This window comes from Pan troglodytes, chromosome 15 (genome assembly GCF_028858775.2).
Source record: "Pan troglodytes isolate AG18354 chromosome 15, NHGRI_mPanTro3-v2.0_pri, whole genome shotgun sequence".
Taxonomy (NCBI): Eukaryota; Metazoa; Chordata; class Mammalia; order Primates; family Hominidae; genus Pan; species Pan troglodytes.
The window spans coordinates 55,976,772-56,232,287 of record NC_072413.2 but is presented as its reverse complement, the minus strand read 5'-3'; the positions used below and the strand labels follow the sequence as shown (position 1 = coordinate 56,232,287).

Sequence of the window (255,516 nt, the reverse complement as noted above, 5' to 3'; positions counted from 1 at the left end):
TTTTGCTTTTTCCTGCTAATGAAGCATTACAATTGATGTTTTTATTCTTGAACAAACCGATAGATAAAAGGACTTGAATGACTTGGAAGACTAGCCACTTAATTTACCTAACTCTCGTTAAAACATTCTAGTTGTAAGTGGTTTTTGTTGTTGTTGTTGTTGTTGTTGTTGTTGTTGTTTTGAGACTGAATCTTGCTCTGTCACCCAGGCTGGAGTGCAGTGGCATGATCTCTGCTCACTGCAACCTCTGACCCCCGGGGTTCAAGCGATTCTTCTGCCTCAACTGCCCGCGTAGCTGGAATTACAGGTGTGCACCACCATGCCAGGCTAGTTTTTGTATTTTTAGTAGAGACCGAGTTTCACCATGTTGGCCAGGCTGATCTCACACTCCTGACCTCAGGTGATTCACCCTCCTTGGCCTTCCAAAGTGCTGGGATTACAGGCGTGAGCCACTGCACCTGGCCTCTAGTTGCAGTTCTTTCCTGGGGAGTTCGGATTTAGACCAAGATAGTCCAAGAAAGTGTTGAAGAAAGCTAAAGGTTAATAGTTGCAGAAGGGTTGGCCTTGGAGGTAAACCGTAAGTACTCAAAACTTGTTTAGGTATCAGTTAATCTTTTAATTAACATCATTACTTGTGTGTGATAAACACTATTTGAGTGCCTAGTGCACTCAATATTTATTAATAATTAAGAATTTGGGGGTTCTTTCGGCCGGGCGCGATGGCTCACGCCTATAATCCCAGCACTTTGGGAGGCCAAGGCAGGCCGATCACCTGATGTCAGGAGTTTGAGACCAGCCTGACCAACATGGTGAAACCCTGTCTCTACTAAAAATACAAAAATTAGCTGGGCGTGGTGTTGCATGCCTGTAGTCCCAGCTACTCCGGAGGCTGAGGCTGAGGCAGGAGAATTGCTTGAACCCGGGAGGCGGAGGTTGTAGTGAGCTGAGATCATGCCACTGCACTCCAGCCTGGGCGACAGAGCAAGACAACTCTAAATGTATACTATTTTATGACATATGTTATTATTTTTAAATTGAATACCTCAGGAAATGTGATGCCCAATGTTTCTAGCTTCCAAATACTGTGCTTTGGGGATACTATCCTAAGAATTCTTTGTTATTTTCAGGTTTACAAATTGGTCTTTAACTTGCACTGCTAAGTAGTAGTATAAACACCACACCCCTCTCCATTATCACAGAAATTAGAAGAATTTCTTTTTCTTTTTTTTTTTTTTTTGATATGGAGTCTTGCACTGTCGCCCAGGCTGTAGTACAATGGCGTGATATTGGCTCACTGCAACCTCCGCCTCCCGGGTTCAAGCGACTCTTCTGCTTCAGCCTCCCAAGTAGCTGGGATTACAGGTGCCGGCCACCAGGATCGGCTAAGTTTTTGTATTTTTAGTAGAGACGGGAGTTGGGGACGGGGGGGGTGGAGGGGTGGGGTGGGGGGGTTCACTATTTTGGCCAGGCTGGTCTCGAACTCCTGACCTCCTGATCCACCTGCCTTGGCCTCCCAAAGTGTTGGGATTACAGGCATCCCGCGCCCGGACAGAATTTCTTATCTAGAAAGGTTCACCATCATTTCAGAATATATGTATTTCCATATGACATTATTCCAGTATCTCCTATGGTAATTTGATTAAAATCGGGTTTCTGACCCTTTGCCTGTTAGAGTTCACATTCTTTACCATTAGATTCAGAGACTTTAATTCTTTCCTCCCAGCTTCTGTCACTTGAGGAGAATAATAGCACCCTCCAAACGTCCTATCTCTCATTGTCAGACAATTACTCTAAAGAGACCTTATATTAATTGACTCGAAGCCCCCCTTTTCTGAATTTAACTCTCCTTCATCAGACCATGCTAAAGAAAATAGCTAAGCCCCGCGGTTGTTCAGGGAAACTAACCCCTCAGAGATTGGACTTTGTTTCTAAATGCGGAGCCCAAACATGTAGGAATCCGGAATGCCATTTGATGGAAGTTGGATGGCCTTGATATGTGTTTATGTAAACAAAACATATTGGTTGGTAAATATTTTTAAACACTTTGTTAAAAAGATTCAGTGACTCTGTAATGATAAAGATTCGCATAAGTTTTCAATGATCTTTGGATACATATACAAACATTCTTAAATCTAAGTACAATTAAATATTTAGAACGCTCTGAAAAATAATTCTGAAGTGCCGATCTAATAGTACGTTATAAATTTTTTTAGAAAAGAAACTACGCGAAGAATAGAAAACCATGTAGTTAAACACTCCTCAAGAAGGAGAAAAGCAGACTAATGTAATAGGCGCCCGGCTAGCTCAGTCGGTAGAGCATGGGACTCTTAATCCCAGGGTCGTGGGTTCGAGCCCCACGTTGGGCGCAGGTTATATCTTTTTTCCTGAAACTTAAACGCTTTCACTAAAGCACTTAAACTACAGAGTTCTTAAGCAGAATTAATTTAAACACTTTCAATATTAACCAGATTCTCCAGTAAAAAGTTAACCTTTTGTAAACGAAACAGGTCACAAACTGTGTTTGCGCAATTGAAATCACACGTCCTCCCCGTATTCTCCTTAAAACACAGAGGAAACCAAATGCCCACTGTTAAAGACTAGTTTTTTGTGTTACTGTGCATACTTGGATAGTTAGTGGTAGAGGGCAGTTTTAATTGTTATCTTAACAAACCTATGAGCCCCACATTTTGGCTGCTCTTCTAAAATTTAAGAGACCGGATGTAAAAACATTCAGAGGCACCTGAGGACTCCGAAGAAAAAGAACCAATTTATCCTTCTCTGTTTCTCTTCCTCTCTCTCTCTCTCTCTGTCCTTTTTCCTATTCTCAATATGGAGTCTATCCCTGAAGAAATATATAGTGAAAAATAGTTCTTTTGGTAGTGAGATTTATACCACCAGTGCATACATCAAGTTTTCTTCCATTCTTCTTGGGGATGGATACTAGGAAATTAAGATTCTAGTAAAGGCTCTTTAAAGACGTACAAAACAACTGAGATATGAAAATTAGGATAGGCAATTGGATATGTGAGGGAGGAAAGGTTTCCGCCTTCTCCCCTTTGCACAGAGAACTGTGAAGTCAGCAGAATGTCCTCGCCCACTCGGACCACCACAGCCAGACACATTCCAGGATCTCACCCGCCAGACCACGTAGGCGAACGGTTTATGCTCCTTCCTACCTGAAGCCAACCCTGCCTAAAGCACTGGATCCTGTACCCTCCACGTGTCATCCCCCAGCTCTCTACTAAAGGATCAATTTTTCTCCCTTCTTGATTTTTCCGTTCAACACACAAACATGCTGTTATTTATCTTAAAAACTTCGACCTAGTTTCCTCACAGGCTGCCATTCTATTTCTCTGTTCCCCTGTGTAGCAAAAGCCCATCCCCTTTTGCCTAAGCTCAAGTTTCCCCTCCCTCCCATCTCTTAACCCTGACAATGCCCTTCAGCCATAGACCAAAACAAAACAAAACAAAACAACAAACAAAAAAACCCAGAAAACCCCCACACCTGTTGTCAAATACGTTTAGTTTATTACTCATGGCAACAAGGGAGAAGTGTGGGGTGATTCAGTAAGATGGTGATTATAGGATCTTGGCTTTTGTTGGGTAATTTGGGGGAGGGTCTAAGTAAGTAGGGGTTCTGAATTGGGTGCTCTCAGAAAACCAGGGCAATTCTAGGATCTGAAATCTTATCTATAAGGATGGCAGACTAAAGGAGGGATAAAGGTGAAACTGATAAAGTAAGTCACTCGTTTAGCAAGAGGGAGGTTTGGTGTTTTGAGTTGGACAGTAACCAACTTGTCTGAAGTGTATGTTATGTGAAAAATAGAAGAAAAGCATAGTTTGCCGAAAGCGTCATATCAATCTGTAATAGCATTGAGGCTTACCTGTGTTAGATTAGTTCCCAGATGTCAGGCACTTCTTGCTCTTCTCAACCCACCCTAGTCAGGACTTTCCGTCCCTCCCGGCACACCCCACTAGTCTACTAAACTGTACATGAAAAGGTCATCATTCATCTCCACAAAATCGAATTGTTAATTGCAAGTCCTAATTTACTTGGAGTATCAGAAATTTGTTACAAATTTTATCACTCCATGCTGGATCCACATCTCCCCCTTGGCTTCCAGCACACTAACGCTTTCTTGTTTTCTACCCTATCTCACCAGCTACACTTCCTTTCTCTCCTATCTCTTCACTTGGGAGTGCTCCATGGATGGGTGAGTCCTTGGTCCCCTTCTCTATCCACACTCATGCACTTGGTGATCTCACAGTTTTAATTGCGATACTTGCTGATGATTCACAACTTTTTTTTTTTTTTTTTTTTTTGAGACGGAGTCTCACTCTGTCGCCCAGGCTGGAGTGCAGTGGCATGATCTTGGCTCACTGCAACTGCCGCCTCCCGGGTTCAAGCAATTCTCCTGTCTCAACCTCCCGAATAGCTAGGACTACAGGCACCCGCCACCACACCCGGCTAATTTTTGTATTTTTAGTAGAGACAGGATTTCACCATATTGGTCAGGCTGGTCTCGAACTCCTGACCTCGAGTGATCCACCCGCCTCGGCCTCCCAAAGTGCTGGGATTACAGGCCTGAGCCACCGTGCCCGGCCGATTCAAAACTTCTAAGAGAGCCCAGATCTCTCTCTTAAATATCAAACATCTATATCCATTTGGATGTTTAGTAGATATCTCATACTTAACATGTACAAAAACTAATTCTTGATCTTTGCCCCAAAACTTGTTTCTCCTGTAGTTTTCCTTTTTTTCCCCATTAACGGTAACACCATCCTTCTAGTTGCATGGATGAAAAATATTGGAAACATTATTGATTCCTATCTCTCCAACCCCATTGTGAAAGTGTCTTTCAATATTCCCCTCCCATACTGACTGTGAGCTTGGCCATGTGACTAACTTTGGCTAATAGGACAACAGAAAGCATGATGCAAACAGTGTCTTGAGGAGAACTCACACAATGGAGTTTGGATCCAAGCTGCCAAGTAACAAATCAGTATTCTGAGACCACCATGCTGAGGGAGCCTAAGCCAGCCATGTGGAGAGAAGCATGTGGAAGACAGGGAAGGCATGTGGAGAGCACTGACACTGAGACTTGTAAACAAGGCTGTCCTAGACCTTCCATCCCAGCACACCAATTAAATACAGCCAGGTGGCTATCTCCAGCTCATACTACGTGGAACAGAACTGCTCACCTGAGTCTTGCCTGAATTCTGACCCACAAAACCATAAGCAAATACGATTCATATTGTTTTAAGCTACTAACTTTTAGAAGTTTGTTACATAGCAATAGGTAACTGAAACACCCACATAAGATCTATCAGGAAAGCCTGTTGGTCTACCTTCCATGTATCCAGAATCAGGCTTCTCATCTTTACTGCTAGCACCTTTGCTTAAAACATCATCTCACTGGGATTACTGCAATGGTTTCTTAACTGATTTTCCTGCTTCAGTTTGTCTCTCTAAACTCGATTCTTAACGCAACATCCAGAATAATCTGGTATAAACAAGCCAGATCTTGTCATTCCACTCAAAACCCTCCAAGGGCACCCTGTTTTACTCAGTAAGATGTATCCTTACAAGATATCCACCCACTCCCCCATCTACTATTGCTTTTCTTCTCCTTACTCACTCTACACAAGCCAAATTGGTCTCCTTGTCAATCCTGGAATATGTTAGGCATGGCTTTCCTTAGGGTTTTTTGTTTTTGTTTTTTTTTGAGACAGGGTCTCACTCTGTCACCCAGGCTGGAGTGCAGTAGCGTGATCTTGGATCACTGCAGCCTCCGCATCCCGGGTTCAAGCAATCCTCCTGCCTCAGCCTCTGGAGTAGCTGGGATTACAGGCATACAGGACCACACCTGGCTAATTTTTGTATTTTTGGTAAACATAGGGTTTCACCATGTTGGCCAGGCTGGTCTTGAACTCCTGACCTCAAGTGATCCACCCGCCTCAGCCTCCCAAATTGCTGGGATTACAGGGATGGGCCGCCACAACTGGCTTCCTCTTCTTATAAAGATGCCAGTCTTACTGGATCGGGGCGCCACCCTAATGATCGCATCTTAATTTGACTACATCTGCAACTCTATTTCCAAATAAGGTCACGTTCACAAGGTACATGGGTTGGGACTTCAACCTATCTTTTTGAGGGACATAATTCAACCTATAACAGAGGGCTACGTTCCTTAACTTCAGCCACTAGTTGTCTGCTACTTTATAGCTAGTTTTAAAGCTCTATTTCAGTCACAGATCCTGTTTTTGATATTATTCAATGATGAAAACTTCTCATAAATAATCTAAATTCACCAAAATATGAGGTCAATATAAATGTAAAGTTCATGTTTACTGAAAAAAGAGATAATGTTAATAAAATAGTAAATCCATCCAATTGGCAAATAATAGTATACCTATTCCTGGCAATCCTCCTGGGAGGTTTCAAAGTTAAGAAATAGACAAGCCTTGTTCTACGAGAGCTTATATTCCAGAAAAGAAGATAAAACCTCTGTTGAAACGATTACAAGGTAAAAGTTAGAAGTGCCCCAATTATGGATACTGTGCTTAAGGAAAGAGTGCTATGGAAGAGAGGTAGGACTAGAGGACACAGGTATCCCGAAAGAATGAAGCCAGCAAAATTTCAACAAGAGGTAGTTCATTAAAAACAAATGAAAAAATAAAATAAAAGTTAAATGATTGAGTACATATTTCAAGAACCTCTGCCCTGAGAAGATATAAAGCACAAACACAAAGATTAATGACATTGTGAATACATTTTTATAAAGCAGTGGTAACCTTATATAAAAATGAAGTATCTTTTTTCTTAGAAATGTAGAATTGCTCATTAAAAAAACTGTAAAGTTAAAAAGTGAACATTTCCACACTTGGCTTAACAAATGCTTGACTATGTTACCAAACATTCTCAGTCCAAAGATCAAATATATTTCTGGAAAAACAACATTATTATAATATGGACACCCAAGTACCAAAATAAATATTTTTTTTAAATGGACCCATGTTAGTATTTGAAATAACTGGTAATGGTTAACACTATTTATGCTTTAAATGGAGTAACTGCTGGAAACACAATTAATGAGCCCAGAACAGGTTATGTGAACTGTGGAGAAATACTATTCTTTTTGAAAAACAAGCAACATAGGCTGGTACGGTGGTTCACGCCTGTAATCCCAGCACTTTGGGAGGCCGAGGAGGGTGGATCACGAGGTCAGGAAATTGAGACCATCCTGGCTAACATGGTGAAACCCCATCTCTACTAAATATACAAAAAATTAGCCGGGCGGGGTGGCGTGTGCCTATAGTCCCAGCTACTCAGGAGGCTGAGACAGGAGAATGGCGTGAACCCGGGAGGCGGAGCTTGCAGTGAGTAGAGATTGTGCCACTGCACTCCAGCCTAAGTGACAGAGCGAGACTCCGTCTCAAAAAAAAAAAAAAAAAAGCCACATAACAAACTTCCAAAATCAAACTGCTTTACTATACTTTATTGATATAAATACAGCAAATCTCAATAAGCACCAGCTACCATTTTACCACTACACAAGAGAAACAAAGTCAAAAGAATTATATATTAATGCAAAGAGTAAACACAGAATGCTTTCACTTCCACTATAGTCCTCTATAACAAAACATCCTACATACTTTGTACAATTTGCTTATAATTGGTTAAATATTTGATATGAAGCAAGGTTGATTTTTAATCAAACTTCTATTTCTCAGTGGAAAATGCTCTCTTCATCAGAGGTGGCTGAGTTTTCCCGACATCAAACATCATTTCCAAAGGTGGGTTATTGAGAGAACACCAATCAGGTATACGGCCCGTCTGATTATAATATTCCTTTGAAACAGAACGGCTCCCAAGTATATCTTGTAATGCTCCAAAAATAGCCCCTGTGTGACAAAAATATTTTTTATAGCTAAGATGATAACTTTTACCAGAAAACTTTATGTACATATACATCTACTTCACTATATGACAAAAGTGGACTGGTAAAATTCAGCAATGCATAGCCACAATCTTCAAAGTAATTCCAGTTAAGCCATTCTTTATTTTACATTTTGAATAACAGGGTAAGCCATAACTCCATGTTAAAGTAATTGAAATGGCCTTTAGCAGATAATAGTGAATATGATAACAAGTATTATTGCATTTAAAAGCAAGTGAGATAGAGTGGAGTGAAAGTATTTTCAACTTTGTGTAAATACAATCAAGATTCTGAGTTTTCTCTCTCACAACTAAGGTTACATATCAATAAATAAAATGGTACTGCAAAACCCAATAAACATCATCATAATGTCCTAACATACTATACTGAAGACCTTATTAAGACCCACAAGGCAGTCTTTTAAAAACAATTCCATTACTAAATCAATTTGTCCTAGATCAAAACTACGTTTTGACCAAATTCTATTTTACAAGAAATAATGTAACATGCATTTTAAAATGTCATACTACTTTTTCTCTCTAAATGTACAATCCTGATACCTTCTAGCTCTAACTGCATCATAAAACACATATCAGAACCTGTATAAATGTACATATTCATGATTGTTTTTCCCTTCAAAGTAGTTACAGCTGACCCTTGAACAATGCAGGGATTAGGGGTGTGGACCCCCAAGCAGTTGAAAATCCATGTATAATTTTTGACTCCCCGAAAACTTAACTACCAATAGTCTACTGTTGACTGAGCAGTCTTACCAATAACATGAATAGTCGATTAACACATAAACAGACCAGTATCTATATATATATTTTTATACATTCATGATGTATCTTTTTCTTAATTTTTTTGATATTTCTAGGCTACATGGTTTGTCTATGTTTTTTCAAATTGTTGCAAATCTCCAAAATTTTTCTAGCATATTTCCTAAAAAACAGCATATGAGTGGACCCACATAATTTAAACCCATGTTGTTCAAGGGTCAACTGTACTTATTAGGTTAATTGCTTATTTCAGTGAAACCATCACTACTTAAAACATTCAATGAACTCAGTCACAAATATAGTCATAAATTAAAGAGGCCAATTTTCATATGTGGCTCACTAGCTTTGGAAGACATTAAAATGAACATTTTAAGAAATGGTAAGCCGGGGGTGGTGGCTCACACCTGTAATCCCAGCACTTTGGGAGGCAGAGGCGGGCCGATCACCTGAGGTCAGGAGTTTGAGACCAGCCTGACCAACATGGAGAAACCCTGTCTCTACTAAAGATACAAAAAACTTAGCCAGGCGTGGTGGCGGGCGCCTATAATCCCAGCTACTAGGGAGGCTGAGGCAGGAGGATTGCTTGAGCCTGGGAGGCAGAGGTTGCGGTGAGCTGGGATCACGCTATAGCACTCCAGCTGGATGGGCAACAAAGATGAAACGTCTCAAAAAAAAAAAAAAAAAAAAAAGAAAAGAAAGAAATGGTAGCATCACTGGAATAAATTCATAGCTTTCACTATTTTGAGGGATGACTTTAACTAAATGAGAACGTTTACTTAATATCACAGTGCAAATGCCAAGAGAAATAGGTATAAAATTCTGAAAATTAATACAATTTAAGAAAAAGTCAGCTGGGCATGGTGGTTCATGCCTGTAATCCCAGCACTTTGGGAGGCCAAGGTGGGTGGATCATGAGGTCAAGAGATCGAGACCATCCTGGCCAACATGGTGAAACCTCGTCTCTACTAAAAATACAAAAATTAGCTGGACGTGGTGGTGCACGCCTGCAGTCCCAGCTAGTCAGGAGGCTGAGGCAGCAGAATTGCTTGAACCCGGGAGGCGGAAGCTGCAGTGAGCCGAGATCACACCACCACTGCACTCCAGCCTGGCGACAGAGTGAGACTCCGTCTCAAAAAAAAAAAAAAAAAAGAAAAAAGAAAAAGTCAGTGTTAGTTCTATTTATAAAGTGGGCAATTCTGAACCCTGAATTATTTATTCTAATATATCCATTAATAGTGTCATTCAGAGACCAAATACTATATAATCATTATATTTTAAAAGTGAAATTCTTACCTCCCAACCAGGCCACACAATTAGCTTTTGCAGGTGGAGTATGAATTCGAAATGTCTTAGTGCCAAGTGCTTTTTTATATTTTGGTTTTTCTACCAAATACCTTATTTCTGCAAGCAATCTGTGGAGAAATCCTGGCAACATAGAAGTGCCACCTATGACTACCAAATTCTCTGCTAGTTGCTTCCTGGTGTCTATCGGACACTGTTATTAAAAAGAAAAAAAGAAGGATTTATTCTGAACTGTACAAATAATGCTTGATTGAACTTAAGAAAATATACATATATATACTATTATTATACATATTATTATTATACTACAGATTAAACAGGTGATCGTTTGTATCACAAAAAGGGCCACAGCAAGGTTTCTTTCATGTAGCAAATATAACCACCATAAACATACTGCCAAATATATACATAAACTTTAAAGATTTTAAAATAGTTTAAAGTCTAAAAGCATAGAATTTTACATTCCATAGGGCATATGTGAGTGTTCTCACTGTCAGGGTAGCAATGATTAAGTAGGGCAAAGAGCATGAGAAGAAATAACTTCTCTTTTTTGGGATAAGTGAAATATGTAGAAATTTAATTTTTCTAAGGTGTATTCACAGTGCCAGTTGTTAAGTGGGAAGATAACACTCCTAGAAAAATTATGGTTCTACATCAGTTCTCTTTAAGAGTTAGCGATGATAAGGTCCTTCAATGAATGGAGCCCTAGAGGTAAACATATCTTCCAAGGCAATGGTATTTCATGCGAAGTCCTATAATTACATAGTCATTAAACAAAAGAGACATATTATTACCATATGTCCTGTGGAATTTAAAATTGAATACTATACAACCCTGAACTGGAAGGAACCACAAGCCACACTAGGTACAAAACAAAAATCTGGTCCCTGGTCTTAAAAGAATGCACATGTCACTGGGTTTGGTGGCTCACGCCTGTACAGCCCTTTGGGAGGCCGAGACAGGTGGATTACCTGAGGTCGGGAGTTCAAGACCAGCCTGACCAACATGGAGAAACCCCATCTCTACCAAAAATACAAAATTAGCCAGGCATGGTGGCACATGCCTGTAATCCCAGCTACACGGGAAGCTGAGGCAGGATACTCACTTGAACCCAGGAGGCGGAGGTTGTGCTGAGCTGAGATCATGCCATTGCACTCCAGCCTGGGCAACAAGAGCAACACTCTGTCAAAAAAAGAGAAAAAAAAGGCCAGGTGCAGTGGCTTATGCTTGTAATCCCAGCACTTTGGGAGGCCGAGGCGGGCGGATCACAAGGTCAGGCAGGTCAAGACCAGCCTAGCCAACATGGCGAAACCCTGTCTCTAAATAATACAAAAATTAGCTGGATAAGGTGGTGGGTGCCTATAATCCCAGTTCCTCAGGAGGCTGAGGCAGGAGAATCGCTTGAACCCGGGAGGCAGAGGCTGCAGTGAGCTGAGATCCCGCCACTGCACTCCAGCCTGGGTGACAGAGCGAGACTTTGTCTCAAAAAAAAAAAAAAAGCACATGTCCATGGCACTCATTATCCTGGGGTTTGGAATGTTGTAGATGCCATTTCTCAGTGCCAGAGTAAAACTCATAAACTATAAAATTTTAAAATGAAAGTTTAAAAAGTTAAAAAAGGATCGTATTCTGTAAAAATTAATAAAATTTAATAAGCAGATTAGTTGTTGACACATATTAAAAATAATATGTGACAAGGATTGCTAGTTGCCTAAAATAACATTTAAAATTTATATTTAAAGGACTGTGGTAATAAAGGGAATTTTTTGACAAGATAAAATACCTGTATAAGGGAATCCAATATTAAAGTGGCAACTGATTGCTCTTCATTATCTTGTTCAAAAAGAATTTCCACAACTGAATCTCTAATGGGATTTGAAAGAGAGCTTTCTGTTGGTGTCACGTATTATAATATTACACAGAATACACCATTATTTCCATTTACATAGTATTTTTAAGTACCAATACTACATTAACAAAGAATAATTATTAAAATACAAGGTGTTCTCATTTGTAAATGGAGAGGATAACAATGCCTGCCTCACAGGGTTTGAGGTGAAGATGCAATGAGTTAATAGAACAGGGTCTGGCACATAGGAGGCATTCCCTAAATTATTAGCTGTTACTATTATTATGTATAGATTTACATGTATTTTGTGTCCAATTATAACTCCCCAAACCTAATAAGAGAAAAGAAATAGTATTCTATGAAAGTTAGTAAGATTCAATAAGCAGATTAGCTAGTGATACAAGAGATTTATAAGCAATCACCCCACATTTCTTTGTTTTTTAAAATAATACAAGGATCACTAGTTGCTTAATAAAATATCCATTTTCCAGTTTAATCTCAAATTAAAATTACTCTATTTCTTTTTGGTAGCATGAGGAAGATCTCTGTGGTGATGAAAGAGTTCCATATTTTTTTAAAAATTATATATATATTTAAGGTACACAACATATTTTGATATATACATATATATACACACATAATGAAGTAATTACTACATTCAAGCAAACTAACCTATCCATCACCTTCCATAAGTAGTAAGAGCACCCAAAATCTATTTTTTTTTTCTTTTTTTGATACAGAGTCTTGCTCTGTTGCCCCGGCTGGAGTGCAGTGGCGTGATCTCGGCTCACTGCAAGCTCCGCCTCCTGGATTCACGCCATTCTCCTGCCTCAGCCACCTGAATAGCTCGGACTACAGGTGCCCGCCACCGCGTCCGGCTAATTTTTTGTATTTTTAGTAGAGACGGGGTTTCACCGTGTTAGCCAGGATGGTCTCGATCTCCTGACCTCGTGATCCGCCCGCCTCGGCCTCCCAAAGTGCTAGGATTACAGGCGTGAGCCACTGCGCCCGGCCCCAAAATCTATTCTTAGCAAATTTTCAGTATAGAATACAGTGTTACTAACTAAAGTCCTCATGCTGTACATTAGATCTCTAGGTTTATTCATCACTCATAACTGCAAGTTTGTGTCCTTTGACCCTCTCCTCATTTCCTTCCCCTCCCAACTCCTAACAACCACTGTTTTACTCTGTTTCTAGATATTTGACTTTTTTTTTTGATTCCACATATAAAAGTGAGATCAAGCAGTATTTTTCTTTCTGTCTGGCAATAGTTCTATATCTCCATTGTTGTAGTGACTGTAGAACTCACACATGATAAAATAACACAGAACTGACATATATTTTATGCCAATGCCAATTTACTAGTTTTGATATCATATTATAGTTATATAAGATGTTTAACCATTGGGAGAAACCGAAAGGGTATATGGGACCTCTCTGTATTATCTTTTACAACTGCCTGTTTATCTGTAGGATTTGAAAATAAAAAAAGATAAAACTCCATTTTTAAGCTGGATATATTGTGCCTCCACCCCATCCCACTAGTTAAAACATTGTATTTACCAGCCTTTGGCCAGATGCAATGGCTCATGCCTATAATCCCAGCATTTCAGGAGGCTGAGGCAGTGCAGGGGAATGGCTTGAGGCCAGGAATTCGAGACCAGCCTGAGCAGCACAGTGAGACCTCATCTCTTTAAAAAAAAAAAAAAAAAAAAAAAAAAAAAAAAAAAGTCTGTCTTGCAACTAGATGTAGTTAAGTACCAGTCAATGAGATGTAGGCAAAAGTAATATGTCGGACATTTTTTTTTTCCCTTTTGAGACAGAGTCTCGCTCTGTGCAACGGTGTGATCCCGGATCAGCCTCCCAGGTTCAAGCAATTCTCATGTCTCAGCCTCCCAAGTAGCTGTGATTACAGGCCTGTGCCACCACGCCCAGCTAATTTTTTGTATATTTTCAGTAGAGACGGGGTTTTGCCATGTTAGCCAGGCTGGAACTCCTGGCCTCAAGCGATCTGCCCGCCTCAGCCTCCCCAAAGTGTTGGGATTATAGGCAAGAGCCACCACACCCGGCCTATGTTGGACTTTCAATTAAGAGTTAAGTACTTTCTTCTTTCCCTTCTTAGGACTACTTGCTTGAAACAAAAACATGGTAGCTACAACTCCAACAGCCATCCTGGACCTCAAGGATAAGGGCTACATCTCAGAGATGATAGATGGAAAGATGTTTGGGTCTCTAATATGAGATGATAATATCGTCCCTGGATGATCTACCTTTGAACTTCTTTTCTTTTAATTTCAAATTTTTTGAGATAGGGTCTTGCCCTGTTGCCCAAGCTGGAGTGCAATGGCACAATCTCAGCTCACCACAACCTCTACATCCCAGGCTCAAGCAATCCAACAGCACTGGCATCCCAAGGTGCTGGGATTACAGGTGTGAGCCACTGCGCCCAGCCTTGAACTTCTTTTAAATGAGATAAACTTCTAAGTTGTTGAAGCCACTATTTTCAGGTTTGTATAACTGTGGTCAAACCAATCCTAACCAATCCTAACCAATGCAATACAAAATTAACTATACATACATACAGGTATAAACTCTATTTTTTATAAAATTGGGATATTATGCATAACTATTTTAAAGTTTTAAAAATCCTTTTCAAAACATAAAATCCTCTTCATGAGACTCAATCTACTAGCTAATTTTTTCCACTTCACCACTAAAGTATACTAACTGAGGCCTGCAGTATGCTGAACGGGCATAGCTGGTCAGGCCCTTGCCACTATGCCTGCAGACTTCTTCCACCAGTTGAGCTGCATGCTTACAAAGAGTCACTCTTCTTTTTCCCAATCTTTTGTCAGCTGATTTGATATTAAAATTACATAACTTAACAATTATTACTTAACCAGTGAAATATTAAGGTAGAAAACAAGTTGTTCTTTCTATGAATGTTGAAAGCTTTGGAAAGACAAGTTCATTTTTAAAAATATTTGTAACAGGTGAGACAACTGTAAAAGTCTAGAAGAAAATAACTAGATGGATTCTGTTTATTTTTAGTGGAGATGGGGTTTCACCATGTTGGCCAGGCTGGTGTCAAACTCGTGACCTCAAGTGATCCGCCTGCCTTGGCCTACCAAAATGCTGGGATTACAGGCATGAGCCACCACGCCCAGCCAACTAGATGGATTCTGTACCAAGACTGATTCCTAGTAACTTTAAGCTCTTACTGTACTTATAAAAAGAAAAAAAAAAAAAGCTGGAAATCATAAATTATGAATTACTGGTTTATATAATTTTAAGTCAGCACTCTATAATCAGACTTAGCCTCAAATAAAAGGTCTTGGAAAAACATAAATACACACAAATTTTAAGTTAAAATAAAATGTTTAGTATACGATTTTTTATAACGGTCCTTTCCTTTAAATAACCCTTTTTTTGCTTCACCAACCAACTACTGGTCAGTATTGTGTCTAATTAGAAGGTTTCAATGGAACTATACCTTTTGGTAGAAACAACATGTTAGGCTGGGTGCGGTGGCTCACACCTGTAATCCCAGCACTTTGGGAGGCCAAGGCAGGCAGATCACCTGAGGTCGGGAGTTCGAGACCAGCTTGACTAACATGGAGAAACCTCGTCTCTACTAAAAATACAAAAATTAGCTGGGCATGGTGCGCATGCCTGTAATCCCAGCTACTTGGGAGGCTGAGGCAGGAGAATTGCTTGAACCCGGGAGGTGGAGGTTGTGGTGAGCCGAGACCACATCATTGCACTCCAGCCTGGGCAACAAGAGTGAAACTCCACCTCAAAAAAAAAAACAAAACAAAACAAAAAACACACAAAAAAACAAAACACAAAAAACATGTTAGTAAACGTAAATTAATTGGGTTTGGAAAGTAAGACATACTGGCTTCCTTTATTCACATTAGCATTTTCCTATTATTTTGGAACCAACAATTCCATGTTCATTGAATTTCCTTTTTTTTTTTTTTTTTTAAAGAAAATAGAGATGGGGAGCCCAGGGCGGTGGCTCATGCCTGTAATCCCAACACTCTGGGAGGGCAAGGTGGGAGGATTGCTTGAGTGGAGTTTGAGACCAACTGGGCAACACAGTGAGACTCTATCTCTACAAAAAAAATTTTTTAATAAGAGAAAAAAAGAGATGGGGTCTCACTCTGTTGCCCAGGCTGAAGTACAGTGGTACAATCATAGATCACTGTAACCTCAAACTCCTGGGCTCAAGTGATCCTCCCACCTCAGCTTCCTAAAGGCTAGGACTATAGATGTGTACCACTATGCCTGGCTAATTAAAAAAAAAATTTTTTTTTGTAGAGGCAGGGTCTCGAACTTTTGGGCTCAAGGTATCCTCCCACCTCCACCTCCCAAAGTGCTGGGGTTGCAAGTGTGAACTACCAGCCAGGCACGGTGGCTCACGCCTGTAATCCCAGCACTTTGGGAGGCCAAGGCGGGTGGATCACCTGAGGTCAGGAGTTCGAGACCAGCCTTGCCAACATGGTGAAACCCATCTCTACTAAAAATACAAAAATTAGCCAGTCATGGTGGTGGCTAATTCTTGTATTTATGAGAACTAATTCTCAATTACCTTGATAAATAGGAGATAATTTTTTTTTAATTTTTAAACATTTAAAAAGCTGAATAGGCCGGGCACAGTGGCTCATGCCTATAATCTCAGCACGGCTGGAGGCCAAGGTAGGCGGATCACCTGAGGTCAGGAGTTTGAGACCAACCTGGCTAACATGGCGGAACCCTGTCTCTACTAAAAAATACAAAAATTAGCCAGGCACGGTGGCAGGCACCTGTAATCCCAGCTACTTGGGAGGCTGAGGCAGGAGAATTGCTTGGACCTAGGAGATGAAGGTTACAGTGAGCCGAGATCGTGCCACTGCACTCCAGCCTGGGCAACACAGCAAGACCTTGTCTCAAAAAAAAAAAGCTGAATAAAATTAATCATGAATAATGAGGCTTAACAATAAACACTGAACTGTTAAAATGGCAATAGTGAAATAAAGGCTCATACAAATATTTTTAAAAGCCAAAAGTTTATTTTAGTTTACTACTTTGCCGTAAAAATTTAAGATCTAACCTGATTGATCCAAGGATATGTAAAATCTTCTCTCCATCTAATGGATAGTCAACATTTGGGGGTGGGGAGGGACGCTGAAATATAAATATCATAAACATAAGTCCACACATGTTGTAACCTTTGCAAAAAGATGCCTTTTTTTTTTTTTAAACTTACCTCATTATTCCCATCAATATTAAATTTTGCTGCTTGGATTTTTAGTCCTCGCTTCAGATCACTTACAAAGCAAGTACGCGCTTTAAGGAAGAAAAGGAGACCTTATTATGGCTAGTTATTATAATTGAACAGAGTGTACCTACACCCCAGTTAAAACAATTCTATTCAAGTGAACATGCTCATCATCTATTCCTTTGGATTTTATAAACTCTATTCCCATCTTTAGTTAGCTAACAATAATTTGTTCATTAAAAAACCTGTTTTGGCCAGGTGCAGTGGCTCACGCCTGTAATCCCAGCACTTTGGGAGGCCGAGGCAGGCGGATCACCTGAGGTCAGGAGTTCGAGACCAGCCTGCCCAACAGGGCGAAACCCCATCTCTACTAAAAATACAAAAAATTAGCCGGGCGTGGTGGTGGGTGCCTGTAATCCCAGCTGCTCCGGAGGAGGAGGCAGGAGAATTGCTTGAACCCGGGAGGTGGAGGTTGCAGTGAGCCGAGATCGCGCCACTGCACTCCAGCCTGGGCAACAAAAGTGAAACTCCATCTCAAAGAAAAAAACAAACCAGAACAAAACAAAACAAAAAAACAACCTTTTTCATTGACTAAGGTGTCATAAAACATGTTGTACATTCATCTTGTATAAAACCTCATTTAAAAAAAATCACCTTTGAGGAAACTGTTGTTTGATATCTCTTGTATAAGGAGGACCACAATAAAAATTAATTTTACCATCATAAAAATGTAGCTATTCTAACTGAATAGCATATTTCTTTAAACCAGATTTTCTTTCTCCCTCTCTCTGTCTGATTCTTTTTAAGGAATCTTGTTGTGAAAAGATGTTACCAAAAAGAAATTGGAAAAAAAAAGAAATAAAATTAATAAAAATGTTGGTTGGTCAGAACACAACGCCAATTTTTTTTTTTTTTTTTTTCTGACAGAGTCTCACTCTATTGCCCAGACTGGAGTGCAGTGGCGTGATCTCGGCACACTGCAACCTCCGCCTCCTGAGTTCATGCGATTCTCATACCTCAGCCACCCAAGTAGCTGGGATTACAGGCACACGCTACCATGCCCAGCTAATTTTTGTATTTTTAGTAGAGACAGGGTTTCGCCATATTGGTCAGGCTGGTCTCGAACTCCTGACCTCAAGTGATCCACCTGCCTTGGCCTCCCAAAGTGCTGGGATTACAGGCATGGGCCACTGCACCTGGCTGGTACAATGCCAAATTTTGCTCTTAGTTGCAATTTAACATTCCTTAGTTTTGGGCTTTTTGTAATGATTGTTCCTCATTAGCACACCCCAACACTACCACTTTCTTTCTACTATATCACTTTACTTTTTGCATTTTGAAAACTTTTTCTTTTAAAAATTCTATTGCAAAGTATTTTTTATAATAAGCTGCTTAAAATTATTTCAAGGTAGTTAAGGAATACCTTTTTTAAAGTAGAGACAAAATTGATGTTAAATGCAAGAAATCTGACAACTTGGTTGTATTACTTGTAAAGCATGTTAGCCATATATTATGAAAAGAATTATGTATAATATATATGATATAATACATATTGATATGATATATATTATACACAATTCTTTTCATAATACATTATGTAGTGAATTGCATTCACAAATTCAAAACACATGTGTTGAGAATCCACAATATGCTACTATGCTAGACAGTGAGCTAGGCGCTAAAGCTACTTATATGTTTTATATTTTATTCAAGTTCTCGTGACTATCTAAGCAAAGTAAATACCTAGCCTTGAGATCTTTTTTTTGTTTTTGAGATGGAGTCGAGACTGACTTGCCCAGGCTGGAGTGCAGTGGCGCAATCTTAGCTCACTGCAACCTCCGCCTCTGGGGTTCAAGTGATCCTCCTACCTCAGCCTCCCAAGTAGCTGGGACTACAGGTGTGCACCACCATGCCTGGCTAATTTTTTGTAGTTTTATTTTTATTTTTTTGAGACAGAGTTTCACTCTGTCATCCACGCTGGAGTCCAATGGCGTGATCTTGGCTCACTGCAACCTCTGCATCCCAGTTCAAGATCACACAATACAATGAATATGTGTATGCTGCATATTAGTTTTTGTTTTTGTTTTCTTTTGAGACAGTCTTGCTCTGTCACCCAAGCTAGAGTGCAGTGGTCTGAACTTGCCTCACTGCAGCCTCCACCAGGAGATCCCAGGCTCAAGTGATCCTCCCACCTCAGCCCCTCTAAATAGCTGGGACTATAGGTCTGTACCACCACACTTGGTTAATTTTTGTATTTTTTGTAGAGACAGGGTTCATCACGTTGTCCAGGCTGGTCTTGAACTCCTGGGCTCAAGTGATTCACCTGCCTTGGCCTCCCAAAGTGCTAGGATTACAGGGGCCAGCCACTACACCCAGCCTGCATTTTTTTTTTTTTTTTTTTTTAGAGTCTCGCTCTGCTGCCAGGCTGGAGTGCAGTGGCGCTATCTTGGCTCACTGCAACCTCCGCCTCCCAGGTTCAAGCAATTCTCCTGCCTCAGCCTCCTGAGTAGCTGGGACTACAGGCGAGTGCCACCACGCCCAGCTAATTTTTGTACTTTTTAGTAGAGACGGGGTTTCACCATGTTGGCCAGAATGGTCTCGATCTTTTGACCTCGTGATCCGCCCACCTCGGCCTCCCAAAGTGCTGGGATTACAGTCATGAGCCACCGCGCCCAGCCCCTGCATATTTGTTTTTAACAGAAAGGGTTTCTACTGAATATACCTTCAACAACATGCTTTCTTCCTTAACATTATGGACCTTCTTCCAAAACAATACTCTAGCTCTTAACAGCTACATAACATTCCTTATAATGAAGTTACCAAACTTCATGCAATAACACTTTTTAGATGGGATGCAACACTTTGAATTTTCATAAATATGCCAGACTGCTTTCCAAAAAGGTTAGTTTGCAATCCTTACTACTAATAATAAACATCCATTTTCCTACAATCTCACTAATACCAGATGTCTTTCAAATTTTTGCCAATCTGATGTCTCCCCGACTAATGGAAGAGTTACACATCTTTTCACAGGTTGGAGGTCATATGAAAAGAAAACACTCCACATGGTCAACAATTGTTATATCATGGAGGATAGAAATGGAAGAGAGGAAAGGAAACCATTTTACCTGAGATATTTCTGTATTATTTGAACTACTGTAATAAGCATTACAAATGATTGAAATTTTATAACAATTGAAAAGAATTTAGGTAATTAAAACACATAAAAGATAATAGGTAATATAATGGAAAGCAAGATCTATTTTGTAGCCTGAGCTCTAACCCTACCTACTTGTGTGACACTGAACAAATAACATTTCACAGCCCCAACTGTATTAGATTATCTCCAGCTCTCTTTTAACTCTAAAATCCATTACTGTCTATCTATTAAACATCCTAAATTATTAACATTAATGACATGCCAAGTATTGAAGATTATATTTTAAATGTATTTTATTTTAGTGAATAAAAATACCAGAAAACCCAATTTGAACATTATCATAGAAATTCACCCTAGCAAAGTAGAAGCAATAAATCTCACTTAGGTGAAAACAATGTACTGTGTAGTACTTTGGTCACAATTCCGGAAGTTCTTAGAAAAATGTATAAAGAAAACTAGAGTAAAAAACATTATACTACATCAAACCAGTAGCTTTCTTAAGCAATTTAACTGTTCTTTCACACTGCAAAATACTAGTTCCCTGGTAACCCTGTATACTCTGTATACAATTGAGAAGCTGCTTCAGGAACACATCATCCCTATGCCACAGCTTCCCTAAGTGTGAAAAAAAAGTGGAATTTGTACTTAGAGTATCCCATAACCTATATATTAAATACTTTTAGGATATTACATTATGAATATATTTTCTATCTGTGTAAATGTTTAGAAGCATATGCCCTCCAAAGTAACACTTAAGGATGAAAGGGACAAAAATGAGAACTTAGTTTACCTTTAATGTCCTCTAAGACACCTTCCGGAACTGAACCTAAAACAAATATTTCATTTAGAATTATAAAACTTTAATAATAATTAAAAACAGTCTATTAAATTGCCTTCACATTTCTATTTTTCAATTTAGAAAAAATTTTAAAAATACAACTACTATAATTTTCTCAAAAAGTCTAACAGAAAAATTTAATTTTGTTTTAGGGAAGAAATATCATCATTCAAAGCCAAGACAAACCATGGAAATTGAAGCAAAAAATTGAAGTTTCAAGTTTATCTTTCTGGTGATAATAAATAGTTGTCAGTAATGTGCTAACATATTTTTAAAAAGTACCACACACAATCTTTTAATCTTGTCCTTCAAGGTAAAGGTGACATTTAAAAAACAACTGAGAAAGTACTTATTCATTCTTTTTTGAATTAGGTTCTAAATACTAAATGAAAGAGGCTCATTCAAAGTTCAGCTAAAGATACCAAGTATATCTACCTTCATGCAATACAGGGAGCCTTTGGTTTGGATATATTACCATTGTTATAAAATTTTGTTGCCAAAAATCTGTCTCAGAAACAAAATTTTCTAACTTAAAGTCTTCGAAACTAAGAATTTTTAACTTTGGGGCCAGGCGCAGTGGCTCACGCCTGTAATCCCAGCGCTATGGAAGGCCAAGGTGGGCCGATCACCTGAGGTCGGGAGTTCAAGACCAGCCTGACCAACATGGAGAAACCTTGTCTCTACTAAAAATACAAAAAGCTGGGTGTGGTGGTGCATGCCTGTAATCCCAGCTACTCAGGAGAATGAGGCAGGAGAATCGCTTGAACTCGGGAGGAGTTTGGGGTAAGCCAAGATCATGCCATTGCACTCCAGCCTGGGCAAAAAGAGTGAAACTCCGTCTCAAAAAAATAAATAAATAAATAAATTTTAACCCATTGTAAAATATGCAAAAATATTTTCATTGATTTATAAGAATAAATTATTGATATCAGGGAAGATAGACATCTATAGCTGAAAAATAAATCATTATTTAATAAGCATAATTATGGCCTTCCTCCACCTGGATCTACATTTGTTGTCAACTATAACTTTCAGTTCTGAGAGCCATTAAAATTAGGTAAACTTAGAAACCACACCATTAAAATGTTAAGCCATAATTAAAAAAAAAAGCATATTTAATATTTAATTATATTGCAAAAGATTTTTATCTTTAGTAAGTATAAGTTTAGAATTATTTATTATTTTACCTTTATTATCTCATCCTTTCCAAAGGCTTACTTTTGTGTTTCATAATATAGTAACAATAGTACATATATGGTTTATAAATAAACAGACATACTAAAGATAACATGTTCGAAGTTTTATTTTACCTGTGGGGCCAGTACATGATAAAAAATTTTTGAAGATTTCCTATCTTTAAGTGTTAAAATTAATCAAGAGGATAAAGATATGCCAGAAGATTTAATCCTGATTATAAATAGATGAGAGAAATGTAACTTGACTGTAAGAACCTGCAATTTAAAAATAAGTGCTAAAACCTACAGCATTCCACAACTTCAATGCTCTCTCGGAACATTTATATAAATTTTAACGTGTCAAAGAACTTTGGTAATATGAGAAACTGTTTTCTTTAGGCAAATGTAAGGCAGGCCTGGAAATAGTTTAATTTAGCTAAGAGTAGATGCTGCTTTGGGAAGGAGCTCCTTAATCATAAGGGGCAAATAATTATAACTATTTAAATTTTGCAAGTAAAGACTAGAAACAAGAGGCATTCCCTGGCTCTGGCTCTAAAAAAAATGCTTACATTTCAGTTAGGAAAATAAGAAGCATAACATATTGGTATATAATTTAAACTGTACATTTTTCCAATCAGTGTACTTAGGTTAGCCTTTTTGAGTTACTATGATATATTCATTCTTTTTTAAACTAAGTTCTAAACACTAAATGAAAGAGGCTCATTCAAAATTCACTTAAGAATACTCAAGCATATCTCAGACTTGCATATAATCTTTGCTAAGAACCTGGAAAAGAGACATTTTAAATTTGTTTGCATTTCTTTTTCTTTTTTTTTTTTTTTTGAGACGGAGTCTCCCTCTGTCACCCAGGTTGGAGTGCAATGGCTCGATCTCGGCTCACTGCAATCTCCGCCTCCCGGGTTCAAGCGATTCTCCTGCCTCAGCCTCCCGAGTAGCTGGGATTACAGGATTAGCCACCATGCCCAGCTAATTTTTTTTTTTTTATGTAGAAACAGGGTTTCACCATACTGGTCAGGCTGGTCTCGAACTCTTGACCTCAAGTGACCCACTCACCTTGGCATCCCAAAGTGCCAGGATTACAGGCGTGAGCCACCGTGCCCAGCCGTATTTGCATTTCTGATCCTACTAAGTGGGTGCTTCAGCAAATATTTGTATGATTTGATTCCACAATTTTGTAGGACTGCATGGCTATCACAGACTCAGATTGTGAGTATTAAAAGGAAAGGTTAGAATCAGTACAAGGTTGACTAGAAAAAGAATATCCAAGAATGTATCATTTATAATTTTATGGAAATATTATTGGGTTTAAAGACCTTTACAAAGAACATCTTGGGATGCTACACTGAATTTATTATCTTTGAAGACCTTTTATAAATTACCTGTCACCAAAATATACTAAGACATCACAAAGTTATCTGGAATTTGAAAGCTATAATTGGATCTACAGAATGAAAAATGCTATTAACTTAACTATCAATAGGGAACAACAGGAAAACATAGGTATGCCTAAGTGTCGCAAAAATCTCGCTTTCCAACATATATTCAATGCCCTAGCACTATACTAGGTGCTGCAGATTGAAAAATAAATAAGACAGGGATCGTCAAAGTCTCCTGGGGGAAACAAGTGAGTTAAGAGGCAAATGAGAATGTGTCATATGTGCTATAATAAATTACTGCCAAGGGCTTAACAGAGAGGAGCAATTTATTCTGCTTAGGGAAGATGAGGAAGGCTTCACCATTAAGATGACATTCCAGCTGAGTCATGCAGAGGGATCAAAAACCAAACTAGGCAAAGAAAAACATCCCAGGGAAAGAAAAAGAATAAACGAAGGCACAGGGCTGTGCTAGGACTCACGGTGCCTCGACAACTGTAAGAAATTTACTGTAGCTTTAATAAGGAGCAAAGGATAAAGTTTAGTGATCTAAGGATAAGAGGTAGAACAAACTCAGATTTTGAAGAAACATTTATATCCAACAGATAATTTGGATTTTAACTTGTAGGAGCTTACAAAAATTCTCAAGCAAAAGAGCAATGTATTTATATTTATTTTGTGAAAAATTGGCTGGGCACAGTGGCTCAGGCTGTAATCCCAGCATTTTGGGAGGCGGGGGCTGGTGGATTGCTTGAGCTCAGGAGTTCGAGACCAGCCTAGGCGACATGGCAAAACCCCATCTCTACAAAATGTACCCCCCAAAAATTAGCTGGGTGTGGTGGCTTGCTCCTGTAGTCCCAGCTACTCAGGAGGCTGAGACTGGAGGATGGCTTGAGCCTAGGAGGTGGAGACTGCAGTGAGCCAAGATCGCGCCACTGCCCTCCAGTCTGGGCAACAGAGTGAGATCCTGTCTCAAAAACATAAAAATATTTGCGGAAAGTTATTCCTGGCAACAGTGTGAAACAGACCGAATCCATCCAGAGTAGACTTCTGTAATAATCTAAGAAATGAGGGCCTAGATTAAAACAATGTCTTTGCTCTCGGGTGTTCAATGGTGTGGAAGGTTAAAAAAAGAAAGAAAGAAAGAAAGAAAAATGAGATCTGAAAGAGATTTCTGAAGAATTGAAAGGCTAACTCCCAGTTTTGTAAAACGGGAGACAAGGAAAATATTACCTTTATCTAATAATTGAAATGAATTTGAGGAAAGACATAATGTATTCACTTTTGGAAATCTTAAGTTTGAGGTGCCTAGAGACGTGCACAGTCTCTAATAATCAGTTGGAAATATGAATATCAAGTTCAGAAGAAGGATCAGGCCCAGTGACACATTTCAGAATCAACAGCATGCAGATGTAGAAGTTGTGGGAGTAGATAAGATCACAGTTAAAAAGCCAGTAGAGAAAAAGAAGGAACAAACACTAGATCCCTAGTCGAATACAAGTAGAGAAAGCAAGAGCAGAGGAAGCCATAGGAATATTTGGGGAAATAATAGACAACCACTAAAAAAAAGAATCCTGAAAGCCAAGGAGAAGAAAGCATTCAAGAGTACATGATGATCCACAATGTCAAAAGTTCTGGAAAGGATGACTAAAATCAAACTATTGAATTTAGTGATTAAAAGTTCAATGGTGAGCTTATAGTTGAAGCAGTACGATCAGAGTGGCATGGGGAGAAAAGAGAATAATCATGCAATGGAGCAAAGACTAAAATACAAGTTGAAGAACAAAAAGAGAGTGTAAACCACTCCTAAACCACTTAAAATGAATTTACCCATCACTGAGGGAAGGCTCTCTTCTTTAGCAACACTTGTGTCAACAGTACATTGTTCCAATAGTTGAGTTTCCAACTCTCTGAAATTAAAAAAAAAAGTTACTGGAATGAAAATATTGAAACTGATATCCTTATTTGATACTTTCAACTACATAATAGATTATTATGATTTTTTTTTTGGAGACAGTCTTACTCTGTTGCCCAGGCTGGAGTGAAGTGGCGCAATCCCAGTTCACTGCAACATTCACCTCCTAGGTTCATGTGATTCTCCTGCCTCAGCCTCTCGAGTAGCTGGGATTACAGGTGCCCGCCACCATGCCCGGCTAAGTTTTGTATTTTTAGTAGAGATAGGGTTTTGCCATGTTGGCCAGGCTGGTCTTGAACTCCTGACCTCAGGTGATCCAGCTGCCTTGGCCTCCCAGAGTGCTGGGATTACAGGTGTGAGCCACCACACCCAGCCCGATTATTATGATTTAAATAAAAATGATCTTCCTGCCAGGCACGGTGGCTCACGCCTGTAATCCCAGCACTCTGGGAGGCTGAGGCGGGTGGATCACCTGAGGTCAGGAGTTTGAGAACAGCCTGGACAACATGGCAAAACTCTATCTCTACTAAAAATACCAAAATTAGCCAGGCGTGGCGGCGCACGCCTGTAGTCCCAGCTACTCGGGAGGCTGAGGCAGGAGAATCGCTTGAAACCAGGCGGCGGAGGTTGCGGTGAGCCGAGATCATGCCTCTGCACTCCAGCCTGGGTGACAGAGCGAGACTCCATTTCAATAATAATAATAATAAAGGTCTTCCCCATGACATAAGTTTACCTATGTAATAAACCTGCACTTGTATCTCTAAACTTAATAAAAGTTAAAAAAAAAAAAAGAAAAAAATGGGGTACATATACACAATGGAATACTATTCAGCTATAAAAAAGAATGAGATCCAGTCATTTGCAACAACATTGATGGAACTGGAGATCATTATGTTAAGTGAAATAAGCCATGCATAGAAAGACCAATATTATATGTGCTCAGTTATTTGTGGGATCTAAACAGCAAAACAATGTAACTCATGGACATAGAGAGTAGAAAGATGGCTACCAGAGGCCAGGGAGGATAGTGGAGGGATACAAGGGAGGTGAGGATAATTAATGGGTACAAAAAAATAGAAACAGTAAGACCTACTATTTAATAGCACCACAGGGTGACTATAGACAATAATAACTTAATTGTACATTTTAAAATCATGTAAAGAGTGTAACTGGATTGTTTGTAACTCAAAGGATAAATGCTTGACGAGATGGATACCCCATTCTCTATGATGTGCTTATTTCTCATTGCATGCCTGTATCAAAACATCCCAGGTACCTCATAAATATATACACCTACTATGTACCCACAAAAATTAAAAATTAAAAAAACTGGTTTATTCTTAAAAAATGAATATACTCGAAGCTAATAGAGGGTGGAATGAATAAAATTCACTGTCCGTATCACAAGCCCTCTATTGATCACTGATCAACAAACAGATTAGCAACTGTTTTTGTGGCACAGGTGAAATGAATGTGTTAAATTCCAAGAAACTTACTTGTGAAGAGCTTTTCCTCCTAGGGGTAGTGCTCCCCAACAATTTAGAACTGGGATTCCTTCACATATCTATAGAGCAGTCAAGGATACTACTATTTTAGGAGATAAAATGTGGTTTCCTTGATATTTTCCTCACCTTCTGCAGTAGTGTTCTAAATATGCTTTAGTGACAAATTTTTATTTCTTATTTTTAACACAGTTACAGAAAAATCAAAGAGTAAGTTTTTTTTTCATGTTCTTCATCAAAGAAAACAGAATAAAAATACACATAAGCTCATGACCACACACAATTCATTAGATACAGCTGGGGCATCTGACAAAGTAGCCACTAGGCCTGTGCAGCTACTTAATACATGAAATATGGCTAGTCTGAATTGAGATGTGCTCTAAGACTAAGCTACACACCAAATTTAGAAGGTTTTAATACCAAAAAACCTCACTAAAATACCTCATTATAATTTTTGTATTGATGGAATATTGGAATATTTTGAATACATTGGGTTAAATAAAATATACTATTAATTTCATCTTTTCTCATGCCTTTTAAAATGTGGCTCTTAGAAAACTCTATTAATAAACTTTTTTTTGAGACAGGGTCTCGCTCTGTAGCCCAGACTGGAGTGCAGTGGTGTGATCTCGGCTCAGTGCAACCTCCACCTCCCAGGTTCAAGTGATTCTTGTGCCTCAGCCTCCTAAGCAGCTGGGATTACAGGCATGTGCCACCACACCTGGCTAATTTTTGTATTTTTCGTAGAGATGGGGTTTTGACAAGTTGGCCAGGCTGGTCTCGAACTCTTGGCCTCAGGTGATCTGCCCACCTCAGCCTCCCAAGGTGCTAGGATTACATGTGTGAGCCACAGCACCCAGCCTAGAACACTCTAAATTGCATACATGGTCCACATTATATTTCTACAGGACAGAGCTGAGAGGGAAGTAAACAATATTTACTGTGGGTTTGCTAAGTATACTGGTAAGAGCATCAGCTTTGGAAACAAACATGGGTTTATATCCTGGCTACATGTTTATAAGAAGAGGAGTCAACTACCCATCCCAACTGTCAATATTCTCATTTATATAATGAGAATAATAATACTCATGTTGCATGGTTGTTTTAAGAATTAAACACAAAGTACTTTATACTAAAAAACACTACTGCTTGATTAAATTCCTTAGGAGTTAATGATGCTTAATTTCCTTCCATGAATATTTTTTCTAATAAATATACATGTAGATCTCAAAATTGCAAGAGTCTTACATTCATGCATGTCAACATCCTTTTCAATAAAGCAATGTCCACTAGGACAATTCTAAGAGATGCTCATCTATACTCTGCTTAAATATTTATAATGAAAAGAAATGTACTAGTTTATATGGTCAGTAATTCAATTTTGGGACAGCTTGAATTATTAGTAAGTTCTTGCCTATGGTCAACGATATAAAAACCACAGCACGTACTGAGAAAATTACTATGTGCCAAATCCTATGCTGAACACTTTATATATATTACCTCACTCAACTAACACAACTCTTCTATGAGATGGAAATATCATAATCCCCAATTTATAGATAAAGAAACTGAGGCCCGAAGAGATTAAGCTACCTGACCAAGTAGTAAAAAGCTTAGCTGAGATTTGCATTGCACTTATTGTGTATTTGATTCTAAAACCCAAGCTTGTAAACATTAAGGCATACTGCCTTCATGAAAGCCTCTGGAGATTTAAAAAAAAAAAAAAGAAAAGAAAAAAACGTATTCTTTTTTTTTTTTTTTTGGAGACAGAGTCTTGCTCTGTCGCCCAGGCTGGAGTGCAGTGGCACGATCTCGGCTCACTGCAAGCTCTGCCTCCCGGGTTCACGCCACTCTCCTGTCTCAGCCTCCTGAGTAGCTGCGACTACAGACGCCAGTGAGATCTTCAGCTGTTTGAAGGCTGATTTCATGTTGCCATTAAGTTTTGAAATCTTTCTGGATTGAACGTACTCATTTCAGTTTCTCCAATTACTCTTTGTATGATTTTTTTCTTAAAACTTGACTATTCTAGTCAACTTGACACATCCTGATTTTTCTTTTAAAAACTGAACATAATATTCACGAGGTATACTCCTGGAGTATATCCTGGGACCAAATGATAATAACTTCTACAAAAAGTAAACTTAAGTCTTACAATCCTGTGAACTTTTTCCACATTGTAATTCATATTTGTACATAGTAACCCAAAATAGTTCAGTACAATACAAATCATTTATAATTAGCCTAATTATTTTAGTTAAAGTAGAGTAAAAACTGCAAAGGTGGCTGGCTGACAAAAAAGATATGGGTAACACCAGGCTTTCCCTATATCCACAATCTAGGACCATGGCAGAATTAATTCCAAGCGTCAGAAGAGCCATTAGATGACTTGGAGCAAGCAAGACAGATGGAACCTAGAAAATAACAAAATCAATACAACAAAACCGGAATGAGTGTCATTATTTGAAGGTATTTGCCTTATATCCAAATATATTTGAAAAAATTCACAGGAACATTATATTAATTTATATGGTGATACCTACTCAACCATTTTATGAGAGTAATTAAGAACTAGTTTGTTGATTTATATAAATTCACTCAATAACCAAAATACACTGTAATAAAAATAGCTCAACTGTTTCATTCCAAAATGACAATTATGAAGCATTTTTCTTTATTCTTGTTCTCTTTTGGAAGGGAAAATTGAAAGGGATAAAAGAAGAGGTCTAGAGGCTGGGCACAGAGGCTCACGCCTGTAATCCCAGCACTTTGGGAGGCCGAGGCAGGCAGATCACCTGAGGTCAGGAGTTCGAAACCAGCCTGACCAACATGGTGAAACCTTGTCTCTACTAAAAATACAAAAATTAGCTGGGTGTTGTGGCATCTGCCTGTAATCTCAGCTACAAGGGAGACTGAGGCAGGAGAATTGCTTGAACCCAGGAGGCGGAGGTTGCAGTGAGCCGAGATCACGCCATTGCACTCCAGCCTGGGCAATAAAGCAAGACTCTGTCTCAAAAAAAAAAAAGAAAAAAAGAAGAGGTCAAGAAACATAAATTTAGAGGAAGATGTTAAATTTAAAAAAATAGAGAGATGCCTTTACCATTAAGATGAAAATAGGGAAAAAAATTCTTCATTGTCTTTATTTGCAAAGTTTGTAATATGAACTATATATTTTTACTTTTTCTTTTTATTTAAATTTTTATTTTTAACTTAGAGACAAAGTCTTGCTCCATTGCCCAGGCTGGATTGCAGTGGTGCAATCACAGCTCACTGCAGCCTCGACCTCCTGGACTCAAGCAATCCTCCCACCTTAGTCTCCTGAGTAGCTGGGACTACAGGTGCATGCCACCACGTCCGGCTAATTGAACTGTAATTGGCAGTTAAAATTAAACCAAAGAACAAAATATACAAATAGTTGGCTCTGTGCAACATTTTTTTCAGTAAGAATTTGCCAGACCTGGTGGCATCCCAAATACTAGGTATTCAATCAAAATATGAGAGTCCATCATAATCGAATGGCAGACAAAATAATGGCTGTATTCCCCTTATCTAAATAGATAAAGTAGGTATTCTAGTCATATAGAAGATAAAGATATTAACACAAACTCTAATTATAAATACAGAGAATATTCTACTTTATTCAGATAACAGCTGACACGACTTCTTGTTTTGCTTTATGTTCTCCTTACTACAAATGAAATTCCTGGACTCATGACATCAGTAAGTACTGGAGGCTATGCAACCTGATTCCCTGTACCTGCTTTACAAAAATATAACTTAGAAATATTAAGTGCCTTTACCTCATAAAGACATTGTGATTTTTGGTATTAGGTATGTTTTGAATTCAGTAAATGTATGAAAATACATTTGTATGTGCTTAATTTCTTATACACTTAACACATATAATCTTACATTTTCCCTTGCTGATAAAACCTAAATTTTAAGGCAAAGATTTTTAAAAATTTGAATAATTAAGATTCTGGTCTACTATGAAATATACTAATCTTAAAACATATTCTTGGTGATAAAATAATCCTGATTCCTACAAAATCAAAGCTACAGGTAATATTACCTATATCATGAGGTAAGTCTCATTCCTGGCATTACCAGCTTACTCTAAGGGAGGCACTGAATATTCCATTTTAAAGGAATTTGAAGCCTAAAATGACAAAATTCAGAACAGTACAACTAAACAATGGAAGCTAGAAAGATCTGGAAGAAATACATTGCAAAGTCCACAGCACAGAATATACCTTTTAATTCTGAATAAAAAAAAGTCCCCAAATAGAAAAACCTATATTCAAATAAATAAACAGTAATAAAAAGAAATATCCAATTATGTAAGTGTTGGATAAAATGCTAAAGCATGAAATAACCACACAAAGGAAGAAAATAAATGGCCAGTTTGAAGAATCTTCTGTCATCTGGTTCCCCAACTACACTGTGTGCCATATACAATATGAGACAAAATAAGGGCTTTTATTAGTTTAAGTTTTGACTACCTACCAACAAAAAAAAAGAGAAGAAAGATTCCCTAAAAATTGGTACGAATTTTATTGCTTCTCTTTTTATTTCAAAAGCAATTTACTTATTTGATATAAAGACAGGTACCTCAAAATATTTGAAGAGAACACGAGTGAGTGTCTCTCTGAAGTGAGAAGGACATAATACCGATTCGATAATCACAACTCGGCGGTCTCTGGGATTCACCAATAGATGCCTGAAAAGTGAAAGTTTTGGTTTTAAAAGTAAGTAAAAGTTTTTATTCATTTTGTTAAGTCATACAATTTAAGAACAGTGAAACTGTACTACCTTAGCTTAAGATATTTTATCACAAAAAGACATCTTCATTTTATTACCCCAGAAAGATAACATTTCTGACCTCTTACTATGTACCGTGCAGTGTGCTAGGAACTTCATTAACTTACTTATCTCAGAAACCTAAAATTATAGCCTACTATGATTACCAACTTGAGCCATTATATAGATTTTTTTTTTTTTTGAGACAGGATCTGGCTCTGTTGCCCAAGTTGGAGTGCAGAGGGGCAATCTCACCTCACTGCAACCTCGGCCTCCTGGGTTCAAGCCATCCCCTGATCTCAACCTCCCAAGTAGCTGGTACTATAGATGTGAGCCACAGCACCTGGCGATATTTTCTTTTTTTTTTAGGTTACAATAGTAATATATGCTCACAAAGCTCCAAATATTATGACACGTGAAACTTGCAAAGTACAAGAACCTTATATTTCTACTACCCAGAACTATCGCTGATAGAAGTTTGTATATTTTTTTCATTCTTATGGATGTATGGGGGTATGTTTTAACAGAAATATTCATTCCATAGATGTGGTTCTTTAACTTGCTTATTTCACTTATTGACATATCCCACACAGCTTCCTGTACTACTACATACAGATGCAGAACTCTTTTTAAAGAGCTGCATGGTATTTCACTGTATGAATGCAGAATAATTTAATTATCAGTTCACTTCATCAATGAATATTTCATTTTCAATATCTCTTTATGTCTGCCAGTTTTCTAGTCTTCAAATATATTTTTGAAAAGGTTGAAAATAAGCATGTAAAAATGGCAATAGAAGTCAATTTTTTTTTTTTTTTGGCCTCAGCTGTAACACAACCAATTATCACTACGGCATTAGGAAAATCTATGTAATCATAAAAGCTAGAAAACAAAATGTATCTTACCTGAAATATAGTATGTGGATGAATTCCTTTAGGTAGGAATATAATTCTTCTGTATTGATATTATACTGAACAACTCTGACAGGCTGTAAAAAATTAAAATGATTTATTAATTTATATTAATAAAATAACCTCAAATTAAGATTAAAATGTAATTATTTACTAATACATTTTCTGGGAATAAATTAAAAGCAATCTGTATTGAGAATATAAAAATTAAATACAGAGTAATCTCTTAAATAGGAATCCTTAAGAATTGGAATGTCTAAGATGGCAGAATGTTTTAGTCTGTGGTAATGGAAGTGTGTGTTCATAGAAAGTAAAGAGCATGGCTCACATGCATTCTTCCTCCATCTGACTTATCATTTTGGCTTGAATGATAAAAATCAGCTTTGAGGCCAGGTGTGGTGGCTCACGCCTGTAATCCCAGCACTTTGGGAGGCCGAGGTGGGTGGATCACTTGAGGTCAGGAGTTCGAGACCAGGCTGGCCAACATGGTGAAATGCTGTCTCTACTTAAAATACAAAAATTAGCCAGGCGTGGTGGTGCGTGCCTATAGTCCCAGCTACTCTGGAGACTGAGGCAGGAGAATCACTTGAAAACCCTGGAGGAGGCTGCAGTGAGCTGAGATGGCTCCACTGCTCTCTAGCCTGGGCAACAGAACCAGATTCCGTCTCAAAAAACAAACAAACAAACAAATTTCCAGCACTTTGGGAGGCCGAGGCAGGTGGATCACCTGAAGCTAGGAGTTCAAGACCAGCCTGGCCAACATGGTGAAACCCTGTCTCTACTAAAAATACAAAAATTAGCTGGGCATGGTGGCGTGCACCTGTAGTCCCAGCTACTCAGGAGGCTGAAGTGGGAGAATTGCTTGAACCCGGGAGGTGGAGGTTGCAGGGAGGCAGAGGTTGCAGTGAGCCAAGATCGTGCCACTGCACTCCAGCCTGGGTGACAGAGTGAGACCCTGTCTCAAAAAAAAAAAAGAAAAAGAAAAAAAAATTCAGCATTGAATAAAAAGCATCAAAGTCTTCCTCAAATACTCAACTTGGTTCAGTCCCTGTTAGTCCAAAAACACTGATATCTTCTCTTTTGCAACATCGCCACACTGAATTACTTGTAAAATGTCCCCCTTTCTGCTAGATTATAAGCTCCATGCACAAGAACTATTTCTGGCTTGCTTATGATATATCTTTCTTCAAATAATACAGTTTCAGGTACATAGTTGTGGTTGTTCATAAATATGTGGATAAAAATGACAACAAACACCATTAGCACAAAAGCAGCCTACACACATATTACCAAGCCATGAGTGCTAAGTCAATGCTAATATATAACAATGGCTTCACTTATGATCCTCAGAAAGCTCTCAGTACTCTGATGCATCATTGGCAGACCTCTCTTCATTTACTCTTTCAAAAGAAGTACCATCAGCCTAACTTCTTGATTTTATGTGGCTTAAAGAAGATTCCAAACCATATATAATCAAATATAAATAATTTTTTAGGTATCTGTCTTTTCAAATGAAGATAAAAACTCGTTCAGGCGCAGTGGCTCACGCCTGTAATCCCAACACTTTGGGAGGTCAAGGCGGGTGGATCACCTGAGGTCAGGAGTTCAAGACCAGGCTGGCCAACATGGCAAAACCCCATCTCTACTAAAAATACAAAAAAAAAAAAATTAGCTGGGTGTGGTGGAGGGCGCCTGTAATTCCAGCTACTTGGGAGGCTGAGAGAGGAGAATGGCTTGAACCCGAGAGGAGGAGGTTGCAGTGAGCAGAGATCATGACACTGCACTCCCGCCTGGGTGACGGAGTGAGACTCCATCTCAAAAAAAAAAAAAAAAAAAGATAAAAGCTCAAAGCACCAAGGAAAGTGGCAACAAAAACGTACAGGGTCTAATCCAGTAAGAAATCTATCTGGTAACACAGTAATGCCAATTGTTATAAAGCAAAATGACATGAAAAATTAGTAAACAGGAACTTCCATCCCCTGCCCCCGTTTTTTTTTGACATGGAGTCTCCCTCTGTTGCCCAGGCTGCAGCACAGTGGCATGATCTCAGCTCACTGCCACCTCCGCCTCCCAGATTCAAGCGATTCTCCTGCCTCAGCCTCCCGAGTAGCTGGGACCACAGGTGCCTGCCACTACACCTGGCTAATATTTGTATTTTTAGTAGAGATGGGGTTTCACCATGTTGGCCAGGCTAGTCTCAAACTCCTGGCCTCAAGTGATCTGGCCACCTCAGCCTCCCAAAGTGCTGGGATTACAGGCATGAGAGACCACACTCGGCTTCCATCACATTTTTGAACATCAAACCACCAATATCTACCATATTTCTGGCTTGTCCAAGGATTTGCAGAAAAATTTAAAATCAATGAAATGATTCCTTAATCAAGTGTGAGTAAAAAGATTTCTGGGCCGAGCGCAGTGGCTCACACCTGTAACCCCAGCACTTTGGGAAGCCAAGGTGGGCGGATCACGAGGTCAGGAGATACAGACCATTCTGGCTAACATGGTGAAACCCCGTCTCTACTAAAAAATACAAAAAATTAGCTGGGCGTGGCGGCGGGCAACTGTAGTCCCAGCTACTCGGGAGGCTGAGGCAGGAGAATGGTGTGAACCCGGGAGGTGGGGCTTGTAGTGAGCCCAGATCATGCTACTGCACTCCGGCCTGGGCGACAGAGCAAGACTCCGCCTCAAAAAAAAAAAAAAAAAAAAAAAGATTTCTGATGTATGTAAATGCCAAATATAAACTGCTGGTCTCATCTATTCTGCTATAACATGTTTTTTTTTGTTTTTGTTTTTGTTGAGATGGAGTTTCGCTCTTGTTGCCCAGACTGGAGTGCAATGGCACAATCTCAGCTCACCGCAACCTCCACCTCCTGGGTTCAAGTGATTCTCCTGCCTCAGCCTCCCGAGTAGCTGGGATTACAGGCATGTGCCACCATGCCCGGCTAATTTTGTATATTTAGTAGAGATAGGGTTTCTCCTTGTTGGTTAGGCTGGTCTGGAACTCCTGACCTCAGGTGATCCGCCTGCCTCAGCCTCCCAAAGTGCTGGGAGTGAGCCACCGCATCTGGCCAACATGTGTTTTTATAAAACCAAATATGCTTATATGCGATTGCTAAAAAAGGAAATAATGTCAGAAAAATGTCATAGTTGTATTAGTTAATATTAGGCAAGACAAGCTATAATTACAATGGAAGTATAACTTTCATCAAGAAAAAGAAAGTCATCAACTCAGTTATCACACAGGTAGATATGCTTTCAGATCTATTCATAAGAAAAGTTTAAATAACTCCCTACACCAGCAATTCGTGCCTCAGAGTGGATCCATGACTCTGTTGGGTTGCATTTCCTCCTAGTTGCTACTTAATAACAGTCCCACTGGCTCAGAGCTTGCTACCATCTGCACTGACTCAGAACCCACTGGCTAACATTTTCAATCCATGACTTTTATTTTTATTTGTTTATTTTTGAGACAGGGTCTCACTCTGTCGCCCATGGTGGAATGCAGTGGTGCAATCTTGGCTCACTGCAGCCTCAACCTCCTGGGCTCAAGTGATCCTCCCACTTCGGCCTCCCAAGTAGCTGGGGACTACACGTGCGCACCACCTCCACGATTTTCTTTTCTTTTCTTTTCTTTTTTTGAGATGGAGTCTCGCTGTGTCGCCCAGGCTGGAGTGCAGTGGCGCAATCTCGGCTCACTGCAAGCTTCGCCTCCCGAGTTCACGCCATTCTCCTGCCTCAGCCTCCCAAGTAGCTGGGAATACCAGCGCCTGCCACCATGCCTGGCTAATTTTTTTTTTTTTTTTAGTAGAGATGGGTTTTCACTGTGTTAGCCAGGATGGTCTCGATCTCCTGACCTCGTGATCTGCCCGCCTCGGCCTCCCAAAGTGCTGCGATTACAGGCGTGTAATCTGCCCAGCCCACAATTTTATTTTTAATATTCCCTAAGATAGCCTCCAGCCACACTCAGCTGCCTGCCAATCCTATTTAAATTTTGTGGAGGCATCAATTATTGTTTTTGCTAGTCCTCTGATTACAAAGTTACACAGGTTTTGTATGGACTACCTCAAGCTTATTTTTCCCATAAGCCTGTTTTGTTTTGTTTTTTAAAAATGTACCATTTTGCAGAACAAAGGTATTTTCTGGAATGCATATATAATGTTACTGTGGTAACAGCTACATCTCATTTTTTAACAAGTGAATTTTATAACATGCAAAATCATTCTTTCTACTGGTTGTAATTTCTAATCTGCCAAATTAGCTGTGGCAAGAAACTTTTTGAAAGTTTGTTTTCAAAATTCTCTGGGTTTTGAAACTGTAAATAAGGGAATAAATATCTGATATGTTATAAATAATAAAATAATTCAGTGGTTATAAGACTTATAAAAGTATTTTACTGAGGTTAAAATTTTTCTCTTGATATATGATTCCATTTACATAAAATGTACAGAAAACACAAATCTATAGAAACAGAAGGTACACCCTAATGGGCTGAGGATAGGAATGAGGATTAATTGTAAACGGGTATTAGGGATTTTACTGGGGTGATGAAAACATTCTAAAACTGGATTGTGGTGGTACTTGTACAACATGATATACTTATGGTGTGCAAAATTAGACCTTGATAAAGTTGATTTAAAAAGAAAAACTTTTCCTTGGAAATATAGCCACAAAGTATATATTTAGTACTGTCTCTTGTTTCTTTTCTTTTTTTTTTTTTTTGAGACGAAGTCTTGCTCCTGCCCCCAAGGCTGGAGTGCGATGGCTTGATTTTGGGTCACTGCAACCTCCGCCTCCCGGGTTCAAGCAATTCTCCTGCCTCGGCCCCCTGAGGAGCTAGGATTAGAGGTGCCTGCCACCACTCCCGGCTAATTTTTGTATTTTTAGTTGAGACGGGGTTTCACCATGTTGTCCAGGCTGGTCTCAAACTCATGATCTCAGGTGATCCACCCGCCTCAGCCACCCAAAGTGTTGGGATTACAGGCGTGAGCCACCACGGCTGGCCTTTAGTACTGTTTTAATCAATCTTACTTGAAGTCACATTTTAAAATATTTTATAGTATGGTATTTATTTTGCTAATTTTTTTTTTAAATACCTTAGGCATCCCAGCTCTTTTTATCACACTAGGAATTATACATCTTGGACCAGTTTCTCCAGCAAATCCACACCTGCAAATAAATGGAAAATTGAAACAACTTATAGTATTCTTTTAAATATTTGTCACAGAAACTAATTTTCTCTGTATTTGTTTCAAAACAATGGCCACAATAACATTTGAAAATACCTAATGTATTTAAAGGGATCAAAAAAAATCACTCCACGAAACTAATAAGTTAATACTATTTATTAATGCTTGTGTATTGACAGAAAAAAATTCTATCAAATTCGTGATACTGAAAAAAACAAATGTATCATTTTAGGGCAGCATTTACTTTTTTTTTTTGAGATGGAGTCTGGCTCTGTCACCCAGGCTGGAGTGCAGTGGCGCGATCTCAGCTCACTGCAAGCTCCGCCTCCCGGGTTCACGCCATTCTCCTGCCTCAGCCTCCTGAGTAGCTGGGACTACAGGCGCCGGCCACCACGCAGGGCTAATTTTTTTTTTTTTTTTTGTATTTTTAGTAGAGACGAGGTTTCACCGTGTTAGCCAGGATAGTCTCGATCTCCTGACCTCGTGACCCGCCCGCGTCGGCCTCCCAAAGTGCTGGTATTACAGGCGTGGGCCACCGCGCCTGGCCAACTTTTTTCCTAGTTATTAATTTTAGCAGAATTTAGGCAAGACATATCTACAACTCTGAATCTGTACTACATTATGTGACTTCATTCATATAATTCATCTGTATCACTCATAATTCCATCATTCTAATATTGTTAGCTTCCATATTGGTGTATTCACTTTCAGTCTACTTCTTATGATTATGCATATATATTTGACATAGTTTTAATCACACTTCATACATAATTAACTCATACAGTAAGCTTCTGCCCATATTAACATAATCTTCATTGCTATCACTTTTTTTTTTTTTTTGAGGCAGGGTCTCGCTCTGTCGCCCAGGCTGGAGTGCAGTGGCACAAACTCAGATCACTGCAGCCTCCGCTTCCCAGGCTCAAGCGATCCTCCCCCCTTGGCCTCCCAAAGTGCTAGGATTTCGGGCACGACACTACCGCCGGCTAAATTTTGTATTTTGTGTAGAGCTGGGTTTCCCCATGTTGCCCAGGCTGGTCTTGAACTACTGGGCTCAAGTGGTCAGCCCGCCTCAGCTTTCCGAACTGCTGGAATTACAGTATTATTTTTAAAACCACATATTTCATTATTTTAAAAACGATGCTCTTTTCTTATTTAGGTATTTCCATTTTTGTTTCATGTTAGTAAAACAAAAATTTGCTAAAAACGTTGCTAAAAATGATCATCATACTAGTTTAGTCTTAACATCCTGTCTTCTTGTCCTGTCTAGTTTTTGATACTGCTCTCCTCGTATTCCCAAATAATTCTCTCCATCTCCTCCTATTCCCGTCTCCATGTTTACTTGCATCAGTGCTCCTCAAACATCTCAGAATGCAAGCCATTAGACTTCAATTCCTTTTTTTACTTCATACATTTCTTATCATCTTCCTGCTGTCTTTTTCAAATATAGCTTTTTGCTTATTTCTTCCAAGTACAGCCAAAATAATTATCTTTGACTAGAAGCCTCGAACTGTTTATTACGCTTTCAAAATAATTTTAATAAGAAAATATAAATAAGGAAGGGCCTCGCATAGAACAATAAGAGAATGTCATTAACCAAGGACTATGTTTAATCCAATTCTGGAGTTCCTGGGGTCCAATTTTTAAATAGGCTCTTTTAACCACTTAGTCAATAAATAGTTATTAAATACCTACTATACGTCAGGAAGTGCCTAGAGATACAAAAAGATTTTTCAAATGTTTCATTTTCATAAATACATATATGATGTAATTGCCTGTTACTTCCCTCTCTGTTGAGCCCATCACAAGGACTCTTAATCTAGGGTCCCAGGACCACATTGATTGTCTGCCAATTCCCTGAAACTGTGTATAAGTATCTTAAGATTTGTGCATTTGTGGTTTTCATCCAGCCATTAAAGAGATCTATGCCATCCGAAAGGTTGAGAACTTCCTCTCTATTGTTTACAAGTTGGTTTGTTTAAAACATGTCAAATCTAACCTTCGAGTTTAGGGGAGCCAACAAAGGATTTCCAGAATCTTATCTATAGGGTTTCACCTCTTAATGTGCCCAGTCTCCCTAATTCTTGAGCAGCGATAGCCCTGTCTTAAACATCTTTGCATTTTCAGCACCAAAATAAGCTCCGTTCAATATTTTATGATGAAATTCATCATCGAGCATTTACATTCGGTTGGCTGCCTTCCTCAACTGAGGAGCCCAGGGTAAGCGGGGTCTAGGTCACGGTTGTCATCCCCTACACAGATGATCCCAAAGGGTTTGTTGGGTTTGGGGTGATGACAAGGGGCGGCGACGAGGGCAATTCAACCGAAGCTTTCTGGGCCTCTCTGGGAGTCAGACCCCGATCCTCGGATTCGCATCGCCCAGGGAGGAAATAATAAGAGCTGTTATTTGCAAGGGCGGTGGTTGAAGAAAAGGGGAGGCCCGGAGCTGCCCAGCGAGTCGGCGACGTGTGCCTGGGGCTCTGCCACCCACCCTCCCCTCGGGTCGAACACAGCTGGCGTCACGGCCACTCACTTGGTAAAGGCCTCTCCCAGGTCGATCACGACCGCCGTCTTCTCCCCGCCGCTCCCCAGGCCCTCGTAGAGCGGCATGGTAGTAAGGCAGACTGAGAGAAGAGGGTCGCAGTCTCCGCGGCCAACAAGTCTCGGCGCTCGGGGGGCGGGGCCGGGACTCCGGCGCTCGGGCGTCGGCGACGGCGGGGGCCTCGCGCGGCCGCGGCGCGCCGGGCCCGGGCTGTCCCAGGCTGTGCCTCATTCCGCGTTGGACCCAAACCCTTGCAGGTGCTGCCGTCGCCAGGACTAGGGGAAAAGAGGCGCTGGCCGGCGCGAATCCGAGTGCGGGGGCGCGGAGGCCGCGGCGATCAGGCGCGCCGGTCGCCCTGAGGGGGCGGAGCCGGCCTCCCTGTCCTTCCCTCCCACCACGCCCCAAAACCGCACCCACGCGCGGCTGTGAAGAGGTTCGGTCTCAGCTCACTGTGAAGAGGTCACTGAGGACCTGGCTGCCAAGGGGCAGCCGAGAGACGACGCAATTCCGAAGCTTTGATTCATGCTCTTGGGGGGCAAAAGATGCTGAGACCCTATTATGTGCTAGGCGTTTTGCCTAATATTTAATCTTCTCAAGAAATAACAAGAATATGTGTTTTCTTATCTGTGGGGACCGACGCTCAGAGAGATTAACTTTCCCAATGTCCCACGGCAGAGCCAGGAACAAACCCACAGACTTCCTAATTGCAAAGCCTATGCTAATGATGCTTTAGAGAATAATACGTACAGACAATACTTTAGTTAGTAGTCTTTCTGAAAGTTTTTATTTTACTCCAGAATTAAGCAGCTAAAGTAGCGTCTGTGAATCTTGAATCTGTCCATAGAGGAGCGGTCGGGATGGTTTAATAGAAGAAACATTGAAGCAAAGGCCCCTATTAGGTTGGTGCAAAAGTAATTGCTGTTTTTGCCACTACTTTTAACATTTACATTACTGTTTACATCTTTGTCACTTCACCGCTTTCTGTGAAAATATTTTTTTCCTGCAAATATTAGCTCTGACTGTATCTATGCATAGGAGTGGAAAAGACTGTCAAAGGAGAGGCTGTGCAATAAGAAAAGAGGTTCAAGGGTAAATCGGTGAGGACTAGCAACATTTAGCTGGTGTACTGGGTTGAATGATGCCCCCCCAAAATTCTTGTCCACTGGGAACCTCAGAATGTGACCCTATTTGGAAATAGAGTCTTGGCAGATGTAATCAAGTTAAGATGAGGTTATACTGTATTAAGATGTCCCAGCTGTCCGAGCGCAGGATCACACCTGTAATCCCAGCACTTTGGGAGGCCGAAGCGGGAGGATCCCTTGAGCCCAAGAAGTCTAAGGCTGCAGTGAGTCGGGATTGTGCCGCTGCACTCCAGCCTGGGCAACAACAGAGTGAGAGCCTGTCTCTCAAAAAAAAAAAAAAAAAAAAAGGCCCTACTCTAATGGTTGGTAACTAGAGTTAGCGGGGTAGTTGGGGATAAGCTATTTCCATAACAAAAACTAAGGCTGTAACAATGCAGAAATTTGGAATGTGATATTAGTAAAATTCATGTTTAAGTCCAAATTACTGATCATTGATCCTCCTTGAAAGCAAATTCCTGGAGATAGGAAAATGAAGTTGGAGTTGTGACGGGGAAGAAAACTTTAAGAAACGTGGGAAGAGATTAAATTTTTTGCTTAATAGAGTCAGATTATTTGAATAGGACCCCTTACTTGAGTTCAGATTCTGTTTCTGCCACTTTCTGTCAAGTCCCTAATACCTCTGATCATCCACTTCCTTATCTGTAAACTGTTCTGCTGCTTCACAAGGTATTTGTAAGGATCAATTTGAAATTATGTTTCTGAAACTAGTGAAATGATGAAGTTTGTTATTACCTATTCTATGTTTTCCATGACAGCTCACCAGCTGTATTTGTTAGCTAGGGACTGCTGTAACAAAGTACCACAAACGGTGGTTCAAGGAAACAAAAAATTTATTCTTTCACACTTCTGGAGGTGAGAAGTCAGAAATCAAGGTGTCAGCAAGAGCAAGGTCATGCCCTCTTTGAAGGCTCTTGAGGAGGATCCTTTCTTGTCTTTTTTTTTTTTTTTCTTTTTTTGAGATGGAGTCTCGCTCTGTCACCCAGGTTCGATCTCAGCTCACTGCAGCCTCCGCCCCACCAGGTTCAAGTGATTCTTCTGCCTCAGCCTCTGGAGCAGCCGGGATTACAGGCACCTGCCACCACGCCCAACTATTTTTTTTGTTTGTTTGTTTTGGATTTTTAGTAGAGATGGGGTTTCACCATGTTGGCCAGGCTGGTCTCAAACTCCTAACCTCAGGTGATCTGCCTGCCTTGGCCTCGCGAAGTGCTGGGATTACACCGCGCCCAGCTTTTTTTTTTTTTTTTTTTTTTTAACAGAGTCTCGTTCTGTCATCCAGGCTGGAGTGCAGTGGTGCAACCTTGGCTCACTGCACCCCAGACTGGGCTCAAGCAATTCTCCTGCCTCACCTTCCCAAGTAGCTGGGACTGCAGGCATGTGCCACCTTGCGTGGCTAATTTTAACATCTTTTGTAGAGATGGGTTTCACCGTGTTGCCCAGGCTGGTCTTAAACTACTGAGCTCCGGTGATCCGCCTTCCTCAGCCTCCCAAAGTGCTGAGATAACAGGCATGAGCCACCGTGCCTGGCCTTCTTTCTTGCCTTTTCCTAGCTTCTGGTGGTTGCTGGCAATCTTCAATGTGCCTTTGCTTGTAGATACATAACTCCAATCTCTGCCTCTGTCATCACTTGGCCTTCTTCGCTGTGTCTCTGCATTTTTCACATTATGTACTCCTCCCTGTGTCTTCACATCACTTTCCTTCTGTGTGTGTCTCTGTGTCCAGATTTCCCTCCTTTTTTCTTAATTGTTTTCTTTTTTATTTTTTCTGTATTCTGCTGAACAAATTTCCCTCTTCTTGTTTATTTTTATTTTTATTTTTTTTGAGACGGAGTTTCACTCTTGTCGCCCAGGCTGGAGTGCAGTGGCGCGATCTCAGCTCACTGCAACCTCTGCCACCTAGGTTCAAGCAATTCTCCTGCCTCAGCCTCCCAAGTAGCTGGGATTACAGGCACCTGCCACCATGCCTGGCTAATTTTTTGTATTTTTAGTAGAGATGGGATTTTGCCATGTTGGCCAGGCTGGTCTCGACTCCTGACTTCAAGTGACCCGCCCGCCTCGGCCTCCCAAAGTGCTGGGATTACAGGCATGAGCCTCTGTGCCCGGCCTCCCTCTTCTTCTGAGGATATCAGTTACTGGCTCAGGGTCCATCTTAACCCAGTATGACTTCATCTTAACTTGATTACATTTGCAAAGGATCTAATTCCAAATATAGTCACATTCTAAGATTCCTGTTCACACGAATTTTGGGGAGGACACTATTCAACCCAGTACACAACCTAAATGTTGTTGTTCTCCATGGTTCTGCTCTTGAACCTCTTTTCTTATTGCACACCCTCTCCTTTGCCAATCTCTTCCACTCCCATAGATACAGCTAGAGATAATATTTGTTGAGTTCTATTTGCTAGCTCTCCTTGCTATATATGATCCCATTTATTCCTCACAACAGCTTTATGAGTTAAGTGTTATTGTTACTAGAAAGGGGTCTCAATCCAGACCCCAAAAGTGTTCTTAGACCTCGCACAAGAAATAATTCGGGGCAAGTCCATAGAGTAAAATGAAAACAAGTTTATTAAGAAAGTAAAGGAATAAAAGAATGGCTACTCATAGGCAGAGCAGCAGCGTGAGCTGCTTAACTGCTTATACTTATCATTACTTCTTGATTATATGCTAAACAAGGGGTGGATTATTCATGGATTTTCTGGGAAAGGGTTGAGCAATTCCTGGAACTGAGGGTTTCTCCCCCTTTCAGACTATATAGGGTAACTTCCTGATGTTGCCATGGCATTTGTAACTGTTGTGGCAGTGGTGGGAATGTCTTTTCAGGTGCCTTGACATTATATTCTTCATGTTTCTTTTGTTTGGGATTAAGTGAACTTGGACCTGTGGTTTTATAGTTTTCATCAAATTTGGAATATTTTGACCTTTGTTTCTTCAAGTAATTTTTCTATACTGACTTTTCTCCTTTGGGTAGTCGAAGTACATATGTTATTAGGTGGTTTAAAGCTTTCTCGTAGCTCACTGATTCTTTGTTCTTTTTTCTTTTTCTCACTTATATTTTTTCTCTGTGTTTCTTTTTGTATAGTTTCTACTGTTTTGTCTTCATGTCTATTGATCTTCTCTTTTGCAGCATTTAATCTGCTATTAATCCCATCCAGTGTATTTTTCACCTCAAAATTGTATCTTTAACTTCTAGAAGTTCAATTTAGGTCTTTTTCTTTGTATCTTTTTTTTTTTCTAGACAGAGTTTTGCTCTGTCACCCAGGCTGGAGTGTAGTGGTGTGATCTCCCCATTGCAACTTCTGCCTCCTGAGCTCAAGTGATCTTTCCACCTCAGCCACCCAAATAGCTGGGACTACAGGCACATACCACCATGCCCAGCTCTTTTTTGTTTGTTTGTTTTGGAGAGACAGGATTTTGCCATGTTGCCTAGGCTGGTCTCGAGCTTCTGGGCTCAAGCAATCCACCCATCTCAGCCTCCCAAAGTGCCAGGGTTACAGGTGTAATCTGCGCCCAGACACTCTTTGTATCTTCTATGTCTTTCCTGAAACATGCTTGTGTTTTCCTCTACCTTCTTGAATGTATGACTATAAATATAATTATTTTAATGTTCTTGTCTACTAATTCTTTTTTTTTTTTTTTTGAGATGGAGTCTTCCTCTGTCTTCTAGGCTGGAGTGCAGTGGCACAATCTTGGCTTACTTCAACTTCCGCCTCCCTGGTTCAAGTGATTCTCCAGCCTCAGTCTCCTGAGTAGCTGGGATTACAGACATGAGCCACTATGGCTGGCTAATTTTTTGTATTTTTAGTGTAGACGGGGTTCACCATGTTAGCCAGGCTGGTCTCAAACTCCTGACCTCAGGTGATCCACTCGCCTCGGCCTCCCAAAGTGCTGGGATTACAGGTGTGAGCCACTGTACCGGGCTTGTCTGCTAATTCTATCACCCGTGCCCTTTCTGGTTCTATTTCTATGTTTTCCCCTTGCTATGAGACATATTTTCTTTCTTTTCTGCATGACTGTTAAGTTTTGATTAGATGCCAGACAGTGTCAATTTTGCATTGTCAAGATACTGATTTTTTTTTTTTTTATTTCTTAGAATATTCTCAAGCTTTGTTCTGGAATGCAATCAAGTTACTCAAAAATAGTTTTACCCTTTTGGGGCTTGCTTTGGTAGGTGGGACCAGAACAGCCTTTAGGCCAGAGCTAATTTTTCTCCACTAGTGAAGTAAGACCCCTCTTTTAGTATTCTACCTAATGCCCGAGGTATTACAGGGTTTTCAACTGCGGTTGGTGGGAGCACAAACACTTCCCAGCTGTATGTGAACTTCAGGGAATTAATCTGCCTTCGCTTTTCTGGTGGCTTTTTTCCCCCAGCCTTGAGTAGTTTCCTTATATGCATGTAGCTAAAAATTCAAGGAGAACCCTGTGCAGATTGCCAAAGCTTTCTCTCTTTTTGTGCAGCTCTTTCCTCCTTCTGCAGCTTTGTCCCTTTGGTACTGTCCTCTGCGAATCCTACTGCTTTAGCCTTCCTGAATTTATGACTTTGTCCCTAGTGGGAGCAGTGTGGGTTCCCTCTCCCTGTGTTGCATCCTGGAACCTCCAGACAACAGGCTGAAGCAATCACAGGGCTTACCTTACTTGCTTCCTTTCTGTCAGGGATCACTGTCTTGCACTGCCTATTGCTTCCTATCTGCAAAACTTTGTTTCGTATATATTATGTCCTGTTTTTTAGTTGTTTTAGGTAGGAGTCCCTGTTACTCTATCATGTCTTACAGGAGAAGTCCCTCCAGAAACTGATTTTAAAACCAACATTTTGTATAACTAGTTGTGTCAGTTATCTATTGCTGCCTAACAAATTTTCCCAAAATTTAGTGGCTTAAAGCAACCACCACTTATCTGCTCATGATTTTGATAATTTGGCTGGGCTAAAACAGGTAGTTCTTAGATTCCACATGGTGTCAGCTAGGCTCTCATGTGTTTGCAGTCAGTTAACAGGTCAGCTGGGGACTGGCTGGTCCAAGAAGGCCTCAGTCACATGTCTGGCAGATGGTGGTGGCTTTCAGTGAAGCCCCTCTCTCTTTGTGACCTCCTACCCTCTTGAACATGAAACCAGTTTTATTTAATTGATAATAGAAGCATACCAAAACCCTGAAAGCTGAAGTGGCAAGGTTGCTTAAGGCCTAGCCTTGGAAGTCACACAACATCACTTCTGTCTCAGGCTATTAGTTAAAGGAAGTCACAAGCCCAGCTTAGGTTCTAGGGTGGGGAAATAGACTCCATTTAATTGTTGGAAAGGGGAGTGAATTCACACAGTGAAGAAGCACAGACACGAAGAATTGCAATTCTTTGTAGTAGATTGTCATAGTAACTAGTCAACAAAACATGTATTTAATGGCATCGTTTGTTTTGAAACTATCTTCTGGGTTAGAGAACAGTCTATTATAAGGAAATAACTAGTTTATTTTGGCTCAAAAACCTTATTGTGGGAGGATAACCCATTAGACCTTTGCCCTATGAGGTGTCAGGATGTGGACTAGAGAAACTATTGGGCTGTAAGTGGCTAGGAGATCAATGTTAATACCCTCTCCTGCCCTTCGAAGAGTTCACATATTCTTGTGTAGAGAAAAGAAAGAGGAAAGGGAAGAGAAAAAAGGAGAAGGTAGAAAAAAATAGTACTAGTTCACAAAATATAGGAAAAAGAATTATCTTCTTGCCATCTGTGAGGCAAAAAAGGACTCCTTCCATTGCATGGAACAGAAACCTAACTCAAAACTGGCTTGCTTAACTGAAAATCCTGAAATAGAATGGGGCATCAGGCATGGCTGGATCCTGTGCTAACAGTGCGATCAGAATATTTCCATCTTTCTGTTTTCCTCTAGGTTGGCTTCATTCTCAGGCAGCCTTTCTCCTTGTGAGGGCAATGTCGCTCCCAGAAATTACAGATATATACCAACCATTATAGCCATACCCAAGAGAGAAATCTTCTCTTTTTAAAATTCCAGCACTTCTGGTGCTGACTGGCCCTGCCTCAGTCCATGTTCATACTTGAACCATGAGCAGGAAAATGAGATACTCTTATTAGCCAGGTCTTCTGCCCATTGCTGAGGTGGGCTCTGCCCTATGAGAACTAAAGGACAAAAAGTGGGGGAAATGTGGTTTCTCAGCAGAAAACCAGGGTATTTTTCTTAGAAGCAACGGGAATAGATGATGGACAGGCTGAAACAATGGAAGCCCTAAGCTGCCTCTGTCCTTTTCTCTCATACACAGCCTGTTTTACTCCATTCCTACTGTACTGCCTAACCTAAATGAAGATAATAATGAGTCCTGGGAGCCCATGTTGATAAACTGCTCGTTCTTAGTCACCAAAGCCCTCCTCAGAGCTAATGATCACTGCCTCCAAGAATACTCAGCTTCTTTAACTCAGAAACTGATGTTGGGTCCAGAGCGGCTGGGAAGGTGACCTAATCTTAGGTTTCTGAATGAGCTATAAAATCCCTCTAATGTTTGGTTGATGAAGAAGAATTTTCATCAGCATCAGTGACCCAAGTAGTTGCATTTATAGCTAGAAGTTTATTTTATAACCAGAGTCACCTAGATCCCTCTCCTTCCATCTTTTCCTGTCCTAATGAGTTGCAAAGTCCTGTAGATTCCAACTCTCTGCAATCAGAAATGTGTCACCAGCTGTTTAATTGGTCTCTGGCCTCTCTACAGTCCACTGTCTATACTGCAGGCAGAGTGAGCACTCTAAAATGCAAACATAATCATGACACTCTTCACTTAAAATATTTCAATGACACTCTGCAGTTCTCAGATAAAGCAGCTGCTGTATCAGCCAACCAGTAGTTTCCCAAATGTATCCTGCTACTTCACACTTCCTATATTGTGCCTAGAATGTCTTCTTTATCTAGCTGCTTTCCTTTTTGTCTTTCCAAATTCTGCGGAAGTATAACCTCCTTTGAAAAGCCTTCTCTGACCTCTGGCCTATGTTAATCTACTTTAGATCTTCATCTGGCCTTTCACAGCGCCCTGCGCATATTATAGCACATTAAAACACAAGATCCAGGAGGGCAGGGTTCTTTTTCTGCTTAGTTTGCTATTGTATCCCCAGTGCCCAACACAGCACCTGCACATAGTAGGTTCTGGATAAATATCTGATAAATGACTAGCACCTATTACTGTAAAGTAGTCCTTTATTTACTGTGTCTTCACTCTGAGATTAGGAACTTTACAGGCCAACACCTAGAGAGGACTGAGTATGGACTAGGCACTTAGTAGTTTTTTTGAATAGATAACAGTAGCATGAAAATGTGATCAGCTGAACGGTTCTCAGCTCACCTTGAAGCCAATTGGCAAGGGATAGTAGGAAATTTCTTTAGAGTCTGAGCATTTAGCTATCCATCTATGTGATTGACCACAATAGTGGTTTTGAAGCTAACCTTTTAAAAGAAAATTTCATGCCACATTTCATGAATGCTTATAGCACATTGTAATAAAACTCCAAATAATGAGCTAGAGCCCACAAGCAGCTGGAATTATGGTAGTGTGTCCTCTTCTAAGAAAGAGAAGTAATTCACCAGAGAAAAGTACCAGGAACTATGTTAAGGTCAGGACACATTCAGGCTGGTTTATTAGACTCTTCATTTCTGTAAAACCAGACAATGAAAATGTATTGCCAACTACAAGGTATGACAAAATCTTAAACCATCAATCACAGAATCAGTTACCCACACATATTTCTACTTGTAAAGGGAGAGAAAATTGGCTAAAATATTTAATAAAGCTTTTTATAAACCATTCATGAAGCATAAAGTATTCATTTGTTGACCTAGCATTCTATTTCACTAATATTCTACTATAAATGATTTTCATGCTGTGCCTGCCAATGGACGGACAAAAATGGAAGTTTTCTTGTTTCTCCACATTTGTACCTCAGGCCAGCATCAGATGTGGAATTGACCCTAACGATTTAATTTTTTTATATTGTTGCTAAGATGAGAGACTGAGGCTTTTTTGTTTTTTCTAGTCATTTTCTTCTGTTAGTCTCAACCAGATAAGTTTGATATTTTATTAAAAAAATGCTTAGGTTGATCTGATTTTTAAAAAATGTTTCGAAGTAGAATGATTTGAGAATGTCAATTATAGTTCTGTTACTCTAAGGTCTTGTTTACATTTAAGGCAATGATGGAAAGAACATTATTCCTTAGATATTTGACCCATGCATAGTAACATTATGGTCTTGTTGAGGCTCAGTAGGACATACTGTTAAAGAAAAATCTATTGATAGGGAACTTTTAATAAATTACACTTGTTTTGAGAGGGAGTCTGGCTTTGTTGCCCAGGTTGGAGTGCAGTGGCGCAATCTCAGCTCACTGCAACCTCTGCCTCCTGGGTTCAAGTGATTCTCCCGCCTCAGCCTCCTGAGTAGCTGGGATTACAAGCGTGGGCCACCACGCCCAGCTAATTTTTTTTTTTTTTTGAGACAGAGTCTCGCTCTGTTGCCCAGGCTGGAGTGCAGTAGCGCTATCTCTGCTCACTGCAAGCTCCGCCTCTTGGGTTCACGCCATTCTCCTGCCTCAGCCTCCCGAGTAGCTGGGACTACAGGCGCCCACCACTACGCCTGGCTAATTTTTTGTATTTTTAGTAGAGACGGGGTTTCACCATGTTAACCAGGATGGTCTCGATCTCCCAAAGTGCTGGGATAACAGGCGTGAGCCACCGTGCCCGGCCAATTTTTGTATTTTTAGTAGAGATGGGGTTTCACCATGTTGGACAGGCTGGTCTGTAACTCCTGACCTCAAGTGATCCACCCGCCTCGGCCTCCCAAAGTTCTGGGATTACAGGCATGAGCCACCGTGCTTGGCCAAATTGTACATATTTATTATAGAAAATTCCTATTTTGTTAACAAAAGCAATGATTTCTCTTTCTTTCTTTCTTTCTCTTTCTATCTTTCCTTTCTTTCCCTTCTTTCTTTCCTTTCTTTCTCTCTCCTTCCTTCCTTCCTTCCTTCCTTCCTTCCTTCCTTCCCTCCCTCCCTCCCTCCCTCCTTCCTTCCCTCCCTCCCTCCCCCTGTCCCTCTCTCCCCCTGTCCCTCTCTCCCTCTCTCTCTCTTTCTGTGACAGAGTCTCGCTCTGTTGCCCAGGGTGGAGTGCAGTCTCGGCTCACTGCAACCTCTGCGTCCCATGTTCAAGTGCTTCTCTTGCCTCAGCGACCCGAGTAGCTGGGATTACAGATGTGCGCCACCATTCCCAGCTAATTTTTGTATTTTTAGTAGAGACGCGGTTTCGTCATGTTGGCCAGGCTGGTCTCAAACTCCTGGCCTCCAGTGGTCCGCCCGCCTCAGACTCCCAAAGTGCTAGGATTACTGGCATGAGCCACCATGCCCATCCAGCAATGATTTCTTGTCTAGTATGTGCAGGCAGAGTGCTAAGTCTGGTATCTCAGTTAATCCTTGCAAATCTTTATTTATCAACATATGAAAAAAATCTCCTGCTCATAGAGGTTAAGTAACTTGTATGAGGTCATACTGCTAGTGTGTGACAAAATTTGGACTTGCTCTTCCTATTACCCCACATTGCCTTCTGAAAAAAAAAAAAAATGACAGCTAAATTATACATGTGTTCATCAGGCACTCCTAAAGGGAAAAAAAAATCTGGAGCCAAACCATTTAAATAAATGTGACAAGATATATCTAAAATTAAACAGTGCATTGAAGGGTGTGATTTGTTCTGCTACAGAAAAAGTATTCCCAGACAGTCTAGATTATGTCTCTGATCAATATGCTCAGTGAGAGAAGGATATTCCATTTTCTGAAAACGATCCCACACATTTCAGCTGCAAATAGTTAATTAGTCATTTCATAGCAGAAAGAAGGGAGTAATCCTTTAGTGTCCATATGGCATACGTTTTCCAAGCTTATTTTTACATTCCCTTCAGTCCTTTCAATCCCAGCCTGAAAAGATTACTTAGATGATTTAGATGTAAAGAAATGTTATCATGTACACTCTATCAGGACATGCATTGAGCCCTTCTTCTCAAAGGCCTTTATCAGACAGAGGTCATTTTACCAATGGGGTTTATTTCTCCAAGAAAGAAATTCAAGTAACAGAAACACTGATTGCAAATTTTGTACTAAGCAAATACAGTTAAAATATTTTAGATGTGATAATGGTATTATGGTTATATTATTAGGAAAGAACTCTCTTTTAGAATTGCATGATGAAATATTTATGGGAAAATGATATCATGCCTAAGATTTACTTCAAAATAATGTGGAGAGAGAGGTTAGTGAGTTTGCAGATGGGGCAGATGGGCCATAGGTTGATGGCTGTTGGCCTGGGTGATGGCTATTTGGGGGTTTATTACACTAGTATCTATATGTTTATGTATTTAAAAATAAGTTAAAAAATGCACTCACCTCTGGAAATATATAAACAAAAAAGAACACAACAAAAGAAAAAGTTAAAGCTTTTTTAAAAAAAGAAAGAAAAAATAATAAAAATAAAAAAATTAAAAGTTAAGGTTAAAAAACAAAGTATGTGACTAACAAGGCTGACTCACATGTTGGGATATATATTCACTTTATAATAATCCTTACCTTCAAGTACACTATGTAGGGTAGAACAGCAGTACTCAAAGTATGTTCTGAGACGATTGTTGGTTGTCCATAGGCATCAGTGTGTATCAGCCAATATTTATATCAGGATAGTATTTTCATTACTATTTTGGTATAAGAAATTTTGATGTGATTTTTCTCATTGGGGTTGTCCAAGAAGAGCATACCTAAAAGAACCCAATTTTCCCCATTATTTTGGAGGTTTTGTTGTGGTCATCATTGTCATTGCTGTTGTTCCTATTTTGTGGTACTGTTTTCCGTAGTGGCAACGACTGGGAGTGTGTGAGGTATATATCCCATGGCATGTAGGGTTCTGCCACAGTCGTCTGTCGTTTGGAAATATTTGAGAGGCACTGCTCTAATGATTGAGTCTTACCATGATGTCTATATTCTCACTTGTCATTAAAGATTGGTAAAGCCTAGTCACAACACACATCCTTATGGAAAATAATTTGCCGTATTGTCTAACGCTGTCAGCAGGCATCACAAGAGGGAAAGAGAAAACTGTCAGTCTATGCCCTGTAATTCAGGGACAAGGGTGGAGGCAAAAGCAGAGCAGCATATGTTCCTCAACTGAAAAGTGGATAAAGACAATGTGGTACAGCCATACAATGGAATATTATTCAGCAATTCAGCAACAAAAAGGAACAAACTGCTGAAATACCCTACGACATTGGATGAATGTCAAAATCATTATGTTGAATGAAAGACGCCAGATACAGAAGATAATATATGATTCAATTTATAGGAGCAGTCCACAAAAGGCAAATCTATACAGATAAAAAGTAGAGTTTCTTAGGGCCAGGAATGAGAATGGGCATTAATTCTAAGTGGACATTAGGGATCTTAGTGGGGTTATAGGCATGTTCTAAAACTGGATTATGGTGATGGTTGTATAACTCGGTAAATTTACTAAAAATCATTGAATTGTATGTTTAAAACCGGTGAATTTTATGATATTTAAAGTATATGTCAACAAAGTTGTTTTTTATAAAAATCAAATCAGCTCTAAAATCTTATTTTTCACTTTTGATATTTTTGAGTGTATGAGATGTGGCAGTGATCAAAGCTACTGGAGTGGTGTAGTCCAGAAAGAAGGTTTGCTTGTCACATCTTACAATGTTCCAAATGCCTGACTTGGAACTCCAGTACCAAGAAGCTTTGTATAAAAAATTGTTGGCATGGGCCGGGCGTGATGGCTCATGCCTGTAATCCCAGCACTTTGGGAGGCCGAGGTGGGCGGATGGCCTGAGGTCAGGAGTTAAAGACCAGCCTGGCCAACATGGTGAAAGCCCATCTCTACTAAAAATTCAAAAATTAGCCGGGCATGGTGGTAGGCGCCTGTAATCCCAGCTACTTGGGAGGCTGAGGCAGGAGAATCGCTTGAACCTGGAAGATGGAGGTTGCAGTGAGCCAAGATTGCGCCATTGCACTCCAGCCTAGGTGACAAGAGCGAGATTTCGTCTCAAAAAAAAAAAAAATTGTTGATGTGGGATGCATGTCTTTTAGAAATGTTTGAAAGTCCTTCTCATTATCCTAGGGGAAGAGGCTTCTCTTCTTCAATTCAGAGCCAATCCCTGCACTTGAGCTCTGGGCCTCATCCCTCACACCTTCTCAGTGGCCATGCTTCCTCAGTTATACCTGCCTCCTTCTGTTTCTCACCAGCATCTTTTATAAAAAGAAAATCCTCCCTTAGCCTTATCTTCCCCTCTAGATGCCACCCTATCTCTTTTCCATTTGATCTTTGTGAAAGAGTTGTCTACATTCATTGCCTCATCTTTCTTTCTTCCCATCATTCCTTAACCTATTGCAGTCTGGATTTTGCCACTTGACCAATATTGCTCTTGCCAACCACATCAGTTTCTTCTTTGTTTGCTAAATCCAATGGACATAGGTCAGTGTTTAGCCTATTTGAGTCTCTGTAAATTTTCAAACTGTTGACTGCTCTCTCCTTGAAACTTTCTCTTCCCTTAGCTTCTACAACGCTGCTCTTTTTTGGTTTATCACATATTTTATAGATATTTCTTTGGAGTTGTCTACTATTCTATCTCTTAATATGTTAATATACTGTTCTCTACCATTTTTTCTTGGGATCACTTCTTTTCTCATCTCCACACTTGCTTCCTCAGTTATCTTATTCTCTTTCATGGCTTCATTTACTATCATATACTCATGCCCAACCCCACTCTCACCCAGGCTGTAACTTCAGCTCAGATATGTTGCCTGAGCTTAAAACTTCATTATCCAACAAAACACAGACACATTCTTTGTGGACATCCCACAACCACCTTAAACTCAACATGTCCAAAACTTAACTATTCATAATCCTTTGAAAAGTGTCCCCATAGCCTACATTTTTTTTTCAATCACTATGAAAGATCTTTCAGGAGCCCAGGCTGGAAACCAGAAATAGTTATTCTCAACTCCTTCTTTCCTTTTACTTCCTATTTTCCATCAGTTACGAAGTCCTATGATTTTTCCTTCTCGTACATCTTGGGTCTATTATCATTTGTCTTAGTCTGTTTACACTGCTATAATAAAATACCATAAACTAGGTATCTTATGCAAAACAGAAACTTATTTCTCATAGTTCTGGAGGCTTGGAAGTCGAAGATCAAGGTGTCTAGTGAAGGCCCACTCCCTAGTTCACTGAATTGTGCCTTCTCACTGCAACCTCACATGGTGGAAGGGGCAAGGCAGCTCCCTGGGGCTTTTTTTTTTCTTTCTCAAAATTGGGGAACTAATCTTATTCATGAGAGCTCTGCCTTCATGACCTAATCACCTCCCAAAAGGTACCACCTTTTAATACCATCACCTTGGGGGTTTGGATTTCAATGCATGAATCTGAGGGGACATAAACCTTCAGATCATAGCCCCTTCTCTCCATCCTTACTACTACTACATTAGTTCAGGCCTTCATCATCTTTCTTTCCCACTCTCTCTTGAATTTTACTTGTATATGAACACAGCATGGTAGCCATACAAAGATTTTAGGTTCTTTGCACTGTCACTTGAGTCTTTATGATCAGTAAATCTGTGAGAGGGAGGTTTGGTGAATATTGTCTTTTTCCAGAGTTCAGGGGTCAGATAGCCTGTAGGATTTGGAGATGGCATCAAAGATGACTTTAGCCAAGCTGTCCAAGTAGGAGTGCAGTTCCTGGCAGAAGTATAGCAGTTATTGATGTCAGTAATCAGCAAAAGTCTCTTAGGCACAAGAACAGAGAGATAATGTCACTTCATTTAGGGGCAAGAGTAAGATGCATCCCTAATGAGACCCAGCACCCTGTCACCTTAAAAGAGAGTATCACCTGGCAAGCATGAAGTGCTTGTTAATCTTGTTCTCCTAGCACAATTCACAGGAATTAAGCTATCTTGGTCAAGATGATGGCACCATTGACTTCCATGAAGCAGCTAGACTGCCACATCTGGCCGGGCACGGTGGCTCACACCTGTAATCCCAGCACTTTGGGAGGCCGAGGTGGGCAGATCACGAGGTCAGGAGATTGAGACCATCCTGGCTAACACAGGGAAACCCCGTTTCTACTAAAAATACAAAAAATTAGCTGGGTGTGGTGGCGGGTGCCTATAGTCCCAGCTACTCGGGAGGCTGAGGCAGGTGAATGGCGTGAACCCGGGACGCGAAGCTTGCAGTGAGAGGAGATAGCGCCACTGCACTCCAGCCTGGGTGACGGAGCGAGACTCTGTCTCAAAAAAAAAAAAAAAAAAAAAAAATAGACTGCCACATCAACCCAATGGCCACAAATGCCTTCAGCCTGGGCCATGGACTGCCCCAGTCTGTTTAAGGATGAACAAGATCTTCAGGACCTTGAGTGATTGCCCTAGGAGAGGGGGGAAATAAACCCCTCAGACTCCTTGATAAGCAGAAAGAGATCCCCTCCAAGGAAGTAATTTCCATGGCCTTGGCCAGGTGGCCCAGCTTGTATACCAAGGACCACTCCTTGTCCTAGGCCTTGCTGCCAAGGCCCTAGCCATCGCTAAGAAAGGATTCTATAAACTGCCTCAGTCCCTGGCTTGATTGTCTTTCCCAGCGCATCAGAGTTTAGTCAAAGAACCAGCATCTTCATCTGCTATTTGGTATGTCCTCTACAAAGTAAAAGCCCTCAGCATCTCCTTCCTATGTTACTGCAACTGCTTCCTCACTAATTTTCCTGCCTTTAAGTATCATACTATCCCTTCATATTTCTCACCTAGTTTTATTTCTTCACACTGCTGCCCAAGACATCTTTCTAAAACCCAGCCCTCATCATGTCATCTTCCTGCTTAAAACCCATAATCATCAGGACAAATTCCAAATGAATTCCAGATCTCTCAGTATGACAAACAAAGTCCCTCATGACCTGACCCCTGCTCATCTCTCCCTGGCCTTACCATTCCCCTCTTAGAACTCTGCTAACATAGTAGTGAACTATGAGTATTTCCCAAAATGTGTGTGTTTTTTCAGTTCGCCCCTATGACTTAGCACACTGTTCCCTCTCCCTATCTGGAACACCTTCATCCTTCAGGACTCAGTTCAGACATTCCCTTTGTTAGGAAGTCTTCCCTGGCCCTCTAATTTTTACTAGTGCTTCTCCTTTGGGTTCCCTTCACTTTCTGTACAAACCTTTTATTACTTTGTTTTGTAATTTTCCTCTTTTCTTATCCACCCTTGGTCTTCCAAATATTTGAGTCCAAGGATGGTGTTTTAACTTCTTATTCTCAGAGCTGAACATACAAAGTATTCAATAAATTTTAAAAAAATCGATCAATGATGCATAGAACAATGAATGAATTAAGCATATAATGAATGAATAAAACAGAGTCTGTAATTTTCCCCCTTGTTTATAAAGAAGACCAGCCAACTAACCTTCAGAGGAGAGATCCAGACTTGTTGCCCTAAATTACCACTGCACAGTAAACTGCCTACAAAGCTCATTACATTGAGGTCTATCCTAGTGAACTATAAGAGAGTAATTCCCTTGATCCTATCTTTGTTCTGATTTTTAACATGACTTTTGTCAGCTGCCTTATAAAAAACAATTAGCATGGCCAGGCACATGCAGTGGCTCATGTCTGTAATCCCAGCCCCTTGGGAGGCTGAGACAGGAGGAGTGATTGAGGCCAAGAGTTCCAGACCAGTCTGGGCAACATAGTGAGACCCTGTCTCTACAAAAACAAAGTAATTAGCATCTAGTTTCAAACGGCCTGGAGAGAAATACTTTAATTTTTGGATGATACTCCCTTTTGCATGTGAGAGAAGGCAATCAGGAAGAAAACTGACAAGAAGTGAGTTATTTCAATGGGTCTCATGTTGATTAATGCCACACACTTCTTCTCAGTTGTAGTTTTCTTTTGCACTTACCCATCAACGTCTATCACTGTACAAATATATCACTAAACATATCATCCTAGGGTAGCATTTCTTTCTAATTTTATCACTTAATTATGATTCAGTGTTTATTTCTAGTTTGGCAAACAGGACATTAAAAAATGTCTAAATAAAGTTGGCAAATGTTTTGATTTTAAAGCATAAATAATTTTTTCCTCCAAAGTATAATTTAATTTTTCTAGAAAAGTTCAAACAGGCTTTGTAGTTTTTGACAATATTCAAGCATTTTTCATACATAGGATAAAAACACATCTTATTAACTTTTTTCTTTGGAAAAATATTCATATTGCACAGAAGTATATCAAGTAAAATGTATCCTTTCCCCAATACAGTCCTCTGCTCCTTCAATACGACTCCATATAGCTCACCACTCTCACATTTTGGATATTTTCTATGTGTACAAACTCACACATTATTTTACATGAATGTGATAATTGCTTCTAAAACTTATTTTTTTTCACTGAAGTTACCTTAAAAAATTAAATTAAGTCTATATATATTCTCTCACCTCTTCCTTTTTAATAGCCATAGTTTTCATGGATTCATGGATGTATTATTATTATTTTTTTAGCAGAGTCCTTTCAGTGACTTAGATTATTTTTAGTTTTTCTCTATTATCAAAAACCACAGTGAATTTTTTTTTTTTTTTTTTTGACAGAGATTAGCTCTGTCACTCAGGCTGGATCACTGCATCCTCAAACTCCTGGTCTCAAGTGATCCTCCCACCTCAGCCTCCCAAGTAGCTAGGCACATGCCACCACGCCAGGCTATATGTATTTTTTTTTTAAATGGAGTTTCGCTCTTGTTGCCCACGCTGGGGTGCAGTGGCACTATCTCGGCTCACTGCAACCTCCACCTCCCAGGTTCAAGAGATTCTCCTACCTTAGCCTCCTGAGTAGCTAGGATTTACAGGCATGCACCACTATGCCTGGCTAATTTTTTTTTTTTTTTTTTTTTGTATTTTTAGTAGAGACGGGGTTTCTCCATGTTGGTCAGGCTGGTCTCAAACTCCCGACATCAGGCGATCCGCCTGCCTCGGCCTCCCAAAGTGCTGGGATTACAGGTGTGAGCCACCGCGCCCAGCCACGCCAGGCTAATTTAAAACTTTTTTTGGGCCAGGTGCGGTGGCTCACGCCTATAATCCCAGCACTTTGGGAGGCTGAGGCGGGCGGATCACGAGGTCAGGAGTTCAAGACCAGCCTGGCCAACACAGTGAAAACCCGCCTCTACTAAAAATACAAAAAATTAGCTGGGCAAGGTGGGGGGCGCCTGTAATCCCAACTAGTTGGGAGGCTGAGGCAGGAGAATCACTTGAACCCAGGAGGTGGAGGTTGCAATGAGCTGAGATCGTGCCATTGCATTCCAGCCTGGGCGACAGTACAAGACTCCATCTCAAAAAACAAACAACAACAACAACAAAAATGGCTGGGCGTGGTGGCTCATGCCTCTAATCCCAGCACTTTGGGAGGCCGAGGTGGGTGGATCACCTGGGGTCAGGAGTTCGAGACCAGCCTGGCCAACAGGGTGAAACCCCGTCTCTACTAAAAATACAAAGATTAGCCAGGCGTGGTGCCTGTAATCCCAGCTACTTGGGAGGCTGAGGCAGGAGAATCGCTTGAACCTGGGAGGTGGAGGTTGCAGTGAGCTGAGATGGCGCCATTGCACTCCAGCCTGGGTGACAGAGCAAGACTCCATCTCAAAAAAAAAACAAAAACAAAAAAAAACTTTTTTTGCAGAGATGGAGTCCCACTATATTTTGCCCAGGCTGATCTTGGATGCCTCAAGTGATCCTCCTGGCTCAGCCACCCAAAGTGCTAGGATTACTGATGTGAGCCGCTGCATATGTCCTACAATGAACATTCTTAAAAAAAAAAAATATATATATATATACACACACACACACACACATATAATGTATACATACATATGTAGTCTTTGTGTACTTGTATATGCAAGTATATCTATAAGATACATTATAGTATGTATATATACTATAGTATGTATATACAAGTATATCTATAAGATAAATTTCTAAAAGTGGAATTGCTGGGTAAAGGAGACACACACACACACACACACACACCTATATATTTTTGTATATATATATTAAATGCAGCCCTAAAGTTGTACCAGTTTACACTCCCACCAATAATAAATAAGAATGCCCATTTGCCTAACTTTCTCTAACACAGGGTAACTTCAGTCTTAAATCTTTACTCATTTGATAGATGGGAAATGATATCACATTATTATCTTAATGTAACTTTCTGTAACGATGACTGGGGTTGAACATATTTTTATGTGATTGTTTTATATTGCCTACTTATGTTCTTTGCCCATTATTCTATTGAATTGAGTGTCTTCTTTTTAGTGGCAACATCGGAATTTCTATACAGAAAGAGTTTAAGATAAGCAACCTTGTTGGAAAGGGTAAAGCTAAGGACCGTGCCTTAAAATTGTGATTGTGCCATAGCTTACATAAGATTGAGAAAAGGTCTATTGTTCGTTGCTCTTATCAAAGAATGGATGACAGGTAATGGAAATGGCCTCCTCATCCCCTTGTCCCACTTTGATTTTTTGACTGCTTTTATTTGATTTATAAGAGCCCTTTATTTATGAAATAAATCACCTCTTTTGTGTCATGTTTGTTACAAATATTTTTCCTGCTTCTTCTTTCAACTCTATTTAAAGTAACTTTTACCCTTCAGAATCTTAATTTGTTTTTCTTAAATGAGATGGGGTCTGCTGTGTTGCCGCAGGCTGGAGTGTAGTGACTATTCACGGGTGCAATCCCACTACTGATCAGCATGGGCGTTTTGATCTCCTCTGTTTTCAACCTGTTTCACCCCTCCTTAGGCAACTTGGTGGGCCTCCACTCCTGGAGGTCGCCATAGTGATGCCACACTCAGTGTGGACACCCCAATGGCATAGCGCACTGCAGCCCAGAACTCCTGGTCTCAAGAGATCCTCCCACCTTAGCCTCCCGAGTAGCTGAGACTATAAGCTCATGCCACCATACCCAGCTAGAATTTCAATTCTGTATGAACTAATTGGTTATTCTTTGTATGGCTTCTGAAATAACTGTCATATTTAGAAAACACTTCTGTAATGCAAGGCTATAAAAATACTTATTCATTATTTCTGGTACATTCTTGGTGTCATATATTTATGTTTAAATTTCTGACTCACCTTGGTGATATTTTTAGCAAGAAAGAATACAGAAACCCAGCTTTAAAAAAATGGTAACTTAGTTGTGGGATGTAGTTACAATTTTAAAAAATGTTACTCTAAAATTCTGTCAAGATCTAATTATCGGCCGGGAGCCCTGGCTCACGTCTGTAATCCCAGCACTTTGGGAGGTGGAGGCGGGTAGATCATTTGAGGTCAGGAGTTCCAGACCAGCCTGGCCAACATGGTGAAACTCCTGTCTCTACTAAAAATACAAAAATTAGCCGGGTGGTAGTGGCACGTGCCTGTAATCCCAGCTACTTGGGAGGCTGAGGCAGGAGAATCGCTTGAGCCTGGGAGGCGGAGGTTGTGGTGAGCAGAGATTGCCCAACTGGATTCTAGCTCCCAGAGAGAGACCCTGTCTCAAAAAAAAAAAAAAAAAAGTAGAGAAAAATAAACAAATGAGCCTCTTTTTGTTGTCATTACTCAGAATTTGTTTCTGTTGCTTTGCAATATTTCAATGAAGATATTCTTTTTCAATATTTATTCTGGTTCACAAATTAAACGTTGCTAAAATAAAGTGACATCAGGGCAGAACAAAATACAAAATGGCTACATACATGCAGTGTAGTTCAATATGAATTTGAATGTATTCCACCAACACAAGACGATTTGAAAGCAAGTGCAATGGACCAAATGTTTATGTTCCCTCCAAAATTCATGTGTTGAAATCTCACCCCCAAGGTGATGGTATTAGGAAGTGGGGCCTTTGAGAGGCGATTGATATTACTGCCTGTATACAAGGGGCCCCAGAGACCTAGCTCACCCCTTCTGTCATGTGAGGACACAGTGAAAAGATGGCCATCTGTAAGGAGCACCCTCACCAGACAATGAATCTGTTGATGTCTTGATCTTGGATTTCTCAGCCTCCAGAACTGTGAGAAATACATTTCTCTCTTTTTTTTTTTGAAATTTCATAAGGGATTTAATTCAGAAAAGTGGTCACATGTTTCTTGGAAGTCTTTAAAAAGTCTTTAAATATATTTTTTATTTTTACAAATTTATGGAGTACGTGTGTAAGTTTGTTAATTGTATATAATCTCTTGTTTGTAAGTCAGTATGGTATTTTGTCATGGCAGACATAATGGACCAACATGATAAGTTTCTATTATTTTTTGGGTGTCATTCAGCAAACTTGCCCCAAAGAATCTATTATCTAACTGATAGAATGATATGGTATATTTAGGTGATTTCTTATTGCTCCCTTTTTTTTTTCTTTCTTTTCTTTTTTTTTTTTTTGAGATGGAGTCCTACCCTGTTGCCCAGACTGGGGTGCAATGGTACAGTCTTGGCTCACTGCAACCTCCGCCTCCTGGGTTCAAGTGATTCTCCTACCTCAGCCTCCCAAGTAGCTGGGACTACAGGCACGTGCCACCATACCCGGGTAATTTTTGTATTTTTAGTAGAGACAGGGTTTCACCATGTTGGCCAGGCTGGTCTTGAACTCCTGACCTGGTGATCAGCTGGCCTCTGCCTCCCAAAGTGCTGGGATTACAGGGGTGAGTCACCATGCCCAGCCTGTCCTCTTTTTAAAAGTCAAGAAAATAGTTAGAGTTGTTAGAGTATAAGGCTCTTAAAGGCAGGGTAATTTTTCTTTTAAATGATGGGGTCTTGCTATGTTGCCCAGGCTGGCCTTGAACTCTTGGGCTCAAGCAATCCTCCAGCTTCAGCCTCCTGAGTAGCTGCAACTACAGGTGTGCACCACTGCACCCGGCTTGCGGATAGGTTCTAGTCAACATAATAGTGGCACTAAATAATTTTTTAATAAATTTAAGCTGTAGAGTATATATCTTAAAAGATATATTTGTGATCATTAAAATTTGGAATTTGGAATTTTAAAAAATTGAAGTAATTTCAGTCTGTGATTGAAGATTTCTTCTATAGTTTTTTTCTCCTTTTATTAAAGAAAAAAACCCTAGGTCATATTTATGTTCAGAGTTTATATAAGCCTATTTTAGTTCAAAAATATATACAGTCAAAAGATAATATTATACTTAGATACAAAAGGACCCAGCCAGAATAATGTTTCTCATTTATTGAATGGATCACCAGTAAGATAGATTAGTCAAGCCAGGAACTAACAGACAAGGCTTTGCTTCTGCACCTACATCCTTGAGGCAGAGGGACAAGGACAGTGGTGTACAGAGGTGGTAGGAATGAGTTGGGAGACAACGGTATAAAACAGTATAAAAGGGATGAGCCCTGGCCACCTGAAGCTTCCGAGATTGGCATTAGATCTGTCTCATCGGTTAATGCCTAACTTTACCTGACTCTTCTGGCCCTCTCCCAAACTGGAAAGATGGCATGAATCCATGGCCTTTGTTTAGGATTCTTTATTAGCATCACTTCTGTTTTAAGTGAACCCTAGGGAAAGGGTTCATGTCAACTCTAGGGAAAGCGTGACTTGGTGGTCTTCTATTCTGGGGCCAGGGCCAGGAGATTGAGTACTGGTTGATTGGTGTCATTTTTATATTTCTCTTTTCATTCACATGCAGAATAAATGGTACTTTCTCTCTCTCTCTCTCTCTCTCTCTCTCCCCTCCCCCCCTCTCTCCCCACCCCTTTCTTTTAAGTGCATGATTTTAATGAAAGCTTAATTCAGTGTGATCATGGTAATGGTCTAGGGAAACTACAACAGGCTGTAATTTTTTTTTGTCAGCCCACAGAAGTCATTCTGAACAAAAACAACCTTAGCTTCAGCAAAATGTAGGCAGTAATTAAGATGAAGATGTGGGCTTTTTGCTCAAATTAAGAGAGTTTCTTTGATTTGCTTTACTAATGAAGCACTGTGTGGTAAGATTTTCAAGCTCTCAGTTTCTGAAAAAACCTTCTCAGGAACATAAAAAATCATTCTCAGTAAGTGGCAACCATTATTTCTATAATGGCATATATTTGTTGATCTTTGTGTATGTTTATAAAATACGTATTGTTTTTACTTTAAACATATCTTTTCTTACCACTCTATCCCTATTAAAACATAATAGAATGGAGTTTTTAAAATATCAATGATCACTTTCAGGTTTTTTCTTTTTAATGTCTTTTCTAGTTTTATTTTTAATTACAAAATTAATATATGCTCTAGATAAAATATTCAGACAATACAGAAACATATAAAGTAAAATTTTAAATCCTCTTATCTCTCCCAGTCCTACTCCTTAGAAGTAGTCATTGGGAAATAGTTTGTTGTGCTTTCAGACAGTTTTCTATTGGTATAAAAACATTTTAAATTAAAAACATTAACTCTTTTCCAGAACTTTATGTTGTAGAGAAGAGACAGTGCTACTTTTTTTTTTTTCTTTTTTGAGATGGAGTTTTGCTGTTGTTGCCCAGGCTGGAGTGCAATGGCACAATCTCAGCACACCACAACCTCCGTCTCCCAGGTTCAAGTGGTTCTCCTGCCTCAGCCTCCTGAGTACCTGGGATTACAGGCATGCGCCACCATGCCCGGCTAATTTTGTATTTTTAGTAGAGACGGAGTTTTTCCATGTTGGTCAGGCTGATCTTGAATCCCTGATCTCAGGTGATCCATCCGCCTTGGCCTCCCAAAGTGTACTTTTTATTTTTGGTAATTTTTATTTGGAATTAATTCCAGACTTATAAGAAAGTTGCAAGAATAGTACAAAAACTATACCCTTCACTCAGATTCTCCAATTGTTAACATTTTACCACATTTATTTTATAATTATCTCTGTTTTTATATATATGTATTATTTTTTCGGAACCATTAAAAAGTAAGTTGTATTTATGACATCCCTTTTCCCTAATTATTTCAGCTTGTATTTCCTAAGAAGAACATCCTCTGTCATAACCTTAGTATAAGTATCAAAATCAGGGAATTAATGTTGATACAGGGCCAGGTGCGGTGGCTCATGCCTGTAAATCCCAGCACTTTCGGTGGTCGAGGCGGGCAGATCACTTGAGGTCAGGAGTTCAAAACCAGCCTATCCAATATGGTGAAACCCCGCCTCTACTAAAAATACAGAAATTAGCCAGGCGTGGTGGCACATGCCTGTAATCCCAGCTACTTGGGAAGCTGAGACATGAGAATCGCTTGAACCTGGGGGGTGGAGGTTGCAGTGAGCTGAGATTGTGCCACTGCACTCCAGCATGGACAACAGAGGGAGACTCCGTCTCAAAACAAAACAAAACAAAGAAATACATCGATACAGTAATATTATCTGCTCCACAGATTTTATTCTATTTTTAAAACTGTCCCAACAGCATTACTTTTTAATTGTATCATCATTTATTGAAAAGAATGTGTTAATCGATATGTGCCCTAACTTTTTTTTTTTTTTTTTTTTTTAAACAAGTGTTCGAAGGAATGGGCTGGTTTACTAACCACAGACAATTTAGGCACTTCCACCTCCCTGTTATCTCCATGTTTCTCCCCACCTCCCATCCTCTATCTCACACACCGACATATACGGATACACACAGGCACAAAGATACACTGATACAGACAGACACACACCAGACAAACACACACCCCTCAGTAGCCCTCTTTAGCATTTCTTGAACATGCCTTTTCTCACCTTTTATTCACATCCTTTTCCCAAAATGCTGTTCCTCTTATTTTCCTTTTTTGACTGGCAAAATCTCACCCCGCTTTCAAAGCCTCCTATTTGACAGATCTTCTAACTCAGCCTCCCTCAAGGGCACTTAGTTGTGCTTCCTTTGTGTTTTCTCAGCTTTCTGTACAAGCTTTATAATATTTCTTATTTTACCATCACTAGTTAGATTTCTACCTGATAGTTATACTAGCTGCTTATGGAAAGCAGAGACTTTCCAGGATCTAGCCCAGGGCTCAGAATAGAAAGAATCATCAATCAATGCTGGTTTAATACTGAGTGGTCTATAAGTCTTATCTTCTCATGAGTAAATGTCAGCAAAATGAATAAAATACTGGTTGCCTTCTTGTAAGTCACATTTCTTTCTTTTTCTTTTTTAAATGTAAAATGTGTCATACTGAAGCAGTGGAAGAAAAACTCTATAGCTTAAGAATCTACCTGAACTGAACATGACCAACACTGATGAAAGAAACAAGACTTAAGTATGGACTGGAATGTTCATGGACTGGAAGACATAATATTGTTACAATGGCAATACTACCTAAAGCTATCTACAGATTCAGCACAATCCCTATCAAAATTCCAACATCTTTTTTTTCACATAAATGGAAAAGATGATCCTCAAATTCATATGGAATTGCAAGGGGCCCTGAATAGCCAAAACAATCCTGAACAAAAAGAATAAAGTTGGATTATTCATACTTCCTGATATCAAAAGTTACTACAAAGCTACAGAAATAAAACTACGGTGGTATTAGCATAAGGATAGACACACAGACCAATGGGATAGAATTGAGAGTCCATAAATAAACCCATACATCTATGGCCAATTGGGTTTTAAAAATTGTAATAACATGAACATAGATAGTGGAATAATAGACATTAGAGACTTGGAAAGGTGGGAGGGTTGGAGAGGGTGAGGGATGAGGATTATCTAGTGGTCCAGTGTACACTATTTTGGTAATGGTTATGCTAAAAGCCTAGACTTCACCACTGTGCACTATCTCCATGTAAAAAAAAAAAAAACCTGCACTTGTACCCACCCCCAAATGTATTTTTAAAAATTTTAAAAATAAAATTAAATTAGCAGAAACAATTGTGTTAAAATACACATAACATAAAATTTACCATCTTTTTTTGTGAGATGGAGTCTCACTCTGTCACCCAGGCTGGAATGCAGTGGCATGATCTCAGCTCACTGCAACCTCCACCTCCCAGGTTCAAGCGATTCTCCTGCCTCAGCCTCCTGAGTGGCTGGGGCTACAGGTGTGTGCCACCACGCCCGGCTAATTTTTTTTTTTTTGTATTCGGGGTTTCACCATATTGGTCAGGCTGGTCTCAAACTCCTGACCTCATGATCCGCCCGCCTTGGCCTCCCAAAGTGTTGGGATTACAGGCGTGAGCCACTGCACCCGGCCAAGATTTACCATCTTTTAAAGTGTACAGTACAGTGACATTATATACATTTGCATTCTTCACCATCCATCTCCAGAACTTTTTTCATCTTGCAAATCTGAAAATCTGTACCCATTAAATAGTAATATGGCCAATTGATTTTTGATAATGGCAACAAATCCATTCAATGGAAAAAGATAGCATCTTCAACAAATGGTTCTGAATTTCCATATGCAAAACAATGAGGTTGGACCTCTATCTCTCATACCATATACAAAATTAACTCCAAATCCATCAACAACTTAACCATAAGTGCTAAAACCATAAAACTCTTAGAAGAAAACATAGGGCTACAACTTTGTATTTGGCAATGAGTTCTTTTTTTTTTTTTTTTTTTTTTTTTTGGAGATGGAGTTTCACTCTTGTTGCCCAGGCTGGAGTGCAGTGGCACAACCTCAGCTCACTGCAACCTCCGCCTCTCAGGTTCAAGCAATTCTCCTACCTCAGCCTCCCGAGTAGCTGGGATTACAGGTGCCCACAACCATGCCTGGCTAATTTTGATATTTTTAGTAGGGACGGGGTTTCACCATGTTGGCCAGGCTGGTCTCGAACTCTTAACCTCAGGTGTTCCACCCACCTTGGCCTCCCAAAGCACTAGGATTATAGGCGTGAGCCACTGCATCTGGCCTGGATTCTTAATATGACTTTAAAAGCATAAGCAACAAAAGAATAAATATATAAATTGGACTTCATCAAAATTAAAAATTTTTGTGCATCAAAGAACACTGTCAAGAAAGTGAAAAGACAACCTATAGAATAGGAAAAATACTTGCGAATTGTATATATGTTAAGGTTTAATACCCAAAGTATATAAAAAACTTCTACAATTCAACAACAAAAAGACAAAACATTTTAAAACAAAATGGTTGTAAACAAACAACAAAAAGACAACCATTTTTGTCCATCTTACAATGGACAAAAGGCTTGAATAAACATTTCTCCAAAGAAGATAAACAAATGGCCAATAAGCACTTGAAAAGATGTCAACATCATTAGTCAATGGAGACATACAAATTAAAACTCCAAGCTATCACTTCACACTTACTATGATGACTATTATTAAAAAATGGAAAATAACAAGTGTTGTTGAGGATATGGGGAAATTGAAATCTTTATAAGTTAGCAATAGGAATGTGAAATGGTGCAGCTGATGTGGAAAACAGTTTGGCAGTTCCTCAACAAGTTAGACACAATTACCATATAAGCACACCTGGGTATATACTCAAAATAATGGAAAAGAGTTACTCAAAAAAATACTTGTACACCAATGTTCATAGCAGCATTATTCATAATAGCCAAAAGGTGGAAATAATCCAAGAGTCTATCAACAGAAGAATGGATAAACAAAATGTGGCGTATACATACAATGGAATACTATTCAGCCATAAAAAGGAATGAAGTTCTAATACATGCTACAACATGGATAAACCTTGAAAAATATGCTATGTGAAATAAGCTAGACACAAAAGGACAAATATTGTATGATTCCACTTATATGAAATATCAAGCATAGGCAAATTTATAGAGGCAGAAAGTAGATTAGAGGTTACCAGGGGCTGGAAGTACGGGAGAATGTGGTTATTGCTTAATGGACATAGACTTTCTGTTATGAGTGATGAAAAAGAAAATACATAGTGGTGATAATTGTATAACATAATTAATGCCTCTGAATTTTACACTTAAAACTGATGAAAGTGGCATATTTTATATTGTATATATTTTACCTCCCCACTTCTTCCTAAGAACCTCCCTGAGCCTACCTCAGAGTCTGAGACCCATATGGGTATTAGAGACTAGTTACTTTTCAGAGAGTGAAGGGAGAGACTGCCAACTAAGGCAGGTCCCAATACATAAAATCAGAGTCAAGGTGAGCAAGAGTGTCCTTTTAAAGTTTAGAATCTAATACTCTTGTCTTTCCAAATTTAGTTTATATCAAGACTCACCCAATCTAACTGCTTTGTCCTCATCCATAAAGACTCTGATTTGTTAAGTTTGAGGTGGGCTGGAACACTTATTTTTAACATGTTTCCCAGGTGAGTGTGAAGCCAAAGGACAGAAGTATTCTTAAAGATATTTGTTAATACACTCTGAAAACAGAGAAAAGAATGTCTTCTGGTGTCTGGAGGGCCCCTGACTGTAAGATTCTGTGGAATATTTGCTCTTTCAATGTCAAGCTTAGATTCCTGCTTCTGGCTCCCAGCTGAGGGCTCCGGACTTCCATCTGCATGCTTAGCCCTGCCCCAAGCTTGGGGACCAATCAGAAGGTCGGTCTTCTGCTGACTCAGCATCAGGTCGCAGTGACTCAGCACCGTGTGGCAGCCGTTCCTCCTGATCTGATCTTGTCACCGGCTCTGACCTTGCTCTCATTTTCTATCCCAGTTATGATAATTGGGTCTTTGTTTTGTCGCCAAACCCCTGTCCTTTTCTTGCCAGTTTTCTCAGGGGAGTCTGTCCCTGAATCTTGGTCTTGGGAGGAAGGTTTTCCTGCCTTGGCTCAGTATTTTTTATTGAAGGTACTCACCTTCAAGATTTTATAAGATCCACTCTATTCCTCAATTCCTTCCCATTCCCATACCCTTCCCCATTATACATAATTCCCGTTTAAATTCCCTTTCTTCTCTACTTAATCTCCAGGGGTTTGGTGCCTTCCCTGGGACTCCACTTCTGACTCCATTTACCTTCCCACTAACAATCCACCTTGCCGGTCTGTCTTAGTAAGCTGCAGGTTAGCTGTGGAGGCACCTGACCCCCTAATACTTCACAATCTGCTTTCTGTTGGATTCCCTGGTCCTGGGCTCTGCCTAGATGCCTATTGGAATATCCCATTATCTCCACTGCTTCCTGCTGCGCACTGCGGGGAAGGGACAAGGAATGAATAGTTATGGGTATCCTCGATGTTTTGGGTGCTATGGTAGGTGCTTTGCAAGTGTTGTTTAATGTAATAGATTATTTATTTATTTTGTTTTTGACAGAGGCTCTTGTTGCCCAGGCTGGAGTGCAATGGCACGATCTCGGCTCACTGCAACCTCTACCTCCCGGGTTCAAGTGATTCTCCTGCCTCAGCCTCCCGAGTAGCTGGGATTACAGGTGCCCACCACCATGCCCAGCTAATTTTTGTATTTTTAGTAGAGACAAGGTTTTCCATGTTGGCCAGGCCGGTCTCGAACTCCTGACCTTGTGATCTGCCCGCCTTGGTCTCCCAAAGTGCTGGGATTACAGGTGTGAGCCACTGCGCCCAGCATAGATTATTTTTAACCTTTTATTTTGGAATAATGATATGACACACAGAGGTAACTTGCCCAAGGTAAATGCAGCTGGTAAACTGCGAGACTAGAGTGTTTACTGAACTGGCTCTAAAGTTTCTATTTTTTGGCTTCATCAAGCAGGTGTGGACTATCCTGTGGTGGAGGTGGAGGTGGGGCTGGTGTGACAGGTTCCAGTCTCTACTGCTCCCTTCCTGCCCTGTCCTTCTTCCATTCACTCTCCCATGCCAGGCAGTGCTGAAGGACACCAGGCATTTCTCCTGCTTTGGGTTGAGTATTTGCAACGTGTACCAGGGCTGGTGTGAAGTATATTTTCCCACGCACTTTATGTTCTCATTTATTGTTAATTCCCTCTGTGGAGGAAAAGTTTAAAGTATGTCTTTTAGGTTGCATATTTACAGCAACTAACCCCCGAATAACACTTTAAAACAATGACGTATCTAAAAAGACTGGAGAGTATATAGTGATTAACTATGATATATAATGTTGAACCAATAATATTTTCTACACCATTAGCAAATCAGGCCTGCTTTGATCTGTCAACAGAAACCTACTTCTCACCCACTCGATATAAATATAGAGCAAGAAAGGAGCTCCTAGAGTTGAGTTCCTCAGCTGTTCTATGTTTTGTAGATTAAAATAGGGAGATGATCAAAGTATGATTTCATGAATCACATGATTTATTGCCATAGAAAGATATATTTTTCTTTTCCATAATGCTGAAAGAGAGGGAGAATAACAAGAACAAATCTCACAGGGAATATATTAATACTCAATAGACAGCGTGCATTAGCCACAGAATCAGTGAGTTCCAATTTCATTTAGAGTCCATTATTAAAGTCTAGTTACTCAGTTAGGATGGAAGCAGGCCTCTGCGGATGTAGAGTCCAATCAAAGTTTGAGGCATACAATGGAATACTATTCAGCCGTAAAAAGGAATGAAGTTCTAATACATGCTACAACATGGGTAAACTTTGAAAAACATTATGCTATGTGAAATAAGCTAGACACAAAAGGACAAAAGCTTTCTTGTAGAAAGCTACAAGAAGTTCTTGGCAAAGATGGTTTGACCAACACAGCAGAGATCCTCAAAGACATGCAATGATGGGCAAGTTCCCTCCAGGCTAGCACGTGGTGCTGGTGTTGGCTGGAGATGCTTTGGAGAATAGCTTGAAGGCTGACAGAGAGTAGCCCTGCCGCAGCCTAAGCTCTCAATCTGTCTATCAAAATCTTGGGTTTGTATATGTTTTGGAGTCCAGTAGTTGGAGGCCAATAACTCATTTATATGGTCTGATAAAATGTGACATAGCATTCTCACAGGGAGAAGGATTAGACTCCATGTTATTCCCACAGCAAAACATGTAACTCCTACAACAAACTATGTAAGTATTTGGAATCATTGCAAAGCGACATAACATCCTATTTAGTTGGGGTACTATCCCAGAGGGCAACTGGCTTGTGGCTAAAATGCCCATAGTATAGCTGAACTTTTTGAATTCTTCTCTAGGGTAGGAGAATCCATAGGATTCTAATGATACTGTTGACTCTTCATACTTGTCTAGCCCTATACACATTTTTCCTGGATTGCTCTATGGAGAAGGCAAAATGGGATTTCCATCCCAGCAGAGTTTAAAGAACAATCATACGCGTAACTATTGCAAGGAAGCAAATTTCAGCCCCACGTATAATTTAATCAATTTCTATTATTAAAACAAAAATTACCTGAATCACCCAAGCACTAAACTTTGGACTAATTTTTAAATTCTTTTTATCTCTCAGTCATTCACCATATTCAACTGTCCCTCTCCTCTCCCACTTGCTTGCTCAAAAATTTTCCTAGGTCTTCCTCTTCTTGCCTTATAATTAAGGCCAAATGCCTTGGCTTAACATTCAAGGCAGCCACAATCTGGTCTCCACGTAACCTCTCCTTCCTTATTTCCCATAGCTCCCTTATACAAATTATGCTACCATGACATGCATGCCCCTACTCCTGTGCCTAGTTCATTCCATTCCCCCAGCCTGAACACCCTACCCTTGTAAGTCTGAGTCCAACTTTTCCCTTCATGCTAGCTCAAGCCCCACTTTCTCTGTGAAAATTGTCCTGATTGCTTTAGCACACAGTTTTCTCGGCTTTCTCTCCTGCTCTTTTCTTGCCATAATTGATGCATGCGCCCTACTTAGCACAGTGATCCTGACACCTTGTAAGTGTTCAGCAGAGTGGGTAAGAAGATCAACTCTGGAGCCAGACTGCTCGAGTTGGTATTCCAGCTCTGTTGCTTGCTTGCTGTGTGCCATTAGACAACCTAGTTAACTTCTGTGAACCTCAATTTCCTCGTCTATGAAATAGGAATAGTAACTACACCTTGCAGGGTTGTTGTTTTATATATATATATACAATCTATAAATATATAAAAATGTAATATATATCATATATGTATATATACATATACACTGTATAGATGCATGTATTTTGTATGTGTATATGTTTGTACATATAGTTACTTATGCTTTTACACAGATGTTCTATGTTCTTCACCTAATGTTTGCTATTTGACAGTAGGTATTGGTTACTTATGCCAACCAACTCAGAAAAAGTTCAGGTTAACGTACAAGGATAATTATGGAGGAATACATCACTCACAAACACACCATCTTGCAAATTTAAGTTGTGGGATAGCACAGATGAAGAAAAGTCCAGAAGGACAGAAAAGTCCAGAAGGTCAGCTCTGGACTGCAGGTGGAGAATGGGTGGAGGGGTCAGCAATCCTCCTGGAGAAAAGGGATTTTCAAATCCTTTGAGAGGAGAGATGAAAGGATTTGGCCAACTGATTTGGGCCCCATTTCATTTCCCTTCGGAAAGGGAGTGCCTGCTGCTGGCTTGGTGGGGGTGGGGGGTGATTCTAGACTGCTGGGGAAACTAGTGCAGAGCTCAGTGCATAGGAAGCAGGGCTGACTGGCTGCTCATGATTGGCTTGAGGCTCAAAGAAGCAAAGAAGAGACTACATTTTTGCTGTGGGTTGCCCAGTCCTGCTCACCAGTCTTGGAAAGGAGACAAAATTTCCATCTGGTGCTGCAGACTGTGAACTTGAGTGGTGTACTCCTTGGGCAGAATCACTCAGGGTGCTGTGCGGTGCAGGTGGTGGGTGGTGGTGTTAGTGGTGCTAGTGGTGTGTGTGTGTGTGTAAGAGAGAGAGATAGATGGGATTGATGGGGGGACATTATACGACAAACTGTGAGTATGTAGGGGGCATTTAGGTGGGGGGATGGTACAAGCTGAGAGGAATGTAGGCCAGAGGCATCCATGCTGGAGTGGGTGATACAGGCTGGGAAATGATTCAAGCTGGGGAGATGTATCCTGGGGGAATTCAGGCTGGGGTGATACAGGTTGTGGGATATAGATTGCGGGGATACAGACTGGGGTGCACGGGCTGCAGAAGGTGTTGTATTAAGTTTCTATGTTATATAACAAATTTTTACACACTTAGTGTCTTAAAACACACCATTTATTAGTTCACAGTGCTGTAGGTCAGAAGTCCAGCACGGTGTGGCTGAGTTCTCCACTCAGTGTATCCCAAGGGGAGAATGAACGTGTCAGCTGGGCTGTGCTCCTTTCTAGGGCTCAGGAACCTCTGAAACTCACAGGATTGTTGGAAGAATTCAGTTCCTGTGGTTGTGGGAGTGAAGCATCATGCTGGCTTTTGGCCACGGCATTCCAAACCACTAGAGGGCGCCCGCAGTTCCTTGTGTGGTTCCCTTCCCAGGTCCTCTCATGCTTTGAGTCTCTGACTTCTCTGTTTATAACCTCTACATTCAGATTGAAAGGGTCCATTGATTATGTCATCCCTACTAGATAATCTCCCTATTTTTATTTTTGAGACAGGATTTTGCTCTGTAGCCCAGGCTGGAGTGCAATAGTGTGATTGGGGCTCACTGCATCCTGGAACTCCTGGGCTCAGGTGATCCTCCCACCTCTGCCTCCCTAGTAGCTGGGACTACAGGCACGTGCCACCAGGTCTAGCCCTCTCCATATCTTAAAATCAACTGATTTGGGACCTTAATTACATCTGCAACTTCACAGCTGCACTAGATTCATGTTTGACTAAATTACTGGGAAAGGAGTCATGTTTGACCGAATTACTGACTCATGTTTGACTGAATGACTGGGAAAAGAGTAATTACTGAATTACTCTGATGTGAATTATGCATACCAGAGGCTAGGAGTCTTTGAGACCATCTTAGAATCCTGCCTTTCAAGAGGAGATACAGGCTGGGGGATTGGGGAGTGATAAAGGATACAGTCTGGTGGGGCAATAGATTGGAGAGGATACAGGAAGGTGGATAATAAAAAGCCGAGATGGATACAGGTTAGGAAGTGGTACAAATTAAGAGAGGATACAGACTGGGGCGTGATGCAGGCTGAAGAGAGGATAAAAGTCAAGGGAGGATACAGGCCAGGGAGAATACAGATTGTGGGAAGGTCTGAGGGGCTGAGGAGTGATACACACTAAAAACAATACAGGCTGGAGTGGGATGCTGGAGGAGGCACTGTGGGCAGCTGGGTGACTGACACGTGGCTAGTTGAATCTGAGTGCTAAGACAGAACTGCGTGCCCAGGTGTGATGGCAGCATTCCACCCAGCCTCGGTAATCAGGGAGAGTTTCCTGAACAGGATGGCTAAGGTGAGTTTGGAACCATGTGTAAGTATCCTTAGCCAGACAAAGAAGACACAAATGTTCAATTCAGGTGAGAGAACATGAGCCCATCCCAGGCACAGAGGTGTCAATGTAGATTACGATGCTTAGTTGGGAAGCTAAATCTTTGTCACCAAGGCTGGAGTGCAGTGGCATGATCTCAGCTCACTACAACCTCTGCCTCCTGGGTTCAAGCGACTCTCCTGCCTCAGCCTCCTGAGTAGCTGGGATGACAGGCGTGCACCACCATGTCTGGCTAATTTTTGTAGTTTTTAGTAGAGACGGGGTTTCACCATGTTGGCCAGGCTGGTCTCCAACTCCTGACCTCAGGTAATCCACCTGCCTTGTTCTCCCAAAGCACTGGGATTACAGTGTGAGCCACCGTGCCTGGCCGGGAAGCTAAATCTTTGGTTAAACTCTTAAATGTGTTTCTTTACCCTTGAAACAGGAAAGTGCCACTGAATAGGAGAGGAAGAGTCCTGGATTATGCATCCAGAGATTTGGGTTCCTGTGTAGGCTTTGCCCTGACATTGGGCAATCTCTTGCAGGTTTAGTGTCTCATTTGATAAATAAGGAAATTGGAGCAGAAGAGAAGCACACCTCCATAATTATTATGTGTTTTGAGATCCTTAAATGAGATAAATCTATTAAATATCTGTAATAGGCCAGACATTATAATTCCAACTTATTTTCAGCTATGTAAGTCATGTAATTGGTTCTAGTTAAGTGCAGTTTCATAAAATGCTAGATCATTTAAATAATAGTATAATCTCAATAAATTTAAAAACATTTTCTGCCTATGTAAGAATGTTTCTGCTTGGGGAAAAATTTAGTGTTAATGGGAACCTGGTGGATGGACATAGTGCAAATTACTTAGTTAAATTTGACAGTTTCATTGGTGAAACTTGGTGAAATTCCAAGAAAACGCCACAGAATTATGCCAAAATTACCATTCTAAAATCTATTCCCAGAAAACTGTTCTTTCCACAATAACCTGAAGTTTAAATATAGGGATACTGATAGGTCCATTTTTATTCCCAGAAAGTTCCTCAAGAAATAAAAAAAATCCATTAGCCATCAGCTCAGGAAATACGTGCTTCTATAGCTGAAAATCAATACTTCATTACCTGGGTCTGCACTTGTTTCACATAATAGTATTCATTGAATATGTAATGGGTGTTAAAGACACTGTGTTTAGTACATTACACCTTATCTCGTTTAATTCTCCCAATAATCCTAGGATATCAAAACTATTATTATCCTATTTTGAAGCTAAATGCATGCTCCTGGTTCCTATGCAATACTTTTGCTTAGATTGTTTGAACACTTATTTGCTCTCTTATCTCAGGAAAGGCCAAGAACCTCCAGGTGACCTCTACAGCAGTTCAAGTCATGTTACTAAGAAATGGCTCAAAGGCATAGCCAGATTCTACTACTAAGGAGAGCTGCAATGTAAAAAAGGTGCCACTTGTGGATTTTCTGGTCTGAAAATATGCTCCTTTTGGGACAGTGATTTTCCTGTGCTCCCCCTCTAAATATATAACTGTTTTGCTTCAACCAGGGAAGCTATTAAAAATACTCAGCATGGCAAAAGCACTAGCCAATCAGAAGAGACCTTCAACTGTGCCAGGGTGTATTAGTCTGTTAGGGTTGCCTAACAAAGTACCATGAACCAAGTGCCTTAAACAACAGAAATTAATATTCTCATAGTTGTGGAGTCTAGAAGCCCAAGATCAAGGTGTCAACAGGGTTGGTTTCATCCGAGGCCTCTCTTTGTGGCTTGTAGATGGCCACTTTCTCTCTGTGACTTCACATGGTCTTCCATGTCTGTCTGTGTCCTTTTTATAAGGACACAAGGCATATGGGGTTGAATTTTTAATTAATTACCTCTTTAAAAACCCTCTTGGCTGGACTCGGTGGCTTACGCCTGTGATTCCAGCACTTTGGGAGGCCAAGGTGGGAGCATCACTTGAGCTCAGAAGTTCGAGACCAGCAGGCAACATAGCGAGACTTTGTCTCTACCACAAAAAAAAAAAAAAAAAAAAAAAAATTAGCCAGGCATGGTGGTCCATGCCCGTAGTCCCAGGTACTCAGGAGGCTAGGCAGGAGAATCCCTTGAGCCCAGGAATTTGAGGTTACAGTGAGCTATGATGGCACCACTGCACTCCAGTCTGGGCAACAGAGCAAGATCCTGTCTCTAAAAATAAAAATAAAAATCTAAAAAAGACTCTCTTTCCAAATACAGTCACATTCTCAGGTACTGGGAGTTAGGGCTTCAGCATGTGAATTTTGGGGGAATACAACTCAGTCCATAACACAGGCGTTACTCCCATTTACTTCAGGATGGTGGGGAAGAGGCGGAGGAGTTGAGGCTGGGAAAGGGATGACATTGGGCAGGCTTGGAGCAACAGCCTGGGATAATGGATAATTTCTTCCATATATTTATCATCTGCTTTAGATGTCCTTGATGTCTGCCACATTTCTTATACCCAGGTAGAAGGAGAGGGAGAGGAAGTAAGATCAATTGCTTATGTTTGTGCCTTGGGCAAAAGAATGGGCCTGTAAAACTGCTTATGAATGAATAATGCATTGCACCACGTGAAATTTTGTTATATTCCTCAAGGCTGCCTCAAACACAGCAGCATACTGGAATTAAAGACTCTGAAATTGAAAAGGATTGGGCCAAAGTACTCAGGCTCATGTCTTTGAAACAAGGAACAATGTATACACTGGAGAAGACATTAGATTTTAAAAGCAGCAGTATGAAATCTAGAAAGTAGAAGTATGAGAAGAGAAAATCAGAAGAATAGAATTTAAAAGAGAAATGTAGAGTAACAAGGAAAAAAATCTGTTTTTTTTTTTTTATGAACTGAGCAGAATATGATCTGACTGAGAAGTGCCCATCAATGTAAGACTGATTGCTAGGAACAATGTCATAAAATGAACATTAGCTGGCAATGGCAAGTGCCTTAAAACGCCTTTTGCAAAGAGAGAAACAGAAGGAAAACAAAACATGTCGCTATGCCTGAATACCACTTATAGAAGGCTCCTAAAAGCAAAAAGAGGAGAAAAGAAAGAACATCACATGACCCTCCATTTATCTTTACTGGGAATCTTTTGGAGAAAAGTTCATTTTGTCTTTTGTGGTGATGCCTCACACTTTAGACCAGTCCAGAAGTAAATAATTTTCTCTGTATGAGACATGCTTTCAATCACCCTGATTCTGAAGGAAGTCTTTCCACCCCTTTGGCTATTTTTGTAAACAAGTTATGGAGGAATTGCTTTGGACTGATTCTGCAAAGTGAATCTTTTATGCCTACTTTATATTGTAGGTCTTGAGGAAAAAAAAATAAAACAAAACATATTGCTGTGGCTACTTCAAAGGACTTAGGCCTGCATGAAATCTAGTTCTGGATTCATCTCGAAGCAGGTTTCTGTTTTTGTTTTCAATCTTACACTCAGGGTATTTCTTGTTCATGCACAACTCCTCTTTGTTTTTTGTTTTTTTGTTTTGTTTTTTTGAAACAAGGTCTCACTCTGTTGCCCAGGCTGGAGTGCAGTGGCATGATCACGACTGACTGAAGTCTCAATCTCCCAGGCTGTCTCTACAAAAAATCAAAGAATTAGCCAGGTGTGGTGGCTAGGTCATGTTGCTTAGGCTGAGCTCAAACTCCTGGGCTCAAGTGATCTGCCCATTTTGGCCTTTCAAAGTGCTGAGATTACAGGTGTGAGCCACCATGTCAGGCCTGCAACTCTTCTTTAAATTAATGTGAACTTCACCAATAAAAAGGATCACAGACTTGTGGTTAGAAAGGGACTTGAAACGTCAATTGGCTCAGTTCCCTGGTTTCATACAGGACACATGCACATATGGACTAACTCCTTCTCAAAGGATGTAAAAAATAATTAAATCTTAAGTCTCAGAGGCACTTACATTGGAATGTATCTTCCCAATTTGAATGAGATTGATGTATTTCATTCTGAAGCTAGCCAATTTCCTTTGCATGTGAGTAGTATTCAGTTTCATGCTTCATAATTATAAAATGTTGAGCACTGTAGTGTTACATATTTATTTAGGCATAAGCTATGGCCATGATTGGTCAACAAATACTTTTTGAGCAGCTGCTATGTCAAGGCACTTCTATAGGTGTTGTGGGAGATGTGAGATTATTTAAAACACACTGTCTTAATTCAAAGAGCTTATAGTTTTCTTGGGGGAAAGACAGTTACACACACATGCACTAACTATATTAAGAATTGGCTTTCCATGTAGACTTTATCAAATAGCTCTGCTTTGTGATAGTATCATGGAAAAAGATGATGAAAATCCATACTCCCTTTAGATCATGAAAGAAGCCTATAAATAAATTTTACATTGTGTGTTATTGGTAATGTTTTTAAGTATATACCTTTTCCTGTCAACTAAATTTAAGATTCCCAGGGAATGCTGAGTTCAATGATTGATCTTTGCATACTCCACATACCTCCCACAAAACAAAAACATTTGTTGGTGATTAACCATGGAGCTAAGCTCAATGCCAAAATACACACATAACCCACATTACATGATGCAGTGCCCATGGCTTAATGACTATGAAACACAAACTCATCTAGGGCTGTTTGGCCCCCAAAATTAACCAAAATTTATAGGAATAAAAAATTTAGCAGGAGGTTGAGTGTTACACTGAAGGAAAGTCTTTTTTTTTTTTTTCACTGACATCCATACCATATTTAAACCTTGGTCAACCAGTATTCAAATTGTTGGTATCATTCTGATTATGAGCTACATTGTAATGGAGAAAATCTCCATTGATAGTATCCTGTCCTTTGCTTTTGCTGTCAACGTGCTCTTTGAATGTACTCTTGTGTGTCCTGAACTTGATGTTAATAACTGAATCATATTCTTTAAAAGTGACATAAACAACGTTTGTTGGAAGGTGGATAATAAATAATAATACAGTTCTTCTCAGTAAATACACTTGGTAGCTTTTCCACATCTACAACTATCTCCATAATGTCCTTATTGAGTGAACTAATGGTGTTTCATCAGAAACCCACAACCCAGTCAGACTTAAATTCATCCTGGTTTTAGGAGCCTACACAAAAGAGAATATATAATCTCTCTTGCTAATCTACTCCAGCGTCTGAGAATTTTCTGTGACAAGAGTGCTTCCTTGAGCCTGAACTTTGCTTCTCCTGGTAAATCCATTTTCTTTAATTCTACCCTTAATAGAGACAGAGAAGAGTAAATAATCTTTCTTTGCAACATAGGCAGTGGTTATGTATACCATTATGTCAGGAATAAATATCTCAAACCCATTGTTTAAGATAAGGAGCCTATGAGAGTCATTGATTTATTTACCATTGAACATTAAAAAATACAAAGATGGAGATAAGACTCTTTTGTCTGACAAAGTAAAAGGCAATTCATATCTTTTTTAGAGTTATGGATGCCATTTTGAATACACAATAGTTACTCCTGATGGCCAATTCATTTAGAATAAAAGGATATATTCCACAGAAGACATTAGACCTTTGATGTTCGAATCTCTTGAAAGGGATTTTTATAGACTGTCTCACAAGGACATATTCATGGCAGTAAAGGAAAGGACAAGATTTATTTTTTGTAAATGTTTTCAGCCTCTTTATCTAAAAAAGCTTTTTAAAAATGGCTGGTATACTTTTTGTAATTTTGTTTCTTTCTGTACCTGCGTTAGTGGTCCGTTCCTCTCTTATCTTGCTTTTTCAAGGCAACAGACAAAATTCCATTTCTTAGAACTGAATAGAAAGTTCAGGGTCTAAATAAATCCAACACTTAATAAGAGACTATTGAAAAGAATAGATTTTTAAAGAAGCAAATGTAAGGCATACAATATTCTGCTTCTATAATTGTAATAACTTTCTTGGGGAGAGCAGAGAAGCAAGAGGATTCACCAGAGTGTTAGGTAATAAAGACAGGTAAATGTAGTGGACTTGTGTATTAGCAGTTAAAAGCAACTACAGGTCAAGCACAGTGGCTCACACCTGTAATCCCAGCACTTTGGGAGGCCAAGGTGCGTGGATCACTTGGGGTCAGGAGTTTGAGATGAGCCTGGCCAAACGAAACCCCGCCTCTACTGAAAATACAAAAAATTTGCTGGGCATGGTGGCGCGCACCTGTAATCCCAGCTACGTGGAGGCTGAGGCAGGAGAATGGCTTGAACCTGGGAGGCGGAGGTTGCAGTGAGCCGAGATTGTGCCACTGCACTCCAGCCTGGGCGACAGAGGGAGACTGTTTCAAAAAAAAGCAACTACAATGTATAAAAGTCTGTTCCAAAGCCTTGTTTAAGGAAAATAGTTTTATTATGGGATTTATTCTTCCTACTTGTCTTCACAAAAAACTGCATACCAATGACCTAATTTAGTAGGAGGTAAAAATCTAAGCCCACTGGCACTGCAGTAGTTCAAGATGGGTCATGCCAAGTGTTCAGAGGGTTTGGATGCAATGAAAACATCTATCAGAATTAATAAAGCTGATTCTGTCTAACATGATTACCATTATCTACATCATCATCACCACAAAAATAAAATATTTATTGAATACCAACAGTGAGTGCAGTATACTTAGCAATATTATTTTACACTAAAGTCCACTCCTGGGAATTAGAATTTCAACTTAAAAAATTAAAAGCAATCAGTCAGGCATGATAGTGCACATCTGTAGTCCCAGCTGCTCGGCAGGCTGAGGCACAAGAATCGCTTGCATCTGGGAGGTGGTTGCAGTGAGCTGAGATCGGGCCACTGCACCTCCAGCCTGGGCAACAGAGCGAGACTGTCTCAAAACTAAAAACAAACAGAAAAAATTAAAAGCCACAAGAAAGTCCCCAATGGAGAATTAGAGTCAGGGAGCAGTTGGGCAGAGAACAGTGGGAGATGCTGAAATGCTCATGTTCATAAACTTTTAGGAAGGCCAAAAGGAAAAGATCATTTATTGCAGGGAGGACTTCAATATCCAACTTACAAATGACTCCTGTTCTACATAGCAGCTCCAGTTCTTCATCTTCCATGGCAGGACCTCCTTGTTGTGTATTTGGGGAGCCAATAAGAACTATAAAATCCAAGGAAGGAATTTTATAAAAAGGGAGGAAAAAATCACTGAAAAACAGGAATGGTTTTGAGGAGATCTCAGGTAAACTCAACCTTCCAAGAAGAATTTTTTCTCATGTGGCTCTTCCATTTCATTTTATTCGATGGCCTCAAATCCTTGTGGCGGTACAATTTCAAATGAAAACAAGACAAAACAAACTGCAACAAAAAACGCCCTCGGCAAACGGTGATGCAGAGTCTGGGGAGGACCTGCCAGCTGGTCTGCAAGAGCCCTTATGAAGTGGCACTTACCTCGGTCAAGTCAGCTCTGCTCAAGGCCTTGTTCTTAACTTTGCAAGACCAGAAACCCAATTTTTATGGGCGTGAATAGATGTGTTAGGAACAGACTCAAACAATTCCCTCACATAATACAGAATAACAATTTTATAGAGGTCAAGCAGACAGAAATGTTCGTATCAGCAGAGACCCACGTGCCATATACATGGGACTTGGTACGTGGGAATCAAACTAATGACAATTAGTTACCATACTGAGAAGCATTTCTTCCCAACTGAGTGACAGACTCTCCAAGGACACCATAATGCTTACATCTGCATTGCCAAGGCTCTTCCCTCTGTGCGGTATTTGAATGGGTATTGTTCACTTCTGGCTCTTGGTGGTTGGTTATCCTGTTCTTTGCTAAACTTGACCAGTTCCTCTGTGACACAAAGACTTTCTACTAACCAGGACCAACTAATTGCCTAAAACTGAGAGGGCTACTAGATGAAATGCAGGATGCCCAGTTAAACTGGAATTTCAGATAAATCACAAATAATGTTTCAGTACTGTCTGTCCCATTCTTTTAATATTTGGGACACACTTTTGCTAAAAATTGTTTGTGGTTTATCTGAAATTCAAATTTAACTGGGAATCATCTATTTTTATTTGCTAAATCTGGCAACCTTAAAACTGCCTTCCTAAGTTTCCTTGCTTATTACCTTGATTGGAGTTTTTTTTGTTTTTGTTTTTGTTTTTTTTTTTGAGATGGAGTTTCGCTCTTGGCCCAGGCTGGAGTGCAATGGCACGATCTCAGCTCACCGTAAACTCTGCCTCCCAGGTTCAAGTGATTGTCCTGCTTCAGCCTCCCAAGTAGCTGGGATTACAGGCATGCGCCACCATACCCGGCTAATTTTGTATTTTTAGTAGAGACAGGGTTTCTCCATGTTGATCAGGCTGGTCTCGAACTCCAAACCTCAGGTGATCTGCCCACCTTGGCCTTCCAAAGTTCTGAGATTACAGGTGTGAGCCACTGCGCCTGGCCTGATTGGAGTTTTTATTATTCCCAAGCTCTAAACCTCCCCCTCACACCCCCCCGCTGCCACCGCCCCATAGTTTCTTGCTTTACCTGTAAAAGGTTAATAACATTCATTGTATGTGGATTTACTTATTTGGCTTGCACAGTACAACTTTCCTTAACCCACAATTTGTGTGTGTGTGTGTTGAGGGAAGAGAAGAGTAAATCTTATGACCACTGCCATGTATCAACAGCAGATGTTGAGATAAATTGTATAAACCAGAGTTGTTGAAAGCAGTACAAACCATTTTTGGAAGGATACAGGACTAGTATAAATGAGTTCCAATAAGATCACTTTACTTTTACTGCACACCTGAAATAATTTATATTGAGGAAATGGGAGACAGGAATTTTGCTATGAGAGAAGGGTAATTTTGAAGAATGGAAAATTTTGAGTCTAACTCAGGTCTGGAACTAGAATTCTGTACTTGGAACTTAGATTATCATGTGGCTACTGAGTCTCTAAGAAGAGTAGGATGTTAGAAAGGGATACTGAAAAGGAGGCAGGAAGATGTCAAAGAAACTTTGAATGTCTCGGCCGGGCGCGATGGCTCACGCCTGTAATCCCAGCACTTTGGGAGGCCGAGGTGGGTGGATCACGAGGTCAGGAGATCGAGACCATCCTGGCTAACATGGTGAAACCCCATCTCTACTAAAAATACAAAAAATTAGCCAGGAGTAGGTGGCAGGCGCCTGTGGTCCCAGCTACTTGGGAGGCTGAGGCAGGAGGATGGCGTGAACCCGGGAGGCGGAGCTTGCAGCGAGCCGAGATCGCGCCACTGCACTCCAGCCTGGGCGACACAGCAAGACTCTGTCTCAAAAAAAAAAAAAAAAAAAAAGAAGAAACTTTGAATGTCTCAGATTTGTGTGTAAATGTGAGGAGAACTGGAATTCCTTCCTCTTGCTGTCTCTCTTCTGCCTGGCCATCTGGTTAGAACACCCAGAATTCAGGTTAGTTTTTTTTTAGTACTATTATTTACCTGTATTTGGGTTGAGTAGACTTAATATTGTGGGCTAGCTAGTAGCCCCGCCATACTATATAACATTGTTTTTACAAGAAGATGTGGTCTGAGTTTCAAACAACTGACTTAAAAATAAAATGCTGAAATACAACGTGGTCAGGCTGGGTGTGGCTCATCCACTTGGTGGGTACTGAATCCAGGTAGAAGACCTGGCCACAGTGCAATGTATTGCACTGAATACATACAAAAAGCAGATCTCAGGCCAGGTGTGGTTGCTGACACCTATGATCCCAGCATTTTGGGAGGTCAAGGCAGGCAAATAACTTGAGTGCAGGAGTTCAATACCAGCCTGGACAACATGGCAAAACCTCGTCTCTACAAAAAATTAAAAAAAAAAAAAAAGCTTGGTGTGGTGGTATACGCCTGTGCTCCCAGCTACTCAGGAGGCTGAGGTGGGAGGATTACTTGAGCCTGGGGAGGTCGAGGCTGCAATGAGCAGTGATTGGGCCACTGAATTCCAGCTTGAGTGACAGAGCATGACCCTGTCTAAAAACAAACAAACAAACAAACTTCATAGATTCAATTCAATCCAATCACATTCTGGAAGTACCTTATGTACCCATAACAATGTTTCAGTCAACCACAAACTGCGTATAAAATGATGGTCCCATAAGATCATGATGAAGCTGAAAAGTTTCTATCACTTAGTGACATGGTAGCCATCGGAATATCCTAGCACAATGCAACATAATGCATTACTCTCCTTTGTGTGGTGATGCTGGCGTAAACAAACCTACCGTACTGCCGGTCATATAAAATTACAGCACATACAATAATGTACAGTAAATACTTGATAATAATAAATGTCTATGCTACTCTGGCTTAAGTGTTTACTGTACTATACTTTTTATCATTAGAGTATACTACTTCTACTTGTATATAAAAATCTTAACTGTAAAACAGCATCAGGCAGGTCCTTCAGGAGGTATTGCAGAAGAAGGCCTTGTTATCACAGGAGATGACTGTTCTATGTGTGTTATAGCCCCTGAAGCAGGACAAGATGTGGAGGTGAAAGATGGTGATAATGATCCTGACTCTTTATGGGCCCAGGCTAATGTGTGTGTTTCTGTTTTGTTTTTTAACCAAAAAGTTTAATTTTTTTTTTGAGACAGAGTCTTGCTATGTTGCCCAGGCTGGAGTGCAGTGGTACGATCTTGGCTCACTGCAACCTCCGCCTCCCAGGTTCAAGCGATCCTGCTGCCTCAGCCCCCCTAATAGCTGGGATTACAGGCACGCACCACCATGTCTGGCTAATTTTTGTATTTTTAGTAGAGACAGGGTTTTGCAATGTTGGCCAGGTTGGTCTCAAACTCCTGACCTCAGGTGATCCACCCGCCTCAGCCTACCAAAGTGCTGATATTACAGGCATGACCCACCTGGCCTTTAAAAATTTTGTTTTTTAAATAGAAAAAGGCTTATAGAATAAGGAAATAAAGAAATGAAATATTTTTGAAGAGCTGTACAATATGTTTGTGTTTTAAGCTGTGTTATTACAAAAGAGTCAAAAGTTACCCAGCCGTGGTGGCATGTGCCCGTAGTCCCAACTACTGGGGAGGCTGAGGCAGGAGGATTGCTTGAGGTTAGGAGGTCCAGGCTGCAGTGAACTGTGATTGTACCACTGGACTCCAGCCTGGGTGACAGAGTGAGACCCTGTCTCAAAGAAAAAAAGAGTCAAAAGTTAAAAAAAATTTATAAAGTAAAAAATTCTGGTAAGCTATGGTTAATTTATTATTGAAGAAAAAATGTTTATGTCTACAGTACAGCCTAAGTGTACATTGTTTACACTACAGTAGTAGTGTAGTATACAGTTATAGCCTACATAACTACAGTAGTGTAGTTATGTACAATAGTATACAGTTATGTCAGTAGTGTAAGGTTATGTACATTACAGTAGTGTACAGTTATGTCCTAGGTCTTCATATTCTCACTCATCATTCGTTGACTCACCCAGAGCAACTTCCAGTCCTATAAGCTCCATTTATGGTAAGTGCTCTATACAGATGCACCATTTTTTATCTTTTATACTGTATTTTTACTGTATTGTTTCAATGTTTAGATATAGAAATACCATTGTGTTACAATTGCCTACAGTACTGAGTACAGTAACATGCTGTACAGGCTTGTAGCCTAGGAGCAATAGGCTATACCATATAGCCTTGGTACGTAGTAGGCTATGCGATCTAGGTTTGTGTAAATATACTATTATGCTCGCATATCAACAAAATTGCCTAAGGATACATTTCTTAGAATGTATTCCCCTAATTAATCAATGCATGATTATACATAGATAATAATTTCTAAAGGGAGGGGGAATGGGTAACAGTGCATACCTGCTGGGCACCGTGGCACATGTCTGTAATTCAAACACTTCGGCAGACCGAGGCAGGAGGATCGCTTGAGTCCAGGAGTTTGAAACTAGCCAGGGCAAGATAGGAAGACCCCGTCTTTACCAATAATAATAATAATAATAATAATAATAATAAATTAGCCAGTCGTGGTGCCGCATGCCTGTGGTCCCAGCTACTTAGGAGGCTGAGGTGGGTGATGGCTTGAGGTCCCAGGAGGAGGTCGAGGCTGCAGTGAGCCATGATGGCGCCACTGCACTCCAGCCTGGGCGAAAGAGTGAGATCCTGTCTCAAAAACAAACAAACAAACAAACAAACAAACAAACAGAAACCAGTACATACCTGTGCATTGTGTTAGGTGTGGGGGTCAAAGGTGAGCCAGCTTTTGCTCTGACTTCAAGGTGTTTATAATTAACTACAAAAGGGGACTAAGGTATTATGAAGAAGGGAGTTAATAAGCACAATAAGGGACAAATGTGAAGAGTGCTCTGCAAATGTAAAATGCTGCGTTGTGGAGGTTGTTCCAAAACGGGCCTTTAGATTCCGACACCTCTTTCCACACCATTAGAAGTAACAGAAAAAGAAAACAGTCCTTGAGAGGCTCAAGAATGGAGGACACAAATTCCCGGTGGCCACGCGAGCCGGATGACCTTGGAGAAGTTACACAGCCCTTAGCCTTAACCTCCTACCCTGGTAAATGAGAACTACAATATCTACCCTTCTATCGTGCAGATTAAGCAGGTAAAGTAATGGGCAAAGCATCTACTCTTGTGCCTGGCAGGAGTAAGGGCTCAATAAACCTTACTTGTGACTAGCACTAGTTTGCAACTTCTCCGACGGACTGAGAAGGGACATTCTGTGTAGAGTTACTTTAAGGGTCCTACTTAAGGGCACCGCCAAGCCGTCCATAGTTTCCACAAGGAACACTGCAGTCTCAGATTTGCGCTCTTTGCCTGAACCAAAGACAGCAAAATTGAGGTTTTTCTCGTGTAAACGGTGCCCTGGTCTCTTCCGCGTAGGTAGGGAGGGGAGCTGCCGCAGAAGCTCCCGCTTAAAGAGGGGAAGCGGAGCACGGGATCTCCGAGGGGTCCCAGGTGCCGGGACTCCAGCAGAAGCCGCCCCCGCGGGAGAGCGGAGGCGGGGAAGTGGGCGCAGGGGGGCGTGGGCGACGGCGTCGGCTGTCAGTGCCAGCAGAGCCAGGGCGGGCACACCTACTCACCGCCCAATCCCCGGCCGTAGCCGCGGCCTTATGAATAAGCAACAAAGCGAAGCGCCCTCCCCCTAGCGTCCCAGACAGCGGAGGGAGTCGCCGCCTACCGCCGCCGCCGCAGGGCCCGCCGCTGGGATGCCGAGCGCCCGCGCCGCCGCTGCCTCTGTCCTCCGCGCGCTGCTCAGCTGAAGGCGCACAGGTGAGGACGGGCCCGGCTCCGGCCACTTGGGCGGCCGCGGCTGCAGACGTGGCGCCGGGGCAGGGACGGAACCGGAGCCTCAGTGGCGTGGGGTCGCCCCGCGAGCGTAACAGTCCCGGGAGCGTTGCAGCCCTGGGTGCGCCAGGCGTGCGCCCCGATCCTCCTCCGGAGCGCGGTGCCCAGGTGTGGGGTGCGCGGGGGCAGCTCTGGGCGCGCTGGGCGCGGCGCGCAGGCCTCGGAGGACTCACCGCACTCCTCGCTCCAGCCCAGCCTCCCAGCTCCGCACCAGCGAGCCGGCCTTTGTGCTGGCGGAGCTTGCAGGGCTGGCTGCTTTTGTGTGGGCTTTTCTTTCTCTTTCTCCCTCCGCTCGCAATCCCACAGCAGTGAGAGAGAAGTTCCCGAAAACAACGGTTTGCTCCTTTCAAACCGTCGATCGCAGTGTCCCCAATGCCACTCAGAGCCTAACAATCGAGGAGCGAATCGTTGCTGCGGTCACCACCGAAATATGTCCTGCCACTTTGCAGAAAACAAACAGTTGAGTGTTTAGCGCAGAGATGTCGAGCCTCCTTGCTCAGCCCCTGACTCGTCCCCCAGGACGCGGCTGGAGGACGCTCCTTGGAAAGGTCACTTAATTAGAAAGAGGGCCTGCGGGTTAGACCTGGGGGAGGCGAGGCTCTGCTTGAGATTCCGGAATAGTTGGGAGGTGCTGCCGGAGGTGCCCAAATGTCTCATGTGCCTCGTGGTCACTGACAGAATCTGACTTGTGTAGATTCCAAACATGTAGAACCTTGGCTGGCGAGGAGGCAAGCAGGAGTGAACAAAACAGGACCCTTAAGAGTTTGGGTTCTCAAAGATGAGATGATCCCGAGGATCCGCCTAGCACTTGGCATCCAATTTCAGTGCAGAACTGATGTGGAAGAGAGGAGAGATGGCTGCTTTAAAGTGTCTGCCTTCTTTCTTTGGAAGTTTTAGTTTGAAACTTGAGGGGGAGTGGGGAGTGGTTCACAAAACCATCCCTAGGGTTCTGAAGGATCTCTTCTCCAAAGGGCAAAAATTCTTGAGTGGTCAGAATTCACATGCCTTCTCTTTATTTTGGTGTATTTCCTTGATCACAAATGATGCTGTTGGGCTCCAGGGAGTCTCCTTTTAGCCAAGCATCTACAGTCATTGACTGACTTCGGCACGTATGCCAGTAGAACCCCACAGTAGCATCTATTGAAACACACAACCGGGTAAGGTTTCACAGTATCTGAACATTGCTTCTTTTACACACAGAGGTTTAAAGGTACTCTGACTTGCTCTTATGAATAAAGTGGTTTTTTTTTTTGTATTTGTCATAATAATGAACCAAGCACTTGTGCAGCAGACAGATTTGATATTAGTTGAGTTTATTCATAAAAACTCCCAAGGCTCACCAAGTCTAAGGTAGCTACAGCAACGGAGCCAATTAGAGAGATGTGAATTTGTCTTTGTTTTCATGGGAGGCTTCTTACTACATATTCCGGAGTTTCCTGCCAGACCTTTACAGTATTATAATTTGGTATTACGGAAATGGTTTGATGCTAAATATAAGTATAGAATCAAAATGAGGAAAACGGGTTTATCTGTTATGGAAAATGTCCACTCCCGACCTAAAGGTGTCCTTTGCCCTTTATTCTGTAGATGTTTGTCTGAAAAGTTGTGTATGGAATTGTATTTTTGTTAATTGAACTTAAAAAACTTCTCACCTAGGGAAGCTGTCTATGCAGAGGGAAACTGGTTTTAGTTTTTGTAAAATGAAAACTCATTCCCTAAGCAAGATGTGAGGTCAATCTTATTTTTCCATATTGTGTTTACTTGGTGATTGTAAGAGAAGTATCTGAAGCTAGTTTCAGCTTCCCTTTAAATGTCAACTACTTAGAGATCTAGCCAAGCAAATGGCTACATTTGTGTACCACAGAAACCAGAAATGATATGTCCAATTGGTTCACTGAAATAAACTGTCTGATGGATGGAGAAGAGTTTGTTGATCAAGATTCATCAGGATAGGATTCTGCAGACAGCAGAAGCCTCTCAGGTCACATTGTCTACATGATAAAGCTGAAAGGAGAAGCTCCATGAAAATACCTTGGGGAAAAAAATGCTACTCCATTTGTGGCTGATGTTACAGATGCTCCAAATTGCTCACATTTCTGTATTTGACAGGAATGCATGTCAGTAGCATGCTAGTATGTCTTATATTGCATGATAATTTACTTTTGTTTCAAACTGCTTTTATGTCTATTATCACTTTTGTGTGTGTTCTCCACCCTTCGAAAAAATATAACCAGCATTATTATTTCTACTTTGCAACAAGAAAACTTGAGTTTCAGTGATTTGCCTAAGGTAGAACTGGAACTCGAAGAAGCCTGTTTTTAAATCTTCAAGTCCATCTCCTTTTACCGGGGATGAGATGATATGCTAGGGGTGATAAGCACGGATATCTTCATTTGTCTACATCACTAATTTGTAGAGACTGAAGCTCCTGGGCTCAGTATGTAGAACTTAGATGTGGTCTTCAGGGATGGTAAAGTACTTTTTACTGGTATTTAGTTTCCAGAGTAGCTATTTTGACCCCAGCCTACTTACCCTCTTCACTGCCAGCTCTGGGGCTGCTTTCCTTCTGGGGGACCATGCTTTTCTTTGTGGTTACTTACTCCTTCTCCCTCCTTCCATTGTGATGGAACATGCTGCTGAAAGGATTGTTTGTCATTCAGCTATTTAATTTATGGTGAAGTATAGCTGCAGCCCAGATCCTAAAGCCAATATAACAGACCAGTGATGATTGTCAGTAGCACAGTGAATCAGAAACGTGGTACCTTAATGCCATTTGCCACAGCTGGGTTAATAGAGTGAGAGTCTTTATAAGCTCAGCTTTAAGTAAATACAATAGTATTGGCAATAAAATAGTGTTGGCAGTAACAGCCTTAAGGATTTAAAAAAAGAAAAAGTAAGACAATGATAATCATTGAGGAATGGTCATGAAAAGGACAAAGTGGAAAGATTGTTAAGACACAAAATGGAAAGATTATTAAGACACAAAGATTATTAAGACACTATCCCCCTCATGAGAGAATCACTAATTGTATTTCAAAAGGTGAGATGGTATTTGGCAAGCATGTTGACTTGACGCTGCGAGACTTGTTACCTGTAACTGTTGGTCTGTTGTGTGTGTGTGTGTGTGTGTGTAATAAACTCTGAAACCTTAAAATATAGCAGAAATGAGAACACATAAGTTATTGTTATTGTTAGAGTGACAGTTAAATAAGTAGCCAAAATTGGCTAGGTATTGAATAAAACATACAAGTAGACATGGTTAGACCATGAAATGTCATTAAAAAAATCTTACAGTACAAAATAAGGACTTGAAACATTCTTTTTCATATTCTTAAATGGTTATTTATATTCACATCATGCCAACAAATATTTATGGAATCTCTCCTCTTTGTGCCTACCCTTATTACTAATTATGTGGCAAACAAAGGAATGGTAAAGACTAGTGTTTGTATGCAAAGAACATAATCTCATTTGAGGTGCTGAGACTTACATGACAATTCATGCTACAGGAGCTAGGAGAAGGGTGGGGAAAGAATGGGCCAGAATGGGATGTGACCTGGGAGGCCAGGGTTTGGATACCTGGGTAGGGAACCATGGGTCGTACAGTGTCATTCTCAAAACTTGGGAGCCTGAGAGCTGAGCACGGTGGCTCACGCCTGTAATCCCAACACTTTGGGAGGCCGAGGTGGGTGGATTACGAAGCCAAGAGTTCGAGACCAGCCTGGCCAACATGGTGAAACCCGATTTCTACTAAGAATACAAAAATTAGCCGGGTGTGGTGGCACATGCCTGTTATCCTAGCTACTCCGGAGGCTGAGGCAGGAGAATTGCTTGAACCTGGGAGGTGGAGGTTGTGAGCCGAGATCATGCCACTGCACTGTAGCCTGGGTGACAGAGCGAGACTCCATCTAGAAAATAAAACAAACAAAAAACCAACTTAGGAGCCTGAGATGAGTATGGCACATAAAAGTGCTATGTATGTGACTGATGATGGTGTTTATACTGGGCACCAGTGGTATGGGGTTGCCTTATTAGAGATGGACTTTGGCAATTGCATATTTGGGGACATTATATGCTGTGTTTTGGGAAAGCAGAGAGTTGTCTGGCAAAGGTAGGGACGTTGAATTCTGACAGAATCCAAAAGATCAAAAACAGACACTATCCCTTAGGCAAGTTACTTATCCTCTACCAGCCTGTTGTTTTCCTCATTTAAAAAGTGGGATAACGACAGTATCTACCTCATTAGGTTGTTGTAAGGATTAAATAAGATAATTTCCACTGGGCACTTAGAACGCTTGGCACATAGCAGCTCCTAAGTGGTAGCTGTCTTTGATTGATTATTGCAATTTTTATTCTTAAGAATAAACCAGCTGGGTGTGGTGGCTCACACCTATAATCCAAGCAATTTGGGAGGCTGAGGTGGGCAGATCTTGAGGTCAAGAGATTGAGACCATTCTGGCCAACATGGTGAAACGCCGTCTCTACTAAAAACACAAAAACTAGCTGGGCGTGATGGCGTGCGCCTGTGGTCCCAGCTACTCAGGAGGCTGAGGCAGGATAATCGCTTGAACCTGGGAGGAGGAGGTTGCTGTGAGCTGAGATCTCGCCACTGCACTCCAGCATGAAGACAGAGTGAGACTTCCTATCAAAAAAAAAAAATAATAACCATCTGGATTGTATAAAATAGATTGGAGAGGAGAGAGCCTAGACAACGTTATCAATGAAGAGGCATTTAAAATAATAACTATCCAATGAGGTGATCAGAAGTTACAATTCCAAAAGAGATTATGAGAGGAGGATCCACAGCGGTTGTGAATCTAGAATGTAAAGGAGAGAAGAGTTCAAGGTGGCCACCAAAGTTCAGATGAAGATGGTTGTGTTTGAAGTGTCATCAAAGTAACTTCCAGTTGACAATGAAAAGCCAAGATGAGGTAGCTTTCTTCACCTACCCCATAGCAGCTCTCTGTAGTTTTTGTGTATATCATAAGAAAATGAAAATATAAAGCGAACTGTCACCAGTTTCTTGGCACACTCTACAGCCCTCCTGTGTCTTGAGCACTCTTGGGGCGATGCTCATTGTGCCTTAATATTATATATGAAACTCAGTTGACACTGGAAGTAGTAGCTTCATCACTGGTGAGAATGATTTAACATATTGTTTTCCCTTTTGTGTCTTCATTTTGGTAACATACTGAAATAGCAGTATTCATTTTAGTTGGAAAAAATATTGACCAAGTGCTTACAAAATCTGATTAAGTCTAACCAGATGGCCAAGGCTGGTATTTTTTATGTTGCCTTTCATTTGTCTTTGAAACTTGAATATGCCTAGACTTGACAAAGAAACAGATTCTGGACTGTAGCTATGTAAGATTGTCAAAGATAATGCCTCACAGAACAGCTTATCTTGCTCACTGGTGGCAGAAATGCAGTAAATTGTTTAGAAGACTGCCAAGCTATTAGGATAGATAGCTTGATAGCAAATGATAGACAAAGTGCTACTGACCTGCTCTGAAGGAGATGCTTTTTAAGCTATTCAAAGCTGATATCCAACATCAGTTGGTAATTTGGTTAGAGCTTATTTATCTGAATTAATTTGCATGGAGAGATACAGTGAAAAGAAAGCAGCATCCAAATACGCGGTGGGAGGGAAAAGGAAGAGGAATGTTCTTTTTGTTTGTTTGTTAAATATTCTTATGATTGAGTTAATTGAAGATAATTAAGACACAGAATTCTAATATGCAATGGAATCTCTCCTCCTTCCACTTCTCCCAGCAAAGTGGGCTATAGACATTCATCTGTTTGTTCAGCCAATATTTACTGAGCATTTCTTCTGTGCCAGGCACATTGCCAGGAAGGGGATACAGTGTTGAGGAAAAAGGAAAGGCTCATAGCCTTCAAAATATGGTTGCAGATGGTTATTTAGGTTTAGGAATATTGTTGAACTGACAACAGTCTTCTCGTTTATTCTTGAGCATCATGTAACTCTCATTGTGGGACATTAGAAAAATGGGAGTGACTACATGAACCTATACTGGGCTTTGAAAGAGGGAGAAAATCCTGGAATTTGAAGGTCATCTATCAGTTTATCTGAGTTCCAGACGTGTTTTCTGTTATTCTTTTTACAGGTTGTCTTTTTTCCTTTTAACGTATAGTCGTTGCTTTCGATAGTGGGGAGAGGGAACATATGGCCTCAATACACAGACATAGAAAAAGCTTTCGTCAATGCCTTTGAAAAGGGGGGAAAAAAGCAAAGGCTTGCGGTTCACCCCCACTCTTTCTGTTGTATTTGAATTTAGAAAGCAGGTGGCTGACAATCACAGAAGGCAAGTCTTTTGGAGCAATAGCAGAATTCCCTTCACGCAAAAATTCTAAAACCCAAGATACAGATGAAAATAAAACTTGGAAGGAAAATTATGTTTTGGAAAGGCAGTGGGGCTGTATTAAGTCTTTATTATTTATCCCTTCTTCCCTTGATCTGATTTGTTTGTAAAATTTTTCTCTCAGTCCACATGACTCCAGAACATACACATAGCACATAAAGCATCTGCTCCACCATTTGAGTGCCTTTCCTAGTTGATGGCAACGTTATAGGAATATAGAAATATTTGTATTTTTATTTTATGTCATATAGGTGAGGTATGAGAATAAAATCATGGATGAAGAAGGGATTTCAATGATTATTTTAATTCCTCATTTTGTCAAAGGAGAAACTGAGGCCACTTGCTCAGTATCATATAGCAAGTTTTAATGTCAATAAAGCTAAGATTCAGGAATCATTTTTCTGATGCCAGCCCAAGTCCCTCTAAACTCTATTACCATTCATGATGGCCTGGGGTTTTCAGATTTTTATTCAGAAGTATGGGATCATGTGGGCCAAGGTTTTAGGCCACACGTTTAGTAAGATTTCACTGAATAGAAAAAGTATTTGTTTAGGAAGGGGCAGCTATCTGAACAGATCAGAAATGAACCACAGAGTTCTATAGCTTTTATGACTGTTCGACTATATAGATAGAATTTAGTAGGTCAGTTTGTCTGAACAGAAATCCAAAGGTGTAATTTCATTGACTGTCAATTCTCTTGTTTCACAGCTATCATATTTTTTTTTGTTTGTTTTGTTTTGAGATGGAGTCTTGTTCTGCCACCCAGGCTGGAGTGCAGTGGTGCGATCTTGGCTCACTGCAAGCTCGGCCTCCTGGGTTCACGCCATTCTCCTGCCTCAGCCTCCCGAGTAGCTGGGACTACAGGCGCCTGCCACCACGCCCGGCTAATTTTTTTGTATTTTTAGTGGAGATGGGGTTTCACCGTGTTAGCCAGGATGGTCTTAATCTCCTGGCCTCGTGATCCACCTGCCTTGGCCTCCCAAAGTGCTGGGATTTCAGGCGTGAGCCACTGCGCCAGGCCTCATATGTTTTTTTGTTGTTGTTGTTGTCTGTTTGTTTTTGAGACAGGGTCTTTTCTCTGTTGCCCAGAATGGAGTGTAGTGGTATGATCACGGCTCACTGCAGCCTTGACTTTCTGGGCTCAAGTGATTCTCCCACCTCAGCCTCCTGAGTAACTAGGACTACTGGCGTGTGCCTGGCTCATTTTGTAGAGATGAGATTTGCCATGTTGCTCAGGCTGGTCTCAAACTCCTGGGCTCAGATGATCCTCCTGCCTTGGCCTCTCAAAGTATTGGGACTACAGGTATGAGCCACTGCACCTGGCCCTTTCATTACGTTTTTGTTTTAAGGAAGGCAAATAGAGGCATCAAGCCAAATTCAGTGATCTGTTACCTGGCTATGAACTAGAGTGCATCCTGGCTCATCTAAAGTACAGTGATAACTAATGTCCAGAATGTTGACATGCTGTGGCACATGCTATCTCCTCTTTATCAAATATCTTTGCCATTTTCTCTTTTTTAAAAAGAACAGTGTGGCCAGGTGTGGTGGCTCACGCCTGTAATCCCAGCACTTTGGGAAGCTGAGGTGGGTGGATCGCTTGAGGTCAGGAGTTCTAGATCAGCCTGGCCAACATGGTTAAACCCTGTCCATACTAAAAATACAAAAATTAGCTGGGTGTGATGGTGGCCACCTGTAATCCCAGCTACTTAGGAAATTGAGGCAGGAGAATCACTTCAACCTGGAAGGTGGAGGGAGCAGTGAGCTGAGATCACACCATCAAACTCCAACCTGGGTGACAGAGCAAGACTCTGTCTCAGAAAAAAAAGAAAAAAAGAGGATGGGCACGGTGGCTCATACCTGTAATCCTAGCACTCTGGGAGGTTGAGGTGGGTGGATCACTTGGGGTCAGAAGTTCGAGACCAACCTGGCCAACATGGTGAAACCCTGTCTCTATTAAAAATACAAAAATTAGCCAGGCGTGGTAGTGGGCACCTGTAATCCCACCTATTTGGGAGGCTGAGGCAGGAGAATCACTTGAACCTGGGTGACAGAGGTTGCAGCGAGCCGAGATGGCATCAGTGCACTCCAGCCTGGGCAACAGAGTGAGACTCCATCTCAAAAATAAACATACAAATAAACAAAAACAATGCTAGCTACCAGCATGTAATTTAATATTCAGATATGTTTGTTTCAAACCCCCATCAGCATATGGGGAAACTTAGCACCCGTCTCATTATCCTTGCAGATTGTTTGGGGACTTATGTTTCTTCTAGTCATCTCTGGCTTCAGTTTTCTTCAGCTAAATTTGTAATCCCTGATAGGCTGTTTCTTTTCTGCACATGACACTATTGTACTCGTGCTGTCATTCCATTCCTGTATTTCCCTGCAGCATCGTGGACTCAAGATTTCTGTGTAACAAATTACCCCGTAGCTTAGTGGCTTGAAATAACAATAAATATTTGTTATTTTATACCAGTTCTATGCATCACGAATTTGGGAGTAACTTAGCTGTGTGGTTATGGCACAAAGTCTTTCAAGAAGGTGTAGTCAAGATGTCAGCCAGGGGTGCAGTCATCTGAAGGGTTGACTGGGGCTGCTGGACCCATTTCCAAGATGGTACACTCATGTGGTGGTGGTAGTTGGCAGGAAGCCTTAGCTCTAAATCCATGGATTCCTTTTTTCTCACGTAGAAAAAGTCAGTCTTCTTGTGCGGTGTGGTGGTATGTGCCTGTAGTCCTACCTACTTAGGAGCTTGATGCAGGAGGATTGCTTGAGCCCAGGAGTTCAAGTCCAGCCTGGGGAAAGAAAAAGAAGAAAGGGAAAGGAAGGGGAGGGGAGCTCACGCTTGTAATTTCAGCACTTTGGGAGGCTGAGGCAGGTGGATCACTTGAAGTCAGGAGTTCAAGACCAGTCTGGCCAACATGGTGAAACCCCGTCTCTAATAAAAATACAAAAATTAGCCGGGCATGGTGGTGCACGCCTGTAGTCCCAGCTACTCGGGAGGCTGAGGCACAAGAACTCAAGAGGCAGAGGTTGCAGTGAGTGACTCGCACTGCATTCCAGCCTGGGTGACAGAGTGAAACTCCGTCTCAAAAAGAAAAGATAAAAGAAAAGAAAAGAGAAGAGAAAAGAAAAGAAAAGAAACAAAAAAAGGAGGAAGGAAGGAAAATTCCGGCTTCTTTTTGTCTTCAGCCGTGTAGATCATGTCCTGAGGACTTTACCTTTCTTCTTTCTTGAGAGGACCTATAAGACTAAATGAGATAACACATGGAAGCTTTGAAACTCCTTAAGGGAAGAAGGCCTTATGAAAAGAAATTTCTAAATTTCACATGTGCACATCATTTGCTTAACTTAGATCATTGAATGATTAGACATGAAAGAAAGAAAAAAATGTAAACTGTATGAAGTCGAGGTTTTTATTTTAGAATTTTAGTTTCAAGGTTTAATTTTCTAGAAAACTTGCAGCATCTCTGAGAAATTTCTGATGATGGGAAAAGAAAAGGCCCTACTCAGCAAAATAGATTAAAAAAAGAACTGAAACCCTTAAATTTGGGGGTAAATTAACAATTTTAATATAGTTTTAGTTGTAATGAGAATGTGAGTAGTTTATTTCAAATACTACAATAATTTTTTATCTTATAATAATGGGTATTCAATAAAGATTGCTAATTTTAAAGTATATTTTGTTTTTTTCTGAAACTATTAACCTTGCTTAACTCTTAAACCTTTTCTAATCCTTAAATTTGGAAACATGTTTTGCCTGTAATTTTTATAGTTGTGGCAGAGAATAACAAATGATTTAAGCATTTAAAATACATATTTTCTTTTTTTTTCTTTTCTTTTTTTCTGCTCCAGTCAACGAAAGGGACACTTTATTGAGGCCCCAGGGCCATGGGGCCTGGGCAGAAGGCTGCTGCCCTTCGAGGAAGGAAGAGCCTTATTTGACCTTCTTCCTGGGGTACAGGTTGTTGGTGTGGCCGCATTTCTTCTTGTGGCAGTTGATAGCACCAGGGTGCAGGCGAGCATAGCACTTGCAGCAGATCATCTCGTCGCAGTTGTATTTCTGGACGAGCTGGCAGAGGGAAGGCTCAGTAATGCCACCTCGCAGGCGCAGCACCAGGTTTAGGGTGGACTCTTTCTGGATGTTGTAGCCTGAGAGAGTGTGGCCATCCAGCCATTTCCCAGCAAATATCAGACGCTGCTGGTCAGGTGGGATACCCTCCTTGTCCTGAATTTTGGTTTTGACATTCTAAATGGTGTCGGTGGGCTTGACCTCAAGGGTGATGGTCTTGCCCGTGAGGGTCTTCACAAAGATCTGCATCTCTGCGTCTGCAGCCCAGCCGCCTCGCTGAAGAAAAAGAGCTAAAAGACATATTTTCATTGAAAATTATTTACTTACTTTAAAAAACTCTTAAAAGTAACTGGTATTCAGCATTTAATGATGATATTTAGGGTTTTCAAACCCATTTTTCTTAGTCCATTTGGGCTGCTATAACAAAGTATAATAAACTGGATTTTTATAAACAATAGAAGTTTATTTCTTACAGTTCTGGAGACTGGGAAGTCCAAGATCAAGGTGACAGGAGATTTGGTGTCTGGGTAGGGCCCACTTTCTGGTTCATAGAAGGCACCTTTTTGCTGTGTCCTACATGGTGGAAGGGGCCAGGGAGCTCTTGGGGGTCTCTTTATTTTATTTTGAGATGGAGTTTCACTCTTGTCGCCCAGGCTGGACTGTGATGGCGCGATCTTGGCTCATTGCAACCTCCGCCTCCCGGGTTCAAGCGATTCTTCTTCCTCAGCCTCCCAAGGAGCTGGGATTACAGATGCCCGCCACCACACCCAGCTAATTTTTTTGTATTTTTAGTCAAGACGGGGTTTCACCATGTTGGCCAGGCTGGTCTTGAACTCCTGACCTCAGGTGATCCACCCGCCTCGGTATCCCAAAGTGCTGGGATTACAGGTGTGAGCCACTGCACCCAGCCCTCTTTTATATTTTATTTATTTATTTATTTATTTTTGAGACGGACTCTCCTGTCCAGGCTGGAGTGCAGTGGCATGATCTCAGCTCACTGCAACCTCCGCCTCCCAGGTTTAGGCAACTCTCTTGCCTCAGCCTCCCGAGCAGCTGGGATTACAGATGTGTGCCACCATGCCTGGCTAATTTTTGTATTTTTATCAGAGATGGGGTTTCACCATGTTGGCCAGGCTTGTCTCAAACTCCTGACCTCAAGTGATCTGCTGGCCTCGGCCTCCTAAAGTGCTGGGATTACAGGTGTGAGCCACTGTGCCTGGCCTGGGGTCTCTTTTTTTTTTTTTGAGATGGAGTTTTGCTCTTGTTGCCTAGGCTGTAGTGCAATGGCACGATCTCAGCTCACTGCATCCTCTGCCTTCTGGGTTCAAGCGATTCTCTTGCCTCAGCCTCCTGAGTAGCTGAGATTACAGGTGCCTACGCCCACTCCCACTCCCAACTAATTTTTGTATTTTTAGTAGAGATGGGGTTTCACCATGTTGGCCAGGCTGGTCTCTAACTCCTGACCTCAGGTGATCCACCCATGTCAGCCTCCAAAGTGCTGGGATTACAGGTGTGAGCCACTGTGCCTGGCTGTGGGGTCTCTTTTATAAGGGCACAAATCCCATTCACGAGGGTTCTGTCCTCATGAAGTCATCACTTCTCAAAGGCCTCACTTCCTAATACTACCATGTTGCTGATTAGGTTTCAACACATGAATTCTGGGGGCCACAAACATTCAGACTGTGGCAACACTTAAAAAGTTATTTGAATGAATGTGTAAGACTTACTTTTTATTTCTTGGACATGTTGCTATTTCTACAGTCATTTGACTACATGGTTGATAGAGGAATTTGGAGAGAATATTGCAAATGTGACTTCAAGGGTAAATTATTTCAAGTAGGTATTTAAGAAACAACGAACTTAATACTTGAACTATGTGTACCTTTTTCTAGGGAACCTCAAGTTAAATCAGCAAAATTCAGCAGGGAGAAATGAACTGGGTTATCCATGTCTCAAAGGTACAAAGAAATAGAACAGTCCTCTCCTACCTACCATCTCTGTGTATTATAAAGTCAAGGAGATTATTTTACTTACGGTTTAATTTAAAGAGACTTATTTACAACATGTATTTATATGACAGTTTGATATGCTTTATTTTGCTGCAGGATTCAATTACTGGACTTGTCAACTCTGCCAGTGTACGTGCCATTTCTCTTCCACTATGAGAGGATCGATTGTATTGCATATTTGTCTGGCTTTCTGTAGCCTTCTGCTTTTCAACGTTGCCACACAATGTCTGGCCTTCCCCAAAATAGAAAGGAGGAGGGAGATAGCACATGTTCATGCGGAAAAAGGGCAGTCCGATAAGATGAACACCGATGACCTAGAAAATAGCTCCGTTACCTCAAAGCAGACTCCCCAACTGGTGGTCTCTGAAGATCCAATGATGATGTCAGCAGGACCATCGGCAACATCATTAAATAAAGCATTCTCGATTAACAAAGAAACCCAGCCTGGACAAGCTGGGCTCATGCAAACTGAACGCCCTGGTGTTTCCACTGCTACTGAGTCAGGTGTCCCCTCAGCTGAAGAAGTATTTGGTTCCAGCCAGCCAGAGAGAATATCTCCTGAAAGTGGACTTGCCAAGGCCATGTTAACCATTGCTATCACTGTGACTCCTTCTCTGACTGTTGATGAAAAGGAGGAACTCCTTACAAGCACTAACTTTCAGCCCATTGTGGAAGAGATCACAGAAACCACAAAAGGTTTTCTGAAGTATATGGATAATCAATCATTTGCAACTGAAAGTCAGGAAGGAGTTGGTTTGGGACATTCACCTTCATCCTATGTGAATACTAAGGAAATGCTAACCACCAATCCAAAGACTGAGAAATTTGAAGCAGGCACAGACCACAGGACAACTTCTTTTCCTGGTGCTGAGTCCACAGCAGGCAGTGAGCCTGGAAGCCTCACCCCTGATAAGGAGAAGCCTTCACAGATGACAGCTGATAACACCCAGGCTGCTGCCACCAAGCAACCACTCGAAACTTCCGAGTACACCCTGAGTGTTGAGCCAGAAACTGATAGTCTGCTGGGAGCCCCAGAAGTCACAGTGAGTGTCAGCACAGCTGTTCCAGCTGCCTCTGCCTTAAGTGATGAGTGGGATGACACCAAATTAGAGAGTGTAAGCCGGATAAGGACCCCCAAGCTTGGAGACAATGAAGAGACTCAGGTGAGAACGGAGATGTCTCAGACAGCACAAGTAAGCCATGAGGGTATGGAAGGAGGCCAGCCTTGGACAGAGGCTGCACAGGTGGCTCTGGGGCTGCCTGAAGGGGAAACACACATGGGCACAGCCCTGCTAATAGCGCATGGGAATGAGAGATCACCTGCTTTCACCGATCAAAGTTCCTTTACCCCCACAAGTCTGATGGAAGACATGAAAGTTTCCATTGTGAACTTGCTCCAAAGTACGAGAGACTTCACGGAATCCACCAAGGAAAACGATACCCTGTTTTTCTTAGAAACCACTGTTTCTGTCTCTGAATATGAGTCTGAGGCAGACCAACTGTTGGGAAATACAATGAAAGGTAAAAGAAAGAAAAAGAAAAACAAACTTTGGTTTAATTTGGAAACTTTCAATTTTTTTTTAAATGGCAATTTAGAAATAGGTTGAAGTTTTAATGAAAAGCAGGCCAGGTGCAGCAGCTCATGCCTATAATCCCAGCATTTTCGGAGGCCGAGGTGTGAGGATTGCTTGAGCCCAGGAGTTCGAGACCAGCCTGGGTGATATAGTGAGACCTCTTCTCTGAAAAAGAATAAAAAAATGAAATTTAAAAAATAAAAAGAAAAGCAGAAGCATACAAATACATAATCTATTTTATATAAAAATTACACCCAATTCCTGTAATCCCAGCACTTTGGGAGGCCAAGGCAGGTGGCTCACTTGAGGTCAGGAGTTCGAGACCAGCCTGGCCAACATGGTGAGACCCCCATCTCTATTAAAATACAAAAATTAGCTGGGCGTGGTAGCAGGTGCCTGTAATCCCAGCTACTCGGGAGGCTGAGGCAGGAGAATCACTTTAACCTGGGAAGGCGGAGGTTGCAGTGAGCCAAGATTGCACCACTGCACTCCAGCCTGGGTGACAAGAGTGAAACTCCCTCTCAAAAAAGAAAAAGAAAAAAAAATTACCCCCAAATATAAATCCTGCCTATAGACCAGTGTTCTTTAACTGGGGATAGTTTTATTTTGCTTTCCCCTTCCCCCAGGGGACATTTAGCAATGTTTGGAGACATTTTTAGTTGTTAGAACTGAGGGGTGCTAAGATATTGTTAAATATCTTAGACTATGTAGGACAGCCCCCCATAACAAAGAATTATCCCAGCCAACATGTTAATAGCGCTGAGGTTGAAAAACCCTGATACTATTATTTTTATTTTAGACTAATATTTTTCAAACATTTTACTATGAAAATGTATAAATATACAAGAAAATGTGAAAGAATTAGCTATATGTTTAAACTGTAATAATGTTGGATACTTACATACACATTGTTGTAAAATATGCTCACATCCCTTACATTTCTTACAAAAAAAGCTTTAGGTAAGTACTGCGGTTATCTCATAGTATTAACTATATGAATTTTCTAACTTTGTTTTCCTAAAAAGAAAACATTTAGAAATAAGGAAGGGGGTAGGGTGGAAGATAAATCATCTGCTTGCTTGGTTCTGCATTTTCTACTTTGTTTTGGCCTTTGCATCCGTGAATATTATAAGCTGGAAAGCCTTCTATTTGTTGTTGATGGATAATGGTTTTCTTTTATTATGGGTAGTTGGACAAATAACAACACTGGGAAGGAAAAGCTTAGTGTAATGTATACATGCTCATTCCAAATTGTTTTGGAACATGTACAACGTGTTACTTCAGCCAAGTAGCCCAATTAATAGAAAATATCAAATCAGTAATATGTTTTATAAGGTGTTGAGATTGAATTAAAATGGTGAAAGATCACTTGATAAATGACAAAAGAAAGATTGAATTTTACATGTCTAGTTCATTTTTATTTAAAGACCCAGTGTGCTGTTCAGTTTTCACAGAAGCTTCCATAAAATGTCTTGTAAGTTGGTTTTTACATGGAGTTGGGTTCACATGGCCATGAAGACCTTAGATATGACTGAGCAACAAGTTTACTTCAGTTCTTCATAGAACTTTTACTTTTGGAGCATTAAGTCATATAGCCCCAGATTGTTCACTGCACAATTGAATCCATGATTGTTAGGTACTAAACTTGTATTAGCTTCTATTAGTACAGCCTAAAAAGTAAAATGGAATTGGTAATTTCCTGATTATTTTGGTTTTTGAATATGGTTCTTAGTCATAATTGCCTCAGCAAATTATAATCTTTTAAAAGGCCACTTCTTTTAATTTCTAGCACATAGCACAATTCCTGGCACATAGTAGGAACTCGATAAATATGTTTTCAATTAATTTACAAATGAGGATATAGAACCATCCAGACTGGAGTTATCCAATGTGATTGCCTACCTTACCCAAAATCAATTAAACAACTTCTAAATGTTCTTTGTACCAGGAGGAACAGGCAGGTTATTACTTTTGTTTTACTTTTTTTTCTGTCCCATAGAGTTAAAAGGAATGGGAAAGATTGCAATTATTGACAGCCGTTGTTATATAATAGCCAAAATGTTTTACTACTCATTTTCAGGTGATCATAAGTATTTTTCTGAAGTAAACAACTTAAATGCTAATCATTTAGAGTCCAGGGACCACTTAGGACATTATCTTCTTCAGAATATGCAATGATTTCTTGGTGTTTTTAGATATTATTAACAGATGAGTATGTTGAGATGATAGTCAGTCCTTTGAGTCAGCTGCTTCAACTGAAGATCAGGTTTTAAAAATAATATATAATTATTTTTTCTCCTACATGAAGTAGGAAGAATGAGAGATGTTAGGAAACTTTAAAGTTTATTTTAAAAAATTTTATTACTATTTCTAGTTCTCACTTTTCTTTCTCTAACAGCAATTATTTATTCAAGATACTATGCATTTTGACATTTCTTGCTATTTCATAAAATTACAAATAGCGCCTGCATATTTATTTTTGTATATATGTTCTCAAAAGTGTTCATTATGCTTTCAAAAATGAGGGCAACATAGAGAACACCTACTGCTTAAAATGGTAAAACTATATGTTATTGTCTTCTTGTGGCAAACAGAGCATTGCCCTATGTGCTAGAGGTACAGAAAGACAATGAATCCTGGCTCTCTAGGGATTTACAGTAATATTGGAGAAAGGAAAAAAAGAGAGACAAAATTCAAACAATGGTATAGAGTGCAAATATGAAGCTCATGTGAAAACCTTACCCTAACTCACATTGTTTGTCCTGTAACCAGGTATATTAATCCATCAAACGTAAAAATCTCTTCAATTCAAAAGGAAAAATAGTGTTAACTGGATGAGTACCAAGAAAAGGAACTGCTTATAGTGAAAAACAAACAAATACACATTATTTTAAAGCAAATACATTGTTTACAAGGCAACTTTTTTTTAAAGTAATAGGATATGCCATGATGTCATTAATAAAATTTTTTTTTTCTTTTTTTGAGACGGAGTCTCCCTCTGTCATCTAGGCTGGAGTGTAGTGGCGTGATCTCAGGTCATTGCAACCTCCGCCTCCTGGGTTCAGGCAATTCTCCTGCCTCAGCCTCCCGGGTGGCTGGGATGACAGGAATGTGCCACTATGCCTGGCTAATTTTGTTGTGTTTTTAGTAGAGATGGGGTTTCACAATATTGGCCAGGCTGGTCTCGAACTCCTGACCTTGTGATCCTCCCGCCTCAGTCTCCCAAAGTGCTGGTATTACAGGCGTGAGCCACCGCGCCCGGCCCGTCATTAATAAAACTTTGAGAAACCCTTTTAAAGCTATCCCTAGAATGTTATTTTTCATTGTATAACTTACTGATCTTGCTAAAATACTTAGTATCTAGAACTAATATTTTAAAAAAGAGAGACAATAAGGTTTTCAAGAAATTAAGTTTTTAGTAGTTGTTCTGTACAGAGTTTGAAATTTCTAGCATAGCCCCTTCATAAGAAGAGGGCAAATCTTGACTTATAAGTAGTCTGTTGAAGGCAAAACATTTATATGATCTGAAGAGAAAGCAGAGTATTATTATAAACAGTCTTTAATACTGTATTTGAGGGAATTATAATGTTGTAAAGAAAGTGGACCTGTGACAGATAATGTCATACCCTGCCAGTTCTATTCATTTCCTTTTCTGATCTGAAAGCAAATGCACACCTTCTACAGAGGCCTTTCCAAGTTGTTCCTTGGGCATAGTTAGTACAGTGGTTAAGGGTGCTGGCAATGTGAACAAAGGCATGCTCCTTAGCTTTTCTAAACCTAAGTTCTGTAAAGTAGAGTTATAATAGCTGGTAATTATTGAATACTTACCAAATACTAGGTGTTTTACTTGTGTTATCTAATCTTTGTAGTAAATCTGTGAGATAGATACTATTATTATCCCCATTTTATAGCTGAGGAAACTCAAGGCCCACATATGTGAAGTAATTTGTTTATGCTTACACAGCTAGTAAGTGAATAAGGCAGGTTGGCTCTGGAACCTGCATTCTTGAGCACTATGATGCAGCTTCTGTGGAATGATATTAGTACCTATCTCCCTGTAGTACATATGGGAGGATGCATACTTAAGATACTGTATGTCATGTGCTTCGCATGGTGTTTAACATAGAAACTCAGTAAATATTAGTTATTGTAATTGTTACTCCTTTATTTTAAAATGTGAGCTTCCCTTGACCCTCCAGAAATGCAAATGTGAAAATTAATACACTGTATACAAATGTTTCTGAGAGTTTTTGAGTGTAACTTAGTTCTGTATAATTTGTTTCTTAACAAACTGATTATGTTGACATTCAAACATGTGCCTGAAAGGGAGCTCAGCAATTGATCTTCCTACTTTGTTTTAGATTTCATTTTAGCTTTTTCCATGAACTTCTTTATCTCTGTTGTAGATTGATTCACAGCTACTGAAAGCGTGACAGAGAAAACATTTATTTACTGTCATTTTACTTCTGAGTTCTCTCTTTGCTTCCCCAGCTCCTGAAATAGCATCTGCTCCCCTCCCCCCAAGTTTTTAATCATATCGTGATTTTTTTTTTTTAAAAAAATAGGGATTTGGTCTATTTTTAAATGTTTTCCCCCCTTTAAGACATCATCACTCAAGAGATGACAACAGCTGTTCAAGAGCCAGATGCCACTTTATCCATGGTGACACAAGAGCAGGTTGCTACCCTCGAGCTTATCAGAGACAGTGGCAAGACTGAGGAAGAAAAGGAGGACCCCTCTCCTGTGTCTGACGTTCCTGGTGTTACTCAGCTGTCAAGAAGATGGGAGCCTCTGGCCACTACAATTTCAACTACAGTCGTCCCTTTGTCTTTTGAAGTTACTCCCACTGTGGAAGGTCTGTAAGGGAGGATATTGGACTCTGTTTTGGGGGTGGATCTCTTTTGTTAAAGTGGACTAGGAATAGAATGAGTGAGGCAGCCGACATTGCCATCAGCGCGCGCGTGCGTGCACGTACACACACACACACACACACACACACACACACACACACACACACACACACCTTTACCTGGAAAGGGGTGTGAACTCTGTCTTGTTTGAAGAGGTGTGGCAGAGCCTTAAAAGGACAAGGGTTGGCCGGGCGCAGTGGCTCACGCCTGTAATCCCAGCACTTTGGGAGGCTGAGGCGGGTGGATCACGAAGTCAGGAGATTGAGACCATCCTGGCCAACGTGGTGAAACCCCGTCTCTACTAAAAATACAAAAAATTACCCAGGCGTGGTGGCGGGCGCCTGTAGTCCGAGCTACTCGGGAGGCTGAGGCAGGAGAATGGTGTGAACCCGGGAGGCGGAGCTTGCAGGGAGCGGAGATGGCGCCACTGCACTCCAGCTTGGTGACAGAGCGAGACTCCGTGCCAAAAAAAAAAAAAAAAGGGACAAGGGTTTAGTTTGTAAGTAAGGTCTCCTGGTGGCTCACCTCTGGGTCCTCAAAGGCCAGACCCCCTGAGAAGGCTCTTCCTGTTTGGCAACTCTGCTGCTAGGAGCCGGGGGGGATGAGGTGAAAAAAGCATGGACCTGAATTTGAATCGCAACTTTGGCTTTCACTAATATTGTAGCCTCAAGCTAAGTTTCTTAACTTCTGTAAGCTTTGGTTTGTTCACCTCTAAATAATGCCTATCTGTTTTATAGGTTATTTTAAGAATTTGAAATCATGTCTACAAAGTGCTTTCTATATAGGAGGCTCTCAAATGCTCTGATCTCTTAAAGGCAGTGAAGTTTTCAAATCTATGTGAAAGCTACTGCTGTTCTAGAGTCTCTGGACTTGGGAATTCCTGGGGCTATATTTGGCTGCTTTTAAATTGACATTCCAGACCCAGATCTAGGCTCTTACTCTATGACTTGATTTTGAGAAAGACACTCGGTCTTTCCAAAGTAGTCTTTGAAATACAGTTTAATATATTTTTGTTAATTATTTTACCTTTGGCAATACATAATATAAAATCTTACAACATCCATAATATTGCCAATAGAATAAATGGGAGATTAAAATTTAAAAACAAAGTTCTGATTAGAGATAATACATTTTCCTGTAAGACAATACATTTTCCTGAAAGTCTTTGCTTTGGGGAGTTGGATTAATACAATATGGGAAAGGAGAGCTGACCCAAGTGCCAAACTTGCTGTATTGTATGATATTGGTTTAATCATTTCTTGCCTAAAAAGTGAAAGCACATGCTTACATTTGCCATAATGATTATCTTGTGGGTCAAGTCCTGTCTGTTGTGTTTGGCAGAACAAATGGACACAGTCACAGGGCCAAATGAGGAGTTCACACCAGTTCTGGGATCTCCAGTGACACCCCCTGGAATAATGGTGGGGGAACCCAGCATTTCCCCTGCACTTCCTGCTTTGGAGGCATCCTCTGAGAGAAGAACTGTTGTTCCATCTATTACTCGCGTTAATACAGCTGCCTCATATGGCCTGGACCAACTTGAATCTGAAGGTATTCATGCTTTGAAGGGGATCTTTTCAAGGACTGGTTGAGTGAGTCACTGAGCAAATGTTTTTGAAAAAGAATTAAGTAGGAGTATATTCAATCTGCACTATAGATCAGAGGACAGTAAACTACAGCTGGGCCAAATCTGGCCTGCCACTTGTTTTTGAATGGTTTGTAAGCTAAGAATGGTTTTTACATTTTGAAATGATTGAAAAAAAAAGTCAAAAGAAGAATAATATTTTGTGACATAGAAAAGTTATAAAAATTCAAATTCCAGTGTTCATAAATAAAGCTATATTGGAACACAGCCATACTAATTCATTTTCATATGTGTGTGGCTGCTTTTGTGCCATAGCAGCAGAATTAAGAAGCTGTGACAGAGACTCAGTGGCCCACAAAGCCTGAAACATTTATGATAGGGCCCTTTATAGAGCAAGTTTGCTGACTCTGCTATGGATCTGTGGTTCTCAACTATAGTTGACCATTAGAATTACCTTGGAGAGCTTTTGAAACATCCCAGTGCCTGAATCACTCTCCAGTGATTCAGATTAAGATGGTGGGGGGTGGAATCTGGCATCAGCATTTTAAAAGACTGCCTTAGATGATTTCAGTATTCAAGCTGGATTGAGAATACTAGGTTAAGATGGAGATGTTGAGTTTCCCCACCAGATTTTCTTGGTTGCAAGTTTTAATGTGGGGTGTATTTTAACAGCATTGCTCTGGTTGTTAATGCTGGGTTATTCTCCCTTAGTAACATCTCTGGGTTAGTCTGTGCTACTATTTGGAGATAGGCAGTCTCTTTATTTACTAAGACCAAGAAATTCATGCCAAATTGTACTTTCCAAGACATTGGCTTTGAGCATGTAAAAGAAACTTGAGGCACAGCTGCCTATCAACAAATAAGAAGACTAGAAATATGACACATAGTCACGTAATTAATCAGCATTTTGGCAGGTGAATAGTTCCTGGCTGGAGATACAAAATGTCCAGAGATTTATAGTGCAGAATTTCTTAAACTAATCTGGAACACTGGTAAGCTTTTGGGCACTCAATTAGCCATGTGTTTGCTGCAGTAAAAGACATAGGATGTGCTATTATTTTTTTTTGTCTAAAGCAGGGAAGGAGGTTGAGCTAGGTTTGCAGCTGACTCTGGTGCAGACTTTCTGGGTAACACTGGTTGGCTGCTGACAGAGGAACATGACATTTTAGGAGCAGTGTGGAGAATTCCACAGTAGAAGCCTGGTTTAAGAAACAGATCAAAGTGGGCTCAAAGGCTAACAGCTCTTGCATTCCACATTAAGATAAGTACTGTATGACTTTGAGTTTAGCGTCTCATATTAACTGTCTGCTCTCCTTGATGCCATCTGGAAAAAGCAGGTTTCCCTAAATTAACCTGAGTTAGACATGACAGCTTTACCCAGCAGGGCTCATTAAATCAGAGAAAAAAAAAATTTGTGAATAATCCATACTTGTGAAACTGCAGTAACTTTCTAAATTTAGTAGATGATGGCAGTTGTATTGAAATATGTTAGAATTTTCCGACATGCCTAAGGTGTCCTGGGGTTTTAGTTCTTTTCTTCTACACAATTCAATTTTGCTACTTTTTGATAATATATTTTGTTAGTTTTTGATCTAAATTATCCTTGTCATGGGTTACAAAAATATTTTTGGTCAAAAGATATTATTTTTGCTACATTGTCGGGCTTAGGATTTTGAAGTAGCACATTTTTACTCGTAAATGCCAAGGAGTACAACTTATGTTTAATTAGTATACGTTAATAATACCATTGTTAGTTTTATGCTGGTGCTTCTAGTCCTCCAAAAGCTGAATTGACTACACTGATTTAAACAAATCAACCTACTAGACTCCTGGATGTATTGGAGACCTCTATTTTCAATGCATGTTTTTCTACCTTGCCCGGGAATATAAGTGCAGCTTGAAGCTTTGACTGGGTAAAACATTTTAATTCTTCCATAAGCTTATGCCTAGAGGCAGGTAATTTTTTTTCTTATCTAGAACCCTGTATTACTTACGTCAGGTTAGCAGCCTTTCTTGTTTTAGTCTTTGTGATGAGTTTATATGTTATTTTAATATCTTCCTTTTTCACTAGGGGGCAGGAGCATTTCTCTGGGAAATGAGGTACTTTTCTCCATGGGATTTGGAAAGGGACATCCTTTGTTAGACATTAGACACCAAAGAAGAATGAACGTTTATGGAAATTTCTGAATCCGCAGCTCTGTTTATCCTTTAAGAGATAACTAACAGCCCAAATCAGTCTAAAAATGATGTCTACTTGCACCCTGTCTTCTTCCCTGCTTCTCACATCTCTACAACATGATGACTGAGAGGGGGTATGAGTTTCCAAGGGCTGTCATAACTAAGTACCACAAACTGGGTGGCTTAAAACAACAGAAATTTATTCTCACGCAGTCTGGAGCCTGCAAGTTGGAAGTCAAGGTATAGGCAGGGCTTGCTCTCTCCAAAGCCTCTAGGGGAGGAACCCCAGGGTTTCCTTGGCTTGAGGCAGCATGACTCCAATCTATTCACATGGCCCTCTGTGTCTCTGTGCTCAAGTTTTCCTCGCTTTTTAAGAACACCAGTCATTGGATTAGGGCCCATCCTAATGACCTCATCTTAATTATGTATGCCAAGACCCTGTTTTCAAATATGGTCACATTCACTGATACTACCGGTCAGGACTTGAACATACCATTTGGAGGGACACAATTCAACATGTAACAGGGGTCTGCTTCTGAAGAGTTTGCCAGCTGTCTGTGAAGACAGACATGCTACCTGAGTGATGTGAATTGGTAGAGTGGGAGAAGTTTTGGTGTGTTTTCCTTTTCTTAGTCACTGAAGAAAGCCTGCCTTGATAAGTGCCTGCCACCTTGTGCATATTTCAGTGTCTTTTATCTTGTCAGCAAAAATGCAGTTTGATGTTTGAAGGGATAATGGTTTATTTTTCACCTTGCCTGTTACATTTGATTTCTATGTATGACTTTTTTTTAGGGATAAATATTCTCACAATGATAAATGCCTTATACTCATTTCAGGCATACCTCTACGAGAGCTGTATTTAGCAGCTTTGAAATACAAACATAACAAACATGTTCTTTTTATTCAAAATGGGATAATGACAAATTTTATACATATTTTATAACTGCATAAATTAATTTTTGGACATGATCTTTGTATAGGTTGATTTTCTTCTCTTGTTGAATATTAATGTCTTTCCTGTTCTAGAATGCCAACTTAAAATTTCTGATTAGTCTTGAAAACATACTTGGAATTTATGTGGGTTAACTCTTTAAAATATTTTAGTACGAATATTTCTTATCTACTTAAAGAAGTCCCACTTTCTGTATGTTAGAAATCTGTCTGAAGATATCTGCTTACTCTAAATAAATCAAACTTTTATTTTATTCTTTCTATATACCCCCATGGAAGATGGAAATTAATCTGTGCTCTGAAGTGGTAATAATAATTCTGTAGAATGGAAGGTTGTTGCTTTGGCAATTCCATATTCAGAAATATCTATTGTGGGTCTATTTGTGTCAGATAGTAGGTTTCTAAGAACATATGGGAGATAAGAATATAAAAACAGAGATTTCTCAGATCTTGTGATTAAGTCTTTGACGGTCCTCCCTCCCACCCCCCGCCCTTCTTCCCTTAATATTTGGAAGTCAATATCTGGGCCTTCCAGCTAGTGGGAAATGGGGAGCCAGTTGGTGCTTGCCATGGTGCGGACCAGACAGAGACAGGAATACAGTGACAGGAACACTGAATTTGCTTGGACTCTTCTGGGTTAGCTCTTCTGCAAGAAAAAAGCAATTCCAGTGTTCCTCATCTGGGGAACTTGAATTCTTGATCCGATTGGTCTTATTTAATATCTTTCTGTGGGCATGCATGTTGAGCATTGTGTATAATCCCATGATATTATCTCAACCCTGTATTAGTCTGTTCTCATGCTGCTAATAAAGACATACCCAAGACTGGGTAATTTATAAAGAAAAGAGGTTTAATAAAGTGAAAGAGGTTCCACATGGCTGGGGAGGCCTCACAATCATGGCGAAAGGCAAAGGAGTAGCACAGTTACATCTTATATGACAGCAGGCAAGAGAGCTTGTATAGGGGAACTGCCCTTTATAAAACCATCAGATCTCTTGAGACTTATTCACTGTCATGAGAACAGCATGGGAAAGACCCACCCCCATGATTCAGTTACCTCCCACTGGGTCCCTCCCATGCCACATGGGGATTATGGGAGCTACAATTCAAGATGAAATTTGGGTGGGGACACAACCAAACCATATTAAATCCCCATTTCCTCATTTGTTTCAAAAGGCCCACTTATTATAGACCTTATGAAACAAACTCATAGTAATTGACTTGCTGGAGAATTACCTTTAACATAGAGATTTTTAATTCTTGGCCGGGCATGGTAGCTCACACCTGTAATCCCAGCACTTTGGGAGGTCGAGGCAGGTGGATCACGGGGTCAGGAGATCGAGACCATCCCAGCTAACACAGTGAAACCCCACCTCTACTAAAAATACAAAAAATTAGCCAGGCATGGTAGCACGCACCTATAATCCCAGCCACATGGGAGGCTGAGGCAGGAGAATCACTTGAACCCGGGAGGCATAGGTTGCAGTGAGCCGAGATCACACCACTGCATTCCAGCCTGGGCAACAGAGCAAGATTCCATCTCAAAAAAAAAAAAAAAAAAATCCAATGGAGAAGCTATGTTTAACTTTCTTTAATAACTTAATTTTTTAAAATACAAAACCAAATATATCCTTTAACTACAGTTTTTTTCTTTTCTGACAGTTTTTATTTGCTTTTCTAAGACTGTTTTGTCTGTCTTTATATTTAGTTTTTAAATGATTGCGTTTTTGACATTTTTTTCCCAGCCAGGCACCATACATGGGGCAGAAAGCTGTCATTATTTTGCCACTCATTGTTTAATCTATTTCAGATATAACCATTTTCCTGCCTTCATGTGTGCACATGTGTGCATGCATGCGTATGTGTGTATTTAATATCATGGTTGTTTTTGTCCTCAGAGAACAATTTCAGTATTTATTTGCAGTGTCTCTTAATTTCCTCTGCTGAAGAGATAGTGGTATTATCTCTCTTTCCTTATCTGGGGTTTCTAGTTCTGTCCCCTTCTGCGGTCTTCTTTACTGATAACGGGAATTTCAGGAGAAAGTCATTTCTGAAAAGTATGCCTTCATTCAGGTGACTGAATGATATTCTTGGGAGTCTGGTGGCCTCATACTGAAGCCAGTGTCTTTGTCTCTTTCTTTTATCATCAATCAGAAAAAAATTGGGAAATACATTGTTTAAGTAGCATTAGGGTGAAGTTTTTAAGATATTTTTCTTTTTTTTTTTTGCAGTTGCAAGATTTAATAGAGGGAAGACAGAGCTCCCATACAGAGGGAGGGGACCCAAAGAGGGTAGCTGTTGCCGGCTCGAATGCCTGGGTTTATATCCCGATCATTGTCCCTCCCGCTGTGGTCTCAGGTGATAGATGATTGGCTATTTCTTTGCCTCCTGTTTTAGCCTAATTAGAATTTTAGTGAGCTCTCTTTACTATCTGACTGGTTGGGTGTGAGCTAAGTTGCAAGCCCCGTGTTTAAAGGTGGACGTGGTCACCTTCCCAGCTAGGCTTAGGGATTCTTAATCAGCCTAGGAAACCCAGCTAGTCCTGTCTCTCAGTCCCCGCTCTCAACAGGAAAACCCAAGTGCTGTTGGGGAGGATGGCTGATGACCGTTCTAACTGCTTCCTGCTGAATTGGGGCATAGTAGGGGTTGTGCAGTTGAGATTTCCTTGGGAGGAGTGCCTTTGATGTCATTAACATCAGAGCATTGGCTAGCAGGCCAGTCCAGGGGTCTGTGGTAGATTTTAGTCATGGACTGCATCTGGGGCTCCATTTGAAGAACGATTTGTAGTTTTACAGCTTTGATTCTGAAAGAGACAAACTTAACAAGGAGATTAAAGATACAGGGATTGAAATGTATGGCCTGCAGTGCAGGGGATTATTTCTTTGGCATACTTCACAGGCCCTGACTATCTGCTTGATAGTTTTGAAAAGGCCTGGTCCAGTAAATAATAATTTGGCCATCTGATGGGTGCTATCAATGCCTAACTGAAAGGTTTGGTGAAGGTTTTTAAGTAATTTCTATTGGTTAGCTGCAGGCAAAAGTATTTTTCCTTCTTCGGTGGCTAGCCATCTGGAGAGGAGGAAAGTATGTCCTTGTGAGGTTCCCTATTCTATTTTTCCTGCTGAGTAGTGGGGCTTGGTTTCCCGGAGGGGATTACCCCATACTAGGGGTCCTTCTATAAGCATTTCAAATGGAGGGTCCTGCCTTGTGGCTCTTTTGGCTTCAATGTCCACTTGGTGGTTTCCTTCTATTTTCCTTTCCTTTCCTTTCTGATGACCCCGGCAGTGTAAGACTGCCACCTCTTTAGGTTTCTGTACAGCCAATAATAATCTCCTAAAGACTTCCTGATGTTTAATAGGTGTTCCCTTGGAAGTTAGGGATTCCCTTTCTCTCCATATTGCTGCATGGGCATGGAGGACTAGGTAAGCATACCTAGAGTCTGTATATATATTTACCTTTTTTCCTTCTCCTAATTTTAGTGCCCAAGTGAGGGCTATTAGTTCTGCCAACTGAGCACTAGTTCCTGGAGTGAGGGGATTACTTTTAAGTATTCCATTATCACTGACCACTGCATACCTCGCTTTTCAAAGTCCTTTTTCTACAAAGGAACTTCCATCAGTATACAAGCTGAGGTTGGGATCAGTCAAGGGAACCTCTAAAAGGTCCCCTCGAGCAGCGTAGGTTTGAGCAATTACTTGTTGACAGTTATGTTCTATCTTTTCTTCATTGTCTGGAAGAAATGTTGCTGGATTAAGAGTTGCACAAGTACTCAGTCACAGCACTGGCCCTTCAAGTAATAGAGCCTGATATTTAAGTAAACGGTTGTCTGACAGCCACAAGTCTCCTTTAGCAGTCAGTATGCCATTCACATCATGAGATGTCCACACAATAAGATCTCTTCCCTGTATTATTTTAACTGCTTCAGATACTAAGACTGCTACTGCCGCTACTACCCGTAAACAATGAGGCCAACGCTTTGCCACTACATCAGTTTCCTTACTCAGGTATGCCATGGGTTGCAAGCTTGTCCCTTGGATCTGTGTAAGGACTCCTAGAGCTATTCCTGTTTTTTCTATGACATATAAAGAAAAGTCTTGCTCCGTTGGCAAGCTTAACACTGGGGCTTGGGTTAGGGCCTTCTTTAGGGCCTGGAAAGCTGCTTCTGCTTCAGGTGTCCATCTTACTAAATGGGTATTGGCTTTCTGAGTTTCCTTAATTAGTGTATATAATGGTCTGGCTATTTTGCTGTACCTGGGAATATCCATATTTGGCAGAAACCTGTTATGCCAAGGAACCCTCTTAGTTGCTTTAGGGTTTTGGGATGAGGGTAAGCCAGTATAGGCTGGATACGTTCCTTACCAAGGGCCTTGGTACCTTTGGATAATTTTAGCCCTAAGTATTTAACCTGCTGTGAGCAGTGCTGAGCCTTTGGTTTGGAAACCTTGTAGCCACAGGTAGCAAGGAAATTTAAGAGCACTTGGGTGGCTTGATGGCACAAGGTTTCTGAACTGGCGGCTAAAAGTAAATCATCCATGTACCTAAGGACAAGAGTGTCCAGGTATGAGAATTGGCTCAAGTCTTGGGCTAATGCCTGGCCAAATAGATGGGGGCTATCCCTGATCCCTTGGGGTAAAACAGTCCAGGTGAGTTGAGACGTTGAGTTTGAAGGGTCTTCAAAGGCAAACAAGAATTGAGAGTCAGGATGTACAGGGATGCTGAAAGAGGCATCCTTAAGGTCCAGGACTGTAAACCACACTGCTTCTTCTGGTATTTGGGAAAGCAGAGTATAAGGGTTAGGTACAGCTGGGTCTAGAGGGACAACGGCCTCATTGATAATCCTGAGTTCTTGCACTAACCTCCACTGTCTGCTGGGTTTCTGTACTCCTAAAATTGGAGTATTGCAGGGGCTATTGCATGATTTCACTAGGCCTTGGGTTTTTTAGGTCCTTAACAATCTTTTGGAGTCCTTGTTGAGCCTTGGGTCTAAGGGGGTACTGCCTTTGGTAGGGAAAGGAGGCAGAATCCTTTAGTTTAACTTGAACAGGACGAGCATTCTTTGCTCGTCCATATTGTCCTTCTGTTGGCAAGACTTCAGGATTAATTCCTTCCTCAAGCAGGGGATAACAAATGGGTGTTCCTTCTCCTATGTTCAGGTGTATAATGGCCCCTGCTTTTGCTAGAATGTCTCTCCCTAACAAGGGAGTGGGGCTTTCAGGCATAATTAGAAAAGCGTGTGAAAAGAGTAAAGCTCCTCAGTCACAACTTAGTGGCTGGGAGAAGTATCTAGTGACTGGCTGTCCTAGGACCCCTCAGATAGTGACAGATCTGGAGGACAGTTGTCCGGGACAGGAGAGTAAGACTGAGAAGGCTGTGCCAGTGTCCAGGAGACAGTTAACCTCCTGGCCCTCAATGGTGAAGCATACCTGGGGCTCTGTGAGGGTGATGGCATGGGCTGGCACTTGCCCCAGCCACCCTCAGTCCTGCTGCTGTATCATCTGGTTAGTGGTTTCTGACTCAGAGGACCTTCATCCCCTGGGGCAGTGGGCCTTCCAGTGATTCCCTCAACATAAGGGGCATGGACAAGGGGGCGGCTTACTTCTATTTGGACAATCTTTTTTAAAGTGTCCTGGTAGACCGCACTGGAAGCAAGCCCTATTAGGCATTCGATTTGCCCAGCTTTTCCCTTTTCCAGAGCCTCCAAAGTCCACTTGCCTGAGGGCCATGACTAAAGCGGTGGCCTTTTTTTTTATACCGTTTGTCCTGTTCCACCGGTCCTCCTGATCTCTATTATAAAAAACCAAGGTTACTAAGTTCAATAGGGTTTCTAAGTTTTGCTCCAGGCCTAAGGTGGACTTTTGAAGTTTTTTTCTAATGTCTGTAGCTGACTGGGTGATAAACTTATCCTTTAAGATTAGTTGGCCTTCAATAGAGTCAGGTGACAGGGAGGTATGCTTTCTCAATGCCTCCCTTAGTCTCTCTAGAAAGGCAGTAGGATTTTCGTCCTTTCCCTGTGTTATAGTGGACATCATTGAATAATTCATAGGCTTCTTCCTAGTTTTCCTTAGTCCTTCTAGCACGCAAGTTAGCAAAATCCCATCAGAAGGCCATATTTATAAAACCAAGTTTGAGTGATTTTTCCTTTGGTTGCTGCTGTGTGGTATATGATGTTAAAGATCAAGAAGAGTGTGATAGGCTTGAACTGTCTCCTGCTATTTGTGATTCTGTAGTGTGAGATTATGAATGTTCCCTCTGTGTTAAGAATGGGCACGAGTATTGGCTTTTATTCTTGGAAATGCTTTGGATTCTGATTTAACTTTGCCTCAATGACAGAGCCACTTAACTGATACACGGTGGAGATGACATGGAAAAGAGTATTCCATGGAATATGCCCTTCATTTGATTTTAATGGTGAACTCAGTGCTGGGTCTTTCTCCTCCAGTTGCCTGTTCTGTTGAATGGGAATTAAATAAAAAATAATTTTATAACTATTAACATGAACACATGAAACATCTAATACTTTTTGCGAAATATGTTAGGGAAGGATGAGGTTTCCTTTTCTTGTTTTCATTTTTGTGTCACTTTAAGTGTCTTATATGATAGATTATGAAACACAGAATTGCTGGTGATTTCAGTTATCAGTTGCCTCTTATGGTAAGTCATTTTGTTGTCTTTTCCTGAAATCATCGTGCTTTCTTTGGCATTTATGACAGAGCTCTATTCCTAAGTACCTGCATACTCTGTGGGTTAGTACATCCATTATGTAGCACTCAGAATGGTCATCACGTTTGCTAATAATGCTCACATAGCCTGTGGTATTTCAAAAATATTTAAAATCAATATTGTGAGGTATTGCCGTAAAGCTGTGTTCACAAATTCTGCTGTTGAAGAAAGATAACTGACATTTACTCTCGTTTTTCTGGTATGCTTTCCTGCCACAGGGAATTCATTTATTGGTATAATTGCAGTTAAGTAAACCTTGTAGAGTTGGTTCCCCTCATCTATTTTTTGTGTGTGTGTGTGCCTTTTTTTTGCCAGTCCGGCACTGCTTAGTAAGCTTATCTTAGACACTCATAAAATTATACAGAATGGCTCATGATGATGAAAGGATTTAGCTTTGTACATATTCAGTGGTTTTATTTATTCTTTCAGTTATGTGTGCATTTAACAAGTATTTATTTGGCTATTCAGATGATACCAAGAATAATTGGGGGTGGATCTTGCTCTTAAGGGAGCACGAGTGCTAGTAGAAGAGGTAAGATAGATATCTACAAAACAGAAATGCAACATATAAGTGAGGACTAAACTCTGATGTTTTAATCTTGACCAAATTCCTATCTAAGGGGTCTGGAGAGTCATGCCCTACAAATCATAAATTTTCATCAGATGGGTTTTATTTAACCCTGTATATCGTGACTTACTTTCCAACTTGACTCTGGCATAACATTATGAGACAAGGAAGAAAATATAAATATTTTACCCCAAAACATGTTTCTTTGCCATATGTTGAAATGGCCCTGCAAAGCGTCCTTTGTAGGGGAAAATGTGCTTCTGTAAAGAATCTCCATTAACGAAGCTAGATCTTTTTCTTCCTGACCCTCCCAATCCTAAAGAGATTAACTAAAATCTGAATAGGAAACATTTGTCACCTATTGTTTCTAAGGGCAGCCACTATAAGACTTCAAAAGAACTTTTGTCTCCACAATCTTTATCTTAACCTGAACATTCCCTTTCTATCAATCCCAGGTCTTCCTGACCACCTTGGGCACATGTTCTCACAACCTCCTGAGGGCTGTGTCATGGGCCATGGTTACTCATATTTGGCTCAGAATATATCTCTTCAAATATTTTACAGAGTTTGACTCTGTTCATCGACAGAAGGCAGAAAGGATCACAAAAAAAGGACTCTAAGTAAGAGTCAGGAGAGAAAAAGGACTCTAAGAGTCAGGAGAGACTTTAGTTCCATCCTAGAAAAACACTGGATTGGTGTATACCCCTGTGTGTCTTTGTGTGTGTGTGTGTGTGGCATGGGGGAGTGTTTGTGTTATAGATTTGTGTATATATTTACAGTAATGTGCTGTATAATGAAGTTTTGGTCAACAACACACCTCATATATGATAGTGGTCCCATATGATTACAATATTGTACTTTTACTGTACCTTTTCTATGTTTAGATACACAAATACTTACCATTGTGTTACAGTTGCCTACAGTATTCAGTACAGTAACATGCTGTACATGTTTGGAGCCTAGGAGCAATAGGCTATACCTTATAGCCTACATGTGTAGTAGGTCTACACCTTCTATATTTGTGTATGTACACTCTATGATGTTTGCATGATGATGAAATCGCCTAATGACACATTTCTCAGAATGTATCCCCATTGTTAAGTGATGTACAACTGTATATTTATAATTTTATTGATAATTGTAGAAAAATGAGTGGGAACAAACCTAACAATATGGAAAAAATTCTTAAGAGTGGTGAATAGATACCATATACACCACACTAGCAATAAATTGTTTTATAGCCGTGCAATCAACCAAGTCATAGCTCACTGGTTAGATGAATTATTTCTTAAGAATAGCTTTTAACAACTGGAGCGGCTGCTTTTCCATGAAGAACAGGCAATCAGGTGCTCAGCCTCGGGCTAATAAATATCTAGTTTACAGTAAACTAGATGTTTCTATAGAAAGAGGTACATGTCGTTTTTGAGGATGATGTTCAGACTCCTGGCAAAAGGATTTGTTCTGACTGTTTAATCTGGGCACAGACTCCAGGGTTGAGAATCTCTGTGGGCAGTGGTCCAAGCAGGGCTTTCCATGTGTGGTGGCTTTTGTGCAGATGCTGAGGCAAACACGTAGCTTGGAACTATATGTGAGTGGTAGAAATTTCAAAGATATTTTAGATGCTTGCAGAAAATTAAGGCATTTTCAAAGGCATGATTTTTCAATATGAGGATAGACATATGTAAGTATTCTTTGGTGCAAACATGAGAATTTTATTGCATTGGAGGACAAACAATTACAAACCTTAAATATGTATAGAATAATGTGTGGATAGTATCAACTACACTTTATCAAGCTATATTCATAACCATGAAGTTGTTTTGCCATCGGACTACCTCTTAGCATTTAAATGAATGTGTATCCCTGAGGGAAAAGATTAGAAGAAAAATGTAATACACCAATTTAAATGACCTTACAAGATTTAAAAATTATCACACTTGGAAGCATTACATTGCTCCTGAAAGATTTACATTGATTTTGCCCTCATTTACCAGGGCCTTTTCTTCAGCCATTCTGCCTCCTTCTACATTGCTTATCTCTAGACACAATAGTCTACAGAAATTTCTTCTATTAAAACAGCATAAAGAATCTGCAACGTTTTAGCAGCAGAAGGAGATTCTCCAGGTGGGCAGGAGCCTGGTGCTGCTCCCTCTGGATTTTTTTTAAGGTGTCTGCTTCACATGCTCTCTGAGGAATCCTGTTTCCCATTAAAACTCTGGCTCAGGAAGAGATGTACATCCTTTCACCTGTTTCAGCTGAAATTAGTAGAAATTTTTAAAAGACCTGGCTCAAACCTAAGGGAACACAAAGCAAATAAACTGAGAAGTGAAAGAAACAGAAAATGAATTAGGTTCGTCTAGTACAAATTTCTCTCTGATCTTCACTAATGAGTTTCTAGGGATTATGGGCCCTGACCCATTCCGTGCTCTGTCTGGGTGTTTTATATTCTGTTCCCAAAGCACTGGCACAATATTTCAGGCACTTTGCCAGGCTTTCTGGCACCTCAGTGCTTGGCTTTTTTTTTTCCCCCTATGTAAAGGGTAAACTTCTCATTTTCTACTCCCCACCCCCGCCCCCGCATAGAAGAGCCAAGACCAAGATATGAATTTCTCCTAGGGCTCACCACCAAGTAGTAGTGAGCCCCTACCCCCTGCATACGTACTGTCTGTCCTGTTTACAGGTTGAAGGACACACATTTAATTCCTAGGCAAGTGACAGTCCAACAGTTGTCATGATTAATACCATGTACATGCCACCCTTCAGAGAAAATTCCATCCCAGTTAAAGGTATGATTCATTTCCAGGCAGTATAGCACTGTTCTCACCACACAAGAAATACACCCATATGATAAAAAGATCATTCTGTCACTTTCTATAGCAAATAATACTCAGAGCTCCTCTGCTCCATAAACAGGGAGCTATGAAGTTAAGAGGCCAGGAAAGAAACAGAAAGAATTCAGCTCAAACTTATTCTCCTCTATGAAGCCTTCTGGACCACTCAGCCCACACTGATGAGTAGAATAAGTGAGTGGAAAACGGCTCTCTTCCAGCACTTTGGGAGGCCAAGGCAGGAGGATCGCTTGAGGCCAGGAGTTTGAGACTAGTCTGGGAAACATAGTGAGACTCCACCTGTATAAATTTTTTTTTTTTAATTAGCTGGGTGTGGTGGCATGTACCTGTAGTCTCAGCTGTTCAGGAGGCTGAGGCAGGAGGATTGCTTGAGCCCAGGAGTTCGAGGCTGAAGTGAACTGTGATCATACCACTGCACTCCAGCTTGGGTGACAGGGTGAGACCTAGTCTCTTTAAAAAAAAAAAGTTATACTCATTTGAAACATATACACGACATAACTTAATGAAAATTGGATTGGAGTTCTAAAGGCATTTAAATATTTATTTTGAAGAGGAAGATAGGGTGTTGTTGAGTTTATTTCCATTCAATAAACATATACTGAGTGCTTATTCTGTGTGAGGCACAATGCTTGATCCTGGGAAGTGGGGCACAAAGATGGATTAAGGTGAAATATCTGCTTTCAAGGAGCTAAATGCATGCAAGTATGATAAAACAAATGCATATTTCCACAAATTATTATGTAAGCCTCATTTTAGATAGGTTGAGACATGCTTTACATTTTGAAGGGGAAATCTACTTTCATACATATTTTTGCATAGTCAATAATCAACCTAACCAACCTATAATTTATCTTTTGAGTATATGTGGATTTTTATATACAAGTTTTGTGTATGTTTGCTTAAAGCAAGTAGTCCTTTAAGATGACTAATTAGCTGAAGAAAAAGATATTATTCCAGATGGCTCAGAATTTACAGATATAATATTAATATAGCTTTGTGTTTCTCTTTATAGCATACTTGAGAAATAGGATTGCTGTAGTCTCGTTTTCTAGAGGGAAATATATGAAGCTGTCATCTGAATCATAAGTGAGTTATTTAATGAGCAGATGTTAAGCCCGGCACAGTGGCTCATGCCTGTAATCCCAGCTACTCGAGAAGTGGAGGCAGGAGGGTCTCTTGAGCCCTGGAGTTCAAGACTGCAGTGAGCTGTGGTTGTGCTGCTGTACTCCAGCCTGGGTGACAGAGCGAAACTCTGTCTCTAAAATAAAGGAGCAAGTATTGAACTCTAGAACTTGTAATTATTGCTACAGGGCTCTACCAGTGTAACTTTGGGGCAGGATTTATAGAAGATAATGGATGACATACCAATTATATGGGCTCATGGCTGAAAAGGAGTTGTTGTGGGCAGTAAATGCGAAGGTACTTATGTAAACCGGTATCTTCAGCTTGTTAACCAGATATAGGCAATGCCATTATCAAGAGCAGAATCCTCAAATTCAGAGAAAGTAATACTAAATGAAATAAGAAAATTATTTATTTATTTGTTTATTGTTGAGACAAGGTCTCACTCTATTGTTTAGGCTAAAGTACAGTGGCGCAATCATAGCTCACTGCAGCCTTGGCTTCCCAGGCTCGGACAATCCTCCCACTTCAGCCTCCTGAGTATCTGGGACTAGAGATGTGCAGCACCCCACCCAGCCAACTTTTGTGTTTTTTTGTAGAGACGGGGTTTCACCATGTTGCCCAGGCTCGTCTCAAACTCCTGGGCTTAAGAAGTCTTCCTGCCTCGGCCTCCCAAAGTGTTGGAATTACAAGTGTGAACTCCTGCACCCAGCCAAGAAAATATTTAAACAGCTGCCTGAAATGGAAATTGAATCCAAAACATTTTGCCACTGGTGTTTGAAGTGGACTATCTTGTCTCAAGCCTTTTTATTTTCTCATGAATGTACCTTCTAAATATTGTTAAGGCTACAATGGAGGAAATTTTAAATTATTATATTTACTATTTTACAGTGAGTGGAAAATTTGAAATTTAGTAAAAAGTTTTCAAGAAATTTTTATAGATTAATAATGGAGTTTAAAAAGTCATGGCGATGAGGCATTTAACAAGGAGAGAACTGAATAAATTAACAGACATGTTTAAGGTAATGTCTGTTTTTTTCTTTCAACTTTTAGGTTTGTGGGTACATGTACAGGTTTGTTACATGGGTAAATTGTGTGTCACTGGGGTTTGGTATATGAATGATCCCATCACTCAGGTAGTGAGCATAGTACTCGATAGTTTGTTTTTCACTCCTCTTCCTCCTTCCACCCTCCACCCTCAAGTAGGCCCCAGTGTCTGTTGTTCCATTCTTTGAGTTCATATTTACTCAGTGTTTAGCTCCCACTTACAAGTGAGAGCATGTGATGCTTGGTTTTCTGTTCCTGTGTTAATTCACTTAGTTTGATGGCCTCTAGGTGCATCCATATTATGGCATAGGAAATGATTTTTTATGGCTGCGTAGTATTCCATGGTGTGTATGTATCACATTTTCGTTAGTCTACCATTGTTGGGCATCTTGGTTGATTACCTGCCTTTGCTATTTTGAATGGTGCTGCTATGGACATATGAGTGCATGTTTTTTTGGTAGAATTATTTGTTTTTTTAGGTGTATACCCAGAAATGGGATTGCTGAATCAAATGGTAGTTCTGTTTTAAGTTCTTTGAGAAATCTCCAAACTGCTTTCCACAGGGGCTGAATTAATTTGCATTCCCATCCACAGTGTACAAGCATTCCCTTTTTTCTATAACCTCAACAGCGTCTGTTATGTTTTGACTTCTAATAATAACCATTCTGACTGGTGTGAGATGACATCTCATTGTGGTTTTGATTTGCATTTCTCTAATGATTAGTGATGTTGAGAATTTTTTCATAAGTCTTCTTTTGAGAAGTGTTTGTTCATGTTCTTTGCACATTTTTAATGGAGTTGTTTGTATTTTGCTTGTTGAATTGTTTAAATTTCTCATAGATTCTGGATATTAAACATTTGTTGAATGGATAGTTTGTGAATATTTTCTCCCATTCTGTTGGTTGTCTGTTTACCCCCTTGATAGTTTCTTTTGCTGTGCAAAAGCTCTTAAGTTTAATTAGGTCCCACTCATTAATTTTTATTTTTGTTGCAAATGCTTTTGGGGACTTAGTCATAAATTCTTTGCCAAGGCCAATGTCCAGAATGGTTTTTTCTAGATTTTCTTCTAGGATTTTTATAGTTTTATGTCTTACATTTAAGTCTTTAATCCATCTTGAGTTAATTTTTGTACATAGTGAAAGTTAGGGGGCCGGTTTCAATCTTCTGCATTTGGCTAGCCAGCTATCCCAGCATCATTTATTGACTAGTGAGTCCTTTCTCCATTGCTTGTTATTGTTGACTTTATTGAAGATCAGATGGTTGTAGGTGTGCAGCTTTATTTCTTGGTTCTCTATTAGAAGGTAATATTTAATAATAACATTTCAGATTTGATCTAATTTTAAAATATACCCAGATTACAGATTCTCTTATGAGTATTTGAAATTGGAGAATTTAAAAATGGAGTTTGAAAAACAAATAAAAACTCTCACTCAGCTCGTTGGACCTATTTACAGTAGATAAAATGGATGATTTTGAATATGGATGCCCTTGAAAAGTACCTTATTTGGATTTCAGATTCTGACAGAAAACTAATGGGTCTTGACATAGCAAAATGACTAGATCTTGGGTAAAACATATGCCTTAATAAATTGATGGGATTACAAGTAGTCAGAAAAATCTTCAAGGATTGTGCTTTCTGGCTTGGTGTATTCCAAAGATGGGCTGAAACCCAAGGAATTAACTGCAAGGAAGAGGTAACGGTGCTCTAGGACAAGTAGTGATATCATTGTTGTACTAGGTGTCTACACTTGAGCCAGTAGTAAGATGAGGAACCTGGACTAAAATTTCCTCATTAAGCCTGTGTAAGGGGAATAAAATAAAGTAGTTCCAGGTTTGTATCACACCCTGACTTCCCACAGAAGGAAATGTAAATTCTCTCTGGAAAAAATCATGTCCAATAGAGTCCCATAGGTTTCCCACAGATTAGAACCAAGCAAATGTGAGGAATAAAATAAATGTGTTGTAATAAAATATCAACAAATTAACAAGGAAATGAACCACCATGACTGACAGCAGAAAAGACAAAGCCAAGTAAGATTGGCTTACTCTTTACTCAGGACCTTTGTTACTAAAACTTTCCAGACATAGATATAAAATAACCATTTATAAAAGCTTTAAAGAAATTTAAAGAAGTCACAAAAATGAGGTAATAAAACACTATCAAAAATGACCCAGCAGATTTAAAAAAATAACCAAATAGAACATTTAGAAATATAAATATAATTTAGAAATATAAATATAATTTTTTGGGAAAAAAGCCTCAATGACAGGTTAAATAATCCAAAAGAGAAAATTAATGAACTGGAAGATCAATTTGAAGACATTATAGAGAGTGTAGCACAAAGAGACAAGTGAGAGAACATGAAAGAAAAGCTAAGTTTTATGGAGGGTAGAGTGAAAACTTCTCACTTACCTAATCAGATATCCAGCAGGAGAAAATAGAGAGAATGGAAGAGATATGGAGATAACAGAGGGATAGGATTCATAGTGGTAATGGCTGAAAATTTTTCCGAAACTGTGATAAAATATGAATCCATGGACATAGGAAACACATGTATCACACAAGATAAATAAACCATCAAAAATGCAAACACAAGCACACCAAAAGATGTACAGGAGTGTTAACAGCAACAGTGATTATTTGAAAAAGCAAAAATCTTGAAATAACCTAGATTCTAATCATCACCAGTAGAATAGACAAATAAGTTGTGCTATGTTAATGCAATGGAAAACTACATGGTGCTAAATATGAATGGATGATTGCCACATGCAGCAATATAGGGGTTGATCTTGCAGTGAAAGAAGCTAGACACTAAGAAATGCACACAATATAATTCCATTTATAGAAATTTCAAAAACCAGCAAACCTAATCCGTGGTGTTAGAAGTCAGAATAGTGCTTACCTTTGGGGTAATGATGGTGGTATGAAGGGGGCTTCTGGTACAATAGAATGTTGCTTTTTTAAAAAAGAATCTGGGTTGTGAATATGCTGGTTCACGATGTAATAGTTTATTAAGTTGTACACTTATGGTTTGTCAACTTTTTGTTTGTTCTACATCAATAAAAAAAGTTAAAAATAAAAATGCTCAACAAGATACATTGTAATGAAATGAAAGAACAATGAAGACAAAGAGAGAAATCTGAAGATCCAGATTTAAAGGAAAAAAGCCAGGGGAAAAAGATTACCTACAAAGGAACAAAATTTAGACTGAGAGCAGACTTAGCAGCAATGGTGGAACTGGAAACCAGAAGACAGGAGAATCTCTTTAATGAATTAAGAGAAATTAACGAATAACCTAGAAATATGTGCCTCTACTTTTAAAGAACAAAGGCAAAAATACTGGCAACAGATTTTAGAAAAGGAACTTATGAAGGCATTGCATTTAGAGAAGAAGAAAGATAATTCTAGAAGGAGGGACTGAGATGCAAGAAGAAATAGTGAACAAATAAATTGGTAAATATGTACATAAATCATAGGCACTCTGTATAAAATATAATTTCTAATTTATGGAGTAAGAAGAGAGGACAGAGCTAAAATAGTGGACAATAAAATAAATTGGGAAGATACAGCCAGGGTTAAAGGACTCTAAAGCCCTTCTTATTGAGTGATAAGATAGTGATTAAGTTCAGTCTTTGGTTAGTTAAATATGCGTGGTAAAATTTAAGAGTAACAGCTGAAAAATGCAGTAGGCAGTAGAATGTATAATTTCTAAACCAGTAGTGGGGGAAAATAGAATAAGAAAAAAAAGCCAAAAAAAAAAAAAAAAAAGAAAGAAAAATTAAGCACAGAAAAAGTGGAAAAAATAAAGTAACAAACACAAATATATCAATAATGACAATAAATACAAGTGGGCTAATTATGATGTTAGCCAGAGGTTTCTTGTTGACACCCTTTATCAGTGTTATGGACTGAATTGTGTCCGTAGAAAATTTATGTGTTGAAGACTTAATCACCAATGTGATTGTATTTGGAGACAGGGTCTGTAAGGGGGTAGTTAAGTTATATGAGGTCATAAGAGTGGGGCCAAATCCAATAGGACTGGTGTCCTTATAAAAAGAGAAAGAGGGCTGGGAGGGGTAGCTCATGCCTTTAATCCCAGAACTTTAGGGGGGCGAAGGCAGAAGGATTGCTTGAGACCAGGAGTTTGAGACCAGCCTGGTCACCGAAGAGACCCTAATCCCTACAAAAAATGAAATAAATTAGCTGGAGATAGTGACATGCACCTGTAGTCCTAGCTACTCGGGAGGCTGAGGTAGGAGGATTGCTTGAGCCCAGGAGTTCAAGACTGCAGTGAACTAATTGTGTGATTGTGTGACTGCACTTCAGTCTGGGTGACAGACTGAGACCATCTCTAACGAAATATAAAAAAAAAAAAAAAAAAAGGAAGAAGAACAAGAGACACTAGAGTCTCTGCAAGAGAGGAAATGTCATGTAAGGACACAGCAAGAAGGTGGCCATCTGTAAACCAGGAAGAGAGGCCTTACCAGAAACCCACCTGGCTGGTGCCTTGATCTTGGACTTCTAACCTCCAAAACTGTGAGAAAATAAATTTCTGTTGTTTAAGCCACCTAGTTTCTGGAATTTTGTTATGACAGCCCAAACTTACTAACACAATCAAGTTGTCCCTTCTTAGTTTGCTGAAAGCTTAGATTTTGTTTTTTTCTTTTTGGACATTGTGTGCATATTGGATTTTTATCAAATGCTTTTTCTGCATTGGTATTTCTGTACCTTTTAAGATGATGATATGGTTTTCTTTTTTAAGGAGTTACTATATTGAATTATACTCATTGGTTTTTGAATACTAAAACAGCTTTATATTATTATATATTATCCTTCTTATGTATTGTATTCAATTTGTTAAAATCTTCAAACAAAATAAAATTTGAGACAAAAGCATTCCTTGACATATATAAAATATTGTCTTCAACTGTTAGCAAATATGTTATCTTCACTCACACATGAAATATTTATAAAAATTAGCCATAAACCAGTCCATTAAAAAAATCCTGGCTGGGCGTGGTGGCTCACGCCTGTAATCCCAGCACTTTGGGAAGCTGAGGCAGGTGGATCATCTGAGGTCAGGAGCTCAAGAGCAGCCTGGCCAATATGGTAAAACCCTGTCTCTCCTAAAAATTAGCCGGGCATGGTGGTGTGCACCTGTAATAAAAAAAATTAGCTGGGCGTGGTGTGTGTGCACCTGTAATTCCAACTACTTGGGAGGCTGAGGCAGGAGAATCACTTGAACCCGGGAGGTGGAGGTTGCAGTGAGCCGAGATGGCACCATTGCACTCCAGCCTGGGTGACAAAGTGGACTCCATCTCAAAAATTAAAAAAAAAAAATCTCAACAAATTTTAAAGAATTGATATCATGCAGGCTGTATTCTCTGATGGTTGTGCAATTAGGTTAGACATTAATAATGAAAAAGATAAATTGCCCCATACTTTTGAAAATGAAAAAAACTACTTCTAAATAACTTGTGGATCAAAGAAGAAATTATAATCGAAAATCAAAATATTTGGAAGTGACTCAGAGAAAATATATCAGACTTGTGGGGTGAAGATGAAGGATTATATAATGGGAAATTTTTAACCTTTAGAAAGCTCCCTCAGTGAGTTTGTTCACTTTAAAAAATAAAAAAGTTTCTGTTATTGTATAACATGGTGACTATAGTTAATAACAACATGCTGTATTCTTGATAAATGCTGAGAGTGGATGTTAAACGTTCTCAGCACAGAAAATAACTTTGTGAGGTAATGCATATGTTAGTTAGATTTAGTCACTCCACAATACATATATACTTCAAAACATCATGTTGGACATGATAAATATATACAATTATCAGCTTAAAAAATAAAACCCAAAAGCTTAGAAAAGAGGAAAGGATGAAAATTAATGAGCTGAGTAACTTCCACCTTAAGCTATTGATACGGTTTGGCTCTGTATCCCCACCCAAATCTCATCTTGAATTGTAATCCCCCATGTGTCGAGGTGGGGACTTAGTGGGAAGTGATTGGATCATGAGGGTGGTTTTCCTGTGCTGTTCTTGTGGTAGTGAGTTCTCATGAGATCTGATGGTTCTATAAGTGTTGGACAGTTCCTTCTTCACACTCACTCATGGTCTTTCTGACTCCTGCCACCTTGTGAAGAACGTGCCTGCTTCCCCTTCCACCACCACTGTAAGTTTCCTGAGGCCTCTCCAGCCATGCAGTACTGTGAGTCAATTAAATCTCCTTTGTTTATGCATTACCCAGTCTCAGGCAGTATCTTTATAGCAGTGTGAGAATGGACTAATACAGCTATAAAAACAAAATAGAAGAAACCCAAAGAAAATAGAATGAAGTAATAACAGTAAGATTTCATTATTTTATTTTTACATTGCATTAATTCAGAACAGCTTAGTAAACTTTTGATAAAATTTATATGGAAGAGCAATAGGCCAAGAGATAGCCAGTGTACTCCTAAAGAAGAAAAAGAAATGGAAGGAAGGTGTCTGTAAATACCCTAACAGATATTAAGACTTATAAAGCTCTTACTATATAATTATATATTTGGACAAGGAGGACATGGACAGGAATAGTCAAAGTGGCCAGTGAAGCAGAATAGGCATGGAAACACACTGCTATAGAGGGTCCTTGACATGTGACAAAAATTGCACTGCAGAGTGATGGGGAAAGCATTTAAAACAAACAAAAAGTTCTGGGACAATTGGTTGTCCATATAGAAAAAACTATATTGAAGCTACATCCTACACAAAAATCAGTTCTATGTGGTTTAAAAACAGATGTAATAGGCAAACCTTAAACTGACTAAAATTGTAGAATATTTTTCTGACCTCACAATAAAGTTTTTTTAGATATGACACAAAAATTGCTAACCATAAAAATCCTGATAAATTCAGTGATATTAAAACTAAAACCTTTTATAAAAGGATGCTAGAAAGAAAGTGAAAATACAGCTTCTAAAATTAACAAAAATATTTGTAATCCATATAACTGATAAAGGATTGATGTCCAGGATAGAAAGAACTCTAAAAGAATCAGCGGAAAAATGACAGACAGCCCAATAGAAAGATAAGTGAAAGACATGAGTAGGCATCTCACACAGATACTGAATGGATACACAACCTCATTAGTCATTAAGAAAGTGCAAATGACATCTGGAGTGACATCATTTTATACACACTGGATTGAAAAGAAATTAAATGTTTGACAGTGCCAAAGGTTGATGAGGATGTGGAGCTAGGGACATTTATCTAGACATTAGGATGTTGAACACTTGTATTCCTTTTAACCTAGCAATTCCACTTTTAGGAATGTACCCTAGGCAAAGCCTTGAACAAATACACTAGAGATCATTTATGAGTGTTCAAGCAGCAGTATTCATAACAGCAAAAAAAAATTAGCAACAACCAAATACCCGAAATCTTCCTTGACATGGGGATAAACAAACTGTGACATATATGCATAATGAACAGCATATATTGTGAAAATTAATAAACTAGTGTTTTGTACAACAAGATGTGTGAAACTTAAAACCATAATTTTGAATGGAAAGAAAGTCCCCAAATATAGCAGTCAGTAACTTTGTATGGCTTTAAGGGGAAGAAGGCTGTTAAGAAGAATATGCAGATAGGTGTAACAGTATTAATAACTTACTAGTCCTTAAATTGAATAGTGAGTTCTCTGGGGTTCATTTCACTATGAAGCTTAATAAGATAAATATGGTATATGTATATAGTCTAATATATATCTCATATTACATGATAAAAATGTAAAAGCACTTGGCAGGAATATTTCCATTTTAGAAATGTAATGAAATTCTATGTATTCTAAGTCAGCTTAACTGTGAGTTGCTGGATTTTGTGGTAGTTATTTCAGAAAATTCTGGTATCCCTTAGAACCTTATGATCCTGGAGAGCCATCTGCTGGAGAGTCGCTGCACATCCTCAAGACGAATTTAATATTTTCTTTCTGGCTTTTAAGTTTTGCACCCAATTTGATGCCCAAGGTAAAAAAAATCTGGAAATAAAAGCAGTGTCATTTCTAGGGCTTCAGTCACTTTATAGGTGGAAACAATGGCTTTTGATTGTTATTGGCATAAGAGTTCCCAGGAAAACGTATGCCTACAAATGTTTCTTCTTTGAGAAAGATGCCACCGGGATGTGTCAGAGCCATTCCCTTCATGGGAGAAGTGGGAGAAAGGCTAATATGCGCTCAGTCCATGCCTGGTGAAGCTACCTTGTTTCTTTTCATGGCATCCTTCTTCTTTTTCACATGGGCTAATTTTTTTTTTTTTTTTTTTTTTTTGAGATGGAGTCTTGCTCTGTCGCCCAAGCTGGAGTGCAATGGCGTAATCTCAGCTCACTGCAACCTCCGCCTACTGGGTTCAAGCGATTCTCCTGCATCAGCCTCCCAGGTAGCTGGGACTAAGGGCGTGCACCACTACGCCCGGCTAAATTTTGTATTTTTAATAGAGGCAGTTTTTCACCATGTTAGCCAGGATGGTCTCGATCTCCTGACCTCATGATTCACTTGCCTTGGCCTCCCAAAGTGCTGGGATTACAGCCGTGAGCCACTGCATCCGGCCTCTAATTTGTTTACCTTAGATTTAATTTTAAACTTAGTAAAGGGAAGAAAAAGCCACTAAAAGAGAAATTTGACATGTAAAACTCATGAATAAATAGGCAAAAGATGATGATTCAAACTAATCATTGCTATTCCAAAAAGGCAGAAAATACAGGTGAGACCCTATTCTCCTTGAAAGTCAAGATTAGACAGCAGATGTTGGGGAACAGGTGTTCCTACTCTGGATCTTCCTGCCGTCATTGTTGGGATGACACATTCTCAACCAAGGTTTTTTCTATCTTTGATGCATTAGTAACAGCCTGGAAGTGCTAGCTACTTCTGTATCTTCTGGAGATCTAAAAAAGTCAAAGCTGTGATAAAAATGCAGTTAGAGAAACTGAGCACCTTTGGTGGGAACTGCCTATTAAATGACACATGTTTGTAGCAGAGTCAGATTACTAAAATTACTCAGGGTCATAGGGCAAAATTTCTCCCATATATTTTATTGATTTTATTGAGAGTTAACCCATGGCTCTGGTCCTGAACAAAATGAAGACTCTCGATTTTGGTAACCCTAGACAGAAATATTTGCAATGAATAAAGAAAACAGGTCTGATCCAGAGAGGCAAAAATTCTGGGTTTGCACAAGCTCATTTAAGCCTCTGCTGTGATATTTGAGCATCCAAGGTAGTTTTTTTTTTTTCACCTACCAAGTAACCTGTAAGTAAAACAAAACTTATAAAGCTTGTTCCCTGTTAGCTAACAATGTAAGTTTGGAGAATAAAGCCTGAAAAGCCGTTTGAGTCTCTTGGAAGGAAAGCCCCATGTAAGTACAAAGTATCGTCGTGGGCTTTGAACAGCTGTTAAGAGATTGTCAGAGATCTGCCAGACAGATAAAGTTGGCTAAGAGAGAGTACCGTGTAGACACATTTTGTCTGCCTGCCACTTGTAACAGGACATTTCTCTATTTGAGCTATGGACACACTATTTAATATCACTAAGCATCTCTTGGCCATGTGGCACTGTTCTCTGACATTTCTGTTTAACGTTTCTTAGTTTTATTCTCAACTGTTTTAGTTCACCTCAAGCACAGCAGTCAGAAATTGAACCATGTCCCAGTCCCTCTTGCATGCTGAACCATCTAACTGTCTGAACACCTAAGTTAGGGTTTTGGCTGACATCTCATCCAGGTTTTTCACTATTGTTAGGTGTTGGAATTCTTGACAGTGGACATGCTAGCAGGAGCATCAGATTAATCCCGAGTGACTTGATCTCGGTAAGGATGCTATGGAAAAATCCATTAGCTCCATGGCAAGGAGCCCGTCGTTCCTGTCTGTGCATGCTGGACTCAGTGGGACACGTCTTCTAAGGAGATGCTGGTTCAACAAGAGTGAAAAGGAATTTTTCATAATGTGGATTATGTGTTTGGGAGTGGGAACAGTGCAGTTTTTTGGGAGGATTTTGACTGTCAAGAGAGATGGTTACTTAGAAACCGTTCTTCCTGCCCATTTGCTGCTAGGGTTGCTGTTAGTGTTTGGGGTTATGATGTAATCAGTGCCATGTCAACTTGTGAAAAAGAAGTGTCGGTTATGAGGATGAACTTTCCAATTCTAGGTAACATGACTAGAAGGAACTTTTCAGGCTAAGCTCTCTGAATCTTCCTTTCCTGGATTGCAATGTTTTTAGAGATTGTCAGAACAAATATAACTTTACATCTTTGAGCATTATCACTGGTTATTGACATAGGACATGTTTCTACTATGCATAGTAAACCAAGATCAGTTATTTCCTTCTTTCTTTCTTTCTTTCTTTTTTTTTTTGAGCTGGAGTCTTACTCTGTTGCCCAGGCTGGAGCGCAGTGGCGTGATCTCGGCTGACTGCAACCTCTGCCTCCTGGGTTCAAGCGATTCTCCTGCCTCAGCTTCTTGAGTAGCTGGGACTACAGGCTTGTGCCACTATGCCTGGCTAATTTTTGTATTTTTAGTAGAGACAGGGTTTTACCATGTTGGCCAGGATGGTCTCAATCTCCTGACCTCGTCGTGATCCACCTGCCTCGGCCTCCCAAAGTGTTGGGATTACAGGCATGAGCCACCGTGCCCGGCCCAATCGTTTCCTTTTAGAGGTTCAGTTTTCTTTCTCTATGCTATCTTTATTTGGAATAATTGTATGTACGTGTCTTTTACCTTGACCCCATTCTTATTTGGGGTTCAGATGAATGAACATAAAACTTGGGGTTTATTTAAACAAAATTGCAAAACTCAGGCATTACCCTCAAACCTTTAAGTATAACTTGGTAGTGTTATTTGATTGAGTTCTTTAATTTTAGTTCTTGGGCCAGGGATCCTGTTATTTTTGGCATAGTTTTATTTGCTGAATGTTTATGGCATGTCATTTTTCTTTGTGTTCAGAGATGTTCATGACATCATTATTTATTTTGGGTGTAACTAATTGAAAGACTGGCTGAAATACAGATGATTTTCTCTTCAGTTTTTATGAATAGAAGATGAACTCTGGTTTGTTTTACAGCTGTTGGTCTTATATGTTGACTTTGTGGTTGCAACAGTATTCAGAGGAATGTGTTACTGATTGTTTATTAAGTGTTACTCTGTGATTCCTTAGATCTGGGTTTTAAAAAACTGCATCTATCTCACTGTTTATACATTTATTCACGTATTCATTCATTCAAAAAATACTTATTGAGTGCCGTTGATTGCCAAGTACTCACTAGTCATTGGTGATATACCAGGGGACAAGACCGTCTTTCCTTTATTCAATAGTTTTCTACATTTCTGGTTCAAGTTACTATAACACACATTATTTTGCTAATTTGAAGAAAGGTAATAATATCTTTTTTTGTTACTGATCTGTAATAGTAGGTTCTGTTGGTAATTGAAGCAGGGTAAAGGTGACATACAACTAAAAATGTTTAATGGCTATAAAATAATTGTAGGCTCCTAAAAAGAACATTTTTCTGGCAGAAAAAGATTATGAGAGAATAAGGTAGGCTAAAAGAGAAACCTCATTCTAATAAGGCTGACTTCCTTCTATCTTCTCCACACAGTTACCAAAACTTTCTTTTTCTATGACTGTCTTCTCAGGCTAGCTCTGTGATTTGGTAAATATTAAAAGGACAAATAGTAAATCTTATAAGTTGCTTAGTGCTGGCGGGTGAAGCTAGTAGTACAAGGAGAAAGCTTTCCTCTTGTATCCCACATGTAAATCAGGGACCTTTCTTACCTTACGATAATATAAATTGTATACTATTCAATAAGAAGCTTCTAGAGAGAGTACTCCTCGGTTTTATTGTCTGACTCAGAAGAAGGCATCTCATGTTGGACATTTCAGGGCAGAGAGAAGGAGAAGGAAGTCTCTACCAACGTGAGTGTGTGTGGGAGAGTTTATGAGACATGTTGACCCTAGCAGTGTCCTCCAAGTCACATTATAAAGGTAGCAGCCTTCTTGTTGGGCTAGGCTTGCTTACCTGCAACCCTCTCTTTGGGATAGATAATAGGATGGAGTAAAGTGACTTTTGAGGTTCCTTTCATTTTTTTATAATTCTGTACTTTAAAGAGAAGAGATTGGCTGAAGATGTTGAGGACCAAGTTGTCTTTGGTGGATGCTAGTGGTCAGAGAACAGTGATCCTAGGAGATCAGGATTATATAGTCACAATTGTTTTATCAATACAAACCTCTTAGGTTTGTGGGGAGCAAAGGACACTAAAATTAATTTTATAATGCTTCAAAAATAAATAAATGGGGTCAGACACAGTGGCTCACAGCTGTAATCCAGTACTTTGGGAGGCTGAGGTGGGAGGATCACTTGAACCCAGGAGGTTGAGGCTGTAGTGTGCTGTGTGCACATTACTGCACTCCAGCCTGGGTGACAGAGCAAGACTACATCTCAAAAAAATAAAAACAGTGCTCTTTTTAGACAGTTCCTGTTTATAGGAGGAAGGTCCACAAAGTCTTTAAATAGGGGTTTTTTTTTGGGGGGGGGGCGCGGGGGTTGGTTTTATGAATAATAGAAATTTATTTCCTCATCGTTCAGGAGGCTGAGAGGTCCAAGACCAAGGTACCAGCATCTGGCAAGGGTCTTCTTGCTGCATCCTCATGTGGTGGAAGAGCAGAAGAGCATGAGCCCACTCCCATAGCCGTTTTTATAAGGGTACCAATCTATTAATTTCCAAACATGAATTTTGGAGGATGCATGCAGACCATAGCAGGGAGGATCCTTCCTGCCTCTTCCAGCTTCTAGTGGCTCAAGTATTCCTCAGCTTGTGGCTTTATCACTCCAGTGTCTGCCTCCCTCTCCACATGACTTTCTCTTTGTCTCTGTGTCTGTATCTCAAGTCTTTCTCTGCCTTATTCTATTTTTTTTTTTTTTCTTGAGATGGAGTTTTGGTCTTGTTGCCCAGGCTGGAGTGCAATGTTGCGATCTCGGCTCACTGCAACTTCCACCTCCTGGGTTCAAGCAATTCTCCTGCGTCAGCCTCCCGTGTAGCTGGGATTACAGGCATGCATCACCATGCCCAGCTAATTTTGTATTTTTAGTACAGAGTAGGTTTTTCCACATTGGTCAGGCTGGTCTTGAGCTCCTGACCTCAGGTGATCTGCCTGCCTTGGCCTCCCAAAGTGCTGGGATTACAGGTGTGAGCCACCATGTCCGACCTCTGCCTTACTCTTATAAGGACTTTTGTCATTGTACTTAAGGTCCACCAAGATAATCCAAGACTATTTCATCTCAAGATCTTTAACTTACTTGTACCTGCAAAGATTCTTTTACCAAACGAGGTCCCATTTGCAGGTTCTAGGGGCCCAGATGTGGGTTTATCTCTTTGGGGCCACCGTTCCACCCTCTGCTGTCTCCAAAACCCATGTCAAGTCTGTCCGCTTTTCCACTGTCACTGCACCACCATGGTTCTTCTCTCCTGGGACTCCTGCCATCAGCCTCTCTTGCTTTCCTTTCTCTACCCCATAACTCATTTCCACACAGCCTGAGCGATACTTTAAAACCCTGCCCCAAACCATGTATCCCTGCCTAAGGCCCTCCAGTGCCTTCTCTTACCTGTGCAGAGCTGGTCTCCTGCTGAGAATTTACATCTTCACACAAAACATTATCACCTTGAGGTGAGCTCCCAGTGATTTTGAGCTCATGTGCTCATGCTGCTCTTCCACCACCCAGCCCAGCAGGCCACCAAGTTTCATTTTATTCTCAGCATTTATCACAACTTGAAAGCATTCTCTCTCTCTCCTTCATTCACCCATCCCTCCTTCAACCCACCTACCTACCCATCCATTTGTGAAATTAAAGAACAGACTTCTTCTTTGTGAGGAATATCTTTAACGTATTTTAAAACAGTTTCATCACCTGCCCTCCTCTCCACACCCTCTCCCCCATTTTCTCTTCTATTAATGGTGGGTTCTTCATGTCCATGGTGTCTGGGCTTTTCATAATCCTCACTGCTGTTTTCTATCATGCTACCTGGCAGGGCAGGCAAAACAAATTGAGATTTTTTTTCTGGTTAAAATCTCCAAACAAAGTTGTAAAAAAAAACCAAAGACTTTTAGAAGTGTCATTTTTACCTAAGAAGTGACTTGCTAGAGTTTCTATTTATGGATTGACTGTTACCTCATTGAAGGACAAAAAGTTAAGATTTTTGGCAGTGAACTTCTTTAGATGTCAGACCATTGCTTGGCTATGCAGCAGATGCATTTCCTTTTCAGTCCCCACAACTTGCTGCTGTTGCTTTCCTGCTCATCACTTCTGTGAAAATCATTGTCCTTTTCCTTTTTCTCTTTTTTGGTCTCTTTGTTTGAACTGTCTTCTGCTTTCATTTCACCATTCTGATGGAAATCTAAGCGTTGTTTTGTGGAACAAGTCTCCCCTTTGATGTCTCTAGGCACTTCCATGCCCAATTTGTGACAGAATTCTCTGTTTTCATTTCTGCTTCTTGGAGACCTGATACCAATTTGTAAACAGTCTCATGTATGGTGCTGTCATGACCGATATACTGCAGTGAGTGAGTGTGACGCATCACAGTCCTACATGCAGGGCAGGTGTTGTTCTCTTACAAATACTTTACCAGGCAACCCCTACAGAATGTGTGCAGACACTTGGTCACCCTGGTTGCATCAATGAGGTGCCCACTACACAAGCGGCAGGTGATGTGGGCCTTAATGTCCCACAGCTTAATCCTTCTGGTCAACATCTTTGGCTTTTCCTCTGGATGTCTGTCTGCTTGTTTTTCTTTCTACCTTAGCATGGAGGCCCCACGTCATCACTCTGACTCACTGATTCTGCCTCACTCTGCACTCTGGTTCACTTCTGGCTCTTGCTGTTTTTCAATTTTCTAGCACAGAAACAGTCACTTTAGAGGGATGGCCAGGAGTCCCTGCTACATTGTGAAGCTGTGATCTTGGTCTTGGGGGTACAGGCAGGGGCACTCCAGGAGAAGGAAGGGGTGCCACTCCTTTTGGATCCACCCCCAAGAGGAGGAGAAAACACCTGTCAAGAATCTAAAATAAAGACATGGAAGTCCTCAGGTAGTTTTAATGGTTCCTGATAGTTTTCCTAATAACCTAAATTTCCATCATGTTTCCTCTATCCAGCCTCTTTTTCAACTTCTCTTTAATTAGAGTCCCTGGTCCATCTTTATAATTACTCCTTCACACACAATCAGTACCCTTTCTTACCCTCTCTCTATCCCTCACACTCTCAATTGAGCTCTTCTGGTAAAACTTGCTGCTGGTTAAATCTCTGTGCCTACTCACCTCTCCACCCATGCCTGCGCCCAAGCAGCTGAATGTGGCTTGAGAAAAACTCACAACCATCTTAACAGGTCTCACTTTAGATATATGATGTCACATCTGAAGTGGGCCTAGAGAGCTGCCTGGCAGTCCTACCCCATTTCTCTGAGAATGTACTCGCCCACTCTCCAAGACGACTATTTCACGCTTTTTCCTCTCGCCTCAAACCACCAACATTTCTCTTTTCCTTTCCAGTTTTTTTATTTGACTGAGAATAAAAGAAATATAAAGATCCCCTACCCACCAAATCTGCCCACCTTCCTGCACCATGCCTGTTTCTCTGCCTTCCCTTTTTCCTACCGTTTCAGGGGAGGATGTATCCAAACCAGCCTGTGCACTGGACCTTGTCTTCTTTTAGTCATTATGAAGAAGCCAACCTGTCCAGTATGCACCAGGCTTGGTTTTAAGTACCTTATAAATTAACTAATGAAATCCTTACAACAGCCTTGTGAGGTAGGAATAATATCAGTTTTACAGATGAGGAGGTTGAGGCACAGCAAAATTCAGCAACGTGTGCAAAAATCACACAGCCGTAATAAATTTGTGTGGCTTCAGAGTCTATGCATGCAGCCACTGTATAATACCGTGTCTACCAGGATATTCTCCCACAGCTGCTTCTGTCTTTCCTGCCTCATTGATTGCCCCTTTCGATGAGATCTGACCCATTAACTTACAAGCAGGTTCTATTTTCTATATTCTATTTTAAGACCCTACCCTTGACCCTGTGTCTCTCTCCACCTGCTCCCTATTTTCTCTGTTCTCCTTTTAGCCAAATTTCTGGTAAGAATTTTTTGTTTGTTTGTTGTGTCTTCTTTTCTAATCTTTTTTTGAACCATTCCCACCTGGCCTTTGTCCATGTCATTCCTCCAAAACAACTTTTGTCAAGGTCACCTGTGCCCTCCCAATGTCCAAGCCAGAGGGACACCCTCAGTCTCTTACTCGGGCCCTTGGAGACGCTTTCTGCATTTGCCTTCCCTGACACCACACACTTCTTGGATTTTCTCCCACCCTGGTGGTTACTCCTGTTTCCTGTGTGGATCTTCCTCTGCTGGTCACCCTCTAAGTGGTGGCTTTACCCGGGAATGTGGTCTGGACCATTTCCCTTTCTGTCTATATTCACCTTCTTGATAATCTCAGCCAGTCTCAAGGCTTTGAATATTATTAATAAATTGACAATTCCCAAACTTTTATCTGTAGCTTTGAAACTTCCCTAGACTTCCAACATTCCCTTGGATGCCATAGGCCATCACACAGTTACTGTATCTCAAATGCAAATTCTTGTTTTGACTCTTTATCTTTTAGATCCCGTTTTCAGTCATGTGGGATCTTCCTCCTGCATCTCACATTGTACTTATCAGCAGGGTTCTACCTTGAAATTACATCCCCTATCTGACTACCTGTCTCCTCTTTCCAGATTGTACCCTAGTCCAAAGCACCATAATCTATTCCTGGTTTTTAAGTGGACTCCTTGTCAGCCTTCTTTTTTCATCTCTTGCTTTGATATAGCCTGTTCTCCACCCTGCTGCTAGAGTCATTCTTTAAAAATATAAGTCAGTACTACCTGTTCCCAAAAAACCTATTGAAATAAATGAAAGACTTAAAAAAAAAAAAGTCAGATCTGGCCCCTGCCTACTTCTTCCTACCTCATTTCCTGTATTTGCCCTGTCCCTCCCAGCCCAGGCTTCTTTGCCATTGTTTGAACACAGCAAGGCCACACCTGCCTCAAGGATTAGGTCCTTGCCATTTCCTCCACTGGGAATGCTCTTCCTGTAGATGTTGACTTAAATTAAACAAGAGAATTCATTATTTTGGTATGGCCTCTGTTCAAACTTTACCTTGTCAGAAAAGCTTTCTTTAATCACCCTTTCTAAAATAGCAGTGCCTGGCGTTTTCTATCTCTTGCCAGTTTTAATGAGAGTGTAGAGTCACCTGTCTATTGGTGTATCTGTTTGTTTGCTGTGAGTCTCCCTGAGTGGCATATGGGCTCCATGAAGGCAGAGACATTATTGCTTTATCCCTAGTGTCTGCAACAGCACCCGTTAGGGGGTTGATACATATTTGTTGAATTTTTAGAATAGTGACAGACATTAATCCTACAAAGTTAAAGGACATATAAGAATAAAAAAAGATTAAAGGTGATTTTTTTAAAAGTTAAAAAGCCTCTGAATGATAGAGGAAAGGTAGTATGGGTGGAGAAAGTTGTGTAGAAGCAGAAAAGGAGAGTCTCAGAATTCTTGGGTGGCTCCAGTTCTTCTTCTTCCCTTCTTTTCTCCACCATAGGAGGAGAATTCCCTGTTGCAGTAACTGCTGTGCCGAGAGTCAAGGGGAGAGAGCAAAGGGAAGGCCTTCTGTGAACTTTGTGGACACTTACCAGGGGCTTCAGGGGTGCATCCATGGTGAGGATGGGGCCTTGAAGTATTACTAGGAAATTAACATTGGTGAAACAAAATGAAATTGGGAATCATATGTTCCTTAAACCCACTCCACTTGGAGCATTGAAAATGACAACTTGTGGTGAAGTGCCATGGCTCACGCCTATAATACTAGCATTGTGGGAGGCCGAGGGAGGAGGATTGCTTGAGTCCAGGAGTTTGAGACTGTGGTGAACCATGATCACGCCACTGCACTCCAGCCTGGGTGACAGAGCAAGACTCCGTCTCAAAAATAAATAAATAAATAAAAATAAATCAAGAAAACGATGAATTGTGAATGTTAACTCTTACAATGAAGATAATGGTAATTTTTAATGTGTTGCCTTTCTGACCACTCCTGGTGAATATCCCATTTCCCAATTCCTTTAGAGTTGGATTGAGAATGTTGATGCAATTATTTCCAGTTTCTTGGATTACTCTTCCTCAGAGAGAACAAGATCCAAGAGTGAATTTATGTGCTCCTCACTTACCATTGTTGTGAGTTCTACTCACTGATGTGGATGAATAGAAAAAGCCGTGCCAAAATAATGAATTGTCTCCTTTAACATTATGAGCTATAAAGGGATGGGAACAGCTTCTTTTAAGTTCTGTTAGTATTTCACAGTGTGCTAACTGATAAACTTTTAATGATCTCCAGAAAACAGCAAGGGGATGTTTACTACTCTTGTAAATATAAATGACTTTAATAACAAATCATATTACTTGAACTTTGACTCCCAGTAAACATAATACCTGATACTTATCTGACATAACTATGGTTTTGAAAGTTTAAACTCTAGGACATACGGTGGGTGTGTAATCCTGCAAAGTTCACATTGTCTGACTTTGGCTATAAAGATGTGTTTCAAAAGGCCAAACAATTATTTTGTAGTGTTTGGATCATTTCCAAGGATTCATTTGTTTCAGCATAAACTCATTGTATGTTTATGCTTCCCTTTGATTTCTTTTTGCCTAGAGGGAGAAGAAGATGAGGATGAAGAGAACGAAGAAGATGAAGATGAAGATGAGGAAGATGAGGAAGAAGATGAGGAAGATAAAGATGCAGACTCGCTGGATGAGGGCTTGGATGGTGACACTGAGCTGCCAGGTTTTACCCTCCCTGGTATCACATCCCAGGAACCAGGCTTAGAGGAGGGAAACATGGACCTGTTGGAGGGAGCTACCTACCAGGTGCCAGATGCCCTCGAGTGGGAACAGCAGAATCAAGGCCTGGGTAAGAGTCGTGTGTATTTCCCTTTTCCTCCCTTCTCCCCTCCTTTTATATTTCTCAGATGACAGCCTTCTTTCGTTGCCATCTATTGTAAAGAAAAATGGATTTTCTTTGTTTATGGGTGGTTTCTACATTTATGGGTGGTTAAGAATATAAGTATAAACTCACCGAAGAAATAACTGATAATTAAAAATTAAAAATTATCACTTATTTCTTCGATGAGTTTATATTTATGCCCTTAAGTAGCCAGGCTCCAAACAGTCTCCAGCTGCCTATGATGAGCACAGTTGCCTGATGTTTGGAAGAAATTCAGTTTTTCCTTCCCAGTTGGGAGACAGTTGTAGGCTTTAGGAGGACATCCGCACAGGGAGGAGATACGTGTAACCAGGATGCTGGACAAGCAGCACCATGGGACAGAGTCGAAGAACAAATGCATTTTTTGTTCCGCTCTGTCCTTAGGGAACCTGTTACCTAGCGGAAGTTCTTCCCCTGCCTGTGGGTGAGCAGTTGGGCAGTCCCGTGATTTTTCTGTTCAGACTTGTGGCTGCATTACCTTGTCAAACACGATTTCATTTCAGCAGCTAGGGTGGCCAGACCACTCCATGCTCACTCTCTCTTATTCATGGCCCGTGCTTGTGGTGAGAGACTTGGAGGATGCAGGCCGCTCCTCAGCTCAGCACTTCCTTACACATCGACAGGGAAGCTCCCCAGTCTGTCCCTCTCCTCTTGTCAGGGGAGACGCTATTAAGCTCTCAGTGACTCCTCGAGGCCCTATTCCCTTGACCTGAGGTGAATTAATCTCTTCTCCAAGGAAACTCTTCTCTAAAATGCTCCTAGTCTTTAACAGCTAGACCCATTGATTCCTTCAGTGTGGCAGATGTTAGGTTTAAGAGTCAGAAAAACTGGTACAAATACTAGTTTTGGGGATATGTCATTGAAAACTTGTAAGTTGGTCTGGGCCTTTGCTCTGGATGTAATTCTGGGAGTTGCACTCTATAGATTGGCATACAGGTTGTAGTTGACATGTAGCTGGGATTTCCTGTGTAATATGCTATAGGAAGGAGAGAAGATGATAAGGGATGGGCTTCCAGTGGACAGACAAGATTTCTTGAATTACTTTCTGGCCAAATTCAGCATGCATTGGGCAATGATTACTTTAAAAACATGTCACATGAAACTGGTAAAAACTTATAAGGGTATAAAAACATTATAATATCAAAATACTATAAAACAAACACAAAATAAGATTATCTCTGGTCTGTGAACAAGTGAATGAATATTTAGTCTGAAATGCTTCTGTTCTACATGAACAGGTTTGAAATGAATGAAATAAGATACAAAATACAAAGATAATTTATACCGAACAGGTTAAAAACAGACAAAAATCTACACGTAAAGTGACTCCTCGGGTTGTGCACAGCTTTATACTATGGAAGTATCATGTACAGTTAAACAGCTTTTCAGTATGGATGGGATGATATTCAGATGCTCTAGTACTTTACTGGAGAGAGGAGCGAGGGAGACAGGGTTGCCTTAGCACAGAATTAGGAACATCATATGGCATCTACCCTGGATTGTGATCAAAGAAATGAAGTCTCACCACTTATGAAGTGGACTTGCCATCTGTGAGTAATTATAAGTAATTAGAGGGTCTTAGAAAACTATAAGGAGGCTCTGAATCAAGGCTAAAATGATCATTTGGGCTGTGGTATTATCATGCTCCTCAATGCAAATTTACCACTGAATAGGAGTCAGGTTTTTAAGGAATCAACTTTACTGAGGTACGTATTATACACAAGAAATCGCACCCACTGAAAGCTTATGATTTGATGAGTTTTGAGAGTTGTATACACCCATGCAACCCCCATCACAATCATGCCACAGAGCATTTCCATCATCCCACCGCCAGTGATTCCTCCTGCCCCTTTGCAGTACATCCCTCCTTCAGTCCTCAACCCCAGATAACCACTGGCCTTTGGTCACTATAGATTAGTTTGTATTTTCTAGAATTTTGTACAAATGACATCATATGGTATATACCATTTTGTGTCTGGCTTAGATCACTTAGCATAAAGATTTTGAGATTCAACTATGTTGTATGTATCAGTAGTTTGTTCTTTGTTATATATAACATACACACATGTACACACATGCACACACTCACATACACATCCACACACATATATATAGCTGACTAGTATTCAATTGTATGGATATACCATGTTTTGCTCATCTAGTCACCTGTTGATGAACACCTGAGTTGTTCCCTGTTTTAGCTAATAGCAGTTAAATTTTAAGGCTTGTCAGGCTTGAGGCTTAGGACAAAAAGCTCTGTTGTCCTCCTGTTCTGACTCCTGATTTCAGTCCCCTTGCACAGCTAAAGTTCTTTTTCTTTTTTTTTTTTTTTTTGAGAAAGAGTCTCACTCTGTTGCTCAGGCTGGAGTGTAGTGGGGCGATCTCGACTCACTGCAAATTCTGCCTCCCGGGTTCAAACAATTCTCCTGCCTCAGCCTCCTGAGCAGCTGGGACTACAGGTACCCGCTACCATGCCCAGCTAATTTTTGTATTTTTAGTAGAGACAGGGTTTCGCCATATTGGCTAGGCTGGTCTCAAACTCCTGACCTTAGGTGATCTGCCCGCCGTGGCCTCCCAAAGTGCTGGGGTTACAGGCATGACCCACCGTGCCCAGCCACAGCTTAAGTTTCTTAAATTAGTGATACCAGTTTAGTAATTTTTTATTCTTTTAAAAATGACTTCTCCAGATCCTGAGTTTTAAAAATATATCAGACTTTTTCTTATTATTTACTATTTCTCTAGGTGTCTCTTACTTTTTGCTGTTGCTTCTTTTTCTAATAAATTCATTTTGTCAACATGTTTTCAGCATTGTGGGTTTCCTGGGAACCAAAGCAAGGAACAAATATTTCAAACTGTTCTTCTCACTGAGAAGATTGTGTTTGAGGAGTATCTGGGTCTAGAATTTTATTAGCCCACCAACCTTTTCTCGGAAGGACAGGAATATCTCCTAGTAATTCAAAACCAATAACAACTTCTGGATCAATATTAAATGGTTCAGTTTACTAAATACTCTGAGGTCAGGTAAAATAGTAGAAATTCTTTCCTTCTTTGTGATGGATTTTGTGATAATGGCTCCCCGAAGATGTCTATGTCCTAACATCTGGAACCTGTGAATAAATTACCCTACATGGAAAAAGAGACTTTACTGATTTGGTTAAATTAAGGATCTTTAGGCTGGGCACAGTGGCTCACACCTGTAATCCCAGTGCTTTAAGAGGCTGAGGCAGGAGGATTGTTTGAGGCCAGGAGTTTGAGGACAGCCTGGGGAACATAGCAAGACTCCATCTCTACAAAAACTGCAAAAAGTTAGCTGAGGGTGGTATGTGCCTGTAGTCCCAGCTACTCAGGAGGCTGAGGTGGGAGGATCACTTAGGCCAGGTGTATTATTAGTTTGTTGTCATGCTGCTATGAAGAGATACCCAAGACTGGGTAATTTATAAAGGAAAGAGGATTAATTGACTCACAGTTCTGCAGGGCTGGGGAGGCCTCAGGAAATTTACAATCATGGCAGAAGGGGAAGCAAACATGTCTTTCCTCACCTGGTAGCAGGGAGGAAAATTGCAGTGGGGTAAAAGCCCCCTATAAAATCATCAAATGTTGTGAGAACTCCCTCATTACTATGAGAACAGCATGGGGAAACTGCCCCCATAATCGAAGCACCTCCCACGAAGTCCGTCCCAGCACACATGGGGATTATGGGAACTACAATTCAAGATGAGATTTGGGTTGGGGCACACCCAAACCATATCACCAGGAGTTTAAGGCTGGAATAAGCCATGATTATGCCACTGTATTCCAGCCTGGGTGACAGAGTAAGACCCTGTCTAAAAAAAAAAAAACAAAAACTGAAGGATCTTTAAATTGGAATGGGTAGGTTATCCTGGATTATTGGGTGGGCTCATTATAATTACAAGGTTCTTATGAGAGGGAAGTAGGAGGTTCAGAGTTAGAGAAGAAGATGTGATGATGGGAGCAGAGGTTGGAGTGATGTAGCCATCAGCCAAGGAATGCTGTCAGCCTCTAGAAGCTGGAAAAGGCAAGGAAACTGATTCTCCTCCAAGGCCTCTGGAAGGAATGCAACCCTGCCAGTATCTTGGTTTTAGCTCAGTGAGACCCATTTCAGACTTTTGACCTCCAGAACTGCAAGGTAATACATTTGTGTTATCTGAAGTTTGTGGTAATTTGTTATAGCAGCCATAGGGAATGGATTCAGATTTCAATAGGTATTTAAGGAGCAGCAGCGTTTTGCAGCATTTTGAAAGCAGAGCCTCATGGCAGCTATGCTCAGAGCGTAAACATTGTAAAATTACGTATACTTTTTCCTGTAATGAATCAATAAAAATGCAAACACTGAGATCCTTTGAAAAGTAATCCTATTTAATATGATAACACTTTAATTGGCTGTCCGCTTCATTCCTATTTTTAAATGGGGTTGTTTTATTTATAGGTTATCACCTCCATTTTTACAATATGAATGGTATTCCGAAGCAAATGCTAAAACCCATATAAATTTTTAAAAATGAACAGATTGAGGTGGGTAGTGAACTAAAAATAATGCAAACTCTTGGAATAGATTATAGTCTCATTTCCTGTGAAGTGCCAAGAGCAGGAACATAGATGACTTTCTAAGGCAAAGCAGTAGATTCAGGCCTCAAATTCTCTGTACTTCTGTTTTCTGCACTGTTACATATGCATTGCCTCTGAAGCTTTGGAGGGAGAGAACTTAGTTTCTTCATCTTGCTGCAGGGAATTGTGACTGTGGAGTGAACTGTGTGTTGCTGGGATAGAGAGCATCAGGAGTGAAAGTTCCATGTTTTGATTGAGGTGTATTGACTGATGGGTCAAACGCTAGTAGCATATAGGAAGCTCTCTATTCACATATGCAGAATTAATTTCTGCTTTCATCTAACAGGTTCATTTTCAGATTTATTAACAAGAACCTGTACAGAGAGCAGACACTGTGACCCACACCACTTCTTATCCTGTTGCTATAATAAATCACACAATTATCATCTTTAAAGTGTAAAAATCAGTATGACCAAAGATGAATCAACATATCCATTTTAATGTTTATTTCCAATGTAATTAATACCTGGTGATTCCTTTCTTTATTCTTCCTTTATTTGTTAGAATGCCTTCAGTTATAGATTATAGAAATCCTAACTTAAATTGGTTTATAGAATGAAGAAATACATTTTTTTCCCCTCAAAACATGAAGTCCAGAAATAAAGCTCCTGGGTCTATTGATGCAGAACCCCAGTTGTCAGCAGTGACACAAGTTTTTTCCATTTTGCTCTACTATTATCCTTGGTGTGTTGACTTGGCCCTCAGGCTGGCTTCCTTTTAGTTGCAATGGCTGGAACAATTTCAAGTTTCACAGAAAAGACATTGTTCAGAGAAGGAAGGCAACTGTCTTTTCACTGTGCTTCTTTCTTTCCTTTTTTTTTTTTTTTTGTGAGATGGAGTCTTACTTTGTCGCCCAGGCTGGAGTGCAGTGGCGTGATCTTGGCTCACTACAACCTCCACCTCCTGGGTTCAAGTGATTCTCCCGCCTCAGCCTCCCCAGTAGCTGGGATTACAGGCACGCACCATGCCTGTAATTTTTGTGTTTTTAGTAGAGATGGGGTTTCGCCATGTTGCCCAGGCTGATCTCGAACTCCTGACCTCAAGTGATCTGCCTGCCTCGGTCTCCCAAAGTGCTGGGATTACAGGCGTGAGCTACTGTGCCTGGCCCACTGTGCTTCTTTCTTTTTTTTCTTTTCTTTTTTCTTTTTTTTTTTTTTGAGACAGGGTCTCACTCTGTCTCCCAGGGTGGAGTGCAGTGGTGTGATCTCAGCTCATTGCAACCTCCACCTCTCGGGTTCAAGCGATTCTCCTGCCTCAGCAGCCCGAGTAGCTGGGATTACAGGCACACACCACCACAGCCCAGCTAATTTTTGTATTTTTAGTAGATATGGGGTTTCACCATATTGACTAGGCTGGTCTTGCACTCCTGACCTCAAGTGATCCGTCTGCCTTGGCCTCCTAAACTGCTGAGATTACAGGGGTGAGCCACTGTGCCTGGCCACTGTACTTCTTTCTTAAGAGAGAGGCAGCCTTTCGAGAATCCCCCAGTAGACTATATCATGCCCCTGCTTGGCTGAGATTAGGTCACATGCCCATTTCTGAACAATTGTTGGCAAGGGGAATGTGATCACATGATGGGTGGAATGGATGGAGCCAGAGGGCAGTTACCACGTGTGTCATGCATGGTTTCTGTGTTGTTCTGTTTTCTTCTCTTGTCGGTGACACACATCTATGTCTCTTCTATCCTCTAAGAATCCCATGATCAATCTTGTTAAATTATTATCTTTATTTGGTTTGAGTTCATGAGTTCTGGATGAGAGCTTGAGCGTGGCATTGTTCCATCTCAAGAAGAGACCATTTTTGTCTACTTTAGAATTTGATTGATGTTCCAGGTGGATAAATCTATTGGTTTGCTAATTGAGAATTATTATAGCTGTCTTTATTTTTTCAAAAGTCTACATCTAACATTGGAATGGACACTTGATTGAGGAAGTGGTATATTTTTCTCTGGAAATCCTTAACAAACATGATGCTCAATTAATGGTCTAGGGATGTTTGTGTAAAACAGAGGAATGGAGGGGAGCACTCGTGTATCTATCTTTTAACCAGATATTCATTGAGCACCTACAAAGTGTGTGCTGTATGTTCTGAAAATAGTGAGAGGCTGACAGATAAAGAGATACATAGTCATGGGGCAGAGTGTGGTCTCATAAATGTGAGGTCAGTGGCTGAGCAATTCTATAGTGAGGGACTGAATCATCACTTATCACCAGGGCTCGCTTTGAGTGGGCAGCCATCTCATTTGAGGTGTGATTTCAGGGATGCACTGTCTGATCCTCTAATTTATATCAGCCTTGCTGTCCTCACACAGCGCCTGCTTTCCAATATTAGAGCCTTCCTTTGCATTGATACGTGTCTTCAGAAGGCCTTAGAAAAATGCAGAACTGCTATCTGGGTAGAACAACTCATTAAGACATTATCATTTATTATGCTCTGCAAGGGATTAATTTATCAGGTTCATTAGCTGCTAATTTGGCAAGATGAAAGGGAGAGGAACATAAGATGCGTGTGTTTTGAATTGGTAGGAGGGTATAATGCATTGCAGCCTAAGTGTGGGAAGTAGGCCTTCTGGAAACAGAGCACTTGACTGTGAGGAAGTGAGACCCTTAGCCCTAAAATATGTCAGCACTCTCTTCTCTTCCTCCTTTTTCTTATTATCCATTTAAAACACTTAACATGTAGCTAAGATTGACTACTTAATATAGTGCAACACAGATTGTGGCAGCAAGGAAAAGATGCTTTGCAAAAAATAGTGGGAAGTGTGAGATTTCAAACAGCTCCTCATTGCAACAAATGTCAGTGTATTTTGATGTATAACATGTTAAGCTATGGCCTAAAGGTTTGCTCGAAGCTGCCAAGACTAACATAATTAAGTATGTGTATGGAATGAGTGGAAGGAAAGAAACCTCAGCCCAATGTAACCAGCACAAAGAGAGATGGTAGATTGGCTAAAGCCCCCAGATGACTGCTCTCAATCTTGGCTGCCAGTGGAATCCATTCATTAGAACTCCTAGAGAGCTATAAAAATTATTGATACCTGGATGCTACCCCTATAAAACAACTGTCTTAAACCGAATCTACTGGTTGTGCCCCAGGGGTGAGGCAGCTTCTGTTTATGTAGGGAGATGGAAAAAGAGCATTTTCAGAAGTGTTGCTGTACATTGTGAATGGAATCCCCATGAGCAAAAATGTACATTACTTTTAATGATCTTTCATGTGTTGGATTAATGTGTCTTAAAAAAAACCCTCAGCTTTTTATAATCATATAGAGATCAAACAAAGTCAATATTCATGATTTAATTTTCCCGGAAAGCTCATGGTCACATTACAGACTCCTAAATCTGGACCATGGAGGTGTATACTCAGACACCTGTATCCAGGATGAGTGGGCATCTCCCAGTAGGAGCTTCTTCAAGTAGGTATCTGCCAGACGCCTGGGAGTCCTTCCATCCCCAAGATGGTACCCAGGGTTTCTGAATTAGAGAGTAATGCCATTCACTCTTTCTCTGGAAAGAATGGAATTATTTTTCCCAGACAAGAGAAGCAAAGACTTGGGTGCAGACCTCTTTTTTTTTTTTTTTTCACATTAGCTAAGACACCCTGGTGCTAGAGTTTAAAGCAGAGATAATGATCTCTGCCTTGTGAGGATGAACATGTAAAAGAAACTGAACATAAGAGAAATGAACACATAAGAGGAGAATGCCTTTTAAGTCTGATCATTTTTTTATTCATAGATCTTTCCATTTGAGTTGTTGGTTACTTGTGGATTTGTAGTAGTTGGGAATTTCTAGGGAAGAATATCTATATGCTTGTGGTAAAGGATTCAACAAACTCAGGATTTTAGTAGGTTTTAAATGCACGTATTGCCTGAGTTTTCCTCTTATGTATTTATATCCTGCTGTATCGTACCTATTTGTGCTAGAAACTCCAAATCCTCTTTTTAGCATGACATAGGTTATAAATAGGTTAAATACCCAAAAATGAATAGACTTCCGTCCTGCTGCTCATTCCCAACTGTGCTTGCAGATGTGCACTGCAAACTACAAACACAGAATTCATTAGAACCAAAAGTCAGAAAGAGAACTGGCCAAGCCTAAAGAAAAGCAGGTGCTAGCCTAAAAAGAATTTAATGTACTCTGTGTTTTTCTTTTATTTTTATGTTCACGAGACTTCTGATGAACAGTTCTAGATATTGGTTACAGTCAAATTCTTGTTTTCCTTTAACATGAGACACTTTAAGGTATTTGGAAAGAGGAAAGGATTGATGGCATAGATAATTTTGTGGGTTGTCCAAGTTTTTCTTAAAGACTGACATTTAATGATGTTTTCACAGCTATGTAGGAATTTCACACCAAAAATCTCAGGCAGACAGCACTGAAGCTTCAGGAATTCATTAATTCCAAGAGTCATAGACAGAACCCAGATGAACCCAGATGATGTTCACTTTGCCCAGGTCAGCTGTGGAACACTGCAAATTCCCTTCTCCTCCCTTTAAATTTTCTTTTGAGAAAATGAACGTGAAGCAGCTCTAAGTCTCAAATGCTAATGTAATGAAGGAAACCCATAAAATAGAGTTAGTTGAGTGTCGCTATAGTCCAGTGGCCACCATGAGAATTTAGTATGTCCAGAGCACTCAGCTAACCCCTCAGGTGAAAAGCCTCCCTGAGGATGTTCCTATGTTGAGGAAGAAAAATTAACCTTGGTTGTTAAAATAACAACCTTTGGACCAGCTGCATCTCCCGACTCAGGGTTCACAGAAGCAATACTATAAGTAGTAGGTTACGTAGGATCTCCTAAATGAACTGTCAAGCTGGCCTCAGGAAGCTGAAGATATTTTTGAAATTCAAAAGAATTGATGGTGCAAAGTGAAAATACAACAAACCAAAAGCGAAGAAGAAATTAAATGTTAAAACAAGGAATCAGAGATTTAAATCAGGAAATTAGAGGAGCCAACAGTTCAAGGTTCAGAAGCATTTCTTAAAATATCTTTATCTCTTTTATATACTCTCGGTATATTTAGGGATCTCTGTGTGCTGTCTGGTCTATCTTCCTGCCTGTTTCTTTTTGTTGCTCTGTCTGAGACCTCTATCACCAGAACATGTATCAAACATTCCCTACCGACTTTTTCTACCATTGTTTTTCTTTCTTGGAATAGTTGTCTCCCCTTTCCATGTGTCTACACCTGGATCTGGCCGAAGCCTTTCCTGGGAACCCTAACTCACGCTGAGCCCTTCCTTTTGAAATGCTTCCAGTCATTTGTCAGTATTATTTAATTTCTATTCACTGCACTATCTCATTTTGCTTATTTTTTTGGGGAACCTCAGAACATCTAGCACACAGCATGGAGTACTGTTGATTTTTAAAAGGGATTTTTCTTCCAGCTGATCGCCATTCTAGGCCTGAAATTTTCAAGCACAGTTGGGAGGAGAAAGGGGATGCTCTATTGCATCTCTCCTGGATAGTAATGTGGGGGGTGGGGCAAGGTTTTTAGATAACATAAGGTTAATTTGTGGAAAACATGGTAACTGATCAGGTACTGAGGGTTTTCTGTCATGTTTATAACTGACACTAAGCTTAGCTATCATATGGCAGGTAGAGCTTCACCTCATTGTTATTTTTGCTGGTTCTACTTACTCCAAAGTGTTTTTAATATCTACAGAGTCTTTAGTAATCCACTAACTGTAGCCTGCTTTCTGGTCATAAACTTTAGAGAGTATTTTGAGGCTAGTTTTTTCCAGAACATCACCTAACATTTTATTTTTTTTTTTGGAATGAACTTTGAGTTATTCTTCACTGTAGAAACGATCAGACCTTAGAAGTGTTGAGTCAATTACATTGATCAGCTTAGCCGCTGAATCGGAGGAAAATCAGATGGCACTCTCATGGAGTGGTTGAGCAATTTAAAAATTTACAAATAGTTAATTAGGTGGCTTTATAGACATAAAGCCTTTGACAGCTCCTACCAAAGAATGAAAACAACTATTGCATCACCTAGATGGAAGTGAGACATTTATAAACCTGATTCTCTCTGCCACTGGTTCATTGCTTCCCCAGTTCTGAGAATCAAGTCCTCTTTTTGTATCTCACTTCTGAATATAGAAAATTATTATTATGATGTAGCATTTTAAATGTTTTAGGTTCCTGGTTTGAAAATATTTTATCTTTTTGTTTCTTTAATGCCCTGTAGGAGCTGTTGGGTTAATGGTGCCAAAGTTTCACTAAAAATAAATTTGAACTTGTTGGTTAGGAAGAGCCTTCTGGAAACCTAAACCCAAATATCTTGGCTCCAAATTATCTATCTTGATTTTATTTCTTCTTACGATCTGTGTGAAATAATAGACTCAATGCTTCTTAGAAGCTGAAGCTCTTCTCTGTATTTTCATAATTAAATTATATTGAATTAGAGAATTGGAAAAAATCACATTTCTTTTATTACAAATGCATTTCTTATGGGAAAATTCAGCAATCACTTTTCCTTTGCAGAGCCAGAAAAGGAGACTTGGAACTAATCCAGAAAATAACCTCTTCATCCACTACAGTTAATAAAAACATTAATAAGACATATTACATCTGAGGAGAATGCTGTGAACTAATTTCTTTGTAATCAGAATGCACTCGTAGGCTCAGTTGGGGAATTATTGAAATATGAAAACACCTAGTAGGCTCTTCTGGGAATTAAACAAGAAGAAACACTAGGAAAACTGAGAAGTTTTTCAGAAAGGAAGAAATTAAGTATAAATTGTCCTCTTTGAAAAAATACAGAGGAAAGTGAACAAAGATGATGTTAAAGAGTTTCCAACTGTGTTAAAACAAAATGGAGAAAGTAGTCAAAATGGGTCCTTATCTCTTGATTTGTGGTTACATGGTGCTAATTAAGGTGAATTACTTAATTAAATGCTCTTGGTCCACTCTATTAAGAATCTGGAATATTTGGAGTCTCCCAAATTTTACTTGTTTTAGTTAATCTGGATCAGAGAAAGAATGCACTTAACTTTTGCAATTCAGAAACAGAGCAATTAAGTAATTTTTCCCTGTCTCCAACTGAGACCATAAAAAAGGATGCTAAAGCCTTAAAGCTAAGCTTAGTGATCAGGTGAAGTTGAAATCAACTTGTTTATTTCATTTCAGCATTTGGGAATTAATGGCCACAGGGTTCTGCTTTTCCAACTCAGAACCTTTCTGCTTGCACAGAATGATTTACAGAATCTGGCACAAAATATAGCTATATGGTCAACAACAGGTCCCAGTTCAATTCATGTGAAGAACTTTCCAAATAAACTTTACAAACAGATTAAAGACCCAGGGAAGGAATTTAAAATGAAGTGCTCACAACTTAGGGGATGTTGATTTACACCTTCCATCTCTCAGTTTTCCTGCAGGGCTGAAATCTTTCTGAAATAATGGGATTTGAATTTTCGAGCTGCTTCTCTTGAAAGAGGATAGTGACTGTTTGGAACAGGAAGGATTTGATGAATCCTTGGGGGTAAATACCTGAAGTCATATTGGCAACTTTCAACTGCCGAAGATTTGTGTGAAATCAGCCGTAGGCACTGGGTGAACTACCACCTGGGTTTGTTTATCACAAACCTGATAAAGTATTGCACATCCCACAGGACCAGAGCCTTGGGCTTCTGAGTCCTGCCATGGGGGAAATAGATCAATAGTAGAGGCCATGCACACAGAGTTAAGGTGAAGAGTGGTTTCCAACTAGACCTAACAGCTCAGGATCCAGCAATGGAAACCACAGAGAGATAGAAAGACAACTCATTTATTTACTCCAGTAGTAACAAGAAGGTGGGGCAAACCATGGAGAAAATTCTGATGCGAGAAGTTTGTTTCCAGTGGAACCTTGCAGCCTTTTCTTCTTCCTTCTTCCTGGTCATCATTCTCACTTTGCATTCTTTATCTGAGCACTGGCTACACCTCCCCAGGACTGTCCTGGGATCCCAAGAGGCTTCACTCTTCTCTTAATCCCCCTCACTATATCAAAACACTCTTACTTTAAAACCTTGGTCTAGTGACTTTATGATGGACCACCAATAATTCATATTTGTTAAAAGATAATTTTTAAAATAAGATATAATCATGATTCTCCTATAGATTTAAAGTGAACATGTCAGAGATTTTATTTAACTCGTTATTAATGAAGAAGCCAGGCAAATACCATAACTGGCTCAAATGAGACATGAAAGAACCACAAATCTATGTGGAGTCAAAAATTGTTGAAGTGAATTTACAGATGGATGCAAGACTGACTTTTTCCAATCAGCAAGGGTTGTCCCTTTTCTGGATATTTAATTTGCTTGTTTAGAGAATTATTTGTTTCGCTATTTGTTATCTGTAATTTAAAGAGTTGTAAAATAGTTCAAAGGCAGTGAAAGGTACACAGTCCTAATGGAGTCAGATAATTCTTAGGGGTGCCAGCACTCCATTGAAAGGAGTTTGTTTGTTTGTTTGCCTTTGAGATGGAGTCTTGCTCTGTCGCCCAGGCTGGAGTGCAGTTGTGCAATCTCAGCTCACTGCAACCTCTGCCTCCCGGGTTCAAGCAATTCTCCTGCCTCAGCCTCCTGAGTAGCTGGGACTACAGGCACATGCCACCACGTCTGGCTAATATTTTTAATTTTTAAAGTAAAGATGGGGTTTCGCCATGTTGGCCAAGCTGGTCTCAAACTCCTGGCCTCAAGTGATCTACCTGCCTTGGCCTCCCAAAGTGCTGGGATTACAGGCATGAGCTACCATGCCTGGCTGATACTTAATATCTTTCCATTATTCCAAAGTTTAAATTTTGGAAGCATTTTTATAGTGAAAGAATAGCTTGCTAATGAAAAAAGTTGACTTATGGACTTTGGATAGGTGGGAACATATCTGTCTGCAAATGCCAGTTGCTATAACAAACAACTCTAAAGTCTCAGTGGATTAATATATTGGTTCCTTGCCCTCTTCATAATCCACTGTCACTCAGTTATTCTTTCACCCATATCTCCATCATCTTCTTGGACCTATGCAACTTCACTGGACCCTCTGCAGCTAGCCAGGAGGCAGGAAAGAGAGAGAACTTAGGGAAGGCTACCTGGGACTCCTCAGCCTAGAATGGCTTTATTTTCCTTCCATTTCAAATTATGTTAGTGAGAACTAGTCACATGACCCCACCTGGATGGAGGAGGGGCAGGGGGTGATGGCAGTACATATCATTTACCTGAAGCAGCCTGGCTTGGTGAACACTTAGCATTTTCAGGGGTGGACTTTCTCAAGGAAGGCAAGCCACAGAAAACTGGGAAAACTCCATTTGCTATTTTTAAATTTTTGCTAGATCATGAGTGATTGAGCAGAACAATGTCTGCTCTCCAGGAGCTGATGAGTCATGGGGAAGAAAAATGTGTAATGCGAGGCAGGATGTGAAATATGCTGTGGAAGAAAAATGCTCTGAAAGTACCAAGTGGAGCCTTGTAAAGCATTACAGACAACATGCAGGGTGGCAGTTGAGAGGCTAGAATTTGGAGTCAGGAAGTCCTGAACTGAAGCCTTCGCTTTACTGCCATTGACCCTGGATGAGTTTTTAACTTCTCTGAGCTTCAATTTCCTTAACTTGAAAAAGAGCATACTAATTATTCACTCATAGGATAGATCTATGTGTGCAAAGTGAAGCAAAAGCCCATTTATCCTTGGCCTTGAAGGTTAGGCAGATTTCAAAACGCAGAAAGGGGCAAAGGAGCATTGTAAGAGAGGAGCAGGTGAGCCGCTGGAGCCTTGGTTCCTTTACCCACTGCTTCCTCAAGGAGCTTTTATATATTGGGAGTTCCCAAGATGACTGTATTTGAGGAAGAGGAATCCACTATCAAAAATAAACTTGAAAACCCAGAGTGTTCTTGGGAGTATTGCTGATTCATTGCTTTTTCCAACATGACCCAGTGGTTGTCAGCATAATCTTTGACTGACTGTTAAGTTTAACCAGTTTAGTGTGAGGAGATTTACTGTTATTGCCTGTCTTAGAGATGACACAAATAATTGATGAGAGTTTTTCACTTTTCAGATATTACTTTTTCAAGTTATAGGTAAGCTGTGGTATCCTGCCTATATTTTAGCATCTAAGGTTTTTTTTTTTTCCCTTCCCAGGTTAATTATATATTTTAATTTTTGGAACATGTACGATCATTATGGGATGCTATTAAGAAAGAAAAAAATCCCAACATGACTACCTTAAAGGCATTTAGTTATAAAGGCCGTAGCATTAAGATATGAACTTGGCCAGGCGTGGTGGCTCATGCCTGTAATCCCAGCACTTTGGGAGACCGAGGCGGGTGGATCGTGAGGTCAGGAGATTGAGACCGTCCTGGCTAACTAACACGGTGAAACCCCATCTTCACTAAAAAATACAAAAAAATTAGCCAGGCGTGGTGGTGGGCGCCTGTGGTCCCAGCTACTTGGGAGGCTGAGGCAGGAGAATGGCGTGAACCTGGGAGGTGGAGCTTGCAGTGAGCTGAGATAGCACCACTGCCCTCCAGCCCAGGTGACAGAGCGAGACCCCATCTAAAGAAAAAAAAAAAGATATGAACTTAAAATTTGAGAGTGTTTTGTACTACTTAGTAACCTCATAGAAGTTTATATTTACAAGTTTATATTCAACTTCTCTGCACCATAATTGTTTTACTCATTTTGTACAAGCGAGCACAATCCTTTGGAGAAAGCAAGCACAGTGTTGACCATTAATGTGCACACAAATCCCCCTGGGGATCCTGATACAAGGTGGGTTCTGATTCAGTAGGTCTGGGTGGGGCCTGAGACGCTACGTTTGTACAAGGCTGCCAGGAGAGACTGATGCTGCTGGTTTGTGGATCATGCTTTGAGGGGCAAGGGGCCAGAGGATGCACTTTTTATCTGAGAAGTTGAGGAAACCTCACTTGGGAGAGTAAGAGAGACTATCTATTTATTTATTTATTTATTTATTTATTTATTTATAGACAGAGTCTTGCTCTGTGTCCCCGGCTGGAGTACAGTGGCACAATCTTGGCTCACTGCCACCTCTGCCTCCCAGGTTCAAGTGATTCTCCTGCCTCAGCCTCCCAAATAGCTGGGATTACAGGTGTGCACCACCACACCTGGCTAATTTTTCTGTTTTTAGTAGAAATGGGGTTTCACCATATTGCCCAGGCTGGTCTTAAACTCCTGGCCTCAAGTGATCTGCCCGCCTCGGCCTCCCAAAGTGCTAGGATTACAGGTGTGAGCCACTATGCCTGGCCTATTTATTTTTATAGAAACATATACATTTCTTTATTATTTTTTATTTTATTAATTATGAAAATCTTAAAAAAAATAAATTCAACCTCACTGTCACACAATATAGCCATGTAACAAACTGCACATGTGCACCTGAAACTTCAATGGAGCACAAATGATCCCATCACCCAGGTGGTGAGTATAGTACCCAATGGGTAGTTTTTCAGCCCTTGTCTCCCTCCCTCTCTCTCCCTTCTGGTAGTCCCCAGTGTCAGTTGTTTCCATCCAGAGGCTCTCTTTTAAAAAGGAGTTAGAATTTTATAATATCTACTTCTATTAGGGCTACATTTGTTTGGTCCTTCTCATCCCTCATTACAGACAGAATTCTTTAGACCCTTAGACTAGCTAGTTTTGACTGGGCACAGTGGCTCACGCCTGTAATCCCAGCAGTTTGGGAGGCTGAGGTGGGTGGATCACCTGAAGTTGGGAGTTTGAGACCAGCCTGACCAACATGGAGAAACCCCATCTCTACTAAAAATACAAAATTAGCCAGGTGTGGTGGCGCATGCCTGTAGTCCCAGCTACTTGGGAGGCTGAGGCAGGAGAATCACTTGAACCCAGGAAGTGGAGGTTGTGGTGAGCTGAGATTGAGCCATTGCACTCCAGCCTGGGCAACAAGAGCGAAACTCCATCTCAAAAAAAAATTATATATATATATATATATATATATTAATCTTAATGATAGTGACAAAGGCACCTCATCTCCTTGTCTTAGCATCATTGGCAGTCAAACCTGGCTGTTGCCTACTGCAGATGAGCAATGAGGGTGAACTATGTCACTCTTAACTGCTGTGTCAAATCTTACTGACAACTCTTTCACCATAATCCAGTTACTCAGATAGATCATTTCTATAGTTACTATTTTGTTTATAAGTAGTGTGGAATTTTAGAACTTTTCTGTGGCTGGTTAGAGTAGTGCCAAGGAAGCCAACCCCCAGCTCCCCTCAGGTAAGGATCAAGGTTCAATTCTAGAAAAGAGCCAGGTGTATGTGCTTTTCATCACAAGAGAGTCCTAGTCAGAGCAGGGTTGAAAAGGCACATCCAGTCTTGCTCACGGGAGGAAAATGTTCCAAGTACCTACTTATTCAGAAAGTTTTTGTTGAATACCTACTTTTACATAGAATTTTTGTGGGCACATAAATATATGGTAAATTTAGCAGTAGTAGCTCTCATTTCCTGGGATCTTTCTCTATACCTACTATGGTTTGAATGTGTCCCCCAAAATTTATGTGTTGGAAGCTTAATCCCCAATGCAACAGTGTTGAGAGGTGGAGCCTTTAAGAGGTAATTAAATCATGGGGGCAGAGCCCTGTTGAAGGGATTAATGCCTTTATCATGGGAGTGGGTTAGTTATCTGGGGGTGGGCTCCTGGTAAAAAGCGGGAGTTCAACCCCCTTTTCTTTTCAGTATTGTATGTGCTCTCTTTCCCTTCTGCCTTCTGCCATGGGATGATGCAGCATGAAGGCTCTTGCCAGATGCCAGTACCATGCTTGTGTACTTCCCAGCTTCCAGAACTGTGAGAAATAAGTTTCTTTTTTTCTTTATAAATTACCTGGTCTCAGATATTCTATTATAACAGCAGAAAACAGACTAAGACAATGCCCATACTGCTAAGCACTTGATATACTTTACATCATTTAGGTTTTATAAGTAGTTATCATTATTCCTCATTTACAGTTAAGGAAGCCTAAGGGTATGCCACAGGTCAAAAGGGTTTCCAAATTGCATGGTCTCAAAATAGCTGCAACATTCCCAAGCATCATATTCAGATGTGATGATGTGTGGCAGAAAAGAGGGATTATTACTTTTTATGAGCCTTTCGAAGAAAGACTTTCCCAGAAGCTGCTCACACATCTGCCTTCATCTCACATTGGCCATGGTTGTATCATATGCCTATGTTTCAACCAGTTTCTGGCAAGAAAATGGAACTACATTGATCCCATTGGCTTAGGCCAGGGGTCAGCAAAGTACAGCCCCTGAGACAAATCCAGCCTGATGCCTGTTTTTGTAAAGAAAGGTTTTTGGGAACACAGCGAAGCCTACTTGTTTACTTATTTCTATGGCTGCTTTCACCTCACAACATTGGAATTGAGTTAGTTGCAAGAGACCTTATGATCCATAAACCCAAAATATTTACTATCTCACTCTTTACAGAAAAAGTTTGCTGACATCTGGCTTAGGCCAGTCAAGATCTGTATCTGTACCATTGTTGGTACATGGTTGGTACATGGTACATGTACCATGTACATGGGCAGAAGTAGGGTTTTTTTCCCAACAGGGAAAGAGTGAGTGGCTGTTGGACAGGCAACCAGCAGTGACTGCTACAGAAGGGCTTCTTTATTCCAATGAAGCAGAGGTGCTATAACAGACTTTTGTGTGGGAAGGTGGCTGCACCTCAGAGACAGTACATGATTGTACAGGTTACAGCCAGAGGAATGCATTGGATGAGAGAGTAAAAATAGAAAGAAAAAGAAGTGATGACTCCTAGGTCTTGGCATGTGTGGGATATAAACATTCCTTTCAAATTCAGATTATTAAACTAGTGCAGGGCCCATGCAGTTCCCAGCAGCCACATGCAGCTGTGACAGGGAGCACCAGCAGCTGACCAGAGGAGCTCATAAGCTTTTGCCCTGCCCTGCTGGTAGTTTTAATTTCTGAAGATCAAGGAGACAAGAACTGCTAATCTAATCAAGGAAGAACTGGTAGTTGAAACGTGAGAGGTAATGTCTGTTTCATCTTAGAGTAGGAGAGAATGCTGGGCTTATTTAGTAATACCTCCGGACTTCAGCAAGGCAAATATCAGAAAGCTAAGGGAAAAGTATCATCTCTGTCCATTGAGTCTACATGGGTACACAGTACACAATTGGTAGTAGTTCCTGAAAATTTCTATTCTGATAGTACAGCTACAAATGAACCTGATGAGGAAGCAAAGGGTGGAATTTTAAGTAGCAATGTGGTTTTAAGAGGAATTTGGATTTCAGAAGAAAGAGACAGGATGTGTGGGAGCAGTGGAGTAAAAAAGATGTGGATTCCAATCTTGGTTATATCACTTGCTAGCTCTGTGAATTTGGGAACAGAGTTTAACCTCTCTGAGCTTCAGTTTTCCTATTTGTAATTTAGGAGAATAATATTTACCCATACAGAGTGTTCTTGCCAGCCAGTGCATCCACTCTTGCTCTCTCTCTCTCTCTTTTCTTTTTGAATAGAGTCTCAGTCTGTCACCCAGGCTGGAGTGCAATGGTGCAAACACATCTCATTACAACCTTGACCTCCCAGGCTCAAGCGGTCCCCCCACCTCAGCCTCTTGAGTAGCTGGGACCACAGGTGTGCACCACGCTTCCTGACTGGTTAAAAAAGTATTTTTTTGTAGAGATGGGGTCTCACCATGTTGCCTAGGCTGGTCTTGAACTCCTGGGCTCAAGCCATCCTCCTGTCTCAGCCTCCCAAATGGCTGGGATTATAGGCCTGAACCACCACGCACAGTCTACTCTTATTCTACCTAATTTTTTCACTCTGCCTGATACATGGTTTCATCAATTCTCACTCTTTACCATCTTTAAATCTTACTCATTCTTAAATAGAACAACCACCCTTTTGTAACCAGTGTGTTATTAATCACTAAACGTGGGTTAGCTCAGGGCTGTCTAGCTTGTTTCTTCAGCCTCCCATGGTCCTGCAGACCCATCAAATACATCTTACCACCTAGCATCCATGACCCCCTCATTGGGCTTATGACTGGTCTGGGACATTGGCTGTGGTATGGAGGGCCCACTGGGGTGTTCAGAAGGGGCCAAGCTAATCAAGATTATGGTATAGGCAGACATCACTGCTGCTGGCCTGGTAGAGGGTGAAGCCTTGGTGTAGACAAAGCTAAGTCTAGTGGCCCCGATGGGAGGAATGAGGGGCCCGAGTCTGGGTTCCACTATAGGATTCTTGGCAGGGTGGCTGGTGAACAGTCAGTTAGCAGTTAGTTGCTCCCAAATAGCTCATGAACACTCAAGCAGTGCTCTTGCAGGTTCCCCTTTGTCAGGTCTGCTGTCATCAGGTGGTGGCCCTAGTCCCTTCTTTCTCAGTTTACCCAGGATCAAGTTCCTACCACCTTTATCCCTCTTCCATTTTCCAAAGCTTTGTTCTCATTTTCTTTCTTTTTAAAAAACAACTTTACTGAGATATAATTTACATATAATACAATTCAGTAGTTTAAAATGTCCAATTCAATGTGTTCGAGTATATTTGCATATTTTCCCTAAGAATATGGGTGAGGTGTTAAGCAAGTTTGGGATCTGCTACTGCATTCAGGCAGCAGACCTCTGTTTTCTTCTTTTGATTCTGAAAACAGGGTTACAAATTAGAGTTCCAGGTTGAAATGAAAATGCACTTAGTCCTTTCCAGTCACTGAGCCACTTACATAGGGAAGAAAAGATTGGTTGGATTGCTTTAAATAACAGTAGATAGCCATGATTCTTGGGAAAAGCAGGATAATGACTTTAAGACCTAAAGGGTCATTTATCTGCTGGCTTCATCCCCACAGTGTTTTCCAGGCACATGGGCATCTTTTCCCATTTCCACAAACTTTCACAGAAGAGAATTTGATCTTCTGGCCTGGAAACTTACTCTGCTTAATGATGAAGAAATTCTTCAACAACGACAAAAATAATAGTTGCCGCCGCTGCCTCCTCCTCCTCCTCCCCTTCCCCCTCCCCCTTCCCCTCCCCTTCCTCCTCTTTCTCCTCCTTTCTTCTTCCTCCTTCTTCTTTCTTCCTCTTTCTTCTTCCTTCTTTCTTATTCTTCTTCCTACTTGTTTTTAAACATACATTTCTTCTTGTGTTTTTAATAAGTACCAGGTATTGGTTATAATGGTAACATATAAGACCTTATTTAATCCTCACAATAACCCTAAGATATAGATAGTGAAACTTTCTCCATTTTACATATGAACAAATTAAAGCTCAAGGTAATGTTTTCAGTAAATGGCAGAGCCAAGATTTGAACGCATGTTTATTTGATTGTGAAGATGCTGCTCTTTTTTCTTTTTGACCATCACCAAATTTTTATTATACTTTAAGTTCCGGGGTACATGTGCAGAACGTGCAAGTTTGTTACATAGGTATACATGTGCCATAGTGGTTTGCTACACCCATCAACCCGTCATCTACATTAGGTATTTCTCCTAATGCTATCCCTCCCCTAGTCCTCACCCCCCAACAGGCCCCGGTGTGTGATGTTCTCCTCCCTGTGTCCGTGTGTTCTCATGGTTCAACTCCCACTTATGAGTGAGAACATGTGGTGTTTGGTTTTCTGTTCCTGTGTTAGTTTGCTGAGAATGATGCTTTCTAGCTTCATCCATGTCCCTGCAAAGGACATGAACTCATCCTTTTTATGGCTGCATAGTATTCCATGGTGTATATGTGCCATATTTTCTTTATCCAGTCTATCATTGATGGGCATTTGGGTGGTTCCAAGTCTTTGCTATTGTGAACAGTGCCGCAATAAACATATGTGTGCATGAGTCTTTATAGTAGAATTATTTATAATCCTTTGGGTATATACCCAGTAGTGGGATTGCTGGGTCAAATGGTATTTCTAGTTCTAGGTCCTTGAGGAATCACCACACTGTCTTCCACAATGGTTGAACTAATTTACACTCCCACGAACAGTGTAAAAACATTCCTATTTCTCCACATCCTCTCCAACATCTGTTGTTTTGTTTCCTGACTTTTTAATGATCGCCATTCTAACTGGCATGAGATGGTATCTCAATGCGGTTTTGATTTGCATTTCTCTAGTGACTAGTTATGATGAGCTTTTTTCATATGTTTGTTGGCTGCAGAAGATGCGGCTCTTAATATATAAAGCCACATCCCTCTCATAATTTTGTGAGTTCCTTCCAGCACTGTGCTGGAGCCAGCACATATTGAATTGCAAGAGCCAATGGTTAAAAGTTTTGGGAATTTTTAAAGTCAGCTCTTAAACATAGCCATTAATAGAAATCAAATTATATAAATTTACAACTAAATAAATTATATTACAATATTTTCATATGCTCAAAACTCTTCACTTCCTAATTATCTTACTACATGTTACTTCTGTCTGGGCTTTCGAGGCTATTTACGTCTGTTGCATGGTATGGTGGAAAACCGCATCATGGTGTGCTACTGTGTATCTTTTCCCAACTCTGCATTCTGTGATGTCATATTGGTGGTTGGAAATTGGCCATGGTGGGAGGATTTACACCACAGAAATTAATAAATACTACAAATCAGAGCTTGATTTACTGTTTTGTTGATTGTCTAGACCTAAAGTGATGGAGTAATGTTAATACTGCAAATTAAACTAAAAAAAAAAAAAAAGAACTGTGTTGCATCCACTGCCAAAGCGGAGAGAAGCTTCAGTTTAATGAATATAATTCATATCAGGATAAGGAATAGTTTAACAGTAGATTACATATCAGATTTAATGTTCATAAATTTATTGGGAAAAGAGTGGGTTAGGGTACAACTCCACTTGTCAAATGGTAGATGAATTGCAAGCATAAGTTAGTTACAGATAGAAAAACTTGACAAAAACTAGTGAAATCATCCTGTGAGAATCAATTGGCTGCATGGGACTTGCAGCCTGGCATGAGGTTGTCCCCATGAGTTTATCCCTGCAATTACTTCATCTCAAGCAAAAGCTTGAATCAAGGTGAATTTCAGGTTTCCTGCATTCTTAAATTCTGAATTTTTATGGCTGCTTGTTGTACTTAGCCTTTTAAATGTGCTTGTTGGTTTATCAAGAGAAAGGCAAATATAATAAAACCTCAATGATTCAATTTTGGGATTTGAGATGATACTTTGTTAAATTTGTATGGCCTTTTTGTAGTTTACTACATGTTTTAGCACACATCTTGTTTGTTCCTCTAATAATTCTAACAACCCTAGCATTGAGATAAACAGGGAGTTATTAGTGTTACCATTTACTGTTGAGGACACTGAGGCTCAGGATAGTTCATAACTTGCTCCAAGAGCACAGATAGTGAGCAGAAAGGCCAGGTCTAGGGCTTCCAGGTGGTTTCCTTGATTTCTCACGTCTCTTCTCTTTGATCTGCTTAAATAAAGAATTCCATTGAGCTAGTAGTAGTCACATCATCATATGTCTTCTGAGCATATGTTGAACAAAAAAGTCTGTCTAAAAGTAGATTGCAAGGTTAGAAGACTATTTTTTTTTTCCCAGTGAAGTAAATAAACCCATCCTTTCTGATTAAGTGAGGAGCTTAAGAGGAAGTAACAGTTGATTGCTTGTTAGGATAATAACTACTTTAGAACTCAAAGTCAGTGAACATGAATGTGCCCACACCAGAATAGGTGTTCAGTAATAGAACAACCTGATGGAGGACAGCAGCTTGGGATATGTTTGAGTGTAATCACAATCAATGCAGCCTCTAGTATCTTTTATACTTTTTATAGCATAACCAGCAGATTGACTTTAGTGATGAGGATAACACAGAGTGACTTCTTAAGTGAACAAGGGACACTAGAAAAACAACAGTTTTTTATTTTTTAAAAATGGCGTAAGAATGATTCCTTATACTACTCTAGGATTTTTGGTGTGTTTCTTTTCTTCTTCTCATCATTTATTTAGCTTGGAGTTGCCATATTTTTATGGGGCAAATTCCCAAAGAGGTGGGAATTTCATGAAGCCAAATATAGACATAAAGGTGGTATTCAGATAAAGAGGAACTGTGTTTGCTATGCATTTCCTCTAGTGAGGCAAATGTGTGTGATATCGTCCCTTCTGCTTATTTGAGCAAGCCCCCAAGGAGGGGCGCTGTAGCCAGAAGTTGCTATTTAGGGCTCTGTCCCTAATTTACTGTGATATGTTAATGAAATATACACAGAAGTATTTTCTCCATGGAATGGGGATACCTGTCTGTAAGAATCATTATGCATGATGACAGGGTGACATCCAAACACCCTGTTGTCTTGTCTCAGGCACCACCTACCATCAGCAAGTTAAAAGATGGCTCTTCCTTGAACTCAGCAGTAGGTGTCGCTGCAGTCAACTAAAAAGGAACGCTCTGGCCAAAAGGATTCTCTTTTTTTTAGATGGAGTCTCACTCTGTTGCGCAGGCTAGAATGCAGTGGTGCGATCTCGGCTCACTGCAACCTCCGCCTCCTGGGTTCAAGCAATTCTCCTGCCTCAACCTCCTGAGTAGCTGGGATTACAGGTGCACACCACCACACCCGGCTAATTTTTTTTGTATTGTTAGTAGAGATGGGGTTTCACGATGTTGGCCAGGCTAGTCTCGAACTCCTGACCTCAGGTGATCCACCCACCTCCGCCTCCAAAAATGCTGGGACGACAGGCATAAGCCACCGTGCCTGGCCCAAAAGGATTCTATTAGAGGGAAAAGGAAAGGAGCTATTACAATTGAAAGTAGCTATTACAATTAGTTATCTAGATTTCTTTCCCACCCCAAACCCAAATCCTTCATTACATACTATTGTTTATCTTTTAAAATATGACGTCTTATAATCAATAAGTCTCTTCAGAAAAAAAAGTTGCATCTGTAAACCTTGCAATCCATCTATCCATTCATTCATTCAACAAATACTTCCTATGTGCCTACAACTTGTGAGGGACTTGCTAGGCTTTAGGCTTACAATGATAAACAGTAGTGATAGTCTGGCTTTTTGGAGCTTACTCTCTGGTGGGGAGACAGGCAATTAAAGAGGTAATACAAAAAATTATAGTACAGCAAGATTAGTATAATCATAGGAAATGCACTAGATGAAATAGAAGGAGACAACAAGGGAAACTGAGTTGAGGGGTCAGAGATGATCTCTTGCATAAAATAGCATGTAAAAAGGTGCCCATAGGGCACAAATTAGAAAGACAGCATCTGGATTCCTTTACTCCATCCGAGATTCGCACAGGTTCTTGTCATGGTGCATTTTATCTCCCTTGTCATCAGCACTATTTGAAATGCATAAAGAATATCCTTCCTCCTGATTTTACTTAGATAATTTGAAATACCTAAAGGATTAATCATGATTTATATTGCTGTCATTATATCTCTCTTGAGATACTGAAAACTGCTTAGTGTCTTGTCAAATACTTTGACAAATACTCTTGATTATTTTATTAGCATATGATATATGAAAGATAAAATCAAATGTTGAAGCAGTCTGTCTTTCCCTTATTTCTACATTTACTCCTCACTGGGGTGTTTGAGTTAAAAAAAAAAAAGCTTCAGTTTCTATCAGGAAGTCAAAGTCAGCCCAAAACACAAGTGGGAGCCAATTTGGCACCAGTTATATGACCTGACTGGCAATAAAGAACTGGCTATTGCATTAGGTCTTGGACATTTTAAGAAGATAATGAAGAAGGAAATATTGATAAGAAACATGAAGTTATTCTATCGGTATTTGCTCTATCTCTAGTGACTCATGAATTATATTTTCAAAACCCTAAACTCAATTTATTAAGAGTTCCAAATACTGATTTTTGGATGAGTAAAGCCAGGAGACCAAAAAAATTGTATGTATTGAAAAGATAGCAGAAATGCGTTCTGATGAATCATTAACAACTTTTCTTGCCTCTTTTATCGTTGTCATTGCAAAAGTTCCTTATTATAATTATTACCTGTACTATTATATATATAATATATATAACGTATATTATATATATATTTTACTTGACTCTGGGGCCTGCACTCACCTTATTCATCCAAAAGAACATTTATTTTTCACATTATAAAAGGTATGGCCTCAAGGCTAGTAGGACTATAACCATTTTTCTTAGAATAAAGAAAATAAGTGTTCAAATGTATCAGGTTACAAAATAACAGAAAGACAAACATCACATGTTCTCATTTATTTGTGGGATCTAAAAATCAAAATAATTGAACTCATGCACTTAGAGAGTAGAAGGATCATTACCAGAGGCTGGGAAGGGTAGTGGAGGATTGAAGGGAGCTGGGGATGGTTAATGGGTACAAAAAAATAAAAAATAGAATGAAGAAGACCTACTATTTGGTATCACAACAGGGTGACTATAGTCAATAATAATTTAATCATACATTTTAAAATAGCTTAAAGCGTGTAATTGGACTGTTTGTCACTCAAAGGATAAAAGCTTGAGGGGATGGATACCCCATTCTTCTCCATAATGTGCTTTTGCCAAGAGCTGGACATTCAGAACAGTGAAAGGCCTAATTGTACACAGTTCTTCTTAGTTTTTGTAGATGAACCCCTTGCCATTTTTATGTCCAGGAAATTGAAGTGTTTGCTCTTGTCCTAACTTGTAAAGGGAAACATTGTAATATTGTGGGAGGAGCCATGGGGAAACTTCTTATTGCTCTAGCCTTGCTATTAATTTATGGTGTGGTCTTGGGTGACTCTTAGTTGCTCTGAGCCTTTACTGTTTTCGTCTGTAAAAAGGGGCCTTATGTGAGGTCAGCATGTAGAAACCCCTTCACTTTTCCTCTGTGCTCACCCCCAGTGTATTTGGGCCCACCTTCCTTTTTGACTCAAAGGAAGAGGTGACCTAACCCCTATTCAAGTACAGCCCTGCCACCTGCATGCGATCTGGAGCTTATCACCTTTCCTCCTCTTTGAGCTGTTAAGGAAACTGAGCCATTTGGGAACCCTCATTGTCTAAGTTGGAAATCTGGGTGCCATCTCTAATTCTTCTCTGCTTCACTCGGTTCTCGCATCCACTCAGTAGCAAAGCCCCATTCATTTTGTCTCCTAAGAGTGACTGTTCAATTTACCCTTCTTTGCCATCCTCCTTGCCTTCAGCCAGCATCATGTCTTGCCCAAACTATTGCAGGAGCCTCTTTACTGATGTTCTTTCTTGCAGTTCCTCTATTTCCAGTCCCTTCTCCACACTGTGTTCAGAGATATCTTTCTAAAACACAAATCTTATTATGTTCATTGAGTATCAGCCACTCCACTGAACAAATATTTATGGTGTGAATGGGTGTTATAACAGGTTCTGAGAGATGATCAATTTGAATAAGACAGCATGGTCCCATTTAAATGAAATCCTTGTGTTGGCTACCTATATTACCTATAGGATAAAATGAATTTCCTTTGCATGGCCTTTGATGCTGTACGTCAAATTTCCCTTCCTATAACCTTACCTTTGAATGCCTCTTCTCTTGCCATCTGCATACTTTATATCCCTGCCACCAAATTCTTTTTAACCTGAGCATGCAGTGTTCTTTCATGTTTCTAAGATTTTGCATATCCAGGTCTCTATGTCTGGAATTCCCTTTCCAACTTCTCCCTTGGCCTACCCATTGTTTCCTATCAGATGAAACTGTCATCTTATTTGGGAGAATTCTCATTAATCTACTACTTCCTTGTTTATACTTGTACAGTCCTTTATTCATAGTGTTACATTGTATTTTTAAATGTCTGTCGTATGAGATTGTGAGTTACTTGAAGGCAGAAAATTTATGCCATATTCATGGTTGTATTGCCTATGATCTATCATAGCATATAGCACATTTTCAGGGCTCAATAAGTGATTGTTGATTACTAAGATAAATGAATGAACGTACACTGCATACATGCATGGGTGGAAGTGGATATCACAATGTTTCTTATCTCAGTGGAAATGTCAGTAATTGTGGAAAGAAGAAACTTGGAAGTTAATACTAGCTTTGATCTTGTTGATCTTCCAGGTAAGTCTTTGATATCTTCAGGTAGATCATGAACTGATGATGATCAGGGGATGTTTGGACTAGATCTTTATAGATCTTTAGAGTCCTTTTTATCTCTCTCTCTCTTTTTTTTTTTTCGAGACAGAGTCTCACTCTGTCACCTAGGCTGGAGTGCAGTGGCGCGATCTTGCTCACTGCAACCTCCGTCTCCTGGGTTCAAGTGATTCTCATGCCTCAGCTTCCCAAGTAGCTGGGATTACAGGTGCGCACCACCATGCCCAGCTAATTTTTGTATTTTTAGTAGAGATGGGGTTTCACCATGTTGCCCAGGCTTGTCTCTAATTCCTGACCTCAGGTGATCTGCCTGCCTCGGCCTCTCAAAGTGTTGGGATTACAGGTGTGAGCCACCGTGCGTGGCCTAGAGTCTTCTTTAAGCTGTAAAAGTTGATAGCTTTATTTTGGTTATATCAATTCAGTTCCAAGAGTTGGAACACTTTCCTGGTAACACTTTTGCCTGCTGGCTGAGAAACAAGTGTAGTTTGCTGAATGTATCTTGTCACTGTCTCTTTTCCTGGTACTCTGAAATCCACTTCTATGTTCCTAAATGACAGATCATTAGGCTCATTCCCAAATGCATTGGTTGTCAGGTAGGCATCATTAGGCTAGTGAGATGTCTTAGTTTCAGCTGAATAAGGCAAATATGATGCTATCTAATCATGACAAGCACAAGGGATGTGGCGTTCTGAGAAGCAAAGAACATCTTTCAAGACTACAACATTTTCAAGTGTAGGCAATTACTCTAGTCAGTGAATAGTGATCAATATATAAAGCTTAAGGTGGGAATATTAATGCTTCCTTTAGTGCAGAAACATCAGCATCAGCAACTAAAGCTTTTTTGGAGCGGGGTTGGGGGGTAGACAGAATTAACTGATAACTCCTCCCATCGTGGAAAGTTGATTTTTGTAGTCAGTTTGCAGATATATCAATTTTCAGGGATGTGAATAATAAAAAGAACTAAAAGCTTTTACAGGATATCTTTTCAGTATCTGCTTAACTCACACTCTTGCTTCCTCTTAATCCCCTAGCACCTATGTCACATCCGTTATCATCCTGAAAAGAAGAATCATTCAGGTCACTTAAATGGTGCTTCAATGACATACCATCCATTAGAATTCACAAAAAGCCCGCACTTTCCAAAGAGAAATGTGACACTCTCTTTCACTTGTTCTTTCTCTTCTTTTCCTTACTTGAACTTTCAACTTCTCTTGGGATTTCTTATTTTACATATTTTCATAAGGTGATCATTTTTGCAGATAATGACTTATCACCTCCTAAAAGCAAGTCCCTGGTTGGCTAAAAGGAGTAAGGCAGGTGTTAGTATTCATCCATTTCCCCCATTTTGGTTTATTTGTTTGTTTATTCTGGCTATGAAGCTGGATATACTCAAAGCAAAAACATTTGGATAAACTATATAACCCTGGCTTTACACCCAGGAACAAGTGGATAGGTCTCTGGCTCTGTCCACCACCATAAAGAACTCTTTTTTGGAGTAGACCGCATAAACACTTGGAAGCCACAGAATGATGCAAATGTCTTGCTACCATCTCCCTTCCAGGCTATGCTGGCTGTCCTTACACAGATTCTCATAAATCCCTCTTTCTTGGTCTGCCTCCCCACTTCTTTTACCAATCTCTCCCAGGACTCCAGCTTCATCCTGTAGTTTTGTGAACCAGCCACTAAGTCCTGTTTTGCATTGCTTAGTTAAGAAGGCCCCTTTCTTCCCACTAGATTGGAAGCTCCAGGAGGGCAGACACTTTGTTTATTCACATGTGTCTCCTTGGTATCTAGAACAGTACCTACCATGTAACAGACTTTCAATACATTTTTGTTGAATAAATAAATGAAACTTTCAGACAAATAACCCTCTCTGTTTCTGTAGTGTCCACCTCTCATAGTATAATGCTGATGCCTTAGGCTAGAAGATGGAAGGGTACAAAGCAGATAAAAGGTGAAGAAACCCCATCCTGCTCTATTTCAAAAGTGTTTGAAGAAGATGGGAAAACTCACCAACAATTCCTCTATGCATAGGAAACGAATGGCCTATTCTCTTCCAGTCTTTTTTCTATTCATTTTTCCGTAGTTGACATTATATTTTTTTCCATTTTGTATCAGGTCACTCTAAGTTACATTGTAGATTAGTCAAGCAAAATGGATCTGCTAAAATTAGTAGTAACCACATTTTGTTTATTTGTGATAGTATTTTCCTTTGAGTCTAATACAAATGATTTTCACACTTAGATGTTTCTAAAATCATGGGTAAGTCTTGCGGTCAGTGTATATACTTAATGTCAACAGTAAATCTTATAATCCATGACCTTTCAAGATCCATGAAATATAGTATTTGGAAGTAGTATGCAGTACAGCTGTTTTTGGTTTTTCCTCATGGAAAAGCGAACATACTGACGTTCCTTCTGGCTAAAAACATTTCTCCGAACTCTTCAAAGCCTTCGTGGTTCCCCCTTCTCCCTGTTTATTTTTTTATAACATTAATTATTTTTATTGAGGTAAAATTTACATAACATAAAATTAGCCACTAACCACTTTAAAGTGTACAATTCAGTGGTGTTTAATAAACTCACAGTGTTTTGCAATCATTACCTCTATCCATCTCCAAGACATTTTCATCACCCCAAAAGAAAACCCTGTACCCATGAAGCAATTACTCCCCCTTCTCCTCTGCCCCAGCCCTGGCAACCACTAGATTGCTTTCTGTCTCTACAGATTTACCTATTCTGGATTCCCTGTTTACTCTTCAAGGTAACTATGAAGAACAGAACTGGCTTTCTCAACTGGCATGTGGAGGCAGAGGATTTGTGGCATGGCTGTGACACATTATAACATGTTTATACATGCTGAGATAGTATTACCAGGATTGACCACTAAACACACATGCTGTTGGCAGTTGCAGAATTATCCTGGAAGTTTCTAAAAATTAGTGCACATTTTAATTGAAGTAAATGAATGATCAAGACTACTAACATGGCAAGAAAAGCTTCTAATGATGAAATAATGTGAAGAGCAAGGCCTAGTTTAGCTAGGTCCCCCACGCCAGGATCTCAGCTTTAAGGAATCAGTGGAGGCTCCTCCTAAGATTGACTGAAGAGGATCTGCCTCCAAGCTCACATGGTTGTTGGCAGAATTCAGTATCTTGACAGCTGTAAGACTGAGGGATTCAGGTTCTTGTTGGCTGTTGGCTGGAGGCTGCCCCCAGTTTCTTGCTATGTGGACCCCACCACAATGCAGCTCACAACAGCTTGCTTCATCAAAGCCAATGACAGAGAAAATCTGCTGGCAAGGCAGACATTGCAATCTTATGTAACAGTTATGGAAGTGACATCCCATCATCTTTGTCGTATTCTATTGATTAGAAGCAAGTCACAGGCCCTGCCCACACCTAAGAGGAAGAGATTACTCACAGTCATAGTAGTAGGAAGTGGTGATAACATGGAGCCACATTGCTGTGTAAATGCAGTCATGCAGTCACTCATCTCTTCATGGAGCTGGTTAATTTCTCTCCTCCAGTAAAGAATAAATTAGGTAATGAAACAGGCTCATTCTTAAGGACAGTGTAGGCATGAAGAGAAGCTCTGTCGAGGGTATGCTGTATACTTGCAGTATGCATAGAACCTACAAAGACTCACCATTTGTGTTGATTTTTCAAGGGAAACTGGAAATCAGTGAGGTTCTTCGAGGAATATGATAAATAATTATGATGCTTGGTAGGTTTAGCCTCCATGTCTGATTTGAGGTATCTCCCTGAGCCTCAAGGCTCCAAAGAATGAAAGGCTGCAATCACATCATAGGCAACACATGCAGATAGATTCTCTCTCTCTCTCTTTTTTTTTAAGATGGAGTCTCACTCTGTTGTCAGGCTGGAGTGCAGTGGTGCGATTTTGGCTCACTGCAACCTCTGCCTCCCAGTTTCAAGCAATTCTTCTGCCTCAGCCTCCCAAGTAGCTGGGATTACAGGTGTCCACCAACATGCCCAGCTAATTTTTGTATTTTTAGTAGAGACGGGGTTTCACCATGTTGGCCAGGATGGTCTCAATCTCTTGGCCTCGTGATCTGCCCGCCTCGGCCTCCCAAAGTGCTGGGATTACAGGCATAAACCACCACACCTGGCCAGATTCTCTTAAGTCAATGGCATCGTTTGACTTGTAGAATTCATCCTACAAGATCCAGCATTACACAGATGTACTCTGAAAAAATTCTGAAACCATCAGGGGGCTCTATTTGATGCATTCAAGAGTGAATTGTACTCTGGCTGACAACATACTTTCTGTGAAACATTTTTTTGATCCCAAATAGTGTTAACCCTGCTTGATCAACAATATCATTTATCTATTTTGGCTCTGAATTACTCCTCACTCTTTCAAAAAATCAATGGCACCTAGCACAATATCACATATATGGCAAGCAATAAAAATAATTTGGTAAGTTCTTATAAATTCTTATGTATTCTAATGCGTGCATTCCAAAGAATGTTTTACATTCTTTGTCACATTACTCTGGTGCTAATTGTAGGAATGGAGTTTTTCAAAGTATCAACATTATTGGAATAAATGTAGTCTTTGATTGACTTATTGGAATAGAAAAACATCCGTTTGTATAAATAGTTGTGTGTTTAAGAGCATTCTTACTCCTTGATAATGTTGTCTTCTGCCTCCTCTGAGAGTTGCCATTTTTTGCCTCCAATATTGTAGTGAATACAGTGGTTGTGAATTTAAATAGCAAAGATAGTGAGAATCAGAGGTATCTCAGGGCATTAGAAACACTGACAACTATCTTCTGCTTATTCTTTATAGGTGTTTCTAATTAGAGTTTTGCTAAATTTTCTAATTAGAGTTTTACTTAGGATCCTATGTTAAGCTATTCAGGGAGTGGGTAATAATGTTTTGAGAAAAGTTAATGAATGTATAAATATTACAAGTGACCGTTTCTTGATATGATAATCTTGTGTTGGAATTGTTAAGGCAAAATTTTAATGCCAACATTTTGGGTGTTGGCTCAACCTATTGTTGATATTGTAAGTATAGCTAAATCTTTGTTAAAAGTGTGCGTATTACCTACACCAGCCATTTACTTCCAGGCTGGCTTCCTTTTGCAATCTGGCTGTTTCCAAGCTACTTCCTTTCACTGCTATTTCCATTTGATATAAACAGATTACAAACTCATTTTTTAATTGCCTAAGAAAAATGTCAATTAAAAAACAGACCAAATTCCAGCCGGGTGGAATGTTTCTGTTTGTTAGTTTTATTGTTTATGCCACTGCTTGCCTCTGTCAGTCTGTGTGATTGAGAGCTACCCGTGCAGCTTGACATGGGCATTGATTTTGCTTTCTTATTGATCAAGGAAGACATGAGCTGGGAGGTTGTGATAGATGACAGTACCAAAGTGTTCCTGGCAAAAGTTGTTCAGCCATGTCCTTCTCCAACTCATTAAATCAAAGCAGAGTTCTAAAAATGATATACCAGGCCTTGCAAAGCTTTCTTGGGATGTAGATAATCAGATTTTCTGCTTATTTGGAAAGCACCATGACCTGCCTACTGATCTTTAATAAAATGTTATTTTAAAAGAACACATGAATCTTCTTTCCCATCTTTATCTTGAAAAACTCTTCCCCTTGAACCTATGGCTTTTATTATGGGTCAAATTGTGTTCCCCCAACCCAGAAGATACGTTGAAGTCCTAACCCTGGGGTCTTGTGAATATGACCTTAGTTGGAAATAAAGTCTTCATATATTTAATCAAGTTAAGATGGGGTCATTAGGATGGGTCTTAATCTAACATGGCTGGTGTCCCTATAAGAAGAGGGACGTTTCGACACAGACACAGACATGCAGGGAGAACGCCATGAGAAGACATGGAGACACATTGACAGAGTGAGGAGGTCACTTGAAGACTGAGGTAGAGATTGGAGTTATGTTCCCCGAAGCTAAGGATCCCCTGGAGCTGCCAGAGCCAGGAAGAGACAAGGAAGGACCCTCCTCTACCTCCTCCAGAGGCTCCGTAGGGATCATGGCCCTGCCAGTACCTTGATTTGGGGCTTGTATTCTTCAGAACTGAGGAATAAATTTCCATTGTTTAAGCCACATTGAGGGTGGTGTGTTGTTACAGCAGTGCCAGGGAGCTAGTATACCCCCTTGAGTGACTGCTCTTTACTTTTCTTCTCCCCTTCATGGCCAAGCTGCAAATTGGCTAGATCACTCCACTCTCCTAAAATTGCCCTTGCTGAGGTCTTCAGTAACCTCCCAGGAGGGGCTGCAAATTACGGAGCCTTATTGTCTGCATTCAAGCCCAGACTCTGCTCCCTGCTAGCTGTATGCCCTTAGGCAAATTATTTAACCTCTCTGAGACTTAGTTTGTGTTTATCAGTAAAATGGGCCTATCTCTGGGGGCTGCTGTAAGGATTAAAAAAGTTAATATAGCTAGAACACTTAGCCTTATGCCTGGCACATAGCTAACATTTAATGGTCACTGTTTCTGTTAATATCATTTGCTGCATGTGTCATCCCTTTTCAGTTCTTCCATTGCCTGACTCTGCAGCTCTGGACTCTGCTGGCTGCTTTCTTCTCTATTCCATTGCCGTCTAGTTATCCTCCATGCCTCTGCCTGTTTCTTCTGTTAAGCCTTTCCTGGGAAGACATTGTAGCTAATGCATAGAGCCCACGTGTTGGAATCTAATAGGACTAGGCTCAATTCTCAGCTTTGCTCTTCTTTATTTGGGGGACAGGAGGCAGAGTCTTACTCTGTCACTCAGGCTGGAGTGCAGTGGCATGATCATGGCTCACTGCAGCCTCAAACTCCTGTGCTTGTGTTCCTCCTACCTCAGCCTCCCAAGTAGCTGGGACTACAAGCATGTGCCACCACATCTGGCTAATTTTTATTTTTATCTTTCTAGAGACTGGGTGCCACTATGTTGCCAGGCTGGTCTCAAACTCCTAGCCTCAAGTGGCCCTCCTTCCTTGGCCTCCCAAAGTGCTAGGATTATAGGCATGAGTCACTGCATCCAGCCACCTTTGCTCTTCTTAAGTGAGTGATTTTGAAGAAGCTAGACCTTCTGAGCCCCAGTTTTTGTTTGCTTTTTTTTTTAAAGATAAAATGGGTAAATCTGATCTGATTGGGCTTGTGTGAGGAGCAAATGAGATAACATAAGCAGAGGGCCCAGTGCAAGCTGGATTCTGACTTTAACCCCACCTCTGGCTCATCCCCTGGCCACCCCCACCTCCAAGTTGAAGGCTGCCTCGTAGGCTGTGTACTTGGTGCCTTACACAGCTCCAAGGGGAGACATTTACTTGAAGTAGAATGTGATGCAGCAGCCCTGCCTCCCTTTTCCCTGACACGACTTTTGGTGCAGAGATGGATCTGTGGAATATTCATAAGGTGCTGCAAAAAACCCCACACGATCGAAACTATAGTCATATTTGACGTTTTATCTCACTAGCCTTTACATTCAGTGGTTATCAGGACCCATGGCTTTCATTTCTCCTGTAACTCTCAGAAATATCCTTTCTTGAGGAAAGCGATTAACCAGATTCTGGCTTTGGAGAGGATAGCAGGGAAAGCAGAAATAATGTCTGATGGAAAGCTACAGTGTCAGTCCTGATTTCAGAAAGGATTGATTCTAGGCAGGCAGTGAGGTGGGCTCGGTAAGGTGGTGGGAAGCCTGGAAGTGGCCCGTGTGTGGCTTTACACGGTAATGGTTATCACTAGTAGGAGGAGGACTAGAGGTATAGGAATTGGATTCTGGTGGGTGGGGTGTCAAGATCACACCTTGGAGGAAGGACTGGCCAGTGAACTGGAGGTCAGGAAAGGTCGCTCGTCCTAGACTTGGCAATTGGTTGAAATTCAGGAGAATCTGCATGCTCTGGACTGAGCCAGCCCAGGGCTAGGGTGTCAGGGCTGAGAGGGATGGATTAGATTCCTCCTTAAGTGTGGCCTGGCTAGGCTAGTCAAGGAGGAGCCTCACGGAGTTGGAGCTCAGCATGGAATCTGGAATGTGATGTTATTCTAAGGCTCACCAAATTGGGCTGAGGGGCTCAAGCAGGGCTATTGATGCAGGCTGCTTCTGTCACCCTTAACTTGGGAACTGAGGTAGGCCAAGGCTGCATCAGTGGTTCCAGCTGAGAGGACCTGGAGGGGTGAGAGATAAGGAGAATAAAGCATTATTGTTGTGACCACCGCAAGCATTATTGCTTGTGATTGCAGAGGCAGTTTGGGAATCTGGGAACTCTAAAAACTTCTTCCCTTTGTGCATTTGCTGTACATACACTGTGAAAAGCCCTGTGCCAGCCCAAACACCCCAGAGATACCTTCTCTCCCTGGTTTTTGTTGCTTCTGAAGAGTAGTGACCTTTTTCAGACAGAGAGGTATTTTGTAAATCATATGCTTAGAAATGCTCCATCTGGTTGTCTTATTTTTACAACTTTTAATACAGATTCGATGGGCACAGTTTGGGGAGGATAATCTACAAAGTCAACGTCACAGATGCTTAGTTTTTCTTTATTGGCAGTATCTGGGTCTAAGACTTACAAATGCCACAGTGTTTAGTGATCAAACCACAGTTTCAGAGTACCATCAGTTAATAAAGTGTAAAGTTATTTTCAAAGTCTTTATATCCCTACCAGATCTTAACCAGTCTTTGGTTATGGCAGTCAATTTATCTGTTAGAATTAGGACCAAATTGCCTTCCACGAGTTAGAATAAAGAGGGAAATTAGTGTAGGGGAGTACGAAGCCAAGGACATGGGATTCCCTTCTTTGTGGCAAAGAGTTATGAGGAAATAACAGCAAAGCTGACTCATTAATGCTGCCTTGTTTAGGAGAGTCTAGAGATGAATTAATTACTCAGTCTTTTCAGTGTAGGTAGACAAATGAAAGAGTGAATAAAGTAGAGCTCAGGAAAAGTAGAAGTAAAGACAATTGTGATCATATTAATAAGATCCAAAATGAATCCAATATTGATTAAAACGGACTATAATACAATGGACTTAATATGAAGACATGAAAGCATTTCTCCTTTTTGCAGATTCTAGGGTGGTTTTGTGTTTTAGTTTGTCTCAATCTCACTTTATTTTCTATGTATTGACAACATGGCTTAAACCTGTAAACATCCTCCTGACAGATCCTGTTACTTAGCTTTTCAGTTGCTTGAAATCTGGAGCTGTAGTCACAAGAGAGTCTATCAGTCTGCTCAAAAAAAACAGGGAGCTCACATATAACGCAGTGTCTAGGGCTTTGTATGCTGCACACATCGAAGGATGATACCTTTGGAAAAATGAACAAGAGTGTAAAATTTTTCCTATGCATTAATAACTACTGGCTCTGATCAAAGTCCACAGACTTAGCTGGTCATTAATTCTCCATAAATGCCATACAAAGAGAGAATTACTGCTTCAGAGGGTTTTCAGTGGCACATTTTTGGTGAATGATGTGGTATAAACTGGTATTTACAAGGTACTTTTGAGATAATTAGTGTTAAGTATTAGTTGAACCATTTCCAATAGTCCATTTGAAACCCTATCCACAGGCAGCAGCTGAAGGGACATTTTGAATCTATATTCTCTAGATCTTGGGAAGGCATACTGGTCAAAAATGTTGACTTTAATTAGAGCTCACTCTGATGAAATTTAGCATCCTTGCTGGGCTCTTCTGAAATCTTGCCCCCCTTTCTACAGTGATATCACTGTCTGGGGTTGCACAGAGTGTTTGGCAGAGTGGCCTTGAATCTGGCATTCCTCAGGTCCCCTGGGAGCATGCCTTCCCAGATCTATACAGACCCTGGGAAACATACAACACCAGCAGGGCCATTTAAATGTGTTATGCAGGCTTCTCCTGTTTCTGAAGATGCCCAGCCTGACCTGTGCTAATGCAGCTCTCTGCTGATGATCACTTAAACCCCACAGGACCTTCTCTTTGCATCTTTTGGATAGATTACTTGTTCAACCTTAAACTGTCTGCTCTTTCTACCTCTGTTGACCGCATGGTTCAGCATTTAAAGATTCTTGTCATAAGATTCAGCCACCTCCTTCATGAATCCTTAAGGACTGTCCCTAAGACTCTTCCCAACATCTCTCTTTCTATTCTGTGGACTATGATAGAACATTCCAGTGCTTACTTCTTTAATTGTACTGCTTTATGAGCAAGTCTGCAATGAAAAACAATGGTGGAAAAATGCTGACTTCCCTACCTTTTCATTCTGGGGCAATTATTAGTCCAGTGGGCCATCTGTATCCGTGGGTTCTGTGTCTGTGAAGTTAATCAACTGAAGATCCAAAATATTCTTTAAAAATTGCATTAATATCTGTACAGGTCACAGAGACCTTGCTGATAAAACAGCATGTGGTAAAGAAGCCAGCCAAATCCCACCAAAACCAAGATGGCCACGAACGTGACCTCTGATTGTCCTCATTGCTCATTATACTGTAATTATAATGCATTAGCATGCTAAAAGTCACTCCCACCAGTGCCATGACAGTTTGCAAATGCCATGGCAACGTCAGGAAGTTACCCTGTATGCTCTAAAAAGGAGGGGAACCCTCAGTTCCTGGAATTGCCCACCCCTTTCCTGGAAAACTCATGAATAATCCACCCCTTATTATTTATGAGTTTAGCACATAATCAAGAAATAAACATAAAAATAGCCAAGCAGCAACCCTTGGGCCTGCTCTGCCTATGGAGTTGCCATTCTTATTCCTTTACTTTCTTAATAAACTTGCTTTCACTTAAAAAAAAAGGTATCTCTACTGAATATGTACAGACTTTTCCCCTTGTTGCTATTCCCTAAATAATATAACAACTATTTACATGGCATTTATGTTACGTTAGGTATTATAAATAATCTAGAGTTGATTTAAAATATATGGGAAGATGTGCATAGTTACATGCAAATACTACACCATTTTATATCATTACCTTGAACATCCTCAGATGTTGGTATCCAAGGGTTGTCCTGGAACCAATTTCCCATGATACTGGGGATGACTATACTATCTTCCTTTGCTGAAGAAAAAGTGAAAACTAGATTTGAACAGGAAAAAGAGTAAACAACCTATGACACTCTGAAGCTCCATGCATTTGAGTTTCTGTGTGTACTGTGGTTGTTTTATATTGCTTGTTTGAACTCTCATACTATACTGTTCCTGTGTTGCCGTACTCAAATAGGTTTACTAACCTATCTCTCTAGCAAGGTCCTCTCTTTTGTTGATTTGAAAGTAGAGTGGTTGCATAGGTGGTAGTGAATAAGGGACAGCTGGGTCTTTGCACATTTGCTGCAGACTATTAGAGCTTGTCTTTAAAGATCATATGGTTCAGGTAACACTTTTACTCTAGAGGACACTTAGCTCCTGAGCAGCTAAATAGTTTTCCCAGAGTTATAACCTGTGAGAATCCCTGGTCTTTTGTCTCTCAGTCCAGCATTTTGGTCACTACATCTACCTGCCACACTAATTTCATTCACTTGATCTCTGTCCATCAAAATACACACACACACACAGACACACACACACACCCCCTTTGGAAGATAGCATTTTAGACAAGAGTACCACCTTTTGAGCTAGTCACACCTAGGTTTGAATTCTACTCAACACTAACTAGTTATATGACTTAATTAATTCATCCTTCTAAGCTGTATATTTTCCTCATCTGTAAATTGAAGACAATAGTTCATAAAGTTGTTGTAAGGATTAAATAATTTAATGCATATGTAAACTGCTTAACAAATTGCGTAGTACCTAAGTGTCCTGTAAAATCTCTATCTCTACTCATATGTGCAAGGCACTGAGCCAGGTCAAAGAGTCAATGCAAACAGGTACTTCTTATTTAAATAGGAAAGCATCATACTTCTTATTGTATTTCTTGTACAATTTCACTTAACATCGCTCTGGTTATATTACATAGGTTATATACTATATTGGCTTGAGATCCTTAAAGAAGAGAGAAGTTTATTTTTTTTCTCAGATAAAAGTGTGAGGTAAGCATTCCAAATTGGTAGGTGCTCTGCTCCACAAATCATTCAGGGATCCAGGGTCCTTCTGAAGTTGTGCTCTGCCGCCTAGTAGGGCATTGTTGATGTCTGGGGTACGGTTGGTGGGAAGGAAGGAGAGTGTGAAGGAGGCAAACTTACTCTCTTCAGGTGTGGGCCCTGAGTTGCACATCACTTCCACTAACATTTCATTGGCAAAAGCATAGTCACAGGGCCACATCTAACTGCAAAAGACTAGAAAACTAGGGCAGGTAGGCAATCCATGACCAGATTAGGGTTTTGTTGTTACAGAAAAAGGGGAGAATGGGTTTCAATGGACAACTAGCAAGCTTTGCCTTAGAGAGCCAACACTGATGAGGGGTTGTGTGGCATGGTAGAAGGAATTAGTCAGGACCTGGTTTCTGACTCTACTTCAGCCCAAGGCTTGCATTATGACCTTGGCCACATGCCTAACCCCTTGCACCTCAGTTTCCTTAGTATGAAGGAAGACCTGGGACTGCTGATCTCCAAGATTTCTTCTAGCTGTATGAAGCCCTCACTGATCACCTTGTCTCAATTGTTCCCTTTCTCCTCCTAAAGCATCTCTTCACTGTGCATCTCATGGGACATAACTAATACAACTTTATTTGCTAAGAGCTTTTATTTCCTTTCATTAAACTATGGGCTTTGTAAAGGAACAAGTATATCATAGCATTTTGAAGGTATCAGAAGAAGATCAAACAGTATATGTAAGTTGGTTGATTGGTTGGTTGGTGAATATGAATAATTTGGAACTCATTTGATAAAGATACTATAGATATGAAGTACTGCAGAATGATTTTCTTTGGGAAAGAAGCAGAGCTGAGAGAATAACCTCTAAGATCTGTTCTGTGCTCGAATTTTATGATTCTATGATTCAGCAGCTCTTCTTAAGTTGGGAGAAATCCCATCTTGGTTTCCTTTGGTGGCACTCCCTCTAAAAAATTATCACCAAGTTGAACTTCTGGATAAAAGTTTCCGTCTCCTCCAGTGGCTTCTGCAAGGTCAATTTAATACACATTAAAAGAAAATATTCTCACCTCTACGAATAGAGCTTTATTTTTAAATCCTTTAGCCTTTCAGGCAAGGGTCTGAGTACTTACAGGATATTAAAATGCAGGACCATGTAGTTTGCTGAGCTTTTGAATCATATTTTGTACATTTAAATCCTAAAACAAATCCCTTAGAGATTCACTTTAAAACAGTGTATTAAGCATGTATTCTATAAAAATCCAAGTCCCTGTTTTGAAGTCAGCCTCCATCAAGTTTGTTCCTGGTAGGAGTGACTAAGTACCAAATAAGTACAGCAGTGCTTCTCCAAATTCTGTTGAGCATTTGAGTCATCTGGGCATCTGATTAAAGTGCAGATTCTGATTCAGGAGGTGTAGGGTGGGGGGTGACTGAGATTCTGCATTTTAACAAGCTCCCAGATGATTCCCTGATGCTGCTGGTCTGTGGACTGAGCTTTGAGCAAGGATGTAAGGAATATTTCCCATTTACATGACACTTAAAGATGTTCTGCTACTAGCTGGTTAAATATAGGGTAATTATGTTGCCTCATATTACAGTGATTTGTATCTGTTATCTTTTTAAGACTGTAAGATCCTGACACCCAGGAAAGAGCCCTATTTATTCTACCTCATCTTCTATAAATTTAGCACACTTTCATGTACTCCATAAGCCTTTGAAACTAATTGTTAAATGGTAGAAAAGTCTAACTGAATGCTGTTTCATTCCACGTGGTGAGTAGAGGATATATACAGCTATCTGGCCTGGGACATATTTGTTGCTTTCTGTCTCAGAATTAATATATGAGAGGAAATGTGGCCCCATAGAGAATCAAATTGGAAATACTTTTTCTTAGCGCTTTATTTTCCTGTCTATAATAGAGACTATTGACATACACATTAGCAAATGGCTTGAATAGTCCTCAGGGCTTGGGGCAGTCACTGCAGCTATTAGAGTGAAGTTATGAAAGCTTACATGGCTTTCTTTATTTAGCAGTGGCAGCATAGTGTGTGCCTTTCTTGAAATCTGGGTGTAAGGGAGAGGGTGACTCCATGGTCTGAACCAGGACAGGTGGGAAATCATGAGCATATTTGGTTGCCCTGAACCAAACCCAAATGAAATTAAATGGTGAGGTATGGAACATTATTATTATTATTATTATTTTTTGAGACAGAGTCCTTCTCTTGCACACACTGGAGTGGCACGATCTTGGCTCACTGCAATCTCTGCCTCCCAGGTTCAAGTGATTCTCCTGGCATTACAGGTGCCTGCCACCAAGCCCAGCTATTTTTTGTATTTTTAGTAGAGATAGGGTTTCACCATGTTGGCCAGGCTGGTCTCGAACTCCTGACTTCAGGTGATCTGCCTGCCTCAGCCTGCCAAAGTGTTGGGATTACAGTCATGAGCCACTGTGCCTGGCCTGGAACATTATATTTTATATCCAAATTTTCAGTGCAATGTAGTACTTTGTGCGTAAACCATCACATACAAATTGTATGTACTACTGCAGGCCTTGGTAGTTTCACTGGCAAGTGACATTACCACATAATTGCTTTTGGAAGAAGAAACGATGTCCTTGGATATTATATAGTTAAGAAACCGTATAGATATAATCTTGCAGGCAGCTAAATCTTCACTGCCTATTCAGTATGACTTCAAAGGCTTTCCCATCACTCAGCTGGCCAACATAGAAACTGAAAGGAGTAGAAAGTGGCCGTGGTAATGCCAAAGAATCTGTGTGTTACCAGTCTCCATAGAGAAGTGGGAGGTTTATGTGATCATTCACACAAAACCTGCTTAGCTCCATTCCCCACTTCACAGGCAGAGTCACAGACTGTCCTTGCCATCACTCATGTGCTCTTCTTGACCCTGAGCTCTGGACCCAACAGATCAGGGTTTGATTTCTGGCCCCACCACTTGTGTAAGTTATTTTGCTTTTCTCCGTGTTAGTTTTCTCATGTGTAAAATGGGGATAGTAGATTAAATACTTTCCACAGAGTCTTTGAGAGGTACCAAGGGCACTAAATCTAAATATTATTTTCTTAACATCCCAACTCAGAGAAGCTAAATCTTTTTGTCTCTCTAGAGCTTAAAATCCAGCATGTGATAGAATATTTATAAGCACTGTATGGTATAGAAAAGTAAAAAACGTGACCTAAAGACCCATGTGTGGTTGTCACTACAGAATGGGGAATGGGGTAGCACATGTGAACATTCTCCACTAACGAAAGTTATGGAGGCGAGGCGAGGATCCTTAGGTGAGGATCATGCAATGCCAGAGAAGACAGTGTGCTCCCAGACACAGGGACTGCCCTCATGGTACCTGCATCTTAGTTGGGGTGGGGAAGGCACAGACATTCATCCAGTAATCCCCAGTCTTTAAGTTATGACAAGTTCTATAAAGGATATTAGGTGGCTAGAGATCTTCTACGAGGGGCCTTGGCCTGATGGGGGTCAGAGAAGGCTTCCCTGGGAATGTGTTTATGAACCGAGATATATAGAGAAGGGAAGCAGGGGCTGAGGAAGGGAATTGATCTATGAAGGCTGGGGGCAGGAAGAAGTATTTGAAGACTTCAGAGAAGGCCACTGTGCCTGGAGCCAGCAGGAAGTGCAGTGGGGGCTGGTGAACCAACAGGGACCAAACCCTGCAAGACCCTGCTGTGCAGGGTGAGGGTTTGGGATTTTATGCTGTAAGCAATGGGGTGCCGTGGAATAGCACATGGGTGCCATGGAATGGCACATAAAATAGGATAGAATAGCACATATGCTAATGTTCTCCTTGAATTTTAAAGGCATCACTCCGGCTGCAGGATGTCTTGTAAGGACTGCTATATAAAGAGTGGAAGTGGAGTGAAGAAGTAACAAGAATAGATGTGAGGAAGCCAGTGAGGAGCTTGTCACAATAGACTGGGCAACAGGAAAGATGGCTTTTACTGGGACAGGAAGAAGAGTGGATGGATTCAAGAGTAATTTAGGAGGTAGGATGAAAAGATCTTGGTGGCCGACTGGATCTTGAGAGCGAGGGAAGGGTAGTGTTAAAGGGGACTCCTAGTTTCTGGATGATGCAGGTGTGCAGGTAGGGGTGTTCTCCCTGAGATGAGAGAGAGCAGGGCAGAACCTGAGTTAGGGGAAGAGTAGGGGTGGGGAGAGGGAGCAATCACAAGTTCAGTTTTGGTTATGTTGAGTTTGAGGTACATGAGAGACACTGAAGGAGAGAAATGTCTGGAGCTCAAAGGAGAGGCAGAGCTGGAACTGTGAGCTTTGCAGCCAGCATTGGATGGTAACGATGCCATGGGAGTCGGTGATGATGTCTAGGGTGCGAGGTCAGAGGGACAAGGATAATGGCTTGGAACTGGACCCTGAGGAACTACTATAAATCACAGGTGAAGAAGAGTAAGTTAGACCCTCCAAAGAAGCTGAGGAGGAGCAGCCAGAGAGGTGAGGGGAAACGTGGTGTCACAGAAGCCAATGGAAAGGACTGTTTCAATATAGAGGGAGTGGTCGACTGAGGGAATGCACCCAGAGGCAAACCAACACAAACGGACAGCTCGGAAAATAAAAAGCTCTGAAGTCAGGAGGCAGTTCGAATCTAGTATTTTTAGAATGTTCCCATGAACCCTGCTCTTCCTTAGCTTCCTCCATTGTAAAATGGGATAGCAGCAGAGTTCTTTTGAGAACTGTGTGAGATGTGTGTAAGATACTTGGCACAGAGCTGGCACCCAGCTACTGGGGTCCAGCAAATGGTAGCTGGTATAATAATGAGCACAGGTGTGGTGGAGGAAATGAGAATAAGAGGAACAGGGGCATGGGGGTGCGCAGGACACAGTCCCTGGTCTCACTGGAGCTCAGCGTTTGTAGCTGGGAAGATGAAAAAGTTTAAGTGAATCCCAAGGAGGGACCTTGGATGCTGGGCCAGCAGGGGTTGCAAATTCTGGGCCTAATCTGGTTGGGAGATGACCAGGGCCTAGAGTAAGGGCAGGGCAGGGAGGGGAAGGCAGAGACCCTTTGGGTAATTTATCAGGACTTTGGAAGTGGTCTGGAGCAGAATCGAGAGGTTGAAAGTTGTTTTTAGCATTCAAGCTTAGAATAGGGTTTTCTCTTTCTTTCTGTATATTTGAGTTGTTAACTAGATAATCAGGCCTAGCTGTCTTTTAAAGAGTGCTCTATGAAACTCAGTTGGAGAAGCAGCATGCCACTGTCACCTTGTTCTTCCTGATGCAAAGTGAAGACTGGACACTAAGCCTGGAGCCTGGAGGGACCTCCAGAAGTCAAGGAGAGAGTTCATATAGACCGTTCAATTTGAAGAAATAGAAATTAAATAAAAAATGACTTCAGTCTAGACGATGCCCTGGAATGAAAAGGACAAGGATGGTTTGGTGTAACAGATAATGACTTATTTTATTAAAAGTTAAGGAGAGAGAGGCAAAGAGTTGTCTCTACCCTGTAAAGGTTCTCTAAATGAATGTATTGGTTATTCAAGCGCAAGTACTTATTTTCTTTGGTGGAACTATTCCTTTTGTAATTTTGGCTGGGCTGACAGTTCCATCAGTTGAACATTCAGTAGTCCTGGCCTAGACCAGTGGTGTGCCATGAAGTGTGCACATTAGAATGAGTGAGTGTGGGTCTTACCTCAGAGGTTTGTGTCATCTGTTAGATTTTGTAGCCTCCCCATTCTTAGGAGCCTGAAGCTGCTGAGAAAAGATGAATCTATTTACTCTGGAGGGGCAGCTTGGCTGATGTGGTATTTTCTGAAGTCATCAGCTGGCCCTAGAAATTGATGTGGTTAATTTCATTGTCATCCTCTGTGCTGCTCTTCAAACCATTTTTACCTGCTAAGTTGCCACAGATTTTGTATCATTGATGATCAGTGGCAAGAACATAAGAACAAATGCTAGATTTGTTAACCCCCTCCCCCAAATAGATCCTTGATCTATTTGCCTGATCAACCTGATCAACCATAGTTGCATTCCCCAAAAAAGTTATCACCTGACATTACAGTGTAGTAAGAATAATAAATAGGGAATCTTTCCTTTAATTGTAGAATTTTCCTTAAATAATGTCTTTCATCCGATTTTATTTCTATTTGTGACATAATGTCACATACTGTTGATACCATTAAGATGTGGAAGAGTTTAATGCCAGACACTCTATCTGGCAAACAAGAACAGGTGGTTGCCAGGAGTCGAGGGGAGGGAAAATTGCAGAGCTGTTGTTTAATGGATATAGCGTTTCAGTTTTGTAACATGAAAAAGTTCTGGCTATTTGTTGCTGCACAACAATGCATATACTTAACATTGTTGACCTGCACACTAAAGAACGGTGAAGATGGTAAATTTTACATAAATGTTATGTGTTTTTTAAACCACAATTGAAAAAAAAAACAACCAAGAGCAATAAAACAGAAAAAAAGAGGCAAACCTCAACATAAGGCAAGACTGAGTCAACAGCTCAGCTCTTCCTTACCTTCAGGCCTATTGCTCTGGGAACTGTCACAGATCTTCATGTCTGTGCTTTGTTTCCTTGTGTTCCCCCTTGATCAATTCCTCCTATAGGAGAATGTAGTCACTCACATGGGTGATTGGTTTGCCACTGACTATCACCAGGTCGAATGGGTAGAGAGAGAGGAAGGCATGAATTTGAGTAGTGTAAGGATAGGGCTTTGAGGACTGTGGTCCTCCTTAGGCTGGTGTGGCCTGAACTGCGAGGAAAGCAGCCAGAAGTTCTACTCCAGTGTTTAAGGACCTATCAGGAGGGTCTCTTTGCCCCTGCCCCCTTCCACAGCACTGCACCTGCAGGGCTAGAGGGTGGATTGCCCTAACAGCATTTGCTTTCCCAGTTGAAAGAGCAACGCACAGAGGTAAAAGCCATTGGGAAAATGCTTCACTTGAAGCCAGCAGTTAGAAGGTGAATGTCATGCCATGGGACCTCAGATGTGCACCATAGACAAATTACTGAGAAATCCAGGTTTGATTCAGTTCTTTCAATTCTCTATGTGAGCACCTAGGTGGAGAAAAAAATCTTGACCAAAAATGCTTCTGTCCATTCACACTGTAAGCCAAAGGAACATTGAATCATAAAGGGAATAAACTGGGATTTAGGATTCAATAGTTCAGACACACAAAAAAGAAGTGTTGTTCTTTTTCTGAGCAGTAGTGGAGGGGCCCGGGTTGTGAGAAGGATGAGCTTACTGTGTCACACCATCATGCCTCCAAGTCATTCATTTTAACAGTCCAGGGAGTGAAGTGAGTTCTCTCCCTGAGTTTCAGTAGCAGTAAAAGTTCTCCCTAATTAATGCCTTTGTTTATTTTATTTTATTTTTCTTTGTGACAGCCACCTCTGTCATCATGGGCTCTTAACCACTTGTCTTATATTAATTCTCATGAGGGCTTCCCTATGGGACTTTAAGCGCCTTGAAGGCAGGACCTGGGTCATAATCATCTCTGCATCCATCCTTCAGCAAGTTTGCAGAAGCTTAATCAAAGGTTGATTGAATCACCCCAGAGAAATTACATGGGCTGTTCAGGTTCAAAACATTTCGTTCTTCTGGCTGTAATTCTTTGTTTTTACTTTGTAACCTAAAATACATGTTACTTTTGGTGCTGAAACTATCATGCATAAAACTGACTGCTGACACAGACAGGAAGACAGTATCTTTGAAAATAATGTGCAATTGAGAATCTATGATTATGACATTTTTTATACTTCAGAAATAAGTATATCTTGCAGCAGTGAATCATCTGTATTCTGTGGCACAGTTTTTCTTTGATTTTTCTTTTTTTTTTTTTTTTGGGACGGAGTCTTGCTCTGTTGCCCCAGCTGGAGTGCAGAGGTGCCATCTCGGCTCACCGCAAGCTCCGCCTCCTGGGTTCACACCGTTCTCCTGCCTCAGCCTCCCTAGTATCTGGGACTACAGGTGCCCGCCACCACGCCTGGCTAATTTTTTTTGTGTTTTTAATAGAGATGGGGTTTCACCATGTTAGCCAGGATGGTCTCGATCTCCTGACCTCGTGATCCACCCTCCTTGGCCTCCCAAAGTGCTGGGATTACAGGCGTGAGCTACTGTGCCCAGCCAGTTTTTCTTTCATTTTTCTTAAATTTGTTTCTCTCATCAGTGAGGCTTAATGTATTTTGATCAGAAGTTCAGTAGGTTCGTTTTCCCATTTATGAAATAAAGAGTTTAATTATGGGCACAAAGCATTTTCAAGTTGCTTTTGAGTGACTTTCTCACTTCTCACTCAATGTCAGTCACTCACAGAGATTATTTTCCTCGGCTCTCCCTTGTCTTTCTAGGTCATATGTCTCGCTCTTGTTTTGCCCCTTGCTTATACTCACATTCTTTGTTTTTTTCCTTCCTGTTTTCAACATTTTTCTCATGCTATTTTTCTTGGTTGTTGTTCCCTTCAAAGAAAATTGCTCTTCTATTAGAAAAAGTGCCAAGTTCTCTCCAGAAGCAGACAAGCATAAAGTGCTGACTGCCAAGGTGAACGCTCAGCAATTTGAAGGGCTGGAGAAAGCCGCACTGGTCAGTGTTACGGGAATGCCTCTTATCATCACCACACAAATCCAGTTCTCCTTTTAGGGAGCCCGCTATTAATTACATCCAAATCAGCTTTTCAAAAAGCAAATGCCGTTCATTAAAGTCGCACAACAATTTAATCTTTTTGCTTCATCTGTGATTGAGTCCATAGCAACCGGATGTAACTTGATGCCTTTATATTTTTAGAATAAAAGAAGTAAGTTACTAAAGATCATTTATAGGCCTGGCAGATGAGAAGATAAAAGATGCAGTTGTCTTTGATAAGGGGTCTCGGGTTTTTCCCGTTATAAGCTTTTGTGACTTTAACTCTCCAGAGATTCCAGTGTCACCTTTACCTCTTTTGTGAGAAGTCCTTTTGGGCAACATGTATGAGTTCATACTCAGTTAATGAGAATTCCTTTTTGCAGGATTCCACTGGAGCTAAATTGGTAACTTTAACAGTTTCCTCCCTATCATACCCAAGGCTGCAGGCATTTTCCTGTTCTGCTTAGAGAATATTTCTAAGCTCTGTTTCACTCTGCTTCAGACCTCCTCACTTGCCTGGTTTCCTTGGTTTCTGTTCTCTGCCATCTACCCAGATCCTTCTACTTTACCTGGCTTTTCTGGGTGGATGCTTATTTGGTGGTTTGCTTGACTTATGACCTGGGGACTTGGCGGGTCCCTAAGGCTTTTTTTCCTATTCCTATGCAGTGCAACCTCCCATCCTTTACCCAAGCTCCTTAATTACTGCACCTTAAACCAACCTGAATTCATTGCCTCAGATTCTTACTTCTTGGAGCAGGGAGGAGTCAGACTCTATGATTAATTTTGGATTGTGACTACCTCATCTGAAAAGTATATGTGGCTAGGAGGAGAGCACAGGCTCTGCAGCCAGTCTCCTTGGGTTCAAATCCCAGGTCTGCCACTTATAAGCTGTGTGATTTTGGGCAAGAAGTTTAACCTCTTTTACCCCAGTTCTCTCATCTGTGCAGTGGAGATAATGGCTGTACCTACCTTACAGGGTTGAAATGAAGAGTAAAAAATTACTCTATGTAAAGGGCTTAGAACAGTGTGTCTGCTACACAGTTAACACTATATGTTTTAACTGTTACTAAGACATTAAAATCCACATTCACTAAACTCTGACTGCCAGCAATAAGGCAGATGGATTAGATCAATGCTTATCAGAGGGGGATCCAAACATTTACTGTGAGAAAATTTAAATCTTGTGCTCTCATTTGGATGAAAATGTAAATACATCAAGATAAGCATATTTTTGGATTATTTGGACAACTTTTCATAGCTGATAATCCCACGTTATTAGAAAGCCTGCATTTGCATTGTGTTTACGGTCATATTGTTATGCAATGATGGCCATGATATTGAGGCTGGCTGCAAGGAAGGCCTAGCTATGGTCTTAGAGAAAAGAGTGGAGGCGGAATAGAGTCTCTTCCAGTACATGTAATCTGAGCCTGTCAAACTGTTAGAGACCAGCTCTGTAGCAGTCAGTACATAGCCACATTTTAGTGACTGGTGCACTAAAACAAATTTGGGTTTTATTAGGATTTTACTTAATTTAGGAATTTGTTTTGGTTTTATGGTAATATAAAGAGCTATCAGGATTCGGAGTTTTATGTAGGCTTAGGGTTACATTTATTTAAGTAACATTATAATAAAAATAATTTGTTAGCACTGGAGGGCCATAAGAATTTTTATCTCATAAAAGGAGTCTGTCCAGATATTTCTCAAACCTGGGCAAGATGAGACCACTCTGTGCTTCCCAAATGCCAGTATATGAATTGTGCTAAGAAGGTGGTAAAAGAAAATCCCTTGGGAAGTTTGTTAAAAATACAGACACTTGGGCTTTATCCTGTAGTTGCTGAGCTGGGCCAGTGAACCTTTATTTTTGCTGAGTTGCTCAGGTAATTTTGCTAAGCGACAGGTTTGGGCTCTTTGAAGTAGATGGTCTTTCAGTGTTCTTCCTAGCCCTGGGATTTTAGGATTCCGTGTCTTCATCTTCGAAATTGACATAATGGTACTTGTGCCTTTCTTACTGCACAAGGGAGTAGCAAGCATTAATGAGGCAATTTTTGTAAGTGTTCTTGGAAGAAAAGTACAATTTAAATATAATATATTGAGGCCAGAATTGAACTAGATCATCTCAGCATGCAAATTGTCCCCTCAGAACAAAGAGGTGACTCAGGTCATTAGAACATCTCAGCAAGTTCTTGATTACTGCTACCAGGGATTTAGTTTCCAAACGTATTGGTCCATCTCTAGATGGAATCAAGCCCTGTGAAACCTGGTCCATTACTGTGGGATTTACAAATTAGCAACAAGGCTGGACAGGAATGTGCATAATGAGGCACCCTGTGCTTATTGTATTATACTACTTTCCTTGGGCTGCCATAACAAAAGACCATAAACTGGGTGGCTTACAAGAGAAATGTGTTCGCTCCCAGTTCTGGTGGCTGGAAGTAAAAAGCCAGGTGTCAGCAGGGTTGGTTCCTTCTTGAGGCTGAGGGAGAGCCTGTTTCATGCCTCCTTCCTAATTTCTGGCTGTGCCTGGTGATACTTGGTGTTTCTTGACTTGTAGATTGCTCACTCTAATCTCTGCCTTCCTTGTTAATGGCTGTCTTCTTCTTGTGTGTCTCTGTGTTTTCACATGGGATTCTTCTCTGTGTGTCTTGTTCTCTCTTCATCTTCTTATAAGAACATCAGTCATATTGGATTAGGGGCGTATCCTACTCCAGTATGACCTCATTTTAATTTAATTGTATCTGTGACCACCCTAATTCCAATTGAGTCACATTCTGAGGGACTGAGGGTTAAGCCATCAACATATATTTTTAGGGGACAAAATTCAACTCACAAGACCGTGTTTCTTTTTTTTTTTTTATTATACTTTAAGTTCTAGGGTACATGTGCAGAATGTGCAGGTTTGTTACATATGTATACATGTGCCATGTTGGTGTGCTGCACCCATTAACTCGTCATTTACATTAGGTATATCTCCTAATGCTATCCCTCCCCACTCCCCTCACCCCACAACAGGGCCCGGTGTGTGATGTCCCCCTTCCTGTGTCCAGGTGTTCTCATTGTTCAATTCCCACCTATGAGTGAGAACATGTGATGTTTGGTTTTTTGTCCTTGTGATAGTTGGCTGAGAATGATGGTTTCCAGCTTCATCCATGTCCCTACAAAGCACATGAACTCATCATTTTTTATGGCTGCATAGTATTCCATGGTGTATATGTGCCACATTGTCTTAATCCAGTTTATCATTATTGGACACTTGGGTTGGTTCCAGGTCTTTGCTATTGTGAATAGTGCCACAATCAACATACATGTGCATGTGTCTTTATAGCAGCATGATTTATAATCCTTTGGGTATATACCCAGTAATGGGATGGCTGGGTCAAATGGTATTTCTAATTCTGGATCCCTGAGGAATCGCCATACTGTCTTCCACAATGGTTGAACCAGTTTACAGTCCCACCAACAGTGTAAAAGTGTTCCTATTTCTCCACATCCTCTCCAGCACCTGTTGTTTCCTGACTTTTTAATGATCGCCATTCTAACTGGTGTGAGATGGTATCTCATTATGGTTTTGATTTGCATTTCTCTGACGGCCAGTGACGACGAGCATTTTTTCATGTGTCTGTTGGCTATATAAATGTCTTCTTTTGAGAAGTGTCTGTTCATATCCTTCTCCCACTTTTTGATGGGGTTGTTTTTTTCTTGTAAATTTGTTTGAGTTCATTGTAGATTCTGGATATTAGCCCTTTGTCGGATGAGTAGATTGCAAAACTTTTCTCCCATTTTATAGGTTGCCTGTTCACTCTGATGGTAGTTTCTTTTGCTGTGCAGAAGCTCTTTAGTTTAATTAGATCCCATTTGTCAATTTTGGCTTTTGTTGCCATTGCTTTTGGTGTTTTAGACGTGAAGTCATTGCCCATGCCCATGTCCTGAATGGTATTGCCTAGGTTTTCTTGTAGGGTTTTTATGGCTTTAGGTCTAACATTTAAGTCTTTAATCCATCTTGAATTAATTTTTGTATAAGGTGTAAGGAATGGATCCAGTTTCAGCTTTCTACATATGGCTAGCCAGTTTTCCCAGCACCATTTATTAAATAGGGAATCTTTTCCCCATTTCTTGTTTTTGTCAGGTTTGTCAAAGATCAGGTGGTTGTAGATGTGTGGTATTATTTCTGAGGGCTCTGTTCTGTTCCATTGGTCTATATCTCTGTTTTGGTACCAGTACCATGCTGCTTTGGTTACTGTAGCCTTGTAGTATAGTTTGAAGTCAGGTAGCGTGATGCCTCCAGCTTTGTTCTTTTGGCTTAGGATTGATTTGGCAATGCGGGCTCTTTTTTGGTTCCATATGAACTTTAAAGTAGTTTTTTCCAATTCTGTGAAGAAAGTCATTGGTAGCTTGATGGGGATGGCATTGAATCTATAAATTACCTTGGGCAGTATGGCCATTTTCACGATATTGATTCTTTCTATCCATGAGCATGGAATGTTCTTCCATTTGTTTGTGTCCTCTTTTATTTCCTTGAGCAGTGGTTTGTAGTTCTCCTTGAACTCCTTGAAGAGGTCCTTCACATCCCTTGTAAGTTGGATTCCTAGGTATTTCATTCTTTTTGAAGCAATTGTGAATGGGAGTTCACTCATGATTTGGCTCTCTGTCTGTTATTGGTGTATAAGAATGCTTGTGATTTTTGCACATTGATTTTGTGTCCTAACACTTTGCTGAAGTTGCCTATCAGCTTAAGGAGATTTTGGGCTGAGACGATGGGGTTTTCTAGATATACAATCATATCATCTGCAAACAGGGACAATTGGACTTCCTCTTTTCCTAATTGAATACCCTTTATTTCCTTCTCCTGCCTAATTGCCCTGGCCAGAACTTCCAACACTATGTTGAATAGGAGTGGTGAGAGAGGACATCCCTGTCTTGTGCCAGTTTTCAAAGGGAATGCTTCCAGTTTTTGCCCATTCAGTATGATATTGGCTGTGGTTTTGTCATAAATAGCTCTTATTATTTTGAGATACGTCCCATCAATACCTAATTTATTGAGAGTTTTTAGCATGAAGCGTTGTTGAATTTTGTCAAAGGCCTTTTCTGCATCTATTGAGATAATCATGTGGTTTTTGTCATTGGTTCTATTTATATGATGGTTTACACTTATTGATTTGTGTATGTTGAACCAGCCTTGCATCCCAGGGATGAAGCCCACTTGATCATGGTGGGTAAGCTTTTTGATGTGCTGCTGGATTCAGTTTGCCAGTATTTTATTGAGGATTTTTGCATCGATGTTCTTCAGGGATATTGGTCTAAAATTCTATTTTTTTGTCGTGTCTCTGCCAGGCTTTGGTATCAGGATGATGCTGGCCTCATAAAATGAGTTAGGGAGGATTCCCTCTTTTTCTATTGATTGGAATAGTTTCAGAAGGAATGGTACCACCTCCTCCTTGTACCTGTGATAGAATTCAGCTGTGAATCCATCTGGTCCTGGACTTTTTTTGGTTGGTAAGCTATTAATTATTGCCTCAATTTCAGAGCCTGTAATAGAGAAGTTATCTCTATTCAGAGATTCAAGTTCTTCCTGGGTTAGTCTTGGGAGAGTGCATGTGTCGAGGAATTTATCCATTTCTTCTAGATTTTCTAGTTTATTTGTGTAGAGGTGTTTATTGTATTCTCTGATGGCAGTTTGTATTTCTGTGGGATCAGTGGTGATACCCCCTTGATCATTTTTTATTGCGTCTATTTGATTCTTCTCTCTTTTATTCTTTATTAGTCTTGCTAGTGTCAATTTTGTTGATATGTTCAAAAAACCAGCTCCTAGAGTCATTGATTTTTTGAAGGTTTTTTTGTGTCTCTCTCTCCTTCAGTTCTGCTCTGATCTTAGTTATTTCTTGCCTTCTGCTAGCTTTTGAATGTGTTTGCTCTTGCTTCTCTAGTTCTTTTAATTGTGATGTTAGGGTGTCAATTTTAGATCTTTCCTGCTTTCTCTTGTGGGCATTTAGTGCTATAAATTTCCCTCTACACACTGCTTTGAATGTGTCCCAGAGATTCTGGTATGTTGTGTCTTTGTTCTCATTGGTTTTAAAGAACATCTTTATTTCTGCCTTCATTTCGTTATGTACCCAGTAGTCATTCAGGAGCAGTTTGTTCAGTTTCCATGTAGTTGAGCAGTTTTGAGTGAGTTTCTGAATCCTGAGTTCTAGTTTGATTGCACTGTGGTCTGAGAGACAGTTTGTTATAATTTCTGTTCTTTTACATTTGCTGAGGAGTGTTTTACTTCCAACTATGTGGTCAATTTTGGAATAAGTGTGATGTGGTGCTGAGAAGAATGTATATTCTGTTGATTTGGGGTGGAGAGTTCTGTAGATGTCTATTAGGTCTGCTTGGTGCAGAGCTGAGTTCAATTCCTGGATATCCTTGTTAACTTTCTGTCTCGTTGGTCTGTCTAATGTTGACAGTGGGGTGGTAAAGTCTCCCATTATTATTGTGTGGGAGTCTAAGTCTCTTTGTAGGTCTCTAAGGACTTGCTTTATGAATCTGGATGCTCCTGTATTGGGTGCATATATATTTAAGATAGTTACCTCTTCTTGTTGAATTGATCCCTTTACCATTATGTAATGGCCTTCTTTGTCTCTTTTGATCTTTGTTGGTTTAAAGTCTGTTTTATCCGAGACTAGGATTGCAACCCCTGCCCTTTTTTTGTTTTCCATTTGCTTGGTAGATCTTCCTCCATCCCTTTATTTTGATCCTATGTGTGTCTCTGCACATGAGATGGGTTTCCTGAATACAGCACACTGATGGGTCTTGAGTCTTTATCCAATTTGCCAGTCTGTGTCTTTTAATTGGAGCATTTAGCCCATTTACATTTAAGGTTAATATTGTTATGTGTGAATTTGATCCTGTCATTATGATGTTAGCTGGTTATTTTGCTTGTTAGTTGATGCAGTTTCTTCCTAGCATCGATGGTCTTTACAATTTGGCATATTTTTGCAGTGGCTGGTACCGGTTGTTCCTTTCCATGTTTAGTGTTTCCTTCAGGAGCTCTTGTAGGGCAGGCCTGGTGTTGAGAAAATCTCTCGGCATTTGCTTGTCTGTAAAGTATTTTATTTCTCCTTCACTTATGAAGCTTAGTTTGGCTGGATATGAAATTCTGGGTTGAAAATTCTTTTCTTTAATAATGTTGAATATTGGCCCCCACTCTCTTTTGGCTTGTAGAGTTTCTGCCGAGAGATCAGCTGTTAGTCTGATGGGCTTCCCTTTGTGGGTAACCCGACCTTTCTCTCTGGCTGCCCTTAACATTTTTTCCTTCATTTCAACTTTGGTGAATCTGACAGTTATGTGTCTTGGAGTTGCTTTTCTGGAGGAGTATCTTTGTGGTGTTCTCTGTATTTCCTGAATTTGAATGTTGGCCTGCCTTGCTAGGTTGGGGAAGTTCTCCTGGATAATATCCTGCTGAGTGTTTTCCAACTTGGTTCCATTCTCCCCGTCACTTTCAGGTACACCAATCAGAGGTAGATTTGGTCTTTTCAAATGGTCCCATATTTCTTGGAGGCTTTGTTCATTTCTTTTTATTCTTTTTTCCCTAAACTTCTCTTCTCACTTCATTTCATTCATTTGATCTTCCATCACGGATACCCTTTCTTCCAGTTGATCAAATCGGCTACTGAAGCTTGTGCATTCATCATGTAGTTCTTGTGCCATGGTTTTCAGCTCCATCAGGTCCTTTAAGGACTTCTCTGCATTGGTTATTCTAGTTAGCCATTTGTCTAATCTTTTTTCAAGGTTTTTAACTTCTTTGTGTTGGGTTTGAACTTCCTCCTGTAGCTTGGAGAAGTTTGATTGTCTGAAGCCTTCTTCTCTCAACTCATCAAAGTCATTCTCCATCCAGCTTTGTTCCGTTGCTGGTGAGGAGCTGCGTTCCTTTGGAGGAGGAGAGGTGCTCTGATTTTAGGATTTTCAGTTTTTCCCCATCTTTGTGGTTTTATCTACCTTTGGTCTTTGATGGTGGTGACGTACAGATGGAGTTTTGGTATGGATGTCCTTTCTGTTTGTTAGTTTTCCTTTTAACGATCAGGACCCTCAGCTGCAGGTCTTTTGGAGTTTGCTGGGGGTCCACTCCAGACCCTGTTTGCCTGGGTATCCGCAGCAGAGGCTGCAGAACAGCGAATATTGCTGAACAGCAAATGTTGCTGCCTGATCGTTCCTCTGAAAGTTTCATCTCAGAGGGGTACCTGGCTGTGTGAGGTGTCAGCCTGCCCCTACTTGGGGTGCCTCCCAATTAGGCTACTTGGGGGTCAGGGACCCACTTGAGGAGGCAGTCTGTCTGTTCTCAGATCTCCAGCTCCGTGCTGGGAGAACCACTACTCCCTTCCAAGCTGTCAGACAGGGACATTTAAGTCTGCAGAGGTTTCTGCTGCCTTTTGTTCGGCTATGCCCTGCCCCCAGAGGTGGAGTCTACAGAGGCAGGCAGGCAGGCCTCCTTGAGCTGAGATGGCCTCCACCCAGTTCAAGCTTCCCAGCCGCTTTGTCTAACTCCTCAGCAATGGCGGGTGCCCCTCCCCCAGCCTCGCTGCCACCTTGCAGTTTGATCTCAGACTGCTGTGCTAGCAATGAACGAGGCTCCGTGGGCATAGGACCCTCGAAGCCAGGTGCAGGATATAATCTCCTGGTGTGCCGTTTGCTAAGACCGTTGGAAAACTGCAGTATTGGGGTGGGAGTGACTCGATTTTCCAGGTGCCATTTGTCACCCCTCCCCTTGGCTAAGAAAGGGAATTCTCTGACCCCTTGCACTTCCCGGGTGAGGCGATGCCTCGCCCTGCTTTGGCTCATGCTCAGTGCGCTGCACCCACTGTCCTGCAGCCACTTTCCGACACTCCCCATTGAGATGAACCCAGTACCTCAGTTGGAAATGCAGAAATCACCCGTCTTCTGCGTCGCTCACGCTGGGAGCTGTAGACTGGAGCTGTTCCTGTTCAGCCATCTTGGAACCGCCCCCTGACCATGTTTCATTTTACTTAGAGGAACATAGGATACTTTACATTTCTGAATGAGTTCTTTTTCCAAAAATTGATTTGAAATGCAGAGGGCATTCTCCCTTAGAAACCATCTTCTATGTCATAGTGAGGTTTCTGGGGCAGCCCATAACAACTGATTTAGTTCACAATATACTGGAAGTAGAATTTCTGTTAAGGGTCCTATAGAACCTAAACAATGCACCAGACAAAATCTTGGTGGGAAAATATATTCCAGGTTTCAATTTAGGGTGCTTATCTGACCCAGCAATTCCATTACTGGGTATATACCCAAAGGAATGTATATCATTCTATCATAAAGACACAAGTACATGTATGTTCATTGCAGCACTATTCACAATAGGAAAGACATGGAAGCCACCTAAATGCCCATCAGTGGTAGACTGGATAAAGAAAATATGCTACATATACACCATGGAATACTATGCAGCTATAAAGAAGAACAAGATAATGTCCTTTGCAGGAGCATGGATGGAGTTGCAGGCCATTATCCTAAGCAAACTAACACAGGAACAGAAAACCAAATCCTGCATATTCTCACTTATAAGTGGGAGCTAAATGATGAGAACACATGGACACATGGAGGGGAACAACAGACACTGGGGCCTATTTAAGGGTGGAGGGTGGGAGGAGGGAGAGGGTTAGAACAAACAACGATTGGGTACTAAGTTTAATACCGGAGTGACAAAATAATCTGTACACCAAACCCCTGTGACACGAGTTTACCTATATAACAAACCTGCTCATGTACCCTTGAACCCAAAGTAAAAGTTAAAAAAAAAATCAATTTAGGGTGCTAAGAACCCAATTTTTCTCATCAGCTCCACTGACTCTGGTGGGTCTTAGAAACTTCATACTTGTGTTTTTTCTTTCCTGGTTCTTCTGTGTTCATTTACATTTCCTTTTCGTTGTTGTTGTTTTTGTTCCCTGTTTTGGTTCTAGTATTACTTTTTATGTTATTGTTGTACCTGAAATCCCTTGTGGAAGGAGTGGAGAGTAGGGAAGGGAAATGCTCTGTGCTGTGGACAGTCTTTGTCCCACTTTCCTATTAAAATTTACTTGTCATGATTCCTGATTTTTTCAGCATCATTGCTGCAGTTCTAAATGATACCTAGCTATCCAGTATCTTAATTTCTCTTTTGTGTATGAGGAGTTCTAATGCATTTACTTCATAAGCCATAGTATTGAGTCAGAGGGGCTCTCAGGAATGAGAAGCAGGAAATTCTGGTAGGTTGACTTTGTGTATCCTTCACATCATATTGTTTAAACAGTTTTTGTGCTGGCTGTATGTCTCAGCCCTGTTCTTTTACTCCAGGCTCCTTAATGAGCCACTGCTGTCAGTTCAGGGAGGCTAATCCCTGGACTTAACCCTTTGTGGCCCTTCCTTTGAATGGCAAAGAGTTAATGGGAAAGATTTTCTTTTTTAAAAATAATCTCTGCAAAGTCTTTTCCTGAAATCAAGTGGTAGATATTGGTAAAGTGTTGTAAAAATGCAACGTGTTCAAATATCTTCAGAATATCCATTCTGAATCAACATGGGTAAATAGGCTTTTCTCTTTTCCTTAATTCAAAGGGATTGTGTTAGTTCAGGTCCTCTGATAAACAGAGGCAAGATGGGATTACTTGTGGCAGAGATTTATAGGGAGAAACACCTGGAAAGGATAAGGAGAAGGGAATAGGAGTAGGTGGGGAGAGCTCTCAGATTGCGATGCTAGACTGACTGCTGTGAAAGGAGGACTGAGAGAAAGACTCAGATGATAGTTCAGTTCTGAGAATGTTTTTGCCAGGCTGCTTGTGAGTTCTGGAGCCAAAGTGGCCCACTTGAGGACTCCTGTGTTCCACAGGAATGAGTCTGCACAGGTACCCTGCTGTGCTCAGACATTGCCTGGGAGCAGTCCAGGGGAAGCGTGGACACTGCACAAATGTGGTGGTGGCTCCAGGGGTGGAGGTGGGTGCCTGGGACTGTCAGTTACCTGTGCACCCCAATGGCAGAAGAGCTACGCAGTGCATTTCCATGACTTTCTTAGGGATCTCTCTAGGGGTCCATGAACTCTAAGGGTAAAAATTGCATCCTTATTTTCAGTAACTTCTAACTGAATTTTAGTGGTTTGTCTAATTATGAGTGTAGCCAGTAGCCATAATGCAGTATATGTGTCTTTGTCACCAATAAATATTACAGATAATTTCATATCGCATTATAGTTGTCACAGATAACTCAAAATGTCATTTATGCTTATCATTACTTTGAAACTATAGTAGTTATTAGACCGGCCACTATATCTTTTTATTTAATCAGATAGTACAAAGACGTATTTACTATTGTATCACAAATTTAAAAGATAACTTGATAATGGAATTTAAGTATTTCTTTAAATGTTTCTTTAGATGTATTTTTCTATGTATTTTATTTTATGCATTTATAAATAGTGTTCTAAGTAGGGGTTCATAGTCTTCATTGGACAGTCAGATGGGTCCATAGCACAAAAATGATTAGGAAGCCCTCCTGTAGATAGTATTCAGTAAGACTACATTATTTATATGAGTCCAATAGATTTACCCTTCATCAGGCTCCTAATGTATGAGAACAATAGCCTCAGTTCTCATTAGAATATATTATAGTAGAAGATGATTCATTGATTTAACCAGTAGTGTCTTCTGCATGCCAGGCCTTCTCTGGTGCTGGAGCTGCAGCAATGAGCAAAACACATAAGTCTCATCTGGGTCCTCCAGATGAGAGATCTAGTGTAGGGCCCAGAACAGACCTCTCTGACGAAGGGCCCTTTAAGCTGGGTCTGAAGAATGAGTGGGAGTGAGCCAGGAGAAGAAAAGGTGAAGACAGAAGGAAGAATAAATGTGAAGGTTTGGAAGTGGGGCACTCAGCTCACTGTAAGAACTGAAATCATATAGGGCCTTAGAAACTGAGTGAAGGTCAGACTTTTTCCTGAGGGCAGTAGAAAGCTTGGAAGGGGTTTTAAGTAGGGAGTGATGTGATCAGACTGCCTTTCAAAATGTTGCTTGGAAAGAAACCAGAGACACCCTTGTGGTATTAAGGTGAAAATGAAGGTGGCATGGCTTGGAAGTATATGATAGGAAACAATGGCAGAGAGATCTTTTCAAGTTACTTTTGTCTGATTTCTGTTGAAGATTTCTTTCTGGCTCTGTGAGAATGACTGGGCCCTGAATTTCAATTTGTTAGTGTATCATGTATTGCATTACAATTTTGGAAGCCTTTTTCTTAGAGTTGGGATGACCATAGTAGCTGCAGTTCTCGCCGAAGTCTGTTGCAAGTTCCTCTCTGGGAGTATAAAACCTCGCACAAGTCTTGGAAAAATATTTCTCTGTAATGTTGGACTACGGAGCAAGTGGCTGACTTGGTCAGGCTCTCTTAGTGTACATTTGTAACTTGCTGCAGCGTTAATGGCCTAACTTCTGCATTAGGAAGAAAATAAACTTATCATTAATAATGTACATGATTATATTGCCAATTAAACAAAAGCTCTGGCTGCCTCTTCGTAAGAAACTTGTAAATGGGTTCAAGGTTTGTTTGTTACTGGGTAAAAACAAATCCATTTTGGTTGATGGCTAATTCACAGCCATATAGGCAACTCATAAAAGTATATGAAAATGAGTCTCTGGGATAATCAGATTTTATTTCTAGTGTCTAATCGATGCTCAGAGCTTTGGGATTTAATTATGTCTGCTGAAGAAACACAATTCAATTTCTCTTCCTCCCTTTTAAGCCTAACTGCAGTCTTCATTTTAATTCATAAATACATAACACTTTATAGCTATTTTCTGGCCCAGTACCTGGTACCTATTAGATACTCAATAGAAGTTGGTTACATTATTGAATTCCCCTTCTAACTGAATGAAAACACATATCAAGTAATAACCTAATTCTACTTCTGGGTATATATACAAAAAATTGAAAGCAGAGTCACAGATAGATATTTGTACATCCATGTTCATAGTGGCATTATTTATGGTAGCTGCAATGTGGAGGTACCCCGAGTGTCCATTGATGGGTGTATGGATAAACAATATATAGAGGAATATTATTCATCCATAAAAAGGAAGGAAATTCTGACATATGCTTAAAAAGGAAGGAAGTTCTGAAATATGACAGGGATGAACCTTGAAGACATTGTTCTAAGTGAAATAAGCCCATCCCCAAAAGACAAATACTATATAATTCCACTTATGTGAGGCATCTCAGGTAGTTAAATTCATAGAGACAGAATGCTGATTCCCAGGGGCTAGCAGGAGGGGAGAATGGAGAGTTTTAAAAAATGGGTATAGAGTTTCAGTTTTACTTGATGGGAAGTTCTGGAGATGGGTGGTGCTGATGACATTATGAATATATGGTAGTTAATTCCACTGAATTACATACTTGAAAATGGTTAAGATGGTCAATTCTATGTCACGTGTATATTACCACGATAAAAAAAATTGGGAAATCAACACAGGTGTGGTTTTGCTTCTTTTCCCTCCATTTTTTGCCTAGTGGTTGCCTAGTGCATTTTACAATTACTCCAAAGAAATAAGAAGTGAGAAATTGTTTCAGTAAGAGGACTTCCTATTTCTGGCCATCTAGGTTGGCTGGCCTGCCTGTAATGCTGGGCAGCAGGGAGTGCATCAGGTGGGTATCACATGGGCACCGAGACAGGATGGGTGAAGTATGTGTGAATGCAATATGAGTTCTGCTCTCTCCCCTCTGTATGGCACCCACCCAGCTTCTAGGAGGGACCACATAGCTTCTTTACCCCATCTTCTATCCCTCAGCACATTCCCTTAGTGTCTCCATTCACTTAGTGTAATGTTTTCAAGGTACATAAAAATTTTATTTTGTAGATGTATCAGAACTTTATTTCTTTTTAGGGCTGAATAATATTCCACTGTATGTCTATACCGCATTTTGTTTATCAATCCGTTGATGGACATTTGGGTTATTTCCTCCTTTTGGCTGCTGTGGGTAGCATTGCTATGAACATTCGTGTACACGTATTTGTTTGAGGACCTGTTTTCAGTTCTTGTGAGTATATACCTACCAGTGGAATTGCTGGGTTATATGTCAATATTTTATTTAACTTTTTGAGGAGCAGCTGAGGTTTTTCCACAGTGGCTGCATCATTTTGTGTTCCCACCAGCAATGTATGAGAGTTCTAACTTCTCTACATCCTCACTAACACTTGTTAATTTTCTCTTTCTTTTTTTATGGCCTTCCTAGTGCATATGAAGTACTACCTCACTGTGGTTTTGATTTGCATTTCCCTAATGCCTCATGATGTTCAGCATTTTTTCATGCCTTTATTGGCCATTTGTATAAATGCTGCAATGTGGGTTAACCTTAAGAATATTATGCTGGCCGGGCACGGTGGCTCACGCCTGTAATCCCAGCACTTTGGGAGGCCGAGGTAGGCAGATCACCTGAGGTCAGGAGTTCGAGACCAGCCTGACCAACATGGAGAAACACCGTCTCTACTAAAAATACAAAAATTAGCTGGGCATGGTGACACATGCCTGTAATCCCAGCTACTGGGGAGGCTGAGGCAGGAGAATAGCTTGAACCTGGGAGGCGGAGGTTGTGGTGAGCCGAGATTGCACCATTGCACTCCAGCCAGGGCAACAAGAGTGAAACGCCATCTGGAAAAAAAAAAAGTTATGCTAAGTGAAAGAAGCCAGACCGAAAGGTCATATGTTATATGATTCAACTTATATGAAATGTCCAGAATAGCTAAGTCCATAGAGACAGAAAGTGAATGAGTGGTTGCCAGGGGCTGGGGAGTGAGGGGAATGGAGAGGGACTGCTTATAGGTCTAGGGTTTTTTTGTGTGTATGTGTGTATTTGGAGGGGGGGTGTTGATAAAAATATTTTAGAATTAGATAGAGGTAATGGTTGTACAACATTGTGAAAATGCAAAATGTCACTGAATTGCACACTTTAAAATGGTCAATTTTATGTTATGTGAATTTTACCTCAATAAATTAAAAAACAAAAACACCTGGTTAGAAGTTGAGCCTGGATTTCTGGTTCCAGCAGCATGGTGGACTGAGTGACTGTGGATTTCTACATCCTGCTACAAACACAGAGAAGTGCTGGATACGTTACAACAAAATTTTTAAATATGCAACTGATCTTGGAAGGAAATCTGTTGTTGTCTGTGGAGGCAACTTGAAGCCTGAGTACTGGCCTCCTGCACTGCAGCCATGGTGTCCTGGCAGGGACACTGGACCAAACATAATGCTGGGATGTTTAACACCAACATGGCATCAAGAGACATGGCCTTGGCTGGTGGAGGGCAGGGAATGGGAGCTGAAACCCCTGCACAAAGATGGCACCCTGGAAAAGCTGCCCCTCAGCGAAAGGAGGTCTGGAAAAGTTACTTGTCAGCAAGCCAGGGGAACATCAAAGGAGCACCTCTGTTTCTGAGGCTCTGAGTGAGAGAGAATAAAAGACATGAAGCCCCAGCCTTGACTTCTTGATGCAAGAATCCCCAACTCAGAGATTAATGTGCAACCCTGTTCCAGGTGGGTGAAGCTCCTGGTGTACTCAGCACAAGCAAACAAGAAATTGTTCATTTGTAGTGACACTGCTGCAATTCAGGGTGTACAGGATTCCCATGGGTAAAACACCCTCCATGAAAAATAAGTTCACTTGAAAAATTACAGATCACACAAGGAAACAAATGTTCCAGCAGGAGGGAAAGTAAATAAATGTAACAAACAGGAGGGGTAGCATCTTAAGAACCTGGCCAAGTGGAAGCATGTTTCCAATGACTGAGGAATGAGGAAGTTGAGATTGGCTGTACTTCTTCATATATAGTTGAACAGTTGCTACCAGGGGTGTGTAACATGCTTGCTTAAGGGATTAAAAAAGGGGAAAGAGAGTCTGGCCTGTTCATCTGCTATCCTATAATGGTTTGTCAAGACCTTTAGGTTTTTTCCTAAGGATCAAGAGCTCAAGGAAACTTTCAAGTAATCTATTTAGATGGCAGAAAAGTTCTGCCTTTGAGCATATTAACTGTAATGCTTTTGATGTATAAGAAGCTGTACATATTTAATGTATACAACTCGATGAGTTTGGGGACAAGTATACACCCCTGAAACTATCACCACCAAAGCCATAAACATATCCATCACCTCCCAACGTTTCCTTTTGTCCCCTTTATTATTATTACTTGTTGTAGGAACACTTAACATCTACTGTCTTAGTGGATAGAACATGAGCTAAATTTTCTCAGCACACACACACACAGGTAACTGTGTAGATGTTAATAGATATGTTAATTAGTTTGATTGTGGTGATCATGTTTACCTATATCAAACCACCAAGTCATACGCCTTTAAAAAATATTATTTTAACAGAGATAGCCTATGACTTTCAAGACATCACGAAGAGTCACACCAACCTCTCAGTACCAAAAACTAAAGGGAGATGTCCTCCCTGAACATGTAACTAATAGATCTTATGTTCTAAATTAGAAAATGAAACAAAACTTCAGAGGACTCCATCTTCTTCTCCTAGCCATTACCAACTCAGGGTTACAAGTATCTTCTTTAAATAAAACTCAAAACTGCAACTTAAAGAAAAAGAGCTACCCTTTTAGCAGATTTTAAGTGTACAATACAGTATCATTAGCTATGGGTACTATGCTGTATAATAGATCTCCAGAACTTATTTATCTTACATAACTGAAATTGTCTACTCTTTAGTCATCAATGCTCAGGTGTTCTTAACCAAAGATTTGCCTTAATCTCTCTTGAGTGTGCAGCTTGCTATTTGCCCATTATTGTGAGGAGTGAAGATTATGAACTGGTAAATGGAACTTTTGGAAAACAAACCCTGAAGCTTCCTTGAAAACCGCTCTAGTACTTATTTAGCACTCTACTTCTAATTGATTTTATCTGCTGGCTGAGTCAAGGCACTAGGGAGGTGGGACCTTCTTGTTGATTAAGTAGAATCATGTCAGAAACTCCAGCTAAGGGCCAATGGCAAACAAGAGACTACAGCCACTTGGTCAGTAGGCATTCTTCTATTTACCTTGGCCCTATGTTCAAGCCATGGCTTTTTATCAGTGGAAGCCCCCAAATTTATATAAAGGAGAAGAAAGCTTGGGGACCTTGTCTTGATGCTAAAGTGGCTTATCACCTTACATAAAATTGAGAATGAGGAGGGACTGAGGGTAGAGCTGATGGGCTTTATGTTTGCTAAAGCCTCGGTTATATCTCAAGATGGCAAATTTTTGATTCAGCAGATCTGGTAAGCAAGTCACACAAACTTGACTTTGCACTGGAAGCTTGATGATACTGAACTTCAGAAAGCAGTAAGCTTTCTGTTAAAAATAAAGTATGAAGGCCAAACTATTTTCTTTTTCACCGATGAATTGAAGATCAGGTAGTGCAAATGTGAGAAGAGATCTCATGAGAATGAGAATTTCAGGTTCCCTGAGCATGCACTTGTTGCTGCTGGGTGGTAAAATCATAGATCAGAAACCTTGGTGCTCAGCAGAAACTTCAAGGTTGCTTAGGTAAAGAGAAGTGATTTTTTTTTTTTCCGCTTCACGATCAAGCATAGGGGGAGGCAAATACTTTTTTTTTCTCCCCTGGTGAATAATGGGAAGCAATGTTGAATATTATTGCTTTCCTTTTTGGGAAGAAAAAGGAAGACACATTGAGGGATACTTTCTTCCTCATTTATGTATCATATATTTCCCTATGGTTGAAGTTCATGACAGCCTTCTCATCACAAGAGTTGTGATAATATGGTTTATAGTTTATCAGTATTATTAGCACTAATAAATAACCCTGGCAGGATGTACAGTTGATTGCAGGACGTTCTCTTTGCATCTTCCCACTAGGTATCTAGTATCATTCCTAAACTTGCAATTAACTAAAGACATTCTTAATATTACTTGAAAGTAGAGATTAGTGTACCTGGGCTCTTTGCACCCTTCTTTGTAAATATCAGTGCAGAGCTTTCAGAATTAATTGCTTCTTAGATACACGATTAATGTTCACTTAGCCCTGTGCAAAGAAGTGGGTCATTCTGTTTATTGGAATCTTGCTGCTCTGTAATTACGTGAAGAGCAAATTATTATAGACAGAGTTTCTGTGTGATTTTGAAGCAGGTAAATTTAGCATCATTAGAGAATAATCTGTAGCTAGAAAAACTCAAGATTCTTTAAAAACATGCAGATAATACTTAAAACTTAGTAAGTTTTGTTATGCCTAAATGTGTTATATAAGTTGGAAAAAACATTTCTTGTGTTAGAAATAGCATTTATGGTTAAATAACAAGAAAGAAAAAGAGCTGGTCTCCATTTATTTCTTGACATTGTAGAAATAGTGTAATTGAGATTTAGTTACACATGCTTTGAACAAAGGACTATGCTCTGATATTTCATTTATTTAGATGGAGCATGCATTTCTCTTTTCATTGATTAAGATAACAATCAAGTTTCCCACCTTGAAAGATGTGATATTGAAAATTTTTCTATTAAAGAGACTATATTTATAACTCTTTCAAAATTCAGTGGGAACCTAAGGAATCTAGCTAAAAGTATATCTCACACAATGCTATATGGGAGTGCTATGTTTTATAAATTCAAGTAGCCTGAAATTCTTCAGTTAGAATTAATTTAGATAAACAGAGATGGCTTCTACCTTGAACTTGGCCATTTTGCCTGCCTTCCTTGTATGCCTCATTCTGTTCATTGTAATGCAGGCTCATTTCATTTTATTGCCCTTCACTTTATTGAACTTTGCAGATATTGCATTTCTTAAAAATTGAGGGTTTGTGGCAACCTGCACTCAACCAGTCTGTTGGTGCAATTTTCCCTATAGCATGGATCACTCTGTGTCCCTGTGTCACATTTTGGTAATTCTCTTGATATTTCAGGCTTTTTCATTATTATTATATCTATCATGGTGATCTTTGATCAGTGGTCTTTAATGTTACTATTGTAATAATTTTGGGGTGCCACCAACAGCATCCATATGAGATGGTGACCTTAATTGATAAATGTTGTGTGTGTTCTGACTGTTCTACTGACTAACCATTCCCTAATCACTCTCCCGTTCTTTAGGCCTCCCTATTCCCTGAGACAAAACAATATTGAAATTAATGCAATTAAAAGCCCTACAGTGGCCTCTAGGTGTTCAAGTGAAAGAAAGAGACACACATCTCTCACTTTAAATCAAAGGCTATAAATGTTAAGCTTAGTGGGGAAGGCATGTTGAAAGTTAAGATAGTCCAAAAGCTAGGCCTCTTGCACCAGTTAGCCAAGTTGTGAATGTAAAGGAAAAGTTCTTGAAGAAAATTAATAATGCTACTCTAGTGCACGCACAAATGATAAGAGATAGAAACGACCTTACTGCTGATGTGGAGAGAATTATAGTGGCCTGTGTAGAAGATCAAATCAGCCACAACATTCCCTTAAGCCAAAGTCTATTCCAGAGGAAGACCCTAACTCTTTTAAATTCTATGAAGGCTGAGAGAAGTGAGGAAGCTGCAGAAGAAAAGTTGGAAGCTAGCACAGGTTGGTTCATGAGGCTTAAGGAAAGAAGCTGCCTCCATAATATAAAAGTACAGAGGGAAGTAGAAGCTGCAGCAAGTTATGCAGAAGATCTAGCTAAGATCATTGATGAAGGTGGGTACGCTAAAACACAGGTTTTCATTGTAGATGAAACAATCTTATATTGGAAGATGTTATGTAGGACTTTTATAGCAAGAGAGAAATCAGTACCTGGCTTCAAAGCTTCAAAAGACAGGCTGACTCTCTTGTTAGGGGCTAATGCCACTGGTGACTTTAAGTTGAAGTCAATGCTCACTGGCTATTCCTAAAATCCTAGGGCTCTTAAGAATTATGCTAAATCTACTCTGCCTGTGCTCTATAAATGGAACAACAAAGCCTGGATGACAGCACATCTGTTTACAACATGTTTTACTGAATATTTTAAGCCCACTGTTGAGACCTATTCTCAGAAAAAAAGATTCCTTTCAAATTATTACTACTGCTCATTGACAATGTACCTAGCTACCCAAGAACTCTGATGGAGATGTACAAGGAGATTAATGTTGTTTTTATGCCTACTAATACAATGTCCATTCTGCAGTTCATGGATCAAGGAATAATTTTGACCTTCATGTCTTATTATTTAAGAAATACATTTCATAAGGCTATAACTGCCATAGATAATGATTCATGACGGATCTGGCCAAAGTAAGTTGTAAACCTTCTGGAAAGGATTCATCTTTCTAGATGCCATTCAGAACATTCATGATTCATGGGAAGAGGACAAGCTATCATTAACAGGAGTTTGGAGGAAGTTGATTCTAACCCTTATGGATGACGTTGAGGAGTTCAAGACTTCATTGGAGGAGGTAACTGCATATGTGTTAGAAATAGAAAGAGAATTAGAGTTATAAATGGAGCCTGAAGATGTGACTGAATTGCTGCAGTCTCATGATAAGACTGGAATGGATGAAAAGTTGCTTCTTATGGATGAGCAAAGAAAGTGGTTTCTTGAGATAGAATTTACTCCTGTTGTGAACAGTGTTGAAATGACAACAAAGGACTTCGAATATTACAAGAACTTAGCTCACCAAGCAGTGGCAGGGTTTGAGAGGATTAACTAGTATATATTTTTTTAATTTATTATTATTATACTTTAAGTTTTAGGGTACATGTGCACAATGTGCAGGTTAGTTACATATGTATACATGTGCCATGCTGGTGCGCTGCACCCACTAACTCGTCATCTAGAATTAGGTATATCTCCCAGTGCTATCCCTCCCCACTCCCCCCAACCCACAACAGTCCCCAGAGTGTGATGTTCCCCTTCCTGTGTCCATGTGTTCTCATTGTTCAATTCCCACCTATGAGTGAGAACATGCGGTGTTTGGTTTTTTGTTCTTGCGATAGTTTACTGAGAATGATGATTTCCAATTTCATCCATGTCCCTACAAAGGACATGAACTCATCATTTTTTATGGCTGCATAGTATTCCATGGTGTATATGTGCCACATTTTCTTAATCCAGTCTATCATTGTTGGACATTTGGGTTGGTTCCAAGTCTTTGCTATTGTGAATAGTGCCATAATAAACATATGTGTGCATGTGTCTTTATAGCAGCATGATTTATATTCCTTTGGGTATATACCCAGTAATGGGATGGCTGGGTCAAATGGTATTTCTAGTTCTAGATCCCTGAAGAATCGCCACACTGACTTCCACAATGGTTGAACTAGTTTACAGTCCCACCAACAGTGTAAAAGTGTTCCAATTTCTCCACATCCTCTCCAGCACCTGTTGTTTCCTGACTTTTTAATGACTGCCATTCTAACTGGTGTGAGATGGTATCTCATTGTGGTTTTGATTTGCATTTATCTGATGGCCAGTGATGATGAGCATTTTTTCATGTGTTTTTTGGCTGCATAAATGTCTTCTTTTGAGAAGTGTCTGTTCATGTCCTTTGCCCACTTTTTGATGGGGTTGTTTGTTTTTTTCTTGTAAATTTGTTTGAGTTCATTGTAGATTCTGGATATTAGCCCTTTGTCAGATGAGTAGGTTGCGAAAATTTTCTCCCATTGTGTAGGTTGCCTGTTCACTCTGATGGTAGTTTCTTTTGCTGTGCAGAAGCTCTTTAGTTTAATTAGATCCCATTTGTCAATTTTGGCTTTTGTTGCCATTGCTTTTGGTGTTTTAGACATGAAGTCCTTGCCCATGCCTATGTCCTGAATGGTAATGCCTAGGTTTTCTTGTAGGGTTTTTATGGTTTTAGGTCTAACATTTAAGTCTTTAATCCATCTTGAATTGATTTTTGTATAAGGTGTAAGGAAGGGATCCAGTTTCAGTTCTCTACATATGGCTAGCCAATTTTCCCAGCACTATTTATTAAATAGGGAATCCTTTCCCCATTGCTTGTTTTTCTCAGGTTTGTCAAAAATCAGATAGTTGTAGATATGTGGCATTATTTCTGAGGGCTCTGTTCTGTTCCATTGATCTATATCTCTGTTTTGGTACCAGTACCATGCTGTTTTGGTTACTGTAGCCTTGTAGTATAGTTTGAAGTCAGGTAGTGTGTTGCCTCCAGCTTTGTTCTTTTGGCTTGGGATTGACTTGGCAATGCGGGCTCTTTTTTGGTTCCATATGAACTTTAAAGTAGTTTTTTCCAATTCTGTGAAGAAAGTCATTGGTAGCTTGATGGGGATGGCATTGAATCTATAAATTACCTTGGGCAGTATGGCCATTTTCATGATATTGATTCTTCCTACCCATGAGCATGGAATGTTCTTCCATTTGTTTGTATCCTCTTTTATTTCCTTGAGCAGTGGTTTGTAGTTCTCTTTGAAGAGGTCCTTCACATCCGTTGTAAGTTGGATTCCTAGGTATTTTATTCTCTTTGAAGCAATTGTGAATGGGAGTTCACTCATGATTTGGCTCTCTGTTTGTCTGTTATTGGTGTATAAGAATGCTTGTGATTTTTGTACATTGATTTTGTATCCTGAGACTTTGCTGAAGTTGCTTATCAGCTTAAGGAGATTTTGGGCTGAGACAATGGGGTTTTCTAGATATACAATCATGTCATCTGCAAACAGGGACGATTTGACTTCCTCTTTTCCTAGTTGCATACCCTTTATTTCCTTCTCCTGCCTAATTGCCCTGGCCAGAAGATTAACTCTAGTTTTGAAAGAATTTCCGTTCTGGGTAAAATGCTCTCAAACAGCATTGCATATATAGAGAAATCCTTCATAAAATGAAGACTCATTCAATGCAGCAAACTTCATTGTTGTTTTATTTTAAGAAATCGACACAGCTACCCCTGCCTTCAGCAATCACCACCTGATTAGTCAGCAGCCATCAGCATTGAGGAGGACCCTCCATCCAGCAAAAATAGTCTGTGAAGGCTCAGATGATCATTAGCATTTTTTGGTAATAAAGTATTTTTAGTTAAAGTATGGATGTGTTTATTTAGACATAATGCAATCTCACACTTACTAGACTATACTATAGTGCAAATATAACTTTTACAGACACTGGGAAACCAAAAAATTTGTGTGACGTATCTTATTGCAGCATTTGCTTTATGATGGTGGTCTGGGACTGAACCTACAATATCTCCAAGGTATGTCTGTGGTTGGTTTTAATGTACAAAATGAATGAAATTGGTATGGCAAAGGGCCAGCTTGCCTATATGGTGACTGAATTAGATTAGTGTCTTAGTTTGAGCTCTCCCTAAAAGTAGACCCTGTGACAGGATTGGGTATAAGGAGTTTATTTGGGAGGTGATCCCAGGAAGTATGGAAGTATGGAGAGGGAGTGAGGAAGTGAGGTGGGGAGGGTGGAAAGCCAATCAATAGAGGAGATGCTAATGAATGGATTAAATGGATTACTGCTGGAGCTCCTTGCTGCTGGGGATTCTCTGGGAAGCTGTGTAGAACACATGTCAGAAATGAGGAAAACTGGGGGATTTACCTGATGTAATGAGGCAGAATAGTGGCTTCCCCAAAAGATGTCTACCTCTTAATCCCTGGAACATGGGGATATGTTACCTTACATGGCAAGAGCTAGTTAGCAGTTGTGATTGACTTAAGGACCTGGAGATGGGGAGATTATCACAACGGTCTTTCTGAGAGAGAATTAGGAGGGTTAGAGTCAGAGAAGAAAATATGACAGTGGGAGGCAGAGCTTGGAGAGTGGCGGTGGGGAAGAGAGAGAGAGAGAGTTGAAGATGTTATGCTATTGACTTTGAAGATGGAGGAATAGGCTATGAGCCAAGGATTGCATGTGGATTCTAGAAGCTGGAAAAGGCAAGGAAAAAGATTCTCTCCTAGATCCTCTAGAAGGAACTAACCCTGTTGACACCTTGACTTTAGGCCATGAGTCTGATTTTTGGCCTTTCTGCCTCCAGAAATATAAGATAACAAATGTGTGTTGCTTTATTCCACTGTGTTTGTGGTATTGTTATAGTAGCTTTAGGAAACTACTATACTATACCAGTGTATTAATATACTTGCAGCCCTCCTTGGTTGCAGATGGCTCCTAGGGTGATACCTTCTCTGTGTTTCTGGCCAATCCACTGAAGGCTAACCTGAACAGAGGTTTTGTTTGATCAATGAAATGTGAAAATGTCCTCATAAATGCTTGGAACGAGCTCTTCTGGGTTGTTTCATATGAACAGTCCAGGTTTCTGAGCCTCTCTGACCATTCCCTACCTGTCTCTTCTCCTGGCCCTTTCTCCTCTGGCTGGTCTTTAAATGTTGGGGAACCAGAATTATGATCTTGACCTCCAGTCTCACTCTGTGATAGATAATTTTATGTGTCAACTTGACTGGACCATGGGTGCCCAGGCATTTGATCAAACACTATATTGGTCATGTTTGTGAGGGTGTTTCTGGATGAGATTAACATTTTGTATTAGTCCATTTTTATACTGCCATGAAAAAATACCTGAGACAGTGCAACTTACAAAGAAAAAGAGGTTTAATGGACTCAATTCCACATGGCTGGGGAGGCCTCACCATCATGGCAGAAGGCTAAGGAGGAGCAAAGGCACATCGTACATGGCAGCAGGCAAGAGAGCATGTGCAGGGGAATGGCCCTTTATAAAACCAACAGATCTTGTGAGACTTAATCACTATCATGAGAACAGCATGGGAAAAACCCACCCCCATGATTTAATTATCTCCCACCAGGTCCCTCCCAAGCCATGTGAGGATAGTGGCAGTTACAATTCAAGATGAAACTTGGGTGAGGACACAGGCAAACCGTATCGCATTTGAATCTGTAGACTTGGTTAATACCCTCCTAATGTGGGCGGGCTTCATCCAATCCATTGAAGGCCTAAATGGAACAATAAGTCCAACTGCCCTATGAAAAGGGGCAATTCCTCCTGTCTGACAGCCTGAAAACTGAGACATTGTTTTTTTCCCTCTGTCTTTGGGCATGAAACACCAGCTCTTCCCGGGTTTTGAGCCTGCAGGCTTTTGCACTACATCAGCTCTCCTGGTTCTCAGGCCGTTGGACTCAGGCTGGAACTAAACCAGTGGCTCTCCTAGATCTCCAGTTTACAGGCAGTAGATCTTGGAAAATCTCAGTTTTCATTATCACATGAGCCAACGCCTTATAATAAATCATTCTCTCTCTCTTCAGCATTGCTCATTCTGAGTTTTAAGGTTCACTCTAAGATTTCTGCCACTCAGTTGGCTGTTGCCCAGTGGAGAGCTAAGGATGCTGCTACCCTGGCACACAGGACTGAATTGGAAAAGTCCTTGGCGAACATGGAACTAAGAGATCCAGTTTATTTTCTCTGAATGAGAAAGACATATACAAAGAGAGTCCCTTCACCCCACACACACCACAGACAGGAAGAGAGAAATAGGGAGAGAAAGATAATAGAGCAACAGAACCAGGCAGACATCCAGACACAGAGTCAAGAGAGAAAGAGACAAGGGGAGGGAGAGAAAGGACAGACAGACACAAATCACAATGTGATATGCAGAGACACAATAAGAGACAGAGACAGAGAGAGACACATAGAGGCAGAAAGAGAAGCACATTTGTCAGAGAGAGGGAACAGAGAGGATAAGGTAAAGGAGTCAGAATACCAGGTGAGCTAATACACGCTGCCTCCCAGCTTGAGTATCCCCCATCTCCAGAACTCAGGAAAGCCCTGTGGGCTGTGATAAGGTCTCCTTGGCCCACCTGCCCTCACCCCTCCCCAGAGTGACCCATGGGTGTACTGAACAGGCTTTAGAGCCATAAAGGTCTGAGTTCCCATTCCAGATCAGCTACTCTTTAGCTGTGTGACTCTGAGCACTACTTGAGCTTCATTTTCTTCATCTGTAAAATAGTGGATAATAGTATCTACCTTGCAAAATTTTTGTGAGGTGTTTAACAGATCTTAATTATTATTTCAGACAAATCCTGGATCTCTTCTGGCTCCCATCCCTTCCCCTTTAGTAAAAGGGAATTTATGCATATATCTGGGATAAATATAGTCCATAAAACTTTGTTACTGGAAATAAGTGAAAATTAAACATACTCCTCTAAATAAACAGTTTGGGATACTTTTCAGCCACAGCCCATTAAAACACATCCATTGGTAGGATGCATGGAAATGTTATTTTATTTTTTTAAATTATATTTTATTATTATTTTTTTGAGACAGAGTCTCACTCTGTCACCCAGGCTGGAGTGCAATGGTGTGATCTTGGCTCACTGCAACCTCCACCTCCTGGGTTCAAGCGATTCTCCTGCCTCGGTCTCCTGAGTAGCTGGGACTACAGGCGCATGCCACCATACTCGGCTAATTTTTGTATTTTTAGTAGAGACGGGGTTTCACCTTGTTGGTCAGGGTGGTGGAAATGTTATTTTATCTGCAGCTGCATCTTCGATCTTCACACGTTTTTTGTTCAGCAGAAAAACTAGGAGAGTGGCAAGTTGCTACACCTGGGACTCGTATACACAAGAGGGTGCTGGCGAGCATGAGAGAGGATCTATTTTTAATAACCCATGACTACTTTTTTATAAAAAAATTAGTTTTTAATTGACAAATAAAAATCATATATTTATCAACATGACTATTGAAATTCAAAACAACATGATGTTTTGAAATATGTATACATTGTAGAAAGGCTAAATCAAGCTAATAACATACTTAGTCTTACCTCACATACTTAGCATTTTTGTGGTAAGAACACTTAAAATCTACTCTTTTAGCAGTTTTCAAGAATACAATACATTGCGATTAACAATAGTTATGTGTTGTACAATAGATCTCTTGAACTTATTCCTCCCATCTATATCCTTTGACTAATATCTCTCCAACGTGACCCCCTCCTACACCTGGTAACCACCATTCTCTGCTTCTGTGATTTATACTTTTTCAGATTCTACATATAAGTGAGATTGTGCGATATTTGTCTTTCTGTGCCTAGCTTATTTTGCTTAACATAATGTCCTCCAGGCTCATCCATGTTGCTGTAAATGATAAGATTTTATTCTTTTTTATGGCTGAATAATATTCCACTGTGTTTATATACAGTACCACATTTTCTTTATTCATGTGTTGACTGGCACTTGATTCTGTATCTTGAGTATTGTGAATAGTGCTGCAGTGAACATGAGAGTGCAGATATCTCTTCAACATACTGATTTATTTTCCTTTGAATATGTACCCAGTAGTGGGATTGCAGGGTCACATGATAGTTCTATTTTAATTTTTTGAGGGAACTCCATACTGTTTTCCATAATGGCTGTACAACTTACATTGCCACCAACAGTGTACAGGGATTTCCTTTTCTTTACATCCTTGCCAAACCTTGTTATCTTTTGTCTTTTTGATAATAGCCTTTCTAATAGGTGTGAATTCATATCTCGTTGTACATTTAATTTGCTTTTCACTGATAAGCAAATTAATTAGTGATGTTGAACATTTTTCATGTACTTTTTGACCATTAGTATGTCTTTTTTTTTTTGAGAAATGTCTATTCAGTCCTTCCCCCATATTTGTTTTCTTGCTATTCAGTTGTATGAGTTCATTATATATTTTGGGTATTAACCCCTTATCAGATATATAGTTTGCAAATATTTTCTCCCATTCTATAGCTTGTCTTTTCACTCTGTTGGTTGTCTCCTTGGCTATATGGAAGCTTTTTAGTTTGATAAAATCCCGGTTTTCTATTTTTGTTTTTGTTTCCTGTGCTTTTGGAGTGATAGCCAAAAAATCATTGCCATGTCCAGTGTCATAAAGATTTTCCCCTTTATTATCTTCTAGTAGATTTATAATTTCTGGTCTTATATTTAAGTTTTAATTCATTTTGAGTTGATTTTTGTATATGGTGTGAGATGAGGCTGTAAGTTTATTCTTTTGCGTGTGGATATCCAGTTTTCACAAAACAATTTATTAAAGAGACTGTCCTTTCCCCATTGTGTGTTCTTAGCACCTTTGTTGAAAATCAATTGATGGTAAATGCATGAATTTATTTCTGGGCTCTCGAGTCTGTTCCATTGGTCTATGTATCTGTTTTTATGCCAATGCCATGCTGTTTTGGTTATGTAATATATTTTGAAGTTAGGTACTTTGATGCCTCCAGCTTTGTTTGTTGTTGTTGTTGTTGTTGTTGTTGAAGATTGCTTTAGCTATTTTGTGGTCTTTTGTGGTTCCATACAAATTTTAAGATCGTTTTTCTCTATTTCTGTGAAAAATGTCATTGGGATTTTGGTAGAGATTGCATTGAATATGTAGATGGTTTTAGATTATATGGACATTTAAATAATATTAATCTAGTCTGTGAACATGGGGTATCTTTCCATTTATTTGTGTCTTCTTCAATCTCTTTCATCAATGTTTTATAGATTTTAGTGAAGAAGTCTTTCACCTCCTTGATTAAATTTATGCCTGAGTGTTTTTTTTGTAGCTATTGTGAATGGAATTGTTTTCTTGATTTCTGTTTTAGATAATTCGTTGGTAGGATATAGAAATGCTTGATTTGTGCATGTTGATTTTGTATACTGCAAATTTACTGAATTTGTTTATAACTTCTAACCATTTTTTTGGTGGAGTTTTTAGTTTTATATTTTTAGACAAATAAGATTATGTCATCTGCAAACAGCGACAATTTAAGTTCTTCCTCTTATTATTTTGAGACAGGGTGTTGGTCTGTTGCCAAGGGTGGAGTGCAGTGGCATGAACACAGCTCACCGCAGCCTCAACCTCCTGGGCTCAAGCAGTCCTCTCACCTCAGCCTCCTGAGTAGCTGAGACTACAGGTGTGCCACTACACCCAGCTAATTTTTGTATTTTTTGTAGAGACAAGGTTTTGCTATGTTGCCCAGGCTGGTCTTGAACTCCTGGGCTCAAGTGAGCCACCCGCCTCAGCCTCCTGAAGTGCTGGGATTACAGATGTGAGCCACTGTGCCCAGCCAAAGTTCTTCCTTTATAATTTGGATGGCTTTTATTTGTTCTCCTACCTAATTGTTCTGGCCAGGACTTCCACTGCTAAGTTGAATATAAGTGGCAAGAGTGAGCATCCTTGTCTTGTTCCTGATCTTAGAGGAAAGGCCCTCAGCTTTTCACCACTGAGTATAATATTAGCTGTGGGCTTGTTATATATGACCTTTATTCATGCCTACTTTCTTTTCTGTGTACTTTTCTCTCTACTAGAAGGAGACCAGAGGCCTTATGATAGCACTGTGCTCTTGGATTTGCATTAAATAAAATTTCAAGAAAGATAACAAAACAGTGGGATTAGAGTGAATCTGTAGCTGTGGGCTGAGCTGTGAGCCAAGTGGAAAGGCTCTAACTTCTTGTGTTCACTATCAGCAATCTACTGTCAATTTTAGTTTGCAAAGGTTTATGGAATTTTGGGAGTTTTGTTGTAAAATGTGTGTTTTTTCTTAATTTAAAAGTAGTGAGAAATTGTGATTTGCTAAATCCTAAAAATACAGAGAATAAAAGAAAAATCACCGATAATTCTACTACCCAATTAATCAATCAACTGAATTGATTAATTCAGTTAACATTTTGATGTGCATTGTTCAAATTTTACACGTAATATTTTTTATCTACAAACTCAGGCTTACATTATACTACAGTTTTTTCCTTTGCAATGTGTAAGTTGAACAACATCTTGCCCTTAAGTATTTTAAAAATAATTTTATTTTCATATAATACTCTGTAGACATAACCTAAGGTTTTGTTTTCCCTTGAGTGTTTAAACCAATCCTGTTTTGTTGGATATTAATATTGTTTACATGCTCCTTTTTATTATAAATATTTTGTGAACATGATTTAAACAAAATTTTTGTGCACATTCATGGTTAATCCTTTAAGATACATGTCTTCTATAACTGGAGCTTCGTATAAAACATTTTAACCTTAATAAAGCTTTTGATATGGATTGCAAATCTCCCCTCCACCTCTTTACCTTTGAAAAGCTGTATCCATTCATACTTCTTTAATTACTGTGATGTTTGTCTATTTTTTAAAAATTGCAGTTGTCAGTTTTCCTATTTATAAATAATCATCTTTAAATTTTTTTAAATTTAAATTTAAATTTTATTTTTTTTTTGTAGAGACAGGAGTCTCGCTATGTTATCTAGACTGGTCTCAAGCAATCTGCCTGCCATGGCCTCCCGAAGTGCTGGGATTACAAGCATGTGCCAGTGTGTCTGGCCATCATCTTTTTTTTTTTTTTTTTTAACTAAAAATATTTCTTTATAATTTTCTTTCTTCTTGCATTGCATTCTCTTATCATTTTCTACTCCTTAAGTTTTAAAACATTCATTGCATAAAATTTATATTTATTGCGACTTGAATGTTTTACCGAAAACTGTTTACAGGATCCTCATGAATGAGAATCATGCTTACTCAAAGATTGTGAACTCACTTAAATAAATATTTTCTGAAAGAAGGAAAAATACTTATTAAGCACCTGAGTGTTCAATACTATGCAGAAGACCCTGGCGGATACCTGAGAAGCACAAGGCATGGCGCTCCGGGGTCTCATGTTCTTAGATGGGGAAATGTCATCAAGCTCACAGTCTAAGAATAGTGTTTCCTCAACCTTTTTAGACCTATGCCCACCAGAATACTTACTCACTATCCTCTCTCTCCAGCCAAGAATATTTTGCCTGGCTTTCCCACTTTGTGTTATGAATTACTGAACTAGATCAATGGAACATGCTCCTTCAGATATCTGTGCACATGTAAACATCTTGCACTGATGTGCCTTCTTGCCTTCAGTGGAGAATTTCTTCATTAGATAATCATCCAAAGTAGGACTCTGTGAAATTTACTCTAAGAACCTAAGATGTGGACAGTTTACCAGTGAAGCCTGGATTGGTAAGGCCTAAGTTAAAATGCTCCTCTTGGTGATGAGTTTCCTACAGTACACAAGCCTATCAGTGCCTTGGACCCTGGGTTGGTCTTTGCCTCCTCTTCCTCTTCTCCAGGCTATCGCTATCCTGCACCATCTTGCCTCCTCCACTAGGTGCTCATATTAACATTCCTGCCTCCACCTCTCTTTTGATTTGCCCTATTTATTGTATAATACCCAACTGAGTCCCTGATTGCAAGCATCTTGCTTCAAAGTTTGGTGGGTTCTGCCTTGCACTCTAGCAACTGGCTTTCCTCCTCTGTTCTTCACTCTTTAGTCCCTACATTGCTGCTTGTCATCCACTTCTTATAGACTTGGTGGCCTAACCCCTTTCTCACTGGAATTAGGTCTTATAACTTCTGCTGACCCACTTTAGAGCATAATGCCTGATCGAACACAATGTACATAATAAATATTTGTTGAATGAACAAATTGGAAACATTATCTTGCTTCTATTTAAATATGTGTCATGGGCTTAAATGAGACGTATTTACAAAATACTCGTATTTTACTTACCTTTCTTCCCCTCCTGCACTGGATTTCTGTACTAAACACTTTGCATTTGTTATTTCTAATCTTCACAACAATCTTGCAAGACAGATGTTGCCATCTCTCTATATAAGGAAGCTGTGGGTCCAGAGTTTCTCCAGATTCACTCAGTGAATCAGTGGTGGATCTTACTTCTCCACGGAACCACTCCTAGAATCACTAACCCCTGGCCTTATTCTTGAGGTTCCTAGACTTTCTTCTTCTGACCTCCCCATGACCCTGCTCTTATCCTGATTGATCACCACTGTCTTTGTCTGAATCCCTTTGAGACAGAGGGAGCTAGGAGGGAAGGACAAGAGAGAGGTCTTGACAAGGGCTCTGCATGAGAGATTAAAGCCAGGACCTAAGGGAGGTAGAAGGGCCAAAGGTAGCTTCACATTTTCAACTTGAAGGAGCAGAACAGTGGTAGTATCACCAAAAGAAATTGGTAGTTCGAAAGTCTTACTCCTGGGTTTTAAAATCAGGTTTGAGTTCCAATGACTTTCTTTCTTTCTTTCTTTCTTTCTTTCTTTCTTTCTTTCTTTCTTTCTTTCTTTCTTTCTTTCTTTCTTTCTTTTTTTTGAGATGGAGTCTTACTCTGTTGCCCAGGCTGGAGTGCAGTGGTGTGCCCTTGGCTCACTGCAACCTCTGCCTTCTGGGTTCAAGTGATTCTCCTACCTCAGTCTCCTGAGCTGCGATTACAGGTGTCTGCCACCATGCCTTGGTAATTTTTTTTGTATTTTTAGTAGAGACGGGGTTTCACCATGTTGGCCAGGCTGGTCTTGAACTTCACCTGCCTCTGCCTCTCCAAGTGCTGGGGTTACAGGTGTGAGCCACCGTGCTCGGCCCCAATGACACCTTACCCTCTGGTTAACCATGAGCAAGTCTCTTAGCTTCCCTTGAGCCCCAGTTTCCTCATCTTTTCCCTGAGCATAATCTGACCTGACTTTCATGTTTGTCATTGGTTTGCTGTTCAAGTGATGCAATGCATGTGGCATGCTTTGTAAAGGGTGGAGCTGTGTGCATGCTAGCCATCATCAGTATTTTCAGATATATTATTACTAGAGTCAGATTGTAAATGGAGGCACCGACTTCTTGGTTAAAGTATATCTATGCCAGGGGCCAGCAAACTGTAGTCCATGGCCCATATGTAGCCTGCTGCATGCTTTTATATGGCTCCTGAGCAAAGAATGCTTTTTACATTTTAATAGGGTTGAAAAAAATCAAAAGAAAAATATTTATGACATTTGAAGATTACATGAAATTCAAATTTTAATATCCATAAATAAAGTTTATTGGAACATAGCTGAACCCATTTATTTATGTATTGTCTACGGCCACTTTTGTGTTATACAACATCAGAGTTGAGTAGTTGTGACAGAGACTATACGCTCTGCAAAACCTGAGATATTAACTATCTGACTCTTCATAATAAAAGTTTTCCACTCTGTTTCCTTCCTTCCTATCTGTTGAAGCTTCTGAAAAGCAGAGAAAATTTCAGGAAATCTTAAAAGTTTTTTTTACACTTATTTCTTTTGTTTGATAATGAAGGTAAAATGAGAATATATTTGTCTTTTTTTCCTCCTGTCTGATGCTTTTAAAAGTAAATCTTCATTCAATGTTGAAACATTATTATGACTTTGAAAGGTAATTAAGGGTAAAAAACCACCAACAAACTCAAACCAACCTTAACGTGGCCATTCTAACACATATTTCAAAAATGAAATTGATGCTTCCTTCTACTCTTGGCTTATTTATGTATTCCCAAATGGCTGTAACTATGGTCTACATAAAATTTCATAGTTGATCAGCCTTTTTCAGTTGGCTTTGTGAATATTACTTGGTCATTGCTTTTATTTTTCATAGTGGTTGTATTGCTATAGAATGGTACAGTTCACAAGTTATATGTCTTTCTGAAATACTTCTTATTCTTGCCTTTTATCCAATCCTTGCTTCTTCAAATATGATTGCAAATGCTTCTCTTTGGAGCCAGCTCTGGGCAACCTGGGCTTGCTTATTTTCCCTTCCTCCCTTAATCTCTGCCCTCTGATATTGATTCAAGCGCAGCATTCCCACTGAGCTTAGAAACTGAGAAAGATGAGAAATAAAGCCAAAGAAAAAGTGTCAGAGAATAAATGAACTTGATATTTTAAAGGTGATTTTCACTTTGCCCACACCTCCCCACTAATCATTCAATAATAATAGAAAAAACATTTAGCAAACAAAAATATTCTCCATTTATGTAATAATGATATGAGGGATGTTTGTGCTCTCCATTGCATTTCTAAATAAGTAGAAATAAAAATAAGGCCATTATCGTCATTATGTTATATTGTTAATCCTTTTACTATATTTAATACAAAAAAACTCTTTAATTTGTCAAATTAACTGAATACCATGAATTATGAGTAAAAGATGGTTATTTACATTTTATTATCTTATTTTTTCCTAGTGAGAAGCTGGATGGAAAAATTAAAAGACAAGGTAAGAAAAGTATTTTCTTCCATTGGATTATTTTTAGGGGCATATAGCTTTATTAAGCAAAAGATCTTCAGAGTAGTAGGGCTTTGGTTTATTATTCTGATTCTGGTAATCTATCTAAAGATTCAGGGCAACTTGCAGTACCCTGCAAAGAAGAAGCCCTTCCCTTTAAATCCCTTCTTTTAGAATACAGGAGATACCTTATTCTTTGGAGCACCATTCACTCTTATAAAAGTATAAGAATTTACCTTGTTTGATATGCTCCACAGAATAATATCGTTGACATATCAAAGTGAAGTTTCTTTTCGGGAATTTCAGGATTGTCATCTCATTCCATCTGGTTTTTTTTTTTTTTCTAATATGAGACTCTCTAGGTGTGTAGTTTATCACAGTGCTGCCACTTACTAGGTATTGATTAGCTGACCTGTCTGGAATGGCCAACTATAGATAAAGATTTTCTTTTTTTGCATTAATTCTGCCATCTACATAGTGATTGACAATGTTAACTTCCGGGTTGATATTGTTCATTTTCTTTTGATTTTCAATCCTCTCCAAGTTTTCACTTTTGGTTACTTGGTAATTTTAAACTGAATTACTCATAAAGATATTGATGGAGTCCTGAATTCCTTGTTGTAGCCAGTGTCAGATCCCATTATTACAGCCCAGCTCAGATTTCACTGGGATTTCAGCTAAATGGAAATCTTTTCAGTGGTCAGATATTGAGTTGCCTTCAATTCACCAGTCTCAATATATTTCTGTTGATGGCATTCCATATCTTTTTTATTACCTGCAGTCAATTTCCCTCATATTTGAATTATTAATATTATTTTGCTACAGCTTAATATTAAGGAATACGACATTCAATTGCAAATAAATTTATATAATTGTATTAATTCTCCTTACTATTTCTGCTTCTCAGTAAAATTTAGCACAGATAGTTTTTGAGAATGAGACTGTTTGTGTTCATATAAATTAAAAGTGACATTGAAAAATTTTAAGCCTGTTGAGGTCAATGGAGGCCATTTTAGTATTTGTAATGGGTCCAATTGTGAAGAGAGGTGGGCTGGGATCAGATGGACTGAGAAAAACTTGGGGGGAAGAAAAGCTCAAAAGTTTAGAACTGGATATATTTACATTGGTAGTGTTTCTTGTTATTTTTCAGGGAAAAATATGATGCAATGAAAATTAAACAGGATTTGTTATGTTAACCTAGGAATTCATATATCATTGTTTCCATAGAAAGTATCCTGAGTTATTTAAGAAAGGGACCAAAAAAAAAGGCTTAAGAAAATAAATTTTGGCATGTAAACAGTTTTGAAATTTGATATTGTTAAATTTCTTATCTGCATGTATATATAGCTTTACCATTCCCTAAAAAAATCTGTACAGCTTTAGAGAAAGGCTATATTTTTTTATTCCTATGAACCCTTTATTCTTATCTTGTCTCAAAATCTTGGTACCTTTTTCTTGCTCCTTTTTATCAAGAGAAATAATTTTGTATGTGACCGCTAGTTTTCTGGCTTATTTTGAAGTTTTTCCAGCTTTCTCATCACTTTCTTCCGTAGTATTTTTTTCAGCATATTTTAATTAAAAAAATTGTAAGAAGAAAATTTTGGATTCCAATAGTGACTGTCATATGTGCCTATATCTTCATCTTTTGACTCTTGGAGGAACTCTTTAAATCTTCCCCATATTCCCTGCCTTCTTCCATGCTTGAACGATTACATGCTAATTTGATATGTATATTTTATATGTATATACACACATATGTACATATATCTTCATTTAACAAGTCTTACAGGTGATCCTGATACATGCTGGAGTTTGAGAAGATACATGTACATAGATCTTACACACATATATATATATACATATATCTTCCTCACTCTGTCCATCCATCCATCCATCCATCCATCATCTATTAAAGTCTTGTTAGTCATTATCTTCAGAAACTATTTGAGTACAAAACTCTTTGTCTCTTTGATGAAAGTCACAGAATCCCTTAGAACTAAAAACTAAACTACATGCCCAACCTGGCTCTTCAGGCAAGCCAGGACACTCTGTCAGGTTAGCTTCATTTAATTGTTCCAGTATTGAGTCTCTGTTGGTTAGCTGGATTCTAGAAAGGGTGGTGTTTTCAAAAGTTCTGAATTATTCCTCTTGTTGTTGTAGTTTAGTCTTTCTATATTAAGATTAAGATCAGCTGTGAATGATAGACAATCCGCCCCCACCCCCAATGACAATGGCTTAGCTAAGATAGAAGTTTGTTATCTTTCTCTCTCTCTCTCTTTTTTTTTTTTTGCAGAGTCTTGCTCTGTCACCCAGGCTGGAGTGCAGTGGCATGATCTTGGCTCACTGCAACCTCTGCCTCCTGGGTTCAAGCGATTCTTATGCCTCAGCCTCCTGAGTAGCTGGGATTACAGACATGCACCACTATGCCCAATTAATTTTTGTATTTTTAGTAGAGATGAGGTTTTACCATGTTGGCCAGGGTGGTCTTGAACTCTTGGCCTTATCTGACCTGCTTGCCTCGGCCTCCCAAAGTGCTGGGATTACAGGCATAAGCTACTGTGCCCGGCCCCTATTGTCTCTTCTTTTTAAGTCTGGAGATAGTCACAGGTTAGTGGGGAGTTACACAGTGAGAGCGGCCCAAGCTTCTTCTATTTGATGCTCCACCATTTGTGACCTTCATTCCCAAGGTCACCTCATGATCCTGGATGGCACTTCTGACTTAGCTATGTGCATATTCTAGCCAGAGGAAGGAGGAAAAAGGGGGAGGCTAATGACACCCCTTTCTTTTTAAAAGGGAGGATAAAAGCACTGTCATTCTTAAAGGGGAAGAATAAAGGCTCTGCTCCCCTTTTATAGAACGTATCTTGAAATTTTCTTATGCCACTGACATATCATCTTCTTGGTGAAACTTACCACATGGTTGTACCCAGCTTCCCAGCAGGCAAGAAGTCATCTTTATTTTGTGCCCAGTCCCAAATTGGAAGCTCTTTTGCTATAGAAGAAGAAAAGAATGGATATTGAAGGACACTTCCTGTATTAATTCCATCATTAACTGTCTTCTTGGCTAATCCAAGTTGGTGATCCTTGTTAGGCAAGTTTTAACTTGGCTACCCATTAGTATATCTTCTCAGCATCTAAATTGATTTTCAAAACTGAAGATGCATAACAATTTTAATTGTGTAATAAAGACCAGACCTGTTGTTATATCAATACAACCAATCTATTTCTTCTAGCTTTAGGAAACCATCCAGAAAATGCATGGCCCAGACTATACTTCATAGCAGCGATTCTCATTGTATGGTCTGGACTAGCAGCATCAGTATCACCTGGAGCTTGTTGGATGTGCAAATTCTCAGACTCCACCATAGACCTACCTCCCAGGAACTCTGGGAATGGGGCCCAACAATCTGCATTTTAGTAAGTCTTGCAGGTGTTCCTGATCCATGCTGGAGTTTGAGAATAACCATTGCACAGAAATCGTAAGGATGCTGTGTCAATTCTGCAGACTTTAGGCAGTACAGCATATCATTTGGTTTCCTATGGCTTTCTTGATGACAGCTATTCTGAACAAATATGTTATCCTAAGAAGGAAGGATACCTTTCTTGTTGACTTCAAACAAACAAAACTTCAAAACCAAACAAAAACAAGTATATTTAGCCATATTTGACTTATAATTTACTTTAAAATTTAAAACTTTATTTGGAAATAATTTAAAATTTACAGACGAGATACAAGAGTAAGAATGGTGCAAAGAACATTCCTACACCTTTACCTGGATGCGCCTGTTGTTTGCATTTTACCCCATGTGCTTTATCATTTGCTGTCACATTCTCTTTTTTCCTGAACCATTTGAGGATAAGTTGCATGTGTTGTGGCCTGTTTACCCTTATATATTTCAGTGTATATTTCCTAAGAATGAATATATATTTTAAGCAGATCTCTGTGCAGTTATTAGCTGGAGTATATTCAATATCGATATAATACTTTTATGGAATCTGGCATTCATATTTCAGTTTTTTCAACAAACCCAAAATATCCTTCATAAGAGCATTTTTTCTCCTCTCTCACAGAATCCACTTTAGGATTATGTAACACATTTAGTTGTCATGTTTCTTTAATTTCCTTTAATCTGGAACATTTTTATAGCCATCTTTTATCTTTTATGACATTAACATTTTTAAAGAACACAGTCTTTTTAAAAAACAGAATATACTTTAAGTTTGTTGGATGTTTTCTCATGATTAGATTCAGGTTATGCATTCCTGGTTGGAATAATACATTGGTGCAATTGTGTCTTTCTCAAGGTGTCACATCTCGGGGCACGTGTATATGCAATAATTTGGACAGAGAAAAAGTACTAGGCAGAATTTATAACTTAAAACTGTGCATGTTGTCTTATTTATTTTCATTGCTGAAGAAATCAAGTCATGAGCAATTCTAACAGAGGAGCTTATTTTCCCTTAGTCAGTTTTGAAAGAAGAATAGTTAAATTATATCTTAAGACGGTACGTTGCTTTGCTCCCATCTTGTAATTTACTTGTAATTTCAAAGCAAGGCAGATGCCACCAAAAAAGAAAAACAAAATAGAGGAGACAAAAAAGAGAGATGTAACTGAATTTTTGTGAAATCTACATAATTTAGAGCTCTAGCTAAATGTAACCATTCCCCAATGAAAGTATACTTTAAAACATCATGTTGTACATGATGAGTACGTACAGTTTTGTATGTCAATTTACAAATATATATATAAATTTGAAAAAATAAAGCTCCGTAAGTAAAAGACTTAAGTGTGTCAATAAGAAAGGCGGAAATGGTGACATATTTGAGAATACCGATGTTGTTGGTGTGGGATTAAGTTACAGAGTATGAGGAGACATGCACAGAGGCTGATCAAGTTGATCTTCCAAAAGTTCAAATGTTACTGTACATGAGAAGCCTAATCATCTGGGCTTAAAGTTTATCATATTTCAACATGTGTGTGTTTCCATACACTGGGAATAGTAATTAAAAATAATTCACAGTTCTTGTGTGAGCACCAACACTTTGATGTTGTTCAGTATTTTCCCACATGGAAAATTACAGAGTTTTTATAAGCCTTAAGTAGATTTGGAAGAACTTTAGAAAAAGTTTGGGCTTCTACAAAGCATATTAATTAGTTAATTAATTAATTAATTTATTTTTTATTATACTTTAAGTTCTAGGGTACATGTGCACAACGTGCAGGTTTGTTACATATGTATACATGTGCCATGTTGGTGTGCTGCACCCGTTAACTCGTCATTTACATTAGGTGTATCTCCTAATGCTATCCCTCCCCCCTCCCCTCACCCCACGACAGGGCCGGGTGTGTGATGTTCCCCTTCCTGTGTCCAAGTGTTCTCATTGTTCAATTCCCACCTATGAGTGAGAAGAAGGCATATTAATTTATTGAAAAATGTCTAGGCTTTGTTTCTTGGGGAAAAATACTTAGTATGCTGAGGAACAGTGCTATTGTTCTCAAATTAATGGAAAAATTTCCATATTTTGCCCTAAGTTAAGACTCTGGGAGGCAGAAACAGTGAGGGAGCTGGCTGAGCACAAGAGGAAAGTGCTGCTGTTTCATAAAGTCTGGTGTGTTCTTTGGATGTCCTGCTAGAAATGCTGGGAAAACATCACAGCCTGCATACTTCAGCACTTTCAGGAAAACTTTTATCCTCTGTCCTGCTCCATTTTTGGCTCACTTTGAAAAATACTAAAACAGTTTGTGCTGTATTAAAAATTTAAAAAATAGTCATATAAATGAATAGACTTATGAACAATTTAAATTGTTTATGTATTTTGCATGGGTAGACTTCTAGGAAGGGCTTCTTGGGAGGCAAACCATTACCTGTGTTCCCCCATGAAAGGGCTATAGGTTAGTACATACCCTGTTAGCCCATAGGAGTCTTATTGGCCAAGGTGTAGGGATCACTCTGAGTACAATGGCCTTGCCCTGAGCTTAGGTAGGTCCTGAGGTACTTACTCAAGTCCAGTGATCATCCTGCTCTCTGAGGATAAAAGTATCCATAGTGACACCTTGGAGACCCTGGAGACATCGATGAATTTGACACTTCCAGGATCTTTTGGAGGTATCGTGTTGTTGGCAGTGATCTTTGTGTACTTCTCTGCCACTTCCTTTCTTTGGGGCTGGGACATTCAGAATTCCCTCCCAACCTCCAACTTTGTCTTGTCTGTTGGGGGGGTGATTCCATTCACAGAAATCAGTCCATCCATTTTGTGTGCACACTCTCCCCTTGTCCTTGTCTTTTCTGCCTTTGCTCCAACATCTAACATTCCTCCTCTTGCCTTTGCAGGCCTTTTTTCCCCTTGTTTTCAGAAGCCCTCCCCTTTTACTCACAAGCATTTTCGTCTTTCTTTTCTTACTGTAATGCAGCCAAGACAGACAGAGAGGGAGACGAGAGGACCACCACTGTCAAGGCCCTCCTTTTACCCCCCAGCAAACACACTATTCCAGAGGACACTTTGACCTCCTTTAAGCTTGACTCTGGCTGATATTTCCAATTTATAGCATTTTAGTAGTCCTGGCATTCTCAGAGGCTTACTTCATCCATCTTTAATACAAATTATATTTCTGTCATCAGAACCTGAGGTTGACAAATGTGCATAAGCTAGTGGCCGGAGGTGCCACTAGGTCTGGCTGATTTATTTCAATACTTCTATGTATTTGAAATATCCCCAAAATAGGCCTGTCTCTCTCTCTGTTGCCTTCTCCCTAAAAAGTTACTGTATTTTAGGCTTAGTTTTATCTTATAACAAAGCAGACAGGAGAATTCAAAGTGTCTAAAAACCTGCTGCCATCCAGCAGAAATGAGAAACCCAGGGCGGCGCGCTCTGTTTAGCATCCTAATGTGTGTTTCCTTTTCTATGCAGGCTGGTTACATGTCTGGGATGCTGGTGCCTGTAGGGGTTGGGATAGCTGGAGCCTTGTTCATCTTGGGAGCCCTCTACAGCATTAAGGTTATGAATCGCCGAAGGAGAAATGGCTTCAAAAGGCATAAAAGAAAGGTATGGAACCAACAACAGCAAAACCTAATCAGTTTCAGAACATTCTTTGCTTACCTAATTTACTTAATAAAGCACACGGGGTTTAATGATGCTTGGGCGGTATTGACGTGCCCAGTGGTCTGGATTAGCTGCTGTAGCTCCTGCCTTGGCTTCGTTTGTTAGCGTGTCTCTTAAAGTGGGCCTGTTTCTCAGCTTTGCTCTGTGGCAGAAAGAGTTTAATGCTTTTCCGTTTTCTTTCTCTAGCAGAGAGAATTCAACAGCATGCAAGATCGAGTAATGCTCTTAGCCGACAGCTCTGAAGATGAATTTTGAATTGGACTGGGTTTTAATTGGGATATTCAACGATGCTACTATTCTAATTTTTATTTTGGAGCAGAAAAAAAAAAAAAAAAAGAACAACCTGCCACATTGCTGCTATCAGGCCGTTAGTCCTAGTGTCTGCTGGGTGCTGGGTAGTAGATTTTTCTTGTACTGAGCAGAAACGGCATGTTGTATACTAAACGTATCATGCAGTATTTGGTTTTATTCTGTAGTGAATTTTCCACAACCGTGGGCTACAACTCATAAATATGCAACATATATGTTTTTCAGTAGGAGTTGCTACATTAAGCAGAGTAAATATTTTGTAGTTTTCCACAGTGTCTTTTCCTTGGTTTGAATTACCTGCATTGAGAATAATGATTGTTGCCACCAAGGCATGCTTGACTTTGAGATATAAATCTTAACAAAGAATAACTTCTCAAGATATACTCTACCTACTTGAAACCATAGGCTTGTGGGCCATGGTACATACTGCATTTGCATCAAACTAGCAGTAACTCAGAATGAAATCATTTTCATTAAGAAGCTCTCTCAGCATATTAGGATTATATGTAGATTTGTATGTATTTTGCATTATGTACTTCAGTCTCCTAGTTTTATTATTCTCACCTTCCGTTTTATTCTTGGCGAGGAAAAAAATGCACTAGAAATAATACATTAAACTGACTCTTAGTCTTAATGTACGCTTGCTGTCTTAAATAGTGTGATTGAGTCCAACAGAGTCATACATGTTTATGATTAAGAGATATTCTTTTTGTATACTATTTGATTTTGCCGAGAAAAAATGAAGAAGAATTCAAGAATGAGATGAGGGTAGGTAAGCTCTCAGAGCATTTCTCTCTGCCATTTGGTTCTATGCTTATGTGGCTACTAATGTGACTAATTCAGAGTGTTGTATTTCCACATCTGTGGACTTCACCATGGAAAAGGTGGGCTACCATTGGTCCTTATATGGCTTTATTAGAAAAATAGACATTCTATCGTTTGTCTGCCCAGTGGCCAGAGTCCTGGTGAACAACAGAGCTCATGGGAAACCAGCCTCTCTCAGGGCACCCCGCTATGAGGATATTGAAGTATGTTCAGTCATTTCTCATCTCCCTTGGAATGTAATTCCCTGCCCTATACAAAATAGGATATTCCGATGCGCTATTTGAATCTAGGGATTGAGGATTTGTAGTTGAGTTTTGGGGTAAAGGCTTGGCTCGTTGCCATGGAAGAATAAAAGTTATTTATTAACAGTGCTGTCACTGTGGAGTACTTGTTGGTGTTTATTAGAAGTTGTCTACTATGTTCAAGAAAAGTTGCACAGTTATTCCTCATAGCTACTATGTGAGGTAGGACATATGTTTTTATTCTCCCATTTGACTGAAGATGGAACTGAAGCAGAGAAGTGAAATGATTTTCCAAAGTTGTACCCAGAGAGAATCAGCGTGAGAACCCACTTGGACCCAGCCATGCACCCTTATCTTCAGTTCAGTAACCTTTCCATAGACTTTGGTGGAAGCAGTGACATTTCAGGGTCCTTCTTTATTTTTTTTTTTTTTATTTTTATTTTTTTTTTGAGATGGAGTCTCGCTCTGTCGCCCAGGCTGGAGTGCAGTGGCGCCATCTCGGCTCACTGCAAGCTCCGCCTCCCGGGTTCACGCCATTCTCCTGCCTCAGCCTCCCGAGTAGCTGGGACTACAGGCGCCCGCTACCACGCCCGGCTAATTTTTTGTATTTTTAGTAGAGACGGGGTTTCACCGTGTTAGCCAGGATGGTCTTGATCTCCTGACCTCGTGATCCGCCCGCCTCGGCCTCCCAAAGTGCTGGGATTACAGGCGTGAGCCACCGCGCCCGGCCTCAGGGTCCTTCTTTAAAACAAAGGTTCTAAGGGAATAGCTGCCTGGTCAAGGAACGTTTGATGTGAATTTCCATCTTTGTTAAATGAATGATGCCTTTCTAATTTCTCTCTTACTCACACACAAGTTCTTTCCTTCCCCATCTCAGTTATTTCCTTTACAGTCATACATTTGAGTATCACCTCTGTGGAACTAATAGAGAAACCTTCCTAGAATCCATTTTTGAATAATGTCTGGCTCACAAGAACATTTTCATCAAATAATTTTAACTCTTTTTGCCAAGAGATGTAAGCAAATATGTGAAACTGATCAAGAGAAGTGAAAAGCTCTGTACAGTCAAATAGAAGTTAGCAATTGGCAAATTAGCTCAAGGTCAGATTTTAAAAATAGAATTCAGAACCATGACACTCAGAAGTGATTTGTAATTTCACGAGTAGAGACATCCTGATGTTGCATAAGGGATGTTTTCCTTTTCTAAGAGCAGCCCTTTGCTGTAAGTGTTTCTAAGGTTGGGAGTAAGTGAGCATGGTGTGGCATTACTGTCTTTGTATTCTTGACAAACTCTTTGTTGAGAATACATAATAGGCCACTTAACTGAGTAGCACATGGGTGATACTAATGGCCATTATTGCCTTGGGCTACTCAATCTATAGTCTTAACTAAACCATGGCTAATAGTTTGAATCTTCAAATTGTAGTGTAATAAATTCCCAAATAACAGACCCATCTTTTCATTTCTCAGAGGTCCGTGATGATGACATGTATGTGAATTTTGGCTTAACACAGTATCTCTGTGGTCCCTTTTGGGACACATGATTTCTTAAAGGAAAAGAGTATACTTAGAGTACATTTCTGTACAAACCCATTTAAACATCTGGATTGAGTGGAAGGTCGGTGGATGGTACAAATGAAATGTTTATTTTGGCCATTTTGCTTGCTGCTGGTGGCTGTGGAATAATGATTTTCAGTGGTTGGCTTAGATTATTAAGAGGATCAGAAAAGGTTGTCATATTTTAAACAAAACCTGGGATTAGGGATGCTGCTACGAGATGGAAGTGCTGGCCAGTGGTTATATAGTGGGCCAGTTGAGAAGTAGTAAATCAGGCACTTGTAGGTTTACCCAAAATAAGTGATAAGTATGCTTATATTTGCACAATTAAAATAGAAAGTCAACTTTTTATTCAAACAACTAGGCTTAAAACATTTAACAGTGAAACAAATAAAGCTGTCTGGAAAGGAGGGCTGATTCCTGCAGCTTCAGTTGTGAACACCATCCCCACTGGACTGAGTTTACCCAGCCAGAACTGCCAGCATCCCACCGCAGGGGCAGGAACTAGGTCTTCTTCTCGGAGGGAGAGGCAGTGTTTCCAGAATTTGCAGGCTCATAAAAATCACCTGGGACACTTGTGAAACATACAGATCTCAAGGCCTTGCCCCAGACCTGATGAGTTAGAATCTCCAGGGAAGGAGCTTGGGGTATTCATGCCCCAGCAAGCTTGGGAACACAGCTAGGAGGGATCTATCTAGAGAACCACTTCCTTATGATAGAGACAAGGTCATTTAAAGTCACAATGAGATACCACCTCACACCTATTGGGATGGCTATTATTCAATAAAACAAAATATAACAATTGTTTCTGAGGATGTGGAGAAATTGGAATCTTTCTATACTGTGGGTGGGAATGTAAAATGGATAGCCACTGTGGAAAACAGTATGAAGATTCCTCAAAAAATTAAGATAGAACTACCATATAATCCAACTATCCCACTTCTGGGCATATATCCAAAAGAATAGAAATCAGGATCTTGAAGAAGTATCTGTACTCCTGTGTTCATTGCAGTATTATTCACAATAGCCAAGATATGGAAATTGCATTGATAGATATGCAAATACCTATCAATAGATGAATGGATAAAGAAAATGTGGTATATACATACAGTAGAATATTATTCAGCCATAGGAAATAAGGAAATTCTGTCATTGTGACAATATGGATATACGTGGAGAACATTACGCTAAGTGAAATAAACTAGTGACAGAAGGACAAATGCATGATTGCACTTCTTTGAGGTATCCAAAATAATCAAACTCATAAGGGCAGAGGCAAAATGGTGCTTGCCACGGGCTGGGCAAAATTAAAGATGGGGAGATGTTGATTAATTATGTTTCAGTTATGCAAGATGAATAAGTTCTAGAGCTCTGCTGTATAACATAGTGCCTATAGTTAACAATATCGCAGTGTGCAGTTAAAAATTTGTTAAGAGGGCCAGGTGTGGTGGCTCACGCCTGTAATCCCAGCACTTTGGGAGGCCAAGGTGGGCAGATCATGAGGTCAGGAGATAGAAACCATCCTGGCTAACACGGTGAAACCCCATCTCTACTAAAAATACAAAAAATTAATTGGGCCTGGTAGCGCGCCTGTAGTCCCAGCTACTCGGGAGGCTGAGTCAGGAGAATCGCTTGAACCCGGGAGGTGGAGGTTGCCATGAGCCAAGATTGCGCCACTGCACTCCAGCCTGGCGACAAAGTGAGACTCCGTCTGAAAAACAAAAACAAAAACAAAAACAAAAAACAAAACAAAAATTTTTGTTAAGAGGGTAGATCTCACATTAAATGTTCTTAACACACACACACACACACACACACACACACAAAAGAGACAAGGAGAGCAGTCCCCTGTAGGAAGAGACACTTTCCCTGGTCATGCTATCCAATAAATCACACCTGCTGTGGAGAAAGGAGAAAGGAAAACAAAAGGAAAGAGAAAAGGATGGAAGCTACTAGAAAAAGAATAGAAGGCTGGGATGGAGAGAAAAGGGTTTCTCCCATACCCCTGATGTCTTTTTCTCTAATTAGAAAAGACAGTGCTTTTCTTTCCAACCTCTTTAGTTTTTTCTTTCCCATAAGCTGTTTCTTTCAGTAGCTGCTAGCTTAATTTATATGCAATATTTGGAGTTAATTAGTATCCCAGGGTAACAGATTCCCTTAGCGATGCCTTAGCTGTGGCTTCAGCTGATAAACTGCCTCAAATACAATTTTCCAGAAACACTTTCTTAAAGTACCTGTATCTCTTAACATAGGTCAAAACTGTATGAAGAAATTTTAAAGCCAAGTTTTAGAACACATTTAAAGTAATTTTTGAAGAGTCAATTAAAAGTGGTTTTTCATTTTATGATTTTTTCCCCCAAATGCTAAGCGTTAAAAGCCAAAACATTTTATATAGGTATCCGAAAATTATATAGAGTGCATGGAGCATACTGAATACCTCGCTCTTCCTTCTGTGTCTGCCTCCAGGTGTCTTCTTCCTGTAGAAGTCCAAATGAAACACCTTATTTCCAATCACAGCCACAACCTGGGGGAGAAGAATCAAATCCTCCACAGGGATTGTGATTTCTGTGGATATGAATAATCCATGTTCCTACCAGCCGCCAAAAAAACAGCTTTTGGAAACAAGATGTACTATTTGGTGCAAGGTTATAGCTACGTGACATTTTGGCAAGACAGGCTTTTTTATGACCACAGAGGAATTTGAAGAGGCAGGAACACAACTGAAAAAAAATCTCTTCCCTTTATGGTATGTGAAGGTGTGGTTTCAAGCAAAGAAATATGGTAGAAGAAGATGGAGGAAAATCATAATGCAAGGCAAATATAAAAATGGCACAAAACATTAGAAAATGCTGGAGGATGCCAAAGTTCTGAATGGACCAATGCTTGAAAAAATATAGAGAAAAGCAAGGAGAAGAATACAAATGAGGAAGATCATTAACAGGAGAAGGGACCATAAAGCTACACAAATCCAATTTGCCTCCACCTTCTCCATCAAATAGTATTATCTCATAGTAGTTAGAATGAACATAGCTGGGGATGGGGAACTGAAGTCCAAGATGGACGAGGAGGTAAAAGGTGCTTGGTTACTTTAAATGAGCTTAAGCTCAGTTAGATATCTTCTTTAATTGCACAGTCTTCAAATGACTGAATATAAACTTCTAGGAATAGGAAATAATTTGAAAGCAAAATAATGGTACTGACTTAGTAAAAGTCCCACATGTGCACATTTAGCACTCCTAGACTGATAAGCTGAAGATGAACTGTGGAGAGATGTTGCTCTGATAATTATAGACTGGCAGTTAACATAGCTGGAAACATAATCCTGTTGCTTAATTTCTGCATGCAGAAAAAAACCCCAGCATTTATTTTGCAAGCCACTGTAATACAAATGCACTGGGAGTGTCCTATTTGGGGTAATAGGTATATCTAACTCCCTTTTAATTAACCCAAATTTCTATCATGTGCATATAGGATAAAGAGAAGGAAGGAAGGAAGGAAGTAATTAAGGAATTCCCTCAGTAAGTAACAGCAAAAGCATAAAGAAACAAGTCATTTGCTCCCATGTTCTAGTTTGTGTAAAAGCACAAAAAAATTGATGTAAAAAAACTTACATATTCCACCTAGTAAAGCAAATATCCTGCTTTCTCTTTTCAAGAAGCAGCAGGAAAAGATCACTTATATAAGTGATAACCATCAATAATTTGTAATATAGAGTATAAATTCTTCAGATGGATGTTGCTGAGAGGTGTAACCTTTTGTGGGTTAAGGATGGAGGAACTGAGGAGTAGAAACAGAAGAATTATCTGTGGGGGGAAAATCCTGTTATCTTTTTTCTCAAAGTTTATAGGTATAGGAATGGAGTGCAAGCAAAGTTGCAGGCAAAGTGGGCATCCACTTGGATTATTTTATTACCTTTAAGGTGGGTAGATCATCTGCTCTAGTCTCAAAAGAATAAACCTGGCATCAGTTCAGGAAACTGAGGTTTTTATTAACCAGTGTCATGTCCATCTCAATATTCTCTTCCTAATTAGCAGTGAAATAAAGGAAGGGACCAAAAGCATTTGAATCATTTCTCTAATTTTATGTCTCATGACATGGCCACAGCATTTGTGTAGTTCAGACTTCTTCATGACCAGACAGACTAAAGTAGGAAATTATAAGTAGTCTTCCAAAAAGGAATTTTGATACAAAACCTTCAATGGTCATTTTCCTTTATTTCCCTCTTTATGTAAGAGGTAAAGGAGGAGGAATAGGAAATGGTTTTGTGGTTGAACCAATTGAATCCCAAAGATTTGATTGGTTCTTTGCCGAGGAGGGTGAGGATGGCTAGAGATTCTATCTTCAGCAAACCAGGAACACTTGATATTGCTTCTGACTGAATCAGTATTTATTGAATGCCTTTTATGTCAGGTAATATGTTAAGTGTTGGGGGAGCCAAGACACAGTCCATGACTGGAAAGGGCTTATGGATTAGTAGGGAAGACAGAAAATGGGCAATTTCATGTCAGAGACACTGGGATCCAGAAAAGGAATATCTAACTGGGTCAAGAAGATCAGGGATGCTTCTCCAGAGCAGGTAACATCAAACCTAAGGCCAGGAGGATGAGTGGGGTTATTCAGATAAAGGGGAGAAAGGGATATGTGATCTAGCCAGAGAAACCCCATGTACAAAGGCCAGGGGTGAGAGATCAAGTAGTTAGCCTGGCTGGGGTGCTAGGTATTCTAGGGGAGTGAGAGTTGGGGTTGAGGGTAGTATGCTATGTGAAATACGGGGCTGAATGGGAAGGATCCTCTAGGTCCTGTCAAGGAATGAGGACTTTATTTGAGGGCAATTAGAAGTCATGAAAAAATATTATGCTGTGAAGTGTTATGATCAGGCCTGAGTTAATAGGAAGACTGATTTGGGAAGGTTAAAGTCTGGAGTCAGAGACACCAGTGAAGGTCAAGGTTGATGCAGCAATGTAAGTGAGAGATAATCATGGCCTGGACCAAGGTTGCAGAAATGAACATGGAAGGGGAGAATGGGTTCTGGCGGTGTTCAGCAGGGGTAGACAGTGGGACTTGCAGATTGTTTAGATGGAGAGATGAGGGAAAAGACAACATTTAAAGCTGACTAGGGTCATGGGACTTTTGAGTCTTCTAGATACAATGGTTTAGTGTTCTGCCTTCTGGAGGGGCTGACCCTGTGTTATCCCAGCATATCTAGGCCTGAGAAAAATAACCTACAAGCCTGCCAGAAATGTATAGGCAGCATTAATTTTTACAAAGTGTAAATGTGTGGTCATTTTCTGTGACTTCTTTTGTTTACTTTTTTTGAGACAGGGTCTTACTCTGTCACTCAGGCTGTAGTGCAATGGTGCAATCATGGCTTACTGCAGCCTCAAACTCTTGGGCTTAAGTGATCCTTCCCCCTTAACTTCCTGAGTAGCTAGGACTACAGATGTGTGTCACCACTCTCAGCTATTTTTTATTTTTATTTTTTGTAGAGACAGGGTCTCACTATGTTGCCCAGGCTGGTCTTGAACGCCTGGACTCAAGCTATCCTGCCTCAGCCTCCTGAGCTTTTGGAATTACAGGCATGAGCCACTGCACCTCGCCATTTTCTGTTACTTTTAATAGTAGGTACCGGTGAACTAACTTTGCATTTAATGAAACTTAAATATCTGGGAAAATTCTCCTAATACCTTTAGGGGATTACTTTGGTTGATCCCTAGATATGAGTTACTATCTCAGATCTGTTTGACTGTCTTGATTCGCAAAGGCTAATAGGAGAGTTTCTTATTCTTTGACAAGGGAACAAAGCTCAGTATCTTGTTTTTCTTGAAAACAAATCCAAGAAACTTTTTTCTCAGGGCTGGTATGTATGAGGACGACATCTGGTCTTAGATATGCAGCCTGCAGAATCAAGCAATGCAGCTCCGTGTCCCGGTGCTGAGCGGTTTCTGTGGCCTTTTGACAGTTCTTACGGGCAATCATCAAGCCACTAACCTTCCTTAGCATATGAAAAATAAAGCAAGTTTCCCATAGTTGCCATATCAGCACAAGGCCAGATTCTGGAGGGCCTCAGGGGCAATGATATGCAGAATTGAGAAAATTCAGAAAAACTTAATAATAATTATCATTCCAGTCCCACCCAAAATATTAACAGTAATAAACATTGGTAACATTTTGGTCTGTACTTTTCTAATCTTTTTTTTCCTATGCATTTATGATATGCAATAAATACTTTTATTTTTATACAAAATCAGGATTATAATTTACATAGTATTTTGTTACCTCTCTGTAGCTATGTTTTCCCATGGTTGTTTTAAGAGGAATAGAAGAAAGGAAAACAGCTTGTGAAAATCCTAAGTTGTATTTGAACGAGCAAGCTGTGTTTCCTCATTAACAACATTTATTTCGCATTTGATGGTCCATAACTGCCCAGTTACCTCAGGATGCCTCCATATGATGAAAATAAGAACAGAGTTGAAAGAAGTCTCCGTAAACACAACGCACATTGGCAAATGGCATATTCCTGTTACTTAAGGGATTAGAGAGCACTTTCTTCTCTTTGTCTTTGCCCCCAAAGTAAAAGCTATAAGCTTTTATAATTAAATAATAAGACTGAATAACCATAAGCGCAAATAATATGTAGTATTATGAGAAATACTGGGAAAAAGGACACTTACTGTGTGACTTAAATTGATTAAAGGGTTATTCAGTTCAACTCTCTTGAATCTAATTAGTATTTTTGTGTCATTTATTATTATAGGGCACACGTATTTTTTACATTTGATTTAACTTGACTAAAATTAAATGAGCAAATGTTTATTGCTATGTCCGTTGTTTTCCTTTCTCTGTCATTGTTAAAAAGAGGAGCCATGGCTTCTGCTTCTTCTGTGTATTCTCCATTAGACCTTCTTCATCCACCCTCTTCCCCATCCCTTTCAGCTCTGAAGGGTCTATAAATGAAAGTGGGTACCAACTGATTCAATAGGACTTATATCTTACTAAATAACGTTTTATTGTCTTTGTTCTATGTATTTGCAGAGAAATTGTAAGTATCTTTAAAACCAATTAACAAAGCCCTGTGGGTCTTTCAATCAAGAGCTTTGTAAACATCTCTACTAGCTCATACTCCCCCAAACTTCTTGCACATAGTAGAAGATGACATTAAATAAAGCACATTATAAGGTGCAATGAGCTTTATTCTAAAAATATTGTCTGGATGTGAAAGTAAGTTCTTGTTCATAAAATGTTATTAGATTAAAATTATGGAGTAAGCATTTGGCAAACTGATTGACTCTTCACTGGAAAGACCAGGCTTTTTAGGACACATTTCTGTTCATGCTTAAGGTCAGAAGTCAATCAAAGGCAACCAGAAAAAAAAAAAAAAAAGGCAAATAAATGAATTAGGGACATAATTATTTTCTGTTATAAATAATCAGGATCTTTTAAAGTTTAATTATGGGGAGTTGTTGAATAGGCTAGTTTTATGCCATGCAAATAAAATGTGAATTTCAAAAATCTTAGTGAAACTCAAATTTATTTTTACTTAGCGATAATAAAATCACAAATACTTCTTGAGCTCTTGCTGTAGGCCAAGTGCTGTGCTCAGTACTTAACACGGATAAACTCGATTGAGTATCAAAATTCAAAGAGGTAGGCACTCCAGGTTACCCTTGACTCTGCTGATGGCAGAAACCTCCCTTGTAATAAATAATTATCTTTGACAAGAGAAACATAAAACAAGACCTGTAATAAATGATTTGTTCACAGATTTTTCATGTCATAGAAACTATATAGCATTGATTTTTAGCTATGATTTTGATTCAGTTTTTAAAGTATTTAATTTTTATTATATCAGCCCACACTGAACATTGGTTTTTCAGCAGATAATGCATCTTCCAAGTGCTCCAAGGCGAAGAGCCACAGAGAAGAATACTGTATCTTGAGTCATACCCTGAAATTACTGAATGAATTACCTGTGGCCATGTAAACACTCTGCTTCAACAGGTAGAGTGCAACAGACAATCCAATTATTCAGAACTAAGTTTTTAGTTAGCTTTTGTTATTCACTGAAGTAGTTTGCAATTACAGTTGTCTCTAGGTATCCATGGGGGATTGGTTCCAGAACTCCCTGCTGAATAACAAAATTCATGGATGCTCAAGCGCCTTACATAACTTGGTGTAGTATTTGCGAATAACCTATGCACATCCTCAAGTATACTTTATATCATCTCTAAACATATAATACCTAATATGTAAATGCTATGTAATTAGTTGTTATTACTGTATTTAGTGAATAATGACAAGAAAAAAAAGTGTGTACCTGTTTAGTACAGACACTACTCTGTACTGATTTTTTTTTCTGAGTATTTTCCATCCAGGGTTGGTTGAATCCACAGATGTGTAACTCACAAATATGAAGGGCTGACTGTACTTAGTAGTTAATTCAGATTTATCACAGTGATCTAAAGTAATTTTGCAGTTTACAAGCATTTTTTTTTGGTTCTAAAAGAAAAAAGCAAAAAGAATATTGGTGATGTGATATTTATGTAATGTGATGATATTATAATGGCCACGTTTTAAAACTTGAGAATGTCCTACGTTCACACACTGTTGGTTTCTAGATCCACAAGGCTTCTGTATACAGTTCACGGTCCTCGGCATTGCTTCTTGTAATTTTTCCATCCCAAAGGAGAGCTACTGTACAGACTGTACTTGTGGAATGCAGCGCTTCATTAAATTAAGTGTATTAAAATGCAATGTGTGGCACAAGACCTGTTCCTTGTTTAAAGATTTAGTAGAAGGTGGTTTCTTTGGATGCACTCTTCATTTATTTCAATGAACACAAAATGCATTGTATCAAGAGACGTTTCTGCAGAGGGCAGTAAAAAATAAGAAAAACAACCATGAAGAAGAAAACAACTATGAATAAACCAATTCTATGGGGGATTGTTTTTGTGCTTCTCAAAGTGTGTGTGTGTGTGTGTTGGAAGGTGGGTAGAAGGTGGGGGGGATGGGTGTCTGTGTATGAGAGAGAGAGAGAGAGAGAGAGAGAGAGCAAGCGCACTAAGTGAATATATCCTTATGGTCTAAACTGGGATACAATTGAGAGTGAAAGGGGCACAGCTGGGTGTGCTGGCTCACATGGATCACTTGAGTCCAGGAGTTTGAGTCCAGCCTGGGCAATGTGGGGAGACCCTGTGTCTACCAAAAATTAAAAATTAGCCACAGATGTGGTGATGTGCCTCTGTGGACCCAGATACTTGGGAGGTTAAGGTGGGATGATCACTTGAGCCTGGGAGGTCAAGGCTGCAGTGAGCCATGATCATGCCACTGCACTCCAGCCTGGGTGATGGAATGAGACCTTATCTCAAAAACAAAAAAGTGGGGACACTGTTAATTACAATGGGACAACAGGCATAAACTGGAATGATCCTGGGAAAATAGGAACCTAAGGGACATCTTAGAGGGAGTGTATCAGACACCTCTTAGAGGAAGTGTAACAGACACTTCAAATCCTATCTTTTATTCCAGTCACCTAAGTAGCATTCAGTTTGGCACAGGCTTCCACCAGTTTGCCAGGGTGTGGGTTACTGTGGGGTTTCACTTGTCACTCACACATGTACAACCTGGAAATGTAGGGGGGCTAACCTGGTGGGCCTTAACCAATGAGGATGGAAACTGATGGATAAATCCTCCCACCATTTGTTGCTCATGTGGCCGGTTCTCAGATACGTTTCATGAGGCTTCTCAGAATAGTCCTTAGGATTGAGCACTGGTTGTCCATTGCAATGCTACCTTGAAAATTCATCCTTGTATTGGCCTTCTCTCTTTCCTTGTTTCACTGCTACTTGCATGCAAGACTTTGTCTGAGGTCCTGCTTTCAGGGGAACTCAGGCTACAATAAGTGGGATTTTGGAGTGAGATCACTCACTGTTCAGAGGTAATAAGGACTCCATTGTTGGAGGTGGGTGGAGTGGTGGTATCTGGCCAGCACCATCTCAGTTACTAAGACTCTTACTGAGGTGGATTGGGATGAGGTGCAGGCAGAGGCAGAGCATTGGGTGGTGTGATAGCCGTGGTCTTTAAATAGTACAGGAGCAATGGTAATAACAAGGATTGAGCTGGCTGGTGTGTTTAGACTGCTTTGGAGGCTTTGAAAAAAGCAAACGAAGAAAATGACAGGCTCAGGTTTGTTAATTAGCAACATAAGGCATGTCATGAAAGCCAGAGGATCTGTATGGAAGTGTATCAGGAGACTCACATTGGTGGATTGTGCTGTCATTCTCACACTCAAGGTCACCCTCCAAGCAAGCAACCTAGATCAGGCAAGATGTTAATGAGCCTAGATCAGGCAAGGATGAGAAAAGTCTAAAGTGGATAGTGGAGGAGGGAGATGAAGAATATTATGATCTTGGGATCAGCTGGAACAGTAGAACTGGAACTTGTTCCACTAACCCTCTTGAATTAAGTCTTTGCAGAGACTATGGCTGGCCACCACCATGAAAGGGATTCTCTGATAGACTGAATTTAAAGAAGGGCACAAAAAACAAGCACAAGAAATGGATTGTACCTCCCTGTACACCACTCCAGATCCTCTTGCTCATGCCACTATTGTGTTTACCAGGTCTGTGCAGGTGTCAATCAGCTTTTGCATGGGTGCAGCCTGATAGAGACTAGCCTTGTGCTGTGGCTTTCTCACTTCTCTGACGCTGGACTGTCCTGACACCATGCCTTGGGAAGCACGTCAATACTAAGGCATGCACAATTCAGAAGTACGAGGGAGTTGATATCTGTGAGGCCACCCTTGTCCATCAAGGGGGATGAGGATTGATGAATAACTGCTCTCTTTTCCTCTTTCAGGCAGACAGTTTTGAGTTGTGATTTATCAAGTTTCTCAGAAATCCTGTTGGAGCCAGTCACTTGTAACAGTGGCCACCTTGATAATGCATCCTCACTAATCCTTTCCCTCCTTCACTGTTCCCACCTCCATCCTATACTCCTGGTCCCTGAGATCACATTTCCAAACAAACTACTGTGTTTAAGCTTTTGTCTCAGGTTCTGTTTTTGGGAGAATACAAACTAAGATAGAGAGAAGAAGACAGGCTAGGCTAGGGTACAAAGCAAGGGAAGAAACTGTGATCTGGTATTAAAGTGCAGGGATATTTTGGGACATCAGAGCTTAATTTAGTACTATGATATTTCTAATAATGAAGTGACACATTTAGGCCACATGCTTCCTTGTTAGAAACTCTATAACCAGAGAATATAGCAATTTTAGAGCTGGAAGGATCCTTGGATCTCATTTTTAGCCTATCTTTTATTTTAAAGAAAAGGAAGTTTGGGCTGTGAATATATTCCAGTACATCTGATAAAAGGGATTACACTATGTCAAATCATCCATTACTAACCAAGATAACGATGAATATTCCCCCAAGTGTAAAATTATAATCTAAGAGTTTAGAAGACAGAAAAATAGGCAAAACAGGGTTAGGATAAGGTTGAGTGAAGGTTGACTTGTGCTCAAAAAGTATAAGGGCTGGGAGTATTTCAGAGAGACCAAAAAACCTTCCCAGGAGATAGATTTCTCTTGGAACTTGTTAAATTTTGGCCATGAAAGAAGGGAACTAATGCATTCTGCATGCCAAGCACTTGACATACTTAGCCATGTGAGGTAGGCATTATTACCTCAATTTCTATGTCAGGAAGTTGAGGCTCAGAGGTTAAATAACTTTCTAAGATGACTTATAATCCAAGTGCTTTTGCTTGTATTCTTTCCCTTCCACCTCACCATATTTCTTCTGCTAAAGAGGAGACAGAGTTTCCTCCATCCCCAGCAGTTCCAGAGTTTATAGGCGGCCTTGCTAGGGCTGTAAAAATAGTCCATTAGAAGTAGGAAGAGATCGTGGATCATTCCTTCTGGTCCCTCCATCCCAAAACTCCTATAAAAAGAAGAACTCGATTTTACCTTGAAGGCTAATTTAATACACTTTAGTTTCTACCTTTACCATTTCACTTCTCAGCTAAAAATTTTTACCAGAATGCTGGTTATAACTTGAAAACATTTTATTTAAAAAAAAACAAAAGTTCCTACCAAAAGTAGAGTAAAAAAGAATTTTTTTTTGCAGGCAAGATGATTGTATGAATCAGAGTTAATGAAAATATTATTACCAATCAATGTCAAATTTAAAAAATCACATTCTTAGTGCTTTTGATAGGAATTTATTCATTTGTTCAATACGCTTTTTTTTTTGTCTAGAGCTGCACTGTTCAGTGCAGTAGGAAGTAGCTACATATGGCTATTTAAATTTAAATTAATTTAAATTAAAATTTAAAATTTAGTTTCTTAGTCATACTAGATTCATTTCAAGTGCCCAAATAGCCACCACACATGGCTAGTAGCTCCCATATTGGACAAAGTGGATATAGAACATTTCCATCTTCACAGAAAGTGCTAATGAACAGTTCTGGCTATGCTGGACACATTGTTAAGTTCTGGGGATACAGCAAATGAATAGATATGGTCTCTACTTCATGAACTTACATTTTAGGGGAAAGAGAGAGACAAAAATATGCAAATAAATAAAATAATAATAGATGGTAATTTAGTCTTACAATGAAAATCTATTGTCTGCTGAGTAGACAATATTAGGAGCCAACTACTTCATACCCTGAGGTCACCTGAGGGATGTGAAGAAGCGGTTGAGAAGAGCATTCAAGGCAGAAGGAACTGCAGGTGCAAAAGTCTTCAGAACTTACCATGTTTCACTGAGGGGTAGAGAGAATGAGGGCTTTGGACATCCTGGGAAGAAAACTGGCCATCAAAGAAAGGAAACCATACAAGGAGGTTGTGGAGAACAGCTTCATAACGATATTTGGGAACAATAGTTCTTAAGTTGAGTGTGCATTAAAATCACCTGGAGGCCTTCCTATAACAGTTTGCTGAGCCCCACCCCGGAGTTTCTCATTCAGTGGGTCTGGGTAGGGCTTGAGAATCTGCATTTCTGACATGCTCGCAGGTGATGCTGATGCTCCTCATCTCAGGGTCACACTTTGAGAACCAGTGACTACCAGATTTAGTAGATGAAGAAAGGAAAGCTTGGAAAGATGACCTCACTAGCTCTAGTCCCACAGCTAGTTAGTGGAAGAGACAGAAAAGGCAGAGGTGGCAAGAGAGAAGAAGGCATAGCAGTAGAAAGCATGAGATCGTTTTCAAACTCAAATCTTCTTCCCTGGGAGGAGACACGTGGAATCTGTGCACTGAGGAAATTTTGATGTGGTTCTAATGGCAGGCAAGTAGGAGCTCACCTTTGCGTGATTTATTAGGATCTGAGTTTGTTTATATATGGCTCATTTCAAAGGATTTATTAATCGAGAGCACGCTGGATATAGAAGCAAGTATATCATTGACTCAGCTGACTTGAGCCCTCTCCAAATTTTAAAAACCTTATCATATAGAATATGCCTGCTGTGTGGCTGCTTCGTGCCTAAGGCAGCGTGCCTTGGAAGTGCTTGTGGATCAGCTTCAGATACTATAAAACATTCCATCACTTTTAAACATGACTGTCCCCTCCTCTCCACACCCCCTTTCCTGATGGAAAGGCTACTACCTGTTTCACCGCAGGCTTGGGAGGGACACGTCATGATGACAGATAACATTTGAACAGCTGCCTGCAGTTTAGTACCATGGTTCCAAAGATGGCTGCACACTAGACACACTAGAAGAGTGTTTAGAACTAACCCGCCCAGGGCCCACCCCTAGAGGTTCTGCTTTCATTGTTCTGGATTAGGTGCCATATAACAATATCTAGATCCCACTGTAGGGGTGATTGTGGTCAGCTAGCCTCTGCAAGACAAGCGAGAGAATGTGCCTGGCCTGAATTAGAGAAAGTCTCCCTGCTAAGCTCCTGGGCCTCTGGACAGGTCCTTCTCACAGTGGCCCTGGCTATTCTGGGAGAATGGGGGCGAACTTGACAGTCTCGGGAGAAAGTGAGGCCCAGGACTCGGCCCTGACAGTGGATCCTATTTGCCGAAATGGTAGCATCTGAGAAAGGACAGAGGATTTGAAATGAGGCGCTAGATTCCTCTTTCTGTGTCATTGGTGGCCTTATTTGGTGCTTTAACCAATGTAGATAGTGATGTAAAATGTGGGTTCTGGAGTCAGACTGCCAAGATTCCTAATCCCAGCTTTACCATATTTAGCTGTGCTAACTGGAGCAAGAAATTCAGTTTCTGCCTCAGCCAAGGGTCCTGGCAGGAAAGAGATGATATACTCAAATAATGTTACTGAAGAGAGTTTAACAAAGGGTGTGGGAAGGTTAAAGTAACCAGCGAGGGATTGTGAAGTCCCCAGGGAGTAACAGCAGGGGAAGCCATTGTCACCTTTCTGCCTTCAGGGACAAACGGGGCAGGAACAGGGTTACCTGAACCTAGGGAGAGCCGTTGTGTAGGAGGGGCCCACAGAACTGGAGCTTTGGCTGAAGAGGAGGAATACAGCCAGCGGTAAAACCGGCCCAACAGGGACGGAGGAGGAGGAGGGATAAATGGCCACACCTCTCTTCTGACTTTGCAGCTCAAGCCACTGCCTCCCATTAGCCCAACTCAACTGGAACCACAGGGCAAAAAGGCCCTACTGATGCAGTCACAGAGGCCAGTCTCCTGGGAACACAAAGCAGTATAAGAAATGAGCAGAACACATATCACAGTCAAATTCAGTATTACCACCCCAGATCCAATAAGCCTCTGTGTTCTTGTCTGTAAAATGGGAATGCTAACAGTAATGGCATTTCCCTCGTAGGGCTGTTGTAAACATTAAATGAGATGGTGCATGTAAAGTCCTGAGCACAGTGTCTGGTCCATGGCACATGCTCCATTATGGCCACTGTTATTATTACATTAAAGGTGACTACTTGGCCTGCAGGAAGGGACACCTCTTTTATGGACTGTAATCCTGACTCCAAGAGGCCTACAGGCAGAGCATTGCTCCACTCTTAGGCTGAGAGGCTCCTCATTACAGAAGAATCCAGTTAGGCTTGGGTCTGGTCACACATATGGACTTGCAGTCACAACCAGTGAGTAAGACCCTGAGTCAGAGGAGGTGACAGCAGCACTCTCTCTTCTTCCTCACTCTTGTTTTTGGCCTTGTTGATGTTCGATATGTCAAGATAGATGAAGGCTTAGCCTGTCTGATGGACATGACCAGCTTTATTTATAGACTGAAATTCTTTAGGGTGAGCGTCCCATGGTCCTGGTGGGTGATGGGGAATCACTTTCCTTCCCTGAGGAATGAGAAATGAGCGTGTGCATGGAGATTGGGACCACAGATTCAGGCAACAATGGCTTCTGCCACGAACAGTTTTTCTCACCTTCCTTTTCTATTGATAACCTCCTGCCAGCCTCACCATCCCAAGACTGGGCCCATAACCTGACCTGGCCACTCATAATTCTCTTGGAGCTGAGATTGACTCAAGGGCCCAGAGATGACAGTTTCCTTTTTAATGAAAGGGTATGTAGAAAATAATCTCTTGGTCCCTTCCAGATTTAGAGTATTGGGAAGTTAAAATAAACAACAGAAAAAGAAAACTTTAGTTTAAATCTCCCAAATATCAACCACAGGACTTCTTTTTCGCTTGAGACAATATATGCATAGTGATTAAGAGAGCAGGCTTTGGAGTGCAAAGGCCTGGTTTCCCATCCTGGTTTGTCACTTAATGTGACCCTGGGCAATTTTTTCTTTTCTTTCTTTTCTTTTTTAGACAGGATCTCACTTTGATGCGCCGGCTGGAGAGCGATGGTGTGATCACGGGTCACTGCAGCCTGGAACTCCTGGGCTCAAGCAATTCTCCTACCTCGGCCTCTGGAGTAGCTGGGCCTACAGGTGCATACTACCACACCTGGCTAATTATTTTCTATTTTTTTGTAGAGATGGGGTCTGACTGTGTTGCCCAAGCTGGTCTCAAACTCCTGGGCTCAAGCAATCCTCCTACCAGGGCCTCCCAAGGTGTTGAAACTACAGGGCGTGAGCCACTGTGCCTGGCTAGATTTCTTTATCAAAACTCCTCTTCGTTTATCTGTGAAGTGGGGGTAATTGTTGCACCTTCTCCCCCAGAGCTCAGCAATCGGAAGTTATGTAGGAGTTGGAGTAGATGTCATGGGGATGGCATGAAGGTCATAGGGAGAGATTAAACAAAATCATGTATGATGTTGCTCAGCACAGCTCCTGGGACATAGGAAGCATTTCAACCCATTAGCTACTATTTATTATCTGCTTTTTTAAAGAACCTAAAATACAGAGATGTCTGTGGAAGTGCACAAAGCCTCTCCCAGCCCACAAAGTTCTGTGTGGAAAAGGTCACAGAGGTTTCAGCTGCTCTTCTCACCCCAAGATAGAGTCAAGGCCAGCGTTCGGATAGCAACTACAGTTTGCTTCAAAATGTAGCATGATCCAAGAAATAGAATTTGTCACGTTTAGTAGGATTCAGCCTGACAAGGTTTTGACTGATTAACCGTGTTTCCCAAGGTAAGAGAAAGTAATCACTCTGCCAGGGTCCTAGAAGGAACTAGGTCAAGGAGAGCTCAGTCCTTCTCTCTGTGTGATGGCCTTGAGAGAGATGGCTCTGAGAGAGCAGGCAGGAGCAAGCTGGGGGTCCTCATCTGGTCATACAGTGGAGATGCTGTGATCCTGTTACAATCACACTGTCAATATGTCAGCCCAAGACCCAATCCTCTGGCTCTTGCTCAATGGGAAAGATGCAGCTTCCTTGGGCCAGAAGGAGCCTGGAGAGTCTGCTGCAAGGCGTATTCCCACTGCATAGATTGGATTCTTTTCTTTTGAAATGGCTAGTGTTCAAGAGTCCTTCATCCAGTTAAATTATTCTTTTCTTTTTGAGACGGAACCTTGCTCTGTTGCCCAAGCTGGAGTACAGTGGCACAATCTCGGCTCACTGCAACCTCCGCCTCCTGGGGTTCAAGCGATTCTCCTGCCTCAGCCGCCGGAGTAGCTGGGACTATAGATGCGCCACCACGCCCAGCTAATTTTTGTATTTTTAGTAGAGACGGGGTTTCAGCATGTTGGCCAGGATGGTCTTGAACTCCTGACCTAGTGATCCGCCTGCCTCGGCCTCCCAAAGTGCTGGGATTACAGCTGTGAGCCACCGTGCCCGGCCAAATTATTCTTAATGTTATAGCTGCTATTAGGTTGGTGCAAAAGTAATTGCGGTTTTTGCCATTAAAGGTAATGGAAAAAATTATACAATAGGAAATAACTATATAATAGGAAAAGAAGACACAGAGGAAATCATCTTTACCACCCTGCTACTCCTATAATGTGAATATTACATTTCTTCTTGTTCCCTTCGGGTCTCTGCTCAGATGACGACCTAGTTTTTATATAGATGAAACCATTACAGAAATTCCATATTGGATTTTTACTTTATTAAGCTTTGGAAACACTTGTCTCCTTTTTATTTTCCACGGTAAGAAAAAGTGTGAGCCCTCTGTCTGAGTTTGGCAGGGCCAGCCTTGCTCTGGAAAGTGCGTGGCCCGACATCCAGCAAGGCCCCAGGCAGTTCTGCTCAGGATCCTTCTGCTTCCTAGGAGCTGGAGACAAGCTGGCGGTGTTTCTCGAGCGGCTCTTCTTAAGCCGGATTAGTGATTCACAAAGTGATGATTGTTGCTTTCAGAGTTGTCCCCTGCTAGATCCTGTTCCCTCCCCACTGCCAAACCCTCTCACCTCAGTTGTGAGGACATTTTAAAAGAAACTGGGGGTATTTTTAGGTGAAGGAGCTCCATGGATTGGCATTTCCATCATTTTAGAAATTGCTACTTTGCTTTGTGTATAAAATTTGATTTTACTCTCTTCCCCTCAGTCTTCTTGTTCTTTGCCTTTCTTCAAAATAGGCATCTGGAGGCTTCCAATCTGAATATCAGATCCTGTCATCTCTGTTGAGCTCCAAATTGTCCTGGAAGCATAGTTCCATAGTGAATCTCTAGCCTGCCTTTCCCGCTGAGAAGAGACACATCTTGTAGATTTATTCTGGCTTTGGACACTTAGGACCACCCTACCCCTGGGACAGTGGTTGTAGCAGTAGCAGTTATACCCACTAGAGAGCTAATTGCCTGATGATGTGGGGCCTCCTGAGAAAGCTGGAGAAGGGACCCTGGGGTGACAGGCCCCTAGAAATAGACTCTTGAACAAAGGAGGGTGAAGGCCTCCTATTCCCTTGCAGAAGAAGAGACTACCAGGAAGGCAGGGCGCTCACCCTGCCATCTGGCTGAACTCTGCCAAGCTTCTGGATTCAGAATGAACTCAATAAAGGGGCCAGCATGTGAACCCCAAGTAGGTGCCCCATACATCACTCCTACTGGCCCCTGAAAAGCTTGCTTTCCCCAGAGGTGGTGATAAACCTCAGAGCCCAGAGTGGTTGAGTTTTTTCTTTTCTTGAGAGGCTGGACATAAGTCTAGTTTGTCTGAGACAGCCAAGTTTTTGCCTGTCATCCTTGCAGGTTTATTAATAATTCCCCTGTGCTCTCAGAAGCATAAATGATGCGATATAAGTGATATGGTTACCCTAGGTTTTGATGATCCCTGTATGAGACTAAGATGTCTAACACTGACTGAGAAAGTTGTCACATTTGGAGGAAAAAAGTCTGTTTTCACGGAAATATCTATGAATCTGAAGTTCAGAGACAATGGCAAAGAGGTAGAGCCACAGTGATGCCAAGCCAGGAAGACTGGTGTCCCTCTGCTCTTGCCCATGAGACTGTAACTCTAAAGCCAGACTAATCTGTATCAAAGTTGTGAGTTGTTTTTTTCAGTTTCCATGAACCCCAGGTTTCAAGTTTTGTAACCTGAGCATGCCCAGACAAACCCCGTATGCAACTACAGGAGAAACTTAAGTGCTCAGACCAAGGATGGGGACCTCATTAAGAAGCAGATATCACAAGGCATGATCCATGATCCAATCAGATCAAGCCCTGGCATCACTCCATGGTATGATCCAGTCAGATCACACCTCCTGACATCACCTCACTGCAAGATCCAATCTGATTATGCCTCATTGCCCTCTGCCTGTGAAACCTCTTCTAGCCCCCAGCTTAGGGAGACAGATTTGAGCCAGACTCCTCCTGTCTCCTTGCTTGGCAGCCTTGCAGTAAACTTTTCTTTTTACAAAAGGCTGATGCCTTGGTGTTGGCTTTCCATTGCACGTGGGCAGACAGAGCCAGGTTGGTTTGGTAACAATAGCAGAGCCTGAGCAGCAAGAGCATCCAGCGTCTGGGGGCGGAGCCACAGCAGTGCCGGAAACAAGAGTCCTTGAATAGGGCCAGCAGCAGCTGGCGGTGAGGATTGGCAGTCACCTATTTCCCATAAATGGAGAGAGAGGAGCTGATTGAATTAGGATTCAAAAAAGACTCAATGGGGGTGAGGCCCATGTAATTTTGGGGTGGTACTCAATGTCGTGACTTTCCAAGTAGCCAGTGTGTCCTCCAGAAGCAAGGGTATCATTTAAATAAGAGTGCAGGCACGTTCTGCACATGTATCCCAGAACTTAAAGTATAATAATAATAAAAAAAAGAAAAAAGATTTTTTTTTAAAAGAGTGCAGGCTGTGAGATTTAACGACCCCGCCAGGACCATAGCACCTGTCTTCTGAATTCTAGCACCATGTTCTTTCCATTCCCAACAATTATCGCTCATGATCTGGCTCTCCTCCTCTCTGCTGGCTAGCCCCAGCTGCCCTTTGCTTCTGCTCATATTCCCCCTCTTGGCTCTCGTTGGCTTTTCTGAATCAGAGGCAGCATAGAACAACCCTTCCTCAACACAACAATGCTGGTTCATCAGGGAAGTTGTGAAGCAGAACAGCTGTGGACACAGCTGGTGCCTGGAAGCCCTGTCGGCAGTGTCCGGCTCTGTTTTTGATGAGGGTGTACTTTTCAGGAGTCAATACCTATAACTTTTTAGCCACACAGCATCATCAGAACATTCCGTTGCTGTTGGCTGTGGTGGGGTTCTGGAAGCCATTTTGTCAGGCACAGCGTTTCTGTTGCCCTGGCTTCCGACAACTCAGCATTCCCAAAGCACACTCTGTCTCCTCCACTCACAGCTAAAAAATCTGCCCTTTAAAATGTCTCCTCATGAAGTAGGAAGCGCCACTTTTGACCGTGTCTGCTGACAT

General features: G+C 40.3%; 2 protein-coding genes, 1 non-coding gene and 2 pseudogenes across 7 annotated transcripts; 2 read left to right on the top strand and 3 right to left on the bottom strand.

Annotated features, from left to right (window-relative positions):
- Positions 1 to 2,293: 2,293 nt before the first annotated feature.
- On the top strand, positions 2,294 to 2,366 carry TRNAK-CUU (transfer RNA lysine (anticodon CUU)). Its single transcript has one exon. It is a non-coding gene; the product is annotated as a tRNA-Lys (tRNA).
- A 5,112-nt stretch (positions 2,367 to 7,478) lies between these two features.
- Positions 7,479 to 40,710, bottom strand: ACTR10 (actin related protein 10). Of its 3 annotated transcripts, XM_509972.7 has the most exons (13): positions 40,542 to 40,710; positions 37,919 to 37,991; positions 32,820 to 32,902; positions 31,726 to 31,834; positions 29,421 to 29,528; positions 27,112 to 27,179; positions 25,531 to 25,610; positions 21,084 to 21,119; positions 17,122 to 17,201; positions 16,966 to 17,039; positions 11,805 to 11,886; positions 10,013 to 10,214; positions 7,479 to 7,905 (listed from the first exon to the last, which is right to left on the bottom strand). In XM_509972.7, the coding sequence occupies exons 1-13, from the start codon at positions 40,616 to 40,618 to the stop codon at positions 7,724 to 7,726; spliced, it is 1,254 nt and encodes a 417-aa protein (XP_509972.5). In that variant the 5' UTR covers positions 40,619 to 40,710; the 3' UTR covers positions 7,479 to 7,723. The 3 variants fall into 3 exon arrangements, with proteins under 3 accessions (XP_509972.5, XP_016781632.1, XP_016781633.1); XM_016926143.3 differs by lacking the exon at positions 21,084 to 21,119; XM_016926144.3 differs by lacking the exons at positions 11,805 to 11,886; positions 16,966 to 17,039.
- A 47,139-nt stretch (positions 40,711 to 87,849) lies between these two features.
- On the top strand, positions 87,850 to 238,002 carry ARMH4 (armadillo like helical domain containing 4). 3 transcript variants are annotated; one of them, XM_522864.8, is made up of 8 exons: positions 87,850 to 88,087; positions 100,720 to 102,144; positions 106,801 to 107,052; positions 108,449 to 108,658; positions 142,888 to 143,145; positions 225,277 to 225,308; positions 232,228 to 232,362; positions 232,606 to 233,919. In XM_522864.8, the coding sequence occupies exons 2-8, from the start codon at positions 100,776 to 100,778 to the stop codon at positions 232,672 to 232,674; spliced, it is 2,325 nt and encodes a 774-aa protein (XP_522864.2). In that variant the 5' UTR covers positions 87,850 to 88,087; positions 100,720 to 100,775; the 3' UTR covers positions 232,675 to 233,919. The 3 variants fall into 3 exon arrangements, with proteins under 3 accessions (XP_522864.2, XP_016781629.1, XP_009426139.1); XM_016926140.4 differs by lacking the exon at positions 232,606 to 233,919 and adding an exon at positions 237,819 to 238,002 and having other exon boundaries at positions 87,943 to 88,087; XM_009427864.5 differs by lacking the exons at positions 142,888 to 143,145; positions 225,277 to 225,308; positions 232,228 to 232,362; positions 232,606 to 233,919 and adding an exon at positions 123,680 to 125,559 and having other exon boundaries at positions 87,943 to 88,087.
- On the bottom strand, positions 98,480 to 98,896 carry LOC104002049 (ubiquitin-ribosomal protein eL40 fusion protein-like; annotated as a pseudogene).
- LOC107968267 (polycomb group RING finger protein 3-like) lies at positions 138,305 to 138,902 on the bottom strand (annotated as a pseudogene).
- Positions 238,003 to 255,516: the final 17,514 nt, after the last annotated feature.

Bases quoted from the DNA above. Each gene is read 5' to 3' on its own strand.
- ACTR10 (XM_509972.7), bottom strand. From the start codon at position 40,618: ATGCCGCTCTACGAGGGCCTGGGGAGCGGCGGGGAGAAGACGGCGGTC. The intron at 37,992-40,541 runs GTGAGTGGCCGT...ATTTATTTGCAG, and splicing joins CTGGGAGAGGCCTTTACCAA to GTGTGGATTTGCTGGAGAAA. The intron at 10,215-11,804 runs GTATTTTATCTT...TTTTAATAACAG, and splicing joins TATTGGATTCCCTTATACAG to TGTCCGATAGACACCAGGAA.
- ARMH4 (XM_016926140.4), top strand. From the start codon at position 100,776: ATGAGAGGATCGATTGTATTGCATATTTGTCTGGCTTTCTGTAGCCTT. The intron at 143,146-225,276 runs GTAAGAGTCGTG...ATTTTTTCCTAG, and splicing joins ACAGCAGAATCAAGGCCTGG to TGAGAAGCTGGATGGAAAAA. The intron at 225,309-232,227 runs GTAAGAAAAGTA...TTTTCTATGCAG, and splicing joins TGGAAAAATTAAAAGACAAG to GCTGGTTACATGTCTGGGAT.